General features: G+C 42.6%; 4 protein-coding genes across 4 annotated transcripts; 1 reads left to right on the top strand and 3 right to left on the bottom strand.

Moving 5' to 3' along the window:
- The first annotated feature begins 25440 nt into the window (after positions 1-25440).
- Positions 25441-26642, top strand: MTERF2 (mitochondrial transcription termination factor 2). Its single transcript, XM_056847032.1, has one exon. The coding sequence runs from the start codon at positions 25441-25443 to the stop codon at positions 26632-26634; it is 1194 nt and encodes a 397-aa protein (XP_056703010.1). The 3' UTR covers positions 26635-26642.
- Positions 26643-30448: 3806 nt separating this feature from the next.
- TMEM263 (transmembrane protein 263) lies at positions 30449-47505 on the bottom strand. The gene is given in 6 exon segments (XM_056846572.1): positions 30449-31242; positions 33026-33095; positions 34542-34568; positions 37633-37674; positions 37677-37713; positions 47396-47505. Coding segments are annotated over 6 exon segments (573 nt in total). The 3' UTR covers positions 30449-30955.
- Positions 47506-78874: 31369 nt separating this feature from the next.
- On the bottom strand, positions 78875-124799 carry RIC8B (RIC8 guanine nucleotide exchange factor B). Its single transcript, XM_056846977.1, has 10 exons — positions 124677-124799; positions 120660-120707; positions 113095-113700; positions 109614-109708; positions 91011-91176; positions 90146-90241; positions 87715-87859; positions 85844-85988; positions 84268-84387; positions 78875-79237 (listed from the first exon to the last, which is right to left on the bottom strand). The coding sequence occupies exons 1-10, from the start codon at positions 124752-124754 to the stop codon at positions 79126-79128; spliced, it is 1611 nt and encodes a 536-aa protein (XP_056702955.1). The 5' UTR covers positions 124755-124799; the 3' UTR covers positions 78875-79125.
- A 10986-nt stretch (positions 124800-135785) lies between these two features.
- Positions 135786-227189, bottom strand: RFX4 (regulatory factor X4). The gene is made up of 18 exons (XM_056846230.1): positions 226754-227189; positions 194117-194203; positions 189108-189168; positions 179407-179530; positions 170730-170791; positions 167298-167511; positions 166668-166745; positions 163118-163281; positions 162150-162250; positions 160284-160342; positions 157369-157513; positions 156329-156423; positions 153723-153840; positions 152250-152369; positions 148388-148549; positions 144823-144985; positions 143448-143586; positions 135786-136098 (listed from the first exon to the last, which is right to left on the bottom strand). Exons 1-18 carry the CDS (start codon positions 226794-226796, stop codon positions 135826-135828), a joined length of 2208 nt encoding a protein of 735 aa, XP_056702208.1. The 5' UTR covers positions 226797-227189; the 3' UTR covers positions 135786-135825.
- Positions 227190-245203: the final 18014 nt, after the last annotated feature.

Raw genomic sequence — 245203 nt, 5'->3', positions numbered from 1 at the left:
GTCCTCAGAGGCCTCCTCTGAGAGGACGGAGGCGGCTCTAAGAGCCGACGGAGGCGGCGGCCGCGCCGGTGGAGGCAGCCGCGGAGGTGGTGGGGTTGGCCGTCAGCGAGTTACGCATCACCTCTTCTTTCGCCTGTTTCCTCCCCCCTCCGCGGTAATCGCCTCGCCCGCTCGCCGTCGAGGGGAGCAAGAAGGGAAAGACCTGACGGTAAGTCTGAGGGGCGACAAGGAGGGAAGGGCGGGAAAGAAGCCGGACGGGTGGCGCCTGCCTGCCTCGCTCTCCTCTCCCTCAGCTCCAAGCCGCTGGCAGCCGCTCTCCTCGCCGCCCGCCTTGTGACTCGCTGCAGTCCTCTGAGGCTCCTGGAGCCGCCAAGTCCCGCCCCCTCCTCCCCATTGGCCGCCCGCGCCCCACGTGACGGCCGGCGCCTCACGTTTCTGAAATGTGTTCGCTCGGGGCGGAGCGCTCGCCAATGGGGAGACAGCCCACGCCGCGCCTCGGTGACGGAGGAGGAAAAAGAAGTCGTCCCTGCCCCCCGCCCCTTCGACGGAAAGCGCGCCTTCCCCTACCACGGGGTTACCTAACCCGAACGAGGCCAAGGGGCGTGGCCTAGACTCGTTGTTAACCCCGCCCAGGCCAGAGACCCGGATAAGCACGTGGCTTCCGTGGAGGTTCCTTTCGTTCCCCTTCACCCACTGCGAAAGCTTCACGGAAAAGGGGGGGGCGACAGGAAAGGAGGGGGGGCGCCTCACAAAAGGGCCTAGATTGTGTGTAAAAGAGGGAGGCTAGTGCGCATGTGCGCTTCTGGACGCCAGCTTCTCTCCTCCTCCCTCCCTCCCTCGGGCGATCCATGGCTCGTGTTTGCACACCTGGCCACGCGGCGTGGATGTGCTGCTCGGTTCCGGCCGTTAGGCGATGGGTTGCTTGAGCCGTTAGAGGCGGGCTTTTGATGCCTGGACGTGGTGGTTATATAACTGGGCCACGTGAACCTGAGAGCGGTCGGGCTCCCTCTGCAACGGTTTGTATCCTCGTCAATTGAACGCTACGCTGTTCAGACAAAGCGAGCCTCGTCCTACAGAGGAGGCAGCCGTGCAATGCACCTTTGTACACGCTCACCTGAGAGTGAGAACTCCCTTGATTTCAGTGGGGCTTCCCCCGTACACGTGTGCATGCATATTCTGCAATAACCCTTAAGAGTGGCCTGAGGGAAAGAGGTATCCTGATGCAAGTGAAATCCATAACCAGCGGTTCTCAATTGTTGCTTTGAGAAGATCTGGGTAAGAGTTGGAACCAACAGAATCGGTGCGGAGCTTCTGAATTTGCACACTTTTTATAGGCAAGCAACAGAAATACAATTTAATTATGGCCAACATCTGTGAATACAGTTTCAGAGAGTAGCTGTGTTGGTCTGCAATAGGACAGTTAGATTTTCTAACAGAGCGGTTCCTCAGTGGAACAGGCTTCCTCGGGAGGTGGTAAGCTCTCCTTCCCTGGAGGTTTTTAAGCAGAGGTTAGATGGCCATCTGTCAGCAATGCTGATTCTATGACCTTAGGCAGATCATGAGAGGGAGGGCATCTTGGCCATCTTCTGGGCATGGAGTAGGGGTCACTGGGTGTGTGTGTGGAAGAGGTGGTTGTGAATTTCCTGCATTGTGCAGGAGGTTGGATTAGATGACCCTGGTGGTCCCTTACAACTCTATGATTCAAGTCCAGTGTACTGGAATCTATCTGTGAATACAGTAAACCTCACACTGGGGAAGAAATACAGGGATCCTTGTGATTTTCACACTGACCACAGAAATCCACCATCTAATCACCGCTCATGTTAATGTGCCAATCAGGCTATAGGAATTCACCACCTAATCACTGCTGGGCATAGAGATGTGTATTAAATGAATCCCATTGCTTTGTGGTGCTGAAGCAATACAAATTCACAACCTATTAATGGGCCCTTGCAATTCCTACAAGCAGAAACCACAAGGATCCGCCCTCTAGTCGCAGATGAAATCCATCTAGCCTTACACTTCACTGAGAAAATGGATCCAGTGTTTTGAGTTGCAAAAAAATGTAAATTCAGCACTCTAAAATAGTCAGTTTCATAAATACCAAGAAACACAAAGGTAGATCTCCAGCATACATTCTCATAAGATTTTCACATTCTGTAAATCCACCACCTATTCACAATGTACATGCATGTACTCAATGTACTATAAAAATCCAATCCTTTGTGGTGCCGTCAATAGTATCTTAGTCAATTTCGCATTTTGTTCCATAACTGCGTCATGAAGTAGCAGATTTGCTATTTTTATGGTTACTTTTCCCTCCCTCTGTCAGCCTATTGACATCTTGCGATCAAATTCTCTCTTCCTTGCTTTAAACCAACTCATTAGTTAACTGTCGGAAGTGCTGTTCATTGACAGAGCTGTTCTTCCACGGCAGCACAGCTAGAAATGCTTTGGTGCAGTATAATTCACACAGCATGACAGAAGGTTTGTGGGCTGGAACTCAAAGGATATATCTTTGCTTGGCTTGCTTCTGAATAAATGTGTATAGGGTCAGGCTTGAAAACTAAATATTGCCTCTGTCGGAATCTCTCTTTGTTGTATATTTGCTAGAGATATAGGTGATCTCAGAAAATGCAAAGAAAGAAGAACACCATTTACCTGCTTGTTTGGGCCACAGGTAGATGCTCATAGCGTGAGAAAAGGCAATTTCTCAAGTCAGCTAGGACAAGTGGCAACCATTGATTTGGCTCATTTCCCTTGTTTAGAAGCCCTCCACAGTAAATCAGGGAAATTGGGCTAAGATTATAAAGGGGAATCCAAGGCATCCACAAAACCCATTCATCCCCTGGTTCACTAAAAATAGTGAATGTGTATCAGGAACTCTTGAATGTTGGAGAGCAACATAGATAAATGTTTTGCAGTGGAATTTACATATTTCAAATGTCTCAACTCCAGAGACTTCAGCTGAAACACGTGCAGTAGATTTGCCTTTGCATCTTTCAAATTTAATTAGAGTCCGCTTCTTGGGTATTTCATTCTCTAAGCGGTATTTACATTCTTTTAAAAAGTAAACATAAAGATAGGCCCTGTGCTGTCTTCTTTATAATTGCATGGGGAGATGACAAAGCAGCATGAAGCATTTCAATCTAGGAGCATCACCAAACTAATGGATTGGATCATAGCAGCTTTTTCACTGGTGAGAGGGAAAATGGGATCTCCTCTGACCACTAAAGAGGCCATGCTGGGGTTCCACCGTGGACAAAGGGCATGTGGGATGGGAGCTGTAGTAAGGACTCTTAATTGGCCAGGACTGAGCAAAAAAGCTGGCTCCAACCCAGTGAATTTTGGTTTAAAAGTGCTTTTTGACTTCACAACTGAGGCTTGTAAGGAAAGCATTTTAATACCATGGATAACAGCATTGATTTGTTGCAGTCCTGTCTAGTGTTGCCAGCTCTTTAACCTTGGCATGCTCCTGTGCCTTTAAGTGGCAGCTTGGTTTGTACATATTAGCTGGTCCATACCATTAAAATAACCATTTGCTCATTTCTGCAGTTCAATCTTCTGTTAGTCATAAGAGCAAACCTGACTTTCCTCCCTTCATTCTAATTAGTAGTTACTAGTTTCTCTTTGTAACCTACTTTTCCTCGAAAGAACTCAGAGATATGTATGATGTATTTGATTTGTTTATTTTAGTTTATTAACTACTTTTCCACCAAGCTGGTGCTCAGAGGTGTATACATATAACCCCAGCCTCCTGACGTACAAAATTCATAAAGCCACAATCAGAGAAAGCAACTTAATTCAGAAGCAACAGGCAGCACACCCTTCAGCCTTAATTCAAATTGAAGGCCTTCTGGAACAAACCTAGTCCAGAATGTCTTGATGGAGAGCGCTACCTTCAGATCTAAATGGAGGCATTCCACAGCACAATGAAAATTGATCAACAATCTTGTGAAGTAGGTTAAGATGGAAAAACGGGTCAGGGTAGATACAGAATTGTCCTCATTGTATAACAGGTTTAAGAATGTGATCATGTATGTCTTGTGGGCTGTAACTAGTAGAAACTGATGTCTCCAACTTCTATTACACTAATTTTCTACCCCGCTTTTCCAGAGAAGATCCCAGTGTTGCTTATCCTCACAAAATGCAGATGCAGCTGATTGTTCACTTGCTTAGATGCAAGGTTTATAAATGGTTGGCTTTACTTTATATAACTCACAGGCAATAAGTATGTGTTTCAAGTGGAACAGAAAGGCAAGATTATCCAAGTAGGCCAAAGGATGAGGATTTGTTCTCTTTCTGTCTCCTGTTAGCAGCCGCAAGGAGGATGGTTGCTGATAAAATCTACTCATTGGCAGAAGAACAGTTGAGTAACAGTTTCTAATCTGTTGCCTTACAAATATCCTCGTGATGTAGGGTAGGACTGAGATCAGGGCAGAAACAGAAAATCAGGCTGTAGATTTATTTATTTAAGAAATTTATGTGCCACCTATCCAAAGAAATTGCTCAAGGCAGGTAAAACTTGGCTGAAGTTTGTCACTTCCCTGTAATTGCAGTACTTTATTAGACATTACTATTACTCTTAATGGAGTAATAGTAATGTCTAATAACCAGCTAGAGTTGCCAAAAGAGACTGTACATACTGTACCATAAATGCCCCAAGGGAGATGAAGGTGATTCACCTGCCTTATTCTGTGTTGCCATGCTCAGGAAAGTATCACCTGTTAAACTTATTTTATTTCATGTATATACTGCCTTTCTCTACAATGGGACTCAAAGCGGCTTATATCATTCTCCTCTCCTACATTTTATCCTCACAACAATCCTGTGAGGCAAGTTAGGCTGAGAATTAGTCACTGGCTCAGTAACCCAGCAAGCCTCCATGGCAGAGTAAGGATTCAAACCTGCTTCTCCCAAATCTTAATCTGATACTCTAACCCAGTGGTTCCCAAAGTGGGCAGTACCACCCCCTTGGGGGCGGTGGGATTACCTATGGGGGCACTAAGAGGCAAGGGGGCAACAGGGGGGCACTAGAGGTGGGCCCCTTCAACTGTGCTGTTGGAGAGGGTTGGGGGCACTGGGGTTGATTCTGTGGAACCAAAGGGGCGGTGTCCTGAAAAGTTTGGGAACCACTGCTCTAACCAGTACCCCATATTGGATCTCAGTACCCATATTGTGCTAAAGGCACAGTTTATTCTGACTTCAGGGGGCAGCGGCATCAATTCTACTGTGCACTGATAAAACAGTGTATTAAAATCAGGAACTTAAGATCTGCCCCTTACTTGGTCAACTAAATAGAAGACTATGCCTATGGTTCCTTTGTTCAGTTTCTACCCTCCCTCATCCAGCCCTTCTGCAGCATCAGTTCTATCATCTCCCACTTTGGAAGTTACCGGTAACCTGTTTCTTCATTCGCAGTAGTTCCCACTGCCTGCATGACACCCTGCTGGTGGAATATAAACTTTGCAGTAAACAAACAAGATGAGGCCACCATAAGCCCCACGTTTTCACAAGAGGCCGACCTTCACAATTGTGAAGGTTTTACTAATCCCCGGGTGATTTCAAGTGATCAACAATATATCAAATTCTCAATGTGGCCAAATGTGTGGATACTTAAATCCAGAGGCTGGAGGCATGAACAGACAAGGCTAATCTTTCTACAAGCCTGAGAAAAGCCCCAGGTTTGCTGAAAAAACTGAATTAAAAACAAAACACTACAGGGTTAAAATCCCCCAAAATAATAGAAGCAGAAACTGCAGCTTTAAGCAACAAATGCCCTCTGTGGCTGTTGCTAGGCACCTACAACACTATTGCCAGTTGAAGCTTTGGTTTTTGTCAGTAAAAGGCAAGGGGAGGGGCAGGCCCCTTTCTAGGGCAGTTTTGGCCATTGGGGGAGGACTCATCGGGGCCGGGGCCAGCAGGAACCACCAGGCCACTTGCTACCACCAGACTTATTTGACTTATGCAGGTGTGGCTGTTTGCTATTGTTCCATATTAGCTACCCCACAAAAGCCAAAACGGTATAGTGGATAGAGTTTCAGACTATTATCTGGGAGACCTAGGTTCAAATCCCCACTCTGCCATAAATGTTCACTAGGCAACCTTGGGCCATTAACACATACTGAACCTAATCTACCTTAACAGACATATTGTGTGGATAAAATGGAGGAGAGGGGAACAATGGAAGCTGCTTTGGGTCCCTATTGTGGAGAAAGGTGGTGTATAAATGAAAACGAAGTTAGTAAATATAGCTGAAGAGAGGAGTAGATAAAAGGTAGGTTGGTGGGTAGGTGGGAAGGAGAAAAGGAAGCAGAGGAAAGTGAGGATGTTGGGGTTGCCAGGAGGAGGAAAAGAGGAAAGTAGTGTAGGCAGAGGGATACAGGCGGGAATGAGGTGCAATATGCAAGTCCTTGTGGGTTTCCCACCATGCAACTGGGCCCAGCCAAGTGTACAATTTGGCCAGGCTTTCCCTCGGGAGAGGCTGATGTGTGTGTGTTAAGTGCCGTCAAGTCGCTTCCGACTCATGGCGACCCTATGAATGAAAGTCCTCCAAAATGTCCTATCTTTTACAGCCTTGCTCAGATCTTGCAAATTGAAGGCTGTGGCTTCCTTTATTGAGTCAATCCATCTCTTGTTGGGTCTTCCTCTTTTCCTGCTGCCCTCAACTTTTCCTAGCATGACTGTCTTTTCCAGTGATTCTTGTCGTCTCATGACGTGACCAAAATACGACAGCCTCAGTTTAGTCATTTTAGCTTCTAGTTCAGGCTTGATTTGATCTATAACACACTGATTTGTTTTTTTGCCAGTCCACGGAATCCGTAACACTCTCCTCCAACACCACATTTCGAAGGAATCTATTTTGTTCCTATCAGCTTTCTTCACTGTCCAGCTTTCACACCCATACACATTAATAGGGAATACGATGGCATGAATTAATCTAGTCTTGGTGGCCAGCGACACATCCTTACACTTCAAAATATTTTCTAGCTCCTTCATGGCTGCCCTTCCCAGTCTCAATCTCCTTCTGATTTCTTGGCTGCAGTCTCCTTTTGGTTGATGGTGGAGCCAAGGAATAGAAAGTCTTCAACAATTTCAAAGAGGCTGATAGGGGTAGGGAAGGAAGGAAAATAGGAGATGGGGCAGTTAGAGATAAAGGTAGGTTGGCTGGTTGGTGGGAAGGAGAAGGAGGCTTTCAGGGAAGGGAAAGAGGACATAGTGAAGGAGTGGGAAATGAGATGCCCCCTGCAAGTCCTCTTACAGCTAAGATACACTTCTGGGGATCTGACCACAAGCATCATATGTGATTTGGCCGCCAGATAACAGAAGCTCGGAACTGACAATCAGATATTAAAAACGGTTCCTACAGTTGTTTGTATCGCATCACAAGTCTATGATGTTTCACAACTGCAGCACCTGGTTGGTTTCATCCCAAGCACTAATTTGTTGTTTCAGCGTGTGTCATGGGACTGGGGTGTAAGCAGGGTGATGACCCACTAAGACTAGCTAAAAGAACTACCAACTTTCTAGCGTCCCTGTTTCTGTGTCTTTAGCAGCAGTTTGACGAGCAGAAATATAGTAGGTGTGAACATTTATTTATTTGAACTATTCATGCATCCTGCTCCAAGTGGTTTACATCAAATTAAAAACAAATACAGACTCAAACCACAAAAATATAAAAAAGAAGCAGATTACAGCTTCCGCTCAAAAACATCTTGAAAAGGTTCTGCTTTAACAACTCCTGAAATCCATGCAAGGTTGGAGCCTTCTTCACGTCCTTGGGGAGCCCATTCCAGAGCACAGCAGTAGCCACCAAAGAAGCATGAATCAGAGCAGAGGCAGTTCTTACTGGCCTGAGTGGAGGAACTATGAATAATCCCTGCCTTGTGGATATGGGTGGAGGAAATCCTGTAAATATGAAGGTTCCAAGTTGAGTGGGGCTTTATAGGTTAACCCTAGCACCTTGAATTGACTATGGAAGCAAAATGTATGTAACAGTCTCATATTTGGGGTGGTACGTTCAGAACACTTTATCCCTGTCAATATTCTAGCTGTCATGTTCACCATGAATTGCAGCCGGGGAGGGGCCGTGGCTCAGTGATAAAGCATCTGCTTGGCATGCAGAAGGTCCCAGGTTCAGTCCCCAGCATCTCTAGTTAAAAGGCTCTAGGCAAGTAGGTGATGTGAAAGACCTCTGCCTGAGACCCTGGAGAGCTGCTGCCGGTCTGAGTAGACAATACTGACTTTGATGGACCAAGGGTCTGATTCAGTATAAGGCAGCTTCATGTGTTCATGTGTAGCTTCCATGTTGCCTTCAAGGGAAGCTCCACATACAGCGTGTTACAGTAGTCCAGTTTTGAGGTTACCACAGCATAGGTTGGCATGGGTAGGACAACTGAGTCTCAGGGACTCAGAAAAGACCATGCCATACTGGAAAAAGGCACTTTGGCCACCTGGTTTACCTGCATTTTTCAACAGAAGAGCAGGAGACCCAACAAGCTGCTGACAGTGCCAAGCTAAGAACACTTTTCTGGGAATAAGCCCCACTGAGTAAAATGGGATGTATTTCTAAGTAGGCCTGCTTATGATTGCACTGTGAGTTTTTTAGTGATAAGGCTACATCATCCAAGGCACGTAGCAAAATTCCTTTCAAAAGGCTTTATTTCTGCAAGCCGGGCTGCTGTTAAGAAAACAGGAGCAGGGTCACTAGAAAGATGGTCTTTCTTATAGCCAAATGCTTTCACAAACAAATACACCTGGTGCTGGGCAGAGCACAAGAGATCTGGGTTCAAATCTACAAAGTTTTAGGCAACCCAGAATCTTTCCATTTTATTTCTAAACCGGACCAAAAAAAACCAAAAACTTTTGGCTGTGAAGAGGATAAATGTTCCAGATTACAGGGGCAAAAAAAGTGATTTGTTTTAAAGCACTATACTGCTTTTAAAAGTACTGTGCAGTATTCTGTCCCCACCCAATGGATGGGGCGTTGGCCTCAGTGGTGGAGAAACAGCCAACCGGGAATACAAGTGCCCAGGAACAGTGTTGCCTCTGGATGAGCTAAGTGGAGAGATAGCAAAAACAAGGGTTTATAAATTCATTTCGAAAGGGGCGGGGAGAGACTTCAAAGCAAACATTATTAAAAAGGCTATTTGGTCTGTGCTTTGGAAATGGAGCTGCTTGAGGCCTAGGAAACTCCCATCTCCCCTCAGCCGAACGGAGACAGGAGAGAAGCAGATGGCTGGAAAAAGGAGGGTTTATTGAGGCTTTCCTGATAACGCTGATTAATTGACTGCTGAAATTCCTAACTGAGGTTAGCAGGAAGGCATTAAAAACTCGCCCGTGTGAGTGTCCTCCTGTCAGTCTCTCTCTCTCTCCCCCCCCCCCCAATAAACACACAGCTATAGAGTTACCAGACCCACGCCGCCTCCCATGAGGCTGGCTGAAAGCACAGTCTCTGCGCAGAGGCCACCGAAAAGCATTTCCACATGACGCAGCCGCTTGCACCGGCTCAGTCATATGCTACGTTGGTGCGCCTGGGACAGCCACAGCCAGGGATGTGCAGTGCTGACGTATACGTGCTGAGGAGGAGACCCAGATGGGCTGGAGCTTTCACACGTTGCTTCCACCCTGCACGTTATCACCACACATAAGCACACTGTGGGGCCCAGCCCTCCCCAATGTGGAAGTTGTAGTATGAACGTTGGCCCTACAAGGGACTCACGGTATATTACAGGGGACTAAAAAAAAGGGGAGGGGGCCTTGGCTCAGTGGGAGAGCATCTGCTTAGCATGCAGTAGGGTCCCAGGTTCGATCCCCGGCATCTCCAGTTAAAGGGACCAGGCAAGTAGGTGATGTGAAAGACCTCCTCCTGAGACCCTGGAGAGCCGCTGCAGGTCTGAGCAGACAATACTGACTTTGATGGACCAAGGGTCTGATTCAGTATAAAGCAGCTTCATGTATGTGTGCATGTGTGGGACTCTGGCATTGAAGAATAAGGCATGATCCTTTAAAATAAGAGACATAATCCTTTAAGATCTGGCAACGAGGCTATATTTGCAAGGTGATATTAGGTGGGGCCATAGGTCGTCTCCGACTTCCCGCCACCCCTGTAAAGTGACATGCTCCGTCACTGAAGGATCTGGTGTTGCCTGTCATCCTTGGCAAAATCCTGCCCCAGACAGAACAGATAACAGACTGGATGATCCTCTTAAGCAAACATTGACAACAACAGGAAGTGGCTGCCTCAGACAAACAACATTACATTAGCCATGACAATCCTGTGTTTTCATTTGTCTATTTACTTTCTGTTAAAAATAAGCCACACCCAGTCACTTCTGGCCTCAGAGAAGACAACTTTTATCAAAACACAAATCCTGATTTTTAGAATTTGCCCCACTGAGTTACTTTACTGAAAGTAAGTAGAAACAAAAGAACTCAACCACATACAAACACATTTATTTATTTGTTTGTTTAATACCTCACTTTTCTCCCCAATGGGGACCCAACGTCATCCTTTCCTCTTGTTTTATCTTCACAACCACCACCACCCTGTAAGGTAGGTTAGGTTGAAAGAGTGACTGGCTCAAGATTCCCCCCCTGTGAGCTTCCATGGCAGAGTGGGGATTTGAGCTTGGGTCTCCTACTCTGATACTCTAACCAGTAGGCAGCACCGCTTCTGCTACATTCACACGTACTGGGTTGAATCCAGACGGCTTTTTCACTCACCCTATTCTCATTGGTACAGCTCATCTAGGGTTACCATAGGCCTGCTTATGGCTAGCAACTGCCCACCAATTAACTGGGCTGCCTGCCACCCCTCAGCTGACCGGCAAGCGAAAGCAGGCCAGCTGAGGTGCACCCCCCGCGCGTGGGGTGCACAATGCAATGATGTCACTTCCTGTTTTACCCTGGAAGCGCCGGCATCACGATGGAGATGCTCTAGGAAACCCCCCCCCCCAATACTCTATGGTTTTCATAGAGTTTTTGGAGGAATGTGCTAGAGTGTCCCATGTTGTGCTGCTGCTTCCGGGGTAAACTCAGAAGTGACATCATCACACGCATGGGTCTCCTCCCCCAGCTCTACCCCCAGGAGGCTCCTGCCAGTGGTGTGGGGAGACCTGGCAACCCTAACTCCATCCCATGTGGCTTTTATCCATGCAGGCCCCATAGTCCTCAGCATAGCCTTTTTTGGGTGGTCAAGGGGATCCTTTGTTCCTTTCGTGAAAAATTAATAATAACCATGAAAATGTCACCAGAACCTAGAATAGACTTCACTGGCATATTTTGAAACTAGCAAACTAATTATAATTCAAGTCACCAAAACAGCAACAGAAATAGTCATATCTACCAATTCAAGGTAACCAAACCAATTTAATACCTAATGCCTGGACTGGTTTTTTTCAGACTTCTCTGGGGTCTAAAAGATACCCCTCCCCCAAATGGAAGGAGTTTCACAATGAAGGTGCAGCCACTGAAAAGGCCCTTTCTCCAGGTGCATTCCAGCTAAGGTCTGAAGGCAGGGGCACCTGGAGAAGGGTTACAGCCATGTTCCTCTGTTGCACAAAGTGAAAAGATCGTCCTTTCTAAGGGTTTGTGTATTATGGCAGTGCATGTTCATGTAATTGGCATTTTGGCTGCTTTCTGTCTATAGCCACTGTGGAATGAGTCACATCCACCTGGGGAACAAAACTAGTTTGCCTGTGCTTATTGAATCTTTAGAGGCTTTTGGGGGGATAAACAGTTTGGATTTCAGCGTGCTAAGAGCTGGATTGTGTTTTATGAGATTCAAACGATGTTGCTGTGATCCTGTGTAAGCACTTGTCCCCGTAGTACTCCTTAAAGCAACAGGTAGTCCAGACAGGTAGTCCAGAAAGGGTTGGCTTTATTAGAAAACATACAGGTATTAAGAGCTTGCAGATGTAAAAAAGGCAGGAATGGAGGGGCAAGGGTATACAGCAGTATATATGGAGGATTAGTGGTCGTACAAGTCATATCAGATAGTACAGGTTGACATGGCAACCCCCAGGGCAACCGTGCCTCGGGCATCAAAGGCTGCAGAGGAATGCAACTGTTAGATAAACAATCCTTGAGCGGAACATCTGTAAGACGGCAAAACATTGAGAGAGGAGACCTGACATCCTGGTACTACCTGTGTGCTTGCTTCTGAAACCCCTGTAATACCTGCTGATCCTGTTCATTTATAATTAAGTGGATGATTGCAACACCATAAATGCTCAGTGTGTTCTCTTCTAAACAAAATTGACTCTATAAAGACTGTCCTGAATTTCCACAACTCAGGAAAGGGGAAACAGGAAACAGGAAATTACAGCTTCCTGCATTTACCGTACAACTGAGAGCTTATGTACTAAGCTAAAAGTCCTATTATTATTATTGTTATTGTTATTATTATTTTATTAAACTTGTATCCCGCAGTCCCCAGCAAAGCCGGGCACAGGGTGGCTCACACATTATTGCCGCCCAACTACAATAAAATCACAATAAAATCATGCTAAAACAATACTTACAAATAAAACCAGCCCCATAAAATCAATGGATAATATCAACCATATGTATCAGATGGTGCACTTATGATGGTATATAAGTTTGCCTGCAGGCAGTCAGTCAGAGTTTGCCTGCAGGCAGTCAGAGCCCCCATGTAGTAATAATAAATTCAGATGGCAATGACCGGGGGGGGGGGGGGAATAGGAAGGCCAGCATTGAGGGAAAAGACCATAGCTGACCTCAACCGTAGGCCTGTTGGAATAGCTCTGTCTTGCAGGCCCTGCGGAATTCCTTAGGGTCGCGCAGGGCCCTGGTCTCATTAGAGAGACTATTCCACCAGACAGGGGCCAGGGCAGAAAAGGCCCTGGTCAAGGCCAGCTGGACACTCTTTGGGCCAGGGACCACCAGCAGGTGGTTATTTGATGATCATAATGTTCTCTGGGGGACATACCGGAGAGGTGGTCCCACAGATACGAAGGAAAACTATCTGGAAAACTGCTACCTTGAGAAGGGGGGTACTGTTTGTGTGTGTGTGTTTTAATTTCAGGAATTTTGCTTTTGGTATAGAAACTGTACAGTCCGCACTGGTAGGTCCTGCAATTGTGGCTGTTTGAGATGTGGATGGACAGCAACAGATGTGTTAAAACAGTGAGATGAAATTTCAGACACAAGCTGACCACAAGGGTTAGAGGTACATTGGACGCCATCCATCTCCAACCCTTCAACACTTGCCATGCAGACACTGATAAGGCATGGGGCGGGTGGGGGTGGGGAGATGAAAGGGGAGAGCTATTTGTAACAGAAATCTGCCTGTTAAATCCTGACACTGTCTTCTTCAGACGGGCACATGTGTTCCGACTGGAACAAGGATTAGTTTCCAGATACATATATCTGCTTGAAACTAATATGCGTTTCCCCTTGCGTTTTTTTGTGTTGAGGCCTGCGCCCCGCCATGTGCATTAAACCTGAGTAAAGATGATGCAACAAGATGCAGGCTGTCAGATAAAAAAGAGATAGAGGTTGAAGGAACTACACCTACTTAGACTGCTAGGTTGGAGCGCTCCAGGAGGAGCCTGGAAAAAAAAATCCCGGGGACAGTGTCTCACCCAAAAGACAAGCACTCAGCGGTGGTGAGATCACAACTAGAACCCCCAGAAATTGCATCAGTGTGCCTATTCTCTCCAAAAGACTCTACCTATAATCGTTGGCCTGTCTTCTTGTTTTTCCCCCAAACAGCCTTACTTATCAGCAGCAGCAGATTACATCACTCAGAAGCCATAGCCAGACTTGGAACTGCATGACTCCAAAACCCCTAGACTTGAAATTGAAAGGACTCCTGAGCCCCAAGAACTGTCAGCTTCCTGTACAGTCAGAACATGAATCTCTCCTTTCCCCACCCTGATTTGCCTCAAAGCCCAGGAATTCATGGAGGACAGGTTCATCAGTGGCTACTAGACATAGTGACTAAAGGGAACCTCCACATTCAGAGACAGATAACCTCTGGACAGCAGGAGGCAACATTGGGGAAGGCCTTGGACTCAATGCCTGTTGTTGGCCCTCCGTAGAAACTGGTTGGCCACTATGTGAGACAGAATGCTAGACTAGATGTACTATTGGTCTGATCCAGCAGGGCTCTGGTGTTCTTACCTTTATGTTCTTACCTCTGTCCTACCAGTTCACTGAGCAAAGGTTTAAGCCTTCCTCCAGTGTAAGAAGCTTCCTCCAACTTATGTGGCTCTTCCATTGAAGGAAAAGCCACAAGTTGGAAGAAGACTCCTTGGAGGATGGTTAGATCCACCCCGTTAGTTGAGAAAAAGCAGCAAATATTAATCTGTACTTAATGTTTGAGTTGATTAATTTACTGCTTAAATCAACAAAGCTTGCAACCCCCCTCTCCCCAAATACGTACAGGTATGGAGCAGCATATATATCGCATTTTAACTTGAGAAGAATAAGGTCTTTCATAGAGACCTATGGAAGTGTATAGGAATGTTAGTGTCAAGCAAATATGTTTTCAGAGATTGTACTCAAGTCCAAAAATACTAACCATTTAAAATAAGAATGTGGAATTCCATGCTCTGTATGTCACCATTTCACAGGGAGAGCTTTTTCCGAAGTTGCATGTTTCAAGCTATGTCCAAACAGAAGATAACATTTCAGATACTAGGGGCCAGAAATGTAGAGTGTATGGGGTGCCCAAACACATTTGTGATTAATAGGAAATGTTAGTGAATTGCTCTGCAAGAAAAGGAAGCCAGCTACTGGAGGCAACATATTAGGAAGTTCATTTTTGGCAGGAAACAAAGAACAATTATGTGAAAGGCTTGGCAACATACTCACTGTTTTCATCCCAACAATCTCCATAATGCTTGTGTACGAGAGAGGATCCTCTTTGCTATGGAATGCTACTCTACCATGTTTTTTTTACTCATGCGAAGGAAGTCAGAATTGCAATCCTTGGTAAGATTGTCGGTTACTTTGAGGGTTGGCAGCTCCGGGTTGGGAAATACCTGGAGATTTTGGGGATGGAGCCTGGAGTAGGTGGGGTTGGGGTAGGGAGGGACTTCAATGGGCTGTAATGCCACAGAGTCCACCTTCCGAAGCCATTTTCTCCAGGTGAACTGATCTCTGTCGCCTGGAGATCAGTTGTAATAGCGGGAAATGTCCAGCCACCACCTGGAGGTTAGAGAGAATGAAGGCTCAGTGCTGTATAGATAATGGAAGAGATCCAAACAGCACTACAAGGTAATGTTAACAAAAGATAAATTTATAAGAGTGCAGGTAAGTGCAAGAAGTGAACATATATACAAGAATTAAAGAGAAACACAATCAAAGTTTTTCTATACAATTAGCACAAATGGTCCAGCAAGATATGCAATATAACTAAGGAAATTGTCCATTGGATCACATAAAAACAATATAGCTGTCCATAATAGACTTTCCTGTGCTTCTCAGTAGCTGGACACAAGATGTCAAAAACAAGGACCACAGCGAGGAGGTGCCAGAAGAGGTGCCCGGACATGTCGTCTAGATCATGCACACATTTCGCACATGGCTTCATCAGCTACACGTATCTGCATATCATAATCAACAAAATATACCATGCTAATACAAAAATTTCATGTCAATAAATAACTGTTTAAAAATATGAAGAGTTAAACCTTTATTTCGGATTATATCAAATATGTTATAAATATTAAAAAACTATGCAACTATCATCATAAATATATATTAATTAAAAAGTCTTACCAAAGAAGTTAATGACAATCATATCAAATTCAACGAGGGACCAAACGGATTTCTATCTAGGTCTCCAAAGCATATAATGAAACTGACAAGATGCGAGTTCAAGTAGAAAGCAAAGCAAGGAAATGACCTACAGCTGGTGGAGCAGTAAAAAATACTTAAAGGAGAAAACTCCTTATAAAAAACAAGAATAATCCAGTTCATTATTTAAACCATTGGGAGACAAGGATCCCATGAGAAAAATAAGTTTCGTTTCCATTTGGTGTAATATTTTTTGTATATTTTGGGAATCATAAGGTCGACCTTGGTACTGCCACAAGATGCAAAAAGACAGGACACCGAGATAATGACAATTCAGCAATCAGATTCTTGCTGAAGCCGACATCCTATGCTTTAGCAGGTCTTTTCCCATATCACACACAAAAGATCTGGGAAGTCAGCAAAAACACATGCAGAAGCCAAAGGAAGCCTCTGCCTCCCTTAATTAATTTCCTCAACATTAATTAGGAGTTTTATTAAGCGGCGTGTATGGATTGCGAATGATGCATGTAAAAAATCATGTCTCACATCAAGACAAGTGGGAGATTCATTACACTGAAGAGGTGGGTGGAAATATGGAAGCCTCCTGTTTGGTTGAAGTCCATGAGAGATTAGTTGGGGAGGGATGCTCCTTGCCAAAGAGAAGCAGAGAGTCTCAGCATCTTTGTGAAATGGATGACTGAGGCAAACCTTCTGAGAAAAAAAGAATTCCGATCACAAGCACCTTTGGGATATGGACGGAGCTTCGGTTTTGAGCGTAACTTTGTTCATTGCCCATAATCAGACAGCCAACAAAAGATTCACATTAACACATAAAGTATACTGAATCAGACCCTTGGTCCATCGAAGTCAGTAGTGTCTACTCAGACCAGCAGCGGCTCTCAGGGGTCTTAGGCAGAGGCCTTTCACATCACCTACTTGCCTGGTCCCTTTAACTGGAGATGCCAGGGATTGAACCTGGGACCTTCTGCATGCCAAGCAGATGTTCTACCACAGCTCCTCCCACTCCTGAAAAGGCATGGCCTGTACCCTAACAAGTTAAGATACTTCCATATCACAATGCAACTTGGAGAAAAGAAATTCAAAGTGTTTCATGTCTTGAAAACCCTGGTGCACAATAAACCTGTAATCATATGGTTGTTAGGACTTTACAGCAAGGTTGTGGTAAAGTTGCTCATATACTTTTAATTGCATGGTTCTGCGACTTAATATGTTTGCATTTCCCAGTTTCCCCTTAATGCAGTATTTCCTGCCTTTGTCATACATTTTGCTTTCAGAATAGTTAGAGTCTACTGCTAATGTTTTCATCAAAGTCTTAGAATAATTAGAATCTATCGGTAATATTTTTTATCATCAAACTATTGATAGTACTTGACTTAAATTTCAAGCTTACCGTACCTCATTTTTAGTACAAGGAAACTATATATGAAAGAGCATGCTTTATTTTTTATTTTATTCTAGTGTTATCCCGCCCTTCCTCCAAGGAGTTCAGGATGACACATAAGGTCCATCTACACCCTGTTTATCTTCACGACATCCTTGTGAGGTAGAATAGGCTAAGAAATAAATGGATTCAGGAAGGAAGTCCTTCCTAATTGCTTTGGTGTGGATCAGGAGTGACTCTCTCAAATAAATGGGGGTTACATCAGTTAATTGGCCAAGAGAAGTCACTCCAGGTTTCCCGTGGTCCATAACAACTTCTCCCCAACTCTTTCCTTACTGGGCACAATGGTTCATACTTAAGAACAGGGAAAGCTGACCTCTTAATGTTCTTTAAGCATGCATTTTGAGTGCAAATGGGTGGCTAAAATGTGTGGTGGGGAAACTGAATGACATTAAGAAGAGTTGGTTTTTATATTCTGACTTTCTCTACCACTTAAGGAAGAATCAAATTGGCTTACAACCACTTTCCCTTCCCCTCCCCACAACAGACACCCTGTGAGGTAGTTGGGGCTGAGAGAGCTGTGACTAGCCTAAGGTTACATGGCTTCATGTAGGAGTGGGGAAACAAATCCTGTTCACCAGATTAGCCTCCCCCACTCATGTGGAGGAGTGGGAAACAAACCCGGTTCTCCAGATCAGGGTCCACTGCTCTTAACCACTATACCACGCTGGCTGTCCTGAGTGACTCCTGAGACTGAGGAGTCTATACAGAAAGCGCAAAAGCCAGATTCAGAACCCCTGAGCAAAGGCAGAATATTCTGCCTTTGTGTCATTAAATTGCCTTCTGTGTATTTGTATGTTCTTATTGAATTATTTTATATATCATTTATTTTCAGTGCTTTTTAAAATGTTGAAATGTTTTAACGTTTGCTGCCTGTTTGGGTGGACAGGCAGCACAGAAATGTTTTAAATGAATAAAGCGAATATGGTTTGATTGTGGCTTTTTTTCACCAGTTTTTTATATTGTTTTTGCTTGCCTTGGGTCTTGAGATGTTTTGAGAGAAAGGCAGGCATATAAATACTTTAAATAAACAAACAAGCCACAGAAATTGGTAAAACAAATAGCCATCCTGGGGAAGCACTTGCTTTCTTATAAAATATTGTTATGCTTCTGTGAGCAGATATTCCTGGGGCAACATTTACCTAGGTTGGTTCTTTTCGGAGAAAGAGCACTGTAGACTTCTGGAACCTTTTTGGGATATTTACTTTATGCACAAACAAGTGGAAACAAAGGGGCACTCCTACAAGGCGGCAGTTCTGTTACGTCAAATCCTGGAGAGATGGAGAGAGATCCTGCACCCCCCAGCATGCTTAACTAATTTACATTAGTGCATGTGTGTTTCTCTCTGGTAGCGATCCCTACTCAGAAGCAAGTCAGTGGGGTCTTACTCCCAGGAAAGTATTATTAGGATTGCAGCCTCTTTCTCTTCCAGAATCTAAAGCTGTCCTCGATTTACACACTCTTCAGCTGATGTGGTGACCTCCCCAAGCTCTAACAGATGCTTGCACAGATTCCTTTCCTAACAATTAATGCTCACCAAGGAGATATCTACAATAATTAAGAAAAATTCCCATTCTTTTGTAGTGGTTCTGCTTCCCCCCTCAGTTATGCTGCTCCAGGAGGGAAAGCTGCATGGTATAGCCCGATCTCATTAGATCTTGGAAGCTAAGTGGGGTCGGTACTTGGAAGGGAGACCTAGAAGGAAGACTCTGCAGAGGAAGGCAATGGCAATCCACCTTTGCTTAATCACTTGCCTTGAAAGCTGGGGTTGCCATGAGTCAACTGTGGCTTGACAGCACTTTACACACACACACACACACGCACACACACATGCTGCTCCAGGCTAAGAACATAGACCCATTCACAATAACTACACTCCAAATTTACAACAGTTTAGTGGTTGCTTCCACCAGTAGCAAAACGTTTAAAGTTCTGAAGCTAGTGACATGGATAGAAAGGTTGTCACTTATCTTAGGGATCAGTGGGGTGGGTGGTGGAGGAGAGGAAGTGGTTCAAAGAAGGGGGCAGATTTTTTAAAAATCAACTTTCTCCTCCACAAACTTCATTGATACAATAAATTAATGATAATCTCTCTTGCCTCACTTTCCCCAAAGTACGGGTGCCAACTCAGATTTCAGCTTACAAAATTCCTGGGGTTTTGGGGAGGGCGCCTGGGAAGAGGAAGGAGTTCAGTGGGTAAGGTTGCCAGGTCCCTCTTCGCCATCTGCGGGAAGTTTTGGGGGCAGCGCCTGAGGAAGGTGGGATTTGGGGAGGGACTTCAATGCCATACAGTCCAATTGCCAAAGCAGTCATTTCCCCCAGGTAAACTGATCTCCATCGGCTGGAGATCAATTGTAATAGCAGGAGATCTCCAGCTATTACCTGGAGGTTGGCAACCCTATCAGTGGGGATGTCTTCCCATAGAGTCCACCCTTTGAAGCTGCCATTTCAGCCAAAATAATTCACCGGTGTAGTTTGGAGATCAGTTGAATTCTGGGGAGAACTCCAGAATTTACCTGGAGGTTGGCAACCCTACCCCCAAACCTTCCTGCCTTTGTCATAACAGGAACTTGACGGCATAACCTCTGGTTGATCAAGAGCGATCAAAGTTCGAGCTTTTGTACTGCAACTTCGATTTCAACAATCCCATAACTTCTAGTCCGCAGCCTCTTGTGATTGGTTTTTGTTTTGCTGAAAGAGCAGTGCCGGATTTATGCATAAGCTAAACAAGCTATAGCTTAGGGCCCCACTCTCTTGCCCCCCCCCCAATTTTTTAAAAGAAAAACAAACTGGATGTACATTTCCAAAACGTAAGTTAAAAAACAAATAAAATAAAACCTACATACAGCAACAGTGTTTTGTTATGTGCAAATGGCTTTAGATACCTATTAGGTCCATAAATTGTTCAAGACTTTCTATTCCTTGGCTCCACCATCAACCAAAAGGGAGACTGCAGCCAAGAAATTAGAAGGAGATTGAGACTGGGAAGGGCAGCCATGAAGGAGCTAGAAAATATTTTGACGTGTAAGGATGTGACTCTGGCCACCAAGATTAGATTAATTCATGCCATCATATTCCCTATTACTATGTATGGGTGTGAAAGCTGGACAATGAAGAAAGCTGATAGGAAGAAAATAGATTCCTTTGAAATGTGGTGTTGGAGGAGAGTGTTGCGGATTCCGTGGACTGGCAAAAAAACAAATCAGTGGGTTATAGATCAAATCAAGCCTGAACTGACCCTAGAAGCTAAAATGACTAAACTGAGGCTGTCGTGTTTTGGTCACGTCATGAGACGACAAGAGTCACTGGAAAAGACCGTCATGATAGGAAAAGTTGAGGGCAGCAGGAAAAGAGGAAGACCCAACAAGAGATGGATTGACTCAATAAAGGAAGCCACAGCCTTCAATTTGCAAGATCTGAGCAAGGCTGTCAAAGATAGGAAATTTTGGAGGACTTTCATTCATGGGGTCGCCATGAGTCGGAAGCGACTTGACGGCACTTAACACACACACACCTAATAGGAGCCTACACAACACAAAACACTGTTGCTGTATGTAGGTTTTATTTTGTTTTTTTATCTTATATTTTGGAAATGTACATCGTTTTTTTCCCCTTTAATTTTTTTGGGCCCCCCCAAGAGAGTGGGGCCCTAGCTATAGCTTGTTTAGCTTATACGTAAATCAGACACTGTCTTCAGCCAATAAAGATCAGTTCACCTAGGGGAAATGGGCACTTTGGCAATTGGACTCTATGGCATTGAAGTCCGTCCCCTCTCCAAACCCCGCCCTCCTCAGGCTCCGCCCCAAAAATCTCCTGCTGGTGGCAAAGAGGGACCTGGCAACCCTCGCCACCACTCGTGTGTATTCAGTTCCGGCAAGTCGCTTCTGACCAATCATAGCGACGCTGTGAATCTGTGTCCTCCAAAACGTCCTGTCATTAGCAGCCTTGCTCAGGTCTTGCAGGCTGGGGGCCGCTGCTTCCTCTGTAGAGTCAATCCATTTCTTGTTGGGGCTTCCTCTTTTCCTGCTGCCTTCGGCTTTTCTTAGCTTTATTGACTTTTTCACTGAGCCCATCACATAAACTGGTCTAAAAAGGGTGAATCCGTACGTTAATGTGTCACAGGACTCCTGTTCATTTCTCCTAGAAATAATAGATTTACTATCCTACTCTTCCCTGGAGGTTTTAAAGAAGAGGCTAGATGGCCATCTGTCAGCTAGGCTGATTCTATGACCTTAAGCAGATGATGAGAGGGAGGGCATCTTGGCCATCTTCTGGGCATGGAGTAGTGGTCACTGGGTGTGTGTGTGGGGAGATAGTTGTGAATTTCCCGCATTGTGCAGGGGGTTGGACTAGTGATAAGCTTGTCTTATTGTATCAATGCCCAATAACAATAAAACAGCAGGAGGTTGAAGATTCAAAGCAATTTGTTTTATTGGCCAATACACAAAACGGCTGGTGCAAATTGCCCCAAAGCTCAGGACAATTCACACACACATCAAAGGATTGCAAGCATGAATATAGACTTCGATAATGGGTGGTTACAGAGGCGTAATACACACGTAAGGCCCAACTGCCCAATACTTGGGACCCCCACATTAGCATAACCTATTACAGAGTTGAAGGCGTTACAGAGAAAGTGGTGATCTAATGCTCTCTAATGAGCAGAGAAGACCCACCAGTGTCAGGTGCTTCTGTGTTTGATCCTACGTTTCTGCAGTTCTTCTTATCTTGAATCCTGGCAGCTCCCAAGGCTAACTAAGGGAGTTTTCCTTATGATGGGGAGCCAGCTTATGAAAGCATATTGGGGCCTTCTATGGATTCTCTAATTAGCTTCTAACTAGTAAAGCTGGGCCTCTTATACTCAAGGCCTTTAACATATATGTGCTTGGTGTGACTTTAATCATAGATGCCAACTATGATAAGTTTTTCAGAATACTTACCTGATATTGAAAAAACTAAATGTAAGCACCTGGTACTTATTCTGTGATCCTTATAATAAGGTATATGCTTGTTAGCAGTTATAGGTGCCTACAAGGCTGACAGATTTGGATGTGTGAACCACAAAATGGTGGTCGGGTAAGATTAATAAGGAATTATAATATGAAATTAAATTTTAATGTTTAGAAATATTTTCATAACTGTGATGTTGTATAATTGTAATGTTGTGTTTTAGATGTAGAAATTATTAATCTGATGAAGCAATCACCAGCGAAACAAAGCTTAAACCGGTGGCTTGTCATATTGTTGACATAATTTCTGGCTGTGATTTTACCACGGTGCTTGCTGCACACGGACAACAATACAGCCTTGAGAAAGAGACATTATTGGTCAGCCGCCATCAGCTGACTACGGAGGAGCCCAGTGCTTATACAACACAGAGGATCGCAGCAAGTGAATGTGTTGCTGTAGAGACTTGTGTGACTCTGATGAACAGTAATTCGATCCTGTCTCTTTATAGTTATTTGATAAGCTTGTATTAGTTGTAATATTACAAGGTTTCTTTGTTTATAATGATGATTCTGTGAACTGGAAGTACTTGTCTATGTGAGCATAAGAAAAATATAAAAATAACAAAAGGAATTTTTGTGGCTGCGTGTTGAAATACTGTGTGATAACAGGAGATTTAGCCACCCTCCTGGAGGTTAGCAACCGTGTTTATAAGCGCTTGTTAGCTTTTGTTTGAATCCTGCCCTTTGGCTGAGAGAGGTGTGTTTCCCCCCTTTCCTTTTGGCCTCACAACAACCATGTGTAGTAGGTTAGGCCAAAAAATGGCAACTGGCTCAAGATTTGAAACCAGATTTGACATGGTGCCAGGCCCAGCAGGTGCACTTCTTCTAAGCCTGTGTAAGATTGCAGCCTTAAGACCCCAAACTTCACATGAACATTCATGTTACAGTAAAATCTGTTAGCTTTAAGATAACACAGAGCTTCTTCATTTAAAAAAATACCAAAACCCAGACCTCTCCTGTCTTTAACAGCTGCACTACAAATAGCAATCCACCAGTTCTTTTTTCCACTGCACTGATGCAAGTATTGGAAAAGCTGCTCCTGTTGAACGCAGTTATCATTAAAATTAAATATAGCTGTTAAGCCTCTTGGGAAGACGGGTGGAAAAGGCAGTAATTAAGTAACAACACTGTAGATGCAGCCTAATTTAGTAAATACAGTATGTGACCCAGTGTTCAGTGACTGAACACAAATCTCCCTCTCTTAAGTGCTGGCTCAATTTAAGACATCCCACACTTCTGAGGAATTATATTGCAAAGACAAGGAACTTGCTTTCCATTGCCTCAGAGGTAGATTTTGAACTTGCAAGTACAGCTTCTATCACAGTGCTGGGACTGCAGAGCAAAGAACCTGTTCAGACTTTAATAATAATGGCTTACTTTTGAGCTCTTAAAAATTACATGCTTTGTCTCTTTTCACATATAAGCACTTTACCTTTGCAAGAACTGATAGGACCTGGGCAGATACATGTAAACAAAATATGAAAGAGCAAGACTTTGAAAAACTTCCAGGATGGCTGCCACATTCATCCATCATAATAAATCCATTTATATTGCTTGTTCGCAGTGTCAGTGTGCTACCTTCCCTTCTGCATGCGTGGAGGCTGCATGGAAGCTTCCTGATTTGCCATGTCAGAATCAGGACACCTGGACAACTTTATCTGACAAAGGGAGCATTGACTCTCGAAAACTTATACCCAGAAATTCTTTTTGGCCTTTAAGGTGCTACTGGACTCAACTCTAACTGTTCTGCTGCAGACCAACTCAGCTACCCTCTAAAACTGTGGACAACTTTTAAGTTTTTCTTTCCCCGCAAGCGGGGTTACCGCATTATGTATCCCCAGCGATGTATTAAGAGTTTGACAATGTTATTAAAAACATCGCGTTAAAAGGGTTTTTGGATACCACAGCTAAAAAATGGTTGGAAGACGTCTTCACAGCTAAAGGGTCCAAACAAAGCGTGAACAGTATTTTTTATAACATTTTCAAACTCTTAATACATCGCTGGAATACATAATGCGGTAACCCCCCAGGATTCTAAACCTGTATTAAACTGAGATTTTTCAAATCCTGGCATGTAGAGAGGAAACTTTCCAGGTTGCCTAGACAAATGCCTTTGGACATTGCAGCAAATGGGAGTTTGATTCAAGATGCCCCAACCTGGAAGCTATCACGGTTTGTGCCATGTTCCTTCCCAATCAGGAAGAAATAAGAGGGGAATAAGACCCAACCTAAAAACAGAAGCTGGGTACCCGAGGTTGTTGTATGGGGGGAGCACATCAAGGTTGGGTAAAAGGAAAATATATATATATATATATATATAATGTATATAAATACTGTAAATATAATTTATTGGAACCGCTATGTAAAGGTTAAAAATATTTTAAAAACATTAAAATAGCAGCACAATGGCATATCGTAAGGTTGACATCTGTAACCACAACCAAACGCGTTTCGGCCTACTGGGCCTTCATCAGTGGTTAATTTAAACCCATGTTAGCCTGCACACATTTACAGAAATAAATAAATATATATACAAACAGTTCAAACCCAACGAGGCATGTGTATAGGTTGTAAAATCTATTACCAATTACTCAAACATCTGGTCAGATTGGTTCTAGTTGTAATACTGGTTAGTATATGTCTCTCATATACTATGTGTGCAGGTATCAACCTAGTAGAGCAGTCTTTCGTTAGGTTAGGCACTTTCAGGGTTGCAGGTTGATAATTTGTGTTTGAAATACAAGGTATGACTAAATATTTTTAGTAATAGTGTACTCACTTTTTATTTAAAATAAATTTTGCTGAATTTGAGAAATTGGGTAACGCAAAATACTGCTTACATGCTTTATGACAAAATAGGAGTGCCTGCCGTTGACCTACTAACATACATTTGCCAGTGCTTAACCCTTATCCATATGCAATTAAAACAGAAGGCAGAGAGACTCCTCAGAATCTCCCCCATTCTCTCTACTAAATTTGAGTGCAGTCGCCACATCAAAGTAAAGAGTGGTTTCTTTCTGAAAGCGTATTGTTGAAAAGGAGTGCAGATATGAACATTTTTGCTAAATAAGGAATGGTGATTGTTAAAAGCAGCAGATTCCGTTGTCTTGCATTATCCAAGCATAGTGTAGCATTCAAATTGATGTGTTCTTTTTTCCCTTCTCTTACAGGCCTTTTTCTTTCATAGTGCTACATCCAAAAATGCAAAGCAGAATGGCCCATAGAGTCCCAAATCTACTTACACATTTGGCAACTAGATCTCTGCCCTTTATGATGGCACCTGCTCTCTCAGCCTTGCAGAATAAAAAAAAACCCAGAAACTTTTTACAGCGTTTCAGATATACAACACAGGTGACTCCAGAAGGGGAGAACAAAACTACAGCTGAGAGTCTCTATGAGTTATCTGTGGATATAAAGAAGATCCGTAGGCTGAAGCCCTGGGTGCTCTGGAAAGAAGTGACATATGCCAAAGAAACAGCTGAGATTTTGCAACAAATGGGAGCTGACAGGAGGGACATAACATATATTTTTGAGTGCTGTCCAGAGGCAATCCTTTGTACGCCTACAAGTATCAGTTGTCAGAGAGACCTGTGGTTATCTGTCTGTCCAAATGAAAAACACTTGGTAGAACTGATAAAACGCTTCCCTGAAACATTTTTTACGGTTGAGCACTATGAAAAACAGAAAGGTAACATTAGATTCTTTAAAGATTTGGGCCTAAAAAATATAATTATCAGCCGACTCCTAACAGGTGCCCCAAACATCTTTTACAATCCTGTTGAGAAGAATAAACATATGATAGAAACCTTACAAAGTAACTATCTACATCTAGGTGGTTCACAAGAGAATATGAAAACTTGGTTATGGAAATTACTAAGTCAAGACCCATTTATTTTGTTAAATAGCCCTGCTGCTGTCCAAGAAAACTTGCAGTTTCTTCAGAAGAATGATTTCACAGATCCTGAAATTTTAAGTCTCCTGACAAGGCTCAAAGGGTTTATTTTTCAGCTTAACTCTGTCACCATGCAGAACAGCATGTTGTTCTCAAAGGATGTTTTCAAGTGCAGTGATCAAGAATTAAGAGCGCTCATAATAAAATGTCCTGCCCTTCTTTACAATTCTGTTCCAGTTCTGGAGGAAAGGTTGGAGGTGCTATTGAAGGCAGGGATTTCTCTAGGTCAAATAAAGGACACTCCTGCAGTGCTAGAACTAACACCAGAAATAGTGCAATATAGAATTAAAAAATTAGATGCTATAGGGTACGATATAAGAAGAGAAAATCTAGAAAATGTGAATGGGACAAAAAAGGAATTTGAAGCCACATATGGAAAGATACAAGCAAAAGGAGAGAGACCAATATTTAATCCAGTTGCTCCTTTACATATTGACGATTAATTTCTACTTAAGTTATGTTATAGTGGGAAAAAGAAAAGATTATCATATTTTCACAATTGCAATAAACCAGATCTAACTAGTACTCTGAGTTGATTTTTATTCAGGCCTTTTTCAGACCAAATTAATTTTTATAAAGTAGAACTATGTGAATAATAGGATTGCATGCTTCCCCATCTATTAGGAAGCCTAGCTAATGATGTTGCCTTTAGCAGTATTGCTAACACTAATTATACTAACCAACATTAAAAGTGTCATTCAGATGACAAATAAAAGCTCTTGGCAAACAGTGCCCAATCAAAATACCAATGAAATTCCAGTATTCCATACCTGTACAGCCTGACCCTATGCCTGTTTACTCAGAAGACTGGTGCATTCATCTTAAGCAAAGCCCATTACGGATTTAGGAAAAAAACATTCTTGTTTGCACATTGCTTCATGTTATCATCAATGGCCAACAAATGCACAAGAGGAGCTGGTGGTGTTCTGTATTCTTCATTTATTGATCTTTGTGGTGCATTCAGTTCCATATCTTTTGTTAGACTTTGGAAAAAACTCTTTAATATGGGCTCGCCTGGCAGATTATTGATGCTTATTAGGAAATTATATTCTGAAAGTCTTATACGGATTTGTATACCAGGTTGCTCTACCCTCTTGAACCCAATCAAGGTAAGAAGAGGTGTAAGGCAGGGCTGCATCCTGGTCCCACATCTATTCAATTTATCTATGACTTTCTACCTAGCCAGGATTGTAGATCCTGTTCTCCTCAGCTAAGTGGCCAGCCAATACAATAAACAGCATATGCAGATGATCTAGTATTGTGAGCCTGTATATTCCCAGGTATAGTGAAAATTTTAAATGAGTTTTATGATTATTGCACTAAATATTTAGAAATAAATTTTGATGAAACTAAGGTTTTAATCTTCACTAAATCTAAACTTAAAACGGTGTATTTCTTATCCCTGCAGGGCAATTCTATATAGATAGTAAGAAAGTTTAAGCACCTTGGGGGTCATGTTTACACACAATCTTTCTTGGGATTTGCATATCCATATGTTAATACAAAAGTTAAATTTCTCCTTTATCTTCCTTAAAAAATGATATTTTTGCAAAGGAGGAGAATTTGTACCAACCCTTATGATCCTATATAATCATACATTTGATTGTTAGATATGCTGCTCCAGTTTGGTACAGTGGCCATATAGATCATCTTGATAGTCTTCAAGTTAAATCTTTCAGAAACTTGCTGGTTATTCTGCGACGTATCTCCTCCTCCATTCTACGGTTAGAACTGGGGCTCCCAAACCTATCATCAATTTGAGCCATCAACAGCTACTGATATGTTTCAGTTGTTAATCTCAGATATTTCTGTACCCACCCAAGATTAAACAAAAGATTTTCCTTTACAATAGAGCGATTGAAAGCTACAAGGAATAGTACTCGGAAAGCAAGCTATAAACAATAACAAAACAAGATCTTAAAGGAGGATTGGTGTTTAAGGATGCAAATTGTAAATGCTCACCACGCCAGACTATTTCCACTGGTTAGAAATTCATAAATTTAGACAAGCTTTCTTATTGGCAAGGAGTAAGGCCTTAGACTCAGCCAAAATGCAAGGGAGATACAATAAAATTATCGCAGAAGAACGCAAATGCCCATTTTGTCTGGATCAAGTCGACTCCCTAGCTCACACTGTTTTAGCATGTTCACAAAATAATACTGCATGAAATAAATATATTACTCCCTGGATAAAACAACTAATGACACTTTCTGAGAAACAGATACTACGTTATCTGCTGTCAAGTAGATCAGTGAATTGCATGAGATGTAGCAACCTTTCTCTTTATAGCGTCAAGAAAAAATTAGTTTACACCCCTCCCATTTTTAAAGTGTGAAAGGTCAGATGAATACCCAATGGCTGTTAAATCTAGGGAAAGGAAAGCGTGCATCAGTAAGACTGCACACTTCTGCTGTTAGGTCTACCTTATTGGAGAGTCTCCTAGACTCCATGCACCCTCTGTTTAAAAGCCAGTCTGGACAGTCAAACTCGATTTAGGAAGTTGCATTTCTAGTTCTTCTTGTTACGGATATAAAACATGTAGGCAGACACACTAGTTTACTGCATGGCTGTGATTGTGCCACAATTTACAGAACCTGATTTCTTGCAATTCAATCTTGCTTTCGTTTGTGTTTTTTTTAAAGAAGGGGTCCCCGTAGGAAGAAACAAGCTTTGAAAAAGGAAACATGTATTTTTACCACTAGTGTAATGTGTCAAGAGCAGCCAAAGATTGTATGCCAGTTTAAGGGGGGACATGTTACACATGTTACATGGCAGTGAGTCCAGGATTCTGCTGCATACAGCCAGGATTGGCATTAGACTTTTTGCAACTTTACTGGTTATGTACCGAATAAAGACTTGAATTGAAAAAAAGCCAGGATTGGCTACTGCTATCTACTTCTTTCATTTACACCCTAATGAACCTAATGAACTGTCTACTGGAACTGGCACAACCTCTGAGACCCTGGAGAACACTTTCTTAGCCTTATTACCAAATGGCCTTTTACCTAGAGATGCCGAGAATTAACCTGGGACCTTGTACATGCAAAAGCATGTGCTCTGTCAACTGAGCTACTTGGCAGCTCAAATGCAAATAGTAACACTACAGTATTGTACATCAGATAACACTCCAGTCACACAACTCCAGTAACCTGAATATGTAAGTTGCCAAAAATTAGTTCTTTGGTCTTTAAGCTTTACGAAAATACTGATCTTTTACAATCAAACCCACTTATGAATAAGCCCGTAAGGTTAATTTCTCTCTTTTATTTATATTTTTTACACACATACATTTTAGGAAATACTGCATACAGAATATTCATGTGAACTTTAGCCATCTTTTACCGACTACCATAAATGCTAAAAAGTCAACAAGAACATGATGAAGAGTTCCCAAAGAAACCCACAATGCATAAACCAATTTACTCCAGAGTGTAAACCATCTATTTCAGTAGGACTATTCTGGAGTTAATAGGTTATAGATTGAAAGCCAAAGAGCCAAGTTAGATTTCCATATCTAACCCATGTGAAAATGCATGTGATAAAGCTTGAATTTCTACGCAAGTCACCCAATTCTTACTCATCGCTTTTATTATTTCCAATCTTGGGTATCACTTTTTGATCTTCAGGGGAAAAAACATCAAGTTTGTAACCCCGGTAAATTCTTTATACTGGAAATTATGAAGAGCTCAATCCAGCAACAGCACAATCTCTGCCTATTTTCACCCACTGAGAATAAAAAGCAACAGTATTTGCTGGATTGTCCTTTAATCTAGAAATAGATTCAGAGTCATTTTTGAGGCTTCTAGATGAACAGTACAGAAATGTTTCTATTCTAGAGCCACAAATTATCCAATATTACATGGACTGTAAACGTGGACGTAAGGTTAATTTTAAACAAACTATCAGGGCAAGGGATTTTATTTTGTAGGTAAGGAGTGGATACTGGTAAAGTTACACCTGAGATTTAGCAGTCTCTCTCCAGCCAGTATCAACAGTTGTTGTTTTTTAAGTGTAAAGCTTCTTCTACAGACTGCATTGAAATGAGGGACATTACAAAAATCCTTATAGTTTCACTAAGTAAAAATAGATTGTTTCACCATAAGGCATGAATGATTGTATTGATATACCATACATACACACACACACACACACGCAATTCGCAACAGCAGTCACCACATAGAGTTTAGAGAGAATATAAAAATAGTTTCAAAAAGCAAGGATATATGATGTCAGTTCAATGATTCCTTTAAAAAAAAAAAAAGAAGATACAGAAAACTTAGACTTGTAGCTGGAACACCAATATATTTATGGTACTGCAGAGGCTGCCAAGAGCATAGTCCAGCCAAAATGTAAGTACTTTAAATTCCAACTGTTTGTCATGAGAGAAATTAAGAACAAGCTTAAATCTCCACACTAGAATCAGAGGACTTAAATTTTGGCTCAATTACGCCCTGTATATTTTCACATTTTTAGTTCAAGACTGCAAAAGATCTACAGTGAAATAATATTCAAATGAAACTATCCCTTCAGACACAAGTACTTGATCCCATATTTATCAAGTGTAACATTTCACCAGGTGACAGCTTGAAGAAATCTAACATTTTAGGAGGTTTGGGCACTGGAGCACCAAGCTGTTTGTGTCCCTTTCAGGTGAAGTTATCCGTACAGCTCTTTAGAGGAGTCTAAAACGTGGCTTTATTGTAGTCCAAATCTTTGCAGATTCCAAAGCCAGAGAGACAGACAGGTCTTAGTCTTTTTTTTTTTTTAGTCAGACTTATCCTTTTTCTTCCCTGTTAAAGGCACTTTACTTGAGATAGCAGAACCTACAGCTGAAACACCTCCCGTCACGGCAGAAACGCTTCCTTTAACCAATCCTACTCCGACGGAAGGCACGGCCGTAACAGCGGATTTGGTCACTTCCAAGCTTTTCCCTCCTATCCAAGCTACGCCACCAATCGTGGCACCGACGGCACCCTTCGTGATGCTGAAGAGGCCCCCGGTCACCCGAGAGAACATGCCGGGCTGTTGCTGCGGGTGGTCTTTTAAAGAACCTAAAAATGAAAAAGGGAAATGTTCAGCTATCGTTTATTTGAACCCAACACAAGTATCCTTCTAATGTGACATCTACTGTTTACTGAAAGCATCTTTTTGGCAGGCTGTTTGGAGAAAGGCCACTGTCGCCAGTTCAAGTTCTTATTAAATGGTATATCAGCTTGGAAGGCTATTTTTTAGCAAGGAGGGAGAAAAATACGTTAAATGAATAAATATCTACAATTAGCACACATGAGAGAGATCAGAGCAGCTTTATGTTTACAGATGTACAAGTTCCAACAGTCTGAAAACTTAAAGCACTACATCAGGGATGTCAATCTCATTTATTACGAGGGCCGTATACGACAGAAATGCCACTTGGTCCGGCCAGGCCATGTGTACCATACAATTTAATGCTAGGTACCGGAGATGCAAACTTTATAGACAACACAGGCAAAGCCAATTAATTATTTTTTTACTTTACTTTTTACTTAAAATACAAGCACTGTTAAAATAATAACACTCTTACAGTATTTTCTTTTATTTTAACAGTCTTTGATAATTGACACCTCGGGAGTGGGCCGGATAAGAGCTCTCAAGGGACTGGAACCGGCCCTGGGCCTTATGTTTGACATCACTGCCCTACGCGAAAAATTCTGCTTAGTGGTCTTACTATGAATCACAAATGTGAGGACTTCCTCGAGGCCTTTGAAGGGCTTTGTGTTTTGATGTTTCTGCATGTTGTAGCCAGCATACGTGTGCTTGAGCATCTTCTGAATCAGAACTTTTAAGACATGATAAAGTATAATTAGGATTGTCTATCACCTGATTAAAAATTTGGCAAGTTGTAAGACCAGTTTACATTTAGAACACCAGATGTGTTCTGGCTCTAAAAAGAGCTGCAGGTGAGCCTGCTACGCCTCAGGCTTACTGAAGCACAGTAAGAGTGTTAAAATCCTCTTCCTCCAAGCTTCTTCCCCCTTCACACACACACCAAAAATGCCTCTGCCCAGCTGCTTCAAGCTTGAATGGGGGAAAATAGTTATGACTATCTTTTCTTCTCTAACAAGACTTAACTGCATATATTTCTATATGAGACTTTCCCCCTTCTCTTTCACATGCAGGAGAAAATGCTTATTTTAAGATGGCCATTGGTGGTTTTTATACTTTATTCATACAAATTAAAAGTTAATTCCTTAATCAGAAACAATTATTGGTCAAGCAAAAAAATAATAATTGAACAATCCATCAACTAAATGTTGCTTCCCTAGTGTTTAGCCTCAATTCTACATCATACATAAAACAAAGGGGAGTTTATCTAAGGCCAACATGCTAGCTAAGGAAGGAGGTAAGATGGGGAGCAACACAGACCACAACTGTCAAGAGTCATGCTAATATGTTCGCTCTCTTTTTAAAAAAGTCAAATTAACTGATTTTGCTCATACAACTGAGTCTGATTCTCTGTTTGTCTCAGGAACCTGTAAAAAACAAATGCAGTTTTAAACTGGGTGACAGGTATTCCTGCAGTGACAAGGTATTCCTTGCCAGTTCCAAAACTAAAGCCAGTTTTTTTAATTCATTCATGGGAGAAAGTAATTTGCAATTTAGTAACTGTGTCAATCAGCATCTGGAATACGCTTCAGCTCCCACACTGCATCTGTTGGTCCCTCAGCACTAAAAACCACTGGGAATTCCTTTGCTGAAACAACTTTAAAAAATATTAATGAGTAGCTCTGGTAGGTAACTACAGTGGTATGAAACCTTAGTTTACTGAATTATAATAATCTTGCCATCAAATTTTACCTTCTGGAGGTTCATCGTTAAGGTATGGAGGAACATCTTGTTCATTACTGTCTGTTTGATTCATTGTTGCCTAGAAGACAGAAACAAATTTGTCACAGGTACAGTTATTTTTGCTCACCAATGTCCCTTTAAAAAACAACAAAAGCTACAGATTAATCCTAATATGACATGGGAGATTTTATTTTTACTTAAAAGTAGCGATGAACTGGATGAGAGAAACAGCGTGGGGGCTGGTCGGTGAAGAACGTTAGTGCTTTCCCCTGCTACAATTCAAAACAAGACCATAGTATACACGACCCAACTACCATGCAAGCCCAGTATTAAAAAATATGATGTTACATGGATGCAGCCAGATAATGCCAAAGCGAGCGGTGAACTTTTTTCAGCCATTCAAACCTAGACTGTAAATTTCAATTTAAGAAAAAAGGGATTTTAATTCAAGAAATTTCAATTTAAGAAAAAAGTCAACGTACCATTTAATTGAACAAAATGCAGGGACAGTGGCATGAAAAGAAATTTTCATTTTAATTGCACAGCAAAGGTGTGTGTTATTGTAACAAAACATGGCAAGTGAAAGTGGCACACATAGGGACTACAAGCTGATGACTGAAGATGGCAGCCCTACAGAATGGCACCAAGACCTCAAAGATGTTGATAGAAAATAATATAAAAATAAAGCTTGGTAATTCAAATAAAAACAAATTTAAGATCTATATTGTGATATTTGTTGTAAAAACAAAAAAAACCTTGGGCTGCTTCCAAACAGATATTTCTCCACCTTGACTTCCAAACGAGAGTACTTTTTTTTTGGAGTGGCCACATGGCGTCATGGTCTAACCACACTCTTTCCAGTTTCCCACCGCCTTCAATACACTCTTTCCTAAACCTGATTTACTTTGATCTGTTTGGAAATAACACAATCCAAGTGTATTATTAGCATGTTATGTGGAACGAATGGTGCAGATTTTCCTGCTGCAAATGTCCCAGCCATACTGGTGCTTGTGGATGCCATTTTCCAGCATTCTTTCCTGGTGGGCCACATTTACCTTCCCTTATCTAGTTTCATTTCAATTTTTAGTCCCTTTGAATTCCTAGTTTTTTAAAAAAGGGAAGTCTCCAGCACTTTTTGTTGCAGAGATATAAGCGGAAAGGTGTGGGCAGTTGTGCCAATTTCCTGCAAAGGGAAGCTGAAGAGATACTAGTTGTATGTCGATAATGTGCTATAGCACTATAAGGACCCACTGCAACTTACGGTATCTATTTCAAACTCTAATATAACCATTACAGTGCTATAGTATGTGTGAAGAACAAGAAAGGGTTGGTGAGTTGACACATCAGCTGTGACAACCATGTGTCCAAAAGCCAACGCGGTCACTGAGAAGCACATACGGAAGAAAAGTGTTGGACAAAAGATGCAGGAAAGGACACAGAAAGCTCCCAGGTGTGGAAGCCTTATGCCATCATGCATGCCTCTGCATTTGCAGCACCCATTTAAAGCAATATGGAGAATCCTCACCATATGGAAGAAGCCTTGTTTTACAAACTGCAGGAGGAAAATATCAATCATTTCACAGAAATTGTAGAAACATCCCCTGTAATAACTAGTGTATTATTCAGGCAAATGTACTTCAGGACAACTTATTTTCAGACCTTTTAAAACCATTCCATGTTAGCAAGAACCAGAGATGCTGCAAGTTGACTAGATGGAGTGCATCAAAATGTCTTCTTTAATAAAGATACTGGATCCATCCAAAAATATGAAGTGATCATTGAAGTTTAGTGGGGAGCCACAGACTCCAACAAGGAAGGGCTGCTTTCAATAACTCAAAGCTGTACTGCAACATGCCCACATCTGAGGAAACAGCTAACCTGGTCTCACTTTCTGGCCTGGCATCATAGGGTAACTTAATATCATAAGGGCATAGTTACAGATTAAAATACATTCTTATGACTTATTACACATTTGTAATATTCATTCTATATTCAGAAGCATAATTTACATAGATGCATATCAATGGGCAAATATTAGCATTATTGCTTGCTAAGCTGGTGTTCACTATACCTAGCAGCGCTTCTCTGTGGTTTAACAAGAATGATATGCTCAGTGTATCTTTTAAAGATTGCTTCCTCTTCAGCAAGTCAGATGAGCTGTCAGACTGGCACAAGTCCAAAGATACAGTCGCTCGGCAGAGCCCCCGGACGCCCAGAAGCCACTCACCACGCACGCCCGGGTCGCCGCCGCCACCCGCATGCTGCTCGCCGCCGACCCACCAACCAGGCGTCGGACTCCGCCACTGTCTTTTGGCACTCACGCAACGCGCACCGTCAGCGGCCAGATCCCCTCTGCTCCCTTCCTTCCTTCCCTCCTTCACACGCTCGCTCTGCGCACGGGATCACGCAATCCACGCGCACCCACGTAAATATTTTATTATGGGTTTACTTTACAACTTTGTTTCGCGGACCCCTGGTGGTCCGTGGACCACCGGTTGGGAACCAGTGCTCTGGAGTAACAAGGGAAAGTGCCAAGCCGCTCTGGCTCCTAAAAAGGATGACATTTATACCAAGTTCAGTCAAAATCTGAGCTATGGTCCTAACTGTGTTTGCTTAAGGCAAGGTCTATATATTTATTTATTATTTATTTACATTATTTGTATCCCGGCTTTCACCCCAATGGGGACCCAAAGGGGCTTACATCATTCTGCTCTCCTCTTTTTTATCCTCACAACAGCTCTATGAGATAGGTTAGGCTGAGAGTGTGTGACTGGCCCAAGGTCACCCACCAAGCTTTCATGGCACAAGGGTTTTTTAACCTGGATTTCACAGGTCCTAGTCTGACATTTTAACCACTACACCATGCTGGCTCTCAGTCAGTGGGTCTCTCTTTCAGGTAAGCATGTTAAGGATCGAGAAAGAAAGCCTGTCCTGACATCTTTTGAAGTCAGTCTCTGAACATTTGGGTGAAAGGCTGCCAAGTAATACTTTGGGGTGGGGAACCTTTTTCCTGCCAAGGGCCATTTTCACATTTCTAACATCGTTTGGGGGCCATACCAGACATAGATCTCCCAGTGTGGGGGAGGGGGAGAAAGAGCAAGATCTCCAGCCACCACCTGGAGATAAGAAAGGAAGAAAGGAAGAAAGGAAGAGAAAGAAAGAAAAAGAAAGAGGGAAGGGAGGAAGAACGAAAGGGAAGGGAAGGAGGAAAAAAGGAAAGAAGGAAAGTAAGAAGGGAAGGGAGGAAGGGAAGAAAGAAGGAAGGGAAGGAAGGAAGGGAAGAGAGGGTGGAGGGCTGGGGGGGGACCCTCCGGCGGCAGCGCGGCAAGCGCACAGGCCGGGGGAATAGAGCACGGGGAGGGCTGGGCGGGACCCTCCCTTGGCAGCGTGCAGGCCAGGGGAATGGAGCACGGGGAGGGCTGGCGGGGGACCTTCAGCTTTGTGCACACGCGCTCTGGCTTCCCAGTGAAGCCCGAAGTGCTGAGATGAGGGCCTGGCTAGCGGCAGCTAGCTCCATGGAGCTCCCTGGCCTCGGCAGGTGGGCCGTGGAGCTCCCGGCCTTGGCAGGCGGGCCGGACAAAATGATCTCACGGGCCGGAGGTTCCCCACCCCTGCTTTATAACATAAATTTAGTGAGGACGAGGAGAAGAAGAGTTGGCTTTTATATGCCGACCTTCTCTACCACTTAAGGGAGACTCAAACCGGCTTACAATCACCTTCCCTTCCCCTCAGCAGATACCCTGTGAGGTAGGTAGGGCTGAGAGCTCTAAGAGAGCTGTGACTAGCCCAAGGTCACCCAGCTGGCTTCAAGTGTAGGAGTGGGGAAACCAACCCAGTTCACCAGATTAGCGTCCGCAGCTCATGTGGAGGAGTGGGGAATCAAACCCGGTTCTCCAGATTAAAGTCCACTGCTCCAAACCACTGCTCTTAACCACTACACCACGCTGGATCTCAATTAGGTGAATATAGAACAAAGAGAATTTTGAGACCAGTCTGTATCCTTGTGCCCTGGCCAGACAGTTTGGACAACCATACACCACCTACAAATTTAATTGGGTAACACATTAGTCTTATTTCTTGTTTAAGAGATTTTGTAATACTACTGTAGGCTGCTTTGGAAATTTCTATTTTAGTAGTTGGCAAATATGTACTCATGTCTGCGATGACATGCATTAGCAAAAACTGAAAAGTTATTTAAGAAATCGCCTATCTTTATCCTCTCCCCGCCCCCACCAGCTCTATGAAAAAGACTAACTCTGCTTTAAGGAAATGTTATCGTACGGAATTATTTCCATACAGATACCGGTATTTACAAATATTTTACCACTACTACTCTATAAGCACACAGCTAATTATTTCTGCTCTTGTCCTTAAAGACATCAGAGCAAAGCTTTGAATATTTATTCTATCTACGGAAAACAGTCCGTCTACCACTGAAGTCAATATCCAGTTCCAACTGATTTTAGCAGGGCTGCAACACTTGCCATGTTAGACTTTTTAAAATGGCCAAATAGCATTACATAAACTACACTAAAACATCATTATGTCCTGCAGTACTATTTATTTCGAATGCTAAGCATTAATATAAAGCATTATTTTTCACATTATGTACATACGTGTATAACACCTTGCTGTATAACTTCTAGGTGCTAAATCCAAGTTCTGTCCTTTTCTTTCTTTTAATTAAATGGCAAAATCTACAAACAACAAGACTAGTTGTAAGCGTCAAGAGAAAAGATACATTACTCCAACATAGCAAGAAAAATGCTGCACACATATAATAAGTTAACTAATCCAAGTTATTTTCAAAGGGAAAAAGTTGCTGAGCTTGTTCAAGAAATGTGACCTGAACAATAGGGAAGCTGGATAATGTGTTTCCCAATGAGGCAACTGTTCAATAGCTATTTTTACCCTACATACTTAATGTGAGAGGCTCCTAGTCTCTGAACATCATCTAATGTGTTTACATAAACAGGCAGCTCAGGATTTTTTTTGCTGTATGTCACCTATATTTGTGCTGTTACTACATAACCTCACATTGTGACTGTAGCTGCAGAGGCAAAGCTCCCAAAATTAGTTCAGAGAATTTTGTAAGCACTAGTGGGAAAACACATAACATCTAGATGTTTATCAAGCTAAGGCTCCTGCAGAAAAAGTAACAGCTTTCACAGTCATGCATAAGGTTGCATTGAAAGCTTGAATGTAAACATTTTTGCACCCATTTAACAGATATTTCAACATTTAGAAAACTACATGTGCTCCATAAGCACACTGTATAAAACAAATATGCAGGTTCCTATTTGCCAGGGAACCTGCCCTGCGTTCCAACTTCCTCCACAAGGACATGCACATGCATTTATTACAGGTGGTGGTGTAAAGGAAGAGTTCATGGAGTTTCCTACATGAGCCACTATCCTGTAGGAAATGTGTTGTGTGTGAATTTATTTGAATTGTATTTCCATCATATCAATCTACTAAAATGCATCTATTTCTGTGCACGCAACAGTTATTAATGAGGCAGCATATAGCGGTTAAGAGAATGAGTTATGACCCAGGGGATGCTTCGTTCAAATTTTCCTCTACCACAAACTCACTAGGAGACTTTATGTAAACAACTCTCTCTTTCAAACTTAAATTCTGCACCCCCGATAATGTAATATTGGCTTACAGGAGGTCTACAGAGATAATGTGAAGTACACAGAAAACTCATATAAGTTTCATATAAGTGCTATTATACTATTATAGGACAGATGTCCACACATTTGGGATGGAGTTCTTCTCATTGTAATGACAGGTTTAGATGAATTACCATGAAGTCATTGGGACCAAAATTACACCTGAACTATTCTGGATTAAAATATTGTCGAAGGCTTTCACGGTCAGAGTTCATTGGTTCTTGTAGGTTATCCGGGCTGTGTAACCGTGGTCTTGGTATTTTCTTTCCTGGTGTTTCGCCAGCAGCTGTGGCAGGCATCTTCAGAGGAGTAACACTGTCCTTCAGTGTTACTCCTCTGAAGATGCCTGCCACAGCTGCTGGCGAAACGTCAGGAAAGAAAATACCAAGACCACGGTCACACAGCCCGGATAACCTACAAGAACCAATATTCTGGATTAATTGCCTATTGCTGCACTATAAATTATCCCACTACAGGTGTTCATTTAAACACAAAATGAGATCATATTATATATTCAAATATGCAAGGCATTAACTTATATAATAAATGGGCACAGGGAGACCTTGAAATTAATTTCAAAAGCACATAGTCCCGATGCAGTCCTACAGAAGCAATGTTTTATAATGAAATTCACTTTTAAAACCTAGTTGCGCCTAAGTTTAGAGGAGGTAAGGTTCAAAAAACAAACCCTCCTTCACCTCTTAAGTCTATTCTTCATTGGGTCCCAAACGCTTCCAAAGCTCAGGCCACACTCAGGATGGTTCTCCTGCCCTCCTCACCATCCTGTTCTCTTTTCCACATGCACTTACCTAGAGGCAGTAATGACTGGGCCTCAGCTATGTCCGAAAACACTGCTGCAATTTATTTTTATTTAGCTTCATTTATACCCCACTTTGCTCCCCCATGGAGAGCCAAAGTGGCTTACAACACTCTCCCCTTCCCCATTTTATTTTATCCTCACAAAAACCCTGTCAAGTAGGTTAGGCTGAGAGTGTGTGACTGCCCTAAGGTCATCCAGCATGCTTCCATGTCACAGTGGGAATTTCAACCTGGCTCTCCTAGATTCTAATCCAACACTCTAACCACTACACCCAGGGAAATGTACTTGCCTGAGCTTCCCTTACATGCCACCTGTCCTGGTAACAAATATTTTCAAGGACTCCTTGTGCCTGGGAAACTGCTGCAGCAATTTTCTGTGACATAATGGAGGATACACTTCAAGTCTTCTTTATTACAAACTCCTCATGTTGCTACATCACATGAGGTGACAGGGGACAAGTGCTCAGAAATATGCATGGATTTCAACATCTGAATGAGCTGGTGATAAATAGATTTATTGGGGGGGGGGGTTGTAAAAAAAAGTGTTTGGCATCTAAACCCAATCCATACTGAGGAATACGCAGAAATTGTTAAAATTTCTGCTTCAAAATTATTGAAACTTTAACTGGATTCTGAATAAGCCATTTTCTTTTTTTAAAATCTCTCTGACGTGAGAGGTACAATCCATACAAAATTGCTTAAGTCCACCATGAACTTACTGGATCGTCAACACCCATAGCTGTCTCTGGTCTTGCTCATGAGATTGAAAGATTCTACAAGCCTACATACATACATACATACATACATACATACATAGAACAGTATCAGAGGAGAAATTTAGCTCGCATAACACAGCCTTAAGCATAGAAGTTTCTAAGTACAGGGAACCATGAAAATTAACAGAGAAAAAGCAGAGGGGAACTGGGCTTAGAAGAAGTTCATCCTCGGAACTAAATTCTCCAAAGAATCCCAGGAGTGGTTAAAAGGGGAAGGACGCTTGTACATTTCTATCCTGTCCTTCCCAGTGTGGCGTATATCATTCTCTCCATCCAATTTCTTCCCAAACACCCAACTATTTTCCCCACCCCTCATGCCCCTTATGCATCAGCCTCTAAAAATCCCAGCCACACCAGATGAGGGCAGTGTCTTATACTGGCAGAGATATTCTTTGACAGCTGATGAAAATGCAAATTCATGGTCCTCATTCTGGCCCAGATTTAACAGCACGAGAAGCAGGGGTTGGGCAATTATTCTTATTCCCTATCACTTTCCAGAAAACACAAGAATCATTATCATTGGTAGAGACCCTCTCCTGCCTTGTCCCCACCCCCATTTGTGTGTAAAGTGCTGTCAAGTCACAGCTGACATATGGCAACCCAGTAGGGTTTTCAAGGCAAGAGACAAACAGGTGGTTTGCCACTGCCTGCCTCTCCCATCCAAGTACTAGCCAGAACCAACCCTGCGTAGCTTCTGAGATAGGATGAAATCAGGCTAGCCTGGGCCATCTAGGTCAGGGCTACCCACCACCATATAGAGTAACTCAGTTTCCACATGTGATAATATACACCTTATTAACATAGTCTGATACATACCAAACTAGAACTGAATCTGGAAATTCCACTGCAGTTTCCTGTGTAAGAACCTGAAAGAGTAATATGCATACATAAGGTAAAGGTAAAAGTAGTCTCTGTGCAAGCACTGGGTCATTCCTGACCCAAGGGATGACATCACACCCTGACATTTACTAGGCAGACTATGTTTACGGCAGGGGTGGGGAACGTCAGGCCCGGGGGCCATATAAGGCCCGCGAAATCATTTGGTCTGGCCCTCCATGGGTCCTGGCTTATCTCTAGCTCAGAAGGATGCTGCCCTGCCTGAATCTCTTGGGCCCAGCTGGGGACGGCAGAGCTCAAAAGCAAGTCGCTCTACGTGGCAGACACTTCGAGCCATCTCCGGTTGTGCCTCTTGGCTAAATGTTTGGCCAAATATAGCAGGCTAATTTTTAAGTTGATAATTTTGTATGGCCCGCGAATGATGTCATAAATATCGAAATGGCCCTTGGCAGAAAAAAGGTTCCCCACCCCTGGTTTACGGGGTGGTTTGCCATTGCCTTCCTTAGTCGTCTACACTTTACCCCCAGCAAGCTGGGTACTCATTTTACCGAACTCGGAAGGATGGAAGGCTGAGTCCACCTTGAGCCGGCTATGCATACACAGAGTTCTCAAAATGTATCTCTACTGCAACACATACTGACATGGAGAAATTCAAATCATTTATATAGCTCATGAAGTGCCATAACTAAAGCAAATCTTCAAAACAGCAAAGAGAGGCCAAGTGGAAGACCTAAAAGCAAGAACTATGCTCAACTACAATTATAACAGTAGAAAAGAGCAAGAGTCCAGTAGCACCTTAAAGACTAACAAAAATATTTTCTGGCAGGGTATGAGCTTTCGTGAGCCACAGCTCACTTCTTCAGAGCTGTGGCTCACGAAAGCTCATACCCTGCCAGAAAATATTTTTTTTAGTCTTTAAGGTGCTACTGGACTCTTGCTCTTTTCTACTACTGCAGACAGACTAACATGGCTACCCACTGTGAATTATCTACAATTATAACATTCTGAGTATCTTGCCTTGGTGAAAAAATTCCTACACTGTACCACAGCAGGCATCAATCAAAGCAAGGTTATCTAAGGGGAGGGAGAGATGGCTCGGTGAGCAGTATTTATCCTCATCACAAGCCAGGCAAATTAAAAGAAAAGGGAGGCTTACAACCTCAAATATTTCATGCACTTGTGCTGCAAAATAGGAGGTTAAGTGGGAGAAAAGCTAGAGGAGAGGGGCTGCCCACATCAGTTCTCAATAATAGGAATGAAAGTAAATAAGGAACACTGAACTCCCACTGCACTGCTTGCAAAGGACAAGAGAATGACAGAGTGCCCTGCACAAATGCAGTTGCTTTCAGAAGCATGAAGCAAAATACTACAAAATGATGCATATTTTAAAGTGGCTATTCTTATAAGCTGTTGGCAAAATGAGGGGTGGGACAGGCCCACTTAGCTTTTTCGCCGGCAGGAAACTATGGACATCAATAGCTGAAGAAGGTTTATAGTTAGTTATTAAAATAGGGTGGTTCAATAAAGGAAATCAAACTGCAAGAGTCAACCTCAGAAGCATAGACAGGAGTGGTTCTTAACAGTTTACAGATTTGCAGAGATTGACTATCCCAGCCACATATTAGTCACGTTTTTACTCATGTTAAAATATAAATGTTAAAGTAGGGTGGTTCTAGCACCATTGTATGTAGAAAAGAGAAGAGAAGCAACTCTGCAAAGTTGCTGATGGGGGATAGCTGCAGTTATTATGCCTACTGAAACAATACAGAATGCTGTGACACTTTGGAAGTCAATCTTGAAATATCAGTGCGCCCTTACATGTTTTTCAGCTCTTTGTACCAGGACCAGTCAGGATCACTTCTTCGTCTTAGTAGTTTGTCAAGGGAATTATTTGCAACATAAAACTTTTCAATGGAGAAACCAGTATTTCTTCCATTGATTTTGCACTCCACACCCTGAATCAGTTTATGAATCGGCAATCAGAGGACTGTTGGCCAGAACCAGCTGAGGAAGCAATTTTCTTGCCCCCCCCCCCAGAATTATAAGAAAAGGTCCTCCCACCACCAGTTTTTTCACACAGAAAAAAAATGTTTCTAGCAAATGTATTCAAGAGATTCCTCACACTTCTAACCGAGCATCCCCTTCAAGGATTTATATGCAACACTTTGGTTGATATTCTTCAGGTTTGGTTAGTCAAATTGGAGTGTGAGTGTGCGGCTGAGCAGCAAATATACTTCTGGGGCCTGTAGAACTTCCCACTTGGGAGTGCAGATGTCATGTATCCTTGTTTTAGGACAGGGACGACACACTTCTGAGTTCTCAAGTGATTTTCTATTCTCCAGCTAGGCGACCAGACATCTGCCACACAAATTGATCCCTGAAGACCACTCAGCCTACATCATAAACATGGCTCCATCTAGCAGAATCAGCTTCACAGTATTAACCACAGATTTTCAGGCACAGCTTCAGGTGTATGCATGTACACACGTGTAATACACGAATGTATTACATTCTAAATGTGAGAGCGAGAACATTAAATTTTCAAACAAGCAGCAGCAACACTCTAAATGCATACTCTCATCTAATAATTTCTGGCACTGCTGGAACTGTAACAAAGGACTCGAAGGCAGAGCAGAACTGTAAGCAGCTACTTTGGGGGGGGGGGATGGTTCGTCTATTGAACGAAGCTGGAAAACGGGATCCTGCAGGCACAAAGAGATTTTCTCGGATTGCAACAGTGACGTGGCAGGAGAGGCAGGGAAGTAACCTGGAGCTACACAGCTGTCGAAGGACCGTGTTGGCTGGCCTCTTTTCCCTGCCCTCTACAGGGTGCTTCCACGTTGTAGTTAACACTCCTTTCTAACAGGAGATGCTATATAGTTTCTCCTGAACATACTAGAAGGCAACTTCTGACTCCTGCAGCCTACCCAACCAACCCACTCCCATTTACAAATGTTCATACCTTTTGCACCCCTAAAACACGAACTAACGTGCTCTTTTTTCTAAGAGAGAACATAAGAGGGAAGGCAATGAGCACTATAGCCATTTACAAAGGTTCATACCTTTTGCACCCCTAAAACACAAACTAACGTGCTCTTTTTTTCCAAGAGAGAACCTAAGAGGGATGGCGACGAGCACTATAGCCATTTACAAATGTTCATACCTTTTGCACCCCTAAAACATGAACTAACTTGCTCTTTTTTCCAAGAGAGAACATAAGAGGGATGGCGACGAGCACTATAGCCTCCCCCGCTTATATACAGGCCTGAGGAAAGAGGCTCTCAAGGAAAGGCTGGTGGAGATGCAAAGACACTATCGAGAGTTTCACCACGCGCACACACGCCGAGTTCAATACCCCGGTTAGGGTTGATCTGGCCCATTTGAGCCCCAAAGGGACAAGAAGCCGAAGAGCTCCTCCCGGACAAAACTGCGCTTTCTTTAAATGAACGAAACCCGTCGACGTCGCCCCCCCCCAATTTTCTTTCCGCACCCCAAAAGGAGTGATGTGACAACTACAGAAAACGGGTGGGAGGAGAGAGGAGACCCCCCCCCCGCTCCAAGCAGAGCCCCTGGAACCAGTTAACCGCCGCCCCCGTTCGGTTTCACTGTTTTCCGTACGCCGCCCTTGAAAGACGCCCCCCCCCAAATCCAGCGCCCCCTGCCCGTCACCCCCCCCAACTCCTGACCACATAATGGGGAGGGGAAAGCGGCGGGGGGGGGGTCGTCCGAGAGCGATCCGCTTAATTCCCACTCCCTGAAAGGGGGCCAGGGGGAGGGGAAGGCGGCAGAGCCCACCCCCCTGCCCTTCCTCCCGCTAGAGGAGGCCGCTCCTCGTCCTCACCTCCGCGGGAGTCGCCGGTCCCGGCCGAGAGGGGGAGAGAGAGAGAGAGAGAGAGGGCGAGAGCTCCGTCGCCGGCCTGCCCAACCCCCGGAGCGAAGTCGGACCCTTCGGCGGCGGGGCTGGCGCGGCCGCTCCGACGCTTGCCGACGTGGCGCCCTACGCACCTCGCCCTGCCTCCGCCCGCCCGCAGCGCCCCCCGCCGCTCGGAGGGGCGCGCAGGCGCCGAGGCCCAGGCCCGCCTGCACGGCCAACGGCCGCGGGTTCTCCTCAGGGTCGTCTCTGGCGCCTGGGGCGAAGGAGCCCGGCGATCACAATACTACAGTCTCTCTCACGCACACACGCTCCCCTCCCCCGTGTCAGAGTCATGATTCTTTCTGTTCCAGTTCCCGTGTCATGCTCTCAAGAGTCGTGCTTCTGTCCGTGCAAGTGTATCTGTTGGTTCTTGTGGGTTATCCGGGCTGTGTGGCCGTGGCCTTGGTATTTGCTTTCCTGACGTTTCGCCAGCAGCTGTGGCAGGCATCTTCAGAGGAGGAACACTGAAGGACAGTGTCTCTCAGGGTCAAGTGTGTAGGAAGAGTGATATATAGTCAGAAAGCTCATACCCTGCCAGAAAATATTTTTGTTAGTCTTTAAGGTGCTACTGGACTCTTGCCCTTTTTGACTACTGCAAACAGACTAACACGGCTACCCACTGTGATTTAGTCAGAAAGTGATTAGCACATTACCTTGGATACTTTTTGCAGGACAATGACTCGGCTCAAACCCAACCCCCTTCTGACTATATATATTACTCTTCCAACACACTTTGACACTGCCCTTCAGTGTGACTCCTCTGAAGATGCCGGCCACAGCTGCTGGCGAAACGTCAGGAAAGAAAATACCAAGACCACGGTCACACAGCCCGGATAACCTACAAGAACCGATGAACTCTGACCGTGAAAGCCTTCGACAATATTTTGTATCTGTTGGTTTTGCTGTTCAGCCTGCCAGGAGTCCAGGCAGGCTCTTGACATGAGTTAGGCCCATTCCTGTACAAAGTGTTATCCTTCCGTCTTATTTCTCTGAACAGTTCAAGCTGTCCCCGCTCCTTCCTCCCCCCTCTGCTCTGACCTTGAGCGTCTAGCAGGCAACTTCAGTATTATGGCCTGCTCACTCCCTACTTCCTACCAGGCACTGTTATCTCCTATTTCCCAGGCCTCTTGGATTTGCACCGGGGATGACTCTATGCTTAAAGTTATGCTTTGTAGTTTGGTTCGCCATTAGCAGCTTTGAACTTGTGGATTGCTTATGCTGTATCCTGCGGCTCCTGAATAAACGTTTACCTGCTTTAGACCTGCCTGTCTGAGCGAGTGACTTTTTGGGATTGCCGAGGTTGGCTGGAGAATCTCACACCCCGTTTCTTTCGTCGCATAACTGACACGGACTATAAGCATAGCATATCTGGGGAAACAGGCGTGGGGAAATGTTCTGGGATTCGTTTTCAGTTGCCAACTCCCCCCACCCACCCATCCGCCCGTCAGCAAGAGTTCCTGTGCCCTTAACAACTGCATGACACAGGGGCCATTTATGCATGGGAGGGTTTTGCCTTGGATTTGCTGCTCTTGTAGAGGCACACTTTCCCCATCCGAGTCCTCAGAACTCGAAAATAAGCCCCCCACCACCCCATGCACAGTTTTGAGAATTCAGATGGGGGAAATGTGGGTCTACAAAGCAGCAAATCCAAGGCAGGACCTCCCGTGCATCAATGACCAGGGAGGCTTTCAAGAGGCGCGCTGCTTTTTCTGTCATGAAGATCTTAGGGTGAGAAAGCCATTACCTGTTGAAACGCTGCCTGCAGCACTGCAGTTGTTAAAGGCACCAAGGGCACCACCTGACAAACTTTTTAAAAGGACAAGATTAGTTCAGGTTAAATCCTTGCCAACAACATAAGTAGGGTAAGGTTGCAGAATGCTTTACAGTGGGGGAAGCACTACAGAAATAATTTGCATAATTAAACAATATTTGGATCATTTGACACCCCCCCCTGCAAGTTACCATCAAGGATTGCTTATATATTAGTAGGGTTGCCAACCTCCAGGTGGTGGCTGGAGATCTCCTGCTACAACTGATCACCAGGTGAAAAAGATCAGTTCCCCTGGAGAAAATGGCCACTTTGGCAATTGGACTCTATGGCACTGAAGACCCTCTCTAAACTCCACCCTCCTCAGGCTCCACCCTCAAAATCTCCAGGTATTTCCCAATCTGGAGCTGGCAACCCTATATATTAGGGAGTGAGGCTGTGGCTCAGTGGCAGAATATCCTGCTTTGCTAGAGAACATTCCTGGCTCAATGTTTGGCATCCTTAACTAAAAGGATCAGGTAGTAATTAATATGAGAGACTTCCACTTGAGAATCTGGAGAGCAGCTGCTGTTCAGAGTAGACCATACTAACCTTGGTAGACTAATGGTCTGGCTCAGTATAAGGCATTCCAATCTTGTTGTAATCTTGAGCAAAGTGACTGAATGGGTGGACAACTTCAGGCTCTCCTGGATGAGGTGCATTGTTTAGATCCTTTCCGATCTAGGCTGTTACCGCACTAGGTATTCCCAGCGAAGTATTAAGAGTTTGGAAATGTTATAAAAAACATCGCTTTAAAAGGGGTTTTGGATACTACGGCTAAAAAATGGTTGGAAGAAGTCTTCACAGCTAAAGGGGCCAAACAAAGTGCGAACAGTATTTTTTATACGGTAACAGTTTCAAACTCTTAATACATCGGTGGGAATACATAGAAAGTGCAAACAGTATTTTTTATAACATTTCCAATCTCTTAATACATCGCTGGGAATACCTAGTGCGGTAACAGCCCTGGTTTCAGATCTGGTTATAGAACTGAAACAGCCTCAGTTGTCCTGGTGGATGACCTGTACCAGGTGATGAACAGAGGGAGTACAACTCTGTTGATTCTCCTGGACCTCTCAGCAGCTTTTGATGCTATCGATTGTGGTATCCTTCTAGACTCCCTTTCCAGGCTAGCATTGGGAGGCACTGTTCTGTGGTGGTTCCAGTCCTACCTGAAGGGTAGGATTCCAGGGAGGCTATAGAAATCCTGAATGGTGCCTGGAGGCAGTTTTGGAGTAGATGTGGACTAATAAACAAGCTTAATCTCAACAAGACGGAAGTGCTATTGGTGAGCAGAAGGTCTGATGCAGGATTTAAGGGGTCACCCATTCTAGGTGGGGTTGAACTCCCCTTGAAAGACCAGGTCTGTACTCTGGGTATGCTCCTGTACCCAGGCTTTGGATAAGCAGGTGGCAGCTGTGGCCAGGACTGCCTCCTTTTACTTGCTTCAACTGATTAGCTAGCTGCAGCCTTTCCTAGGTAAAAAAGATCTGGCCACTGTGGTTCACACCCTGGTTTCATCTAGATTAGATTACTGCAATAAATTCCATGTGGGAAAGCCCTTGAGAAGTGTTTGAGAAAATGTGAATTGATGCAGAATGCTGCATCCAGGGTGTTTACTGGAGTGGGTCAAGGACCCCATCACTCCAGTACAGGCCCATGTATGCTGACTCCCAATTTGTTTCTGTGCACAATTCAAGATGTTGACCTTTAAAATCCAAATGGTTTGGGACGAACATATCTGAATGGCCACCTACTCCCTCATGAACCTATCCAACCACTGCAGTCACCATCAGAGATCCTGCTTCTGGTGCCTTCTGAAATTAGGCAGGTGGCAATCACCCAAACTCTAGAACTCTCTGTCCAGACAGATTCATCTGTCTCCTGGTGCCATCTTCCACCAGCAAGTGAAGCCTGTTTTGTTTCATTTGGTGTTCCCTCAGTGATCCTCCCGTCCTACCCAATGATTTAATTGTAGCTTCTAAGTTTTTGTATGTATATACTAGCTCTGGTTTTAATTGTTTTAACAATGTTTTTATTTATTTTAATGCTTTGTATGATATGATTTCATTATGTATGTTTTAATTTGTTAGTCACCTTGGTGGCCCTTATGAGGGCAGAAAGGCGGGATATAAATTCTGTAAAACAAAATAAATAATAATTCAGGTATTCAATATACTACTAATTATTCAAACAATGTTAAATTAACTCACTTTCTCAAAGACTAAGAGACGGAAAGACAGTGGGTGGGTTGACACTACCTTAATGTCTAATTAGCAATGGGCATACAGCCAAATATAGTACAGTACATTTGTGACTGAATGTTTTGGGAGGAGAGAGAAAATACGTCATGTACAAGCAGGGTCTACATACAAGCTCTGAGGTTTCTCCATGCTTCATATCCCAGATTTAGCCCATCCAACCTAACTAATTTGTAGCTCAATAGTCCTTACAACTACAGGTAGACAGACTATATTCACATACGTGGGGCAGAAATCTTTCCAGGAGAAAATACAGCATCAGAGAATTTTCTGCCCCACATCGCTGAGGGCACTGGTTCTTGCTCCAGCACTAGGCAATTTCTTTCTCTTACAACACAACCAGAGTCTACATTTTTATACTTTTACTTTATCCTGGTGGAGCAACGTATAGAAACCATGCACAGCCTGAGGCACTGATCTACTGTGCTGATAATGACTGGTGTTGTCTTGTAGAGCCTGCGGGCTGACTTCCCATTTGGATTAGTACCTTTTTTTTCTAAAAGAAACGCAGGCATAAAGAACAAGCAATTAAAAATAAAACCTGGCCAGGCTGCTTAAATACTAATACTTCTGCTTCCCATGTCATTGTCTTGATAGAGCACCTTGAGGTTGGTCGAGCTTAAACTGAGCATCATCAAAAAGTACCAAAAGAGCTGAGAACTCATCAGGAAGTCAAGCTCAACCAACTTCTGGAGGCAAGATTCACCAACGCTGCACATGAAGCTGCCTTAGACTGAGTCAAGCCACTGGTCTATCCAGTCAGTAATTGTCTACTCTGACTGGCAGGAGCTCTCTAGAGTCTGTCCCTACTACCTGATCCTTTTAACTGGAGATACCAGGAATTGAACTTGGGACCTTCTGCATACGTAGCAGATGCTCAGCCATGGAGCCCCACACCCATATGTTGTCTCTGAAACCAAGTTGGAATCAATCAAAGAAATGTACATCTATAAGAACTTGGCACTGTAGAACAATCACACAATTCCCCCCCGCCAAAGTAAAAATGTATGCTAGCCAAATCCAGGTATTATCTGTTTGAATTTTTCAGTGAGCTCTGACCCATGAAAGCTCACAGTGAAATAAATGTTATTAGTCTTTAAGGTGCCACTGGACTTCTGCTGATTTAAAAACACGGGGTGGAGAATCTTTTTTTTTTTTTTCCTTTATATCTTTGAGGGGTACAGGAAAGGAAAAAGGGAAAGGGGTAAATGTTAACATTATAAAAACAATACAGTATTGTAATATGATTTCTGAATAAAATAAAATTACAAAATGTCTTTGGTTTGTTGTTCTTACATCATAATAATCTTTTATATTCTAAAAATTCTTATTCTTGTCTGACAATTATTTGAAATAAAAAGTAAACAGAGTATTATAATATTTTAGCATAGATTGTTTATGTTAGTTGCGTTTCATATATGTATAAAAAGATGCCCACTTTTCCTGAAATTGCTCAGTAGAATCACTGAATTTGGGATTTAATTCATCAGTCAGGGGTGGAGAATCTTGAGTTCAATAGAACATGCATACTCCCCTCCTGCAGGGATGTTTATTATTCCCCTCAATAACGGTACTCGTGTGACCATCCTCTTTTGTCAAGCTGGGCAAGGATCCAGAGCACATGCTGTTGCATGCATTCCTCCAAGCACGCTTTCAGCACCGTAAGCTGAAACAACTGGAAGTGATCCAGTCCCTTATGACAAGTGGCTGCTTGAGACGCTTCAAGAAGAGTTTATATTTTCCAACTTTAGGCGGATCTCAGCAATTTTATCTCCTTTAGGCTTATCAGACTTCCTAGTGAATGTACAGTTGTTAAAAAAAACGGTCTTTATTGCAGAACATTCTTGTTACACACAACAGACAATGCTAACACCATAAGGTTCTACATAGAACAGACATCCTCAACTCCTGTTAACTTTCTTCTTCCAGAGTCCCACAGATCCTTGTGAAATAGAGTTTTGCCCAAGAAGTTTTGCATTTATTTATTTTTAATAATAGCTGAAATGCAATTGGTAAAATCTTTAGCACTTCAGTTAATTTTGCATTCTTTATAATCTCTCATTTTATAACATTTTGACCTTCATTGTCCTTTTACAGGGACCCTAAATGCAAGTTCACATTGCAGCAGGATTGTTATCTATTCCCTGACACAGGCTGTGTGACTTCCGTAACTGTAAAATAGGCAGAAAAGTCAACAGGTAGTCTTTTCTCTCAACCTAGAGGTATGGTGAGCATTTAGTAATGAATTAAAAATATCCAGAGGTTAAAATATAAAGTGGTCAGATGTCATATAAAGGTGAATCAGACCATTGTTTCGCTTAACCCAGTACTGCCTACTCTAACCGGCAGTAGGTCCTACAGGTCTGTCTTCCTCAGCCTCACTACCTGTAAAAAAAAGGTAAAGGTCCCCTGTGCAAGAACCGGGTCATTCTTGACCCATGGAGTGATGTCACATCCCGACGTTTACTAGGCAGAACATTCTTGCGGGGTGGTTTGCCAGTGCCTTCCCCAGTCATCTTCCCTTTACCCCCAGCAAGCTGGGTACTCATTTTACCGACTTCGGAAGGATGGAAGGCTGAGTCAATCTTGAACCGGCTACCTGAAACTAACTTCCGTTGGGATCGAACTCAGGTGGTGAGCAGAGCTTAGACATCCTCTTAAATCTCCAGTTAAGCCATGATAGGGATGGAATCTGGAAGTGCAACTAAATTATGGGGCTTCTCAGTGGTCCTGAGCCCACTGTTGTCTACCATGACTTCCAATGGCTCTCAAGCAAATTCCTTTCTCAGCGTTGCTACTTGGTATTAGCACAAGTGCAGGCCAACATTCCATGGAAAGAAAGAAGGCAGGCAGGCAAGATCAGATCCTATTTTTGTAGGTGGTCCAGCAGCAGCCAACACCCCATACAGCCTAATTAATTGTTGAAATGATCTCAAGAACCTTGTGCTGCACTGTACTTGTACACCGTTGTGATTGTCATCTTGTGGTAGGAAGTTTGCATCAGATGACGCAAAGCCAGCCTCTGCACACCCCCAGTGCAGTGGTGTACAAAAATAAAGCAGTACTGGTTCAACTGCATTGAGTTCAAATCACCAGAGAGCTGGGAAGCAAGCAGCTTGAAAGGCACAGCTGCAGAAGAGTTAGGCTCGCCCCATACAATATTTGTGTCAAAGATTATTAGTGACTGCAGGTCACTATGCAGGTCCAAATAAAAAACAAAAGCCATGTAATACCTTTTATTAGGACTGTCCAAAATAACACAACACATAATGCAAACTTTTGAGTTCTCCAGAACTCTTCATCAGGCTGGATGTTAAAAAAAAAACAATGGGGGGGGGGGAGAGACCAGACTGGTTCCAAGTTTAGGGGCCCCCTCCATTCACACCTTCCTATATGCCCACCCACATCCCCCTCACCTGCCTCCCATCTGATGAATGGAGCATTGACTCTTACAAGTATATACTCTGTAAACCTTGTTGGTCTCTAAGGTGCTATTGAACTGGGAACTAGCTTATTTGCTGCAAAGCAACACAACTACTCTCTGAAACTATTCGGTGCACCTGTGTGTTCTTCCCCAACTGCTTGTGAATCTTCCCACCACATGTGTTCACAGCAAGCGACACTGTCTGCACACACCTTCCCGAATGATAGTGGTGTGTGCCACCGTGAGCACTTCCACTGCGCATCATCCTTCCCCTGCCGTGTTGGGTAGCATGAGTGGTGGAGGCACTTGCAAGCGAGTAAGTGGGGGAAGGGTGCATGGGGGGGGGTCAGCAACTCTGGGCTCCACCAGAAGCCTTGGGCCCAGGAGTTGCCCCAAGTCAGGGTTGCCAACCTCCAGGTAGTGGCTGAAGATCTCCCACTATTACAACTGATCTCCAGGTAACTGAGATCAGTTCATCCGGAGAAAGTGGCCGCTTTGGAAGGTGGGCTGGATGGCATTTAGGGTTGCCAGGTGCCTCTTCACCACCAGTGGGAGATTTTTGGGACGGAGCCTGAGGAAGGCAGGGTTTGGGTAGGGGAGGGACTTCAATGCCGTAGAGTACAATTGCCAAAGCAGCCATTTTCTTCAGGTGAACTGATATCTGTCGGCTGGAAATCAGTGGAAATAGCAGGAGATCTCCAGCTAGTACCTGGAGGTTGTCAACCCTAACGGCATTATACCCCATTGAAGTTTTTCCCCTCCCCAAACCCCAACCTCCTCAGGCTCCTCTTCCCAAATCTCCGGGTATTTCCCAATCTGGAGCTGGCAACCCTACCGATGCCAGCCCTTGGGGAGGGGGGAAGGAGATGTTGCAGGCCCTGATGTGAAGGCCTCTCCTCTGCTTCTGATGTAGAATCCCAGACACTTTTTAATAGATAAAATGTTGCTTAGGTGGAGCTGATATCAGATTGCAACTTTGCTCAATGTCACAGAGAAATACGATCAATTACTGGTTTTTATATTTTCAGCTGAAAGCTGCCACTACCTCTTCTTGTTCCCAGGAGGCCAAAGGTACAACCTCTGCCCAGCACCTCTGTATCTGCTTGGCATTCAATGCAGAAAGTAGAGAAGATGCCTTAAGATCAGGTCCTGCAACAAATCCCCCCCTTGAAGTATCCAGCCTGCTCAAAGGGTCCTTGCATACTGTTTTGCATTATCTAGGGCCAAACTAAATGTTTGGGTTTTTAATGAGCTGGGTCTTCAGACCCAACTCAGGTTCCCTGCAGCCACACAGCAGCCATGGGGAATGGCTTTTTAAAAAATAAAAGAGAACCTAAACGCTGCCGTGCGGGGAGAAAGGGCTACTACCTCCCCTCCAGCTGTTTTCCCATGCAGAACAGGATTGCCAGGTCCCTCTCTGCCACTGGTGGGAGGTTTTGGGAAGCCTGAGGAGGACAGGGTTTGGCAAGGAGGGGCTTTAATGCCATAGAGTCCAACTGCCAAAGCAGCCATTTTCTATCAGCTGGAGATCAGTTGTAATAGCAGGAGATCTCCAGCTAGTACCTGGAGGTTGGCAACCTTAATGCAGAAACAGCAGGGGGGTGGGAGTTATTTCCCGATTTCTGCTGCTCTGTGTGGAGTTTTCTGTGCACAAGCAGCAGCAAAAACGGGGAAATAACTCTCACTCTCCCCCGTGCAGTTTCTGCATGGAAACGCAGACCCAACTGGTTGAAAACTCAGCTTTGTAGTTTGGTCCTAGGATTGTCTTAATAAAAGGCATTATGTGGCCAAGGGTTTAAGGGTTCTCAGTCTTTGTGTTTATCAGCTACCTACATATGCAGTCTTCAGATGAGAAAAGGAGGGTGACCTTGGGCCAGTCACACACTCTCAGCCCTGACCCTGGCTAGTATTTCGATTTATTTTATTTTATTCAATTTATACCCTGCCCTCCAAGGAATACCAGGGTCGTGATGCAGAGGCAGGCAATAGCAAACCACCTTTGAATGTCTCTTACTTTGAAAACCCTACAGGGGTCACCATAAGTCAGCTGTGACTTGCCGGGGAGCAGGGGGAATGAAGAGCAGACAGGTACCATTTTCAACATCTAAGGAAATGGATTATTACTTGTTCCTATCTTTAATATACAGACATAAGAACATAAGAAAGGCCATGCTGGATCAGACCAAGGTCCATCAAGTCCAGCAGTCTGTTCACACAATGGCCAAGTAGGTGCCTCTAGGAAGCCCACAAACAAGACAACTGCAGCAGCATTATCCTGCCTATGTTCCAAAGCATCTAATATAATAGGCATGCTCCTCTGATCCTGGTTAGACCACAGTCTAACAAAGAGGCACACTTCAATCAATTGGCAACTCTTTGGTATTGTCTTCTTGTGAAACAAGAGGATAGAAAAAATAGCCAAGTAAAGGAAGAAAAAAGGCCAGAAAATAAAGCATATACGTTATAAAAAAGATTTTCCTATTAATTCTGACACATTAAATTCATCGCCAGTTTGATGTTCTGCCTTATATAATGTATAGTTTCCAAAGCTCCAAGAGGGCATCCAGGGATGTGATGTCATCAGTATGGCAATGAGACCCAGGTCTTTTCCTAGTTTTCAGCAGAGATGGTGGACATTCTGGCTGTCTGACTGCTTGGAGGTGGTAATAGGTTGAATGAGGGCCAGTAAAGGGAAGCTCAGTCCAGTGAAGACTGAGGTGCTGGTGGCCAAGAATATAATCAATCAGGAGTCGACTTGTCCTGGATGGGGTTATTCTCCCCCTGAAAAAGCAGGTTCCTGGGCTGGGGGGTAGGTCCATGCCAACTGATAGAGGTATGCATCTTATCTGTGGTACACAGTGCTTTGGTGACGCACCAGCTGGCAGCAGATTTTCCTTCGGGACAGGCTGTGGCCACGCTCTGATCACATTTAGATTCAACTACTGAAATCCTCTTTGTATGTGACATACCTCTGAGAATTGCTTGGAACTTTCAGCACATTCAAAACTCTGAAGCTCTGTTGTTGACCTAGATATAGGAAACTCAGCTTCCCAGATGTGAAAGAACTACATTGATTGCCAATTTGCTTCTGGGCACAATCTAAACACTGGTTATTATTTTTAAAGCTTTGAGACGATAATAGTTAAAGGGCTGCTTTCTCTCCCATAAGAGCCTGGTTGTCAATTAAGATCTTTGGTGAAAGCCCTGCTCTGTGTGCTCCCACCATCAGAAGTGAGGTGAGTGGAAAGCGTACGGTCTTCTTAATGGTGGAACAACAAAGGAATACCCTCCCCACTGCAGTCTGACTGGTATCTATCATGTCAAGCTTTAAATGTACCCTCTCCCCCACCCAAGGCAGCTGGATGATTAGTATGTGTTTTATTTCTGCCTGCTTGTGTTTGTGATTTTGGGTTATGATTATAATGATATTTTAACTGATATTTTATGATACTAACTTGTTGGCTTATACTTCTTATATTTTTAACATTGATAATTATTTGCATAATTGGCAGCTATGCAGGTTGGAACGTCAGGAGCTATGTCTAAGAGTCACAGGATTAATTTAATCACAAGGCTGTGGCTTATCTATTTTAATAATCTGTTTTAATGATTTTAATAGATGATTGTTTTTGCTTTGTTGATGTTACCCATCTTGTTGCTGTTACCCATCTTGGATCCTGACTATGCTGGGAGAAAGTATATACAAATATTATTTTATATATGTATTTAGTTAGCAGATCACACACACATGGTACAAAAAGACCAAGGGATGGGAGTTATTAGAAAGAGAAGCCAGAAGGCCCAGCAACGAAAGTGTTGCATTATACTGAAGCACAAATGCAAACAAGATCAAATCAAAAGAGTAAATGATCCAATCAGAGTGGGTGTGTACCTCTCCCAACTGCTGACAAATTAGTCAGGTGAATAGCATACATAAACCTGAGTTAGTAAGATTATTAGTGTACATAAACTTAAAAGGAGGGACAATTATCATGTGTACTGAGCTACCCATCAGCAGTCCTTATTGAGCCCAAGCTTGATAGTATCAAGTCAGCATGTGAATTCCAATTGAGTAGTTTTGTGCTGGTTTGGGGGAGGTTTTTGGCTGAAATATGGAGGACAGAGTTGGCACTGGAGTTTGATGCAGGAGCTAATCCCAAGGTTTACATAAGAACATAAGAAAGGCCCTGCTGGATCAGTCCAAGGCCCATCAAGTCCAGTCGTCTGTTCACACAGTGGCCAACCAGGTGCCTTTAGGAAGCCACAAACAAGACGACTGCAACAGCACCATCCTACCTGTGTTCCACTGCACCCAAAATAATAGGCATGCTCCTCTGATACTAGAGAGAATATGTAAGCAGCATGACCAGTATCCATTCTAACTAATAGCCATGAATACCCCTCTCCTCCATGAATATTGTTTGTATTATCCTGGATGATCTGTTGTTCCTGGCAAGTAGTTGCTTTGGGTTGGGGGGGGGGGTGCTGCCTGTAAGCAACAACAGGCCATCCTCCCCCCTCCCTAAGTCCCATGAGAGGGAAAGAGTGTCTTCCAGTCAAGGCTCTAGATCCTTGCTAACGCACTGAAAATGTTTCAAATGGGAGATGTAGGTTTTAGTAGAAGAACTTCTGGGCATGGAGTAGGGGTCACTGGGGGTGTGGTGGGGAGGTGGTTGTGAATTTCCTGCATTGTGCAGGGGGTTGGACTAGATGATCCTAGTGTGGTCCCTTCCAACTCTATGATTCTATGAACTTACAAATAAGTCCCATTGACATCAATGACCATCAGACAATATTTTCTTCCAAGTAATTCTAACGTTCAGTTCCTCTTCAAACCCTTCCATCTAATGTTAATTTTTTTTAAAAAAATATTGCTATTAACTTGAGATAATACCCGACTTAGCTTTCAGAAAGTTCAGATGGGTCATTGTGTTACCTGGAAGGGGGGGTATACTTGTGTGCGGCCTTTACACAAGGCCTCCCAACCCTAATAGGGGACCCAAAGTTTGTGAATACATAGGTGTAATATTGAGGTGATATCTGGGAGACCTATTAGAAAGTAATGCAATAAAATACATCAAAATCATAATGGGCACTTCTGCCGGCGTGGGTGGTACCCACACCTGCGTCTGGGCGCCCTGGAGCGGCGCAGGCCTCCTCACTAGGACCCAAATCCTGGAAGCAGCAGGCCTGCTGGCATCAGAGGGGGCATTCCCAGGGCATTCCTAACCCCTTTTGTCCCGGGAACGCCCCCTGGAGTTTGGGTGTGGCCTCGCTGTTTGCAATGGGGCATTTCCCCCCTTTTCTCTATTTTTTATTTGTAAAAATTTTTTTTTGTTCTCTGCGGCAGCTGGGAAGCCTTTGGGGAGGTGGTATGGCTGTGCCACTCCCAGTGGATCTACCCCCCCTCAGGAATGGGCTGTAAGTGGACGTGGTCATATTAAGACAGATGTGTCTACCCCATGGCTCATTCAAGCAGAGCCCACCTCTGTGTGTGTGTGTGTGTGTGTGTGGTGTTCCCAAGAGAGAAACAGTTACTCCAAAAGAGATGCTAATGGGGCAAAAGACCTGCTGATTAAGACTTGCTGATTAAGATCTTTATTAGATTACTAAGCAGGTCCGGGACACTCTTATTGACAATGGAATGTAGCATTACTGTCCTGCAAGCACCAGTCATTCATTTTGGCTGGGTGTGGGGAGATCCCGTGGAGTCACAAGACTGCCCTAGATTAAGGGGTGTGGTAGTTTCTTATGGCAACCTGGCTATCTCATTATGAAATGGTATTTGATTCTCTGATTTGATCCAAGATTATTTCTTCCGTACCTCTGGCTGCAGAAGCCCAAGAGTAGATGGGGGGGGGTATCAATTCCATGCTTCTGTGTAGGGAGGCTCTGGGGGTAACCATGGTGTGATTCAGCTCTTAGGACAGCAGGTTTAGATACCTCAAGTGCCGGCACAATTAATTTGGTAAAACTGAAGATTACAGTGGTTCTGGCTTTGAATATTTAAATGACAGGTTAGGTGCACAATCCTCACTTTGTAATGGAAGAATTATAGGTATGCCATGATTTTTATTTTAGAAGACTGAGATGATCCCCAGCCCAAAATAATCACAGCAGAAAGGCAAGAGTACAGAAAGCAAAGTTATTTATTCATGCAGTTTCCCAGTCAGGTGGGTTGCAACCATAGCTTCCATTCCCTACACCTAAATTTCACTGCAATCCATGGAAGTTAAATGTGCATTCCAGAGCAGGGGATCATAACCAAATGTTTTTAGCACTTCAGACATGCGTAATAATAAATTAGCGAGAAACTTATAGCGTGTTATTATCTGAAAATTACTGAAATAATTGCAACATTTCAGTTTGCCTTCAGTTCAGTTGTGTACCTAATGACCCACATGGTGCAATATCGCTGAATACCAAGGCTGGACTGCAATTCTTAGCATCCTTACTAGGCAATAAAATCCCAAGGACCACTGAATACACTAGCCTCTGAATGAAGCATCGCAGGCATAAGGGACCTTTGTGCACTGCAGGAGCCTGAGTCCAGAGATCTCTCCTCCATTCTTCTGCTTGCCTTGCCCTCCCAGCAAAGAGAGAGTTGCTACTTCCTATTCACCTTCCTGTTAGTGGCCAATGCTGCAATTTCAAACTGTCACACCCATCTAAACCCGTTGAAGTCAATGGGCTTAGAAGGGTGTACCTCTTCTCAGGACTGTACTGTTAAACAGCAGTCAAAGGAGAAGAAGGAAATGGATGGTGATGGAATATTTTGCTTTCTTGTTCTTTGTGTAGCTTGTCCATTTTATTTTCCTTGCAGATGAGAATACAGAGAGAAATCCAATGCAGGTCTACTCAGGATCCTACTCGTGTCTATTGAGTGGGGTTTACTCCCAGGTCATTTTTGTTTTTTATTTTGTTTACAGTCCCCACCTTTCTCAGTGACACTCAAAGCAGATTACATGGTATAAAACAATGCAATCAAATAGCCTGGTAGTACAAGATATCTAATAAACAGTGAAAATTATGAACATTAGGGTTGCGCTAGGAGAGGAGCAAGGGAAAATGTATTGCATTGCTGAAACTTGCAAAAGTTTTCCTAAACCAAAAATAGTAACAACAGAGGAAAAGAAAAACACAAGAGTATCCATGAATGGTGACTCTGTCATGCTGCCCTGAACCCTCTGAAAAAGTAGCCTGTCTCCAGATATTGTCTAGAATCTGGCAATATTCTGGGGTCTTCCACAAGGGTTATATGGCCCAAGTTCAATGCTTTTGGGAAGTGGATTTTCCCCCCTGCTTACCCACAGCATGGTTGATGCATTCATGCACCTCTGGGGGTTTCCCCAATCTTTCTCAAACCTGCTTTGTTCCAAATTTTGGGAAAGTTTGCAGTACACCTTGGCTGCTGTATGGGTGAATAAATTCAGATTTTCTGACCCACATTGCAGCCATTTTCCTCGGATCTGTTCCCATGGCAGCCACTTCTTCCTCTCTTCAATGGGGTATTTTTAACTTTAAAAAATTGGCATTAGAATATCATTATAGCAATATACCACTGTAGCATAAGTATAGCAGGTTCTCTGAATTCCCAGCATTCCTTTTTTTTAAAGTAAGTCTTTAGATCCTTCCCTTGCGGAGATATAAGGACAAAGGTATATCTTTGCAAGGGAAGGAGGTAGAGACTTGCTTTTAAAAAAATGAAATCTGGGAATTCTAATAACCCACTACACCTAACATTATAATGGTGCTGGAATTTGAAAAAAATTGCTAAAGCGCAGATGGCCGGGGGTGGGGGACTTCAGGAATTGGGCAGGGAAACTGCAGGGAAGCCTGCCATATGGAGGCCCCATGGCTGCTGGGCTTTTAAAGACATTGTCTGAATAGGGCACAGGCCTTGACTTAAATTTTCTCTGGAGTGTCATGGATGCAGCAGAAAAACCAAATAAAGGGTCTTAGCAAGCATTGGATATGCTTTTTTAACATACCAAGACCAGAGACTTTTAACATGACAGTAGATGGCGCTCTTGCATCTTTACTTTCGCTGAGAAACCCACTCAATCCAGTCAAGCCAATTATTTTTCAAAACAAAACACAGTTCTTCAAAGGAATATCAAGCCCTAACAACCTAATTCATCAAACATTTACAGCCACCGTCCTTGGTTTTAGGGCACACTATGTATTGTGCGTGTAAAGTGCTGTCAAGTCACAACTGACTTACAGCAACCCAGTAGGGTTTTCAAGGCAAGAGACTAACAGGTGGTTTGCCATAGCCTCCTTCTGCACAGCAACCCTGGTATTCCTTGGAGGTCTCCCACCCAAATACTTGCCAGGGCTGACCCTGCTTAGCTTCTGAGATCTGACGAGATCAGGCTAGCCTGGGCTACCCAGGTCAGGGCTAAATTACCTAATAATTAATGAACAACGGGTTCCCTAGATTGTCTGCTGGCAGGGCTTCTTCAGTGTTTTAATGCCCCCCAAGCACAAAAAAATGTAAATTGGGCTGTGTATCAACTGGTAACCTCTCACCCGGGTTTGAAATGTTGACAACAGTCCTTTCAGACTCCCAAGGGGCATGGTGTGGTTTGTTTAATAATGAAGTCCTCTCTGGAGAAAAATTTCCCCGTGCAGCTAGAGGGCAGTGCTGGCACATCCACTGAGTGGGTTTGTAGGTTCTTAGTATTTCACAATGTCTACAATAAAGTGAGGGCAAGTCTGATAAGCATTTATTGCTTTTTCATAGGCACGGAACTGCAGCAGAACACGTTTTTCATGCAGCAAAAGGTGACAGGTCCAGACTCTGACCTCTCTACCTAAGGATCTTGGCTGCTAGGACCGGGGAAGGCACTGTTAATCAGAACAGCCGATAGAGGTCAATATACCAGCCATCTAACTCAGTTTCCTATGTTTGATATAATGCAAATCTGTACTGATTTCAAGTAGCATAGTGAAAAGCACATGGCTACTTTTAATTGTGTTCTGGATATGCACCAATGTCTCTGGTCTTGGTATGTTAAAAAAGCATATCTAATGCTTGCTAAGACCCTTTATTTGGTTTTTCTGCTGCATCCATGACACTCCAGAGAAAATTTAAGTCAAGGTCTGTGCCCTATTCAGACAATGTCTTTAAAAGACTTATTGTGATTCAGTGACATGGGTTTCAATTATACTAAAGCTACAAGTTAGAAGTAAGTCCCACTGAACTCAGTACACTTACTTCTGAGCAAACATGCATAGGGCCAGACTGCAAAGCAATATTTCAATTGTACTCCATGGGGGTATTGATTAATTTAAATCATACAAGCAAAAAGAAAATCTCTTTTCAGCACGGATACTTTACTGGCAATTAAACAAGTAAAAAAAGGTGGACTTCTTTTAGTGAAAATAAAAGTTTACTGACTTAGCACTACCTTGTTTTCCTCACTGTAGAAGTGCGATAAGAAGATCCATTGATAATTTGTCCATTCCACATTTTCAAATATGCTTCACACAGTAGTTAAGCACACCGAAGTCCCATTATCACACCAGTGCTTACAAAGTAGGTGAGCGGTTGGTGTAGTTCCTTAAGGATACACCTAGCCGGCTGAAACACTATTGCTTCCACTGTAGAGGTTATGCTTGTGACATGCAAAAAAATTTGTTTAACCAGATCATACATTTGGTCTTAGCCAAAAGGTTACCTTGGATAGAATAACCTTGCTGTTTTGTACAGAATATCAGTCATTGTTAACCTTCAGTCCAAGCACTCAACGGGACATAGAAGAGGGTAACTCTGCTTAGGACAGCAAGGTAAGCTTATAGGATTTATATGTAACTTTTAGTTGATTCAAGCTTCCCTCCCAATGTACCCTTAGATCCTCCACAATAACATTTCTGGCTATGGCCTGCCCCCTGATTTCAAGAGAAAACATATTTCCCCACAGGAAGTATTTTCCTAGAAAGCGAAAACAAAATTAAACAGTATTACCATTCAAAATAAAGCTCATAAAATATATGTGGATTTTTAATGAGAAGAAAGGGCGATAGGGAACGTCACACAATAGGCAGGATTCAACAAACATTAGTCTTTAAAGCAACAGAATGGGATCAGTCACAACTAATTTATACTGGATCGTGCTCATTCTCTCTTTTCCTATTTCCTTCCTGTTCCCTTCCCCACCTCTTCTCCCTTTCTCTGTCACCCTGTTATTTTAAAAGTTTTTTTTTTTTTTTAATGAAACCCTGACTGGAGGTTGAAAGCTTGTTTTCCAAAGCAGGCTGTGAATTGAAGGCCTGGTGTAATTAGATTACTGTAAACACAATAAGATGCTCACCCTTGGAGGTCTGTGGGTGGCACAGGGCACCAGAGTATTGTGCTGTAGGATTTGGGACAGTTTGACTGAAAGCAGGGAACAAAAAACAATCTCAAAATCCCTTTAATCTTTTTTTTTTTTGGGGTACATCTATGGGGGCTTGTTTGCCCTCAAAGAACACTTCAAAAGTAAAAGTGTAGAAAACAGCATGCAAACGCAGGGGAATTCACTAATTTACTGTGGGGGGCAAACTTTACTAGGAATCATATTTTAGGTGATTTTAAAATGCAACAGCTCTCGATGGGTCCCCAATGATCTCTCGCTCCCTCCCCCCGCCCCTTTTTTAACATTAGCAATTCCAATAAACTCTCTTCCCAAAGTGCTGTGGACTGTTGCTATGTGTCTGGACTCAACACGTTTAAACTTTGCCTGGCCCATGCAAAACTAATTTGAGTCAATTTGTCTACATCATCTTAACAATCGTCCTGCGCGTTTTCGAATCGTACAAACAACGCTACATGATAAAGGCCCGCCGAGCAGATGCTGACGGCTCACCCTGCCGCAGCCGTGCTGTTGCTAGTTCTTCGCCATGGTTTCTCCATATCCTAGTGACAATGTTAGTTTTTCTGACGGCAGGGTTAAGTCTCTTGCCTGACTAGTGAAGACTTTCTTTACAGAGGACAGCTCCTATACAACTGCCAGCTCTCTCTCGGCCTGACCTTTCAAAATGAAACTGGGGGAATGTCACACTGAGTAGCTTCCTTAAAAAAAAAAAAAACCCACAGCAACACCAGCTTCCCTAGGGGTTTAAACAAAACAAAACAAGGAGATTTTGAAAAGAAGGCGGAAGCATGAGTAAGAAGGCCCTGAAATCAGATCTGGAGCTAGGGTTGCCAACCTCCAGGTACTGGCTGAAGATCTCCTGCTAGTACAACTGATCTCCAGCTGATAGAGATCAGTTCACCTGGAGAAAATGGCCACTTTGGCAATCGGACTCTATGGCATTGAAGTTCCTCCTTCACAAATCCTCAGGCTCCGCCTGTAAGGAAGAGCCCACAGATGTTCACTTTCTAAACCAGGGACCAGTATTAGAAAAATGTGGAATTTAAATCACATGTTCACCTGTACATGCTTCAAATGTGTCATGAGAATTACCCAAAACGTACAAAAAACAACAACCCAAGTGTACACTGTAGACAGTTCCCTTAACTTATGAAGAGGGCTGGTGTATGAACAATCGATGGGCGTTGATCAGGAGATATTTTGATGATTTGTACACTTTGGGAAATCCCCCATGCTAGATGATTTTATATCAATTCTGTGATATGAAAATGTTCAGTAATTACATTTTGAGCAGTTCAACAGTTCTGAAACATCTAGGAACTGCTTTTAGCTCAGTTAATGGATTTTAAAAGATTTACATTAATCCACTTTTACATTCAGCCCAGCCCAAGGTTTTGGTTTAGCTGTAGCAGGACAAACAGTATTTTGTACAACCCTTGGAAATGGGATGTGGGGTGTGTGGACTAAGGTCCCAATCCATCCCTAGTACAACAGAACAACTAATAGCTCTGAATAGGGATACTCCTTCCCATCAAAAGACATATCCAGCTAGTGGGAGTACACCCAAATAATCAACTATTTAGGCAATTACATCAATTTACATCTGGCATATTTGGCTTCTGAAACTGGCAAGGTAAAAATAATGCCATAATCATATAAAAATTAAAATTTTGCCTCACATGCTGAATAGCTGGACAGCTCCTAATTTACCAGGGTAAAAGGTGCCATTTTATAGTCCAGGTAAAACTGAACTTTGTATCCTTTCCACATTCGATGACCACACATTCCACAACAAAACCCCTTTTCAGAACTTTTACTGGGCTGGCAAAAGTCTTTCCATGGTGGAAGGGGGAGGAATCCTTCACTCCACCACCACGACTGATGAAGACACTGCCCAACTGCACACATTTCTCTCTTTTTTGAGAGGAAAGTACTGTAGGACTCTAGCATCCTCGAGGAGTCCCCACATCACACAAGATGTTGAATGGTGGTGAAGAGAAGGCACACTCACCGTTCACCCTGTGAAGACTTTTACTGGCCTGGAAGATGTCAGAACTGAGCCAGAGTCATTAATTAATATATTAAACAGCACTGGGCATGCAGAGTGTCACTAGGGATACTCCTATAATGCAAGATTTAATAGTTACTCATCACTCTTTTTTTAAGATCTCCAATTTTGGTTATTGCTGCGACAGACCAGCAGGGCTGCCCCTCTGCAATATTCCACTCTTTTAGCAAGGCTTTCGGAAAGATTGTGGTAGCACCTTTGAATCCACAATTCTCTTGCATCTTTATAAGAAGTGTCTCAACAGCCTTGCTGATGCCGCTTATTTCTCATGATCCATTAAAACAGAATTTTGTTTGGCTAACAGTGCAGCCCTAAAGCAGAGTTACACCCTTCTGAGTCCATCGAGGTCAATAAGATCAGAAAAGTATAACTCTGCATAGAACTGCACTGTTGACTCTAATACATTTGTTCGCACTGCTCTCTTTTGCTCCCCATGCCTCTTGGCTACAGGAAACCAAGCAATTTTCACCAGACTATTGCAAATAGGCTGTTTGCTCTAACACTGTCTAGGAATAAAACAAGCAACTGGTCCAGCTAAAAACATTTTGACATTTGAGGCAGAAAATCCTCACATTTAACCCACTGGGGACAATCCAGCAGCAATGTTTCATCCACAGCCCTCACTGAACTTAATGGGAACTGCACAACATCATGATGTTGACATGGTGTTGGTGCAGCAACTGGACTGTGTTTCTTACACGCAACAATTTTTCAGATTGGATTGTAAACTGCAAGTACTCCAGCTTCGTGAGATTGGTCTGAGCTCATTTGTTAAAATGAAAAGTTTGTTAAAATGAAATTATTTCCTTAAGCGGCTTGTGAATCTGTTTGTCAGTTACCCTTTAGGGAGAACATGCTTGGGTTTCAGCTTGTTGCTCTCTTGTTGGCTGATTTTTATACAGAGCCTGTTAATTGTAACTAAGCCAATAATTTCACTGTAACTGGATGTCATTGGCTTTTATGTTCATTATCGCATGTTTGGGGCGATGCGGGAAGAAGAGGGATAAAACCAAATGGGTAGAAATTTAAATTGTGAACAAAGTTTGTCGTTTATTTGTAGGAGTACAAATATGGACAAAGAGAGACCCAGTCTAGTGTAGAGGTTATGTTTGACTAGAACTGGGGGACCACCTGATGAAATCCCCACTCGGTCATGAAGTTTATTGAGTGATCTTGGTTCATTCACCCTCTCCTTCAGCTATAAAATAGCAATGGAGGTATGCAACCCTAAGCTACTTGGAGGAAGGATGGGATAGTAATGTGACTGGTAGATGGAAAAGAGACATGGCCAAAGTGAACTAGCATAGGCCAATACAGAGTGTTCTGTTCCTGAGATCTGATCATCAAGAATGGTGATGGTAGTAAGATTGTGATGTGTAAAGGATTAGTGAACATAAACACAGAGGGGCTGTGGCCCAGTGGCCCAGCCTCTGCTTTGCATGTGGAAGGTCCCAAGTTCAACCCACAGCATTTCCAGTTAAAAGGGTTTAAGGTTATGCAAGAGACCTCAGCATAAGACCCTGGAGAAATACTGCCAGTCAGAGGACACGATACTGACCTTGATAAGCCTATAGTCTGGCTTGGTATAGGGCAGCTTCAAGTGGTCAGAGTGGGGCAAAATGGTAGCATCAAAGCACAGAGGTATAGAAGTCTAGGGCAACGGCTTTCAAACTATGCCCAAGAGAACCTGGGATTCCATCAAAGTTTTCCAGGTGTTGAACACATGAAGCTGCCTTATACTGAATCAGACCCTTGGTCCCTTAAAGTCAGTATTGTCTACTCAGACTGGCAGCGGCTCTCCAGGGTCTCAGGTAGAGGTCTTTCACATCATCTACTTGCCTAGTCCCTTTAACTGGAGATGCGGGGACTGAACCTGGGACCTTCTGCATGCCAAGCAGATGCTCTACCACTGAGCCACAGCCCCTCCCTTAATGTTCCTCAATGAGACCAATAATAACTTCCTCTGAAGGGCAATCTGTCACCACCACCAATTTCCCCCATCAGTGCAAGGACATAATAGTGCTCATTGGTTCTCATAGGTTATCCGGGCTGTGTAACCGTGATCTTGGTATTTTCTTTCCTGACGTTTCGCCAGCAGCTGTGGCCGGCATCTTCAGAGGAGTAACACTGAAGGACACCTTCAGTGTTACTCCTCTGAAGATGCCGGCCACAGCTGCTGGCAAAACGTCAGGAAAGAAAATACCAAGACCACGGTTACACAGCCCGGATAACCTACGAGAACCAATGAACTCTGACCATGAAAGCCTTTGACAATACATAATAGTGTATTGGTATATTTCTAGGATGCAGCTTTGGCTCAGCAAGAGGCAGGGTTCCATAGTAGATTTGAAGGAGTTCCTCAGCAGTTAAGTTGATGAAGAACGATAAAATATTACTGGATGTTTTAAAACCAACTACTCTAAATACCACTTGGTTTGAGACCCATCTCCACACGCATTAAGAATCTAGTAAAAATGTAGCAGAACAAGTTTCAGGGAAATGCAATCTCACCGTTAAAGTGGCACTGTAGTCTGCCTTTTAATATTTGTAGAGACCATATTTTCTTGTGCCTAGAAGTATTGATTCTTTTCGACCTTGTTCAGCAAAATAAACAAAGCAGTCTATTCCTCTTCCCTCTACCGTTTAAGAGACAAGAATGTAAAAATTGGCCGTTGCATGTCCATTAAAATTGTGTTCTCTCCAGCTCCTGGGGATAATGCACTCCAGATAATTTGGTAGTGCAATATATTTTCCAGGATAGGTCTTTGTTTTCTTTCTTGCAGTTCCCCTCCTATCTGTGTTAGGTTTTGCTCATTTCTCTTGTAAGCTGTCTGGAAGGGGAGAAAGGCTTTAGTTTTAAGCAATTCTCTTTTTCAGGCTCCCTTTTATTGAATTCTAACCACCATTTTCTTTCTTTCTTTTTTTTTTTAAATGGGAACATCATTTATCTTGGACTTTAAGTTGCAGAGAGGCCTTCAAGGGGCTTCTTTTTTCTTTCCCAGCTGCATTTGTTGACACACACAGTCAATCTGGGGTTTCTTTTTTGCCTCCATTCCCCTCCCCCCCTCCCCAAAGCAGGCCATAAAGAATCTACAGCTGTGCCCTTTATTAGCATAGTCATTCTAAGCACAACAAGAAAGAATGAAAGAGACTAAATATATTACAGCCATTATCTCCATCAAAAAGTGACAATTTTAAAACATTTTAGCTTTTCACTGGGAAAGCCTGGCAGCACAAAAGCAGGAGCTATAATTTTATTGTAAATGCTTTTTAAATGTGGGTTGCTTGGTCATACCCAGGGGAAAGGATAGAAAAATCCAGAGCTTGAGAAAAGCTTAGCCAGATATTAGGTCTTTAAAAAAAAATAACCACCAGGCATGCTAATATGCTAATTACCACAAAAGACACAACAAGGTATGCATGACCAAGATGGAGGTTTGTTTGGCTCTGTTCACCCTGACTCCATCTTGTAATGTGTGTATGTTACGTTTTGAATAAATCACTCCTCCAGTTTAAAGTTAAGGATACTTAGGTGCTGGTATGGACATCTATTTCGAACAGATTTACAAGAATGATTTTGTACTCTTTCCTTACATTCAGGATTGATGGTGGGTCTCCAAGATCTTTGCATGAGCTGTATAGTACAGTGAGGCAGAGAATTTCCCATTGATTACAATGGGGTTTGCCTCATACCCAATGGGGATTGCACCCAATGTGCATGTAAGCTACTGACTTTATAATGACAGCATAAAAGAGCCTGGCTGGATCAGACCACTGGTCCATCTAGTCCAGCAACCTGTTTCATGCAGAAGCCAACCAGTTTCCCTTAGAGGGCTAACGAACGGGGAACAGAGATCAAGGTCTTCGCCTGTTGTTGCCTCCTAGTACTGACACTGAGAGGTTTGCTGCTAAAGTAATATGGAGGTTCCCTTTACTTACCATGGCTAGTAGCTAATGAGAGACCTATCCTCCATGCATCTGTATAATCCCCTTTTAAAGCCACCTACACTCTTGACCATCAATATGTCTGCTGCCAGTAAATTCCAAAATGTAATTGCTCATTCTGTAAAGAAGTATTTCCCTTTGCCTGTCCTGAACCCAACTTCACTGGGTGCCCCCAAATTCTAGTATTAGGGGAGGGAAATAAAAAGCTTTTTGTATCCACTTTCTCTACCATGTGCTTAATTTTATAAACCTCTGTTACATCCACCTTAGTTTGATGTAAAGCTATCAGCAAGTGATGTCTGCAAACACAATTGCTGCTAAAGACTCAACCACAGGGGCTGGTTGAAAAGTTGGCAGCCTTAAATGGGATATATACACTTCCTGCCCTTTTGCCAGTGATTTTCATACCAGTTGTTTAGATCTTTTCCAGTGCAACCCTAAGCAGAGTTATATCCTTCTAACTCCATTAACTTCAATGAGGGGTATAAAATTGTTTAATATCACACTAACAGTCCAAAATTTGGTTTTCGAAAAGCAGCTCTGTGTCTTTAACAGCAGCAGGTAAAATAGAAATTCAACAGATGCAGCAAAACATGAGAGACGGTTGGTCAACACTCTGGTTTCTGGCTCATTCAAGATACAGACAACAACAGAATTTTCACTGTCCACGAAAAGCTTAAAGAAAGTACATTAATATCTTGAGAGCGCAAACCACAGAACGGCACGCAGACTGCAACTGCCCCTATTTGCTAGAAATGTTCCAGAAACATTTTGAATATCTTATTAAAATTTTTGTAGTGCAAGTTTCTACAGTTGCTATATACTTCCTCAGCATTTTCCTCTCAGTTTTCTTTTGTGGCATCAAGAAAGTACAAAAAGTGTATTTTTTTTTAAAGCTGCAAATACTTTTAGTATATTGTATACAGTGCAGAAAAGAAATTACAGTGTCTGAAATGTACTGCTGTAATTAAATGTTTCCATTTAATACTGTACACACACAAAATGAAACCACTAATCTTACCCTTCTGCAGTCAGGCTAGGTCTCAGTGGCCGGAACTGGGCTCCTACCTGAGCTCACACTTTATGTTGCTGGAAGCTGCCTCCATCAGCCCACCTGGCCTAGGTGCTTCCGCTGCTCCAAGTCTGCTCTCCGCTCTCTGTGACATTCAAGGCTTGAACCACAGCACCCCCAGTGGCGGGGAAGAGTAATTGCAGCACACAAATTCGAACATGCTACCAGTTCACTAATACTCCAATCAGGGCTGGGGTTATATTAATACACTTAGTACAATAGCAAAAAGCAGCCATCCCACTGAGGCAGGTCCAAAGGGGCTAAGGATGCCAGCCTCCAGGTGGGACCTGGAAATCCGCTGGAATTACAGCTCATCTCCAGACTACAGAGATCGGTCCCCCTGGAGAAAATGGATGCTTTGGAGTTTGGACTGTATGGCATTTTACCCAACTTAGGTCCCTGTCCTCAGGCTCCATCCCCAAATCTCCCCGAGTTTCCCAACCTGGATCTGGCAACCTATCAACTTTCAGTGGCTAGGGGGACCTGGCAAACCTAAAGGGGGCTCTGAGCCCACTGCCCCACCTTGCCCTGAGGGTGCTATTCCACTGGAGACATAATTCTCAAGAGCACTTTTTTTTTAAAAAAGGTAAAGGTCCCCTGTGCAAGAAACGGGTCATTCCTGACCCATGAGGTGACATCACATCCTGACTTTCCTAGGCAGACTATGTTTACCGGGTGGTTTGCCATTGCCTTCCCCAGTCATGTTCCCTTTACCCCCAGCAAGCTGGGTACTCATTTTACCGACCTTGGAAGGATGGAAGGCTGAGTCAACCTTGAGCTGGCTACCCAAAACCAACTTCCGTTGGGATCGAACTTAGGTCGTGAGCAGAGCTTGGACTGCAGTACTGCAGCTTACCACTCTGTGCCACGGGGCTCTTTAAAGAGCACTTTACTGCGAGATTATTTTTGGAACGTATTGAGTGCATGGTATAGTGGTTAGTGTTAGAGTGCTCTATAAGACCCAGGTTCAGATCCCCATTCTGCAATGGAAGCTCACTGGGCAACTTTGGGCCGGTTAGCCATTCTCAAGCCTAACATACCTTACAGGGTTGTGGTGAGGATAAAATGAAGGAGAGTGATGTAAACCACTATCGGTCTGCATTGGGGAGAAAGGCAGGGTATAACTGATGTAAATAAAAGAAATGTGGGACTTTGTAAAACTGTCAAAAGGGGACAAGACTCTTTTTATCGATACAAAGGAAATGACCATTGATAAGGTGCAGAGTGCTAACTGCTAAAGAAGTTATAGAGATTTTCGCAATTGTCTCAGAGGCAGCACAAACTCAAGAGCTAGCTCCACCCAGATAAAACTAAAGCTAGTTTCAGAAGAATTTGCATCATCATTGATGCTATACAGCTCATTTCCTTTTGAATACAAATCTACTACCAGAAAAGTTTTACATGTATCACAATATAGATAACATATGTGAGTCACAGTTGATTTACTCTCTTTTTTAAAAAAATGGGCACATGGGGGGGGGGGAAGTCTGACATGCATTTGACTGTTTAACTTGCTGGTTGTCAAAGATGTGTAAAGTCTGGTTTTCAACAGTTTGAACAGCGGAGCAGCCTTTTTACAGCCAGCTTTATTGAAGTTCACAATTTCATTAACTGTTTTGTCCTAAGAGAATCCAATGGAATTCTCATTTAGAATCCTATAGACGCTGCAGTTTGCTTTTGCTCTTTCTGAATAAGATGCTAGGTGGTAGATTAATATATCAATATTTGCTGTACAAAAAAAGCATCTCTCACTTTTAGGTACTGGTAAAGGAGAAGGGATAGACCAAAGCCTATTAATACCACTCTTGGCGGTTTGCATAAACTAAATCTACTGGGGGGGGGGGGGATATAAAATTATCTTTAAAAGATTGTAACTTCTTTGAATTGTGTTAGATTGCTGGGAAACAGGATTTCAGTAAATACATGTTTTTATGTTTTAAAGGATCCCTCAGCCCCAATATTCACAACTGCTGAAAACTGAAGGGGAAAGCCCCTGCTTTCTATTCAGACCACAAACAGACATCCAATTTATGAAACTGCATCCAAGTACTGACTGGCAAATTCTGGTGGTAGGAAGTCAGCGACAGCCAGGACCAGACAAGGAAAGCCGATTTCATTACCTATCTCTTGCAGTCTCATTTTGTTTTCCTTTCATCCAGTGAAAGTTAAGGGAAACTTCAGTAGTATCTATTTCCCTTCCAGAGAAAATTAGCTTTGTTCTGTTCGGACAAAGCAGTGACGTAAAGAGGCTTGGAGGAACAACAGCTAAAGGTCTTGCCTCAGAGACCCACCTAGATGGCACTCTTGAGATTAGCACATCTAGCCCTGAGTTCCAACCTTAAATCATCTTCTGAGCTTGTACATTCATGCAGAAATAGTTTACAAAAGGCCATGAGTCTCCAGACTGAAGCTGCCATGACGCAGTTCCTTTGGGAAGAATCTAGAGTCAGTGTCATTTATCCTGCCTCCAGTTTATATCTGCATGGCGGGGGGGAAAGGCAGAAGCAAGAGGAAAAAGTAATGTCATGTGCCATTGTGACTTCACTTCAGGTGTGAATAAATCTTAAGGGTAGTTCCACATCTCTGGATGTCATTACTAGGACAGACACAAGTATTGGCAGTGAAATCATGTTACAAATATTCCTGTTTAGTAATGGGTCCTATCTCACATTACTAAATCAAGTTTGGAAGGTAATAGCTCATGTTCTATATGCCTCATACAGTAGGGTAAATGTTAAACAGTGCATCGGAAAGCTATTCTTGGTATTGCCTTGATCATGTACATTCCCTACCAATTTGTTGGATAATACATCTTTTATTTAACTTGTCAATATGTCTTTAAGTGTATGAAAAAATGTAGAGAAAATGCTATGTGTAACATCTCACTCAATCTAAAGGGGATAGGTAAAAGGTAAAGGTAGTCCCCTGTATGAGCACCGGGTCATTCCTGACCAATGGGGTGATGTTTACTAGGCATATTATGTTTATGAGGTGGTTTGCCTTCCCCAGTCATCGACACTTTACCCCCAGCAAGCTGGGTACTCATTTTACCGACCTCGGAAGGATGGAAGGCCGAGTCAACCTTGAGTTGGCTACCTGAAACTGACTCCGGTCGGGATCGAACTCAGGTCATAAGCAGAGCTTTTGACTGCAGTACTGCAGCTTACCACTCTGCACCACAGAGCTCTTAAAAGGGGATAGACCTACCTTTATATCAAAGTAAATCAAGAATTTAAACAAAGTTTTAAAAGATCCTCAACATGTGCAGTTCACCATAGCTGATAGATTCCCAAACACCAGGATCAATGTGAAAAGGCTCTGCTTGTCCCCATCCTCAGCTTCATCTCTTGCCCACCTTATACTAAACTGAACCATTGGCCAATAGAACTCAGTACTGAAAGAAGTGTCCCTCTAATGGCACAGGTCTTTTCTTTACATCTGCTACCAGAGATCCCTTTACCTGGAGATGCCAAGGGTTGAAGCTCAGACCTTACACATGTAAAGAAAAGCATGCATTCTGTCACTGAACTCTATCCTTTTCCATTTGCATCAGTCATAGTACTGCAGAATGCATACTCATGGGTAAGCCTATATGCATGCTTCTGTGAGTGCAAAGAAAACACACAAAACTGGTAATGTGGACTACAGACTGGAAAAGGCTGTCCATTCTTCAAGAGATTCTGATGGGTGTGCTAAGCCTGATTGTTATATTGTGAATGCTGTTGCTAAACAGAAATGCAGATTGTACTATTAATTTAAGTAGATCTTACCACAGTGCCTCAATGTTTTCATTTTTATTACTGTCTCCCTTGAGTTCATGCTCTTTGTTTGACATTACCTTTCAAAGAGTCAGGGAGTAAAAGATGATCTCATTCTCCTTGCTTCAGTGTCATTCCCTATGGATCATATTTTGGCAGCAACACTGATTCCTCTCCCTAGCCCAAAGCCACAGGATTTCATGATTAACACAATTTAACACTTTTTTTCTTTCTACCCTGGTCTCAGCAGCCTTTGGTGCAACTTGAAAACCTAGCACCATCCAACAAAATCCATAATGCATCATATTGTACTTTAAGATTATAAACTGCACTGGAGTTTTCCCACCATACCCCAAAACAACATCCTTCTCCACCCACTCCCACTTTATAGTGAACATTCAACTGGATAAAGAGAACCTGAAATTTCCACACATGTTCTGCAATATTTTTATTTACCCCACTACAGGTAGGTACACAAATTTTATTTTTATTTATATATTTATATTTTCGGCATATACCTCCCCGCCCCAAGCAGGGGTTGGGGCAGCTCACAACAATCACTTAAAACAAAATATACTATTAAATCCCAATATACAATTTAAAACCAGTCAGCATTCAACAATAGATGGTGCACCAAAATACCATTGTAATCTCACCCTAGCCCTGACCTGGATGGCCCAGGCTAGCCTGATCTCGTCAGATCTCAGAAGCTAAGCAGGGTCAGCCCTGGTTAGTATTTGGATGGGAGACCACCAAGGAATACTAGGGTTGCTGTGCAGAGGAAGGCACTGGCAAACCACCTCTGTTAGTCTCTTGCCTTGAAAACCCCATAAGGGGTCACCATAAGTCAGCTGCGACTTGACGGCAGTTCACACACACAATCTTACCCTGCCCTAATAGGCCCACAAATATCCACTAATTACAGGGAGGGCACGGGGAGTACAGAGGGGGAGGTTCTGTCCGGTGGCTGGTATACTTTGCAGAGCATATGCCAAGTCCTCAACCATATGCCTAGCAGAACAACAACAACAGTAAATAACAACAACAATAATTTTGTTTCCCGCCCTCCCCCGGCAAACCAGGCTCAGAACGGCTAACATCATGTAATATGCAAACATAATACAGGATTATAAATATAACACAATCTAAACAATCTTAAACAGAATAAATTCCAATCCCGCTCTGATGGCACCACATTTAGGGAGGATGTTATTTTAGAGTGGCTGTGCTTCCATAACCCCTTATTGGTGTATCACAATCCGGGGGTGGGGGAGGGAGAGGATGGAGACAGAAAAGAACATATAAACAAAGGAACATCACACAAGGTAGAGCTGAATGTCATCCCTACATTGGTGACAGCCCAGCACCAGACTCCTGACTAAATGGACAAGGGGGCATATATAAATGTTAAAAAGTATAGGTGAGAGGAGCGACCCTTGCGGCACCCCACACACCACGGAGCACCAAGACGATACCTTTCCCCTGAGTACCACCCTTTGTCCCGACCCAGAAAGGAGGAAAACCATTGTACGGCAGCCCCCCGAACTCCCAGGGTGAAAAGGCGGTGGATTAACAGATCATAATCAACCATATCAAACACTGCTGAAAGATCTAATGAAATCAGCAGTGCCGATCCGCCTCTGTCCAGTTGTCAGTGGAGATCATCTGTGAAGGTGATCAAGAAGTTTTCAGTCCCATGGCCAAGCCGGAAACCGGACTGGTAAGGGTCAAGTGCTGATGTGTCATCCAGGAATTTCTGGAGCTGCTCAGCCACTGTTCTCTCCACCTTTCCCAGAAATTGAAGATTTGAGACTTGGCTGTAGTTGGCTAGGTCAGATGTATCCGCTGAAGTTTTTTTTTCCAGGAGGGGTCTTAACACTGCTTCCTTTGTGAGATAAAAATTGATAATAACTCTCAGGGGATCTCGTATAGAACCTGCGCTGGCTTTTACCAGCCAGGTCAGACATGGATCCAGAGAGCAAATAGTAGGTTTCATTGCAGACAGAATACTGTTGACATCAGACTATGTGAGTCAGCTGAATCTGTCTAAAGTAGGGCCAGAAGTCAGCCACAGAGTCTTCAGTTCTTTTACTGTATCAACACTGGCTGAGAGGTCATGGCGGAGAGATAAGACTGTCCACAAAAAATGCTCACAGAAGCCTCACAGTTCAAGGCTGAATCACTAATATTTTAGGACTCCCCTGGAAAGAAAGTCAGTGACAGAACTACCCTAAACAATTGCGCTGGGTGAGAGCTACCGGACACAATGGAGGCCAAAAAGTATACCTTTTTTGTAGCCTTCATTGCCATCTTTAGGTTCTCATAAATAAATAAACAACTCTATAAGATGTTCTGAGATCCTCGTTGTGAGTACAAGGTTGCCAAGGTTGCTTTAGCTGTCTAAGTTCTCGCTTTTTTCTCCTCAGCTCTTCTGTATATCAAGCAGCTGAATTTGGGCAGGAGTGAAGAGAGCATCGGAGAGAGATTTGATCAATGGCCCCAAGTCATAGATTCCAGTCATTGACTAAACCATAATCACTGGGTGGTTCTGAAAACCAATTGGAACCATAATTCTCCATGGGAGCATAAAAAAAACTCACCACCCTTGTGGGAGGGGAGCTGGCAGTCCCTCTTGAGCTTTCAGGATGAAATGATCTGACCATGGCACTGATTCTATCTGGATTGGGCCAAGATCAACACCTGCCATGAACATTAAATCCAGCATGTGCCTGCTAGGTGTGTAGGGCCTGATACAATCTGGGAGAACCCCAAGGCTGCCATGGAGGCCATGAAGTCTGAGGTTGGTTGAGAGCAGGCATCCATGTGGACATTGAAGTCCCCAAGGATTAACAGACGTGGGAACCTCAATGCCCAGTCAGACACAACCTCCACCCGTCTTGGCAGGGTATCTGCTGGGGTGCTAGGCAGCCAGTACACCAACAGAGTAGCCACACTCTCTTCAGTGCCCCACACAAGGCCAACACATTCAAGGCCAGATATCTCTGGTACAGGGATCAGCCTGTAGGAAAAAGACTCCCTAATGAGACACGCTGCCACCCCTGGCTCTTTGTCCGGGACTGATGGAGGACCATGTATTCTGGGGAAGTCATCTCCCTAAGAGCTTCAGTTTCCCCTTCTCTCACCCAGGTCTCAGTCATGCATGCCAGGTCCAACTTTTGACTTTTATGATAGTCTAGGATAGTTGCTGTTTTCTTTTGAATGGACTTGGCATTGCACATCAGTGATGGAGAAGGGAAATCACTCAAAACCAGTCCAACATCATGCCTCAGGATGGGATGGTAATTAGAAGGGCACCGAGCAAACCCATCTCTCTGCCTCCTTTTCTGTAGATTAGATTAAGTGAATCAGAATTATTCTATAAGCAATTTAAAATTCTAAGAATATTTTGGATGACAAAAATTAAACTATTTAAAACAACTAATAAAAATTAATAGACAAGGACAGAATATAACTGTGTACATTCTCAATTGTTTTTAATTTGTGAACTGAACATGTTTGCTCGGTATACTGGTCCTGATTATGTATTATTGTATTTTAATAGATATTTTTAAGGTTAAAAAAGAATCAGAATTGCCCTGATTGTAGATTAATGACCAGTATAGACACTGAACACCGCCCCCTCCTGTGATAGTATATAGGATAGGGCAAAACTGGTGCTGGTTTCTTGACGGCAAAGCTTGGACTACACACACACACACACACACACACACACACAGCTACCAGAGTTTCTGCAATTATGGGAGCCCATTACTGTGCTACCTCAATCCTGCAAAATTCACAGTGGCTTTAAGGTGGTAAGCTCTCCTTCCCTGGAGGTTTTTAAGCAGAGGCTAGATGGCCATCTTGTCAGCAATGCTGATTCTATGACCTTAGGCAAATTATGAGGGAGGGCCTCTTGGCCATCTTCTGGGCATGGAGTAGGGGTCACTGGGGGTGTGGGGGGGAGGTAGTTGTGAATTTCCTGCATTGTGCAGGGGGTTGGACTAGATGACCCTGGTGACCCTTCCAACACTGATTCTATATAAATGGCATCTCTGCCTAGAGTTTGGAGGCACACATTTATTGTGCCAGTAAATAAAAAGGTGACCTGATGGAACCTCTTAATTACTTACCGATAAGTCTTCTCTCATCATTTGGAAAATTATGTTTCCTTTCTTTACAATAAATTAGTAACTTGCCTGGAAGAAGAATCAGTCCTGGGCTGTGAACAGGCAGGTTTCCGAAGAGGCTTGAGCTCACGTGATCATTGTTATATCCTCTATCACAGCCTCCAAATATACTGTATCTGAGGACGGGATGTTAGCAACAGCTTTTATGGCTCTCAAAGCTGCTTTTGATACAATTCTGTGGCAGTGGAACACCAAATGACTTCGCAGGTCATTAAGGATCTGATAGTCGTGATCGCTTCTCAGACCTCTAAACCCGACTAGTATTTTAGTTTTGTTTCCTGTTCAAGACGCTGGTTGAATGAACAGTAACACAAGTAAGTAAGTAAGGTGGCATCTCTGGGTTGCAAGCTTGTCAGAGCTACTATCAGTTTGTGCAGGAACCGGCAGTGTACTTGTAATTAGCCAAATCATATGTAATTACAACAACTTTTTCAAGCCACCACAATTATCCCAGTCATGGCAGATAAATACAAATGGTGCTTCGATTCATATGCTTTTCAGCTGCTAAGGTAGTGGCTGCCTTATATGCTCCCAGAGAGTATCACCAGGGGGCTGCCAGATTTGTAAACCAGGCCCAAGATGAAGTAGGGGGGGAATAATTCAGAATCAACCCCCTAACCCCTTAAATTTCAAGAAGATTGTTTGGAGTGGGATAGATCTTCACAAGGAGCTAAGTGTAGGGAAGGAGGTGCAAGCCATAAAAATTGAAGTGAAGCCTTTTGAGCAGAACACGTCTTGGGATCTTTGTGTGTATAGCCTGAGGTTTATCTAAAATGAAATTGTCGGTTTTACTGTGTTGATTTCAATTTGATTTTACTTAACTTCTTAATCCAATTAGCCGTCCCTACCTCCTGCCAATGATCATAGAATGTCATAAAGCAACCCATCAGAGGCAACTTTTTTTTTGAAGAAGGACCAATGTCACAGATAAATATTAACATTTTAATATTTTTAATTTCACACCACACTTTTCATTCAATTGAAATACAGGTAGTTTTAAGTTAATAAATTGGATTGGTCTTGCTATATAAACTGAGGCCTTAGAAATGCTAATATTACACCACAGAATTAATAATTTGAACATTCTGATTGATAAAACAGTTGCTGTACCACTGGGCTAAGAGGGATCAAGTGTCTAATATTTAGATAATAAAAGATGCTGGGAACATAAGGAAAGGTGGATAAGATGGTGAAGCAGCTGATGCGCTAGTCAGAGTCCGAACTATCTTGCTCATTGGTTTGGTACTGAGAAACTGCTTCTTCCAAAGGAGTCAGCGTGCCATCTGGTCGCACTCCCATAGGTGTTATCACCTGGTCTCTGGAAGAAAAAAAAGATCACGGAAAAAATTCACTAGGGTACGTAACCCATGGCAATGAATCTTCACAACATACACATTTAACACAGAGCTGCAAAATGTGAAACTTCTGACCTCAAATTCACTTTGGTTAACATGGCAGATTTACTTAAAACAAATAGAAACAGAAATTCTTGCAACAGGCCACCATGGGGGAACCACGACGTGGTTGCCATTTTTGACCAAGCATAGATTCAAGATATGAAAGGGTGAACAGGGGCTTCTACACACTCTGGGGGAAGGGGGTCAGGAACAGGGGCTCAACACTGATAAAGACTTCATTCAAGCAGGCGACATTTGCTAAGCCAATTAAGAAGCTATAGGGGGGGAAAAGTCACACCACTAAATAGGCCCAGGACAAAGAACAGGTTCACTGTTTAAATTAAAAACAAAGGACGCTTTCTGTGTTTTCTCTCAATGTGAACACGGTTGCTGAAGTTCCACCTGTCACTTGGACACATCCAATCCTTCCACTTCAAAACCACAGTCGGATACATATTCATCTCACTGAATAAAAGGAGTCAGTCAGGAAAAGTGATTTGTGGTACACAGCCAGCCTCTAGTGGTGCTTAAGTACTTGTGGATTCATTTTGATTGTCAGCTTTCTCCCCCCCCCCTTTTAAACTGTTGCTTTTGTTTGCAGTTGTTTAATTACAGGATTGACAGCCATTTTAATCTCTTCAAAGCTCTGAAGGCCTCTCACAGCTAATCCAATTATATCTACTCCACAAGCTACAGCCTCATATAAAGATGATTAATTATTGATTAAGCCAATCAAACAGTATTAGCAAAGATTTACTTAAGCCTTTCGTTGCTTCACATTTGATTATGATCTCATTTATTATATGTGGATTATAGGGCAAAGGCTGTAAAGGCCAGACATGGCAACATTTTGATCCTTTCCCCCCAAAAGCCTTCACAGTATTTTCATAGATGGTTTAACCAAAAAAAATGTTCACGTCCAAGACGCTAGGCTTTCAATCTGCTTCTCATCTTAAAGGTCTCTGCAATCTTTTGGCCTACCCAATATCACAGAATGAAGCACTCTGTTTGTGCCTTTCCACCAATTTATGAGGTTAACCCTGATTGTACCCAAGTTAACCCTGATTGTACCCCAGTTCTTCTGAGTGATGGCAACAAGCTCTGGAAAAAGTACAGGGACATTAAAATGAAAGGAAACTTGAGTTCATTTACATGCAATACTTCCATATGGCAGAAAACTGCTTGGAACATCCCAAATATTAGGTGACCTAGTGGCTATTCCATTTCCTCAAATAGGAAATATTTTCTCCCAGGCACATGTGCCTAGAAGTGCCTTTCCTTCCGCCTCTGAGAAAGTTGTTCCACATTTGCGACAATCTTGGAAAGGTAGGAATAATTTTAAATTACCACAAACTAACAGCTAGTTCATCCTGGAAAGACAGTATTGGGATTTAAAGAGGAATAATTTTAAATTACCACAAACTAACTGCTAGTTCATCCTGGAAAGACAGTATTGGGATTTTGAAAGCATTTTCCACAATTTTATCTCTAATAAAGATACATGTCTGAATATATTATAATAAACAAATCCTTGACCAAGCACCATATGACTGAGCACTTCCCACTAATAGGGTTTTTCCCCATTTTAAAGAGTATTAAGTAATAATTAATGGAAACATGCCATAATAAAACCCTTGGTAAAACACATTCTTCTTCTCTGCTTGCTGATCTCCCATGAATCCCTTCAAATTCATCTATACAATCTTTGCTTCTTTCTGCTTCCCGCTTGCCATTTAGCTTGATAACGACTAAAAAAAAAAACCTGTTCCCTTGTTTTCAAGGGTCTTTCTTTCCTGCATGCTCTGTGCACAACAGGTCAGTGTTAACACATGGAACTAATGATGGTTGTCTCTAATGAAACAACCGTATTGCAAACACCGGTCTGCTCCTTTGATAAAACAGTATATTGCGGACCTATTCACCTCCTTATAATTGAGTGCTACATAATAGTGCCAGTCCTTTTATGTACCCCATTTTGTTCCACGATTAGAAAAGCAGAGGAGAACCTATGGAGGCGCCGCTTTCTTCAGTCCGTCACTGTGATTAATTCAGTATTTTTTAATGAGTGTGGCGGTTACTTAGGCAGGTTCTGTTACACACTAGTTCTGTTGACTTCTTGTCAATGTACAACAAAACCCAAACTGTGATAATTGGGGACTGTTTCATCAGCAAAAGGATTCCTACTATTAATACAGTGTTGGCTTGGAAAAAGCACCCTGACATTTTAAATTAGTCAATTAATTCATAATTGTGCCACCAGTTTATAATACAGGGAAATATTTATAAAGCCTTTTAATTAACACTGAAAACTTTCAATCATGCAAGCTGTACAACACAAAGAACTGCATACTAGAGGTTTTAGCTATATATATATTTTAAATTAAATATAATTAATTTAGTGAAGTGCTAACATTTGATACAGCATGAGATATAAATTCAGTTGCTTTGGGTTGTACTCAATTTAGAGGCTGATTTCAAAATTACTGAGTTTTGAACATTAGATAGCTAACCCCCTTCAGGAACACTGTGTAACAGTTCTTAATAGCTTTCTTTCTTTTCTTTCTTTCTCTTTCTTTCTTACTCTTTCTTTCTCTCTTTCTTGTCCAAATTATGCACCATATAAAAGCAATTGTGCTAAGCTCATTCTGGTCAGTATTTCAGAAATGAAAAAGCATTTTTGAAACTCATGCAACAGAATGAGTTTCTTCAAATACCTAGGAAAATGTTACATTCCTAGATGGCTTTTATTTTTAAAAGATTTATACAGGCCTTTTTATACTAAGTCCAACTCTTTTCTTATTTCACAAAGCCACATTACTGCTGTTTTTCAGAAGCTTTACTAAAAACAGATAGTGGCTCGTCTGACAGAATCAACATGGTGTAGCGGGTAGAGTGGCAGTCCCTTGGGCCAGGAAGACCTTGGTGCAAAGGCCGACACATATTACGGCGAGACCTTGGGCCTTTCACTAACTGTCAGCCTAATCCTAACTCTCAGGATTTTTGTAGGGAGAGCCCCATATGCCATCCTAACCTCTTTGGAGTAGCAGGATTGAGGCTGCAATCCTAAAATCACTTTCCTGTGAGTAATCCCCACTGGATAAAATGGGACTTATTTCTGAATAGGTCTGCTTAAGATTGTTCCCTGAAGGTTGTTAAAAAGTAACTAGTAAGTGCAATGAAATTCAGATCCTAAACTCAAGAACCGATCCTAAACTCAAGAACAATTCTTCAGTCACTGGACCAAAGTTGCTTCATTTTCTCTACATTATATTGTCGAAGGCTTTCACGGTCAGAGTTCATTGGTTCTTGTAGGTTATCCGGGCTGTGTAACCGTGGTCTTGGAATTTTCTTTCCTGACGTTTCGCCAGCAACTGTGGCAGGCATCTTCAGAGTAGTAACACTGAAGGACAGTGTCTCTCAGTGTCAAGGGTGTAGGAAGAGTAATATATAGTCAGAAAGGGGTTGGGTTTGAGCTGAGTATTGTCCTGCAAAAGTAATGTGCTAATCATTGTCCTGTAAGTATCAAGATAATGTGCTAATGAGGGTATGGTATGTTAATATGGAACCATTGTATCCTGAAGTGATCTGTTAATGTGTGTAATCCAAAACTAATCTGCATGGCTATTGTTGAATGTTGTCTTTGTTAGTCTGGAGGTTTTTAGAACAGGAAGCCAAGCTTTATTCATTCTTAAACTCTCCTCTTTTCTGTTAAAGTTGTGCTGATGTTTATGAATTTCAATGGCTTCTCTGTGCAATCTGACAAAATAGTTGGTAGAATTGTCTAGTCTTTCAGTGTCTTGGAATAAGACCCTGTGTCCTGTTTGTGTCAGTCCATGTTCAGCCACTGCTGATTTCTCAGGTTGGCCAAGTCTGCAGTATCTTTCATGTTCTTTTATCCTTGTTTGTATGCTGCGGGACCACAAAACGCAGCATACAAACAAGGATAAAAGAACATGAAAGATACTGCAGACTTGGCCAACCTGAGAAATCAGCAGTGACTGAACATGGACTGACACAAACAGGACACAGGGTCTTATTCCAAGACACTGAAAGACTGGACAATTCTACCAACTATTTTGTCAGATTGCACAGAGAAGCCATTGAAATTCATAAACATCAGCACAACTTTAACAGAAAAGAGGAGAGTTTAAGAATGAATAAGGCTTGGCTTCCTGTTCTAAAAACCTCCAGACTAACAAAGACAACATTCAACAATAGCCATGCAGATTAGTTTTGGATTACACACATTAACAGATCACTTCAGGATACAATGGTTCCATATTAACATACCATACCCTCATTAGCACATTATCTTGATACTTACAGGACAATGATTAGCACATTACTTTTGCAGGACAATACTCAGCTCAAACCCAACCCCTTTCTGACTATATATTACTCTTCCTACACCCTTGACACTGAGAGACACTGTCCTTCAGTGTTACTACTCTGAAGATGCCTGCCACAGTTGCTGGCGAAACGTCAGGAAAGAAAATTCCAAGACCACGGTTACACAGCCCGGATAACCTACAAGAACCAATTTCTCTACATTGTTTATAACTATGGCTTCGATTTTTTTCAAAGAAATAGTAGTGGTTTTTTTAAAACAGCAGAGATTCCCCAAGAGGTTAAAATTTAGCCCGGTTCTATGAGCAATTTCAGAAATACTCACAGGCCTATACATTTGGGGTGATCAACCTAGCAGCTCTTAAGGTACCCTAAGACACTTTTAAGACAATGGTACATGTTGAAAGGCTAATATTTGCTAATTACATTTCCACCCCCTGAGAAAATGTACTTTGGACAGAGAAATATCTAAATCCATGTTGACAGCAGCACAGGTTTAAATATACAGCCCAAATACAGTAGTGAATCAGAGAGCTCATAAGGAAATTCACCACAGAACCAAAGAATCCCCCCTCTGAAATAAAAGCCAGTGTAGCTACATTACCTAGAAAGTTTATCAAACATATTGACAAGTTTCATGGCTTCATATTCTTTTTGTTCTTCAGTCATTTCATCCATGGGGTTGGGCATCGGCTCTTCAAAATGACCTGTGATAAGGTTAATGCTTGGTGAAGGGGGTGGGTTAGGAGAGAAGAGAATGAAAAAAGAGTTTACCTTCAGGGAGCCACGTCATTATGAAAAACAGTGAACATAAAAATATTCCTACTTTTCCCCCCCGAATCATGACCTGAAATCTCAGATTACTATGATATGAAATATCTAGATTTAAACAATACTAAAAATAATATGTGGCTCTCTTTGCCCTATAAATTTCACAAGGTTAAATGTTGTAGCTTCCTTGCTAAACAACTCTTGAAGCACCTAAAAGTCACCAACAGAAAATGTTCACAGTATTTGGCAAGCCAGGGCAACCAGGCAAGACTGAAACAGACTTCTGAAGGCAAAACATGGCCACATGAGATTGTACAGCTCTCAATTTCAAAACATATATATCTGACAAAAGGCAGAAATGAAGGAATGCGTCAGTTAATACCATTCAGATGACAGATATATTAGATTCTAAATTAGAAGAGTGCAAAACAAAAATTGGCGATGTAGAAGGGAGAGTAACAGAGTTGGAAATTGGTATCTCAAAGACAGATGAGATAATTTTGCAAACGTGTACAGACTTGTGGGGGGAGACTGAAGAAATTTAAGTTGAATCCCACAAGCATAACCTGAAATTTCGCAGTTTACCTGAGAATCTTGAAAGGAAAGAGTTGGTGGGCATTCTTGAGGTAGTTCTGAAACGTTAGTTATTTTTTGAAAATAGAACTGCAGTAGGATTGAAACAGTATATAGAATAGCAGCAAAGATACAGTAAGCCAAGAGATATGCTTGGAACATCACCCTAAGAAGTAAGGATATGATATTGGCTAGACTATGGAAAAGATATAAGTTAATAGTTGACTATCATGAGACTCATCCTTAACGACTGACATCCAGACATTTTGTATAAAAGGAATTAATTTCAGTTTCTGACTTCCAAGCTGAGAGAAAATGATGCAACACATACACCATAAACTTAATGTGTGTTTCAAAAGGGAGTGGATCGCAATCCCTACAGTTACAGAGGCTAGGGAACTTGTGTCTTGGTTAGAAGATGGTAACACATTAGCAAGGTCTCCCACTTAGATGTTGCTTCGCCCACCCCATTTTTCTTTCTTTTTTTTATCTTGGAATCTTAGAATTTTGACTCTTAATGAGAAATTTTTGAAAATATTAATCTTGGACAGGTTTTTGATGCATCACACCAAGAGAAAAAACAGCACAAATAGTGATTTTCTTACAGAATTCTAAGATTATGGTCAACAATGTTTTTAGTAATGAGAAAGGCAACTAGGCAAGCTTGAAACAGATTTTGAAGGAGAGAAATGGCCCACATGAGATGGTACAGATCTCAAATTTGAAAATATACTTTTGACAAAAGGTAAAACTGAAGGCAAAAGAAAGAGAAACATAAAACACAGAACACCTAGGCTTTAACAACAGGAGGGGAGGGGAGGGGAACAATAGTGTACTTTGGCTTTGCAGATTTGTATTCTTCAGTGTCTGTATCTTCATCATCCGAATACCAGTTCTCCCCTCTTCCTCCCGCTAGCAGGCCCCTTGCTGCTAGCAGCCCTGCTGCATTGCCATAGCCAGTGTACTTCAGTAAGCTGTCAACTGCAAAATGTCAAGCAGATAAAGAGATAATTTATTTGGTTAAGGTTGAGTTTAAAACAGGATGGCATCAAGATCTTTGAGTGGTGGATTTCAGTCTTAGCAGACTATCCACTGATGAACCATAATATTTGTTATATTCATTCCTTAGACTTGTCTGAACGTGCAATTTGATTTTGCATGGAGCAGTTATTTCTTTAAGAGACAAATGAAGTTGGCAAATTACACTCCCCCCTTTTTTAAAGCAGAAAATTGTCATGGGCCAATGAAGCTCCTTGATTCTGAACAGAGAAGTGTGCAAGGGCCCATTCAAAGGACTGTCGGACAGACAGAGCCTAAACCTTGATTTAGAATTTACATTTAACACATGGCAAGAAATTACTGTAAGTGCCAAAATGAGGTAAGTCCAAAAACAAGACAAATACGTTGGCTTTTTATGTAAGAACAACTGTACCTTCTTTGTGAGCCAACATTATGTACAAGAATACAGACATCAATACAAAATACATCCTGCGAACTGTGTAGTACAACACTGAGGTGTTCAGTATTACATATAATTCAAATAGTTCAAAGGCAGAGGAACATGCATAACTATGATGGTGGGAACTGAGAGCACTGAGAACATGTGGCAGCTCCAGTTGGCACAGGAACCCCCTGCGCAAGTATGAATAGCTGCTCACTTGTTGCAGAACAGTCTTCCAGAGGACGTTAGCAGATCTACAATTCTTCTGCAGTCTCAATGGGGAAACAACACAAGGGCTTTCACTCATAGCATAGAGGATAAGTAACTTTTAACACTTTGGCTTTTAAAAGCCCAAAGAATTGTCCTCAAATTTGTTATTGCTGCCTAGTTTAATGATTTTTGTTTCGTTTTTATGACATATTGGTTTTATTGCTTCCTGTCATTTAATTGGTTTCTCAGGCATGAGAGGACCTGTCCCTCTTACTCCATGACTAAGTGTACTCAGGAGATTCTGGTAGGAACTTTGTCAAAGATTCTTTACAATTCTTTCTAGATGTTACCTAGGAAAGAAACACTGCATCAGCTACCATCAGGGTTGATTATGACTGTGCACGTATTTATTTTTATAAAAATAAGTACTTTGTGACAGCTGTCTGTTAAATAAATAGAAATGGACTGTCTATAGAATCCCATCCAGATAGCCTAACTATCTTGGGTTGAGCTTGTTGTCAGTATCACATACTGCCATGTAAGGGGACTCCTAGCACACAGAAGATAACATGTTCCTAACCTAGATTTATGGACTTCTTTGAAAAGCCATCACCCCAGGGTTGTTGTTTTTTTAAAAAGCTAACTCGCCTAGACATACATTCTATTAAGGTATTCAGCCGCTTAGTTTCCAGGCCCGAATTTTTGGCCGCCTACCAAAAACCATTATCTTTGTCTTTTGATAGTTTATCTCCAGATGTTCCCTAGAGGAATATTGGGCAAACTCTCTAAGTGCTCTTTTCAACCCTATTTGGGTTCTGGATAGAATAACCACGTCGTCAGCATATAACAATATAGTTATCTTGCAATGTGAAAGTTTGGGAGGATGAAAATCTATTTAGGTAGGTCATTTGTGGAACGCTAAAAAGCTTAAAAGAAATTATCCCCTTTTAAGTGACAAAAGCTTCCCGGCCTGGCAGTTTTTACTTGCCAATAGGTGGCTGGGTGAGAGGCTACCACAAGTCTGCTACAACCAGCCATAAAAGCCAGCCTTTTTACCTCTCTCCTTGCACAGAACAAAAAGAAATTCTGCTGCAATCTGCTTCACTCCTAGATCAACGTGAGTCATAAGGCGCACAAGCTTGTTTCTCAGTGTTGTGCCAACTTCAGGGCGATTGGATACATCTCTCAAGGGAGGCAACACCTACAGACAAAAAAACAAGTCATCTGAGCGGCAGTTAATCCACAATAGCATTTAATCCACAATTGGCACACATTCTTATTTAAAGTTCTTTAAAAGGTTCTTTAAAAAAATGTCAGACTAGCTAAGAGAGACAAAAGAACTGGACATCCAGGGGATCTGTTAAAGATAACATCTTCTTTTCTGAAGATGATTAGAGCACAGATGGGTTTTTTGGGTCTTCACAAATGACAGAATAAGACTCCTAACCCTCACAAAATATGTATATACAAGTGGGGGACCCTCAAGGACTTGACTGGGGCATTTCCCTCTCCCCTGCTATTTCCTCTTACCCTCCCGACAGTCGCCATAGCTTCTCCCCTTTTCCAGCTTCTTTCCCTTCTTCCTACCCACTAGCCATCCTACCTTTATCTGCCCCCCCCCATCTTCAGCCTTCCCTCTTTCCCTTCCCCTGGCAGCCTCTACCCAGATAACTATGGCTCAGCTGTACAGTTTAGGCCAAGTGACCAGGCCCAGATACACACTGGGGAACCTGCACCCCCGTCCCGTCCACCATTTTTCTCGCCCCGACAACAACAAAAAAAGGGGGGGAAGAGAACAGGATCGGGCAAGAGTTGTAAAAGTAGACAAAGAAGGACTAAGACAGGTAAAGGAATGAACAAAACAACGGTAAGAAAAAACTGTAGAGGAAAATTAGCACAATTAAAACTCAGCATGGAGCTGTGTCTAAACACTGCTCTTCCCTCAAAGGCAGGACGGAAAGTGGGAGTCGAGGGCTGTTTCCCGCCTAGAGGGGACAGCAAATAAGATTTGGTCCTGCCTCCCCGGAGAGCATTGGTAAACACCCACAGCTTCAAGATGCCCTAGCCTCAGAAGAGAATGTTGTTTTGACAGCAGGTGCCACCACAACACAATGATCTGCACTGTGTTACTGTAGTTAAGCTGTGGCAATCATTTTGTGGCTGGCTCTGCCTCCTGTGGCAGCCATTTTGTTGTCCTGTGGCAGCCACCATGCTGTGCCAGAATTCCAAATGTGCCCGCAGGTTCAAAAAGGTTGGGAACCCCTGCTGTAGGGTATGCTCCTCTTTATACTTAGGATTGTCCTGCCCAAAGGCGCCCTTCGCATATTTTAGATTTTTTAACTGTTCCGCAATATGAGAGTGTGTTTATGCTTGTATGATTAGACTCTATCCTCTCCCAAGTAATGCAAGGATGAATGCAAAGGACTGCATATTCTGATAGACTTTTTGACTGTGCTTCTGGACAAATCGAAACTTTGGAGCATTGCTTTCTGGAATGTGATACCTTTTGTAGTATTAGGGATTTGTGGATTACTTCTCTTCTGTGCAATAATGAGGGGCTATCAACACCAGATAAGGTTAAGAAACTCTTAGAGTAAGTGTTGCTGGTGATCAAGGTAATTCATACCATAATATTTTCCATTCCTCATCCTCTGCATGTGGCTCATGGTGCAAGGGTTCAAACTTATTTTCTGAAGTGACTGGAGAAACTCTAGTAATAAAGAAATCATCTAGCTGACTTTGTTTACATTTTGTACTAAAAGCCTCATCAAACGGACGGGCTTGGTTTTTACTTGTTTCAAAAAGGGAGGAAATATAAATATAAAATTTATCTCACTAATTTAAGTGAATCTTTCAACGACTTCAGGAGAACCCATGGATTCAGCTAAAGGGGCCAGAAGCTGGTGTGTCCAGTGGAGTATGGTGCATTAACTGTGTGAACTGAGTTAAGCAGCTGCTGAGATGCCATGAGAAGACTATTGATTCCTTACTAACAGGTTACCCAACTGCACAGGATGGGATCTCACACATAAGCCCCCCGCTCACTACACACAGTTTGCATGCACAATCATGTTATACAGGGGTCTCTTGCCTTGATCCCCAGCCTGAAACTTCTCATGGGAAGTCTTCAGAATGCACCTTGAGCAATTGTATGGGGTGGTGGAGTAGAATAAAATGAACCGTTCCTTGTAGGTACTTATTTTATTTATTTACAAACTTTATATCCTGCCTTTCTGACCTTGCAAGGGCCACCAGTGTGATATTAAACATCATCAGTCCTATTCACTGCCCCCCATATGCCATGATGCCCTTTCTCAGATGTGTGCGTATATCTCCACCCCACTGGGAGTTTACTGAACAATGATCGAGCCAATTTTACATGCTGTACAATACCTAACATGTGACCAATATCTAAATATTAGATATTAAAATGCAGCAGAAGCTGTTTGTTTCTATTACTTTTCTTATCCACCTATCTGTACCTCACCTGAGCTTTGATAAACTTCCTTATATTCCGATGGGAACGGCAGCATCTTGTTAGTAAACTGAGAACTGGAGTGAGGCCTTCCCGATAGCTACTCCCCTAAAATGATAATAAAGAGTACAGAGGCAATTAATTATTTTTTCCTTTAGTGAAACTGGCATTTCCCACCAAACTCCACATTGTACCATGGTGTTTCTCAGAATTAGAGGACAGACATCTACAGTTCCTACTGTAGGTCACCCATGTCTTTTCGATAACAGCTGAGGGCCATTTACGTGTCTGAAAGCACACCGTAAGCATGCACCTAGAGCTATTATGGACTGAGGCTGCTGGGGACATGTTTACCAAACATTTTCAAATATATCAATACTCTAAAACCAACAACAACACTGTTGACCTGTGGCAAAGATGAAGGAAACGGTCTCTTGCTGTGGTGTGTTGGGTGACTAACTTTCTACTAAAAAGACTAATTCATACATTTTGATTAGACTAACTTGCATTTTCAGGTAAAATAGTAAACTGTTGTTTCAATGAAGCCACCTGCATGGTCAGTGAACCAAACATACACAATAATTTTAGATTTTTATGTACACAGAAGATCCTGAAACTCAAACAGGCTAACAAATAAGCCCACACACACACACACACACCTATATTAGACATTAAACAGCATATTGCTTGTGATGCTCCTCAGCTGTTGATTTTATATCTTTCCCCTCCCCTCAAGTAACAGCTTGAGGGTTTTTTCAACATGCAGAGGATTTTCACCAAAATAAAGCAAACAATAATAAAGCAAACCAACAACAACAACAAACCCAAAGTTGGGAGAGCTATGAACATCTGCCATGTCCATATAGCCTCCTCTTACCTTGTCAATTCTTTTCTCCATAAACTTCAGCATCACCTGAATTGCATCCATATTCATGCCATTGTATTTTATATCCGTTTCTTCTTCAGTTTCTTCTTGAGTTGATGGACTGATGAGGACATCCAAACAAGAAGCTGGAATGTTACTTAAAAGGTTGATTGCATTGCTGGAAAAGATTTTAAAAATTCAGTTGCTTTTGGGGCACCACATCCTTAAATCCACTCCTGAAAAACAACTTCATGGCTGGAGCCTAAAATGATTGCCGTGTAATACGACATCAAAGTTCTTCCAGCGCTGGCATAAGGACCATGGGCTTATTTGCTTCACTGGTGCAATTAGTGGTACTTACTAGCCAATGCAACAAGTCTTAGGACTAAAGTATTTTAACTCATTCCAATAAGGGTTTTAAGTAACTTACAGCCATTCCTGAGGGGAGAGGTTGCGCTGGTGGCTGGAGGCAGCGCAGCAGCAGCGCCTCCAAAGGAGGATTCAGCCCCCCACCACTGAAGCCGGGAAACTGCCCTTATTTGCAAGCCCCGTGGAACCGCTCCATAGAGTTCCATGGGGCTATGCCACCTAAAAAGGTGGTGTAAATGCTAGTAAGGGCAAAAGGGGCATTCCTGGCCAGAAGGGGGGTTAGGAAGCCGCCTAAAGGTGGCTTTGCCCCCAGGACGACAGCGCACCTGGGACGACTGAGGTGCACCGTCAGGATGCCAGTGGGAGGCCAAGCCAGCATCCCGGGGCTGCGCTGCCATGGCAGCACTGAGAGGCCAGCGTCCGCACCCCAATGTCAGCGTCTGTGCCGGTCACGGCAGTGCAAGTGGAGCGGATGCCGGCACAAATGGTGCAGGCCCTTCCGCATCTCCTAAGACTTTTCGCCCTCCCAAGTCAGGAATGGGCCCTTATTCTACATATTCACTATACTTGAATTTTGATAACAATATCAAATCAAGCCCACCCCCAAAGGAGGGTCAAACTTACACTATTGTTAACAGAGTTTTAAAATCTACAACACTATAATACTGCAGAAATGCACCAAAGTACTAAATGTGTTAGTAAACATAGAATTCGATGTCCTGAGAAACTCAACTTTCATTTTAACTCTCTTCGGTCTTAAAAATCTACTGCATTAACTAGCTACTGGAATACGATAGAGTGTAAAAAAGTCACTGTTAAAAATATTTGAAAACTATTACAGTTTAATGTTTAAAAAGTCAAAATTTATGGTCTGTTGAAAAGAAATACTGGTCTTACTAGGATATTTAACCTACTGCTGCTGAATTTTTTATTTTCTTATTGTTGTTATTATTATAAGCTAAACTTAAAATAAAGAGTTATAAAAATACTGGTCTAACATGGTAATTCTAGATTGGTAGCCATGTTAATCTGTAGCAGCAAACTAAAATGAATACAGTGAACACATAGAGTTGCCTTATACTGAATCAGACCCAAAGATCCATCAAGGTCAGTATTCTCTACTCAGACTAGCAATGGCTCTCCATGGTCCCAGGTTGCGGTCTTTCACATTGCCAGCTACCTGATCCTTTTAACTGGAGATGCCAAGGATTGAACCTTGGAACTTCTGCATGCCAAGTAGATGCTCTGCCACTGAGCCCCAAAGCCATTGCCCCTCCTTGAGTGACTCCAGTGGTACCTTAAAAACTAACACACTGTATTCCAGTTACCATCCGGTTGTTCTTAACCAGAGCCAGGGCTTGTTCAGCCCTGGCCCCAGCCTGGCGGAATGTCAAGTTAGACCTGGGCCCTGCGGGATTTAACTCATTTCCAGAGGGCGTGTAAGACAGAGATGTTCCGCCAGGCTTATGGTTAAGGGCAGCGACGGGAATATATGAAGAATCGGCCTCCTTTTCTTTCCCTCCTTCCCTTCTCCCTGTGTTTTTTCCCCCTTAATGCTTCCCCTGTTGTTTCTTCACTTTTCCGCCCCTCACCTTCCTCGTGTGTTGTTCCCTGTCCCTATGCCCTTTCTATCTCCATTCTCCCCCACGGACTGAGAAACATCAATAAGGGGTAGTGATGCACAGCCACCTTGAATGAACATTTTCCTTAAGGTGGAGAAATAAGGTCCCATGGGGGGGGGGTTAAATAATTGTTTAGAGTTGTTTTGGATTTTAGGTTATTTAAACTGTATTGTATTTATACTTTGTAATTATGTTTGTTTATAAGATGTGAGCTGCCCTGAGCCCAGTTCGCCGGAAGAGGGCAGGATACAAATAAAATATATTAGTATTACCCTTTATTCCAGTTAACTTTTAAGGTGTCACTGCTCTAATACAAAAGTTATTGAGGTCTACAGCTACTATGAAAAGAGTAAATCCCAACAGCAATGCCACTGAGGTTGAACTCATAGTCACCATAAAATCTATGAAAATCAAAGCGCTATTTTATAAAAACAGAATGAAAATATAATAATTTAAAAATAATCCAGCCTTATAACCATTAGCCACACTCAAACAACACAGTTAACTGTACTGAGACATAACCTCTAAAATGTTTTCTCTAGAAATAGCAGGCAGCAAGAAAGGATTCTGGAAGGCCTGGCAACGAGTTTACCGTACAGTTTTTGCAAAATGCCACATCCCGCCACATCCAGTTTTTACTTCTCAGTGCTTCTCGGCTACAGTTTGACAACCCTAGTTTTCTCCGCTCCTGAAATTGCAACCTTACTGATTCTGACTACTTGCAATATTAACTTTGGTTTAACAGCACCTTGGTTTAACTTTCAGTGTGACCTGAATATAACCCCAGTCCAATTAGCAAGTTACAGATACCTTAGCTGCAATTTAACTAACTGCCATAAAAAACTAAACGATCCCTTCAAAATGATCCCTTCAGCCAGACAGTATTTTTTAAAATAAAATGTTGCAAAGGTTTTTTTTAAAAGCAGCTTTGAAGTATCACGTTATAAAGAATATACAATTGAGAAGAATGTACAAATGTAAAGAATATACAGTGAATTTAACTTGTAAGTTGGTACCGTATATACTCGCGTATAAGCCGAGTTTTTCAGCTCAAAAAAAGGGCTGAAAAAAGCCAACTGGGCTTATACGCGGGTCAATACGGTAGGCGAGGGGAGGGGGGAGGGGGGAGAGAGGGGGAACTTACCGCCATCCCGCACACCTTCTCTGCAGCCTGGGAGAGGCCAGCAGGGCCTGCCTGAGCGCAGGAAGGCCCCGCCGCCCCCCCGCCTTCTCTGCGGCCTGGGAGAGGCCAGCGGGGCCTGCCTGAGCGCAGGAAGGCCCCGCCGCCCCCCGCGCCTTCTCTGCGGCCTGGGAGAGGCCAGCGGGGCCTGCCTGAGCGCAGGAAGGCCCCACCGCCCCCCCGCCGCCCCCCGCGCCTTCTCTGCGGCCTGGGAGAGGCCAGCGGGGCCTGCCTGCGCTCAGGCAAAGCCCCGCTGCCGCCTCCGGCCTGCGTGCCTTCCCTGCCGCCGCCTCCAGCTGATCAGCGGGCCTCGTCCTCCCGGTGAGTAAGGGGTTCAGGGGCTCTTCTCCCTCCCCCCTAGGGTGGCGCTGGGGTCAGGGTGGGTGTGGAGGGCCCGGGAGGGGTGGCGCTGGGGTTGGGGTGGGTCTGGAGGGCCCGGGAGGCTGGGCGGGAGGGCGACCTGGGGCAGGGGCATTGTGTAAGCCGACCCTCGGCTTATATACGGGTGCCTAATTTTTCCCCATTTTTGGGGTAAAATTAGGCACCTCGGCTTATACGCAGGTCGGCTTATACATGAGTATATACGGTAACTAAGTTTGCCACCCAGAGTGTAACTGTCCCTCACAATGGACTTTGTGGAAATTTTCTATATGTTAAGAAAATGATTTATCATAAAAGCCAAATTCGACAGTATGTCTGTAGTCAATATGATTACCCACAAGCCTAGTTGTAAAATGTTTTCATCATTTTCCCATTTATTTTAACAGGGGTAAATTATAACCAGAGGAAGGCACTGGCAAACCACCTCTGTTAGTCTCTTGCCATGAAAACCCCAAAAGGGGTCACCATAAGTTGGCACTTTACACACACATACAAATTATAACCAATAGTGTTCTAGTATTTTTCTTAGTTTTATAAAAGAAAGTAGCATGGGGACTGGGGAAAGGGGCTAACAGTGTGGCAGAATTGACCCCATTATTCTTGAGCAATATATGAAATATGACTTCTAGAGGGGGAGAGCCTGCAGCAGTCAAAACAGAAATCCTGACACACCTTAAAGAGTAACACATTTATTATGACACACTGGGCTCTGACCTATGAAAGCTTATGAAATATGAAGTGATACACAAATTGCTAAAATGTTAACCTTTAAAAAAAAATCTTTGTGGTACCAGACAACCCAATTGGTGTAATGGTTAAAAGAAGCTTCCAGCCCCCATTACTGCACGGATGCACTTGAAACTCCAGGTAAATCTTGCTGAAAGTGCAGAAGCTAGGAAGATGGCTGAATAATTTTTTTCCAGCAGTTGTGGGGCTTCAATTTCTTTGCAGCAACAGAAGAACAACAGCCAGAGATGGGGAGAGAAATATGCCAGGTGTGGAAAGTAGGGTTGTTGAAAAAAGAAATTCGGTAAAATTCAGATTCGGCAAAATTCGGCCCGTTTTTATTTGGGGAATGCCGAAGTCCGAACTCCCCAGCTTCGGGTCCGTGCAATTCGGCATGAGGTCCGGAGTTCGGGGAAAAATTCGGCCGAATAAAGCCATTAAAATCACAATAGCACCTTTCCGCAGCTCCGGGGGGGGGCATTTTTTGGGGTAGAGGTCCCAAACTTTCAGCATAGCTTCAAAGGACCCTTCTTGCAATAACCCCCAAGTTTTGTAAAGACTGGATCAGGGGGCTGAGATATGGGCCCCGAAAGGGGTCCCCCCTCCTTAATGTGCATTTGGAATTAGCAGAGCTTACCACCCACTCAAAGCTCCCAGCCCCGACAAACAGCTGAGCTGTGGAGAGCAAGGGCGGGGCAGGTACGAAGAAGTTTGCAAACCATGAAAAGCAACACAACCATGCAAACCATCACGTTTGCAACCATGCAAAGCAACACCTGACACCTGGGAGTTTGCAAACCATGGAAAGGGACAGAAGAAGTTTGCAAACCATGCAAAGCAACACAACCTTGCAAAGCAACACCTTTGCAACCATGCAAAGCAACACCTGACGCCTGGGAGTTTGCAAACCATGGAAAGGGACAGAGACATGCTAGCTAAGCATCAGGAGCAGGAGAGGGTGGAATTTCCCCTTTTGCATCGGACTCGGGACCAGGCAAATGCATTCTTTAAGTCACAATTTGAAAACAATTTTTGAGCAAGCATCAAAATAGACCTAACCGATCTTATGAATGAGGGAAAACCTGAGGACACACAACTGAAGCCCCCCCCTCAAACCAGGGAGAGAGAGACTCAAGGGGGCACCCCCCCAGACAGAACAGGCGAAAGCCCCCTTTGGCTTCCCCCCACCCACAGAAACTGCTTCCTCCCCACACACACACAGACTCTGCTTCCCCCCACACACACAGGAGAAAAATTATAGATTAAAGCCCCCAAAGGGGTCTTACTGTGGATGTCTTCTGTTCCATCAGGAGGGACTGGGAGGACTGGATAATCCAATACGATTCCATTTAAGCACGGGAGGTTTTGCCTTGGATTTGCCGCTCTCGAGATGCACACAGGATTGGCTGATCCCATTCATCCCAATAGGGAAAAGGGGGGACCCCATATCTCGGGACCCCCTGACCCAATGTTTACAAAACTTGGGGGGTCTCACAAGAAGGGTCCTTTGAAGCTCCGCTGAAAGTTTGGGGTCTCTACCCCAAAAAATGCGTCCCCTGCAGCCACAAAAAGGAGCGAATGTGTGCTTTAAATGGAATAAAAATGCACATTAAGGGGAGGACCCCTTTCGGGCCCCATATCTCGGGACCCCCTGACCCAATGTTTACAAAACTTGGCGGGTCTTGCAAGAAGGGTCCTTTAAAGCTCTGCTGAAAGTTTGGGGTCTCTACCCCAAAAAATGCGCCCCCTGCAGCCACAAAAAGGAGCGAATGTGTGCTTTAAATGGAATAAAAATGCACATTAAGGGGAGGACCCCTTTCGGGCCCCATATCTCGGGACCCCCTGACCCAATGTTTACAAAACTTGGGGGGTCTCGCAAGAAGGGTCCTTTGAAGACCACTGAAAGTTTACGGTCTCTACCCCCAAAAATGCGCCCCCTGCAGCCACGGAAAGGAGCGAATGTGCAGAAGCATCCCCCCCCCACGGGGATTTCTCTCTCACACACAAACAGATACTCTCTCTTTTCCCAGGCCGCGCAGCAGCTGGGCTCATGCACTCAATCGCTCAAACTGATTGGCCAGAAGAAGACCCAGCTTGGCCACCGACTGGAAGCAGGAGAATGCTGCTTACTAACTGACGGTTATGCTGCTGCGCCGAACCCCGAATTTGCTGAATTTATACGCCGAACACCACAAATTCACTGAATTCGGCTCCCCGTTTTCCCGCCTTTTTTGAGTTTGGTTCCATCCGAACTAAAAACCGCTGAATCGGGGGAAATTCGGCTGTTTTTCGGTTCGGGACAAACCGAATCGACAGCCCTAGTGGAAAGTGTGGGTGGGTGATCCAAACTGGCAAATCAAGTCATCCTAGTAAAAATTAATTTAACTGAAAGCCTGCAGAGAAAAGTCATATGTCTAAGTGGCACACAACTTTCTCCTGGTTTTCTTTTCATGTTCTCAACCACCCCTGTGGGGTAGGTTAGGCTGATATTGAGTGACTTAACCAAGTTCACCCAGCAGCTCCCATGGCAGAAGCTGCCTTATTTCTCTAGACTCAGCAGCCAACAATGCAATAACAAATTGCAAGGACACAAAAATAATTATGCCATTAGACATACAAGCAACAAACTGGATAATGTGCAATGTATCTCTAAGCACATACTCTAAATGGAGTCCCATTTTCCTCAGTGGAGCTTACACTGGGGCAAACATTAACAGACTTGCATACAGACAGCATTCAAAATGCTTGAGTAAAGAGATGCAAAGGTTGGGGGGGCATTTTGCATGGAGACGGAGAGAAGTTTTACAATAGAAGAGGGTCACTCACCAATTCAGGAGCTTACGCTGCAGCTGCCTGAGACAGCACTTGGACAAGCATTGCCGGTACTACTTAGCTGCATTTGGGGGTGCATAGGCTTACCGATTTCTGGATACCGTATATACTCGCGTATAAGCCGAGTTTTTCAGCCCAAAAAAAGGGCTGAAAAAGCCGGCCTCGGCTTATACGCGGGTCAATACGGTAGAGGGGGGGGAACTTACCGCCGTCACCGCCGCCAGGCCCGCGCACCTTTCCCCGGCCGGCAGCAGCCTTCCAGGGCCGGAGAGAGGCCCCTCCAGGCCCCTCCAGGCCGCGCCTCCGCTGCTGCCGCGCCTGGACCGCTCCCAGTGGCCGGCAGCAGCCTTCCAGGGCCGGAGAGAGGCCCCTCCAAGCCGCGCCTCCGCCACTGCCGCGCCTGGGCCGCTCCCAGCGGCCGGCAGCAGCCTTCCAGGGCCAGAGAGAGGCCCCTCCAGGCCGCGCCTCCACCGCTGCCGCGCCCGGGCCGCTCCCAGTGGCCGGCAGCAGCCTTCCAGGGCCGGAGAGAGGCCCCTCCAGGCCCCTCCAGGCCGCGCCTCCGCCGCTGCCGCGCCCGGGCCGCTCCCAGCGGCCGGAAGCAGCCTTCCAGGGCCGGAGAGAGGCCCCTCCAGGCCCCTCCAGGCCGCGCCTCCGCCGCAGCCGCGCCCGGGCCGCTCCCAGCGGCCGGCAGCAGCCTTCCAGGGCCGGAGAGAGGCCCCTCCAGGCCCCTCCAGGCCGCGCCTCCGCTGCTGCCGCGCCAGGGCCGCTCCCAGCGGCCGGCAGCAGCCTTCCAGGGCCGGAGAGAGGCCCCTCCAGGCCTCTCCAGGCCGCGCTGCCACTGCTCCCTGCAGCCGGCAGCAGCCTGGGGGGGCCTCCTGCAGGCACAGGAAGGCCGCTCCGCCGCCGCCGCCGATTCGCCGCGTCTCCCGGTGAGTAGGGGGTTCAGGGGATCTTCCCCCTCCCCCCCTTGGATGGCACTGGGGTTGGGGTGGGGTGGGCGGGCCCGGGAGGCCGGTGGGAGGGCGACCTGGGGCAGGGGCGACATCATCCCTGCGCTCTAAAATGGCGACCGCCATTTTAGAGCGCAGCTTTACCATAAAAGGGAATTTCTTATTGACCCTCGGCTTATACGCGGGTCAATAAGAAATTCCCTTTTCTGGCCTCAAGTTTGGGGGGGTCGGCTTATACTCGGGTCGGCTTATACCCGAGTATATACGGTAAGTCAGTCTCCTATTTAATTTCCCCATCTTCCTTATTTCTAAAATTTCATTCAGAAGCAGTTGAGACTGTGGACTGAACCAGCCCATGTAAGATCTAGGCTGACCCCTGCACTGGGCCATGGCTCAGTGGTAGAGCCTCTGTTTGGCATGCAGAAGGTCCCACGTTCAATCCCTGGCATCTCCAGTTAAAGGGGTTAGGCAAGTAGGTGATGTGAAAGACCTCTGCGTGAGACCCCAGAGAGCAGCTGCCAGTCTGAGTAGACAATACTGACTTTGATGGACCAAGAGTCTGATTCAGTATAAGGCAGCTTCATGTGTTCAGATGTTGTTTCCAGGCCTCTGAATTGCAGTTGGCACAGACAAGTGGCAGCAAGGATGAGCTTGGCTAGATACCTCACTTGCTCAGGAGGTGGCTGATGCTTGTACTTGCTCCCATGATAGTGGGAAATGATGACAGCTCAGTCTGAGCTGTTTTACCAAGGCTTTTTGTAACGCACCCAGGGCTAAGCCACCAAACACACCCAGGCCAGCAAGTGGCAGACAGGAGCACCTGGCGGCAGCAGCCAGGTTGGGGAAGTGGCACTGACCCAGTTTTGTTTTCCAGGCTCTGAATGAGCGTGTATGATGAGCGTGAAAGTAACTATGCTTCCTTTCATACTGCACGACTGCTTGAGAGAATGTATTTGTGTCTCCTACATGTATAACTCCTTTAGCATATAACGGAGATGTGACTTGATCTTAGCCTGAGGCTTGGCTTACTTTCTTGAGGTATCTGCTCTGCATGCACTCCCCCCCCCCAAACTTTCTAATAGCAGTTGTAGTCTTGACTGCCTCAGCAGATCTGAGGTAGATGGTATTACTAGGTAGTGAGAAACTTGTAGGTAAATATAATAATTACCCACCATAGATGAACACAGCATTTCTATGGTCTTACTACTGGGCATATGGGGCTCTGTACTGGTGCCAAAAAATTTAATTAAAGGACTGACAACCCCCTGCAGGCAGCTAAGAGCCCAGAAACCCTGGGAAAGGAATGGCAATAGGCTGCACTGAATTTGAGGGGCAAGCACTTTATACATACTACCCTAATTATTCAGCGAGTAATAGATTGGGGGCAAATAAGTAATAAAAATTCCCCTGTGGCTCTTTGTGTAGGAGGGGGCAACTTTTGTGGTCAGGTATGACTTTTGCAGTGTGCTTTGAGGGTTTTTGTTTTGTTTTTTGGAATCTTGGTTGCAAATTTGTGCTGCTCTTTTGGGCTGGAATAATTATTTCACCCCAGTTTATGCTATCCATGGATTAAGCAACATACATGTTCCAGTGCCCTAAAAATATATTCTAGAATTCCCAGTTTTAAGCTGGGTAAGGGATTTCAGGGTGTGAGAGATTTACTCTGCTAATACACACCACCGGATATCAAAACAGGAACCAAGGTTAAAGAACACACTGGAACCATATAATCTGACCCATTTTTCTTCTATATTGTGTTGTTTTATTGTTCCAATTTTGTAAGGATATAAGTTTGAGAAGCAGTGCTAGTGGCTTTCTGCAGCCACTCTGACTGGGGATGCCATATGCCCAGCAGCCACTGCTCGCTTATATTCTCGCAGCTGGAGAGATAATGTAAAAAAATCACTGTTGGCACTCCCCATGTCCCAGTTCTCTCCACTGCAGACTGCTGTTGGGTGCCAGGCTGTAATTTTGACATTCTTTTCCTGTGCACCAAACATACAAACTCACAATTTGCTTGGAATCATTACAATCTGATGTCTTCTAATTTGAATGTACATAATATATGAATCATGTTTTGCATTGGCATTAAGGCCTCAACACAAGTGCCAAGTAAGCAATTAACTTATTTATAAGTAGAGCCACCAAGGATCACAGTGCAAATTCAACTGATTTGAAACTGAGTGGTTAGGATCAAGGTGTTTAGTGACCCCAAATAATTTTCTTTGTATTCTATTCATACGTTCACAATATTTCCCATACCTCCTCACAACTCATAACCAGTACTTCTGCACCAAAGCACCAAACTATCAAAATCAGGAAAACATAATATGTTGTTGATTGGATTTTGCTTTAGACACCTAACGTTTTGGAAGATAACCTATTCTCAACAAGATAGAAGTGGCAAGAAATTTAACACAATTCAGCTCTGCAAACATTTGGCCACTTGGATTCCTTCCATTAAAAGCCTTTAAAAAACTGGTTTTTTTTATTAAGCTGTAGTGTTCCCAAACACCTACAAAATTAATTTTCTGGATCACTGTGCCTGAGCTATTCTTTTCAATAACCAAAGCCTGGCTTTCTGATCCTTGTCACTCTTCTGACAGTTTTATTTGTGGTAGAGGAGTGTATGAAATTCTCCAGCTACCAGGAAGTCAGCGACTGTGCATAGATCCACACAATAGTGTTTGCATTCCTCCTGCAGGGGGTAGAAATGCTGCATATATTATTCTCTCTCTCAAGCTTCCTAAAGATCATTAATCACTAGGACATGACAACCACCCACTCATGCTCTTGGGCCCCTCCTGATATGCAAATGTGGAAGCAGAGAACTGTTTAGCACTAATGAAAGCCTTGATTAAAATCTTGTTAAAGGGCAAACATGGCATTTGTTCCAATATACAATAATTTAAATCGTTAGTCAAACGTTATGAAATGACATGACGGGTAGAATCACTGTAGCCCATGCAAAGTTCCACTGAACAGTTGATATGAAACATTTTTTAAATGTTGGTTTAATTTTTAAAAAGGTTACAATAAATATTTGTTTAAAAATAACATCTGAACTGATTGCAAACATATTTAAGCTTACATTAATGAAACTGAATCCATGTCACTCCGCCAAACACAAATGCTTGCCCACTTATGACAAAGAACCCCAGGAATAAAATTATGTGACTTTCAAGGTCAAGAATATGGCACAATAAATAAGATATTGCACTGACTATTATGCAAGTTATCAATACGTAGTTTGTCAAACAGCAAGAATAATTGCTTTCCATGTCATGGAAAAACACTAAATTGGCCAGCCACTGCTAGTTTTTGCCTCAAAAGCATTTTTGTTAAGTACTTTGAAGTGATCTTGTTCAGGTATCCTAGCATGTGGAGAAATAAAAATCCTTAATTTCATAACTGCTCCCTTAAGCAAGTTTAAATTGAACACAACAAAAGGTGCACAGGGTGTATATTCAGAGGTATAAAATATAAATAGAATATATACGGTTCTTATAAAATATAAAGGTGCATTTAATATCAAACAGCTATAACTGTTATGGCAACAAGCACATATGCAGGCTTGTCCAGTTAATGTGAACTACAAAGTAAACTGCATCACAATCCTGGGGGACAGGCGTGGCGATAGTACACCGGGAGCTGACAGGGCACTATGTTCTGAGATGCACTGGTGGAGTGCCCCAGCCAGGCACTGACGTGGCAATGCCACGGAACAACACCAGCACAATCCAGTGCACCAGTGAGGAAAGGGGCTGGACCTAGGGGCATGGCAGAAGTCAGTCAGGTCCCTAAGCTTCCCCAGTCCAGGAACAGCCCCCAAACCAGTGGAAAGTTATGCCAACAAAACCCAAAATGTAGCCCACCAGCACCCATACAATGGAAAAGATCAAGTGCTCCCCCACACACAGGAACAGCCCTGCCCAAAAGCCCCGGTGGAGTACAGGATGCCAGACTACAGCTGCAACCAATCACTCCCCTCCTCAATTTAGGCCCAAACTCCTGCCCCCCCCCCAAAAAAAAACAGCACTACACAAACCCCAGCCAGGACACTCTATAGTTCAGAAGGTAGGTGCATGGCACGGGACTCTATCTCAAAGGTATCTGCAACACACATGTTAAGAGTGCAGTGTTGCACTTTGGTTGCAGGAGAGGCATAAAGAGTGCCCTTAGCATCACTGAGTGAGCACTTTAACACCCAAGGGGGAGAACAAAGCCCATGCCATGTACTGGGCAGTTAGCACACTTTTTTGTCAAGCAGGGGATAAGGTGTTAATCTGGCACAATTTTGGCTCTGAACTAACACAGGGCAGAACTGTAGGTTAGAGTGTCTAGCAGCTGCCCCATGGTGCCCTGTGGACCAGCCAGACCAGCAACGATGGGACTCATTGCCTTGCAGGATCAGAGCCTCATTCAGAAGCAGATGGAGCTGTTGCAGAGCACTTTCTCATGGCACTGGTGTTATTTGGAGGGCTGCTGCAGCATGCAGCAAGGGTTCCCTGGCCCATGCGGTGGGACTGCAGACCCTGCTGGGACCCCACAGGCACAGCTGTGGCTTGTACATGTTTCTGTTTAGAACCTGTGCAGCTGGTGATTCAACAGGGGACTTGCGAGCATGACCAGTGCAGACCCTGCCACATTGCTGTCACCAGTTCCAGTGCGATTCCTGGAACATACTGCCTCGGGGAGCCTTCTGATCAGCAAGTCTGCCTTACTCAGATGCATGCTGTACTAGGGATGGCTCAGCCTGTCTCCTCATGGACCCTAGGAGTAGTTTGCAAATACACAGGATCCATACGGGACAGAGAAAGTTGGCAACCCAATTCATTGGACTCCTTCATGATTTGCTGATCAATAAAGTCTGGGGTGTTCTACAAGTCTGTTCCGTGTCTGTTTGTGAACTCCACGCCCATCCCTGTGCCATCCCCCCATCTGTTACTTCAACTTAGGGCTGCCCTTCACACATCCGAGAAGATACCCACTGCCTGATGACACGCCTTTGAACCTGCTCTCTTAGTCCAGTCGTCAGGATGATGATCTTGGGTGTGGAGGTCGCAGGGTCAAGCCTGGCCTCTGGCTTTTGTCTTTCTTTCACTTTTCCACAGGATGGTTTGTGTGTGGTTCAGTGCAGGAAGGGTTACGTGTGAGCAGCACTTTTGCTGCCAGTCAAGATGTGGGCATCCTGTTTGCTAAACGGGTGCCCTTCCCCTACGGGCTGGGGAGGAAGGTGCTCGGGCCACATGTCTCTGTTATGGTTGTGCTGTTGCTGGGTTTTCTTCCCTATCCGCTGTCTCCCCATTGGATGGGGCAGGGGCCAGATTGCTGGGCCGGGCCTGTGCGTGCCACTCACAGGGGCATCATTGGCTGTCACTGTCTGCTTGGTGGCCATTGCCAGGGTTGCTATGGACTCTGGTGTGCTTGCTATGCTGTCCATGCCTTGCGTGTTGTTATTTCCTCTTGCAGAATGTCCATAGGGAACAGACCAGCTGCTCTGCTTTTGCGTCAGTGGCTGGTCACCACCGCCCCAGCAGCCCTCAAGGACTGCGCTGCCAAATAATGATTGATCTTAAAAAAAAAATCCAATCTACCCTGCTATTATAGATTTATATCTTACATGCCGTTTTTAAAACACAAAAGCCTTTTCAATGTGAGATTTGTTGGCAAAGAAAGAAAGCATCCTTTTGTTTTTCTATATGAACATTATTTTTGTGGTGCAGTAATCATATCATTCATCAATAAAACCTCCATCCATTTTACAGAATATATGCTTACGACAAAGGCTGATGATCTGAATGAATACCACATTGAACATGTGTGTTCGTTTCATAGTTTTCATAGTTTTAGCTTACACGATTGCTGGTGGGGGGGGGGGACGTATTGAAGTGTTGCAACGTCTCCGTGATCATCAACTCTATGCTAAGTTGTCTAAATGCGAGTTCCACCAAGAACAACTAACGTTTTTGGGGTACATCATTTCACATCGGGACCTCAGCATGGACCCTGCTAAAGTGCAAGCGGTTCTTGACTGGACACTGAAAATTGATTTCACATTCTAGCCAACCACAACTTTATCTGCCTTTACAGACCTAATCCTGTTTTTTTTTCAACATTTTGCCATGAGAGAACACCACACTTATCATCCCCACAACTCCAAAATATTATGAAAACTCTGATCAAAACAATCCTAAAACAAGCAATTCTGCATTCTACTTTAAAAAAAAACAAGTTATGCTGCTTTGTGTAAAACGTCAACATTTGCTCAATATGAATATTAATTACAAAAATCTGTTAAGGTCCCAAAATTTGGGACTTTAAAACTAGGATTGCCAACTCCAGGCTGGAAAATTCCTGGAGATTGGGGGAAGAGGCTGGGGGGCTTGCTTAGCAGCCCACCTTTCAGCTCTGCCATTTTCTCCAGGGGAGCTGATCTCTGCAGTCTGGAGATCATTTGTAATCCAGGAAGAACTCCAGGACCCACTTGGAAACTGGCAACCTATTTAAAAAGGTAAAGGTCCCCTGAGCAAGCACCGAGTCATTCCTGACCCATGGGGTGACATCACATCCTGACATTTACTAGGCAGACTTTGTTTACGGGGTGGTTTGCCAGTGTCTTCCCCAGTCATCTTCCCTTTACCCCCAGCAAGCTGGGTACTCATTTGACCGACCTCGGAAGGATGGAAGGCTGAGTCAACCTTGAGCCGGCTACCTGAAACCAACTTCCGTCAGGATCGAACTCAGGTCGTGAGCACAGCTTGGACTGCAGTGCTGCAGCTTATCACTCTGCGCCATGGGGCTCTTGGCAACCTATTTAGATTACAGAAATTTCAGAGCCCCTGGAAGTGACCTGACCCCATTTCAGCAGCTGTATTCACATGCGTACTTCTGTTTGTAGGAAAGAGCCAACGTGCACTCATTTTACAAATGAAACCAGGGAACAATACCCGGATTAATGCGGTGTTTCAATCACATGTGAGCTGCACATGCACTGAACATGAGATTTACCCGGTGCACATATAAAGAAAAATCAAGTATACACTGTACAGTGCATTCACTGTAACATGTGAACAGGGCTACAATCTTACATAACCATACACTTTCTAATCTGCACCACTTTGACTTCACATATTTCCTTAAGGGGGGTAGGGCACTTCCCCCGAAATCTGATAGACAGAAGACACTGCATTTGCCCGATTCCTTTATAGCAACCATGAGCTTTATTGAAAGCACAGCAAGAAATGACAACACTAAAATGGTCTGATGAGAGAGAGGGAATTGTCTTCTACAAGATATAAAACTGGCCTGTGTATTTCATGGTGGTAGAAAATGGATGTATGACATACATAAAGGTGGAAACACCTGACAACTGAACACAACTAAAATGAAGTTAGGTTGATCAAGTGCCAAATCAAAGTGAACCAGACAATATATAATATATAAAATGGCTACACACTACTGCTATAGTACCAATCACTATCTTGAAGACCTTGATATCTGATGCAGATGTTGCTTCCTTTACTCACCTCTAAGCAAGAGGAGACCAGACCTTGGGTTTATGCACTTCATCTCTGCTCATGCCCCATTACAGAGTAGAAGGCAACACTGGAGCTCCAGATACTTGATACCCAGAGACTGTGTAAGAGTGATTCCATGTTCACATAATTACAGGACATAATGGTTTGGAACTTACCTTCTGTGTACAAGTGAGGAAGGAGCAAGGATGAAGTGCACAATGGTTCTTGATGTTACTAATCCAGGGAGGGGAAGAGGATAAATGTCTGGATAGGTATTAAGTTAGGCAAACACGAACTGGAGAGAGTGAAACTTAACAACAATAGGTGAGTGTTAACTTGTAACAGAAGGTGCAAAAGAGGGGATGCTACAGTGACCAAGGTAAGGCTTTGCAGAACTGGGTTGTGAGACAGGAATAATGCAACACAATAGGTTCTACGTCAAATACTGGACACAAAAGACTGCTATTTTAGCAGAGGGTTTGATTAATTTTTGAAGCAACCAGGCACAGTTAAATATAATTAAACCAGGGTCTAATAGGCACTTACCTTTCTTCAGGTTATGCCTTAATTGCCAAGGCCAACCCACAAATGTTTGAGATGGTGGCAGTGAACAAGGAAAATAAATGAGCTATTAATTGTGTCCTGTGTATCAGCTAGATAACTGATATAAAAGACCACTTATTTATAGAAGCTTCAGATTTTACTGGAGCACTCTGCATTTGCAAGTTCACAGTAAAGTGAATGGATATATGACAAGTGTCCATACCCATAAGAATTCACTCTGTGCAAGCTACTGCAGCTGATCTCTAATACACCTGTTGTTGAGAGGCATGCCTCCAAACTCTTTGCAAATACCTCTTAAGGCTAATCCTCCCAAGTGAGCCCTTCCAACATTTTGTCAAAACAGAAGCCAGTGTGCAAAGCAATGTTTGCAATTTGACAGTGCTATCCTAAGGGGTGTGTGAAAGGCCTTTGGAGGCAGCATGACCCTTGCGCCTGCATAAGTGCCATTTACACCTTCCAAATGGGCACTAATGCTGGTGCCAGGCCACTTACGCCAGCGTCGGGGATTAGCACAGCAGCGCGAGGCATGGGCGCTGGCACAGCCTCAGCAGTAGCATTCGTCCAGCACAGGAGCTCGTGTCAGCGCCAAAGGGAGCGTTCCCGGGGCGGGGCTGGCTTTAGCCAGCTCCCTAAGCTCTTTCACCCTGGGAAAGCCCATTTTTGCCAGTGTGCACTTATGCCAACAAAAATGGTGACATAGCCCCATGGAACTGCATACAGCAGTTCCACAGGGGAGGGGGGGTTGGGGAATTTGCCTGTGCAGCTTGCTCATCTCGACACAGCATACCGCTCAGGAGGCGGCCCGGCTGCACTGTTTCCGGCTGTGGCAAAACTACTCCCCCCTCCCCAGATTGCACTGTCTATGTTCTCAGCTCATGAAGTAATCATGCAATAGATATCAGATTTTATAATTCAAACTTTGGATGGCGGAAGATATCTGAGTGTGCACTTAGAATGACCATCTTGAGGAAGGATAGAAATTAAGTTTCATGCTGTGCTATCGTTATGAGTCCAGTGCCAAAGGAACCAATCGTCTATCTACTTCCCTGCTCTATTCCACTTCTCTATACACACTCAGGTCTGGTTTACACTTGCAGATACATCAGTTAATTCACAGTGGGTAGCCTTGTTAGTCTGTCTGCAGTAGTAGAAAAGAGCAAGAGTCCAGTAGCACCTTAAAGACTAACAAAAATATTTTCTGGCAGGATATGAGCTTTTGTGAGCCACAGCTCACTTCTTCAGAAGATGGTATCTGAAGAAGTGAGCTGTGGCTCACGAAAGCTCATACCCTGCCAGAAAATATTTTTGTTAGTCTTTAAGGTGCTACTGGACTCTTGCTCTTTTCTACTACAGATACATCAGTTGTTTACTGAACACTTGCAGTGCAATCCTATGTAGAGGAACTCCTATTCTAAGCCTACTGATATCAATACGTAGCCCAACATGTGAACTCTCTTAACACAACAGTGTTGTTTGAGAGGTGATTTACCTTGTGTGTTTTTTGTTTTTTTTTTACCTTCAAATCCAATCCAATGCTGAAGCTTTCTTATTGGAAGAAAAATGAACCAACAGTATGACAATTCCTTTTTTAAAACAGTAGAACTAGAAGAATTGAATTTCTTATGCAACTGCAGATTTTTTGACATGGTAAATGTAACTTCAGTGTTTTGTGCCTTTATTCCCATTCTAAGGTATTGTGCAAACAAGTGTCCTATTTATATAGCCTTTAACAGTGACCATATTAAGTCATACACTTTCATATGAAGATGAAATGAAGCAAAACAATTTTTAAAGTTTCACTTAATTACCAGAATGGTGTGGAGTGTCTCTGCCCACCACTGTTGACCCTTAGCCAGCCCTTGCATATCAGAAGTGAGGGGAAGGGGCTTTCCTCTCTGCCTTCCTGCCCTGTCCTCAGCATGACACACAGCAGGTCAGGAGAGTGAGATCGCCAAGGTGCCCAGAGGAGAACCAGTTGGCTGTGGAGAAAGAGGGAGTAAAACCACAACTACCCCACTGGGGCCTGCTTGAACTTTTCCTGGGCGGCTGCCAAGGTGATGGTTTTATTCTCCCTTTTTTTTGTCCTGCATGATCTACTCTCAACAATGGTCTGGGTACCAGGATGAGAGTGCAGATGCTATGGAGAAAGGGTTGTTGTGAGGATACAGTTAACCCGTCATGAGGCCTGGAACTCCCAGCTTACTTGTCCTCTGGTCCCTGCAGTGTCAACTCTTTCAAGCAGTGTGAACTAGCTGCCAACCACATTGCCCCACAGGGCAATGGCATCGTTCACTTTCTTGGAACATGAGGCAAGTTCCTCTTTGAGGACCAGTACCCAGAACAGTTACAGGGGGCAAGTCAAACAGCCACGGGGCTTCTGAGCCACTGATTATCACTGACCTAGACAAACTGAATGAGCATCCAGCCAAAGCAAAACATTATCCCTAAAATAAATCTGTAAATCCACCAACCTGTGCAACTCTTCAGTTTTGTCTTCAGTAGGACCCAGTGTTAATAAGCAGTGACGCAGAATGGCAGCCATATAACGAAATTCATGTGAGTCATTCTATATAAATACAAATTATGAAGAGGAATATATTTCAATATTAAGACTGTAAATGAAGATTTCAGGTCACTAATATAAACAGGAATTAAAGCGAATGTCTAACATGCTACCAAATTCCTTCCAGTGGGAAATTTGTTCTATAAATGCCACATGGCTTATAATCCAACCTTAAGGTATTCAAGAGATAGTAAGACTTTCATTACTGCTTCTGAGAAGATCAAATCTTGCTCAAGCTCGGGGAGCTTTAAATGTGACAATCTCTGCTTATGACAGAATCAAGCCCCTAGGACTGGACTTTTCATGTTATGGTGCCTCACCCACACCTGGTGCTTGCTAACTTGCTGCAGCCTGTTTAGCTACTATTTATTTATTTAGACTTATATTCCACCCTTTCACAGTCATGGCCAGGCGCAGGGTGGCTCATAACAAAACAATTAACATTAAGATAGAATTAATTAGAATAAAACATACAAATGTATAACAATTAACAATAAAATATCCACGTCTTATATCCCTAGTTAAAAGATGGCACCCACATTTAATCTGATCCCGCATATTATATTAAAACCAACATTAATTAATAAGCAAGCCTCCTATGAAATTCAAGCAGGCTTTGTATCAGAAGTCTATGCTGTTTTGTAGTAGAGTTGGTTGGCTTACGGATCCAAGCCAAATTCTCTCTAAATCTCTGTCCCTGCCTCCTGGACCCCTGTCTACCTGATGTGCTTGATCACGTCCTCCTTTGTCCTGGTGAGCTAGATCTGGGGCTATCACACTGCTTGAAGTTCTTGCCTGGAATTCTTGGTACATAACGCTACAAGATAAAGCAGAGGTACCATGATTTGCCTTGGGCGTTACTTGGGCACTGTGATTTGCCTTGAGCCTTATTTCCAAGGGTCCTGCTAGCTTGCTCTTGACAATATTCATACATTCCTAATTCAATACGCTGACAATTTTTTAAAAATATCCTCAGCACACTGTGCGTTAATATTGAAGAGGGTCTTTTAATGTAATATTGTCTTTGTGTGAAATTACACTATCAGAGGAGGCACCCCATTGTACAAAGACTGTTTTTCTGGTTATGTAAACTGACAGTCACAATATGCAATCCTTTACTTTCATTCAGAAGGGAGCTATATTCTTGGAAGGATTTACCATGTTCTTTTTTGCACTTGAATTGGCTCTGTTGACACGCCCACCCGTTCCATGACATCTTTCATTACTAGTGTCACTCCAATCATTCCTCCTTTTGTACATTCTTCAGTTCATTCACCACTGTCCCCAAACACACACACGGCTGTGCCCTCTCAAGAGTCTAAGCAAGAAGGTGCCACACAGCATGTATAAAGCAGAGATGCCATTGGGAACCCAAGTTAATTGTGCTTATTTTATTTTGCCCCACACCCAAATTATTTGTTTCATTTTGTACACAAAAGCTCACTACAGAGTGAAACTGCTAAAACTCATACACTCTACTCCAGGCTCCTATGGAAACATATGAAGCTCTCCACTGAAGAGCTGGAGTTGCAAAGAATATGCCCAGAGTTACTAGCTACAGTATGGGTCACTGCTCCTGTGCGTTTAATAATGCCCAGAATAAAACATTTTTAATCCCTCCAATCTCACTGTGGCACCATCATCTCTTCCTTGGAAACTCTCTGGAGCAACTGACATCTTGTAAAATCTAGGTTAAATCACATTTTCTTCAAATACAGACCTAGTAACTCTAGATCTTGGCATTTTCCCAAGCTGAATTAGGTTTGTAGCAACACCAAATTATTCACACCACCTGTTGTTCTTATGCTGTTTACATCTAGATGAAGAAAATTGCAAAACAAAGTTTCCTCTAATAAAGAGCCATGGGAATGCTGGTTGAAATAGGGTACATAGGGTATAACCTGCGCTCACTCCGGCAACAATCACAGCACAGAATGGGGTTTTTTTTGTACCGCTCACACTGCCATTACAATTAATATAAGCGAGAGGTGATGCTGGTTGGCGAGACTGAGGTCTCAGTGGATATTGTGCTTCCTTCATTTGATGAGGGTCAGCTGACCCCAGCTGACAACTGTGTTAAAGAGTCTTAGGGTTAAACATGACTCCGCTTTATTGCTGGAAAAAAGAGGTTAATGCAACTTAAAAAAAAAAATTCTGTCTCCATTTGTGACATACGAGCGCTTCCTACCTGACCCTGCCAGTCTGGCCATGCAGATCCATGCCACAGAAAGCTTGATACCAGGCTAATGTTAATATGCTCTATTAGGACCACCTTTGAAGACAACTCAGGAACTTCAGCTAGTTGAGAATAGTGAAGCTCAAATACTAGCAGGATATAGGGGGAGTGAGCCATACTACACCTATTCTACAGGGAACTCTGCTGGTTATTGATTTGTTTTTGGGTTCAATTCCCTGGGCTGGTTATTATCTATAAAATCCTTCATAGCCTGGGCCCCACATATCTGAAGGACTGCCTCTTCCAATATGCTCTCCTGCAACAGCTCCACTTATCTGAGCAAAGCCTTTTGAAGATAACACTGCAAACTGATAGATCAGCAATTGCATATACCCAAGCATGTTATGACGACAGCCACCCCACAGTGGAATAACCTACTTCACAAGGTCAGGAAGGCTCTCAACACTAGCATAATTCAGTACAATGTGCCAAACAGAACTTTTTCAGAAGGGTGTTTTTATGAAGGGGATATTGCTGTAGTTTTAATTTTTTGTTTGATGCTGTAGTATGTTTTTCTTATACTTGTTAACTTTTAATTTTTTGGAATCTGTCTCCATGAGAAAGGCGGATGACACAAAGCAAATAACAAATAAACAAACGCCTGTTCATTTTGGCATGTCTGAGATAAGGTGCAATACTGCTGAAAGTTATTACTGGGTGAAACGAATAATGTTTGAGGAGGGAGTAGGAGTGAGACTGCATTAACAGTACATTTGCAGTGCCGAGTTTTGTCTGGGGAGGAGAGAAAGTACTACAAGAATTCAATCTGAAACAGCAGACTGGGATCTTATCTATTACTGGGTTAATGGTGGAGGGGTGCCCAGCCACTGCTCAAAACAGAACTCTTCCCAGCAAGAAGATCTGCACACAGTGACCGATCATATAACCTTAGCGGCACTGTAGGTTTTATTGTCCTACACTGGAGCTTGACACTAAAAACCAAGTGGAGGTTCGCAGGACACTCTTCCGAGTTCAACTTGAGTTGCATTTTTTGACATTAATGCAGCACTGTTATTGAGACCAACACCTAAGCCCAAAACATCAGCACAAGCTATCTTGACTGGTGCTGCAGCAGGGATACAGGAACGTCATCTGAACAGTAACCTTTGGCAGAGAAATAAATCTGGTCAGAGTATTTCAGCTCCAAACTTACCTCACTGTGTACGTTCCAACTGTCAAGAGTTACATTAAAGAGGGCTTTCAGTGCTTCAGTGGCACAATCAGTCTCTTGCAGTGACAGGGGTGACATTTCATCTTCAGCTGTGACGTATTTATCTGTCCATCTTATGCTAAAAGCACTTTCCAAGGCCTGAGTCAACAGTGGCAATCCCTGAAGATCGTAACGCAACTGTGATCTAATATCTGTATGCAGAAGGGAAAGTAGGAAGAGGAGGCGTAAATCAAAGCATTTTATGTCTTCAACAAATTGTTGGTCCTTGCACTTTTTCAGTAGGTTGCAAAGCATAGCTGCCAGGTTCAGTTCCAGACTGAGTTTCTGAGCAGCTGGACTGTTAAAAACGATGTTACAGAGGCATTTTAAAGCTTCCACTATGACAGGGAAGTCAGTCACATCCTCCAGCGAATCCTCCAGCGAATCCAACTTTGCCAGCTTCATCAATATCTGCATGTTTTCCTTAGTTGTTACAGGTACTAAAACCTTCTTGTCTCTTGAGAGAATACGAAGAGCTTCCAGACAGGTGACTCTACATGATGTTTTTATATCTTTGTCCAGAAGATGTAATATCTCTTCACATAGTTGCTGTGCACACAAGGGGAAGGGGAAAAAAAAGAGAGATTTTAGGATTGTGTTCTGGGATGTATTACTCACACATGCCCCTGATCAAAGCTCTCCTGAAAATATTTAGCTTATTCTGTGTATTGATTGGTAGATTTTAAAAATTAAAAAACACAAAATAAATCATGCCTAATCCACATAATAAATTATTCCCATAAAAGTAAAAAAATATCATAACCTTTCACCTGCACATCACTTGCCAGTAACCCAAACATCTAGGACATCAAATACAGTGATGTGTCCAACTATGTCCCTCAAACACACAAATTATCTTTCTGGCTAAGAGGATGCAATCACAAGAACGCAAGTACTTAATTTTTTTAAAAATGTGCATAAATGTATAGCTGACTTCTTTAGGACACACATTCTTACTCCAGCTTATAGCTACAGTTTTATATGCAGACCAGCATCTTGTTCAAGGATTTATGACCAAATTAAATGTTGAAGAATCCATGACCCTGTACAGTACCTTTGAAAGTGTATACTACGAAGATGACCCACTAACAAATTTAGCACTGTGTGGCCGAAATGGAAACTGGCTTCAAAAAATATTTCCCAGATACACCACTAGCAGTACAACTGAACATTATTTAGCTGTGTTGCTTATCAAGTAGATATATCAAGATAGAAGGTATATATATATTCAAAATAAAATCTCAACTTTAAGTAATAAGCTCAAATATGTTCAACAGTGCATCCAAACAATGGATAACTAGAAGACTGTAGAATAACACCCTGTTTCATAATGTGGTGGAAACCTAAAAGCAGCTTTCTATATATGGTCTGCATACCATAAATCATGGTATGTCATCATAAGTATATGTCTTAAAATAATCAACCTCAGGCACTCACCCTTCCTTTGTAAACAACTCAGGAATTGAAGACTTCCAGAGTTACCGGTGTCATAGTTATATCTCAGTCATAAACTATGGTTTCTTTCTTTCCTACAAACCAGGACTCTGTTGTGCTCCAAAATCCTGGTCTGTAACAAAGAAACAATCCACAGCTTGTGGTTCAAACACAACAGCAGACTAAGGTTTGCTATAAACCAGGAACACTAGAGATGGAACCTGGAGACTTGCAAGGCTTGTTGTTGTAATGACAATCATGGTTTGTTGTCGCATCTGAATGTAGTCAAATGTTTTATCTAACTACTTCAGAATACAAAGATACAGCTGGACTGTGTGGCCATCTTGCTCCCATATAGGCAGGCTCGGGAAAACGAAGACAAGTATCATAGTAGAATCTATAACTCTGCAATTTTTTTAAATTTAAAAATAGGCACAATTAGGAAGTACACAAGGAGTGGTAGAGCAAAGAAAAAAGTCAAATTAGCCAACCAGAATAAAAAAGGTCTTATATAGCTCATTGTGCAAGACCACTAGCAGCCCCCAGTACTTTGGCCTCATTGAGGATTATTTGCCAAAGTACACAATGTTCCTAGTCTCCCAAACAAATGATAATTGGCATCATGTCATGCGGCCTTCTCTTGGCTTGGTATAAGATTGTGTAGTTCATTATGTCTTTTGACCCAGGGCCGTCTCAATTTAAAATTCTCGGCTGATTTTAATTAAGCCCTCCATAGGGGGCTCATGAGATAGGCATGTTTTTTTTAATTTATTGAATTCAATCTAGTTCTACAGCTTTTCATTGGGCAAGATGATTATAATCAAATCAATGGGAAACCCTAGAATAAAGAAGCCCATAAATAAGCTGCTTTCCCCACTCTCTATAACTCACAGAAACTCTTGCATGGGCCAACAACATTCTTACTGTTGCCTGTCTAGAGTACAGAACAAGCGACCATCAGCTTGAGACTTAGCTGCAAGCAACCCTTGAAAACAGCAATTGCTGTTAATATTGATGGTGAATTGCCAAATCACCCAGGGAGGTGGGGGGTGGGTGGGCAAACCTACACTGGAGAAGAGATATGAAAGCTGCACAGTGTGGGGATGAGACAGAGTAAAAGGGCAGATCATGAAGGGTCCAGCCCACCACAACTAGTTAATTCATACTGGATGCCACAGGTTAAATTAAGCCAGGAACATTTTTAAAGAAAAAATATATTTTAAGCGTTCTCCTTACTATATCTATACCACAGAGTTTTATGTTGTCAAGCTATGATAACGGCGAAGAGAAACAAAGAATGTTTAAAGTTGGTGGTGGGAACTATCAGGGAATTCAGCAGCAAAGAAAAAGAATGATGTCAAATATCTTTTGTTGGCTGCTTCTAAGCAGCAATTAAGGATTTAACAGCAAACAGAATTTGAGCTGCCCTAATTTAAGTTTCAGGTAAATTCACTGGCAGTGCAATCCTAAACAGAATTACAGAGAGACACTGTCCTTCAGTGTTACTCCTCTGAAGATGCCTGCCACAGCTGCTGGCGAAACGTCAGGAAAGAAAATACCAAGTCCACGGTCACACAGCCCGGATAACCTACAAGAACCAAAGAATTACAGCCATTGGAGCACACTGACGTCAATGGACTTGGAAGGGTGCACTATTAGCAAATCAGCAAGTATGCATTTAGCAGGGAGAGACACTGACAAAGTATGTACTCCTTTGGCTCAGAGTACAAAATTCAGAAGCATGAAATACCCATCTTTCAAAGCAAGGCAAGTTTCCCAGTTGCTGAATTTCTCTCTGGTAAATCTGAACCACCAAAGAATTCCCCTGTCCCACCCTATTTCAAATTATCGTCCTTGCTGATTGGAAATGACATGGTGGAAGCAGGAAACAAACAAGGACTGTAAGAATTTTTCTTCCCTGCTGCTGTGTCACTCCAAAGGACTGCATGGATTTTGTTGATGAACACTATTAACAGGTCTTTCTGGAAGATTCACCCACTTCACCTGCAATAATATGTCACCACAGGAAGTTTTATTTCTTCTTTTTGTATTTGCTATTCCATTATTGCGACCTTATACCTTAAACACCCTAACAGAAGGTGATGCTGCCATGTTACCTACAGTGTAATAAAAAATATTGGCTGTCAAATGATGGGTTCAAATTACTGTTTTACAAGACACGCAAGAAATAATTTGGCACTCTGATTATCACGTGTCAGGATGATGAAATTACCCTACCCATCAAGTGTAGGAGGGAAGGGGAAGAGATCTACTGCGCCTCTCACCAATCACAATTGCCACAAAATATTTCTTTAGTGATCTTTCTCCTACTACAGTAGGAACAGATGTAAGAACTGCCTTCTTTCCCATGTTTCCAGAGCAGGGAATATCTGATTTATCCACTGGAAAAAATCCCAGGCAACTGAGATGATTTTCAAAACTAATCTCCCCCCCAACCCTGTGCAAGACTACTACATACACCAGATGCTAGTTCCCAGACACACATGGCAACTGCAAAAAGTAGTCACTATTTACCATTTTATCCCACTTTTGTAGAACTTCAAGCCACATTAGAACAAACAATTATCACTATAACACAATAGATGTGTTTAAAAATATATTTAGTTAAGTGTGTGTGTATACACACCCACACACACACACCTCCTCAATCTGAAGGCTTCTGTATTAGCCAAAATAAATTAAAACAATTCATCCCCAAACAGACATCCTTTATAAAAATATAAAACATAACCCAGCATCCAAGAATGGCTACCTACCGCGGAGGGAGAAGAAAAAATAAATCAACTGAAAGCTTGGATGAGCAAGAACGTTTTTATTTTGTGCCCAAAACTGCAATTCCAACATACTTTCTTAGGAATAAGGCACATTGAATAAACCAGAAAAGGAGTCTGAGTAGATCTGCTGCAGATAACTCTCTAAAGCTCCAAAGGATATGTGCCAGGAAAAAAAAGCTGTTGGGGTCCCACTACTGAGAAGCCCCTACTGGTAATCTACTAGAGCAGGGCCTTGGAAACTGATGCTGCGCAACATGTTTATATGGAAGCAAGCAGTCCCCTGGCTCCAGACCATTTAGGGCTTTAAGGTAATAACTGCTATGATTGGGGTTCCTGAACCCATGGCAAACTATTTATTTTCCCAAGAGGGGAGAGTCAGGAAAACAGGAACTGTGGTTAGGCCATTTGGGCCTACTTGCCAAAGGGGAACTGATGGATGGGAATAATAAAATTCCATCAGGGAAAGAGCACGGCTATGTGCCAAGGGACCCCATTGGCAGAGAACTGAGCAACTCCCACGAGGGGCAGGATTCCTAATTCTGGATTGGGGAGGTTCACCTTAGCAGGCAGAAGTGTTAAAAAGGTTACCTCTTCCTTTGTTCTGAGTTCAGACACCTCGTCCAGATGTCATGATTGGAATGTGTTTGCTCCATTGGAAGGTTACTAGCATAATGTAACTTAGTTGGATAGAGGTTTTCCTTTTATTTCTTTGATCTGTATTCCCTACTACGATGGCCATTTTCCACATAAGTGCGCTAGTCTAATAATTAGTAATAAAGCTTCTTTCCCACTTAAGAAAGCAGACTGTCTCTGAAATGCCACCCACACGCTAAGGGCATGCACCCACTGGGGGAGCTAAGGTAATTGGAAGCTTTGCCCTGTGTACTTGCTGAGAGGAAGCCTTACTAGCATACCCCAAGGTGCTGGTTACTGAGAGGGTGGGTTTTATATCTTGGGGTGGTGGCAAGAAGAGGAAACCTGATTTTACACACAGGCAAACATGCAATGTGCATGGGAGAACACACAGATCCAGGGCAGGATAACCAGTACTGAGAATTGGGCTAGGAAGTCAGTAAGCAGTTAACGTAGACTGGAAAGATGTCTGCACTGCCTGCCACTTATATTGCTGCAGCATTTTGTACCAACTGATGCTTCTGAACAGTGTTCAAAGGCAGCCCCACATAGAGCTCACTGCAAGAGTCCAGTTGGGATGTGGTTGAATCATGGATAATTGTGGCCTGTTCTTATCCCAGAAAGAATGCAGCTGGTGCACCAGCCATGCCACCTAGGAGAGACCCATTTATTTTTCCCTCCCTTCAAAAACTGGAAAATTACCCTTTGAGGGATTCTTCAAGCCCAGGTTGGAAGCATTATTAACCAATACTGCGCCAGTCTTGCCCAATCTTGATGTCAATCTTTATTCATGAAATGGTATAATAATTAATTCTGGGAATCTCTCTTAGGTTGCACCATTTAGTTCTTTGATCCAACCAAACCTAGAATGTGTCACTAATTCTGAAGCCTCAAATTATTTCAAGTGCCATACTACAAGCTGGGCATAACAATGAGGATCTGTGACTGAGCATAAAAAAGCAGCCATGGTGCTGGGCAAGGAGATGGTTAACACTTTATCCCAGTGTTGTTTTCCCAGTCAAAAGTACCATCTCCACAAAGCCTGCTTTGCCCCAGTAATGATACGTATCAGTCTTCTTTCCCTACCAGAGCTTAAAGCAGCCCATTTTTCAATCACAGAAATGGCATAGGGCAGTGGTATTCATCCACAGTGAGCCACATTCACAATTACCATCAACCAAAAGAGCCACATGACTACTATATATCCTGTGTGCTACAACACCAAACTAACATCCAGTAAGTATTAATTGTTACATATGTAACTATAACCTTTTTCAATTACCAGAGTATCTCTGAGCATGCAGGTTTGTCTCTCCCTACCCATGTTAAATGCTAGCCAGTCCTTGGCTATCTGGAGAGATGGGAAGGGTTTGCAAGTCAGACTTATGACTCACAGCAGAGTGCAAGCTTTCATGTTTTCAAGAACTCTTTATTAGGCTGCATGTTAAAAGATAATTGCTTCCCTGTGTTAGAAGTACCTGTCAAGTTAAACTCTGTTGTGTAAAGAGACAAGGTGGTTAGAACCTCTCTCTGTGCTAAGTGGAAAATATCTGCCAACCACAAGCCCCACTGGGAAATACCCTTGCCCACTTTTTTTAAAAACGGGGAAGATGCCACGTTGGAGAATGGTGCTCAGAAGAGCCACAGGCAGCATGTCAAAGAGCCACATGTCGCTCCGACACACCAAGTATCACTGGCTTAGGGGGAGAGTTAAATCCCTGTTTCCTGTGTCATAGTCCATGCCCATATTGTCAGCTGTCTTTTGCATCTTAATTACATATCAGGGACTCAATCTTGAATCCCTTAACATCACATACAGTTCTGTCCTTATATGGATTTATTTCTGAATGTTTATTTCAACAGCTTTCCAAACTATGCAATAAAAAGAGAAGTTATTTTACAAGCTAGAATTCTATTTTAACAGTTTCTAAGGAAACAGATAGGTCCTACTGACGTTATATCCCTGTACAGTATCATAAGTATGCACAAAAAATGTTACTTCAAATGCCTAGCATCTCCTGAACACATTCTATAGCCTGCAGTATCCACTTAGGTAGATGTCTCCATATTTTCTTTTTATGCCCTGCAATCATGACAAATGCACCCAAATCCATGTACATTCCAGTAGGTACACAAAGAAGGACAAAATGGGCCATGCAGTGAAGAGAAAATCCAAAAATTCACTGGAATTCCCATTTATTTATTGACTTAATATAGCCATGTATAAAGCTATGCTTTATACATTTCACTGTGTTCATCTATGTTATCTGGATAGTTTTCAATTAGAGTCATGTAAACAAAAAAAATCTGAAGGAATAACAAAAGCTAGTTTATTCTCAGGTTACGATTTGTTTTGGCTAAGTCAGAAGCTCTCCTTCATAACAGCTTTCCAAAAGAGTTCACTTTAAGGATGGTTTTAGTTTTATGGTGTAGCATATTATTAATTTTATTGAGTTTAACTTTCCTCACCCAAGAACCATTCTTTACAATGAATCCAAATAAATACCTCCTACTGGAACGGGACAGTCCCACTATAAAGGAAAGCAAGAAAAGCACACTACATGCCCCGTGTAAAAAGCACACATAACACCGCATCACGCAGAAATGAAAGAAAATAAGCACATGCTTTAACCTTAATACACTTACCTTTCTTTTCTCTTCATCAGAAGGCTCAAATTTGAAGGTGCTCCTATTCTAAAAAAACAAGAAGTTTTTTAAAAAGTGTCATTAGTTTTCTTAAACAAGCTTGCATGTGCTGTTTTGTCAGAGTAAGCTTTATGTCAGCATCTAAACCAAGTAGCAGAGTTAACTATGCAATCCAAAGGGGGGGGGAGTGGAGCAGCACAGGAGCTGGTGTGACCCCTATGCGTCTCCATGCCACTTGCGCCATGCAAAGCGGCATGGACACTGGCACAGGGTGACTTATGTTGGCCCCTAGGAACGGCGCAGTGGTGAGGGCCTCAGGCACTGGCGCTGCTTCCCCAGCAGCGTTGTCCCGGCATGAGAGTCCACGCCGGCATCTGGGGGGGAGTTTCCGAGGTGTTTCCAGGGGCGGAGCTTCCAAGGGCGTAAGTCAGCCTTCAAACCTCTTTCAGTCCAGGAACTCTCCTTTATGCTGCCATGGAGCTACACCAGTTAAATAGCTGTCGCAGCCCTGTGAAACTCCATGGAGGATTTTCACAGGAATTTGATTTTAAGGCTTTTTATTTCTATTTTTACCGGCCAGGAAGCTTCTCAGGAGGTGGCACAGCTGCACCATTCCCAGCTGTCACCTATCTTTCCCTCTCTTTGGATTGGGCTGCCCATCTATATGTCCTCCCATCTTAGGTATTTTTTTATTGTGTATTTCAGCAGGAACAACAATAAGCTGGCTTTTCATTTCTTGGCTGGAATAGGATTTTGAGGATTTCATTACAATTTATTTTGAAATTAGTCAGACTAGTAGTGTCTATTTATTTACTTCATTTATACCCTGTTTTTCACCCCAACAGGGACCCAAAGCAATTTGCCTCATTCTCCTTCCATTTTATCCTCACAACAACCCTATGAGGAAGGTTAGGGTGAGTACGACCAGCTTTTAGCAACCCTTCACCTTCCTATAAATTTGCTATTAAAGCAGTCATCCCCAGAGATGTTACCTTTGGTACTCTGAAATTATTACCCATAAAAATTGGCCAACTACTGTTTTGTCAAAATGTACTAGTCTTTTCTGCTCCAGCAAGGCAATTTTTATATACTTAAAAGGATATGCAGGTTTTGGAACTACCCTGATGCATTTAACCCACAATATCTGCATCCAGCATAGTGTCTTTAATAGACTCAATAGATAAAGCTCAGCAACATTAACACTGGTTAACTAGAGGCTATGCTGAGTTGCCATTCATGAAAGAATTTTGCTTAGTACATAATGTAGGACCAAATATTTCACTGGTATTGTTATGGAGCATGTGTAAGGATCTCGGTTCGGGAAATTATGCAATTGTCTTCACACCTTAAGGCCATCTCACACATTACACAGCATCATTCAATATGGATCTGCAGCCTATCCTGGCTTTCTCTGTACATCTTTTCAAACATCTATCAGTGCAGTCCTAAACTGGGTTACATTCTTCTTCTAAGTCCACTAAGTCTAAGGGCTTAATAAGATGTAACTTTGTTTATAATTGCACTGTAAAAGACGTATTGTGCAATGAGGGCCAATGACAGCCATGAAAGCAGCTGCGGAACATCAAGTACAATACAACGCTGAAGCTACAGCTCTATTCATTAGCCAAAGGCTGTTTCATCAATAGACCTACGCACACATGAAGTCTCTGCTGGATTGTAGCCTTACAAGTTAAAGAGCAAAAATGCCTTCAGATATACGATGTCAACATCTAGTATATAACCTCTGACACAAGCTGTAATAAACTGGAACAAGCTTTCGCTTTTTCACTTGTGGAAACCCTCTTTCCCCCTCTCACCATAAAAGGAGAAGGGAGGAAATTATAGGAAATCAGAAACAAAATAAACAAGATAGATACAACAATATTAAAGCTAAAACTAAAAACAGCCTTAATAAAACAAAAATAAAACTCCCTCCCCATGGAACACTGCCTACAAATGTCTAATCATGCTCTGTCACCATCTAGTCATTCTTGGCTCAAGTGTTAACTGAAGAGGATGGTGTGTCAGCAGTATATGTAAGGTGTATTCTCTGACCCAGAAGTAAATGGATATTCCTACTAAAATATTCAGTAATGGAAGAGTAGTTATATCAATAGTCTTCAAATACAATACAGGAGAAACACAACAGTTTAATTTTCATATAACCATCCTGCTGCTTTTCCTTTAGTGTGTTTATTGTTTCAATTAATATTTTAAATTTGACTGCAATCTACAGTGGAGGGATGAAACAGCAGAAGGTCAAGACATATATGTTTGAATGCAAACATTTTGAGATTGCTTTGTGGAAATACCATTATTTCTTAGCACCGGCTATAATCTGAATCTTGATCCTGACAGCTGGCTATGTAAGGATATGAGTGCATCAAGAAATATTTCAACCAGAGTGCAAACAGCTTCTTTTTAACCATCATCACAACATACTAGAAAGCAATGTAGATCAGTGGAACAGTGTTACCATAGCTGACACACTAGTAACTAAGCAACCAACCACCCTGTGGGCCAGCTGAAACTTCAAAAGGTAACCTTGTGTAAAGCATTCTACTCAAAGGATGTCAGGAACAAGGATGCTTAATAGGCCAATCTGCAACAGAGAGAAACAAACAGGGGTCTAATCTAGCAAATGTTAGGTTCTGCTTTCAGTTTGACAGGGCAAGAGAATACTGGAAAATCCTCCACCATTAGCATCTAGGATATGGTGGGAAGACTGGCTATTAGATACTCATTGCTTTCAAATATTTTTAATTTTAAAAAGCATTTCTTGCTCTGTACTGTACAAAGCATAACATATATCCCTTAGCCCCAGCCAATCAGATTCTGCTCCATAAAACAGAATAAGCCACTGCTGCACATATTTTCACTGCAGGAGCGAAATCCACTTAAAGTGCAAACATAGACTTTTATATGCTACTAATCTTAAACTAGTACAATAATGTACACACATATTCCAAACATATGTGTGTACATTATTGTACTAGTTAGTAGCATATAAAAGTCTATTTTTGCACTTTAAGTGGATTTCGCTCCTGCACTGATTTCCTAACCCCTTGATACTAGTGCAGTGGTGTCTATTTTCTTTGCACATATTTTCACAGCAGCCCCTCTTGAACAGTTTACGCATTTCAAAGATGCATTTGTTTTATTTTAGTATAGCTATACAAGATTAAAAAAAAGGTTATAGCCGTCTGCTTAAGTATCATATCAGGAAATAGCGAACAAGGGATCAAGGCCTGCTCTTGAGGAGAGAACAGCACACAGAGAAGAGCACTAAATATAAAGAAGTCACCGATTTGCAGGTAGTGATATACCCGGAGGAGTGGGAGATGAGGAAGGAAGAAAAGGGGCAGGTCCATGCAAAAGCAAAGAATAAGACGATGCCAAGGCTGCCCATCCGTATAGGAGGGCGAGGATATTGCAAGCTTTATAAGTAGGAACTGGACACAGAAGGAGGAAGCGGAGTGCTGAATGGGCAGGCAGTTAAAAGAGAAGGGAAGAACAACTGACCCTGCTTCTCCTCAGAGGGCCTTATTATAAGCCAGCACTGCAACCCTTCCTCCCACACCCAAATTCTTTCCAGTGATCCTACAATTCACCGGGTTCCCTTACAGCAGTGGTTCTCAACCCTTTTTTGCTCCACCCCCCCCTTTCACCATTGTTCAGAATATAATTAACCCCCGCCCAAGATAGCCTAATTCAAAAGGTGCATTCCAAATAATATGCATATATGCAGAATAGTGGTCCCAATCCCCCCAGGGGGAAATTCCCCCCTTGTTGAGTTCCTATGCCTTATACGTTTGAGGCAAAACAACCACAAAAAAGCTCCATGATGCACTAGCAGCCAACCTGAGAGCCCACCCGGTGCCAGTCGCCTGAAAGATAGCGGGGTGCTAAGGGGGGGGCGGGGCGTTAGAAGACTGAGCGAGCGCGCGCACCGAGAGCGTTCCAGGTGAGAGAGAACGGCCGTTAAAAAAGGGGGCGTGGCGAGCTGCTGTCATTTACCTGCTCGTTGAACCGGCTCAGGACGCGCTCAGCCTCGTCCCGCCCTCGAACCGCCGCCAGCGCGGCTTCCAACGCCATCCCTGAGCGAGGCGCGGGAAGGCGGCTCCCCGCCGGTCTGCGGCAGGTTCCCACTCGGACGAGGAACAATAACCCGCCGCCTCCCTTCCCCTGACCCTTCTACCTTTCACCTCGAATGACGCCACGGCGGGCGCAGTCACCAGGCCCCCAGAGGGCGGGCATGCTAGCTCCGATTGGCCGGCAGGAGGTTGACGAGAAGGGTATGTCGCTTCCCATTGGTTTGGCTCTGTTTACCTCAGGCGGGCGTTGCGGGGGAAATAGGCGTGGTGGCTGTTGGGAAAGACTACATTTCCCAGTTGGGTTAGGAGCCGCTTCTGTGCGCTGAGGCATGCTTTGATGCGCGCAATGCAGTCTGGGGCTTGTTGTCTTTCTGCGGACCAGGGGCGTTTGCGCTGCCGGTTGTCGGGTTGTTTTGCCCAGCCGGAATATTGTTCTCGGCGTGATTTCCAGGCGTCGTTCGTGGCCGATGGGCTGCTTGATCGGGCCTGTTGGCATGTTGCGAAAGGAAATTGTAGCATTGGAAAGCCGCACACGGCGTACTGTAGTTAGTAGGGAGGGGAGCCTAACACAATAACAGTAATAATTTATTTATGTGCTGTCCTCCCCTGCCAAAGCTGAGCTCAGGGCGGGTTACAGGAGGATAAAACTCACAAACAATACAATAATATAGAACACTAAACCACATAATACGTTAAAATGCAGAATAATATTATAACATTGTAAAAATATGGCGCCTGCTAATTTAATCCAGCAGCTAGATTTATCTGTACATAAACAAGTGGCACCAAGATCTGCAGAATTTTATTCTACCGTCAGCTTTCATGGACATTTTCAATTTCCAAATCTGTGTCAGAGTTTTGTCCTTTCCTTTTAAAGATCCTTTAGAAGTTTCCATTTCCATCTAAAATCTGAACCTGCAACTTCTTTGGAACAGGAGAGGCGGCAGAATGGAGATTTCTTACTTACTCTTGGCTATCCCAGGGTGAATTTGGACCCAAGGAAAAGCAACCTCATTTATACACATGTGTGTTTAGTGTTCACACATGTCTGAGTGCACAGGCTAACAGGAGTTTCTTGGTGAAGATTTACAGAAAATTCGTGCTGGCTTGATGTGAACCATTTGTGAGAATAAAAAGTGGGATCTTACTGCGCTTTCTGCTCTTCTGTGGTTCAGGATCTTTGACGGTGCCACATTGCAGCCTTGGATGGATCTCATTTGCAGGAGTACCACAAACAAGAAAAAGGATATTCGTTGGTGAAAGGTTTGAAAGGCATCTTGTGAAAAGAATGGCACAGCAACAGCTTTTCTATGGCTGCTTTGGACTCCAGACACAGTGTAGAGGCCATAGTTTTCTTCAGTGAAGTATCAACATTTTCTGAGAAGGCAGTAGAGATTAGCAGGCAGGCAAGGCCAAAGCCGTAGCTACACTGGTTGTAGGGAAAATCCTTGTAATATAGCTATATGATATCTGTTGCTAGGACACTTTAAAATTTCTCTGCAGTGTGTACACAGTGATCTTCTGAGAATGGGTTCTCTGGCATTGGTGCTTGCCTTATAACCTGCCTTACCCGTGTAGAATACCTGGAGATACACTGTGTAAGTGTGTTTGTGGCAATCACTGCAGTATTTTGGAATGGATTTGCCCAATAAATAGGTAAGGATAACCTATCCCTCTCCTGAAAGACATAAGCAAGTAGAAGCTGGAAGTAAGATACAGGGAGACCTAAGAAAGTCTGCAAATATTGTATGTATTACTCTGATTAGAATTAGACTTGTTGTTGAATATACTGATTTTTTAATTATCTGTTAGAATTGATACTGTTTGTTCAAGGAGTCCCTGTACTTAAAATTATTTTAAATCAACCAGTAAGACCATGCTAGCAGCCAACCGATCTGCAGGTAGCAAAAAAGGGAGGCAGGGAGGCCCCTTCCATTGTCTTGAATCATTTGTGCTTTATCCTGTTTGTGCTACATACCTTAAAATTTCAGTTGACAAATAAAGATGGCTTGAAAATAAAAGCCTTTCTCTGTCTCTGGATAACTGTTCATTGTAGCCAGTGAGGATAAAATAAACAATGCGTCTAATCTATAGGAAGATCTGACTTAACTGTGAGGTATCCTCTCAACAGACCTTAAATGTTAGGAAATGGCTCTGCCTAAGCACCTACAAGAGTTTGAAAGAGGTGACACTTCCCCTGGCTGAAGGGAGGGAACTGGGTGGGGGTGGGAGTATGGGGGGAAGTATAGTTGAGAATCTGAAAGAGAAAGAGGCAGGCAAGTAGACACTGCTGTAAATTAACTGGAGCACCTTGATACATGATCTCTCTCTGGGGTTTGATGTTCAGTAGCAGCAAAAAGACGTGTGTTCTGCATCAAATCCAGCCTGAACGCTCCCTAGAAATGACTAAACGGAGACTCGTACTTTGGTCACATTATGAGAAGACAAGAGTCACTGGAAAAGACAATAATGCTAGGGAAAGTTGAAGGTGGAAGGAAAAGAGGAAGACCCAACATGAGATGAATTGACTCCATCAAGGGAGCACTGCCCCTCAGCTTGCAATACTTGAGCAAAGCTGTTAATGACAATGTTTTGAAACTCATTAATTCATAGGGTCAGCATAAGTTGAAAGTTGATGGCACGTAACACACAGCCCATTCCTGAGAAATGCAGCAGCTGGGGATGGCGTGGCCTTGGTGGCGTTGCAGTTCCTCCAAAGAGTTTTCGCTGCTGCAGCAGGAGGAAAAAAGGGGTATTTTAAAATAAAAATTAGGAAAAGGAAGGGAAAGCCCCATTGAAAAAAGCAATGCTGCACCAACAAAAAGGTAGTGCATCACAGCCATTGCTTAAGGGGGTGTACCTGGACTGAAAGGGATTAGGAAGCTGCCTAATGGCAGCTCCACCACCACCACCCGGAACGCCCCAGGAACACCTTCCATGATGCCGGCGCTAGGAATTGCGCTGGGAGGATGCCAGTGGGAGGCTGAGCTGGCGTCCGAGGGCTGCGCTGCCGCCGCAGTCCAAAGGGGCAGCTTAAGTGCCCCTATGCTGGCTTCCATGCCAGTTTAGACGGCGCAAGTGACATGGACGCCGGCATAAGGGTCACACCGCCTCTTAAGCCTATTCGGCCCCCAGCCTCAGAAGTGGATTAACATACACACAGTAGGGTTTTAGTGCAGCCCTGTCTTTTTGCTTCCATTTGCTAAATGTACTACAAAAACAGTATCAGTCTCCAGTGTTCTCTTCCACAAGAAACCAACCCAGGTAAGTGCTATCCCCTGTAATTTCTCACTTCTCAGGAGTACATGGTACTATGTTTTTGCACTAGCAATGGATCCCCCCACCCCCATTATGACTGGATCTGTAGTCTCTGGGAAACTTATCAACCATTGCCTTCATCAAACAAGGGTGGCAAAAAATTTCCACGTACCAAAAACATATGCTAAGAGCTGTTGCTTTCTCCTGTGTCCCATCTGGTCTTTAAAATCCCACTTTTCAGTTTCTTGAATATCCTGGGAACTCTGCTTGAACTATCCAAAGGTGCATTTGGTTCAAGAACTACAGTTTGGTCATTCTTGCTGTATATACCATTATAGCCAAAAGAAATATAGGAACAAATTAGAAGATGCTTTCTAAACGTAGAAACAATTTGATTTCTGAAGGCTGAAGATTTCAAAGCTGAGACTTCATTTCAAAGGAAGTCTAGCCTTGATAGGATTCCACACTTATTCAACAGCGGCTGCTTCCATTTCTCTGGGAGGGACTCAGTAAGCTTGAAGAGCTTATTCATTTCTCTCTCTGATGTTTGACTGCATGACTGAACACACCTTGAGGTCACAATGCTGGGAAACTACCATTGAAGCGAGGGGTGGAACTTTCTGGAACAACCAAAATGCTTAGCTAAGAAATCTATGTTTAAAATTAAAATAAAACCTTGTGGGGGGGGAACTTCTGGTGGTGCTTTAAAACCTGACCCACAGCGCAGTGGTTTCAAATGGGTTGGTCTTTCTCCAGTCTGTTGAATCGGTTGCTGACTTAGCTGGCAAGCATTCATCAGTGGTACATTTAGTTTACACCTTAGGTAGCAAGAAAAAAAATTAAAGATTGGAGCCTGGATGAAAGAAAGGAGCAGAATAAATTGCATCTTTGCTCAAAGATCTGACAAGCCCTTTCAGATGTACATACCACGAGCTTTTCCCCTATTAGCTAGCTTTATCTAAACCTCTTAAAACAGTGCCTGCCTCAGAATTTCATGGCTTTTGGGGTCAATCACAACAGAATTGCTGGATCGGGGAAGGTCAGAGGCCATTTTTGTCAAAGGATTGTGACCCTAGAAGCAAGAGGTAGCCTGACAAAAAATTGGATTCATTTGAGTGAACGTAGTTCTCACTGCTCTGCCCCTGCTGAGTCTCTCTTTTTTTTCCCAGGAAGGTAATGAAAATCCTTCAGAATTGCAGTCTTTTGCGCAAATCTCTCTGCCTTCATATAGTCATGGAATCACACTCTAGCACAATTGTTTATATATAGCTGTACGAGAGAGAAAGAGAATTTTACAGTCTTTAGTTGGGGACAAATGAAAAATTCGAAGGCTGCAATCATATGGACTCTAGCTATGTGTGTTCCCACTTTAATACAGCATGATACTTTTAGTATGGTTCTCTTTTGCTTGTTAGGAAGTGTAGTGGAAACTAAGGGGCCTTCAACATAAATATTAAAGGTGAGGGTGTATGACAAGAAGGAATTACCTATCTTAATTACATTTTTAAAAGTCTTGTTCTTTCAGCTCTTAAGGTTGAAGCTGTACTGTTAACTGCATGTGCATTTGAGTGAATGTTTATTATATAAGTATGTTCTCAAATGTTATTGCTGCCATTCATAATAATTTGTTATTTAATTTTCTTGAAGTTAACCAAAATCTGGCAGCAAAAATACTAGTAACAAACCTTCAAAAATATGACTTGGGAAGGGAGGGGGAGAATGGGGACAAACAACCACTATACATTTAAAATTTAAAAGCGGCCTAGAAATGGCCTCCCTGCCTGCCTCTGGCTTCAGTGCTGCTGCGCAGCTGATCAAAAGGGCTCTGCCTCCAGCAGGCAATGGTGGTCAGTGAGAGCCAGTGTAGTGTAGTGGTTCAGAGTGGTGGGCTCTAACCTGGAGAACCAGGTTTCATTCCCCACTCATCCACATGAGTGGTGGACTCTAATCTGGTGAACCGGGTTTGATTCCACACTCTGACACATGAACCCAGCTGGGTGACCTTGGGCCAGTCACAGTTCTCTGAACTCTCTCAGCCCCATCTACCTCCCAAGGTGTCTGTTGTGGGGAGAGGAAGGGAAGGAGATTGTAAGATGGTTTGATTCTCTTTAAAAGGTAGAGAAAGTCGGCATATAAAAACCAACTCCTCCTTCTCCTTGCCTTGTAGCCCAAAAATGCTCTGGGGGGCACTGCAGGGTGAATGGCAGGCTGCTCAATAGGATTGCCAACCTCCAGGTACTAGCTGGAGATCTTCTGCTATAACAATTGATTTCCAGCCGATAAGAGATCAGTTCACCTGGAGAAAATGGCCGCTTTGGCAATTGGACTCTATGGCATTGAAGTCCCTCCCCAAACCCCACCCTCTTCAGGCTCCGCCCCCAAAATCTCTTGCTGGTGGCAAAGAGGGACCTGGCAACACCAGGGCAGGCCCAGATGCTGTCAAGATGTTTGCAGTGGCAATAGAATCCTCTCAAGACATCCAAGGGCTGGGAGAATGGAGATTGTCTGGGCTGCTGCTGGATGGAGGTCAAGGACAACCGTGGGCTGGCTTCTCTCCTGTGGCTGCAGGGAGCAGCCCAGAGTGGGAGAGGGGGACCTGGGTGAGAATCTCCTCCCTACCTCAGGCCTCTCGAGGGGTATCGGGGCCATCCAAGATGGTAGCTGAGGCAAACCCCACCACCAGACTTCCCACAGAAGCATTCATTAGTTTTTTTTACCACCATATTTTTTCTGAATTAAAATTATATCATGTATCCAATTTATAAAGTAAGGGGACTGTTAGGAATTAACCACCTTTAGGACAGCAGCCCACGCCCTGTGTTTCTGCATGAGTACTTTATCTGCACATATCTCCTCTGGCAGCAGGTAAATTTAATGCAGCTATGCAGCAGAATTACCTGCTCCCAGCTGAGGCTGTTTGAAAGAAGATAAAGCCAGAGCAGTAAATCATGCAGAAACACAGTAGGTAGCCTCCTTTTAGGGAAGATATTTGAGGCTCACAAGCAACTTACAAAAATTCTCACATTATACTAGAAGCTTTAGACTGGAATTCAGGAATTGCACTACACTTCAAAACTCAGCAAGAATAATTCCTGCATATGACTCAAAACTGATTTTATATCAAACTGAGACTCTTGATTTCAATTTTTTATTAAGTGAGAAAGTCCATCATATATCTTGAGTAACTGTACAAATAACACATTTCCATTTTAGCCATAAACACGGTTATCACCACCGTTGAGTGCTATCAAATATTTTATTTACAGAACAATTAATAAAATGCCTGATGTCATATTACCATGTAATTATTTCTTACCCATAGGGTAATAAGTCCACCGTAATTGCTTGGTGCTTTTTTATAATACAGAAGCCAAACAAACAAACGAAAAACCCATCCTATGTTAATAATTTTCTACAAAACAAATTCACAAAGAACTATGCATCTGACCAAAAATACCACTGAAAAAATCTCCCAAAAATACAATACATTTCTTCCCACACATACATTACACAGAATCGATCCAAAGGCACAACTTTCAGTTTTATGTATGGAATTATCCTGGGAAAGAACCAGATGAGAATCTTTCATACCAAGCTATATAGCTAACAGGAGAACTGAATTGTTTTTTGCATTGTAACTCTTGTATCGTCCTTTAACTGCAGAAGATTTAACATGTCACTTTCTCAATAATGGATACAATCCAACTTTTTTCAAACAGAGAAGGGTAAGGCCCCATAAGAGCCTGCATGGACCTTGCCTTCCCTGCTGCATGGGACCAGTTGCTATGCTGCAGCCTAACTGTTCCTTCTATCAAAGCATCCAGCAGCTTGTTCTTCTCCAGGCTCCTGATGTACAGGCTACTCCCAGGAAAAGCAATGTAGTTGCACATGGGGACTTGGAAAAGCAGTGCAGTCACACCTGGGGAAGGATAAGCTGTTGGATGTTCTTTGAAGGGGTGTGGAAAGATGTCACCTTAGAATCAACAAACTGGATGATACTGCACGTCCAAGCAGTGTGCTGTAGCTTCTTTAGAGGGGCTGGCTCCAGAGTGACTTACAACACACTGTGCTCTACTTGAGTAGAGCAAACAGGATTGCATTATTTATTATCATAGACCCATAACCTTTCATAACCATACAGTTGTATAAATACAAATAACATAACACAGCCAACAAGCAGTGCATCATTCAATGCTATATGTTTTCCCTTGGGAAGGGAACACTTATCAGTAGAAAGGTGCATGGTAATACAAAGTTATGTGTAAACTGAAGCCTATCATATAATATGATCACATGCCTCAAAGAGAAGATGAGAAAACGGAGCAAAACATCTATAAAGAGCTACAGGAATGGTTAAAGAATGCAAGTGAGAACCGTGTTCCTTCATTTGCCTTTAGTTAAAAGTAGGGACTTGGATTTCTTTTGTCAGCACATATCCTGAAAGACCATTTAGGATTTTTCAATAAAAATGTACTGAAGGTGGCATACTATGTGATCAAATCAAAAGAATCAAGTCTAAGATTCTCACCAACAGGGAAGAACCAGATTATGAGGTTAAAGTAGTGGGCCTTAAGTAGATCATGAGAGGAAGGGCAGGAAGTTTTGCATCAATGTTTGGCTCTCGTGGCCCTTTCTTGCATGCCCAGGGTAGTGCCAATTGCTACTTTGGTGTCAGGAACCTATTTTCCTCCAGGCCAGATTGGCCAGGGGTCCTAGAGGGGTTTTTGTTGCCATCTTCTGCACGTGGAGTAGGGGTTACTGGGGGTATGGGGGGGAGATAGTGGTGAATTTCCTGCATTGTGCAGGGGGTTGGACTAGATGACCCTGGTGGTCCCTTCCAACTCTGTGATTCTAATGAGAAAGGGAATTAAAAGTCTACTACCTTTCTCACTCTGAGGGCAGCGGACATCTTCAGCAGCAGATGGTTTCCTCCTCATGCTCAGGGAGGCAGGATTCAAAACTTCCTCTTCCTGTCCCTTGAATTAAAAGTCTACTACCTTTTTCTTACTTCAAAGTGCTGCACTGAGCTGAATGAGCAGGTACTTGGGTGGATCATATCACATTAAGAAGAAGAGTTGGTTTTTATATGCCAACTTTCTCTACCATTTAAGGGAGACTCAGAGGCTTACAATCACCTTCCCTTCCCCTACTCACAACAGACACCCTGTGAGGTAGGTGAAGCTGAGAGAATGTGCCTTGCCCAAGGTCACCCACCCGGCTTCGTGTGTAGGAGTGGGGAAACAAATCCAGTTCACCAGATTAGCCTCTGCCGCTCATGTGGAGGAGTGGGGAATCAAACCTGGTTCTCCAGATCAGACTCCACTGCTCTTAACCACTACACCACACTGGTGTAGCGATGTAATGCATTGATTGCTTTTTTATACATTATACAGCTTGGCTTGGGTTGATTCATTTTTTGAATATGCAAGGGCCCCTTATGATTTCCAACTGCTTTCTGTTTGGGGTGCGCCATTGTTAGAGCTGTGTGTACTCTGTACTAAAAATATCAAAATTCTGTGCCAAGAAAAAACTGAATTCTGCAATTGGGACTCTTGTATATGAAGAATATTTACATATAGCTTGAATTGCAGAACATGTTCTGAATAGTAATAATAGCGTTTATATAATGGACTGTTTAAACAATTAACACTAGCAGCAATCCTTACAAACCACAGTAAATAATGCTGGTATTACCGTACTCCCATATTACAGATGGGGGTGTGTTTGCTAGGCTTAAGTGGCTTGCCTAAACACTAAACTAGATGTATGGGTTTTTAAAGAGTGGGATTTGAGTTTCTTGGATTCCAATTGGATTCCCTGCAGCCACAAAGCAACTGTGGGGAATATATATATATATATATATATTTAAAAGGAAAGCCCTTTTCTGCTTGGATAGTCACTGCAGGGAGAGGAAGGGTTCTGGACTTCTCCTTCTCCCTCAGCCATTTTGCCACACTGAAATAGCACTGGGCGGTTATTTCAAGGAAATAACTCCTCCCAAGCGCTGTTTTGGCACAGGAAAACAGGTTTGGGGGCAGGAGCCCTTCCTTCTACTGGCGTGGAGATCTAAACCTGAATGAGCTATCCTATATTTTTTTAAAAGCCATTTCCCACAGCTGCTGTGGGGAACCTGATCTGGGTGCAGGGAACCCAGACCCAGCTCTTTAAAAACGTGAACATCTAGTTTGGTCCTAAGTCCTGGTCTAAATGATACATTTTACCACATTTCTAGTTGATGATGAATTGTACGGCATGTACTTGCTACAAGTGTTGATCATTATAGACAATAATATGCATTGTATGGTGTAAAGGATTTTTAAAACACTGTGTTTCCCCACTCCCCTCTCTAAGCATTCAAGAAGGTTCCTATTCCATGAGACATTGCTAACTTTCTAATAGAAGCTGTATCCCAAGCCAGTACATAGAAGGAGAACCAGACATGTGGAGTCAGAAAACAGCTAGCAGTTACTAAAATCCTCGCCATCATTTGCATTAGGCAATAGTCCCAAAATGACATGAGCTAAAAAGATTATGTCAAATTATAACGGAGTTTTTGAGGTGGATTTTTGAAGTAGCAAGCTAACACAACACTCCAAATGTATGTGGTAAGCTTTACAAATAAATATATCACATGAAACCAGAAAATATGTCCATGGCAAGTGTATTGTTTAGACCAATTCTAACGCTATTTAGGGTCAAAGTAAGCATTGCAGTGACATGACCCTTAGGTCAGAATGTGGATTGTGCCAAATAGTTATACAATTGGACTGGGGAATGGATTTAGTTATGGCATTGGTGCTTTCCTTCCTTCATCCATATTCTCCCTCTCAAACTGCATCACCCCAGCTATATTTCTCCTGGGGCAGAAATCCCCACACCCACACTTTACAGAAAGACAAGTCATTTCTGGCACATTGTGTCTGCTGCCATCACCTCCATTTACTTTTTACTGAATTTAGAGCTGAACTAATGGTTTGTCCAAAGTCCTCCCAATTCACAGTCCTAGCCAATACTACACTATATTAACTACTAGTTGTGGCGAACAGCAAAATATTATACAAGTTGCTGAAGCCTTGTTTTCTGGCCATGGGAAATCCTCTTCCCTGTCTCTGAGACTTCTCTGCCATGCCCCACGCACTTCTAGACCTATCTTTGAAGCTGTGAGGGCTAACAACTGCTTAAAAATGTAAGGTCAAGATTTCAGGATGCTGAATTCTAGACTCCATACTAATTTTTGAGATACATGGTATGGTTTTGGAATCATAAACACTATAAACTGGGCAAGGAAAGTACTCTTTGGGGTCATGTGGTTTGATGTGCAGTAATGAGTGGACGATTGCACCTTGACAGAGAGCTAGACTTTCAGGTCCTCTGTGCTCTTCTCTGTGGTTCTGTGAGGAGCATAGGTGCTTGCAGTGCAGGCTATAATTACTCTCTGCGTTGACCCTGCCGTTGCCTGGATTGCCCGCCAGGAAATGATTGAGAAAATCTGTTCAAATGTAATAATAATAATAATGATTAGTGGGAGGTCAGCTGACCTAGGCCAATTTCATGACATCTTAAGGAAACATAAAAAATAAAAAGGCACACTTTGGCCTATATAACAATGCTTTATAGCAGCAGTAAAACCTTGCTTGGTTGACGGAACCATCGCACTGGTGTACAATGTGCTTATAGACACTTGTCCAGGATCTTTTCCATCTTCCCGGCTATTAAAAATGCCAATTTAAAAGTTCCATTTGTCTGTACTTATCCAGTCATAAAAAGTTGTCTTTATTAAATATATATATGGTTGATACTACAACTGATCATTTTCATTTTGCCCATCCAGTGGTGGCTTCCCCATTGATGTAGGCAAAGCCAGGAAAGTGTTGCATGTGCTCATATTCAGAATTCCTCCGTGTGGTCAACGGCGTGTACATATCACCCGAATTCCCATATCTTGTGGAGTGCATGGGTGCACTTGAGTAGCAAGCATTCGCCGAAGGTACTTCTGCCCAGCGAGGAGCTACTGGAGTTGGATGCAGTCTTGGGGTGCTGCTCATCAAGCAGGGCTCCATCCGTGACGATGGGCTGTTGAAGGGATACTAGGAAATAAAATCACATTGTGATAATTAGGGATGTGTGCAGAGGGCATGCATTAAGGAAAACGCAAATTGTGTTTCATACTGTCAAGACTAAAACACGAGGGGTAGCTGTGTCAGTCTGTCTGTAGCAGTAGAAAAGAGCTAGAGTCCAGTAGCACCTTAAAGACTAATACAATTTCTGGCATGGTATGAGCTTTCATGAGTCACAGTTCACTATTTGAAGAAGTGAGCTGTGACTCACGAAAGCTCATACCCTGCCTGAAATTTTGTTAGTCTTTAAGGTGCTACTGGACTCTTGCTCTTTTCTAAGACTAAAACAGAGATTCTCAAAGTCTATCAGAATTAGATCACTTATTAAAATATGTATACTCTGCCACAATTAAGCCCTAAGGTGGCTTACACACACACACACACACACATTAAAACTCTAACAACAACAACATTAAAAATCAAAATACAATGAATAGAAGAAACCATGTTCAATTAATATCAAAAAGTCAACAGAATGTAATAAAGGTAGTTTCATAATATCAATATAATAATTCAGCTGCATTACTGTATTGACACAGACTGTCTGCACTTTGTAAAACAATCACTTTATAGTTATTTAGTGTTTCTTTTTGGGGGATAGTAGATTGGACTTGTGGAGGTAGACCCTGGCCCACCAGTGCAGTTAGCGTTCTATTGTTTTTCTCCGTTGTTTGTATTCGAATACATTTTAGAATGCAGTGGAAAATCCAAGTGGTGTCCCCATGAATGACTTTCCTGCTCCTTAACTGACTTTTGTGTTCCTTAACGATGCCCCAAATAAGCTGCTTAAGGTGGCTGCTTGTCTCATAGTAGGTAGAGCCCACAGTGGCTGGCAGATGGGAGATGAGACTTCTTGCCTTCTTCAAAAGGTGAAGGCTGTGTGCAGGTGATAATATTTTAAGGTCAGTATGAGCACTTTCTGCCCCCACCCTTTTGCTCAAACAAAATGGATGGGAGGAGGAGCCCCGCTGCATGGCTGAGAACCTTGCTGGGAGGGGAAAGTTTAAAAACAGGGTTACTTACAATGCACATTCATTAAAGAAAAATATATATTTTTGGGAGTAGAACAGAGCAAAGATTGTGTTTTCCCACTTTTCCAATTTCAAATAGAACACAAGCCCTCATGAATTGCAGCAGAAAGTGCTTAGGTTGGAACATACACACACACACACAGCTGACTTACGGTGACCCTGTAGGGTTTTCAAGGCAAAAGATGTTCAGAAGTGGTTTGCCATTGCCCGCCTCTATATTGTGACCCTGATATTCCTTGGTGGTCCCCCATCCAAATACTGACTAGGCTGACTCTGCTTAGCTTTCGAGATCTGATGTTAGGGGTCGCCAACCTCCAGGTGACACTTGGAGATTTCCCGGTATTATAATTGAGCTCTTGATGATCAAGACCAATTCCCCTGGAGAAAATGGCTGCTATGGAGGGTGGACTCTATGGCATTATACCCTGTTAAGGTCCCTCCCCAAACCCCACCCTCCCCAGGCTCCACCCCCAAAATCTTCATGTATTTCCCATCCCAGAGCTGGCAACCCTACCTGATGCGATTGGGCTATCCTGGGCCATCCAGGAAACCTCTCCCACTGAATTCAATAGGACTTGATAGTGCTCAGCTATGGGTGAATTGTGCTCTTTGCTATAAAAACAATATAGGAAACTGTGGTGCTCTGTCTTCCATAGGAAAACACATCCTAACCATTTCTCAGGGAAAGGGGAGCATTAATTATTAACTTTTAATGCTCTTATTTTTAATTTTTACAGTGCTGTTTTAATGTAATAAGTGCTTTATGATGATCTAACAATAACTCTTATAAATTAATTACATTGTGAATCAGGTCATTACAGTTTACATTTTTTCCCCTTGAGCAACTTAAGACTTAGAAGGTTCAGATCACCCTCAAAAAATTTTTGGTTGAAGTGATATAAGAAAAATCATAAACAGATGTAATGAAAAGTAAGCTCCACTTTATTCAAAGAGGTTTATTCCCAGCGAAGTGTTCTTAGGCTGAAATCCTAACTTCATAATTCTAGTGAGTAGCCCACATTAGATTTATGTTATGAGGTATGGATAGGGTTGCCAGGTCCCTCTTCGCCACCGGCGGGAGATTTTTGGGGCGAAGCCTGAGGAGGGCAGGGTTTGGAGAAGGGAGGAACTTCAATGCCATCGAGTTCAATTGCCAAAACGGCCATTTTTCTCCAGGTGAACTGATCTCTATTGGCTGGAGAATTAGCAGGAGATCTGCTACTACCTGGCAGTTGGCAACCCTAGGTATGGAGCTGATTTCCTAGTTCTTGTAGTACTTGAATGTTCAGAGAAGCAAGTGGGGGTTAGGGAGTCAAACCAAATCTAAGCCTGAACCAACCACAAACCATTAATACCCATTCAATAATGAATTAGAACCATTATTTAAAAACCTTTAGCTGTTTTTATGAATCATTCCCTATATACTGAACATGCATAGTTTGGGGGGTGGGGCCTGCTGCCAAAATTCCCTCCTGCTGTTCATGTTCAGTGTACCAAAAGGGGTTCTAATGAACGTGAACCAAATCAGAATTCTTGGGGGAAGGGGGGGTTAGGTTAGCACTTAAATATAAAAGTTTGATCAAGGGGGTTAAATCTAGAGGTACATTAACTGGCTCCAAAGCACTATGAATCATGAGTGTGTAAAGCTAACTTCTGGGATAATTTGTTTCCCGTGTTGGATTTTTCTAAGCCTCTGTACGGCTTTAAAAGAATTTGTCCAAGCTTTTAACTCTACTAGGAAACAGCAGTCTGCACAAAGAATGGCTGATTTAAAGGTTAGGCATAAACGTTCACTGGAGCAGATTGTGGGTGTGGCTGACTGAATAGCAGCCAGAAGCTACAGCCAGTCCAAGCTGACTAGAAAAGATGTTGGGAGATTCATGATAGGCCATTTAAATATTTTTATTAGTAAATAGCAGGTATTTGGTGTATCTGCAATTTTGCTTACACAAAACTAAGGCATTTATAACTTTTAAATTCCATAAATATGTCAAATATTGCAATTTTATATGCTAAGCAAGTTATAAATGATGTATTTTATGTTGTTAATGCAGTAAAATTAGTTTAGGTTTGATAGGACACAGGCAGCCAAATCATGAAGGGGGGAGGCGGATCTGTGGCAGCTGGGAGCGGCAAAGCCGCACAGCCTCCTCAAAGGATTTTCGGCCGTCGCAGAGGTAAAAAGAGACAATTAAACATTTAAAAGCTAACAAAGGGGAAAAATAACCCATTGCCTACAATGGGGCTGCGCCACCAAAAAATGTGGCGCAACCCTGCCGCCGCTCAAGGAGGCATTCCCAAGTCGAAAGGGCTGTGGATAGGGTTGCCAGCTCCAGGTTGGGAAATACCTGGAGATTTTGGGGGCAGAGCCTGAGGAGGGCGGGGTTTGGGGAGGGACTTCAATGCCATAGAGTCCAATTGCCAAAGCGGCCATTTTCTCCAGGAGAACTGACCTCTATTGGCTGGAGATCAGTTGTAATAGCAGGGGATCTCCAGCTAGTTCCTGGAGGTTGGCAATCCTAGCCCTGGAAGCTTCCTAAAGGCAGCTCCACCCCCGGGAATGTCCCCCGCCCCCAGAAGTACTGCAAGAGTGATTCTAATCTTTGCATTTACAGCTCTGCAACCTCATCAAGTCATCCAGCAAGTTCGAGGCAGAACATAAACACCAACTAAGACTAAGAAGGCCTAGGCAAGTCATGGACCACCTTCCTTCCTTGGCCTTGACTGTGCCATTTGGCACACAGAAGAACAGGCTTCTTAATGAGCTGCAATGGAGTGCGGATTTGCCTTTCCACTTTTCATTAACATTCCAGCGTGAGCATGCCTGACCAGAAAGGAAGGGCTAATAAATGACTGCAAAAACAAGGGGACAGGGATACAGTGTGTTGCTTCTCTGTGCGGCCAAATACCCCCAGATGCAGCTGTGTTTATGAATGTGTCATGAATATAAAAAAGAATAATTGCTTGAAAATAATATGGACTCCCAAATATCTACTATTTTCACAATAAAATCTGTTATGGCTGACTCCCCAACATGGAAAGATTTGTAATGATAGGTCAGCTAATTGCAAATGAGTCAGTGACTTCTTTTTCCTTCCAGTGAAGAGACCATTGAGAGACAATATTTTTAAAGTCCGCCTTGGCCCCTGCCTGACTATTAACTCAACCAATGAAGCATCTATTCAGCCTTGTTGGAGTGTCCAAAGCTTCGCCATCTGCGCGGATGCCTGCCCAAGCTGCCTGAATCACCTTTCACACTTTGCATCCGGTTTAATGAAGAGTGCTTAAGCACGCTGATCTCAAAACACTGGGGCCTAGTGATCTTTGCCAGATATAAAGGCGACATTTGTTGGAGAGCCCTTGACAGGAAATTACCATTTTCTGGGTCAACTCACACTTGCCACCACCACTGCTGTTGGAACTTGACAAGAAACACTAACTCCTTTAAGTTAGGGTGACTTTAAGCCGATTATTGTTGAGACTCTTTCTTCAAAAAATTAAAATTAGCTCAGTTTCTTTCCGTTATTATTTTAGAAAATACTATTTTAAGTGTCTCCCCCCCCACCAACCAATGAAGCTTGACTTTCCTCAGAGTCAGGCTGAAGAATAATCTCTTTATTCTTGTCCTTCAGCTTGCTGACTGATTATGCAAAGAGGTGAAAGGTGTCTCTGTTCAAACAGCAAAATATTTTCCTTATGAATGCAGCTCTAACTTTATACTGCTTTTGCTCACACTTTAGAAAGCGCGCTACAGCCCTCCGTTACTTACCTCACCATTTATTTTTTAAATTCTGAAGTTCATGATACCATAACAAGTACCAGCTATCTTTAGAAAAGATGCAAGTGAACTTCATAGAAAATTTTACTGTAAAATCAGTATATATTCAGTACATACTTTAACCGATGATTGCATATACATACTTTTGCCATCTCTAATTTCATTCCCCACACATGCTGCTTCTCACAAAATCCCTTGTAAATATATGTTGAAGCTGTGGCGGAACAGGCCTGCTCAGATTCTCAGGCCCTATTCCACTCCTGCCCTCTCCCAGGGATTCTCAACCTCTCCTGGAAGGGGTTGCCTCTTTCTCCTTTCGGGTAACTGCTGCCACCACCTGACCGTTGTAGGACTTGCCCACTGGGGTGGGGGTCAGGATCCCACCCCAGCGTCCCTCTCAAACCCTGAAGCCTTGCCTTGGTGTCTCGCGCCTGCCCCACTTCTGGGCACCATGGGGACAAGATACTGCCTGGGGTCGCCACTGGAGAAATAGCTGCTTGCCAACTGCCAGCCTCCCTCCCTCCTAGGGGCGCCCTGTTTTCCAATAGCGTGTTCCAAGCTGGTGGAGGACTATGTGGTACAGAGAAACTATGCTCAGCATTCAAAGTTTAAAAGTATTAAAAGTTCAACATTTCCAGGGATACTTCTAGCACAGCAACAGATTGAGCAAGGGATTCAAAAGAACTGGGAGAAACACAATTCCTCTGTCCCTCTCTCTATACATGCCCTATCAGATGTTGGAAAATAGCTTATTAATAGCTCTTAAGCTTAGGGTACTGTAGGTCTCTATCTAGATTCCATTACCTGGAAGGTTTCATCAGCGCCTGGGGCCAGCACATTGTCAAAAATGGCTGCCTCCTCCAGGCCTCAGAGGAGCTCTGTCTTCCCTGAGTGTCCCAGCCAAAAGAGGGCTCTCTGCTCCCTCTCAGCAGTTTTAATCCTTTTCTGTCTCCACCCACTGACTAGGTCAGGGGTCAGCAAACTCATTAGTCAAAACAGCCAAATATCAACAGTACAACGATTGAGATTTCTTTTGAGAGCCAAATTTCTTAAACTATATAGGTAGGTACACTGTTTATTAACTTAATAAACTTTAATTAAAGTTTTAAGTCTTAATTAAACTATAGGTACACTGAATAAAACTTGATATCATACTTAACAGTGATCTTATTTATTGATAAAAATTAAATTGTAAGTCCCTGCCATTTTCCCCTCCCTGTCCAGAGTCCTCGTCTGGAGGCCTGGTCTACCGCCATAAACGCCTATTGGTAGACCAGGCCTCCGGCTGAGTCCCATTGGGAGGCCAGGTCTACCCACTGGCTTTCTTGGCAGTAGACCTGGCCTCCGGAGACCCATAGAAGCCAATTGGTAGACCTGGCCTCTGAAGGGGGACTTTTTCCCCTCCTTGGAGTCCAGGTCTACTGCCAAGAAAGCCAGTGGGTAGACATGGTCTCCCAATGGGACTCAGCCGGAGGCCAGGTCTACCAAATGAAGCCTGCCCCGCCCAACAGCTGATGGGGGGGCAGGAACCGCCGAGCCACCCACCCAGCAATCGCACGGCTAGAGGGGAGGGGAGGCTTTAGCCCGGCTGCCGGTGCGAGCGGGCACGAGAGCAGGGGCTCCGAACCAAGTTCGGAGAGCCGCACTCAATGGGCCAAAGAGCCGCATGCGGCTCAGGAGCTGCAGTTTGCAGACCCCTGGACTAGGTCAACCTGGGTCAAAGAGGTTTTTCCTGGAACCTCCAGAAACTTTCTTCCTGGAGCCCCTTCTAGCATTTTAACACCTCCAAGTTCCATTTCTTCACAAAGCTATAAAAATGTTTAAGTGCCTCTTAAAAGCATGGGCTGAAACACAGATGCATCAAAATCAATGGAAATGCTGATGACTTCACAGTGCCACTGGATTATACATATGTTCATTAAGACCATGATTATAGCTAATTACCTGGAATGTTGATAGATGGGCTCATTTTTATCTATAGTTTGAGATGTATAGGCTTGTGGTATAGTATATTCGGCTTCACCACATCTTTCTTCTGGGTGTTAGAATTGTCACCCAGCCCTCTTCCTTTGGGTTTACCAGCAGTAGGACATCCACATATTTAGCAAGTAAAGCGTCCCTCTCCACTTATATGCCATGTAGAAGTGTCACCTGTTAAATTTCTGTGTGTCATGCTACTGACAAAGGCACAGGAGCAGGGCCAGTAAAAAGGTGGCAGTCCCACCAGATGTAGCAGGCCACACAGACAGTGAGGTCCCTTGAACTAAAGGTAGGGAATATACACAGCTCCCAAAGCACTAGGGTACAATCTGTATCGGGAAATACATCCCACTGAAATAAATGAGAATGACATTTGTTTCACAGGGACCTTTTTCTCCTCAGAAGGATGCCCTTACCACCTCACCTTTAAAACAAAGGGACCTGTTGGGGCAAGCAAACATACAACACTGAATGGACAAGGTTTTATTTAATCGGTTGAGTAACAGGAGAAACAACCACATGAAACTAACCTGTGAAGAGCTTCTATGATAAGCTGAGTAATGAAGAGGTCCAGAAATAGTTGTGTCATGTGGTAAAGATGGATACTGACTCTGCATTGGATGGGGGTGTTGGTTTCCATAGCTACCATAGTTGTAGCTCCCGCTATACCTAAAAAAGTCATAGAAGATATTTAGTATTCATAAATACAGCACCTTATCTAATACTATTCTGCTGAGATTCCTGGATTGTACATGACATAAACGTATGATGCTGGTTTTGTTTATCTTTGTTAAGCATCTTTTTATCACCTTTGTCTTAAGCACCTCCTTTGAGGACAGAGAATCTTCATGACTTTAACCAGATAAGGGCTATTGTCCTTTCCCCCCTACAATTTACAGAAGAATAGGAGAGGTTCCTCAGCCTGTTCACTTACTATATGATTGAATCCAGACGCATCCAGGACTGGCTTCAGAAATTCTGGCCCATGAGGCAAAAAATGGTACTAGCGTGCACTAATTAACATGGGACACAATGTACCCGGAAGTTCTCCTACACAAAGCCTTGTTTAAATGAACTATACATTGTGCAAAAAACTTGATTCACATACATTTAACTGGAGCTTGCACACAAGAAATTTCCCTGTGGTCCTTGTTCAGTTCTGTCTGTCTCATTCTACTGCCTTTTTTTGCCATCAAGTCACAGCTGACTTATGGCGACCCTCTAGGGTTACTGCCTTTAACGGTGTTCAAAAAGCCATTTGGAATATATCTTGGCACACGCCCACATAATTTCCCTATTCAGCACTATTCCCTATTTATCACTTTGTGAGGTACCTAAAATTTGTGGTGAAAAGGGCCCTCAAGTCTCAGCTCATTTATCGTAGGCTTTTCAAGGCAAGACAAACAGAGGCAGTTTGCCATGGCCCGCATCTATGGAGCAACCCTGGACTTTGCTGGTAGTATTCCATCCAAGTACCACCCAGGGCCAATCCTGCTTAGTTTCCAAGATCAGGCTAGCCCAAGCCAGATCTGGCCTGAAATTGCTAGGCATTATACATTTTTTAAAAAGCAATCCCTGTTTACAGATCTAAAATACTGTTCTTCATAACACTCAAGAGTTATTTCTGTTTTGAAACTCTGGGTACAGGAATGTTGCATGAATCAGAATTGATGCATGAACTCACATATGTGGACACCTATGACCGCTTATCAGCTTTATTCAGAGTTGTGCAAATATCTGGCATCTGTTATACATATTTTCTGTTCAAAACAGCACACCGCTCCTTGCCCCAAACAAGTAGTTGAATAAGGAATGGCACCTTGGATTTCAGGCACATCTATTAAATTATTCTATAATTAGGCTGGCCAAAAAGACAGTAAACAAACGAGATGGCAAAGGACCTACCCATGTTCTTCTCTGTGGGGATAAACAGGTATCCTGTGTGTAACAGATGAAGGAGTAACATGAGGACTTCGCATGCAAGGCAGCTGTTGTGAGTTTTCAGCAGGTGATCCAGCTGCTGTGGTCACAGTATATGTGAGAGACCACGTATAAGACTGCATAGCCCCTGAATGAAATCAAGAGATGCAGTTCACTTCCACATATTCTGTGGACCTCAATTTACAAGAGAAACATTTGTGTAGCTTCCACAACTTTTGGAAAACAGAGTGGAAAATGTACATTTGCATCTTTATTATTATTATTCTGCATTAAAGGGGAGTCATGAACTCATTACTTAATTTCTAACGAGAACAGTGATAAGGCTCAAGCCTACTTGGAAATCCCTTCCAGTGTCCTACAAACCCTTATCCTATTGTGCTGGGGAGCAGGTTACAGATTATCAGAGATTAGAAAGAGGCACTCTGCCTACGCTCAGAAGCTTTTTTTGCTTTTCATTCATACATCACATGCTACAGAGCTGAAGTATAACACTGAGGATGGTTTCTGTGGCTGAGTCATATGTGAACTCTGAAAGGCTGCATCTGATACAATCACTTTGTTTTAGAAACAGTGATGAAAAACAGCATATCCTGAGGCCCTAAATGTTACAAGTACGTGATCACAGCTTTGGTAGGGGGAGAAAAGCTGGCCTCCACTCTCCTTCCAGCATTGGTTGAACTCCAACTTGTTTTCAAAGCACAGCTCTGGCTAACCAGACTGGAGAAATAATTCACAGCAGTCATTTGTGCATGCAATTCTCCATCCAGCTAAAGAAAACCTGCTATTGCATGTACCTGAACCGGATTCGGTATCTGCCCTATCCTGAAGGCAGGAATAATAGCCAGTGTAACAAATTATAATTCTGAAGACTCATACCTGCTTCATTATCAATGTTACAGCTTGGGAGCTAAGAATTAAATGTAGTACAAAAGAACTTACTTTAAAAGTAGATTGCAACTCCTTACAATTGCAGGTGCACTTGTTGACAATCCAGTTCTCAGAGTTGTTGGGATAGCAGATACATGCTTTGTACAGGCACGATCAAGAATTATACTAATCCAACACTGCATAGTATTGCTGCGATTATGTTATTGGATGCAAACATTCTGCTTAAGGTGCTATTTCATCAAACTACCACATGTCACGTCACACTAAAAACTGTAAATTGGAAAGCAATTTTTCAACAGGATTGGGGTGCTAAACCTAACTCCATTTTCTTAGAAACGTCTAGTTGATTTTCAATGGGATTTACTTCTAAGTGGGCATTTAGGATCACATTCTGGAACAAAATTTTTACCACATTTTTCATCTGCTAACAAGTTACCCACTGGCAACATTTTAGGATTTCAGCAAAGAGCTTTGAATGTTTCGAACTGCAGTGATGCTCACAAATGAGTAAGCAGTTGGACAGTACTGGAGAGCCAGCCTTCTACCCATCACTTTTGTTATAGTATTGATTTCATTTGAACAATCATTAATCGAGCCTTTGTAATTTAAAAAGAATTAAGGCCTGATTGTCCCTTTTCAGAATACAGCAGTTTAACAGAAAGATTTAAAGAAAAAGGAGGCCGGGGCTTGCCGGATGTTTTACACCAGAGCAATTTATTGATGGGTTTGCCTTTATGGAGTGTGCTATCATGTCAAACACAATGATTTCATTGCTTGTTTTGTATTTGACCACTGGAAGTAAGCAGAAAAAGGAATGCGCCAAGCTTAATAGTTAACTTATGTAATGACAAGCTGCAGTGTTTCAGTAAAACCTGAAACAAGGATACAGCAACCTCTTAGGAATTAGATCAATTAGTTTCAAGGTATTCACTGTCTTGTACTTACTTGAATAATTATTAATAATAAAGATCCCAATAATTTCTACAGTGTTCCGGAGAGTTTATATCACTTAACATAAATTATTTCAGTAGTATTTGCAACGACGTCTTAAACGGTGACAGATCATTGGTCCATCCAATTTAGTACTCTCTATTCTGAGTGGGTAGTAGTGTTCATTCTGTGTCCTATGCTATGTAATTACATTTTTTTCTCTTTCCATATTCTGTAATCTCCCTTCACTCTCAGTGAGAAAGGCAGGCTACAAATAAACAAAATAAGCTACCCACATAGCAGTTTCTTTTAAGGTTTCTTGTAAAAACTGGAGGTGGGAGGCAATCTGGCTTTAACAATTCAACTACATTTTATGTTTTGAACACAGTTATTTCTATACCTTTATTTACTTCTGTGTGTTCTGAATAGTCTCTCTTCAAAGCCATGTGATTATGATTACACATATTCACTATATGGTACAATTCCCAATGATGTGTGCAATTGCTACCATTAATGTTTCTGTTCAATGTGACATCATCAAGACCTGCCTCATGCGTTTCAAGGTTTGGGATGCTGAAGACCTGGAAACCCTAATGTTTTATGCAAGACAGAACATGTTCTCAGATCACAAACAGGTTTCTTGTATGCCACTGAACCTTTTGAGCTGTTAGACTGATTAGTGTTTCTGACCTCCAATGTGGTTTATGTCCTTGTGAAATCAAAACTCTTTTAATGCTGCTTTTGATTGTCTGGAAGAAGAAATGTCTTCCTATAATTTCCATCCAGCTTTAGTACTATATAGCAGCTGGACTTCTATTTGGATCATTTAGATTTTATGTAAGCTACCTTGCACACTTTTGTAAATTGAAAGGTGAGGTATGCATTTTTAAATTAACAAATTTAATTTAATACCAGACAGAAATCCAATGGGTACACTTTCTACCATTCTGGCAGTTTCAAAAGTGGGGTGGGGGGACACATTCACTGCAGCCATTGAAGTCAGAAAAAAGGAGCCAATAATCTGCACGAGGTGCTTTCACTTGTCTGTAGCATTTGATGCACCTGAAAATTCTTAATTAAATGCAGCCACATAAGACTTTTAATCTATATGTTGTGAGTAGAATGGAAAAGGTTTTGTCTAAAATAGAAGCCAACTGCATTTTTATTTTTACATAGAAAACTGACACCAGGCATTCTCAGAATATCTTTCAGACACACAGATGCATTTCTAGGTAACTTTTCCACTAGAACTGGATTTCATGAACATATTACTCAGGACTTGGATCAGAAGTTCCATGTAATTTAATGGGGCTTACTCCCATGAAAGTGTTCTTAGGACTTCAGTCTTCATTGCCTAACTTTTGCTAGAGTTTGGTCAGATCCAGAGGCAAAATCCTCACAAAAACGAATTGTAGGTTACTCTAGAGATAATTGCCTCAGCTGCAATATCTCCAGGATATCCTTCAATGTATTCCTGTTTCAGATTGGATGGAGGTTGTCAGATCTGGCACAAATGATCCATCCTACTGGCCACTCCTCTTCCTTCTCTGCTGTTCCTTGACCTGCACACCACTGCTCTGAACAGTGCCATCAGAGGATCCCTTTTCTGGATCACCATAAGCAAAATACCCATAGCCCCATCTTCTGTTTTAGCTAGACAATTATTATTTGAAAGGTATATAAATAGCCAGTCTTCCTTAGCCTTACCAACCTGTTGTAGTTGCTATGCCAACATACTCTGGGGACTGATTGCTTACAGGCGAAGGTGCAGATGGCATATCCACTGAGGTAGCGGATTTAGCTGGAGAGAAAGGCACTGGGGAGGGAGTTGGAGGAACAGGTTCTGTCAGTATTATCTCTTCTCTTACTTCTACTGCAAAGAGAAGAAAAAACAGATGCTAAAACAACATGCTGGCTCCCCCACCCCGGGACACATTGCTATGATAAATGATAACTCTACAAGCAGACTTTAATTTGTCCCAAGGGTCAGCCCCTGGAATCTGTGACGTAAAGTGGCTCTGAGCATTTGCTGCATGCCTCATAGCTGAATAAGCACAGCCTTTGTTTTTGCATTTAGGATTAAGGGCTACCAGAAGTGACAGCACTGAATTTGAGCCCCAGCGCCTGTTATTAGACACTAATAGGTCTGGGTGCTAGAATCCCATGGATACCAGCACCTAAGGCAGAAGAATTGTGGTCCCTCTCTACTCTCGTAGAGCTGTCATTAGCATTGCCAGTCTCCAGGTGGGACCTGGAGTTCTCCCAGAATTACATCTTATCTCCAGAGCTCAGTTCCCCTGGAGAAAATGGCAGCTTCAGGAGCAGACTCCTGAAGAGACCATAGATTCTAGGTGAAATCCTTCTCCAAATCCCCCCCCTCCACAGGCACTGCTCCCAAATCTCAAGGAATTTTCCAGACAGGAGTTGGCAACCCTACCTGTCCTAGTAGACAAACTTGAGAGCAATCTAGATTTAATTGGCCTCTCTGACCCTGCCTGATGAGAGGATACAAGTCTTTATATTGCAGTCACAGGAAAAGTCAGAAGCCCACCTTGGGGCCAATAACCCCCCATTTAGACATTTTAGTGCCCTCTTTTGTTCAGACATTGTTTTACACTAAATGCATTACAGATGCCCTGTAGCAAAGGAGCCATCAAGAGAAACTACCCTGCAGTGTTTTGCCCTTCTAACACTGATAGAAACAAACTACTGACTCTGGGATCTTAAAGCCTGTAAATCAGTGGACATCTTTCTGGCCTAATTATCATTTAACTGCAAGTATAAAAATGTCAAGGTGGAGATTAAAAATGTCAGAAGATTTTCATAACTAAACTCTGTGGTTATTGTGAAAGTAGATAATCTAATTGAAAGCTAAATCACAAGATAATCCCACTCTTCCAGCTGTGAGAAATTAACATCTATAGAAATGGGAAGGAGTAACACTAATGTAAAAGTAACGGAAATCACCAATATTAATCTGTTCCCATGAAAATCAGAAAAGTTCAGGAAAACAAGGCTATTGTGCTCATGCCCTGCTTGTGGCCTTTCTGGGAGCATCTGGCTTACCTCTGAAGGAAACAGGATTCTCAGCTAGATGGATGTTTTGTAGGCTCTAGCAGGGCTGTTGTAGTCTTAAGCAAGGATAGGATAAGACTCAATACATTTTGCTCAATTACTGAGGACCAGAGCAGTGATATTACTCATTCCATGAAGAATCCAATCATGATCGAGTCAGAGCTGAAGGCAGAGCTTCTGGTGAGTTTATTGCTGAATGAAGAGGGCCTGTTTGCTTGGGTTTGATTGCTGGCCCTGCCCCTTGCTGTTGCTGCGGCCGTTGAGAGGTGGGGGCTGTGAGCATTTGAATTGCAAGGCTCTTCCTCACCAGGGGCAGAAGTGAGTCATCTAGAGATGACTCATCTAGCACTCATCTAGAGATGATAGTAGGCAAGGCATGGCATCTGGGCTGCTTGTTGACATGGCAAAGAGGTAGCTGAGAAGCACCTGGCTGCAGTGGATGAGTACAAATCCTCTGGGCCAGATGGTATGCACCCAAGAGTGCTCAAAGAACTTTCTAGAGAGCTTGCAGAGCCTCTGTCCATCATCTTCCAGACCTCTTGGAGGACGGGAGATGTACCACAAGACTGGAGAAGGGCAAATGTTATCCCAATTTTCAAAAAAAAAAAAAAAGGAAGAGGGAAACTACAGGTCAGTCAGTCTGACTCTGTCCCAGGGAAGATACTTGAGCAGATTTTAAAGGGATCAATCTGTGAGCACCTGAAGGACAACTTGGTGACCTGAGGAAGTCAGCATGGATTTGTCCCCAACAGATCCTGCCAGACCAACCTCGTTTCCTTCTTTGATCGAGTGACGAGCTTACTGGATCGAGGGAATGCAATCTTGGGGTAAATCAACAGAAGCATCACATCCAAATCACAAAATTTCATAGTTCCGCTGTACACTGCATTGGCCAGGCTGCCCCTGGAGTACAGTGTGCAGTTCTGGAGGCTTCACTTCAAAAAGGATATGGCCAGAATGGAGAAGATGCAGAGGAGAGCGATGAGGATGATCGGGGGCTGGGAGATCAAGCCTTACAAGGATGGGCTGAGGGACTTGGGAATGTTTAGTCTGGAGAAGAAGAGGTTGAGGGGGGACATGATTGCTCTCTTTAAGTCTTTGAAGGGCTGTCACTTAGAGGAGGCCAGGGAGCTGTTCCTGTAGGCAACAGAGGCTATGACCAGGTCATATTCGTCTGTAGCACAGTGCCAACACTAAACAAATGTTAAACAGTACTAACAGCAACTTCCTGCTGTCTCCAACTTGCACAGCCTCCCTTTGGGCAGAACTAGGCTGCTTCTACATGGGGATTTTTCTCCCACCTGGCCATCAAGAATCCCCTGCAGTAAACAGGAGCATTAATAAAAACCTCGTCGTCTCTGGATCAAATGGAAAACTACCATACACACATATACATGTGAAGCTGCCTTCTGAATCAGACCATTGGTTCATCAAAGTCAGTATGGTCTACTCAGACTGGCAGCAGCTCTCCAGGTTTTCAGGTGGAGGTCTTTCACATCACCAGCTACCTGATCCTTAACTGGAGATGCTGGGGATTGAACCCAGGGCCTTCTGCATGCCAAGTAGATGCTCTACCACTGAGCCACGGCCCCTCCTCAAACTGTGGGTAGATGTGAGTGGAGTGTTCAGATGGACCCTCCACCTGTAGCCACTGCAAGGAGAGGGATAGAGCTAAGCTCTGCTTTCAGAAAGGTGTGGGATGTCTTACTTCCACATGGCCCTTTGCCCTTTAAAGGTTTTTTTTTTCTTTTCCTTGCTAACTTGCACTTTAGCATTATAGCACAGTTTGGTAAGGAAAGGGCATGGATTTCCAGGCCATGGGGGGTGGCCCTTTGGAATTGCTATTGTGTCTGCACTGCTGCGCAGGTGCAGTGGTGAGAAAGGGGAGCGGTAGGGGTTAAAGTAGCAATGGGCAGAGTGAGAATGGATGTGCATAGACCCCAGTCTTGCCTGTTCCCACCTTGCTTGCAGCTGCTGCTGTAGCAGGAGTGTGTTTTGTGCCTCCTGTTTACACACACCCCTAGTTTAGGTCCACGTTTCCTTTCCCAGCAATCTCATTTTTATCAGGTAAAGCACTGGTGTAGGACCAGAAGTGGGTCAAAAACGCCCTCCTCATGCTGCTATTAACCCTAAGAATTTTTTTAAAAAATCAACAGAAACATGGGTACATACCTTTTTTCCTTCCGAAGTTAACAGTGTTGCAGTGAGGGTAGTTTTGACAGGTAAAAGCTTAAAGGGGAGGAAAGATTTCACACACACACACAGTCCTAATCTAAATCAGCAACAAGTGTAGCTGAAATTTAATACTAAAAACACTGGGAAAATCCAGTCATAGATTTTCCAGGGTCTCCTGTAGTTTAACCCTGGGATTTTGAATGTGCAGCTGAAGAGTGTTAGCTCATCTCAGCCACCTTGTTTTGGATTCCCATGTACCTAATGGACAAGCTAGTTTTATCTTTGTGGTTAATTATAAAGTAGTAGCCACAGAAGAAACCTACCTGTTCCTCCTTCTCCTTTCATTGCCCTCATCAGCTCATTGGCTCGCTCATGACAATGAAGTGATTCTAACAGGTATAATACGTAATCATCAAACATCAAGTGAATAAGGTGAAAAGAACCTAGTATAAAACAATAGAAGCAAAAAAACAATAAATGCAATACGGTTGTATTTATTTAGATATATATACCCTGTTTTTCTCCTCTTGCTGCATTGTCCCATGGTTCTGCATTGGTTATATGGGTTTGCTGGTTCTGTCTACTTTGAGAGGCTTTTAGTGAGGGATTGCTCTGTTTGCTGTTATGTCTGGCTATTCTTTGCCCTGGAGAAAGCAAAGGATTCCCGCCCTCCCCATAGCAAACAGTGGAGGGTGGCTGGGGCACCTTGTTCACTTGAAATTTGGGGGTATTTAAACGACAGGCGCCAGCAGCTTTCCTGCAATTTTGGTGCAATTTCCTTGAAACACAGCCCCTCCAGCCCTCTGGAAAATTCCCCATAGATAATAATGGTGAATAATGGAATCTCCCCCCCAAAATCTGAATACCAAACTGGTATTTGCAACCTAGGAAAACCGATATTTTTTAGCTCCCTGATATCCAGATCCAAAAAAATACTGATTTTTTTTGAGCTGCACATCTCTATCTGCTTTTATGTTTTCAATGTGTTTAAATTATTCAGCATTTCTACATTGTTTTAAGCGCAAAGTGGTTTGCACTCTTAATGACCCAAACCAGTTAATTATTAATCTCCGTTTACCAGAAAGTGAAATAAAGCTGAGAGATACTTATACTGCAGTCCTAAACAGAGTTATCCCCTTCTAAATCGAACATGGTAAGCACGCATAACTTTGTTTAGGATTGCACTATTACTTGCCTGCTGCCATTAAGCCTGTCATTCATCTAGCATGTGAAACTAGGCTCCCAAATTTGGACGGCTGATTTGGAGGTGAGTCTTGATGAGCCAAGCCCCAAATTTCTTCTCTCCTTCCTCTTTCCCCTGGGGTCAATAGCTCTACTTTTTCCCTGAAAAATTCTTGCTTCCCGCCATATGGAAAGTGCCCATCCTCCTTCTTATAGCTGTCTGAAAATGCTAACTGTTAGCCTCCTCTCACAGCCTGATACCAGAACAGTGATGGCAGGGAAATCACGCATGTTGTCCTTTCTGTCCCTAGCTGGCTGAATGGAAATTGCAACAACTTGGGGCTTTCATATTTATCAGGTTACGAGCCGTCTAATAGCAACACTCTAAACATGCATGAAGGGTATAGTTGAATGACTGTTCAAATGGTGGGCTTCCATGAGACATCTTAGCCAGGGTCATCAATGACCAGCCAATGCTCTAATATCTTGATCACCCCTTCCCTAGAGATTAAAAACAACAACAACCCACACATCAGTTTCTACTGTCTCCTATGAATGTGGCCTCTGTCATGGAGCTACACACTCCTAAAATATCTAGAATAAAAATTAAGTACCAAAACTAGGGGCACTGTGCAAAGTCATATCGCGAATAACTCTTGTGCCGAAACAAGACCACATCAAGAGAAACTGCTGTGCTACTTTCTTCAAAGAGCCTTGTCTCTTAGCAGCTACCTGCCAATAAAAAGAAACAAATGTGATAAAGATGCATCTCCATTACACTTACAACTGCCCAGCAAAAAACTCTTTCCATCTTCTTTGATAGAAAATGAAATCCAATTAGTTTCGTTACTATCTTATAAATAGTAACAAAAGTAGATAATAATTCCAGAGGAGTAGCCGTATTATTCTGCTGCAGTGAAAATAAACAGGAGCCTTGTGGCACCATAAAGACTAATAGTTTTATTCCAGCACCAGCTTTTGTGGATTAGACCCTGTGACGCACCCCCCCTTTCAACCCCTATAAATATCCCACTCAGCCCGGCCGTATATGCTGAGGGAAAAGCGTTGGCCTGAGTGCATTTGTGAGGAGATTATTTTCCTTCTCCTCCAGTCCCACACCAGTATTTACCTCAGTGAGAAATAGGAGACAAGAGGCTTTTTAACTTAAACAGACAAAACAGGGAAGTTTATTGAACAGAACTCACAGAGATTGGTTTTCAAGAAAAGGCAGAAATTGGAGGGAAAACCCAGAGTCAGATTTATATACGCAAGATTACTTCAGAGAAATAGCTTAGATGTTTTCTTCTCTCAAGTTCCTTCAGTTCTCAGTTTCAAGCTTACTCAGGGCGAAAACGCACGGTTGCTTTAGCCTCCTTTCTTCCCTGTTCCAGCCAGGATTAAGCCAGGATCGAACGCACGTTCGTGCGTTTGATCCTGGCTGAATCCTGGCTGGAACAGGGAAGAAAAGAGGCTAAAGCGACCGTGCGTTTTCGCCCTCAGATTCCGTTTCAAGCTTAGTTCTGTCCCTCAGAACTATTATTCAGACGCAGACTCTCAGACTCTGTCCCCAGCCTAGCTCTCTCTGACTACCCCACCTGAGTGGCTGTAATTCTCCACACCTCCCTGCTACCAGAATAGCTCTACAGAAACTAATTCCCCTTTGTGACCTGAGAATGGGCCCCCTCTAACCCAGTTCTCACTCCTGTCACTACCACAGGTTGTGTGTGTCAATAGCTTCGGCTTTAACAGAACCCCTCAGGTTCATAGAGTACAGTCTGGCTGCCGCTCAGTCTCGCTACCAAGCTTCCAATCTATCACAGCCTTCTCTGGCTGGTTCCAGTCTTAGGACTCCTTTCACAGCCTCCTCTCAGGCTGGGTCCCAAGCTTCGAATGTTTTCACAGCCTCCTATCCAGGCTGGGTCCCAAGCTTCGAATGTTTTCACAGCCTCCTATCCAGGCTGGGTCCCAAGCTTCGAATGTTTTCACAGCCTCCTATCCAGGCTGGGTCCCAAGCTTCGAATGCTTTCTGTCTCTCTGAGCTCAGAGTGTCAGCTCTCTGGCTCCGCCCACTCTTGGTCTGTCAGCTCTTGCTGCAGATTAACCCCTTATCCGTCACAGACCCCATTTCTTCAGATGCAATGAGTGGATCTGCACTGTGTAGCCATTTCATATAGAGGAAGGAAAACAGACAGACAGCAGGGACAAGAGTCCACGGCATGCAGGAAGTACAGGGTCAGGATGAAAGGTAACCACATAAAATTCAGATTTTATCTAGAAAAATACTGAGATTCATCAATGTGTAAGGCATCACTCTAGCTTGGCCCTCCGTTGTTCATATTCTGAAGGTCAAGTTTGTTTCATCAAGTATTTATTACCAACTATTAAGTATAGTGGCTACTAGCGATGAGGGATATTTACTCCCTCCAGGACCAAAGGCAGTATGCCTCTTTCTATCAGGTGCCAAGGAGCACAGGCAGAAGGATGCTGTTGCTGTCATTCTGCTTGTGGGCTTCCTATAAGCAGCTGCTTCTAGGTGCTGGACCTGATGGGCCTTTGGTTTATCCAGCACATCTCTACTTATGTTCTGATAGCAAGTCCGGAAACCAGCAAACCGTTCCAAATATACCAATATGAATAGTCACAGCAGTGAACCATAGAAGAAGAATGTATATTAGTAATTGTAGTTATCTGCGCAATATTTGTTTTGTAGAATTCTTTAGTTAAAATTGCAATATCTGCGCATAAACATCAGAAAACATCGGAAAACAGCCGTGGTTTCAAACAATTCCTAAAAAATTGTGTTTCTCTATTTTGGGTAAGATATTATTTTTCTTAGCAAAACCACACCAGCATCAGGAGTTTTGTAAACGGGAATTCCATTAAATGACCCTCATTTTAATGTAAAAAAACCCCACTGTAAAAGTTATGTTTATATGAAAACATTCTGTAGCAGGGTGCAAGCAAATCAGGACTTAGGGAGAAATTCAGCCCAGGTGCTATTCAACCAAAACAGCCCCCACCCCCACACCAGCTACCAGACCACAGCCCAGCTAACATCACTACCCCATCATCCTCTGATCTGGGAGAAGACCTCAAATGTGGGATGAGCTTTGACATGCTGTCCTCAGCTCCAGTTTTTCAAGTAGAATTAACCAAGCTCTGGACAATGAACTTCATACTTCAAGCTTCACCTCCCACGGTCTAGCTTCTTTTTACTGACCTTTACAACACATCTGTCCACCATGGAATCCAGCCATTCCACATATGATTCAATAGGTGATTGCTCTTCCAAAAGATGATCAAACTCCTGATATACTAGCAACATAAAAACCCCAATGAAACAAATTATTAATTACTGGACACTCTAGTTAACACAAAACAAAATCACAAGTCAATTACCAGAACTTCCCTTGTTTTCCAAACTATTTTGTGCAAGTTGTTTGACTGTATTAACACTTGCTCTGTTCAATAATGAAAAAGCAAAAAACAAATCAGCTGTGTGTGACTTCCCCTTTCTTTCTGTATCAACCCATCAATACCCAATCCACTCCCTTCAATTTTTAAAATAGATTTCAATGAACAACAAATAGGATCCACCAACTGAAAATCCAACTTCTGGCTCCATGTTTAGCAGTGCTTGTGTGTAAGTAAATCAGACACAGCTATGATGGTCATTCTTCTAAGCTAGGCTCCTTCGACCCTTTTGATAAAAAGGTCATGCATGAAATTGATTTAGAACTGCATGAAAGATGCTATTTAAATCCAGAATGTACAAGAATCACTGATGGCCCTCCTATCTGGAAAATCCCCACAGCTCAATAAATACATTCCATAGCAGCTACTAGCACATTTATCTGTAATGCCTAAAAGGCAAATTATTTTCTATAAAAACGTACAAGAGCCATTTTCTGAAGGATCTCTTGATGACTGCTGGTCATTTACATTTACAGTGCCCTTCCATAGCAGATCTGATGAAGGGAGCTTCGACTCTTGAAAATTTATACTCTGAAAATCATTGGTCTATAAGGTGTTACTGGACTCAAATCTAGCTCTCCTAGACAGAGTTAATCCTCCTAAGCACTTTGACTTCAATGGACTTTAGAAGGTTGTAACTCTGCTTAGGATGGCTCTGTAGGATTCTTGGCAACTGTTTTTGGTCCTGCAAGGCATGATTATATTTGCTTAAGCGTATTGAGGATCACTGAACACAGAACACTGAATTAGCTTCCTCTCTCACAGTTGTTGGTTTTATATCCTTACATTGTATTATGAGTTTTCTGTGCTCCTCCCGAGAGTCTTCCATGGTGTAGAGCGTTTGTTTGGTAATGCTGTTAAGGTCCACATTCCTCCAATCTTCCAGCATTTGGAATGTAATGTCTGCACTGTGAATGACAGTTCTAGATGCCTATAATCCAATCCAAACGACTTGTTAGCTACTGATATATTAGCTTCAAGACAGATGTTATCCCCTTATATGCTTCCTTGATGAGCCTCATTAAGTTGATTCCCGCTTGGTTCTGTTCTGGAAGAGCTGAGGGTTGCTGGCATTCCTAAACTTAACTCTGCTCATCATTTCTCTCTGTTTGTTCTACAGTATTTTTGTATTGGAAAAGGAAGTGCTTTTTCTTTTTCTGCATCAGTGTGAGCCACCTCCCCTCGACTGGTGCATGAAGGGGCCAGTCTGCATGCTTACTTCTTCTTCAGACACACAAACAGATGATCCTTCTTTTTTGAATGATAAAGTTCTCACGCTATGAATTTACCACTTCAATTTCATGTAAGGCAACATCGCCAAGTACACACCCAGTACATAAAACGGAGGCAGAGCTTAATTTGTAGTGAAGCTTAGCACCATAATTGCACTTCCAACAAAGCCCAAACTAAACATTACAATTTGTAACATGTAGAGTTGGACTTTGATGCTGGGGTGTTATTTGCCTGTGGCAGGAAGTAATAATGCCCTGACCTGGATGGCCCAGGCTAGCCTGATCTTGCCAGATCTCAGAAGCTAAGCAGGGTCAGCCCTTGTTAGTATTTGGATGGGAGCCCACCAAGGAATACCAGGGTTGCTGTGCAGAGGAAGGCACTGGCAAACCACCTCTGTTAGTCTCTTGCCATGAAAACCCCATAAGGGGTCGTCGTAAGTCGGCTGCGACTTGATGGCACTTTACACACACACACTCAGAGGAAGTAATAATATGAAATCTTTATTAAGATCTTGATTATCTCAGAAATGAATGCTGCAGAGTAGCCCTACAATAACTTATCTGATTCAGTGGCACTACCTCTATTTCTCCTTAGCTCTTAGATATCTAAGGGAAGGTGAGGGGAGACCAGGGGTTGACTATTGTAAGTAGGAAGAGGAAAAGTCTGATAAGATATCAATGTGAGTTTTATCTTTTCCATGATGCTTTATAAAACAAGACTGCCATAGGCAAGAAAATCTATAAATAGACCATGGCTCAACAAATTCTAGGTGCCATGTCACCATGGTGCCTAGAAATTTCATTGCATCACCAATATTTTCAGCAGTCATTTTATTGTTCGGGGTCTCACCAGTTCTTTATGGAAGTACAAAGAGTTGGAACCAATCAGTTTTGCCACTGGTGAAGAAGGAAAGAAGGGGTACCCTTTGGTTACGAAAAAGGCAATGTTTGGGATCATGAGACAAAAGCCATGCAGAATAGGGCCAGCAATAAGGAGGGGAATTGGCCACAACTGAGCAAAAAAGCTGTCTGGATCCAACCCAAAATGTAACATTTCACTTCAGAATGTTTTGTTGTACGACATAAAAACATTAATGTGCTTGATGTTTTTGTCATTGCTTTTTTATACATAAATGTAACTTCAAACCATTCAACTATGGTGGATAAATTCCTTTCTTAACCAGTTGCTTTCTATACTGACTTCAATATTCAATTAAATGGAGCATTTCAAAGCAAGAATGGAATTATGAGACACTGGGGAGAAGCAAGAGTTAGAGGTTAGCTTTTTGTTGTGGAGATGACAGCCAGAGTTAACCCTACATGTACCGTATGTACCTCAGCACTTGTCATAGCTTTAATAAAATTACAAGAAACTATGAAGAGGACAGGATTAGTTTATGTGATAGTAATAATTAAGACACACTGTGATCCATTAATTAGAAAACGTTGTATCTATTAACAATAATTATAAAACCCCAGTCTCTAAACCTAGAGAGATCACACCTGCCCAAACTCATCCCTCAGGATAGGTTCACTACCACTACTATTGAGAGACCGGGGGAGAAACATTGTCCTTGATATGCTCAGGAGAAAGGATACTATCTACAGTTTGTGCCAAGGAGGCCAATGGTGGGCAGCTGAGTAAAGATGCTGTCCTAAGATCTGTGGAGAAATGTAAGCAGGGGAAGAAAAGCTACAACCCTTGATAATTGTTACATTCTGGTGGATATAAATGAATTGGTCGATTCTGAGGTGGCAAAACAGACAGTCCCACCAAAGACTGCAAGTGGGGACTCAATTTGGTTCTACCCTCTGCCCCCCCCCCCCCCCAGTATTTCCCTACATGAAGTCCTGCAGTTTGGCTAGGCTAGAAACTTTTTCTGACATTGTTATACTTGCACGAAGAAAGAACTTATGTTATGCTTCAGTTCTTTCTGGTGGTTCGACTTCTAAAATCCGAATGCATTGGTTATTGAACGTCCCATTTTTGTGATTGCACTGGCTCACTATGTGTAATCCGCCTTGAGTCGCTGTGAAAAAGTCGGCCCATAAATAGCATAAATAATGTTTTACATGATGCAGCATTTAAAAATGGCAGGGCAGCCTGTCCATTCTACCACCTAAATGATCTACCACCTCATTCTGCTACATGTGTAGTAAATCAACTCTTATTTTTCTTCTTGCCCAAGTCTGCCTCTAAAGACTAGAGAAAAGCCACAAGCAAATTCACAGAAAATTCTATGCACCTTTCCTGCTTCAGGGTTGGCAGAGAACAGTGTATTGAAAGCCAGACTATTCCAGCTCTGAGTACCTTTTAAAATCAATATACACTGTCCACTCAAGGACATTGGTTTATCTGACTTTTGAACTGCACACAAAGAGGTTGATGTGGAAACAATCAAAGTAAATATATTTGTACAGATACAATGGGAAGAAAAAATCAGAGATAGACTGTGGTGTAAAACATACCTGGCAAAGATGATTTAGGGACGTCTGTCTCCGAAGGATTTGTGAAAATCTCCTGGATACTGCCAGTGAAGGAGATATTTATGCAGTAAGCTAAAATGATTTTTTGGTACCACCAAAAAACACAGTGTATATTTTCTCTTTTGGTAATGAATAAATGTGCCATACACAATACTGATATTGGACTAGGGCACTGATGTTTTTTTCAACTGGATTTTATAACCTTAATTGTATGGCCATGTACCTGTTTCAGTACGTGAGGATGTGTGTGTTTGCGTGGGAAGGAGGACGTATTTTGACAGAGGAGCTAATTTTTAGAAATTGCATTAGTTTGACTAATTTTCTCTGGGTTGGGGTCAAAGTCCCAGAGAAAAGAACAAAACTGAACTGGTTGTGATCAACCTGTCCTCTTGACTTCAGTGGGATTTAAGCATGACTAACTTTCCTTGTATTGAGGCCAGTGACTACAGTGCACAAATAATCTAAATATGTGAGCCCATTCAAGCAAGCACAATCAGCTGTGATACTTAGGGTACAATCCTAAACATAGTTATGCCTTTCTAAGTTCATTGACATCAATCAGTTTAGAGGGGTGTGACTCTTTTTAGGACTGGACAGTTAGAATGCATAGAGTGCAATTCTAAGTAGATCTACTAGGAAGTTAGTCCCATTTTATTCAATAGAACTTACTCCCAGGAAAGTGTTCTTAGGCTTGCAGCCATAGTTTCTTAGAGAAACCATAAATACTACCTACGTAAGATACCTAGTTTATTAGAGAGATCTAGAATATAAGATAATCCACTCCATCTGCTAATATGCATGCACTAGTACATAAATCTGTATCTGTACTATGAGATTTCACAGTTCAAACTATAATGATATAGTTAAATTATTACTCTTTCACATTTTTCTTCTAAGCAACTTGTAAGTAATATCATTTGCTGATGTGTATGATCATTCTGATATATCTATACCCATATTTGATATAACTATATTTTAAAAGTCAGAGTATTTCATATAATATTGCACTCATTTGTAGCTGAATAGGTCAAAAATGACTTTTAAAACATTCTTGGCCTGATGTCAGAAGTGGGTTTTGTTATTGCAAGCTCCCAAAGAGAATAGCGCCCAAATAATTCTCTGTGGTCTCTATTTACTATTAGTTTACTAATATTTACTAATAGTTTTATTTACTATTAATTTTAGTTTATTTTGAAAGATGTAATGCTGCCTCTACTATACCATCTGAATGAATTATGAAGTTACAGAAGTATTATTGAGTGGTTTATATTTTGAGTCCCTTTAACACAAGATGCTTTTAATTTTTCAGGCTAATCAATGCTTAATCCTTCTCTCAAATGAGTTTCCCCCTTTTCTTCTGTTGGTTAAAAAAATCTCGTTAGCACTTACGAAAGGAGAAGAATTGGGAGCCAGGGAATAAAGCAGACTTTATCAATAGGTGATGTGCACCGCAGGCGTCTACAAAGCATGCCTGAAAGGGTTGTAGCGCCCTTTCCTGGGGAGACAGGGTCATTCGATCACCTCCCTTTTTAACCCAAACACCTTTTCCAAGCTGAGGCCTCAAGTTGTATTCAAACTGTCCAAAGTCTAGAAAGTTCTTTAATCAACTGTCATAGCTGGCCATCAACAAACAGATTTTTTCAGCTTGTTCAAAAGAGCTATCAATTAATTATGATTTGGCTAATCTCAGTGCTCTGCCCTGGGCTACGTGGGCACTCATACTGAAGCAGAGGGTGTCCATGACTGACAAGTGGATCTAGGTGAACAAAACAGCAACAGCAATTGATCTATAGATGAATATTTTCTAAACTTGTAACCAAATATTTTCCTTTCGAAAGGAATACGTACGCTCAAACTTGATATTTCGTAGGTTTTCCGGCAAGTCATGGAGAGCTACTTTTAGCCACTCATCTAGCTGTTTGGCAAACTTGCGGATCACCTGTGTCAAACTGAAAGGGAAAGCACAACTTCAAGGTCATGTTCTTTCTTTGCATTCATGCCTGCAGGCAGGTCAGATCAAAGGCTCTCTGTATCCCACATCCTCAGCCTATATTTATAGGCCTGGTCTATACGCACCCCAATGAGGTAGTAGAAAGACTGTACCCACTTCAGACTTCAGATCATATCTTTGAATGCTCTCCTGTATATAGATATATATATTTAAATCTAACAGCGAGTAGAAAGCTACCTACAACAGGAACAGAATTCCCCCCCCCCCGACATGCTAGTTTTTTTTCCTTGTAAGGTGTCCTTAATATGGGGGAAGCATTCAAAATGCTACTCCCCATTAGAGTGGTACTGTCTACTTTACTACCTCAGGATTCTAATACATCATTCTGCTTGCGTTAATTAGCAGAAGACAGTGAAGAAGCGAAGCTGCACTGATGCAGAAATGCTTGCAGAATAAATAGATTTTGGGCAAGGATTTGAAGGAAGAAAGGAGAAGCAGCTGGAAGTGTAGACTATTCCAGGGGTAGGATATGACATGTCGGAAAGACAGAAACTGGATGCAATACAAATATGAAGATACTGTTTATAAGTTACAACCATTTTGACCTTCATAGGATCAAAATGTTGAACTCTCCAGTTATGCTATCCTTTGTTACTGATGCACAGTCTTGCTTTTTCCCTTGTTTTCCTTTTGAACTGTCCCGTTGGACCATTTTGAGGATGACACCGGATAATCTTGCTAATGACGTTAATGAACTGTAATTTCCCTTCCATGGGAAAAGGTGTATTTAAGGTGAGCATATGGAGCATATCATGTGTCTCAAATACAAACGTACACACGCATCAGCATAACAGAACATCCTCACCTGTCGGGCAACGCCTGCAATACCGTGGGCATCAGGACTCCAGAAATAGCTTTATACAATATTGAATCACAAACTCCAACTATATTTACTACTGTGGAAGAACCCAGTACAGGAAGCATGTGAGGCGGCATCCCTTGCCAAAAGTGCAGAAGAAAACTTTGAACCTAGAAGTGCACAAAGAAATAAAGAATAATGGAACGTGTCATCAAAGTCAGGGTATAGAAGCTATAAATCTGGGGGGGGGGAGGAATTAGGCCGTCTCAGTCCATGTGGGCTTCTGTCAGCCTGGACTTATTCTCCTTACCTCTGACACAGTTTGTCCCAACCACTTGTATGATGATCCAGTATAACTAATCCAAGAAGACCTGATTCTAAATTCAATTTCAACTTCCTAATTTTTCAGATTAGGAGCCCTGTGGCACAGAGTGGTAAACTGCAGTACTGCAGTCAAAAGCTCTGCTCACGACCTGAGTTCGATCCCGACGGGAGTCGGTTTCAGGTAGCTGGCTCAAGGTTGACTCAGCCTTCCATCCTTCCGAGGTCGATAAAATGAGTACCCAACTTGCTGGGGGTAAAGGGAAGATGACTGGGGAAGGCACTGGCAAACCACCCCGTAAACAAAGTCTGCTTAGTAAACGTTGGGATGTGACGTCACCCCATGGGTCAGGAATGACCCGGTGCTTGCACAGGGGACCTTTACCTTTACTTAATTTTCAGATTAATCATTCTTTACCAAGCCTTTGCTTCAAAAGATACCTCACCAATCTTGGCTGTCAAAGCTATTCCTGCCACACTTCTCGGAGCTCCCAGGATATTGTGCAAAAATCTTAGTAATGGACCATCAATATTACCACACTAATCCAAACCTCCACAGCAAACAACAACCACTCAGAAACTTTAGCATTAAATGCCTTAACTGTTGCAGGGACATATTGACCCCCAGAGGAATAATAAAATCTCCCAGTAGCCTTCCCAGTACTCGTGGCTTTCTTATAGCAGAGTTCAAATGCATCTTCTAAGAAAGGTTCACTTGAAATATAACACCTAAATATGTAAATTGCTCTACTTGCAATTTACTGACCTGCTACTGCCCATTTATATTTCCTCGTCATTCATTTTCTACTAAAGAGAAGGACCTTTGTCATTCAGAAACTTTAATAGTTAGGCCCTCTACACTGCTGAGTGAGCTTACCTCATCATCCTATTGCTCCTCTCAGCATGTGTGCGAAGACAAGCAGGGGACACTGTCCATGCTTTCTATGCAAACACACTAGCATAAGTTCCTTACAAAAAGCAGCTAAAACATATACAATAGTTTTATAAGGATGCATGACCTAGCAAGTAGGGCTCTGCAACCCAACTGAGGGTTACCTCCAGACTGGACCCCTAGACTAGAGACCAGCTTTGGAAATCAGGACTCAATCCCTCACCACCCAGTCACCTGGGGAAAAGTCCACAGAACTGTTCACAGTGTTCCAGAAGTATTATGTGTGGCTTCTTATTTATTGCTTAATCCATTAAAAATAGTTGCTTTGGCATATGTATGGAACAAAGGCATGATTCACACTTAACAGCAAACCTTAGTAATTAGAGGAAAGAGACTGAGGAATCCCTAGGTTTACATGCTGTCTCTGTAAATGGCTCGATAAAGAACAACTTCCACTTTTGTAGAAAACCATAGTTTGTGGTAATGTCTGAACAACAAACTACTGTTTGTGCTCATCTCTACCAGCCAGGATTAAACCATGGTTACATGCAAACAGTGCCAAAGTGTCTATACAATAAAAAAAAAGAGAGAGAGGGGAACAAAAACCTTCTGGTAATCTCTTAAAACCAGAACCCACCAGCAAAATTCTTTAAAAATTCATAGTAAAGGCCATCAAATAAAGGGGTTTTCTTCAGTGGGTAAGTAGCCCCTTTCAGCACACACTGTAATAATTTATTCACAACAGAACATACAGCAAAAAGAAATATATATCCCAATAGAACAAAAAGGTATCAACAGGTGCTACAATCTCCACAAAAATGCCACAATGGAATCTCAAATCAAGAGAATCTAAATATTGTCGAAGGCTTTCACGGTCAGAGTTCATTGGTTCTTGTAGGTTATCCGGGCTGTGTGACCATGGTCTTGGTATTTTCTTTCCTGACGTTTCGCCAGCAGCTGTGGCAGGCATCTTCAGAGGAGTAACACTGAAGGACAGTGTCTCTCAGTGTCAAGTGTGTAGGAAGAGTAATATATAGTCAGAAAGGGGGGGGGGAGTTGAGCTGAATCATTATCCTGCAAAAAGTATCAAAGGTAATGTGCTAATCATTGTCCTGTAAGTATCAAGATAATGTGCTAATGAGGGTGTGGTATGTTAATATGGAACCATTGTATCCTGAAGTGATCTGTTAATGTGTGAAATCCAAAGCTAAGCTGCATGGCTATTGTGGACTGTAGTCTTTGTTAGTCTGGTTCCAGTGAAAGATGCAATCTCATTGATTAACCAGATTTTTCCAGAAGATATAACAGCCTTATTTCACCATTGTTTGACAACAAGTTATTTCCTATGGGATAAAGAATTTTGTGAGCATGTGGGGATAGTCGTCACACCGCAACCACTAAGCAAAAGAATGCTGCAGCAGAAGTCCTATTCAAAAAGGTATGCGAGTCCAAAGTTATCATGACATACATTTTATGCTATTATTAATCAACATGTCATTTATCAATAATGTTAAGCTATATATCATCAGTTATACAAACTGGCTTTCTAATTCTGGCTTTCTGTTGATCTCCTGTTCCTAATGTTGATGTCATTTGGCTCTTTCATTAGAAAAGAGTCACCTTCTGGTCTAGAGTCGACCTGCTCTTTTGGCTTCCAGCTTGCCTATTTCTTTTATGCCAGATGGAAAAATCCCCTCTTCTTCTTTGAAGGAACAATGCACTTGTATCCTGCCTTTCTTCAGCCACAGAATTCAATGCAGTGTAGATAGGGTTCGGTTCTCAGGTGACCCATCCAAACACTGACCTGCCTCATACCTGCTACAATACTACATTCCTTTCGGCCATACCCAGGGATCTACACTGAGTTTTGTCCCTCCTGCTTTCTCCTTGGTTCCTCCTTTCTTCAACCCTATGCTTCTACCACTTGTTGCTTCCTCAGAAGCCTACTTTTCAGGCCACGGTTTCCTTTATCCCACCTTCTTTAGCCACTTTGTCTCTTGCTCAGCCTCCCTAGCTCTCCGCTCCCTCCACCCTGCATTCAGCCCTTTTCCAAAATGCTTGTTTCAGCATTTCTTTGTTCGTTTCTTGTTGCCTCAATTCCCCGCTTGCTCTCTAAGTTTCATTCTGGACCTGCTTTTACTTCAGGTTCCTCTTTTTCAGAACACTGCCTATTTGGCACCCTTCTGTCAACCTCCTTGCCTCTGGGGTCCATGTCCTGAACATTCCATGACATCATCTAGATCAGCCAATCAGTGACAGAAGCTTCAGTGCCACAATATAGATGATAACAACTGCCCATGAAAAAATGTTTGCTGTCCACTGTTCCTTGGTTTCTATACAAACCTCATCAAAGTTGGCTCTTATTACTGTGTCAAGTATCCTCTGACAGTGTGTTCTGTACATCATAATAAATGTAGAAACCTAGCAGAGAAAAAGAAGTTTTTAAATATATGTTTAAAGTAACAGCTCCTTCTGCTTTAATCTTACATCAAAAATATCTCAGTGAGGATGGGAGCGCTTTCCCTTGCTAAACACAGAAACAATAACGTGGTATCTGCTAAATGTCAACTCTGTGTTCCTGAAGACCACACATACATTAGTTTTCCAGTCATCTATGAGGAAGAAAATCTTCTCTCCAGATTAGAGAATAGATCTCTTACATTAAGAGGTATACACACACACACACACACACACACACACACACACACACTATTGGTGCTGTGCGCAATTTATACGTGCAATCCTAAGGAAATTTATTTAAAAGCGAGTCCCACTGAGCTCAATGGAACTTACTCCCTGGTAACTGTTCTTAGGATTGTAGCCTAAATCCCTCATAAGCAAAGCAAAAGCATTATCAAACTCCATCTTCTCAAGCGGTGATTTTTTTTTTTCATATGTTGGGTCAACCTTTCATTAACAAGGAAAAAAAATCAAAAAAGCAAGCAAGCCAATGAATATTTCACTGGAATTCACCTTCTCCTCTGGCAAGCTGGCTGGCAGATTTAGATCTTTGACATTTGGAAATTCTGGCAGCAACGTCCCCAGTTTGGAGCGTGGTGAATACGCTACTGTCTGTTTGGTTACTTCTTTTTTTCCCGTTTCATTGACCCAGGCCGCTCCTTTCTTAGAATACATCACGTCATAATACTGAGAGCTTTCTTTTACCGCAATGCCATAGTAATGGTACCTGAAATGTTGAAGCACACGTTTTAAAATAGAAGGCACTTATTCGCTCTCTGATATAAAAAGGGAAATTGCTAACAAAACAGACTTTGCGCTAATTTACAAGTTAATGCATGAATGCAAATTCAGCTGCAGAACATGTGTAATGTTCCAACTGCTCACAGCCCTGTCCAGCCCACAGTTTCCAAAAGGAGCAGAGTCCAATGTTTCTGTCCCTTGTCTGAAGAAATCCCTATCCAGATGTTCAATATAAGTAAAGCCGTGAACCAAGTTGTACCCGCTAGCCTTAGTAAACTTTCAGTGCAACCAGAGCTACATCCTTCTAAGCCCCCTGAAGTCAATTGGGTTAGAAAGGCGAACCTCACTATTTCTGTACTAGGGGTGATTATATATAGAAGAATCGCATTAACTAGTATCTCAGACATGCCCTGTGGCTCTATGGCATTACGTTAACAAATAGGGGCACCGCCTCCTTTACCTTCAACAACAGACTGAGGGTCTGCCTTGTAAATGTGAAGGCCTGTGTCTAAACACCCATTCCAAAGATTTAAGGGCACTTAAATTTTCTTGAAGAAGAAGAGTTGGTTTTTATATGCTGACTTTCTCTACCAGTTAAGAAAGAATCAAACCTGCTTACAATCACCTTCCCCTCCCCACAACAGACACCCTGTGAGGTAGGTGGGCTGAGTGTGACCAGCCCAAGGTCACCCAGCTGGCTTCCTGTGTAGCAGTGGGGAAACCAACCCGGTTCTCCAGATTAGCATCAGCTGCTCATGTGGAGGGGTGGGGAATCAAACCCGGTTCTCCAGATAAGAGACGACCACAGATTACAGTCCACCACTGGCTTTTCTTTATGTTCTAATGTGTGTTTTTTTAAGTCCAGTACTCATACATAAGGTTGTGCCAATTCTCACCAATTCCTCCCTCAGGACTTGGGGGAGCCCTGAAGAAGGTACCAGTACTCAGCATCAGTAAGTACTGTCATACAAAAAGCCCTGGGTACACTCATCAGGGTGCTGTGACACATGAACACATGAAGCTGCCTTATACTGAATTAGACCCTTGGTCCATCAAAGTCAGTATTGTCTACTCAGAATGGCAGCGGCTCTCCAGGGTCTCAGGCAGAGGTCTTTCACATCACCTAATTGCCTAGTTCCTTTAACTGGAAAGGCTGGGGACCAAACCTGGGACCTTCTGCATGCAAAGCAGATGCTCTACCACTGAGCCACAGCCTTTGTGTAAAATGACCCCAGTATACAAAATTTAAGCAGGTCAAGCTTTCCTGACCTCTTTTATTTATGCATGTGTTAAAGACACAGGAGCAGCTGAGAGCAGAGGTAAATTGGTATAACATCAGCTTATTTTTTAAAATTAAAGCTTTTTATTAAGCTTTCTATTTTAAAGCCTATTCTTCCTTTAAGGAGCTCAGGATGGCACACTCCCCTCCCTCATTTTATTCTCCCTGAGAGAGAGAAAGGCTGAATACAGACAGTGGCAATTCTCCAGTGTGGAGTCACTGCAACTATGAATGCAGAGGTATTCACAATGGTGTCAACATGGGGGTATGCTCTGGACTTCCCTTGGCCATTCATGTGCCTACCATCCCCCCCCCCCGTACCATTAGAAAGTTTGTTGGTGACTTCCCCCCACATTTCTCAGGCTCCACCCCCAAAATCTCCAGGTATTTCCCAACCCGGAGTGGGCAACCCTAGGGTTGCCAGGTCACTCTTCTCCACCGGCGGGAGGTTTTTGGGGTGGAGCCTGAGGAGGGCAGGGTTTGGGGAGGGGAGAGACTTCAGTGCCATGGAGTCCAATTGCTAAAGCAGCCATTTTCTCCAGGTGAACTGATCTCTTTCAGCTGGAGATCAGTTGTAATTGCAGGAGATCTGCTACCTGGAGGTTGACAGCCCTATAAGCAATGGTCAATTATTTCTTTTAAAGCCAACAAGAAGCCTTCTAGTGGCATGGAGGGTGGGATGGGAATGAGAGGATGTGGCATTAAATGGCACCAATGTGGGTTGCAGGTTTGAAAATATGCACCTTTCCATCCAGATGGTATGCAAACCCCCTTTGCTTGTAATTGTTCAGAAACAATCATAGCAAAGCAGTAAAAAGCCCAGAAATTAGACAATGAGAGGACAAAGTCATGTGGATCCCCCAAAAAACATTGGTTCAGAAGCGGAAGTGGAACAAAATAGCTGTCTGAGTGAATAGCCGAAAGTCACTCAATACATCATGACTGAGAAGGAATTTGAGCCTGAATCTCCCCAATCCTAGTCTAACTTTATAACCACTCTATTTTTAGGATGAACACCAATAGGGAAGAAGAAAAACAATGTTCTTCCGGGCAGCAAAATAAAGTTAAAGAACACAGTGCAAAGACTGGGGCAGTAAAAATCCCCTAAGTCCTACCATACTAAGGGGAAACAGAAAACAACTCATGCACATTTTGATAAATATCAACTAATGACTGAATTAACATAGTCATTTTCAGTGGTGTAAAAGTTCCAGTATTTTAAAAGCTGCCTGAAGAACGTGCATACGTGCATATAGCTTCAAATTTTCCAATGTAATAAGATAACTCCTTCCATTAGTCTCTCATTCCTGCCATGTGTTGCCTTTCCTCCACCTGCTGTTACCAGCAATGTTCCATGCATGCCATGCTGCAGGCAGGAGAGGGAGAAGACCAAGGGAGAAAGAGGTGGAAGAAGCTGCAGCTGCCTTGTTTCCTGAGGGGAACTGAAAGGCATATGCTGTCCCGGTTGGTTAATGGCAGCATGACCCTGCCACCTTGTTATGAGAACAGCTACCTCTTTCGGGAGAACTGTAAGAGAGCACTGGCATTCTTTTATCACAAATAAGAGTCCAAGATGACCCGATGCAATAGAGAGAACAGATTATGTATTTTTAATAGTGGTGAAGACGGAGGAATTTTGGTGCCTCTTTTATGAACACCCTCTTTTTTGGCAAAGTATGGGGGCACATCCTCCATTTCATCTGGCTATACTGTCATTGTTTTAGTAACCCTGTGGTCTACAGAACCAGAATCCTGGAGCAAGAAAAGTCATATCCTTTGTTGGTCTAATGTGTGTTTAAGAGTTGCTTGGGTTTTTCCTGCACACATAGGTACTCTCAAATAACTACTTTACTAAAAGTGCCCCAGAGAATATTCTATATTATACTTAGACTTTTTGTGATTATGAAACACACATTATCGCTTACTTTGACTGGCCTCTGGTTCCAAGTCGTCTTGTTGTTAACTGTGGAAATTGTTGCCTTATTATCTGAAAAATAACATTAAACATGTCACCAAGTTTTCTGCCGATAACTTATATTTAGTAATAGATTATTTGAGAAAAAGGTTGGAGAAGTATTTTCTTTAAAAAGATGGAACAGTAAAATCGCTATGTCAGGCTCTTATCCCATAATTGTATACTGAAGCACATTAAATTCCCAATTCCAGTGATAATATCCATAACTGCCTCTTGCTTCCATTGTGCTACAACGTGTGGGCACATCTACCTTAGTGCTAGGAGAGGGGTGAATGGGGAAGAAGCAATAGGGTTACTGGCGGCAATGTCCCACTCCCAGTTTTAGAACTTTAGCATCAAACCAGAAGTTCACCAGGTGTCTTCAAGAAAAGAATCACAAACACTTGAGAAGTTCACAGAGAACCACAATTCATTGTATTTGATAGTGAAAAAGAGAAATGCTCAGTGGTGAGTAGAAGATTCCTTCCATAAGCAAAGGGCCTTTGGATTTCCCACAACATTATTAGGGAAAATAAAATGGCCAATGGAAAATAAAATACCAGGTATCACAATACTGTTATAAAATTATGCAGTGCACTTATATTTTTAGAACACTGTGTACGATGCGGGGTGGCTTGCATGGTAGTTCGCTGGGACAATTTTAGCTGCTGGGACAATTTTAGCTGCTGAGTGTCACCGAGAGGGGAAGAGGATTTGGTGCCTTCACTGGAGGGCAGCAGGAGGCAGCAACAGAGTCACTAGGGTTCTCACTGCACCATGCAGGTCCACAGTTACTGACCGGATAGTAGAACCCGGTGCCAGTGAGTGGTGCCATCACCTGTACCCTTGGTGTACAGTTACCACTAGCACCATCTCAACAAGGACACAATAGAGCTGAAACCAGTACAGGGAAAGGCAATCAAGGACAAGAGGGTGGAACATCTTCCAGGCAAGGAAAGGCTAAGTTATCTGGGGATTTTTATTTTGGAAAAAAATTACTAAGAGGAGGCATGACAGGAATTTATAAAACAGTGAACAGAATGACACAAGGTAATAGTGAGTTTCTCTCTCCAACCTTACTAGAGCTCATCCAATGAAACTGACTGGCAATATATTCAAGCCAGACAAAAGGATTTAGCTCTACCACACAATGATCCATTAACTAATAGCAACTCGTGTAGGTTGGTTTAATAACATATTAGACCAACTCATGGAGGCAGGTCAATCAGTAGTTGCTTGACATGCTAACCAAATAGACCAGGGGTCTCCAACAGGTAGCTTTGTGAGCTCTTGGTAGTTCACTGGCTACTGCAGAGTAGCTCATGCATCCCCTAAAAGATCCAGGGAAATATCATGGGGGGGGGGGAAATCTACTCTAGGCTTTAAAAGCTCTTTTATTAAATAGAGGTTTTTTCTGTGCTGCCTAGGTGGTAGCTTCATCTCTAATGCTTTTCCTCTTTCACGTTATGTTTCTAGGATAGAACAAAACTTGGTAACATGCAGTGTGGGGGAGGGGAGGGGAGTAGTTTAGGATACTTTTCATTACTCAGAAGCAGCTCTGGTAACCCCTGAAATAGATCCTGTGCATTCAGAGCTGATGCCTCCAATTACTAGATGCTGGAACCACCCTACCACTATTTTGCCCTACTTGTGCACTTGCCCTCAACATGTGGTTGACCGCTGGAGACAAAACCACAGCCCAATCGGATTAACTGTTTGGTCTGCTTTAGCAAGGTGACAGTTTGTCACACATCACTCCCAATGTAGACCATGTGTGTGTGTGTGTGTTAAGTGCCGTCAAGTCGCTTCCGACTCATGGCGACCCTATGAATCATTGTCCTCCAAAATGTCCTATCTTTGACAGCCTTGCTCAGGTCTTGCAAACTGAGGGCTGTGGCTTCCTTTATTGAGTCAATCCATCTCTTATTGGGTCTTCCTCTTTTCCTGCTGCCCTCAACTTTTCCTAGAATGACTGTCTTTTCTAGTGACTCTTGCCTTCTCATAATGTGACCAAAATATGATAGCCTCAGTTTAGTCATTTTAGCTTCTAGGGTCAGTTCAGGCTTGATTTGAGCTAGAACCCACTGATTTGCTTTTTTGGCAGTCCATGGTATCCGTAACACTCTCCTCCAACACCACATTTCAAAGGAGTCTACTTTCTTCCTGTCAGCTTTCTTCATTGTCCAGCTTTCACACCCATACATAATAATAGGGAATATGATGGCATGAATTAACCTAATCTTGGTGGCCAGTGACACATCCTTACACTTCAGAATCTTTTCTAGCTCCTTCATGGCTGCCCTTCCCAGTCTCAATCTCCTTCTGATTTCTTGGCTGCAGTCTCCCTTTTGGTTGATGATGGAGCCAAGGAATACAAAGTCTTCAACAATTTCAGTTTCCTCACTGTCAACCTTAAAGTTGTGTAATTCTCCTGTAGTCATTACTTTTGTCTTCTTGATGTTCAGCTGTAGTCCCGCTTTGGCACTTTCTCTTTTAACTTTCAGCAGTAGACGTTTCAAATCTTCGCTATTTTCTGCCATTAATGTAGTATCATCGGCATATCTCAAATTGTTAATGTTCCTCCCTCCAATTTTCACTCCACCTTCATCTAAATCTAATCCAGCTTTCCTAATTATATGTTCTGCATATAGATTGAAGAGATAGTGAGATAAAATACATCCTTGTCTAACACCTTTGCCAATTGGAAACCATTGTTTCTCCATATTCTGTTCTGTGGCCTCTTGTCCAGAGTACAGGTTGCGTGTCAAAACAATCAGATGTAGTGGCACACCCATTTCCTTTAAAACCAAATATAGACCATACACGTGCATTATATACCTTCTGATTACATGAAATGTGAACCATCCCGTACAGAAAGCCAATAATGTCAGTCCCCTCACACTGTCCTTAGACCAATCTCAAAGGTAAAGTAAATATAAAAATGTGTTTGGTAGGCCGCATATACATGCAGCACCCTCTCTAGCTACTGAGGTGCCAACACAGGAAACTGAAAGGGAAGCACTTAAAAGAGATGGAATCTTTCTATCGCAGATATACTCCCAGGTGCAGGCAACAGGGCTCCCACGGGAGGGTTAGAATAATTCACCCGTTGGGAGGATGCCCATCACCTACCAGCGACATGGAATTTGCCATTTACTATCAGAGAACCACCAAGAGGAGCTACAAGTAACATCTGTTGTACAGCCTAAAGACAAATGGGCCCTTTTCCAACTTTACAAAGGCAACCAAGGAGTTCATGAACACTTCTGAGAATGGGCACCTCCCACCAAAGAAATGATATACCCAATCCTGCCTCTGGGAGACTTGTTGTGGCATTATCAGTATACTAGGACTGGCTACTACCCAGATTTTTTTATACTTGCAGCAATGCTGAATGTAATATTACTTTTGTATTTTTTATTTTTTTAATGATTTTTTTTTAAAAAGAGATGCTCCCCAAGCATAGTCATATGGTAGCTGGCTTAGCACCCAGTATGCAGCTATTGCATCACCTGTCCTGCTAGCCACTATAGCACCTAACAAGCAGAGAGGAGCATAGGGTAGGGTTGCCAGCTCCGGGTAGGAAAATACCTGGAGATTTTGGGGATGGAGCCTGAAGAGGGCAAGGTTTGGAGAAGGGAGGGACTTCAATAGGGTATAATGCCATAGACTCCTCCTTCCAAAGCGGCCATTATCTCCAGGTGAACTGATCTCTGTCACCTGGAGATCAGTTATAATAGTAGAAGATCTCCAGCCACTCCTGGAGGTTGGCAACCCTAGCATAGGGACTGGTATACTGCTTCTGGAGCTTGTGGGAGTCAGGTATGCTGATTCAGTGATTTCAACATTAGGAAACCATCCCTAGCTGAAAAGAATCCTCAGAATCTTGATAATTAAAGATTCATGATCTTGATAATTCAAGATTCTATATTTTAAAAATTAAATTCAGTGTCAAATAGAAAAAAGGCTGAAAGTGTGATAAATTGCTAAGTAAAAAAGCAGAAATTAATTGTTTCAGACTTGCATTATTATAGAGTAAGATGCTTCAGAAGATAGCATAAATATTTTACATTTTTCCAAAATAATGCAAGGATAAAACATCCACCAGCTGCCCTCAATTTAATTCTCATGAGGTGCAGATCATGTAGATGATATGCAATTACTATTCAAATTAGCTGGATTGCACAAACTCCTTAAAAAGGAAGTGCCTGATTTTTAAATTTGTTTGCCACTACGGTACTCCGTTTCCCACCTTTGAAAATTTCCCATGCCTGGATAAAAGTCTTCAGATAAAGGAGGAGGAGAACATATGTTTAAAGAAACCACACAGACAATTTAATTTTAAAAAAATTAACTTTCAGGAATATCTTCCCATTTAAATTCTATCATAGATGACAAGATTACAGATGAAAAGAGGGCCACACAACCTGCACTGGGGGAAAATGCAATAGAATATTTATATAAAATGTGCCAAGCTAAATTATTTACCATATTTCAAACAGAACAATTCTTTCTCAGAAAAACACTAAAATTCATATGCAAGTACACATATTTAAGTCTTTGGTGCATTTCCCCTGGAAGAATTGCCACTGCAGTTCAATGTGTACAGCTTATTAAAAACATGTTTTGCATCTACTGCTTGTTTCCAAACTTTCTATCACAAATGGCACCAATCCCAAGCACTGTATTTGGATCAGAGCTGCCGGGCAAAAATGAATATATTACACAATACAATTCCCACTATGTTGCTACTTTGGCGGGGGGCTACTGTAGACCAACTTTACTTTGGCTCACAAGGCTTATCCAAAACAGCCACTGTAGAAAATAAATGCCACATAAGTTTGGATTTCGCTATCCATTTTGCTTTAACTTCTGGAGCAATGAAAAATCAGCAAACAGACAAACACTTTTGTGGAACTGTGAAAGTTCAGCCAAGGTATTTGACAAATGAGCAGACAGGCAAGCAGTTCCTCTTTCTCATCGTTTTTTGGGTTTTTTTTGTACTGACTCAATGAAGCCTACCTAAAGAACGCCACATGCTGTTCCAGCTACTGATCTAACATTCCGCAACATCTCAGTCTTCCAAATTCTTTTTAATTACACATTAATCCCACCCCTCTCTTTTAGTTTGCGCAGACAGGGAGGAGGGCTCCTAGGGGCTGTGGGGAAAAAGGCATTTTCTGGTCTTCTTTTTTTTAGTGGCTCTTGTCATTCACTTCTGGGGTTGGATAGTACCAAAACAGTCCTTAACACAAAATAAAACATCCCGGTTGACTCTGACTTGCTTCCATAACAATGAGAAAAGAGAATGATTTATTTTAAGAATTCAGTCCAGCCTACAGTTCAAGATGTGTAGACTTTATCAAAATAATGGAGTGAGTCAAATCTATCTGTGCCCTGGACTGGACTATTAGGGCATTTCCAGATGATGAAAAAGCCCAAGTCCCTTTTAACTTGCCACACCACTGCTATTCAAAACCCTGTACCAGTAACAGCAGCCTGTTCACACGTTATAGGAAAATAGCCTGTTGCAGTAGAAAATAGCCATACTGTGTTTGTATATGAGAAGGCATAACAGCATTAAAAAGAACTCAACACCATTTAAAAAAGAAAGTGGTAGAAAGTTCACACAATGGCAGGGCATTGTTTTGAAGTCTTAATTATAATACTGTATAAAACCCTTGCTGGATCAGATGTACATCAAGTCCAGCATATTTTTGCCCAAGAGAAACCAGCCAGATCCCTCTAAGGAGCTCACAAACAGGGCGTGAAGGCAGTAGCCCTTAACGGTCATCTGTCCCCAGCAACTGAACCTGGAGGTTCTAATTTAGCTAATAGTCTTTGATAGGCCTTTCCTCTGTTAATTTGTCAAATCCCCTTTAACAGGGTTGCCAACCTCCAGGTAGTAGCTGGAGATCTTCAGCTGTTACAACTGATCTTCTTCACCTGGAAAAAATGGCCGCTTTGGCAATTGGTCTCTAGGGCATTGAAGACCCTCAGCTCCCCAAACCCTGACCTCCTCAGGCTTTGCCCCAAAAATCTCCAGGTATTTCTCAACCCGGAGCTGGCAACCCTACCTTTTAAAGCCATCTTGTCGGTGAGCATCATCACATATTGTTGGACGGCCACAAATTTTATCAATTGGGTTAGTTATATGTTGTGCTCAAATTTGCTGGATCCAATTCTATATTTTGTAATATTATGTAATAAAATATTTTAAAAATATGCTGCCACTCCCTACAGCACAGCTATTTCAATCAAACATTCTTCTAGCCAGTGATTGGTTTTTTTTTAATTTTTTGCTCATTCTTTCTCTCATATGAAGATAATATTTGTCTATTCTTTCTTCAACTCCATTAAAAGAAGAGGCACCATTTTTTGCCCTTATATCTATGCTTACTTAAATTTCCCAAATATTCTACCCACATTATTCTCTGGAAAGAGATTCAAAAGCAGTTTTCTCCTTCTATTCTTACTCTGATATGACATTTTGGAAGACATTGATTCATAGTGTCATCATGAGTCGGAAGCAACTTGATGGTACTTAACACACACATTCTTACTCTAAACAGTTGATCTGAAGGGTTTAATGAAGCCTTGAAAATTTTATATTTTTAAACTAATCCCCCAGACCTTTTAAAGAACAATTCCCCTTTCAAACCTCCTCTCAAACAGCTACTGAAAAAAACTATAACTTTCCAAAAGGAAGTTTGGTATAAGCTTCTTGACGAAAAAGCAGGATATAAGGGATAAATAAACAGCAATTGCTTTCAAGAAAACAGAAATTTGTGCTATACTATTTGATTGCTTATATGCCTCATCTACCATTGCAGGCAACATGATAAAAGATGCGTCAATAAATGCTGAGGAAGCAAAACAATGACACAGCAAAATATTGTAGATTATTAGTATTATAATTGTATACTAGTGTTTGTTTGTTTATTTATTTATTTACTTCAGTTACATCTCACCTTTCTCCCCAATGGAGATGCAAAGCAGCTTACACCACTCTCCTCTATTCCATTTTATCCTCACAACATTCCTGTGAGGCAGGTTAGGAAGAGAGAGTATGACTGTCCCAAGGTCACCTAGCAACCTTCCATGGCATAGTGGGGAACTGAACCTAGCTCTCCCAGACCTCAGTTCATCACCCTAGTACACCATGCTGGCTCTAAATACAGATACTGTTTTTAGTGTAAACCATATCATTGCAATCATAAGGGCAGGAGCAGCCTCTTGGCGGAAACAGGAGAGTTAATGAATAGAATAACGCAAAGAACTGGGTTAACAAAGGTCACAACTTTATTGATTACAGCAGATGGAGCATTGGTGAAGAATAGGGCATGGATCCAGGCAACGGGAAATCACCCTGTCAGCCAATGAATGAATCCAGGAATCAGGCCACCACCCTGTTGGCCAATGAAGGATTCCCAACTCAAGTGTTGGGAGCAAACCTGGAGTGGCGAAGCAGTGGTTCCACTAGGGAGCAGACCTCTAAGTGATACCTTTACCACCTGGGAGTGGAGTCAATGACAGCCCCCGAGCTGGGCATCCGCAGTAGGACTCGACCCCAAGACCCCTTATGGGGCTGTCCAAATGGGGAAAGTAGGCAGTAGGCATGCAGGCGCAGCCTTCCCCTAAATGGATCTGGCCCAATGCCAAAAACAGCCTAAAGCTGTTACACAAGGAAGAGCAAACAAAACACTGAACATAGGAAAGAAGAGTTGGTCCACTGTGCCAGCACGGGAGGCCAAGCAACCTGGGAAAGGGGCCTTAAATAAGGAAAGGGTGGGGGTGACATAGGCTTGCCTGCATTATGCTCCCACCCAGCTCCTGAAAGCAGCCTGCCCTCCTCACAGCAGTAATAGGCTGCCTGCTGAGGGGGTGGAAGATGGGCCCCGACCGGTGTGCAGGCAGGGTGGAAGCAGCCAGAAGAACACATCCAGGTGCTTCAGCTCTGTTTCCACACGGTGCTTGCAGCCCTACTGCTGCAGCAGCGGCTTGCGTTGAGTCTGCAGCCATGTTTTTGCTGAAACATTACGTCCTAACACCCTTTCTGGAATTCACTGATCTATCAAACCCCCAAAACTAGCCTGTCCCTCTGTTCCATCACAATTTTTAATGTTGACCAAAAGCACTTTTCTTTGTTGTACCTCATGTATACCAAGTCCGTAGAATAAGATAAACAGTAGCTCACACAGCAGGTTGACACTGTATAGTTAGTATTCACTATAATTTAGAAACTGGAGGCAGTAACTTTTCCAAGAAGACCATTCAAAACTAACACAGCTGGAATAAAGGACTCAATTCTACCTTCTTTATGGAACTCCATCAACATTACAGTTGAACTACATCACTAATCTTTAGACAAATCCATCCAGCTAGTTTTTCGCTTTTGTCTCCTCCTCTCTTCGCCTCAATACTTTCTGCAACTGAAGCCAGTAATTGCCCAGTCCAGTCACTGCCTCCCAGTGAAAAATGAAAAAGGCATTTCCTTCACAGTTTTTTCCTAAGTGCATAAAGGTAGCTTCTTCAGATTTCAGCCAGTTTTGTGTGGAGGAGATGCTGTTGCCATAATCTTTCAAATCCCCCAAAGCACACTTGAATGACGTTTCATAGTAAGACATTTGAACTGGTTCCATACTCACCTTTCCAAAACTGGCAGCATTAACAGGTTGTGTGTCATTTTTCTCACAGAAGTCCAAATAGTGCATGTAGAGGGCACTTCGAGGAATGCAAACGCCTTCTGCAATCTCATAGTTCTCCTCCAGCCTTGAAAACAATAACCAAACAAAGGAAACTACATGTGTGTTGGCTGCCCTGGATTACAGTATCTAGATTTTGAAAATGAACAACCACTATTCACTATGTCTCAACTTTATTTATCTTATTCTTATAATGTAGCCACGTTATCTATATGCTTCTTTTACATATATCATTTACATGCTTCTTTCTAGGATGGTACATTCCATAAACTATCTTGCAGTCACATGCCTGTATCATTTTTACATGTCTTACATTATCAGTTTTTTAAGGGCTCTGATCACAGGCATATTTGCATAAATTTAAGGAATACCATAGTCAATTACAGTATCATTTAGCAGCTCATTGCTATTTCCTAATGTATTGTATTGATTGAATTAATATTGTCAGGGCAATATAATATTGCTTTTGTATGCCTCATAAGAAAGGTTCCTTCCCATTAAATCATATGCCACAATACATGGTCTACAATGGGTCACAAGACTCTTCATTGTTTTTACTGCAACAGATTAATATAGCTATCCCTCTGAGATATCTTTCCCACAGTACTTTTCAGTCTGAGAATAACAGAACATATGGATGCAAATATATGTTTACCTACACCATTTTAAAGCATCTAGCTATGGTTGCTGGTAGCTACATCAGCATCAGACAAGGCCATCTTCTGGGCATAGAGTATGGGTTACTGGGGGTATGGGGGAGGTAGTTTGGAATTTCCTGCATTGTGCAGGGGGTTGGACTAGATGACCCTGGTGGTCCCTTCCAACTGTATGAGTCTATGATTCTAAGAATAATATGTGCAGCACCCAGATGTGCATATTATGTCATATCTAACAGATGTGTGTCTACCATCCCAGCTGAATCAATGTTTTCATACCAGTTTGAGATAGCCCTTTCTTATATGTGCTTTTCTAATTCCTGATTCTTCCCAAGGCATAAAACTTCCAGTTTAGCTAAGGATTCGAAAGCTATACTTTAAATATGTTAGCGATCCTAATAATTTCAACTGATTCTCTCAAAAATGGCTGAAAATAACGTTATGGAGCTGAGGTCTAAAAACACATTTTGTTTAAATGTATTACTAGAATTCATATGAACTATTTATTCACTATCCAGTAAGAACGAAGGAGCATGTTTATATCTTTTCCTACCTTGTTTCTGATTTTCTTTACTATACAATTTACGATGGTTGTTTGTCTCTGCAAAGTATTTTAATAAGATATTTGATGTGATGAATAGAATCAGTTTGTTAGGGCAACATCTATTCTCCCTTTCTCTCTACAGCAATACTACTGCAGCATCTTTTCTCAGACTCATGGACCTTAACAAAACCCCTTTTCAAAGCGCAGAGACTTCACTTGTATGCTATAGCTGCTAATTGGCATGTCAGGTTTCCTGAACAAGGCAGGATAGAAAGAAAGGCTATTAATTATATCGCTTCATCATATCTGATTAATTTTTCTCTCCTTTTCTCTCTCTCACACAGAGTCATTAGTCTGACACTGAACAATATTCCATTATACCAAAACTTTTTTTAATGATCAGAAATCCCATCTTACACAATGTATTTCATTTTCATGCCTTAAAAAAAGTCATATTTTGAATTCAGCTCTAGCCTGCTGTATTGTGGCAAAAATAATGAACTTAGAGCCCATTCCTGAAGGGGAGGCTGAAGCTCCTTAGGAGCCAGCATCACCACACACTGGCGTAGGTGCCACCTTATCATGGAATAAGGTGGCACCTACGCAGCATGCACGCCAGCGTCCAGGCGCCACTGGCCCCCACTGCTAGCGCAGCCACACTGGCAAGGCTTTCCTGGAAGGCAGGCTCTCACCCCTTTCACCAAGGGAATGCCCCCCTTGCAGGCAGTGGTGTTGCACCACCTTCTTTGGTGGTGCAGCCCCATTGGAGGCAATGGGGGATTTCCCCCATTTCCTCTATTTTTATTTTTTTAAACCCTCTTTTTTTGCCTCTGTGGCAGCCGGGAAACCTCTGACGAGGTGGTGCAGCTGTCCCCCTCCCAGCTGCCGCAGATCTGCCCCCCATTCAGGATTGGGCTGCCCGACTACCACCACTATCTGAAGGAGACAGTTTTAAAATAATACCCTCATAAAGCAATGTAAACTCCCAGAATCTCACAATAAAATCTTCGGTGCAACTTACAATATTGCTGAATGTCTCATGTTTCAAATGCTGAAGAATATCTTAAACAAATTGAACTACAGCAGCTACTTTTCGACTAATTTCTCTGTCTAGGTCAAAGCTGTACTTCTTGTGACCCCACCCCCAATCAAATGCATCCCTCTCTTGCCCTGCATGATGGCCCACAGGGGCCTGGATAAAGCTCCTGTATTTGTTGCCAGCCTTAAAGCGCAAAGGAAATAACAGAACAGTTATCACATAGTAGACAATAATACACTTATAGCTGATGTTCACTACATGATGGATGGCTAGCTTGGTCACCAGGTATTTAGGCTAGACTTCAGCCCAGTCTACACAAGGAACAGAATGTGATGGTAGAAGTCTGAGATGGCAAAATGGTCTGGGCCACTTCAGATTGTAAGTGGGGAACATGTTTTAAATTTTTTATTTTATTTTACCAAAAATAACAAATTAGCACATCAGAAAGGTTCTAACTTGACTCTTTGCTTGCTGTGCTAGTTTCACAGGTATATGGGTTGCCAGGTCCCTCTTCACCACCAGCGGGAGGTTTTGGGGGTGGAGCCTGTGGAGGGCGGGGTTTGTGGAGGGGAGGGACTTCAATGCCACAGAGCCCAATTGCCAAAGCGGCCCTTTTCTCCAGGTGAACTGTTCTCTATCGGCTGGGGATCAGTTGTAATACCATATTACCAGCTAGTACCTGGAGGTTGGCAACCCTAATATATATATTAAATGTAATCTATAGTCTAAAGTGCTGTCCAATCTACCACCTCAGAATTCTGCCACCTCATTGCCGCTTCAGTTAACTGAGTGCATAGACCAAGCCTTAGATTAAAAAGGAAGACACCCGCTCTTCAGGATGTCTGCATTTGGCGGACACATACATAGTCCATTTCAGTTTAGCAGCAGCCAGTTTCAAAGAGTGGTGGGTATGTAAAGACTATTTTGTACACTGTGATCATATTATCTATGCAATATACTGTGGTTCGACCCAGTTCCTTCCTGATTTTTGACAAGCGTTGTGTATCTTCCAAGTATCAGTAAAACCAAAAGGGGATCTATCTTCATGGCAGAGGCATGAAGCACATAGCTCCTTTCAGATGAAAGTCGTTGGTTCTACTAAAACAGGATAAAAGTCCAGTCCTCTCTCATGGTACACATCAGACTGATCAACACAGTATAAAGGAGCTCCTTAATGCCTTGCTTGAGCACTAGGCAATAGTCACATCCTCTCCTCACAGCCATAACAAATATCAACACAGTAGTACCAGCACCAGTGGAAAATCTCTGCCTTTCTATTCTACTCAGGCCTGCAGGGACAGGGTCAGCATTGGGTTTGTCAGCTGGGAATTCAGCCAATATGCTACCATCAAGTTTTGGCCAAAGAAGAGATTGACAGAAGAAACCAAAAATGTCTCTTAACCAGTAATGGGTCAAGAGTAGATTATGTAGGGTGGACTGACCCCTTGAGAAGCTTCAGGGGGATATTTGCTTTTAGCAAGAAGGTTCTGCTCCTTGCCTACCCTTTTGCTCCCCCCCCCCTGATTGGTTAGGCCACTGTCTTACGCTAACAACAGATTCCTTTTACCTCTTTGTCACAAGAGGAACAGGTCCAATAAATACATAATGTCATCTTTAAGTTACATCATTCCACTTACATGGATCTGCTTATGAGTTTTGCATATTCTAAACATAATTAGAAGATTTGTTTGTGATAAAATGGAAAATGTAGCACTAGTAACGTGTCTCTCATGTTTGGTGAATTGCTTGGCAGGGTATATATATACTGCAAGTTCAGTATAACCAAGAAAAAACCAACAACCCAAGGCAACATAGTCTGCAAACAGGACTATGTTGACTAAGGCCATTTATGCATGGCTGCTTCCCCTCGGTCACCCCTGGCGACTGCTCCAGAGCTTTGTTTTGATTATGCATGCCTTTCCCGACCACCAGAGGTCACCTCGCTCTCCTCAAAACCTTTCTACGCGTTTTGCCCACGTTTTCCGGATTCTTGCTAAAACAGCATCTGGAAAACACGGGCAAAACATACGGAAACGTGCAGGGAGAGCGAGGCAACCTCTGACATTTGGGAAAGGCATGCATAATCAAAACGAAGCACTGGAGCAGTCAGTGGGGGTGACCATGAGGGAAACAGCCCTGCATAAATGGCCCTTGAAAAAGTTTAGAGAAGTGTTTAAAATGGACACAGCAACAAATGTTCTTAAAATGAAATTCATAATATATTAGGTGGAACATACTTGCTGAAATAAAGCACATCCTGTTCATGGAAAGATGTTTTAACACAACCGGCACCTCAAAATGTCTAGCTACAAATCTGACTTCATGCAGGACATTTAAGGCTACAGGTTGTCAAAGTAAGAGAAAATATTCCTGAAAGTTTCCAGGACACAGAGACAATGTGGAGGGTCAGGGCAAGGAGAAAGAAGAGAGTGGAAAAATAAAGATGGAGCGATCAGCAGGTGCAGAAATGGGACAGGACCTGTTTTGAATGTGTGTGGTAAAAGAAAAAGATGCAGACATCTGCTACCTATGAACATTCAATTCAGTAGAATTAAAAACAAAAAGGGAACAAGTGGTGGGACTTTCACATTCTGACTTTCTGTCACATTTAGGATTGCTTAAAGCATATTTTTCTTCTTCCAAAGAACTGCCATCCATAAAGTTTGATAATCTCCTGATGAAGACTGTGAATGTACAACATACCTGTGTTTATTTTTATTTATTTATTCATTCAGCTTTATACCCCGCCCTCCCCAGCAAAGCATGGCTCAGGGCGGCTAACAGCATGGGGTTTCACAAATACACAATACTAGAGGCTCAGCTAGATTGTATACCGCAGGTCAGGAAAGGTGGTATTGAGACCAAGAGGTTACCACCATGGCTATAACGGGTAAGGTGAAGGAAGCTATTAGAGAAAAAAAGGCTTCAGAAACTGGAAGGATTTCCCAAATGAGGCAAACAAAAGCAAACACAAACTTGCACAAAGGAAATGCCAACAAACAATTAGAGATGAAAAAATTTTTTTGAGGGCCATATCGCTAAACACATCAAGACCAAAAATAAGAAATTCTTTAAGTACATTAGGAGTAGGAAACCAGCTAGGGAAGCAGTTGGACCACTGGATTACAATGGGAGTAAAGGAACACTAAGAGAGGATAAAGCGATTGCTGAAAAACTAAACGAATTCTTCTCATCTGTCTTCACTGTTGAAGATATAGGGCAGATTCCTTTTCCTTCACAGAGGTTTGGGGAAGGGGAGAATGAGGAACTGGGGCAAATAGTGATAACAAGGCAGGAAGTCCTAGGAAGTCTAGACAAACTGCAAACTAACAAGTCAAAGGGACCAGACGGTATTCAACCTAGAGTTCTTCAAGAACTCAAATGGGAAATTGCTGAACTTCTAACAATGATATGTAACATGTCCCTTCGATCAGCCTTTGTTCCAGAGGACTGGAGAATGCAGGAAATTACAGGGCAGTTAACTCAATATCTGTTCCAGGTAAATTGATCAAAAGCATTATTAAAGATAAAATTGTCAAGCATATAGAAGGGCAAGGCCTGCTGAGCAAAACCCAACATGGCATCTGTAAAGGTAGGTCCTGTCTCACTAACCTTTTAGAGTTTTTTGTCGATAAGCCTGTGGACAGGAATGAGCCTGTGAACATTGTGTATTTGGATTTCCAAAAGGCTTTTGACAAAGTCCCCCACCAAAGACTGCTAAGCAAACTTCATAGTCATGGGATAAGAGGACAAGTCCTCTTATGGATTGAGAGCTGGCTGAAAAATAGGAAGCAGAGAGTAGGAATCTATGGTCAGTTCTCACAATGGAGGGATGTGAGCAATGGGGTCCCTCAGGGATCTGTGTTGGGACCGGTGCTTTTCAACCTGTTCATCAATGACCTGGAGTTGGAGGTGAACTGCGAGGTGGCCAGGTTTGCAGATGATACCAAATTATTTAGGTGGTTAAAACAAAATCAGACTGTGAAGAGCTCCAAAGGGAGCTCTTCAATCTAAAGGAATGTGCATTAAAATGGCAAATGAGATTCAATGTGAGCAAGTGATACATATTGGGGCAAAAAATCCCAACTTCACATATACCCTGATGGGATCTGTGCTGGCAGTGACAAACCAAGAAAGGGATCTTGGTGTGGTAATGGATAGCTTGATGAAGATGCCAACCCAGTGTATGGCTGCTGTGAAAATGGCAAATTCCACGCTGGCCAACATTAGACAAGGAATAGTGAATAAAACCGATGCTATCATATTGCCCTTGTACAAACATATGGTGAGACCACACCTGGAATACTGTGTACAGTTCAGGTCACCACATCTAAAAAAGGATATTGCAGAGCTTGAGAAGGTGCAGAAAAAACAACCAAAATGTTCAGGGGCTAAAGCAACTGCCCTATGAGGAGCGGTTAAAACGCTTAGCGCTGTTTAGCTTGGAAAGAAGACGATTAAGGGGAGACAGGATACAGGTCTATAAAGTTATGAATGGTATAGAGAGAGTGGACAGGAAGAAGCTTTTCTCCCTTTCTCATAACACTAGAACACAGGGTCATCTGCTGAAGCTGAAGGGTGAGAGATTCAAAACAGATAAAAGGAAGTATTTCTCCACACAGTACATAGTTAAATTGGGAACTCTGTGCCCCAGAATGTGGTTATGGCTGCCAACTTGTAAGGCTTTAAGAGAGGAGTAGACATGTTCGTGGAGGAGAGGGCTATTCATGGCTACTAGTAAAAGTGCATACCTATTTCCCCCAGGATCAGAGGAGCATGCCTATTATATTAGGTGCTTTGGAACACAGGAAGGGTAATGCTGCTGCAGTTGTCTTGTTTGTGGGCTTCCTAGAGGCACCTGGTTGGCCACTGTGTGAACAGACTGCTGGACTTGATGAGCTGTGGTCTGATCCAGTGTGGCCTTTCATACGTTCTTAAGAGAAGGATGCTAGCACTGTAGAGTCAGTGGCTGCTGTTCAGTAGGCACTCTGTGTGTGTGTGTTAAGTGCTGTCAAGTCGCTTCCGACTCATGGCGACCCTATGAATCAATGTCCTCCAAAATGTCCTATCTTTGACACTTTATCTGTACTTATATCCCTGCATCTGTACCAAAGAGACTCGTGTGAGCTTAACATAGGATCAGATTCGTTAAAGGGAAGGGTACAGTTCGCTTTGAATATCTGCAACAAATAAGGAATTGCCTCATAAGAAAACAATTTAATGAAAAATTCCATTTTTTCTACTGGGTCCTAGCAATAGAAGCTTCTAACAACAGTAGCACTAATCAGAAAGTGCAGGAAAAATGTACAAGCATGCAATTTCATTGTTGTTTTTTGTGCAGCAAGCGCTGGAATCTCTCTCCTTACACTAATGCTGACTGCAGCATCTTGCTGCATTTTTCTACAGTAGTTCTTTAAAGTGGAATGCTTCATGCCAGCCCTACAGGCATGCACTACCGAGTTTACACCGCAGCTTTGCAGCACTTTGGTTCCGCGTAAAAGCCTTCTCATCAGCTGCCCTTAAATTATGGAACACTCTTCCCCAGGGGCTTTATCTAGCCCTTTCTTTACAGGCCTTTTTGGCATCAACTGAAAACATGTTTATTCTGAAACAACAGAGTTGGTGTCATTCCCATGTCCTTGCCTGTACAATTGTGCTATCGTTTTTAGGCTGATTTTATTGTTGAATATATGTTGTAAGCTGCCTTTCTGTATTTGTTTAATTAAAGTTGACATAAGCAGTTCCTAAATAAATAGTACAGTCAGCTGCTGTATGATCTTAAGGTTTAGGGATGAACTGGGATCAGAAGTTTAGTTGAAATGTTTTGTCAGGGTGATTGTATTAGTCCAACTTGTGCCCTGGATATTGCAGAGAAATTTGGAATAAATAAGTAGTTCCTATTACGTACAGGAGTTCTCATAGCATTTCCAATTTCACTGATTTCACTAATAATAATTTCAGAGTTCGGTGATCAGCATAAAAATCACCTTAGGCCTGCTTGAATGGAATGGAAGAGCCAGGAATAAACAGTGACAAAATGGTCAACTGTCATCCTCAAATGTATTACCTAGAATAACATTTAATGGAAGATGTGTGTTCTTTTGCAAAAAGTGTGTGTGGGGGGGATATGTGTGAGAAATATATACACAGGAAACATGGGATAAAGAGGTAAAAGCAGTTGAATTGGCAAGGAAGTGTACTGAATAATACAGTAGGCTTTTTCATCTCTCAGAAGTCTGAGATATGATGACAAATATGTTGGCATTCCCTCAGAGCTCAGTATCCCAAGGGTTTAGAGATTTGCTAACCTCTATGAATGAGGATGCTGGAAAAGTGAGTGAATATTGCTGCCAGTATTTGTTTTCTTTTGGGAGCAACTACGTGATCTAATTAGCTGTGACTTCTTGGCTCAGACTATCTGCACAGCCCATGCAAATGTGGGGAAGATGGTACAGGGAATTGGTCATAGTAATTGGAGAGAAAAATAAAATTTAACCGACCAACACAAACTGTGGTTTGAAAGCTAGGAAAATATAAGTCCCATTCAAGTCCTATTTTAGCTGGAGAAAGATGTGCGGATTCCCCAATAACAATGATACCATATTCCCTGCAAAATTAAATAATAGTATGAAAATAGCCTGTGTAGGGTTGCCAGGTGCCTCTTCGCCACCGGTGGAAGATTTTTGAGGTGGAGCCTGAGGAGGGCGGAGTTTGGGGAGGGACTTCAATGCCGTAGAGTCCAGTTGCCAAAGCAGCCATTTTCTCCAGGTGAACTGATCTCTATCTGCTGGAGATCAGTTGTAATAGCAGGAGATCTCCAGCTACTACCTGGAGGTTGGCAACCCTAAGTCTATGAGTGTGGCCCTGCTTTAAGGGAACTCGTATTTATATCTATGGAATATGGTTCAATAAGATGGAGGGTGACTTGAAACTCATTCGGTCTGAACCTAGGCAAACCCCTCCTGAAGAGCACTGCACAGAACAAAATTTATTTTATTATGTATATTTCTGAACACTTTATTGTTCTGCAGAATTTATACTGGTTTTTCTAGTTATGGAGAGAAGCAAGAGCTTATGTTCACCCAAAAGCTAGTTTCTGAGATTTTAGCAGGAGTTACCATATATACTAGTAATGTGTTTTTAACAAGTAAACAAAAACAAAACCACAGTCTCGGAAGCAGAATTGTCCACCTAGAACTACATTCTGCATTTTTTCCTGCATTTGCAGATTATACTCACAACCTGACTATAGAGCATTGACATAGTTCAGAGAACCAAAGCACTGAAGCATTACTAAACCAATCCCCATATTCTCTATTAAAGTTTGCTCCTTTCAGACAAAACAGATAGCTTTAAATGTTTACAGGATTACATTGTTTTCCACTTTTAAAAAAGAAAATCTTACCATTGCAGGGTAGCTGGAGTAGAATGTGGTTTAGATGCTCTGTTGTTCTCTTTTTCTTCATCTGTTGAGAAAAAAACAATATAAAGGGACATGCTAGATCTCTTTGGCACTAACCAGAGGATGAGGGAACAGCTTTGTGAATAACATTCTCAAACTTCCCAGGATAAATTCGGGAAACATACAAAGTACAACTAGTGGAAGTGTGAATGAGCATATAATTTTTTTAGTGACAGACCATAGGCACTGCAATCTTGCCAAGCAAGCAGTGGTCCTGTGCTTTCTTGCGTAAACCATAAAGAAACAGAGAGTGGCACATTAACAGACTTCCATGGATTGAGCCATAATCTGGAGATTTTCCACACTGGATTTTTCAAAAGCGTTATTTTCTTTTTATTCGGAGAATAATGAATGACATGATATTAAAGAAATATAACAGGGAAACCAGGCAGAGTTTGAGAGAGGTAGGAGGAGGCAGAAGAGCTCAATCTCTTGCCAGAAGGGCCAATGAAGAGGTAAACTATCCCTAATGATGGAGGAGGAGGAGGAGGAAGAAGAAGAAGAAGAAGAGTTGTTTTTTTATGCCGATTTTCTCTTCCACTTAAGGTAGAATCAAACTTTCTTACAATCACCTTCCCCTCCCCACAACAAAAATCCTGTGAGGTAGGTGGGACTGAGAGAGCTCTAAGAGAGCTGTGACTAGCCCAAGGTCACCCAGCTGGCTTCATGTGTAGGAGTGGGGAAACAAATCCAGTTCACCAGATTAGCCTCCGCCGCTCACATGGAGGAGTGGGAAATAAAACCTGGTTCTCCAGATCAGACTCCACCTCTCCAAACCACCGCTCTTCACTACACCACACTGTGGGTCAGATATTTCCCTTCTAGGGACTATTTATTTCTTTACTTACTTCATTTATATCCCACCATTCTCCCCAATGGGGTTCCCAAAGTGGCTTATATCATTGTCCTTTCCTCCATTTTATCCCCAGAACAACTCTTTAAGGTAGGTTAGGCTGAGAAGGTGTGGCTGGCCCAAAGTCAGCCAGAAGGCCTCCATGGCAGAGTGGGAGCTATTAAGCCTGTTGATCTGTAGAACAAAGTCAGACCTCCTCCCTTCTTCACAACAATAGTACAATGGAAAATAAGTGAACAGTGATGAATTAGGGTTGCCAGCTCTGGTTCCTGGAGATTTGGGGGCAAAGCCTGTGGAGGGAGGAATCTCTGGGGAGAGATTTTTACCTAGAACCTATTGTATAACACAAATTCTGCCCTCTGAATTCATCATTTTCTCCAGCAGAACTGATGCCTGTAATCTGGAGATGTGTAGTAATTATGGGAGAACTCCAAGCCCCCTCTGGAGGCTGGCAATCGCAGAAGATATTACCTGGTTCAGAATTACAGCCATTCACTGCCATTGAGGAGGGAAGTATAGTTTCAGTTGCCTGAGGTTGTCATTAACTTTTATTAAACTGAAATTATCCAGATAAAAATCTTCACACAGGCCAGCACCTTCAAATCAGCTTAGCCTACTTAGGAACTGCTAATGATTTCACAAAGGATAGTGAGTTGACATCAGCTTAACTAACGTGAGGTAAAATGTTATCAGCCTACCTCACAGACACATTGACATCACCCAAGCAAGCCAGAAGGCTACTTCAATGGCCATATACGGGTTGTGGCTACACATTGGCCAAACAAAGCAGAAGAACAAATTAACAAAGAAGCCTCTCAAAAGGGTTCGAATCATACAAAAACCCAGCAGTCCACTCAGATACCTGGCGGACAAGGTAAAAGTAGACAAGCTAAACCAGTAATATCAGAGGTCAAGTGATGACATCACCTCAGCTTGCCAAAAACATTTGGGCAGTAATTCTAGAGTGATATTGGTTCAGCATTCGTTTGAGATGTAGGACAGTCATATGGTTGACGTGAAAGCCACTCTAAATAAATAGTAAAAGTGTGTAGAAGGACAAAAACAAACAAACAAACAAACTGAAAGATAACATTCTGTTTAGTAACATAAGAGACTTCACTGAGAGAATTCCAGAATTTTCATATGCCTCACTTGGTGACTTGCAACAAGAAGGGGCAACTTACACATGCGAATGAGCCATCATAAGCAAACAAACACAGATATAACTTTCATGTATGTTCACATCTCCTTAATGCTTCTCAGATAAATACATACACTCAGCAGTTCATCATCAAGTGATAAGAAATCACGTGAGCCCTGGACAGATGACATATGTAGGTAGAAACCAGTGCATGGAGTGGGGGAGTGTGCTCTGTCCTCCCCTATGAAGAGTTGCTAGAACATTCAGCATGGTGCCTACATGCATACAGAGTGTACATACATAGGCTCTGCCCCTATGATTACGATGGGAGGGTTGTGTTTGGTTATGAGTAGAGGCAGGGCCACTATGACAGCTCTTGTTCCCTCTCTTCCTGCACTGGCTTTTGCCTAGAAATGTCATCTGTACAGAGTTGCTTTTCATGTCCATGCTTATGAGAACTGACCTTTAGGATTGCTGCCAATCCCAGCAGCTCCCTCTCATGCAAAGCAAACATTTGCCACACCAAAAAGGCTGCAGGAGCATCATGGCATATTTGCCCATGCTACCACTCATATTGCTTGTTTTTACATTTATATTCTTCCTTTCAGCCCATCATATAGTTCACAATTACAGTTAAACCAGCCAAACAGCATAATGACCACATTAACACTAAGATTCACACTAAACCAGATAGAATCGTTCTTCTTTTGTTCAGTTTCCATAGCCCTAAAGGAATAGCAGGTTAGAAAGATGCTTACTAGCAGTCTAGTAATCCAGACCAAACAAGCCTAATAGGCCATTCCTGGAACAGAATTCTACAAGGAAAGAGCCACCACTTAGAATGTCCTGTTTATCATAGGCACTAGCCTTGCTTGTGATGTCAAAGAATGTTGATTTTAAATATAAGAAAACACTGCTAATAAATAATTTTAAATTTGAACAATCACAATAAAGTCAGTGTCAGGATGGTTGCAGCTAGAGTTTGGAATCAGCTAATTATTAATATCATGATGAGAAAGCATTCAGTTTTGAATTCTGCAGCTGCCACCAAGTAAACGCTCTTGAAACTGATATACCGTTTTGGTTTATCACTGAGTTTTCAAAATGTATATATTGCATGAATTTTAGAGGTGACATCGGTTACATGACTGATTTCAGCAGGATGAAGGATTTGACCCAGCTAGTTGTGACTGAATACAGGTTGGAGCTATCCAGCTGATCTGGATGGATCCAGTCCTGTTCTATAGTAATTTACCAATGCATGTTACACATCTACACTAATAATTTAGATTGGCTTGCTGCTTATTTCCAGGTAATCCTTTTAACCCCCTTACAGTGCGCTCCTGAACAGAGTTACACCCTTCTAAATCCATGGGTTTAAAAGGGTGTAGCTCTCTTTAGGATTGCAGTTAGTTACTGTGCACACCACAGCCATGCTATTGGCTGTTCAGGCATCTTTGATCTGAGTACTCCTCTCTAGAGTTCAGCCAGGGACCTGATTCTGAAAAACTTGATTCGAGCCTAATCATGCATAGACTGGGCCCAAGCATATATTCCTTACAAACATGATGGCTACAGAGATGTATATGTCATTAGCTATTTTAATACAGATAAATTGCTAAAAGGTAAATTTTTACTTTCTTATTACTGAAACTTTGTCAAGCAGAATTAAATTTGAGGAACTCCTGAACAATTCTTATAGACACAGCAGGTGGAAGGAGTGGGAGCAGTGGAGATGAGGCAAGGAAAATGGCACTGATGTGTGTGGGACTTCCAAAAATGTGCACCTTCCCGTTCACAAAGTGTGCAAAGGTGCTTTTCCCAAAAAGATTGTGTCAAACCAGATTTGAGAGAGATCACACTCAGTCACAGCAAAGTAGGGGAAAACCTGAAAAGTGGATGATTAGGGGACTGCTTCATGTGGATGCTAAAAAACAAAAAGAAACCCCTACTTCAGTTTGGATTCCACACTAGAACAAAGTCTCCATGTGGAAGTAACCACAGATTATTAATATCATCAGCATTATCATGATATAGTCCTGCAAGCAAGCATGAGCACTTGCATATCTTCAGGACTGCCAACTCCAGGTGGAGAAATTCCTGGAAACTTTGGAGATCAAGCCTGGGGAGGACAGAATTTGGGAAGGGGAGTGCACTCAGTGGGTTATAATGCCATGGAGTCCACCCTGCAAACCCGCTATTTTTTTCAGGGGAACTAATATCTATTGTCTGCAGATCAGTTAACATTCTGGGAGATCTCCAGGCCCCACCTGGAGGATGGCAACCAAAAGTATCTTTCAGTGTCTGAGGGGTTTTGCTCTGTATATGTAGAGGGTTTGACAGGTCTACATTATGCAGGAGTAGGGAAGAAATGTCCCCTCAGACTTGAATCTCGGGCTGTTTCTGCTTGTTGGAGTCATTTTGTGAGCAATGCATCTGCTCACCAGGTCTGGATTGTGGTTACGAGGAGCCAAAGTATGTCTACACTACATTTAAAAAAAATAATCAGATTTATTCAGATCAAAAAGAAAATCTTTAAATGTAAACCATTCTCTACATGTATTGTTGATTGACAGTACACTGTCTGAAGACAGATACCAGTAATGCAACAGCTCCAAGGCCTTACAGAAACACAACCTGTAGAACACAATAATAAATGCCTAAGGGGACTGTGTCATGTGGCCCAAACCATGCCTGCTCCAGACTAAAGGGGTTGGGTATTCTTGAATAGTGACTCATATTAACCTACTCACGCACGTATGAATTATAAAGAAGAATATAGTAGGGAGAAAAGTACACCAGTCCTTTTCCTGATGTTTTATACTCACAAGCAGTTAAAAACAAACACAACAAAACATTAAAAATTGGGGAAAGAGATAAAAAGGCAAGATAAACTGGTGCTTCCTGGAACCACAAGTCTATGAATCTCTATTGAAAATTAAAATGGCATATACTTACTTTCATCATTAGAAACATTCCCCAAAGATGTGTGACTGGAATAACGTTTGTTTTCACTTTCACTGAGACATCGTTCAATCCAACTCTCTGTAAATCAACAAAGATTTGTTTGTTTTGAATTAGGAAATGTTACCACCTTAGCAGTAATGTTCATCACAATTCTACAGTTAACAAATCCTGGGATCAAGTCCCACCTCCGTCCCTGAAGGGATCAGGAAGGCCCCCACTGTTCTAGCATTTTACTGAATGCGCAAAACAGAAATGTTCAGGAGGGCATTATATTAAAGGGATTAGAACTGCAGTTTAATGGAACAGCACAGAAGGTCATTTCTATAAGGGATATAGTACTGCAGTCTATTGAAATGTTTAGCGTATGTCTCACCTCCCCTTTTACTACAATGTCATCTACCTTTGTAACCTTCCTTTATCCATCATGGTATGATACGCCTCAGACAGTTTTTGTTGCCTTAGACAGTTTTTTGTTTGCATTATTTTTCCAGTTCTGTAATCCCAGTCCTAGTACTTTGTTTATTTGAGATCTTTGTTCTCTGATTGAATTGCTTTTCCTATTTTATAATCTGCCTTGAGTCTCACTGATGACAAAGGTGGGCTATAAGTATAGTGGTGGTATGCATTTGATAAGCATAGCTGTTCCTATTTCTAGAGGTCATCCTTATTTGTGTCCTCAATGGGGTCTTCCATGGTAACACAAGAGGGAAGACAGAGATTGGTTGAGTACCAGTAGGGAAAAGATATCTCCACCAACTTGCTGGCACCACAGACCTTTAATTCAGCACAAAATGCTGAAACAAGTTTCTTCCTTCTTTTACATACCACATCAGGTACTAACAATAGACCCAACTAAATTAGCTCTGTAGTTTGTAAAGATTCTTGAAGTAAAATTAGTTTTTAAATTTTGACTTTCCTTGAAAATCTACTTAAAATTGTAATGTCACTTTTGAATTCACCCTATGATGGCTTCAATCTCTAAAGCATTCCAAGTTTAACTGAGGCTTGCAAAAAGATCCTGAAATTAGGATTGTATTTCAACAGGAAGTAAATCCTATAGAATTCCAAGAGGTTTACTGTCAAGACAGCATACATAAGAATCACAACATCACAACTATGCATGATTGTTCACTGATGTTAATGGGATTTACCCCAGGTAAGTATCCACAGGGCTGCAGCCATAACTGTCCAAATATATGCACATATACTTGGAAGGAAGACTCACTGAGGTGAATGAGATTTACTCACAAGTAAGTGTGGAGAGGATTAGTAATTCAGCATTCATTATTCAGCATCAAGGTCTAGCCTGGTGGATACAAAGGAACTGATGATTACAAAGTACAAATCTGACAGAAAATTGCCCGGCTTCCTTATTGGATGGACCTGGTGAAAATAATTTGTGATATACCCTGAGTCTGCAAGGTGGAGCAATCCAGGGAAGAAAACTGCATCAATGACAGGTGGCCCCTTCTCTCCTAGAGTAGAACCTGTCAGTCATTTTAGAAATGTTTAGAGATCATCAAAAGGTCCTTTATGCTTTGAATAAGTTCAATAAGTAGACTCTATGGAATTATACCCTGCTGAGGTTTCTTCCCTCCTTAACCATAAAAAAATCAACATAAATATAAGTCTAAAATCGCTCAACCATTGAGTTCAACCCATGCATGCCTAGTCCTCATAGCTTGCCATCCAAATTTGGCCACTTTAAAAATTAGCTCCATATCTGAGAGCATGTTAGAGAGATGGATTGCTCTGGATCTCCCTGGGAAACCAGCTATTACAGAGGAAATGTCTTCTCGTATTGTACTATACATTTTACAGTCAAACATGACATGTTGGAGGGTCTCTATACTACCATCAGAACAGGGGCATAAACGTTCACCATAAAGTAACTTTTTGTATCTTCCTTCCAAAATAGCTGAAGGGAGAATGTTACATCGCATCAACGTGAAGGCCCTCCTGTAATCTGGATTATCCAAGTGGTTAAAATAAGACATCAGGACCACGTTGGTAAGAGTGCTGCAGTTGTAACACACGTTTTTAACTCTATTTAGGTCATGCTGCCTTTCTACATTCAGAACTCTTTGCCTTATCAAGGCCCTGGCCTGTAAATAGTCCATTGATAGAAGCAGATGTTGTGAGAGACCATAGTAGCCTAGTTTGTTCTTCAGGTTTCTCAACCAGGGGGAAACAAAAGTATCATGCAAAATTAAATTAACAAGTCCTTTAGGACGTAAAGCTATTTTAAGCCAATAGGATATCGAAGCAATCCATATCCTTGCTTCAATTGTGACCTCCCCTGTCTCCATTCGAACTGCAGCCTTGGAGATGCTGGGAGGGACTTGTAAAACAGCTCTCAGGAATTTGGATTGGATTTTCTCCATCATGGAGTTGTTTGCTGTAGTAATGAGCGGCGCCCCATATAACATTTGGGAAGGGTTTTAGCTTTAAATAACTTGACAGCAGCTGTGACTGAATGTCCTCCCTTAGTCCAGAAAATTTTTGTACAGCTGTTGCACTTTTTTGGGCATTTGCGGAGGCATGGGCTATGTGAGAATTTCTTGAACCTGTTGCCTGAAAGACCACACCCAGGTATTTATAGCAGTGTACTTGTTCTATCTTAATCCCATTCAGACACCAAGAATAAAGTTTTGGCTTATTAGCAAAAACCATTAGTTTAGTTTTTGAGTAGTTAACCTCAAGTTGATTATCAGCACAATAGGCAACAAGCAAGCGCAATGCCCTCCTGATTCCAATAGTTGTTCTAGAAAGAAGAACGGCATCATCCGCATATAATAACAGTTGGTTGTGTCTATCCACCAGTTTTGGGGGGGTGCAACTCTTGCTTGTTTAAACATGATACCAAATATCAACGGCTTTTTATGAGTGAGTGATTACAAGTATTTATTGGAGTATATACTTGCTATCCTTTTTATGTATGTATATTTATGTATATCTTTTATTTGTTGGTCTTGGACCGTATTAAACTTATTATTATGTAGGTAAATAGAACCCTCCTTAACCCCACCCCCCCAGGCTCCACCTCCAAATCTCCAGGAATGTCCCAACTCACATGTGGCAACCCTATCACTGACATGATTCTCTGGGACTCAGCCAAAACTCTATGGTTTTACCATAGAGTTTTGATGAATCCCAAGCATCAGGCCAGCTTCATGTCACTTCTGAGCATTAACTGGAAGGGATGTTGCACCACTAGGACGACATCATTCCCCCATCCCAGCAACTGCCTTCTCCTGCTGGTTGCGAATGGCTGGCAACCCTATTCCTCCCTCTGCTAGAGTGGAAGTCATGCTTCTACTGATTCTGCATCACTGGGCCTTAAAGACAGAACATAATAAGATGCTACTGAGGTAGTAAGGATGTACAGTGAGCTGGGCTATGCCACTCCACTGAGAACTGGTGTAGTACATTGTTGGGTTAGGATCTGTACCAGCCATGTTCACATCTCCAGTCTACCACGGAAGGTCACCAGGTGACCTTGGACCCACCACAGTCTCTCAGCCTGATCTACCACATAGGATTGTTGTTGTGAGGATAAGGTGAAGGAGGGAAGAACAATGTGATAAGTTACTTTGGGTCCCTACGAGGGAGAAAAGCAGGGTATAAATAAAAGCCACAAGCCTTCCACACAGCTGGGGCAAATATTTTTTCCCTTTTGTTTTTTAATGTTCCCTTACTGACGATTATCAAACATCAGGAGAAGCATTAGCATTGTTTTCTCCCTGCTACAATGTGTTATTTTGCTGCATAATTCATGTAGGAAGGGTTTTAGGGGCTTGTTTGTTCATTTGTTTGTTAACGTAAGGGAGCATTAAAAATGCCTAACTCTAGTCCTAGGTGTTTACAAACTGTATGTGCCTAGGCTTTGTGCATGAAGTCAGTAACTCCATAAAAGTTTTAAAATTTAGGATTCAACTGGCAGTATTATAGACTTTGCAGATGCCCTCCAGTTACCGTGCCAACAAGCCTACATCAATTCATACAGTAGAGTGTACATACATGAGTCAGAAGCAGACTTTGCCACTGCAGTCCTTTCCCCATTTATACATGGAACTTGTGCAAAGGGTTCTCTTAAACACTAACATTTTCAAAGTTTTAAAACTTCAGTATATATTTCAATCATGAGGTACAGTTTGCAACAGCCAGTAGTGTTTTAATCTGCAGATAATTTACAAATTATCTATACAAATTCAGCACACATCAGCAGCAAATTCAGTACACACAGCAAACAGACACTATACTTTGTTTCAGTTCTGTTTTTTAGACTTCTGGTTGGTTTTACAACCCAAATCCTATTTCACTGTTTATTAAAAGTCCCATCTTGTTGATTGTATTGACTCTGTGTAATTCACTGTGAGTACCAGTGAGAAAGGTGGAGTATAAAATGTAAATAAATAAATATTGCCTACCAATTTTCTAGTGAACTGAATGTCCCTAGTTGATTGTTATTTACGTTAGGTATAGTTCGCCTTTCTCACTGAGATGAAAGGCAGATTACGCAGCATAAATCAATGCATTCAACAGGATAGCACATCTAATAAGCAGTGTAACAGGATTAGGAATGGAGAAGTCTGAAACAAAGCATCAGTATTAACATGACATCTTAAACAATGCAGAAATTATATAGTAGGATAATACATGCAGCAACAGATAGTACATACTATACGTAGTAATATAGTCCACAGTCTCTTTTCCTTTAATCTTCCTGAACCATTCTGTTATAATTTAGTCCTGTTACCTTTGTTAAAATGCCTTCCTGAATAATTCAGTTTTGCATAGTTTGTGGAATGCCAAGAGAGTGGGAGCCTTCCTGACTTCATCAGAGTGGCCATGCCATAATGTGGGGGGTCACAGCAGAGAATCCATGTGTATGGGCAGACAGTGATGCAAGGGTCCCTATTTCCTGCAGTTATTCATTAATATCATGCAATACCAGATTGGTGAGGCACAAAACTGCACATCTGTCTGGGTTGTTACAGGAAGGGAAAACTATTTACTATTATAGACAATAAGCTTCATGTTATATGACAAATGACATAATCTTTTTAGAAAACATGTCAACAAAATCAATACCAATAATCCCAGTACATCTCATTGGGGAGGGGCCATGGCTCAGTGGTAGAGCATGTCCCAGGTTCAAGCCCTGGCATCTCCAGTTAAAGGGACTAGGCGAGTAAGTGATGTGAAAGACCTCTGCCTGAGACCCTGGAGAGCTGCTGCCGGTCTGAGTAGACAATATTGACTTTGATGGACCAAGGTCTGATTCAGTGTAAGGCAGCTTCATGTGTTCAGGCAGTACCACTAGATAATAAATTTGCCCTTGCTTTTGTGCTAGGTAAAAGTAGAAGGGTAAACTGAAATAGATTTATTACTGATTTACATACTAAAGATTTGTTCTGATAGGAAGTTTTTGTGAACTACAGCCCATTTCATCAGATGTGTCCTATATTGGTTCACATATGTATATGTGTACAAATATAAAATTACTGTATTAGACATATGGTTTGGATCAGGGTCGTGGAGGGGTCCAGGTGGAATCTTTGTCTGAGGACGCATAGTGGCTTTTGGCAACCCAGAGGGGAGCACACACTGCCAGCGGGAGAACCAGAAAGAGGAGGGAGGTGGGAGAAAAGGAAGTAGGAAAAGCTGCAGGGGGGAGCAAAGAGGAAAAGCAAGAGTGAGAGAAGGAATGAGGAAATGAGATTCCCCCAGGACTCTTCATGGGCCTTCACTTCTTCACGTAGGTTTCGAAAAGAGTTTGGCCTTTGCCTCTTTGTAGGCTGATACAAGATGATAAAGCTTTTCCCCCCCTCATCACATATTTTACGGAGTAGGTTTCCATAATAGCTATCTCATAAGGGTATTACACTCTGTCATATCCAACACATAGGCTTGCCAACCTCCAGGTACTAGCTGGAGATCTCCTGCTATTACAGCTGATCTCCAGCCAATAGAGATCAGTTAGTTCACCTGGAGAAAATGGCCGCTTTGGCAATTGGACTCTAAGGCATTGAAGTCCCTCCCCTCCCCAAACCCCGCCCTCCTCAGGCTCCACCCCAAAAACTTCCTGCGGGTGGTGAAGAGGGACCTGGCAATCCTACCAACACAGGACATCATTCCTGTACTGTTAAGAACTGGTCAACAATGAAACCTGAAAAAGTTTCTTCAGTAACCGCATCATAGCACCTTCTGCTTTCCATGGCTCTCTTTTGAGGAGGTCTGCTTTGTACATTACAACATCCATGCAGAGGCTTTAGAGCAGTGGTTCCCAACCTTTTTTTGACCAGGGACCACTAGGACTTTTTTGTTCGGTGCAGGGACCCCAAGGTTCAAAATAAAAATTCCGGGAACTTGAAAATAAACTTTAATCATAACTGTTAGTTAAACATTAAACTTAGAATTATATTTGAATATATATATTTTATAATAGAGAACTTTTAATTGAAAATATTAATTTATTATGGGTTTATAACTTTGTTTCGCGGACCTTAATTTAGTTCTCGCGGACCCCTGGGGGTCCATGGACCCCTGGTTGGGAACCAGTGCTTTAGAGAAATGCTTCCATTGGGTGTCAACTGCGCATGGGAAGTCTCTGTTTCTCATAGGAAGCAAACGTTATTCCCTGCTCTTAGGCCTCGTCTTGCTTGTCCCTCGGCCAGCACATTCTCCACTCCCCGCTCCTCTCTAATTATAACCCTAGTTGTCTAGGTTACAGGTTTAAATGGCCACCTGCTGCCTCCTTCTGTACGCTGCAACATTACATCATGAGGCATTGCATCAAAACTGTTAAAGGCACAGGATGAAAGATATCGACCCTGTTAAGGGAGCAGGAAAAGCCCTTAATGCTTAGACGGTGGAGGTGGATAAATTAGTGAGTAAACAAGGCAGAGAGCATCATGAGAGGTTCCTGTGGAGTATCTAACTTCAGTACCATGGGGCATCACTCATACAAACCAGAACAGGCTGAAGACAGGGCTATGTAAACTCCACACAACAATAAATCAAAATTCTGAAGCAACATTCTGCTGCAGTTTCATAGCCTGAATAATTAAGTATATTTCTCTTTTTTTCTGTGCTGTTGTATTGATATTTAAAAAGAAGAAGAAGAGTTGGTTTTTATATGCCGACTTTGTCGACCACTTAAGGAAGAATCAAACCGGCTTACAATAATCTTCCCTTCCCCTCCCCACAACAGACACCCTGTGAGGTAGGTGGGGCCGAGAGAGCTCTAAGAGAGCTGTAACTTGCCCAAGGTCACCCAGCTGCCTTCGTGTGTAGGAGTGGGGAAACAAATCCAGTTCACCAGATTAGTCTCTGCCACTCATGTGTAGGAGTGGAGAATCAAACCCGGTTCTCCAGATCAGATTCCACCGCTCCAAACGACCCCTCTTAACCACTACACCACGCTGGCTCTTACCCTTCTTCCCAGTTTTATCTTACCCTTCTTCCAAGGAGTTCACGGTGGTATACACAATTCTCCCCTCCTCATTTTATCCTCACAAGAACCGTGTGTTAGGAAAGTTAGGCTGAGAGACAGGCCCAGTGTTACCCAGTGAGCTTCACAGTGGTGGTGGTGGACTTGAACTTTGGTTTCTGTGGTCTGATATGACAACTACTATAACCACACTAGTCTCTTCTGATCTGTTGCGCTTGGATACTAAGTACTATAGCCAGAATTTTGGGTTCTGCAAACTGGTATTTAAAAAATTGCTGCACTTTAATGCTGTTTTGTTTTTAATGAATTTTCAAGTTGTCTGGATGTCACATCCTTGATAAAGACAGCATAGATATTTTAAAAATAACTACATTTACCTGTTTTGCACAATCTGCTACTTGTAGATATGGAGGCAAAGAGCTATGTAGCCACTACAGAAGATCCTGTTGTCTTATCTCTGATTGCTGAAATTTTACCTGCAACCTGGAAACTTGCTGAGTTTCTCAGGGCTTTTTCCATACACTCGACTCCTAATTTTCTTTGCAGTCGATCCACAAGCACTGGAATCGGTTTGGGCACGGTTCTTCCGCATGTCTGCCCTCCCTCTGCATTGTGGAGTCAGTTAATTTTCTTCCACACATGCCTTCAATAATGAGGATGTTCAAGGGAGGGTGCTGTCGTCATTGGTGGTGTCACTGGTGGTATCAAAGGAACCCAGCTTTTTAAAAAAGCACTAAAATATCAACATATCGCTAGAGTGTTGTAACAATACACTTGGTGGGTTCTCTGAATTCCCAGATTTCCTTTTTTATTTAAAGTAAGTCTCTAGTCTTTTTCCTTGCACTGGTATAAGGAAAAAGAGATATCTTTGCAAGGGAATAGAGAGTTACTTTTTAAACTCTCTAGTCTATCCCCTTGCAAAGATATGGGAATTCAGAGAGCCTTCTAAGTCTATTGTTACAACACTATCGATGTATGTTTTTTTAGTGCATTTACTGCATTTTTAAGGTGTCTATGTTGCCTTTATCAAGGATATGACATTCAAGACAACTTGCAAATTCATAAAAAAATAAAACAGCATTAAAATGCTTTTTTAAAAAAGAAAACCACTCATCTTCAGTGGGTTGTATTCTCAACACTCATAAGTTGTCACTGTAGCCATTTTGATAAGCCTTATTATTATTATGATTATAATTATCTTTAGAAGCCATTATTATTGGTCTCTTTAAACATCGTTGTGGTCGCCAAGCTGAGGAAGGATTGGATTCCAAAACGCGTACTTGTGATAGACCCACCTTGGACCTTTCTTCGTCTCTTCGTGATTTTTCATGGACTATAATTCTTGAGTATACATGAGCCTTTGTTAATGCCACAGAAATAATTCTTGAATCTATGTTGTTCATGTTTTGTTGTTAAAAGCAATCTGTATATATACATTTTTGTTATTTCAGACCCAGTGAGGTTTCTGTGTGGCTTTCAACACAGTGTTTATGAATATATGTTGTGTTTTGGATTTTCCAAAAAATAGAATTATTATATTCTATAATATTGTTTTCTTTTTCAGTTGGTGTATTTCACATTATATTACCTTTGAAGCCACGTGCTGCCATTTATTATAGTTTCTACTATTTCCAGCATAGGTATTTTCTTCTTCCAACCAACCTCCAGGTACTAGCTGGAGATCTCCTGCTATTACAAATGATCTCCAGCTGATAGAGAAAATGGCCACTTTGGAAATTGGACTCTATGGCATTAAAGTCCCTCCCCCCCAAACTCTGCCCTCCTCAGGCTCCCCCTCCCAAAGATAGGAACAGGAGGAGGCAGGGAAAGCCTCACGCCTGCAGTTCCAGTTACACTGTACAGCTGGTTTTGCTCCCCCCACCCTACCGCCACTCAGCTGTTTGGCGGGGGTGCAGGCTTTTTTTTTTTTTTGCTTTGCCTCCACGGTTTCCCTGGTGCCCCAGCCTGTGAGCTTTCTTTGCTTCTCTCTGCCCAGTGTCCCAGGTTTCTTAGGCAGCTTTCCGGCTGCTTTCCCCTGTGGTTTCTCGCAAGTAGCGCTACTCGCAAGAAACCGCGGGGAAAAGCTGCCAGAGAAACCTGGGACACTGGGCAGAGTGCACCAAAGAAAGCTCATAGGGCAAAACTGGGGGGAGCAAAACTGGCTGGTTGGAAACTTAAGATAGGAACAGGAGGGGGCAGGGAAAGCCTCACGCCGGCACTTCTGGTTACACTGTAAGTGACTTCATCACGTACATGACGCTGGTTGCCGCCCCCAACCCCTCCTCCCTAAATCTCCCACCGGTTGCATGGTGGGACCTGGCAACCCTAGACTCTGTCCATGTGCTATGGGTGAAGTGGAGACAATGATACATGTGTGTTTGTTTTTGATGCCCATGTTATAGTGGATTGAGGGTTTAGCTTGTTTATCCTATAATAGCTAAATTCTTGGAAAGTTCGGAGTGGGTATGGCTGGAAAAGTTATTAATTGGTGAAAATCCCACGATTTTGAAACAAGTGGCCAAATGTTGTGTTTGGGTGGTAAAAGTCCAGAGCATGAAAGGGGTTGCTGGAAAGGATAAGGAATTCTATTAAGTATAGGAATACTGCTCCAAGTTTTACACTGGTTTAAATAGTATTTTATCTGTGTTTTATCTGTTTTGCTAGCAATTATTTGAAATACAAGGTTTTAGGTATTTGGAAATGTAGCATAGAAATGCAATATGATATTTTCTGGTCTATGACCGCAATAAAATTATTATATTATTAATTAGCCTGGATAAAACATTTTGAGAGTCCCAGGCAACGAGTTTTAGCAAGTCATTATAACATGCTACATTCTTCTTGGTTCTTCCTTACAGTATTTTTTCTGAAAAAGCCATCACATATGCCTTCATGGGAACTATTCAAAACGCATGCTTTTAGAGGAGTAGACCCAGAGCCCGGGTATGTGATACTGAGAACACAAACATGTGAGTACCTGGAGGTTGGCAACCCTATCTGACTGGCAGAGGCTCTCCAGCATTTCAGAAAGCCAGGGTTTCACATGACCTACTCTCTGAGCCTTTTAACTATATATATACTCTTACCACTAAGCCATGGGTTCTCCCCACATAGTGAGCTGCTTACGCATGAATGGCTCACCTTATAGATGCCATTTCAAAAGTCTTGTTTTATGTTGGGTGGGCTATAACTAAGAATGTGAAAGCGCTTAAATCCTTCTGATTCAATTAGGGTGATGTTTCCCCATTTGCTCCCACTTGTCCCAACAAATCTTGTTATGAGGAAAAACCTACAGATTCAGTCCTTTTTTCTTGTATGAATGTTAAGAATTCCAAAACAAAAAGTTGATGCAGCTCCTTCTGTTCTAAAATCTCTTTCCCCCCTCATCCCATCCTTTCCCCCACTCTGAAAAGGCTTGCTCTAGCATCTCTCAAACTGTGAAGCCCAGATCCCATGGAAGAAAGTAGAAAGACAGCCTAGTAAACATATAAAAGGAAAGAAGGGAGTCTTCTTACTCCTTTTCCTTTAGACTGAACAAAACAAGAATCTAGTATTGAATAATGCTTGCTGCTAAATACTGGTTGCTCAATAGACAGTCTGTTTACTGAGCTCAAAGTGGAAGTGGTCCAACAAAGAGAGAGAGAGAGAGAGAGAGAGAGAGAGAGAGAGAGAGAGAGAGAGAGAGAGAGAGAGAGAGAGAGAGAGAGAGAGAGAGAGAGAGAGAGAGAGAGAGGTGAGTAGGATGTTCCACCCATGCGATTAAAATGCAGCTTCCCAGATTGCCACCCAGCACTAAAAGTACTTTGCTCCCCTCATCCAACACCAATTTTAAAATACAGATTATGAGAGGCTAATGTATTGTCTGGCTTAGTCCTGAAGATAGCAACACTGAGACAGAGTTTGCAAAGCATATGCTGTCAGCCAAAACTTTGCCATTTATGGAACTCGCGTTTCCTTCTTTTGAAAAAGTAGACTTTATGAATTCAGATACAGACAAGGGATTTAGGGCATCCCTAAGCATGCCGTCCATGCATAGGTATATTGTCAAGGCAAGAAGGTAAAAGGAAGACCCTTCCCCCTCTTTTGTGAAATAGGGTATTTGCTTTCCCAGCTCAGATAATAGGTAGCAGCTGCACTGGTCCAGATGACAACCTGTTGAGGGGGACAAACCACTATGTAGACTGCATGGACAATTCTGGTAGCATAATCAAGGCACTCATCTGAAGGCACCGTAATCTGAGATTAGAATATGTGCTTAATTGAAACTGAAAACAATTTCTGAAAATGGAAGGAGGCAGCTCCCAGAGAACACAGTGGTAGAAATCTGAAAAGTTGGTAGAATGTGGAAACAAGCTTAAGCAGGTCTATGCAGAAGTAAGTCACTTGCTGTTCAATAGGGCTTAGTTCCAGGAAAGCTTCCTTAGGACTGTACTGTGTTAGGAAGGGAGGGTTGGAAACTCTCCTATCTTCCCCCTCTCTCCTCTTCCAAAGGTGAATTACCACATATCCCCACTTACAAATTCTAGTCGGTATGTTGCAGTAACTATAACAAAAAGGAATCTTTCTGAAGACTTAAAGTATTTATTGCAACATAAGGTTTTATGGGTTATAACCCACTTCATCAGATGCATGATGAAACATTACTCTGTAGATACATACAGATGGGGTGATGAGCCATGGGGTTGAAAGGTAATGGAATACAAGAGGTATAATTTGTGATATTTCTTTGCAAAACTCAAAAAGGTGGCAGTAGTAAGCAGGGAGGAGTGTGCTTTATCTCTCCACCAACCCAACATTCCATCCCTGCTTGCTTTTGTGGCATCCTTATTGTGACATAAAATGCAAATGGAACCAAAGTCAATGTGCATAGGGTCTAAATGCATGGCTGAAATACTACAGTCTAGGATTTTAACCTTATGAATGGAGCCTATGCAGACTGAATTTGGGTAAATTGAATGTTATACTAATCAGTGGATGTTTATCGGCTTGAGGAGAAGGGGTAACAACAGGTGGGCAGAGAGATAGGGTATGTTCACCCCTTACTTCTCATCAAACATAGGACCATTTTATCAGCCAAACTGCCCCCTAAATGAATGTCTGAAATGCGGCGAATGCTGACATTCATATGAGAATGAAGACAGTCCCAGATAAATTTTGTGACTGCATAAAACTCAGAGATACTCTAGAAAATGTTGGACATAATCTAAATATGATTATTAACACATAAAAATGTCAATGTTCACATTTTGGACACTCGCTGTAACTTAAAACCTAAATGTGAAAATATTCCACACGAATATTTTCAGAATATGAAGTTCCTGGTTCTAGAATCCCTGACAAGGAGACTTTGGAAGCCGGAGAGGCTGCTAAAGGCTCCGGGGAGAGGAAGGAAGACATGCAAGAAAACAGCAGTGGCTATGAAGGTAGTCTGGTGGATAGACTTCATGGAAGTCAAAGCTGTTTCCCACAATTCACAGTCCTTATGACAGTGCATTCTAAGAATGAATTACATAATCCTTTCTTCTGCTCTACCATAAAGAGAGGATGATTTGAGTGAGAACACTGATAGGCAGGCAGATTTACACTAGCAAGATCTTTGGCAAACAGAAATTTCACACTGTTGTGCCCCTCCACACACACAGAGAGATTAGTTTATGTATATATTGGGATAGTCCATGTGGTCCATTTGACACAATTCTCATCAATTACTCAGTCTCTTTTCTAATCAGATCACTCAGACACAAAACATCCACTTGATATACCAGCCTTTCATCCTAACTTCAATTTTAACAGCTCGTTTACTCAGCTGCTCTGGGTTTCAGGGTCAATTCTGATGGTGTATTCCATTTCAGTAACAATTTGGTATGGGCACATGGAAAGACAAGTGGAAAACAATACTTCACTAGTCATACTGATATGGGGCATATATTTTTATTTTAATTGCAGATTATCACATTAAGTACCAATCTTGCTCTTGGATTCATTCAACAGCAGCCCATCAAGGCTTTTTTCTCGAGAAGCAACAGCTGTAAGGCTAACTTGGTCATACTAGAAGGGTATCATGAACAGAAGAGTTGTCGTGCTACCCTGTTCTTTTGATTCTTGTAATTCGTCTATAGTAGGAGAGAAGGTGGAATGGTATAGCCTGATTTTGTCAGATCTCAGACGCTAAGTAGAGTCCGATAATTGGATGGGAGACGACCAAGGGAAGACTCTGCAGAAGAAGGCAATGGCAAACTTCTGCTTCTCACTTGCCTTGAATGCCCTTTGCTGGGGTTGCCATAAATCGGTTGCAACTTGATGGCAGATAAAATAGTCTATATTAATTGGGAATTGCAACTTTAATCAGCTTTGATAAAAATCATCTTTGATAAAAAATTGTATGCCAAATATTTTTAAAAAATATTTTTATATATGGACACTTTTTATGCTCCCTCTCCAGGGAACCTGCCCAAGTTGTGATAGGAAAACAACAAACTGGCTGTAACTGAAAGCATCCTGCCTCACTGACTCACAGTACTAACAAATGTTATAAAACTGCCATAATACACATGGAAGAAAAAACAGTAAAATCCCACATAAGTCACTTCTAACTTTCTCAGAAACTTTTGTAGGTTTCCAACCAGAATTGTTGTTCTATTCACCATTGTGATTTCAAATGTAACTCAAAGGTTATCCCACAGACACATTAAGCACCTCCTCTTATAGGTCCTCTTAAGGGTTAAAAATTGGTTAAATGACAAGCCGAAAGCAGGAATAAATGAACAGTTCTCTCAATGGAGGGAAGTGAGCAGTGGGTTTCCTCAAGGATTGATGTTGAGGCAGATGCTATTTAATATGTTTAATAATGATCTGGAATGGGGGGTGAGCAGTGTAATGGCCAAGTTTGTAGATAACACAAAATAATCCAAGATGATCAAAACCAAGGTCAACTGTAAAAAGCTCTAGGAGGATCAATCCAAATTGGGGGAGTGGGCAATAATGTGGCAAATGAAATACAGTGTACGAAAGAGTAAGGCAATCCACATTAGAACACCCCTCAAAAAAACCTTTAAATATATCCTGATGGGGTCTGAAATTGCTGAATCTGAGAGGGAAAGGGACCTTGGGGTCACAGTGAATAGCTCAACATTCAGGTGCATTGAAAAAGGCTAACTTTACGCTGGCAATTATCAGGCTGAAGAAGTGAGCTGTGGCTCACAAAAACTCATACCCTGCCAGACATTGTGTTAGTCTTTAAGGTGCTACTGGGCTCTTGCTCTTTTCTCCTTCTGTTGACAGACTAACACAGCAACCCATCGTGATTAGGGTTGTGTAAAAAAATGTCGGTAAATTTTGGGTTCAGGTTTATTGGGCCTGATTTTTCCCAGTAAACCCAGAATAAGCCAAATACCCATAACGGTAAATTTTGGTATTTGGCTTATTACCGGGTTTACCGAAAAATTCAGGCCCATTATAGTCTATGGGGATTTTTTACAATGCTCCTGGGGGGCATTTTTGAGGTAGAGTCCCCAAATTTTCAGCGTAGCTGCAAGGGACTCTCCTTGGATGGTCACTGAAGTTTGGTGACCTTTGGGACAGGGGCCCAATTTTATGGGCCCGCAAAGGGGTTGCCGCCATCTTCCTGGCATTTGTGAGCCGAGCTGTCCATCAGTTTTTAGGTTCAGAAGTTCAGCATTGCTGAGGATTGGTGGAAAAAGCCAAGTGACAGGCTGCTGCCTCAAAGTCCCTTCGTATCTGGGGCGCACAGCGTGATGTCCATGCAAATTAGCTTCCAAACTGAGGGAAAAGGCTTAAATGCAAGAAAAATAAGGCATGGAAAACATTTCTTTTGGTGGCAAATGACATCCTGTGAACAGTCCTTAATTATAGTCATGAAAAATCTGATTTCAAGAGATAGTCATGGTGTGGGGAAACGAAGCCTCTACTTGGGGCGACATTCAGTTTCAAAACAGGTTTTCAAGGGGGGGTGATATTGGACCCAGCTGAAGTCTCGACCATGGGGGCTGTCTGGAGGAGATTGCTTATCAGCGTGGGTGAGGGAGTCTCCATCGGAAGCAGCTATTGAAGCCAGTTCTTTTAGTTGGAGGGTATATCCCTCCGTACAAGACTTGATGAGCCCCGTCTTTTAAAAAAAATTATGCTTGATCCAGATCAACCCACTGAAAGGTTGGTCAGACCAACTATGGGGCCCTAACAAAACCAGACAAAAAAGAAAGAAAAAGGGGAGAAAGCACAGAGCCGAACCTCTGAGCAAAGGCAAATAGCCGAACCCAAAAAAGCGGAATAATTATTTGGCTTTTTCAGGAATCGCTTATTCAGCTTCGGGCAGACCCCTGGATTTTGGTGTTCGGTAAACACAAAGCCTGAAAATTATGGCTAATTTTGGGTTTATTTTCAGTTCGGGTTTATCGATATGCACAACCCTTATCGTGATCTGTCTCCATGGTTGGCCACTGCATGAGTCAAGATGCAGGACTAGATGCCAAAATGGTCATGATTATATGCAGTGCAATCCTAAACAGTTATACCCTTCTAAGAGAACTAAAGTTAATGGACTTAGAAGTAATGTAACTCTGCTTAGGACTGCACTGCTAATTTGGGCAAGTTCTGTTCACAGGAACTGCTATCATTAGTCATTATATAATTAGTGACCACAGATGACTGTTTCTTAGCAACTTCCTGGGTTAGTTCCCATTGAAAGGGATTTTTTAAAGACACGTAAGTAAAAAATCTTTAGTGACTGATGCTGATAATAGTTTCACATATCCTGGTAATCAAGTGATAACTTGCAGTTATCACCACATGCATAACAGCCAAGAAGTAAGTGGCAGCTCTTTTTTTTTTTTAATTAAAAGCTTAGTTTCAAGAAAGATTCATATGAAAGAATACCAAATTGTGTTCTGGGATGAAAGTAGCAAAATGGAATATTTTAGACTGAAACCAAAGAGATGACCAGTGGCCGCCCTCCAAACTAAGTCACAAAGCAAACCAACTTTCTACATACTTTATCATTAAAATTACAGTGTCTGTTCAACCAAGTAGACCTTCACTTGGAATACAACAACGGAAGTAACATTTCCATAATTAAGTGCTGGATATAGGAATTAGAGTTATTACTCCAGAAAGAAATCTCTGTTCTGTATTACCTTAGCCCCCAGAGACAACAGATCTCCACTAATTTACCGCAAGACATAACTCCATGTGATACTTCTTTACACACTTTAGATGACTATTTTAGTTTTCTACTAAATTGGAACAGATCAGTTTCTCGGTTGTCCATTGACCAGTACATAGCAGAACTGCAGCTTGGATCACACTATAAGTATCAACTGATGGAAGGGATTTCTCATCTCTTCCCACTGCATCCCAAAATACCCACAAAATGCTGCTTCTGGAGATAGGGACTGCCCAGGAACAGCACGAGAATCGGTCAGAGGTTTGTAGAGGGAGGGAGGAATCAGCAACAATTGCCCCCTCTTCTTTTAGTAGAAATTTTACTTGAGAGCCAAGCCTGTATGATTTGATCACAACTTGCAATTTTGTATTCAGAAGTTAAAGTAAGTTCCTATAACACAATGGTGGAAGTACAATTTGGGAAGAACTGGGGACAGAAATGAGTTTCAAACAGCATGATACACCTCTGGTTTTGCTTGTCCCCCTACTTGAGGTATCTGATGTTTGATTTCATCCATGGTTCCACATTTTAGCATACCCACTAGAAAGTAATGGTATTGTAGATGTCTAGTGGAATGCCACAAGGTATCCTTGTCCATGCTACCTTGTATGCATTAATAGCCATAAGATAACAATGATTATGGATTCAGACTCACTATGTAAAATTCAGGCTCACCCTACACAAACTACATGACTATCACTGCATCCTTCAGAAATTTGCCTAAGAGCATTGTGTCTCTCACTGCTATCAAAGGCTAGTTTATTGCTAGTTTTCAACACAAACATAGAAATGTTCAAAGGGAAAGTGCATATTGTTCAAAAAGGTGTTTCTGTATATGATATGTTCAAACTGAGTTTCAATGATTTTCTGTTCAGATATCACACATTTCAGTCCCCCAAACCATGGAAACAGGATTGTAGCTGATTTTCCAGATGTTTTTACTGAAATTCTACAGATCAGTGGGGAGTTCAGACATAAGACTTAGGTACAAAAAATACTGTAGCAATATTGCATAAAGTAAGAAATGTACTTATTGCACTGAGAAAACCACTCAAGGAACAGAGTCAAATTATGCAAAGCTGGACCTGTTGACTCCTTGGAATGAGTTTCTCTTATTGTCTTGGAAGAGAAAGCAAACAGAATCATTCAAATGTGAATGGACTCAAGAGATCTTAACTCAAACACTGTTGTGGACTGTCATTCTCTGCCCAATACCAATGAAATGTTACTCACCCTTAAAGAAACAAGGGTCTTTAGAGTGCCTGATTTATCCACAGCTTATCATCAAATTCCTTTCCTAAAAGAATCCCAGAGGTACACGGCTTTTATAACTCCAAAAGATCTATTCCAATTTAAACACAAGCCATTTGGTTTGGTTTCTGAAGAATCTGCTCCAGAGAATGATGCATGGAATATCTGGAACTAATCAGATGTGTTACATACTTTCAAAATAATGCTGATGTATGGCAAAGTTGACCATGAAATGATATTGTTCTAAAAGGAAATCTAGGAAACGTTCAGGAAAATGGACCCCTATCAATAAGACTCATGAGACAGTGGGCTAGCTGAGAGAATGAATAGATTGGTAAAAGAATCTACAACTCACCAGTAGGCAAATGAAATTATGGGAAGAGGCCTTACGAAAAACACTTTTGCTTACAGTACCGCTTCTCACTCAGTAACAAGAGTAGCCTTTTAAACTACTGAGAAAATGAAAAGTCAATGCAAGACCAACAGGGCAAACCTCACTACAGTTCCCTGGGAGTAAGCCCATTGGATAGACTTGAAGAGGATTCTGAGTAGAGTTGCTTAGGATAGCCAAGTACCTGTCCAGGAGGGCGCACCTTTTCATGCAGACTTCCTTATATAGCACTTCATTAACATGTTAAAAATAGATGAGAACGAACTGATGACAGCCAGTGTTGTATAGTGGTTACAGGGTTACACTAGGATCTGGGAGACTCAGGTTCGAATCCCCACTCTGCCATGGAAGCTTGCTGGGTGATCTTGGGCCAGTCACACACTCTCAGCTACCTCCTAAAGTTGTTGTGAGAATAAAATGAAGGAGAGGACAATTTTGTGAGCCATTTTGGGTCCCCATTGGGGAGAAAGGTGGAATATAAATGAAGTAAATAAATAAGATATTGATAAATAGTACTAGTCTACTAATTTTATAACTGGTGTGATTTAATTAAATGTATAAAACCACTGTGAAGAGTAAAAAAAAGGCATTTCAAATAGTCACACTCTTTGCAAGTAACAGACATCAGAAGAGGGCTTTGCCATTCTCAAAGATGGAAAGAAATGGAACATCAAGATTTTCCAAAACTCAGTATGTAACAGACTCCAACTTGTTGTGCACTAGAAAGCCTTGAAGATATTGATGAAGAAGAACAATTCAGGGTTCCAGATTCTTCCACTATTCAGATGTTCTTGTGTCTCTCTAATAATGAGAAGGAGCACAAGAGGAGATTGCCTAAAAGATTTGAATTTGTAACAGAATTTTTGTAGTTTATTTTGATATTATTATATAAAGATGTGTTGTATCATAGCTGCCATTTATTCCCTTTTTTGTATTTGGACGTTTGTTCCTTTACAATTTCTGTAGGCCTGCCCTCAGGAGGAGACTTTGTGCTATGCTTACTTACAGGGGAATGTAGGACATTCTGCTATGATATTCATCTTCTGGATTTTCCTCTCTGGACAGGAAAATCTCTGGGGGTAAATAATTACAACAATGCAGCAAGAAAGGGAAGGAAGAAAGACAAGGAGAAAGATGGAGAAAAGAGAACAGGACTCTGTAAAGACATCATGATAGAGTCAAGCTGTCTTTTTTTTAGTGTTTCAAATCTCTCTTAGTTTATCCTTCTTGCCAGAAACAAGCTCTATATTTTTCTGAGACTCTTGCCTCTGCTTCAACAAAACCCGAAAAGATACCCCTGAAAACAATGCATCGTCTTCCGCACAGCTCAAAATGTTGCTAGAGCCATTCGGATCAGCTTTGTTACAACCCTTTGGTGACTAACAAACACCGCTTATTTTAAGGCCCAACTGTGTATTCTGTTTTGCGCCCTATGAAAACTGCCCTTTCCCCCAGTATTGTTACACTGGATGAGCGATATCTCCATGAAGCATTTTTGGAGAAACATAGCGCAGTAGAAGCAGCATGGAAACATAAAACCTAAGCCGCGGGCATGAATGAGCAACCCCAATGATAATTTGGCCTGAGCTGAATATTGCTCTCTGAGGTGGCCGGAGCAGTGATGGCCCTGGCTGCTTGTCCCTCCCAGGTTTGTTTGGACAGGATTGTTAATGAGTGATTAAGAATGATTTGTTGGGAGCTGTTCAGCAGGGTTTCTTCTCTTCTCTTCTGGATGGTTTTATTTCACCGTTAGCGGCAGGGGGCTCCTGTATTGTCTAAGGGAGGAGGAGAGGCATGCCCCACTGGATATTTGGCTCCTTCCAATCCCTCCTTCCCCCTTTGTTGTGAGCTCACAGCCGCTCTCTTGGTGCCCCCTGCTTCCAAGGCCTGTTTAAAGCACAACTGCAAACTCATAATATTTTGCTTTCTCCCCTCCCACAATTACAAGCAGCTGTTTGCCCAACAACCCCCCCACACACACACGCACACACAACGGAGCTCTCTGAAATCACCATGGAGATGTCACTCGCAGAAGCAAGGCTGTGGCTATGGAAACCTGTTAGTACTCACTCTTCCTTGCAAACTTTTCAGTCTCTGAGGGAATGTGCAGTAACACTGAGCATTCCAGACTATTGGACATGCACAAGACTCAGGGGGAATTATTCTCTGTCTCCTTCCTTAATCGTCAGTATTTCGAGACTCTCTTAAATCCTGGTGTAGGAAGGTCCTGGGAAAATCCATTGGACTCATGTTCCCCACATGTAATGTCTGGCTTAAAGTGGACTTGATCAGACTACCCTTTAACTACATGCATATTCAAAAATAACAGTAGTTTGAACACATCTGGCAGGTGATTGTGTGAATTTGACCTTTAGCTGGTCAACTGTTCTGGCATGTGGCTTCTGGTTGCCAGAAGCAAATTTTCAGTTGGGGGAGGGCGGAAGAGACATATATCCATTACTTACAGTACAACTGTAAACAGAGTTACACCCTTCTAAGCTCGTTTTAATAGGGATAGTCCCTCTTTTCCTTAGTAGGACTCCAGTCCAAGCAAACTTTGGTTCTTGTAGGTTATCCGGGCTGTGTAACCGTGGTCTTGGTATTTTCTTTCCTTACACAGCCCGGATAACCTACAAGAACCAATGAACTCTGACCATGAAAGCCTTTGACAATATTCCAGCAAACTTATTTGAAAATAAATTCAGCTGAAATTAGTGGGATTTACTTTCAAGGAAAGGGCATTAAGATGACAGTGTAGGTGTATATATTCCTGTCCCATACTGAATTATATCTGTTGGGCTGGGTCAGTGCTATCTATAGGTTATTAGGAAGACCGCTTCACCAGGGCAAATTGTGCTTTGAAATTCTGTAAATGTTACTGGGGGTGAGAAGTGAGAAGTTATGTCAGTACAAAAACATGCCTCCTAGATTGCAGATGAATTTGTTGCTTTCTCACAAAATGCACACATACTCTATTACTTCAAGAAAATGAAACTGCATGTTAAATTGTAATGTTTCATATGAAATGTAAAAGTATAAATGTCTGGGCATTATTCAAACAATTAAAATACACCAAGTGGCAGTGTAGCTCTCTAAAGTATCTAAGGGTGCTCTCCTAAGGCCAGTCTGCACACTGCTTGGGCTACTAAATAAGCCCCACACAAGTATTATGCAGATATGTCTAAAGTATATGTATCTGGAGATACATCAGTAGAGTGCCCCATCGATGCTCTGCTGATATAAACCAAGTGAAGCTGCACTGGTGTAAAGGCCAGAAATGGGCAGAACCAGGTTATTCTTGGGGAAGAGCAAGGTTTAGCCCTATAAGCTTCCACACATTATGTCATCCTGTGTTGGTGTCATTTTACATTAGTCAAAATGCTAAGTATAAATCTTTTTTCTTTATTTCTTCCTCTTGTGACTAGGGTTGCCAGCTCTGGGTTGGGAAATAACTAGAGATTTTGGGGGCAGAGCCTAAGGAAGTAGGGGTTTGGGGAGGGGGAATTCAATGCCATGGAGTCCAATTGCCAAAGCGGCCATTTTCTCCAGGCGAACGGATCTCTATTGGCTGGTGATCAGTTGTAATAGTAGGAGATCTCCAACTAGTACCTGGAGGTTGGCAACTCTACATGTGACCCAAGGGGGCTGTACAAAGACTAAAATAATTAAAACCAACATAATATACAGAAAAGCTGATTGCACCACAAATACACTTAAACGCCTACAAACAGCCTTTTAAAGAGTACAGTTTTACACCTGTTTCAAGAGTTGGAACCTTCCTTGCTGACTCTGGCATGACATTCCATGAATTGGACAGGTGTAAAAAAAAAAAAAAGGCAACTCTTCCTCACAGCCACAAAACAGCTTACGATACTAAGTCTGCAGCCAGTTGCATTATACTTAAGGCCTAAATATAGGCCATCCAGGACATCCATATCTCAGATGGTAGGGCACACGGCTGAAGGCACGTCTCTCTACCCTCATTTCATGCACACTTAGAATATATATGAAGGGGATGGGGCTTTGGTGATAGGGACTCAACAGAAAGAGCACTTTGCCCAAACAACCAAGGATGAGAATAAGCAGTGTTGCAGCATATTATTACGGTAAGAGTGATATTACTAAGAGTGTGCAACTGTCCTCAACAAGAGCCAGGACCTTTTTGGCCCTGGCTCTGGCCTGGTGGAATGCTCTTTCTGGGAACATCAGGACCCTGCGTGACTTGAAAGAAGTAATCCACCAGGCCTATGATTGAGGACAGCCACAGATGTCATCAGTAATGGCCTCCCTACCTGTCCCCCTCCTTTTTCTGTTTGAATTCTGTTGGTCTGTACCCGCTTTATCAGCGTGCTCGATTTTAAGCGCTATCTATGGTTAGGTTGTGTTTTTAGCCTGCAGATGTATAGTTTTAAAGAGTATTAGATTATTATGGTTGTGTACTATTTTAATGTTGTAACTCACCCTGAGTTTGGTTCTGCCGGGCAGGGCGAGTAAGAAGTCTAAGATATAAAATAAATAAATAAAATAATACTGCTGTCCTAGGAACCTTTACAGATATTCCACCTCAAGACACAAACCCAAATCTGGATCCTCTGTTCCTCCAGCTAGGAATGCAAGGGCAATGTACCCCATGCAGGAATGCAAGGAAGGCTGATCACCTGCCTTAGACTTTGCTACATATATATCACTACCTTGCAGCATGTCTGTGCCATCTAATGGTTCAGCAACCTCCTCCTCCCTCAACACTTTCCCATCTGCTAAGCCTACACCACATCTAGCTGCTTTACCATGGGGTTGTCAACTCTCTTGTTCCAGCCTGGCTCCTTTGACCATCTCAGTTATACTGATCTAGGTTCTGACAATGCAACAGTGTCCAATGAATCCCTTTTTTCTGTGTTTTTTAAAGGCTAATTTTGTTTGAAGATTTTAGCTGGTCAAAACCTTCATTCTTCTGAGATGGGGTGAACATGTAAGCATTCAGGATCTGATACCTACTTTTTCAGGTCACATAATCGTCTGGGGTGGGGAGACTTCCCATCTGAAACCAGTAGAGCTTCTGCTCAGACACCTATATACCCCATAGTTAGCTTTGCACACAACCCTAAAGTGCCAATTGCAAAAAACCCTACAAGATCCTGAGGGAAATGATTCATTGGCCTGCACCTTTTCTGGAAGGACCATTTACCTATTCCTCCTACTTTCTGATCGGTCAAACATGAATCCCCCTTCCTTTCTATGGAACCCTTGAAATATAAACCATCAGGAAGAGGAAAACATGCAAGGCAGTCATCTTCCAGAGAGCATTCGGTGAAGGGTAATTTTTTCTAGCAGATCTGGCTGTTAGTTTGCTGATCCTGTATGGTTTAACTCTTGGCTGTGTTGACGAAATGGTTTTAAACTGGTAAATAGTGTATATTACTCTGTTTAGAATTTGTTGGTTTATGCCTTTGCACCTTGTTGCTACACTGTTTACTGTCTTGAGTCCAAAGAGATAAGATGGGATAGAAATATTTTAAATAAAAACAAATCAATGAAGGTGGCTCCCTGTCAGCGAATCAGTACCTAATTGCCTTTGTCAGCCTCTATGAATCTGTCTAATCCCCTTTTAAATCCATCCATGTTTGTGGCCATCACTAAATCCACTGGCAGTGAATCCCACAACTGAATTACTTGTTGAGTAAAGAAGTATTTCCTTTTGTCCACCCTGAATCTGTTGCCCATCAACTTCTTTGGATTCCATTGAGTTCTAGTATTGTGGAAGAAGAAGAGTTGGTTTTTATATTCCGACTTTCTCTACCACTTAAGGGAGACTCAAACCGGCTTACAATCACCTTCCCCTCCCCACAACAGACACCCTATGAGGTAGGTGGGGCTGAGAGAGCTGTGACTGGCCCAAGGTCACCTAGCTGGCTTTGTGTGTAGGAGTGGGGAAACAAATCCAGTTCACCAGATTAGCCTCCGCCGCTCATTTGGAGGAGTGGGGAATCAAACCCGGTTCTCCAGATCAGACTCCACTGCTCCAAACCACCGCTCTTAACCACTACACCACGCTTGTGAGAGGGAGAGACGTTCTCTCTACCCATTTCTTCCACCCTGTGCATAACTTTACAAACTTCTATGATAGCTGTCCTTTCTTTAAACTACTAATTGTGGTTTGGCATGACATCTGAACTCACGCACCACAGATTGTTGAGTAGCACTCCTTTTTGCAACCACCTGGCAGCCGGAGCAGCACTACAGGGAAGCAGGAGAGGCAAGAAGAGACAAACAGAGGTTTATGCAGAATCCAGGATTAAAAAAGTAAACTCAGCAGAGTATTCTTCAATAGGTTTCTTTCCACAAACTCTTAACCTACACAGGGTCACAAGACAGCATCTAATGTATCATTTTAAAAAGCCAGAAGAGATAAAGCTCAAAAAACACAACATCATCTTGTAACTTTCCCCCCTAATAAACTAAACTTAAAAAAAAAAACCCTGCAAGACAACACCACAAACATCAATCAAATTCAAGAAGCATCCAAACCATTATTTTAAGCACCCATAAGATAAACAAAACCTCCATGTTAGCCAGCCAGCTCTCAACAAATCTAAAGTGAGGAGCCACGATTGAATAATTTAATTGGAGGAGAAAGGGATAATTTAAAAAAAGATAAATCAAAAAGAAAAAAGTTTTGCCTGGCAACTAAAACTAGCCAGATGAGTTTATGTGCCTAGCCAAGGTACCACCACAGAAAAGGTCCTCTGTATTATGGCCACCTGCCTTAATTTGGGAGGTAGGGAAGGGCACGCATGGAGAAGGGTGTGTATTGATTATCTCAATCGTATGGGAGGGATACAGCCTTGCTCCTATGCATTCAGGAGCGGCATGCTTAGCAAATTCCCAGATTTGGGCCAAGCACCTGAGCATACTGTGCTGTATTCTTCAACTTTTGAAAGTATTTTCCCAACATCAAGATTATGAATTCAACAAGAGTATAATTTCGATAGAGTAAACATCCCCAAATGCCAAGGTATTAGAATATTCATATCAATGTGAAATACCCTTCTGCATCTCATGGAAAGCAGTCATGTGAATTGGAGGGGAAAAAGCAGTCATGTGCATTGGTCTTAGTTGAAATCTACTGGTAGGGCTTAGTTTGAACCAGGGATCAGACTTGGAATCTGTTTCACTGACAAGCTCACTGCCTGGAACAACATTCCTTCACTACTGAGGATCATGACTGCATGTGCAAGGGATATCTGCTTTTATTTTTGCATTTCTTTGGTCAGGTACAGAACAAGAAATTGCACATCTACCTCATGACAGAGTTGAGTGATATACATCCACTCACCAATTTTGCCAGTAGGGAGATGAACACTCCCATTTGCACATTACACAGGAAGCCAATTTTTAAAAAGCCACTTCAGGTGACATGTTTGTGACTTACAAAGAATTGCAGAAGCCGGCAACAGCTTGGGAATCTTCCACCCCCACAACTCCCCTTTCAGGATTCTGCAAGCTCTTGGGAGCTTGTGCATGCCAATTCCCCCCCCCCCAACACACAAACATCCCCCCCTTAATTGGCTCTCACCATTCTGTGCCACCTGGAGCAGATTCAGTTCTCATAGGGCATTTTTTTTTTTGTATTTTGGTTAATTTACAAAGTGGTGTTTTTCTGTCTATTTGGGAGTCCCAAACTCCTGTCTTTTCTGTGGATGGCTGGTTTTCTTCTTTCATTATCATAACCGGGAGGGGGCAATTTACTATTAGAAGGATGCATTTGTTTCTTTATTTTCCTTCGTTAATAGTCTGTCTTATTCACTGAGACTGAAGGCAAATTATGACGATTATGTATGCACTTTACTGGTGGAATTCTGGATGGTATTGGATGGCACTTTACTGGTGGAATTCTGGATGGTATTCCAATTGCAGGTTGGAGGGGTTATATTTTTAATGTTCCTCCTATTTAAAAAAATCTTCCATATAGTAAAGTATGAGTGAGACTTCTCCATGGAACCTCTCACCATGATTTGACAGCCTTACCGCTTGCTGGAAGCTTTTTATGTGTGGCTGCATTGCACAAAAACGGAATTCCCTCTGCAATCTGAACTACATTCCTGAATTGTACCCCCTCAATTTGCCACCTATTTCTGTGTGACACTCTGCATAGAATGGCACAAAACCCCATCAGTGGGAGGGGGGGGTCTGTATAGGGCAGTTGTCTAAAATAGAATCAGGTCATAAGTCTTGGTCTCTCTTTCCAATTCTTCAAGGGACAGAATTGCCTATTCTCTGTAGAAACTGTGTGAAAAGTGACAATGGGTGTCTATGACTTAAAAAAGCCAAATCCTTTTCTCAGTTATATCCTAGTTGCTTCATACTCTGCTGTGCATATAATATAATATGAAAATAGTTATCAAAAAGCAGAGAAGTAGATAGAATAAGGTAAAGATGTATGACCACATCCGACCCAAATCCTATTTGAAAACACCCTCTAAAAACACATACAAGAGTTTGCATCCTGCCCTCTCCCCCCCACCCAGTGCATACAGTGTTGGAGTCCTACTGGCGCCACTGCAGACAGCAGATTGAATGGGAAACATTCAGCCCAATTTAAGAGGGCCCACAACAGGTGCTGACCCTGTTTCTCAGTCGAACTGGTGGAAAAGCAACGGGCCAGCCTCGAGGACATAACAAAACAACTTTCTCCAGTTTCACAGAAGTGTTCTTGCCCATTTCCCCAAATCTGTATGCAAGATTCGTACAATACCAAAGTGCAACCTACATAACGGAAATGAAAATACAAAATGAGGCAAGATGGCACCTGTACTATTAATGATACAAAAATAATCATCACCTTTGTGATTCTATCGCCAGTGCTAAGATACAACTCCTTTAACAACAAGCTTTCCTTTATTATGAGTTTTAATTTGCACAAAAGAAATATATCCACTCCATACTGATCTGAAAAGAGCTAACACACCTTACATTAAAGGTGTGTTAGCTGTTTTCAGATCAGTATGTAGACATATTTCTTTTGTGCGAATTGTTTACAAACTTTCATTCAGACCTAAGTGTACTTCCTACAACTAAATTTGGAGTGTGGAAGACAAATGGATACTGGGAAAATCCCATTGATAATATGGTTTTGTATTAATTCAAAAGCCTGCCTAATTTACAATATCAGAATTTTCCTCATATATATATATTGTTGACAAATATAAGAAGTTATATCAATCTTATATGAGGGACGAAGCAAGAAGAAATGGTGAGCGTAACAATTATTAGTTAGATAATGGTGATGGAAGTTGGTTTCAGGTAGCAGGCTCAAGGTTGACTCAGTCTTCCATCCTTCCGAGGTCGGTCAAATGAGTACCCCAGCTTGCTGGGGGTAAAGGGAAGATGACTGGGGAAGGCACTGGCAAACCACCTCACAAAGTCTGCCTTGGAAACGTCGGGATGTGAAGTCACCCCATGGGTCAGGAATGACCCGGTGCTTGCACAGGGGACCTTTACCTTTTAATGGTGACTTTACAAAGATGAAACTGAAATGGATGTGTTTTCCCCACAATATAATTCGAACCCCCTTTCTTTATGCCTAGCATAGGTAGGGAAAAGATGTTGCCAAAAGATGGTTTGGTTTGCCAATGTTCCAGAATATCACTGCTCTTGAATCGCTCATGCTGGTTACTGGAGGTCTGGTACTTCGGCTTTTGCCCGAATGCACCCCCAGACACCTGCTGCTTTTGTCATGCCTGGGACTGTTAAACAGCCAGTACTTATCATGCTGGGATTCCTGACTTCTGATCCCGGGGACATTCACCATGGCCCTTTCTTGCAATCGTCGTAGAAAGACCTCTATAGAGCATGCTACGTATACCAGCTTTCTACGTGTGCATTAACGGAAAGAAAACAGAACGTACCGCCAGCAAAGGACAGGCCAATATCTGCGATGAGAAAAGGTTGTTGGGCCCTCACACGCCTGACAGGTTAAAGGCCAGGCAACAGGACTGGATGAAATTTGTGCCCATTTTGAGACAGCGCGGGGTGAAAGAAAGGGTACCTGCCTGTCCCCACTGAGCCGGCTGAGATCGTTTTTAATGAGCTTGACTCTGTTTTCCAGGAGGGGGGACCAGCTCACTAATGAGAGCCATAAACAACCCTCCTCCACCCCATACCTCTTTCCCCCCATTTCTTTCATTATACAATTAAAACAAAGGGTGTTTAAAGAATGTGCTTTCTGAAGGGGAACTCGGCACCCTCGTCTTACCTCAGTGATAAAGTCAGTATGGGATCATCGCTACCATCAACCACTTCCAATAAAAAAATGTTAACCCCCACCCCCAGTCATTGTCTTCATATGATAGCAATGATTAATGTTTGAAAAGACGGATGCTGGAGTCCAAGCAGGTCTTCCTAGAAGTTCTGACCTCACACACTTGGAGGGTTGGGTATAGATACTTGGCTGGGGTGTGTGTGTGGGGGGGGGTCACCTTGCACATAGACAGAAGTATTTTCTTTGTTTTTATCCCACATTGTCCCGAGCTGACCACAGCATTCCAAACAAGTGGGGGGGAGGCAGGCCCGCTGCCAAACCCATCTTTCTCAAAGGACACTGCTGGGAGTACTTTTCTGTCTTTTTCTGGACAGACTTCAGAAACGCTGCAGGCCTGGAACCACTAGGTTTGACTGCTTGCCTCAGTCCTACCGTTTGCCTATTGCAACCAGTTTTCCATGTTCCGCACCCCACTGCTCGAGAGAACATGTCCGTCCCTTCTCTTTGCTACCATTTCTCCCACAACGGTTTAATTTGGGGACTTCTATGGCAGTGTGGATTAATCACTCCCCCATTTTAAATTTTGCAGCCCTTACAAAAACAACCTTCGCTTTTCCTAAATTAAAAATCTAAACCAGATAGAAGAATATAGTGGCCTTTAAAAAAAAAAAAAAAAAGGACGAAGCCTGTGATCCATTTGAATTTGTTACACTTTCCTGCTTTCTAAGGTTCAACCTGTTGCACGGCTTCAACTTTATTAACTTAAAAAAAAAAACTGTTAAAATGGCTCACAACTTTGTGGAAGATGTTATTGAGGAGGGACACCGTGCAGCAGGTATCATTAAAGATTTTTTTCCCCCAAAGATACAGAAGTTTTGTTTAAAAAAACATGCACTTTGCCACAGTTTTGTCAGTTCCCGTCATTTTATACAAAGCGGATATAAATCAAGGATGCTGTGTTTATCCTTCCATCTGATTTAATCATTAAGCTATTTTAAATATATATATATAGGCAGGGAAAATTAAAAGGAGACTGCATTTTCTTCCCTCCCAATGAAGCTATATTTTTTTTCCTCCAAACGCAAAGGGGATTCTTTACATAACAACTGAAACTCCGAAGAAAGCCTAATTGGATTAAGTCCTTTGAAAAGGAGGCGAAGGTGTCTGAATGGGGCGGCGGCCAAAGCTCCACTTTCCCCGCCATCTGTGTAGCAAGGCGAAAGTGGTTCCTGATTCATACGATCTCAATCAGCCCCGCGGCCATCGATCAGACCCGCGCCGGATCGCTGGCCCCTCGCCCTTGAAGCGGCGCAGCCGGACGCCCGCTCGCCCCCGAGCAACCCTCACATCCCCCCAGCGAGCGGCCGCAGGAGCTCGGGGGGGGAGGGGCGGCTTTCCGCACGGAGTCCGGGCGAAGGGAGCTCTCCAAAGGGCATTGATCCCAACCGCGAGAAAGGAGCTGCAGGTGTCCGCTCCCCTTTCCCCTTCCAAACCCAACTGGCCTTGCATCGGCCGCTCTCTGGAGGCACGTTTTCCACCATCCCGACTCTCAAAACTCGGCCTGCCGTTTGTGCACGGGAGGTTTGGCTTTGCCACTCTTTAGATGCACATTTCCCCCCCCCCCATGCAAATTCTCCAAACTCAACCATCAGCCCCCCATCCCATGCAGAGTTTTGAGCATTCGGAGGGGGGGGGGGAAATGTGCATCTAGAGAGCGGCAAATCCAAGGCTAAACGTCCCATGCATAAATGGCCACTACTGCGTTTGCATTTGGTGCGACAGGGAGCTCAGAAAGCTTTAATTTTTTTAAGCTGCAGCTTTAAGAGAGGGCAAGAGTCCAGTAGCACCTTAAAGACTAACAAAAATATTTTCTGGTAGGGTATGAGCTTTCGTGAGCCACAGCTCACTTCTTCAGATACAGCTAGAATGTGAATCCATCGGTCTTTAAGTAGAGGAACAGTATGTAAAGACCGATGGATTCACATTCTAGCTGTATCTGAAGAAGTGAGCTGTGGCTCACGAAAGCTCATACCCTATCAGAAAATATTTTTGTTAGTCTTGAAGGTGCTACTGGACTCTTGCCCTTTTCTACTATCTGAAGAAGTGAGCTGTGGCTCACGAAAGCTCATACCCTGCCAGAAAATATTTTTGTTAGTGCTACTGGACTCTTGCCCTTTTTGACTACTGCAAACAGACTAACACGGCTACCCACTGTGAATTATCTTTAAGAGAGGAAACGATATGAATTGGACACGGTGTCTAATTTTGCAGGAACTCTTTCTGACTGCACCCCTTATTGGACATCAGTCCCGCAAAGGGATTTCTGACCCTCTTCTGACCCCTTCCCGTCCCCCTATCATACACCCCCCCCAAAGAAGCCCTGCGGACCCAGATTCTTGCCACCCAAACCGGCGTCCGTTTGTTCTGGGACCAGTTGCAGCCTCAAAGCTCCGTCTCGTTTTCGGGTAGCTCCTCGCAATGAAAGCCAAGCTTTGCCGGTTTCTGCCCGGCAAAACGTCCCCGCAAGTCTCCGGGACCCTTTTAGGCTGCAGTCTTTGCCTTCTTAGGACTTCTGGTCCCGATCCTGCACTATCCGGGTCCCCCGAGGAAACCTCCCTTGACCTGGCCGCCAGCGCCGCCGGTTTGGGGTGGGGAAACTTGAACGGCCTCGACGCAAGGTTCTGCTTCTTGGGCAAAGTTTAAGTTCGGCCCGATCGCCTTTGCTGCTTCAAAAGCTGTGCTCCTTAGAACTCAATTTCCTTCCGTGGGATTGCTCCAGTTTAAGCAATAGAAGAACCCCAGGATGTCTTCATTTTAAATGAAAATACGAAAAGGTGCACACACACCCCAGCGCAACTCTTCCACGTTTAAGGAAAGGGGCAATCTCCCCCACCTCCTTTGCAAAGCAGTACCTGTTGAGTTTCGAGAGCTGGTCTTCCTTATAATTGCAGAACTGGCTGCACTCCTGGTCCTATGACTAAATTTCAGAGCAGCTAATAATTCAGTTGCCTCGATTCAAACCCCCCCTCCCAGGGAATAGCTGGCGGTCCTCCTTGCCACTTTCACAGGTGGCTCCTGAGGGATGCTCAGAGTTGGAGAACTGGGTTTTCCAATCCAGTTGCGAGCATCATAAACAGGATTAGCAGATGCTATGAGTTTCGACAGGTGAAAGCAGGAGCCAGGAGTCAGGAAGGGGCTGCGAGAACACAAAGATAGCAAAGTGGGAGTGGGGAGTGAGGCTGAGGTGCTAATCATGCTTATTTCGAAGTGAGGCCAATAGAAATTAATGGGACCGATTTCCAAATAAGCATGTTTGGCAGTGGGGTGCAAAGAACGTTGCTTTGGGCTGCTTGATCGACTGCCGCTAGTAGCATCCTCAAAACTTGGGAGCTATTGAGGGGGAGACTTAACCCCAGAATTATGTGTTGTAATAAAATAAAAGTAGAATAACTTGTCACCCGGGGCCAGCTAAATTCCAAGCCAAAAACTCATCCTGACCCACAGGAACTGGCAGGAGACAGAAGTCAAGACATCCAAGCGAGCCCTCCAAACTCTCTCGGTGCTTGCAAAGCCACTGGCAGGGCCTGGCCACAAATTGTTCACCTTCCCATCATAAAATCATTACATTGCAATCCCCACCACCACCAAAGTAACAGCCCAAACTCATGGCAACAACAGACCGTCATATTGCAATTCCAGCTCCCCCCCCCCAAATTTACATCTCAGGAGGAACTTCAGCATCCTAAAAGTCATCACAAGAAAACTCTTCTGAACTGCACCCAACTTTGGGGACTCTCCAGCTCTGTATGCCTTTTAGAATAAATCCCGCTAAGCTCAACAGGACAAATATACATAGGATCGGGCTGCAGCCTGCCTGGCTTTCAGTGGCTGAACTGACAAGCTCAGGAGTGCAACCTCGGAGTCCTCCATACAAAACGCATGCTCCACAAGTTGGGGAGAACCTCTCGGCTCTGGATCCCAGCGCATCAAGGAAGAGTGGCACTTCCCCTCCCCCCCTGTTCTGCTCAGATCCCTGCTGGGCTGGCCCAAATCTTTGTACTGTTTCTGCTGCCCCCAAAAGGCTTTGGACTGACCTGTGGAATCCATGTCAGGTTCCTCCAGCAACCCACAATGCATGCTGTTCCCATGGACAGTGCAGAAGCCCCCAAAAGTCCTGAGGTTTTGGAGTCCCCCCTTGCTCAGATAGGCAGACTGAAGAAAAGAGAGAGCGGGAGAGAAGGAAGTGTGTATGTGTGTGTGTAAGAAGTTGGGGGGAAGGTTAGAGGGGAAAAGGGGGGGGAGAGATAAAGAGAGAAGGAAGGGGGGAGGAGAAGAGAGAGAGGGAGAGATCCTCAGTAAATCCAGCAGGGCAATGCCAGAGCCGTCAAAATGTTTGCGGATGTTTCATGGGAAAAAGCGTCATTTTATAGGAGCCCTGATGGGAGAAATGTCATTGATAGGCCGGCCAGCCTGATGAATGGCTGCTAGTCAGATGGGGATGTGGCAAGGCTCAATGTGAACCCCATTGTGCCACTGTTTTGAATAAGAAAAGCTCTCGTCCAGGAAGGGGGGCTTCAGATCTACGCAAGCCCAACACTTCGGCTCCCCCTCCCCACTTGCCATTAGAGAACGTTTGTCTCACCAAGTTTTACAGAATCCTCCCCCCTCTTCAGTCCCTCCTCCTTCCCCCACCATCCACCCACCCAGCTTTTGGCTCATTACAGCCTGAGATCAAAATTGGCTTAGATCTAGTTCTCCAGGGCACTATTTGGTGTATGTAAAGACCTTGTTAGACCTCCCCCTCCTCCCCCTGGGGAATCATTCATAAAGTTGAAGGTACCTCTTGAAAACTCAGTTTGTTTCAGGTGTTAGAAAATTGGTACATGCCTCGCCTCACCCCCCCCTCCCTCAACTTCGCTTTTCACACATTAGGTTTCGAGGCGTCCACCTGAGCTTTTTAACTATATGTCCGAACTGCAAAGTGTGCATGTGACAAATGTCTTCACAAGGTGTATCGTCAGGCAGGTACACTTTGGCTGTGATTCACTCTCCATGTGAAACGCAAGTTTGCTGCTGCGTAATGTGTGAAACTAAGCTGCAAGAAAACACACACACTGTTCTTTGAGTCATCTTCTGCCTTATTTCTTTTATACGTTTTTTTCTTTTCCCATTTCTTTACAAAAAAAAGCACGGTGGGGGGGGGGGAGACAGGTAATATGGATGTTTTAAAGTGAGACATTTTAAAAAGCCTGATCCATCTTTGAAAGAATGTCAAAGTTTGCCTGAAGGTGTAGGTGTGAAGAACAGAGGAGAGCGGTGAAGTTACCTGTACATTTGCAAGGTAACTTCTTTTTTGCAGGGTTCCTTACAGGCTTGGGAGAGGCAAAACAAGGGAGAAAAAGACGGGAGAAAGTTGTATGTTTCTTCTGAAGGTGGCTCTGTGTGCTGGAAGGGGAAGTAGGCGAGGGAAGCTGGGGCTCTGATAAAGTGGCTGGTTTAGAGAAGGAAAAGCTGTGATTAGAATATGAATAGAACTCCAGGAGAGGAAGAGAAAGGAGGATTACGGCTGAATTACTTTGACCATGGACAGAGCCAACCCGCTTTTAAAAAAAATCTTCTCCCCTACGCACACACACACAGCCTCCCTCCCTCTCCCTTCCTCCACTCTTTCCTTATTTTCTCCTTAAGAGAGAAAAAACACAAGCTAACAAGACACCCATTTATGCCCCCACTGCATCCACTACCTTACATAGCACATGAAATTCCCCAGAGGTATCTAGAAAGGTCCAGAGCAAAACTGCAACACCCTTTTTTAGAGTTTAATTTGTGAGTGGTCACTGCTTCTTTTATGTGGGGGAGGAGGGTCCCACAATGCGTAGATCAAAGCCTGAGACTGAAGTTAAGTAAGAAAACTGAAACAGCTTGGAAGGAAGGTCTGGATAATAAATTCCAATGACGAACAAGTTAGTTAAAAACACAGAAATGAAGGAGAGAGAAGAGGAGAAGGAGCAGGTCTAGTATCACAGAGAGGACAATTAATACATTGGAGATCAAGGTGAAAAGAACTCTTTAATGTTCCATGTGGCTTCTATTCTCAAAGAACCAGAAGCAGTGGCTAGAGCAGGAGGTCACACAGGCAAGAGATGGAAGAAAGCTGAGAAGACAGAATGGACTACACCACTTCAGACTATGGGTGGAGGATCACATTTTGGAATGTTAAAGACAACCTGCAAATAAGAAAACAGAGCAAGCAAAGAGAGAGGGGTGAATCTTTCATCTTGGGGCATTCTTTTTGTATTTACATGGAGTGGTGCTCATTTTTTTTTTTACTGTGAAGAAACCTCCAAAGCTGGGACCCACCACCTAGAGATGATTTTGAATTCCTCACCATAAAACAAATCTTTTTTTCAATTTGCTGCTTCTTGGGGTACATTGAACCCATGATTCCTCATTTTTGTGCCATTTTTCTGTTCCTTTGTTCTAAACTTTCTCTGCAGAATGTATGCTTTGGTCATGGGGCTGGATTTTGTGGAACAGATCCAACCCAAATTTACTTAATAAATTAGCATTGTACATTATACATATTTTAGGAGGGGGGAAAAGAGTATGAGGAACATCTTCCAAGCTGTTTCCTTCCTCTTTCAGGTAACCCATAAAGCTTTAGCACAGCCAGTACATGAGCCCTTGGATGTAAACCAAGGGGCTCTTGGTCCATGGCTTGCAGACTATGTCTTCAACTGGGCCAGCAGATAGCTTGGATCCAGACTGAATGCTGAGAGCCAGCGTGGTGTAGTAGTTAAGAGTGGTGGTTTGGGAGTGGTGTACTCTGATCTGGAGAACCGGGTTTGATTCCCCACTCCTCCACATGAGCGGTGGAGGCTAATCTGGTGAACTGGATTTGTTTCCCCACTCTTACACATGAAGCCAGCTGGGAGACCTTGGGCTAGTCACAGCTCTTTTAGAGCTCTCTCAGCCTCACCTACCTCACAGGGTGCCTGTTGTGGGGAGGGAAAGGGAAGGTGATTGTAAGCCGGTTTGATTCTTCTGGTAGAGAAACTTGGCATATAAAAACCAACTCTTCTTCTTCTTTCACAGGTGCAAGAATTTCTATGCACGGAGCAAGATTTTCCTTCCTCCCATGGAAGCCCCAAATGCCCCCTGAAATAAAGAGCACTCTGCCCACTAGGCATCCCTAAGCAATTGTCTGTGGCAGCAGAGGTGAAGGGCGCCCAGCTGCTTCCTGCCTGAAGCATCAGGGTCTGCCCCGGGAGGCACCCCCAGCCACAGTAGGTGGCCAGTGGGTAGCCTCCTCTTCTTCCATTTTGTGGGCCTGGCCCAGGCGCAGTCAGCCCTCTTCTTTCTCCTCTCTGCAATGCCTCACTTCGCCTGAATGTGGGAGGGTGAGGAGGCAGGATGGAGCTTTCTGCCATGCAGCATGGAGCAAGGACAAAGGGTGCTGCCATGCCCCACTGCCACGGGTGAGGAGGGCAGGAACTACTGCGCCATTGCCAGGCCTGGCTCGGCCACCAGGGGGCAGGAAGGGGGAACTGAGGCTTCTGGGTGGAGCCCAGCAGGGAGGAAGAGGGCGGGTGCTGTCTTCCTGCCTCCCCGCAATGTGGCAAGGAGGGCTTGGGCTATCTATCCTAGGGTGCCCAAAATTCTTGGGTCAGCCCTGCCTGAAATCTTGTTCTTGGGGGAGAAGGAATCCATAGAAATAGGATTCTGGGGAGCATTTTGGGCTGCTGTGGGAGGGGGGGGAAACTGTGCTGTGTGTGCTGAAATCCATGCACCCACAGAAAAGTCTACTCTGGATCCAACCCAACTATATCGTGGTCAGATCCTGTTTGTTTGCTTGCTTGCTGGTTCATTTATATGGTGCTCGTTCAATTCTAAGCTGCTTTGAGTCCCTCCAGGGAGAAAAGTGTGATATAAATACTTAAACAAATAAATAAATATATGCTGTATGTATAGATACTTTGTATATTGTACATAAAGCCTGTATAATAATGCAACCAAATCTACAAAACTGATAGCATAAGGCAGGGAACAGAAACCACAACAAACATATAAACAAAGCAGAGATCATTCCTTCATTCCTTTCCACCACCTAAAGGCCATACCATCGTTCAATTTTGCTACCTTAGGTTGCTGCCACCTCACTGAAGAAGCGAGCTGTGTCTCATGAAAGCTTGTACCCTGCCAGAAATGTTGTTAGTCTTTAAGGTGCTACTGGATTCTTGCTCTTTTCTACCACTACAGACAGACTAACATGGCTACCAGTCATGATCTACCTCATCTTCCTGCATTTATGAAGCAGACCTGGTTGACAGGTGGATAAGAAGAACTGGAACTGGTGGACATGTTTGTTGGACTACTCTGTTCATACGGTAGAAAAGAGCAAGAGTCCAGTAGCACCTTAAAGGCTAACAACATTTCTGCCAGGGTATGAGCTTTCGTAAGTCACAGCTCACTTCTTCAGATACTCTGTTCATACGGTATCTTGGTAGTTGTAGCTGGGTGTTATTATTATTTCCCTGTTATAGGGAAAGCTGAGGCTGAAACATAGCAACTTGCTTAAAACCAGCTGATGAGGTCACAGCTGGGCTGGAATTTGAACCCAGAGGTTTCTCAGCTCAGGCTTTACCACTGCACGCAGCAAGGAGTTAAACTTATGTTAAGGTGTACTGTCTCAAGTCCTGGCAATGAAAGAAAGGGATACAGAGAATTATGGAACATTCCCACAATCATAAATGGCTTGGGGCCATACAGGCTGCCCTCATGATCTCTACGAGCCACTGAGAATGCTTCCTTAAGTATGTCTGGGTGTCAAATCTATACTAAGAGGACATGAAAAGAAAGTCTTGCCCATAAAGCTGTAGGACTACTTTACCTTAGAAATACACACACACAAAAAAAAACCCTGAAAACACTTTTATTAAATTATTTTTATTAATGTAGTGATGTACTTGATGCCTTACAGAGGTAAAAATATACAGGCCCCTAACCCTAAAGGTGCCCTAACCTGGATGGCCCAGGCTAGCCTGATCTCGTCAGATCTCAGAAGCTAAGCAGGGTCAGCCCTGGTTAGTATTTGGATGGGAGACTGTCAAGGAATACCAAGGTTGCTGTGCAGAGGCACTGGCAAACCACTTCTGTTAATCTCTTGCCATGAAAACCCCAAAAGGGGTCGCCATGAGTCGGCTGCGACTTGAGGACACTTTACACACACACACAACCCTAAAAGTCCTATAACAAAGCAAAAGAACAAAGAGAGGAAGCTAAAAAGGGAAGGAGGAATGTTGTTATATGGCCTGGCTGTTAGTGACAGGAGCTGAACAGATATGGCATAATTTTGATTCTAGATATTCTATTTTATTTATTTATTTTACAAAATTTATATCCCGCCTTTCTGCCTTCACAAGGACTCTAAGATGGCTCACAAATTAAAATATACATAATAAAATCACATTTTAAAACCATTTAAAACCACCACCTTTAAAACAAAGGCATCATTAAAGTAATTAAAAACAGAGCTACAATACGTACAAAAGAATCAAAATGGCAATTAAAACATTGGTCAGGAAGAAGGGATTACTGAGGGAATTCCAAATGAAACAAAAAAAGCCTTCCCCCGCTGGTAGAAGATAAAACAGAAGGGGAACATATGAATCTCCCTGGGGAGAGAATTACAGAGTTTTTGTGCCACAACCGAGAAGGCCCTTTCCCAGGTTGCCATTCACCTAATTTCAAAAGGTGGGGGGCACCCGAAACAGGGCCTCCAAAGATGACCGCAATGGTCAGGTAGGTTCATAAAGGAGTAAGCGGTCCTTCAGATATGTTGATCCCAAACCATATAGGCATTAAAGGTAGGGTTGCCTGGTCCCTCTTCGCCACCAGCAGGAGATTTTTGGGGCGGGGCTTGAGGAGGGCGGGGTTTGGGGTGGGAAGGACTTCAATGCCATAGAGTTCCATGGCCAAAGCGGCTATTTTTCTCCAGGTGATCTGATCTCTATTGGCTGGAGATCAGTTGTATTAGCAGGAGATCTCCTGCTACTACCTGGCAGTTGGCAACCCTAATTAATGGTCAACACCAGCATCTTGAATTGTGCCTGGAAACAAATTGGAAGCCAGTGTAGATGGTTCAAGACTGGAGTGATGTAGTCCCTGCGACCCACTTCAGTTAACATCCTGGCTGCGGCATTCTGTACCAAAAGACGTTTCCAAACACTTCTCAAGGGCAGCCCCATGTAGAACACTGCAGTAATGTAATCTAGGTGTAACCAGCACCTGCACCACTGTGGCCACATCTTTTCTGCCCAGGAAAGGCTGAAGCTGGCTAACCAGTCAAAGCTGAATAAAGGCTCTCCTGGTGTCAGCTGCCACCTGCTTATCCAGCAGTAGACCTGGGTCCTAGGACACTCCCCTAGACTATGGACCAGCTCCTTCAAGGGGAGTGCAGCCCCATCCAGAACAGGTGACACCTTACATCCTGGGTCACACCTTCCGCCTACCAGTAGCATTTTGGCAGTTTAATTGGTTTATTAAATTTTATTTTAATGTTACAATTAAACGGACTACAGTCTGTTTGGCTGGGGTGGGCTACAAATCAAAGCTAAGTAAGAATCAACCAGCACGTCACTTTGCACCAAGAAAAGCTGTGTTCACGTCCCAGCTCAGCCACTTACTCACTGTTACAGTACTCCTTGTGTAAAAATCATGCCCACTCTGCCCCCTCACTGGGTTTTTGTGAAGGCAAAAAAGGCTGTGAAGGGGTTCACATGTCAAAAAGTGCTACATAAATTATTACTAATAATGTAAGGTGTGTGTATACATTCACACACTCACACACACAATCAAGGAGAGACTGATTGCATTGGGAAGCATGTGTGTTGAAGGGATTCCAGCTATGCTCCTGTAATTATTCCAAACGTGGGGGGGGGGCATTCACACATACCTTGAGCAGTGTAGAAGTCATTTCCCTGCAATGTCATAACTTTGAACACTGATTCATGAAGACAGTGAAATCATGTTAGTTTCACACCTGATCTCCTGACTCCTTAGTTTCATGCTTGATCTCCTGGCATCTGTTTTCATGTGCTGCATCATACACAACTACTACAGGGAGGACTTTTCAGTGATCTCCACATGGCATCAGCCACTTTGTGTGCACCAGGCCTTGGAAAGACAAACAAGGGAAAGGATGTTTACAGTCACAGTGTGAACAGCCACACTAGTACAAGCAAAGAAATAATTTTTCAGACATAAGGACCCTGAATAGAATTTGCACGCGGAGATGCTTCTTAGTGACCTCCATTCCACACGACTGCTGTACTGTTAACTTATGAAAACAGCCCTAAAATAAAACGATATTTTATTTTCATTCACTTATTTATTTCTACATATTATGTGCTACCTTCTTGGTCTTACAAGACAGTCAAAGCACTGTTCCATAATAATACACTGGAGATGTAATACAAAATTACATACAAAATAATGCAAAAGGCTGAGAAGTGGTAATAATAAACTCATAAGTACAGATAAAAAGTTCCAGTAGACTTTAGTGTAGAATAAAGACCAGCGAAGCTGTACTGGGAGGGGGATCAAGCACTGAAAGCACAAATCAATAGGGCAGACTTTGTTTCAAAGTGCATTGTTTCTATCTTTATATTAAAACACTGTCAGTCTTTGAACTAGGGTTTCCAGATACCCTCAGGCAACCAGCGGGGGTGAGGACTTACCAATAGCAAAAGACGTCTAGGTTTGCGTTGCCAGTTAACACAGTGATGTCTAGGGTTGCCAGCTCCAGGTTGGGAAACACCTGGAGATTTTTGGGGTGTAGCCTGAGGAGGGTGGGGTTTTGAGAGAGGAGGGACTTCAATGCCATAGAGAGAGAGAAAATGAAGCTTTCAAAACAAAATTCTGCTCAGGAAAATTGTTGAAATAATGTTGTAGCCACATTTTCATGCTTCATGAAGGCCACACCACCTGTCTCCGGCATGTTTACTGTGTGTGTGTTAAGGGCCGTCAAGTCGCTTCCGACTCATGGCGACCCTATGAATGAAAGTCCTCCAAAATGTCCTCTTTGACAGCCTTGCTCAGATCTTGCAAACTGAGGGCTGTGGCTTCCTTTATTGAGTCAGTCCATCTCTTGTTGGGTCTTCCTCTTTTCCTGCTGCCCTCCACTTTTCCTAGCATGACTGTCTTTTCCAGTGACTCTTGTCGTCTCATGATGTTTACTAGCTGTTTGATAAGCCAAAACTCAGAAGACAATATGTTCTTCCTCATGGCATTGTCATTATATCAGGTAATCTTCCTTTATTACATTTGTGCCTGTTAAACCACCTTCCCTACGCCAGAAGGGGGATTTCTTTAGCCTGCCCAGAGATGAGGGTGAAGGGCAGCTGGGATTGCGGAACATGGTTCCGGCCAGGCAGCATTATCAAGCCAAAGTGAAGTGATTCTTCAGTTCTGAGAGGAACCAACATATTCCTCTTGGCTGTGTGAGAAGCTCAATGGCTTTTAGTAGCCCCCTTATTAGTCATGAACTGGAGAGACAACACTTTGGAAAATTCAGTACATTTCTATCCTGCCCTTCCTCTCAGAAGTTCGGCATGGCATATACAGGATGGTTCCCCACCAAGCAAACCAGAAATATCATGACAGCAACAACTGCTGAGATAGGTTATGTTCAGGATCACACCTGATCAAAACTCACCCCCCCACCACACACACACCAGTCCCTTAAAAGGGAATGTTTGTCCCTTTCTTTGCCAGTCTTTTAGCAGAACATGCACCGATCTTTTCTGGAGAAAAGGTTCAGCTGAAAGAGGGTACATAGTTATGGTGAAATCTTGCTATGAAGATTTGTGGCGGCTTGTGGTGAAGAATTCTATGTAATCCTTTAATTTTTACAGTTTTAAACTGTTCCTTATATTGGTTCTTGTAGGTTATCCGGGCTGTGTAACCGTGGTCTTGGAATTTTCTTTCCTGACGTTTCGCCAGCAGCTGTGGCAGGCATCTTCAGAGGAGTAACACTGAGTGTTACTACTCTGAAGATGCCTGCCACAGCTGCTGGCGAAACGTCAGGAAAGAAAATTCCAAGACCACGGTTACACAGCCCGGATAACCTACAAGAACCAATGAACTCTGACCGTGAAAGCCTTCGACAATATTTTGTTCCTTATATTACTTCTTAGTTTTATCCAGTTGCTTTTTACGTACCGAAATTTATAGCATTAGTCTCAAGGTGATAATGCTCTTGCATACCTGTTGCTTCTAGTTTTAATGATTAACTTTGAAGCATTTTTGTTCTTATAAAATATTTTATCTCCTTGTGTTAGATGCCCTGGGTTCTACTTTTGGAGGGGAAAGGCAGAATACAAAACGTATCGTATAAATAAAATAAAGAGCACCTTAGCTCAATGCTCAGTGAGAAAAGAGGGCTATAAACGAAGTAAATACATAAATTAACACGTTCTCTGGCCAAAGCCATGAAGTGCAAGATTTCCATTTTGCGTATGCTTTAAAAGTTTGGACACACTGAAAGTAATATTCTCCAATGCATCAGCCTCCGTAGCACATCCCCTCCCCCATTTGTATAATTAGATTTAAAAACACATTTTTTCAAGATTATTTCCTGGTCTCTTCAGGTTGAGTTTTAAAATTAATCTTTTAATTGTGTGGTGTGTTTAAAACAACTCTTCCCATTTCACTAGGAAATGCACATAACACATGCACATAAGACCGTTTTGGGTTTTTTTATGCTAACTCTTCCTACAAATATGCATTGTCCAGTCAGTAAAGGCATCTGAGGCTATTGGTTACCCATTGTTTTGCAACACGCCTCCTATAGTAGATAAAATACTGGATGTGGCTATTTCCAACATTACAATTTGTGCTATGGTAGATACTACAAGAACCAGTAGTTTCCATTACTGATGGCATGTTTGTCTATGAATTGATGTGTTTCCTACTTGACAACTCTAGCACTGAGTGGAAAGCGGGGGGAAATTCTCTTCTGTCTCAGCTCTTTGGGTGGTTGTTGGCAAGACACCAGATCTTCATCCAGAGTTCTTTTTAACCCATTCTGGATCTGTGAGTCAGTGCAAGAACAGAAATCCAGAATAACTTGTCATTTCTTAGCTTATGTGTATATTTAAACCATCTTTGCTGTGTTCCAAGAAGGCTGCTGTTGTGTCTCCTCTTGAACTGTTTCCAGTTCTTCCCACACACAAGATAACTTACATTCTCCTGGTAGTTGCCCTCCTGTTTGAAGAATACCAATGTAAAAGAATCTTACACACAAACTTGGCGATTTAAATTTGAAACAAGCTTTAAAATGACCTTCTACCCTTGTTGAGAAGGGGAGAATGTTCTTCATGTTTCCCTGGAATGTCAGTTTCTCATGAATATTCACAAATTTAGTGCAAATTAAACTTTTATTATCGGCCTCACCTCTCCTAACTTTTGTTGCTCAAGCTTACTCCTTCAGATTTATAGTACCTTAAACTGAGGAATGCCAACCATCTCTTTATTCTAATGCAATAATCCACACTAGTAAAAGGTCTGCTTTAGAATTTAGGGCTGCACTTTTGAGAATAATTTATAAGGTAGATATCCATTCCAGAAGCAAAGTAAGGCTTTGGCGAGGGCGGAGTGTGAAATGTATTCAGTATCTCAGCTGGACTAACACGGTAGTGACCTTCACATTGACTAGTATTTCTGGTAAATAGCTTCTCCTGGACATCACAGTACAAAGTGATAAAGAAGTTTGAATGGGAACAAAAAACTCTTGTGGCAAATATGCCTACCACAGCTCATTGTACTATTACCCCAGAATCATCAAGTATTCTTCAGACTTTTATATCTTCATCTATGATTAAAGTCATTGAACAGTAGTCCAGCCATACAACTGAAATCATTAACTGCTAAAGAGCTGATTTAGCTGGGCTAAAAGGTTGTCACATTCTCTTTCTGAGGGCTTGTTAGGTAGATTTCTAAGTTCCTAATTATTGCATCTCCCACTATAAGGATCCTTACCACCCACCACACCCTCTTTTGGATATGTAGCTTCAGCATGTCATCTTATCTGCTGAGAAACTGTCCGAAACAGACAGGTTTAAGTTATAGGTTTATCGAAACAACAAATGGGTTGGGCTATGTACGTGATCATAGCTGAACAGCTATTTGATTTAATAGAAGATCTTCAAGCACAATCTTAACAACTTCAACACTTAAGTCACTATTTCTTCCTATTTTTTAATTAAAATTCAGATACATGGTTGCCTGTAAAGTATTGCAAGTGAAAGTGCTTGAAGAATGGAACTGTCCTATTTCCCCTCTCCTGCTGCAGCCCACTACAACTCACCCCAAATGCTGCCCCCCTACCAGTCAGCAGACATCCTGGGACAGCACTGGGCATGGTGTGGGGTCTGCACTGAAGGGCATACCCAAACAAGACCACAAAAGAGTGAATGATCTACTGAGAGTGGGTGTGGAGCACTCCTAACAGCTGATCAATGAGCAAAGTAGGATGAATCTGAATTAAATACCTAACCCTGCAAGGGAAGAACAATTACTTTTTGTAAAATCTCTCTTTTGCTCTAACATCTCTTGGTAATAACATTCTGCTGTTTGTAGCTCTGGGTATACATTTTTGTGCCTAATGAATGGGACGTTGACTCCTGAAAGCTCATGCCACAATAAGATGCCAAAAGATTGTTTATTATTTTGGATGCAGCAGATTAACCGAGCTACCCCAATGGAATTTGTCTTCAGTTTGTAGTAACTAGTCAATAATGAGAATTACCTCCTCTGTAAAGAAAAGTAATACAAGTAGGGGTACACCTCTGTAATAGATACTTTATTCAGTAAGAATAACACTGGGCTGTATCTTTGCCCTAACCAAAATCAAGAACACTTCTTCAAAAAAGTCATTAAACTGAAACTGAGGAGAATATATTACTAGCTGGAGATCTTAATCCAGTTATAGATTAAATTAGAGTTAACTGGCTAGATTCCATGCAGGTAGTGTTTTATTTGTGTACAGTGTTCTGCAGATTAACAGTGCAATCCTATACAAAGTTATTCCAATCTAATCCATCAAATTCAGGTTAGGAGCTTTCTGGGTTTTCCTTTTTTAATGCAATCTTTTCCAAAACTGATATATCTCTGCAGTCAAAAGGGATAGCAATTTACTTAAAGAACAACCCGAAAGCTGTGAATTCAGAGGTGGCAGATGTTGGCAATAGATCATTATAATATTATAATTATATAGAGAGCCAGTGTGGTGCAGTAGTTAAGAGTGGTGGTTTGGAGTGGTGGACTCTGATCTGGAGAACCTGGATCGATTCCCCACTCCTCCACATGAGTGGCAGAGGCTAATCTGGTGAACCAGGCTGGTTTCCTCACTAATATACCTGAAGCCAGCTGGGTGACCTTGGGCTAGTCACAGTTCTCTTAGAGCTCTCTCAGTCCCACCTATCTCACAGGGTGTCTTGTGGGAGGGGAAGGTAATTGTTTGCTGGTTTGATTCTGTCTTAAGTGGTAGATAAAGTCAGCATATAAAAACCAACTTCTTCTTCTTCTTGTGCAATAGCGATATAACTGCCAGGGTTTTTTTTAAGCTAGAAAAAGCCATCCAGTGGTGGGGAAGGAGGAAATGGCAGCCAGAGTAGGATGAGGCAAGAAAACTGCTGGAAAAACTGCTAAAGGGATGCTCTGTTGCCAACTGTGAAGACCTTGACATTCGCAATGGCAACAAGAGTTTCACACAGAATCATTGCCATGTGCAAGCAGCTATAGTCTAGAAAGACCTCTAATGCAGGTAAGCTTTCATGTGCAGATTTAAGATGTTAACTTTACAGCCCTCTATGGTATCAACCTACAAGATACAAACACATGAAGTTGCTTTCTATTGAGTAAGAACATAAGAAAAGCCATGCTGGATCAGACCAAAGCCCCTCAAGTCCAGCAATCTGTTCACACAGTGGCCAACCAGGTGCCCCTAGGAAGCCCCCAAACAAGACGACTACAGCAGCATCCTGCCTGTATTCCACAGCACCTAATAGAATAGGCATGTTCCTCTGATCCTGGAGATAATATTGTAAGAATATCGATCCATTTAGTGCAGTACTGTCTGCTCTGAAAGGCATTGACTCCTGAGGCACAGAAAGGCCTTTCCAGAGATGCTTTAACTGGATTAAATCTGGGACCTCCTGCTTAAAAAGCATGTTCTCTACCACTGAGCTACAGTCCCTTCCATCCTCCTCATTTTTTCCCTCCTTGACATATTTCCCCAGAACTGGTTTCTGCAGGACCAGGTTGGAGCTCTCTCCTCAAAAGAAAGCCCGGACTAATGAGGTTCACTCCCTCTGGTGGTCCCTTTAATGGCTACAGGATGAGCCCAAGACACTGCAACCCCCCTCCCCCCAACAATGTAGTATAAGGTGTTAGCCAAATTGCTCGGTTATGAATATAAGGGGAAATTAGCATTCAAAACCGGCTATAGGCATAACCTGCAGGATCTAACCTGTGTCTACGGGAGTCCAAACCGTGATTCAACGAATAAAGCGGAGTCAATGAATTTTAGTTTCAAAGGTTTACTTATTAGAATAGTATGCACAAGCACTCAAATATCATACACACACCAACATACAGAGTCTAGGAATTAAAGAGAGGAGTATAGAGACTTCCGGTAACTGAGCTAGTCCTGGCACATGTCCCCTGGGAGAGCTCCCAGGGTAATCCAAGATACGCTTTAAATTGGTGTGTTTTTTGCACACCAACCCAGTTCTAAATGGTGGACCGGGATGCAGGAATTCCTCTGCAGCCTGAAGAAAGCGGTGTGACTCCCATACTCTTCGAGGGTGTTTTTTAAGCCCCCCCCCGGAGGTGTGGATGTTTGTCCCGCTAGGCATCGAGGGGAGAAGACATCGCCGTGGGCATTTTCTTGGCATTTAGCTTGGACCTCCATTACCTATCACCTACATATGAACTATCTAATGAAGAAAAACCTCACCCTTCAGAAATCTATGTGAGTAACAAGAATAACTTTTGAGCTTACTGGGAAAAGAAGTTTGATCTGACTGGCGAAATAACTGGGAACTCCGCACTCTCCCCCCCATCATATAAAACCTTTTTGGTTCGGATAAGCTATCAGATAAAGTGGCAAGGCTTCTATCAAGTTGATCTGTGGGTAGACTAAACAACTGAACTTCCTGACGGACGTGGCAAGTACCAATCAGACTGTGTGATGCTTGAGGGGAAGGGAGAACTAAAACCCTCCCTCTCCTCGGTCACGCTACCTTTTCCTGGCCAGGAAGATCTTCCTGCCACGTCTCCAAGTTTCATTTTTGAAGTCCCGGAAATCCTCTAGGAATACCATCACAACACGTCGGGGAGAAGGGGAGAACAGAAGTATGCAGGACTGGAAAGGCAGCCCCCTGGTGCAACAACTAACAAGGTCTGTCATTGAAAACTGCAAAAGGGGGACAACTAAAGATCCACGGATCTACTGTTTCCAACTAACTTCCTACTTCCTGTTGCTTGCCAACCTAGAGTGTCTATAAAAAACTTGCTGGTACTTCAAATTTTAAAAAACTTATTTCTACTTGTTCTTTGAAGATTTTGATGGAAATATTTTAGCGATTATGTTTGGCACGAAGTACCAGACTACCCACATTCTGCAAAAGTATTTTTTCAGACCTGCCAAAACCGCTAAGAATAAGGAATCATATTACTTGGTGATTTCAAGCTAAAGAATCCCTGCAAGAAGGAAATATGGAAAAGAAAATTCAGGATATGTTTGCCAGACAAAAAGAAACAACTGCAAAACAATATGAACAACTGTCAAATCAACAAAAGCAGCTGTCAAAACAGATGGAGCAAATGATTACTGAACTGAATACATTTATCCAACCAACGAGTCAAGTTAGGAATGAAGAAACAGAAGACTTTACAGAAGAAGCAACCAGATGACTACAATGAGGTCAGAGAAGATACTAGAGGGCTCTCTAGTTGATAAGAAAGATGAAGAACACAAGAATCTTGTAAACGAAATGGATAACCACAATATATTGACAATGGATTTGAATGAGAGTGACTTTGAATCAAGTCTTTTTAATGTGCCTGATGAACTGTTCAACATTTGTCTGGAAGATTTGATGACTAGGAAAAAAGGAGATGTCAGGATCATCTTCCTTGAACTTGAGAAGAAAGATGTTGCAACAAGGATTTACTATGAAGACTATCCACCTGCTGAAGAGACTTTACTAACAATTCCCAAGGATGTCCCTCGATATTTACTGTTAATGATGAGAAGAAGGAAATGTTGGAAATTCCGGATAAAGGGATCAAATTAAGAGACTTTAATTTTTGTGTGTGGCAAAGATCAAAAGGGAAAAGATTAAATGGAACTGGTTAAAAGGATTGGATTTCTGGATATGCAATTATATATGATAATTAATTTACTAAAATCAATATGCTTTAACTGAGTGTTTGGGAGAAATGGAGATCTACAAAATAATTAAGCTTTTAGGAAAGGAGGGAGATGCAGGGGAAGTTAAAAAATTTTTTTTTTAGTTTTGACTATATAAAATTTTTGACAATTGTTCCTTTCTTTTATTTCATAGTTGATGTCAACTGTTAAACTACATGTTTAATATTTTGGAAAAACTTAATTTTTTAATGGGACCATGGATATTACTTGATCTAATCCCATATTTACACTTTCTATTAATTCTATGTTAGATATTGATTTAATTGTTAGATAGGATAAGAATATCTTAATTAAAATAGTATTGGGGTTAGTTCTGTTAGCAAAAGTTTACACAATTTATTTTAAGATAGAAGAGGGTGGGAGGGAAGTCAGCTTGCGATTAATTTAGTAATATTATAGAATTTTTAGCATTATTAGTTTTTGTTATTATTGGATATAATGCTTATATGTTGATGTATTAAAATGAGAAAATAAAAAATATATTTAAAAATAAAATAAAGAGAGGAGTATAGAGATGTTTGCCAATGTGGCAGGCCTACGATGATGGGAAATACTGCACCTGTACTGTAGCGGAGTTGTCCTGGGTTCCATAGGCTAAGATACTGGGAAAGAGGGGCAAGGAGGAGGGGTTCCCGGAGACTCAACCAGCGAGGCGGGAGGGGAGTGTGGTCAGGCTGCGCAAAACCCAAACCAACAGAGTGGCGGCAAGTAAGCCAGGGAAAGACCTAAGGTAACGTATGGATTGTAGGGACCCTAGATATACTCTTTACCGGGGCAGGGTAATGAGATTACCATTTTGTGGTTCCCATGTAAAACAAAAGGTGACAAAAGGACTAATGGTCGACTGCCGGGGTGAGGCAAGAGGGCAATTGAGCAAACTATCCTATTTCCATTAATTTGCGCAATTCCAGGAGAACCGGGAGTTTCTTGCAGATTGGATTAACGATCTAACACAAAGGCGCACATATCTGTGTCCGGGGCACGTCACTTTGCATAGCCGGAGGAACGATCTTTCGTTGGTATCTCGATGCCTCCCGATGGGCTATTAATCATGCTGATGAGGCTGGAGGGGATGTGTGCTTGTGGTGACTATGTGCTTGACAGCTCCCTGCGAGATGGCTTCTGCTGGAACGGGGCACACAGGAAAATGGATTCCCTCTAGTTCACTGGAGGGGTTGCCCTGGCCGCTGCTCCTTGACTGCTGGTTTCGTGGGATGACGAGAAGCCCTTTCCGTGGTGGCTTGGGCTTGCCGCTTGGTCAGGAAAGGCTGAGGCACGCATCTGCTGGGGTTGCCATGACCAGTCCGGGAGATTGGCAACCCATTATGTAACGAAGGTATAGGAGGTATTCCTTAATTCCTTCCAGTGTCATAGACATAACTCTGATTATGCAAGGCTAGATACTGATCAGGCATATCCTTAAAGATGTACTGATAACGGTAACCAGAAAAAAAACCACATGAAAAAAGCCCACAAGAAAATTGCTCACAAAAAAACCCCACAGTCATAAATGCACACAAGAAAAAAGTCCACATGGAAAAAAGCCCACACGGAAAGAACCCCACACGGAAAGAACCTCACATGGGGAAAAGCCCACACAGAAAAATACTCATATTTGAATACTTAATATTATTTATTTGTTTTGTTTTAAAAAAATTACAGCCACAACGTAATTTTTACAACCCATAACATAACTTTCACAACTATTAACATTAACAATTACTTAATAAAAAATAACTAGATCAGAAAGAACCATATTTTATTATTTCCAAATCATGAAAAACACTATTTGTACTGGTATGATAATACCTGATAATTATTCATTTTTCATTCTTATATTTCACATTAATTTTATTCACACTTCTGTAAAAGTCTCTTATTTGTTATTTAACTATATACTTTATTCCTTTACAGTGATTATTTGACATGAAATTAAAGCCATTTCACTGTATTAATATCCCTGCCAATTCTTTCATTTGACATGAAAATGAAGCAATTTCACTGTTTTTATATCTCTGTCAGCTGTTGAAAACAAACCCAGAATGAATGGGGACCCCCTGGATTAAATGAGGGGCCAACATTCAATAATGAATCGAGTAAATAATAATTCAGATATAAATCTTTACTGCAAATTAGCCAATCTCCTTAAGTAAGTTAGTTTATCTTCCTCCTGCTCATACTCCTGCACAGAAGTGGCAACCATGTCATCTAGTGCCTCATATCTTCTCTTTTTCACCTCTGGGCAACCTGCTTGTGCATTAGCCAATGTTAATTTGTGGCAAGCCAGGTCCCTCTGCAGTCCATCAAATAGAAACCACACACTGGGATGACTGCAGTGGAACAGGGAATTAAGAGCGTTGTGAAATCCTTCACAACAGTTGGTAGTTTTTGGTGACCATTCAAGGGCTGCATCATCATGATTCCATATTCTTATAGGAAACTGAGGATCTCTACCTGCTGCACCCTCGATATATGTAGAAAAGAAGTACGTGAGCACCTCATTGTATCTGTCTTCATCTGGAAATGTGGCAGCAAGCTTTTCAAAAACACTTCTTACATCATCTATTGGGACAAAGGCTAATGCAGCAAGAGACATCAGTGTAATTTTTATGTTCATATTAGTTTCATATTCAGTCTTCAAGCCAACATTGTTGATTTTCCTAATGAGACTCTGACACAGATGAAAATAACACCCTTTGACCTCAGCATGTGGAAAGGCAATCTTCACTGCATTCATACAAGCCTTCTCAAAATTGACTAAAACCTTTTGAGGTGCCAGATTTGGAATCAATAGCTTCATTATTTGAAACATTCTATTATAGGTGTCTGTGTTCTTTTTTTGGAGTAAAATGTAAATACATGGCGGATATGAATTACCCACCTTGCCATGCCACGTGTACAGTTGGTAAAACATATTTGGCACTTTATCAAATGTGCCATCTCCATAGAGGGTATCTTTGTTCAATTCGAGCATAAGATCTCGATCACCTAAAACCAGAATTCTGTCTGGATTCTCCACACCTGAATTGTGAAGTATGAGTTGACT

Source organism: Euleptes europaea, chromosome 3, assembly GCF_029931775.1.
Source record: "Euleptes europaea isolate rEulEur1 chromosome 3, rEulEur1.hap1, whole genome shotgun sequence".
NCBI classification, from domain to species: domain Eukaryota; kingdom Metazoa; phylum Chordata; class Lepidosauria; order Squamata; family Sphaerodactylidae; genus Euleptes; species Euleptes europaea.
This window is presented reverse-complemented; position numbering and strand designations above follow the sequence as displayed.

What these genes read in the sequence shown, in the direction of transcription:
- RIC8B (XM_056846977.1), bottom strand. Translation starts at nt 124,754, where the DNA reads ATGGCGTTGGAAGCCGCGCTGGCGGCGGTTCGAGGGCGGGACGAGGCT. An exon ending in CTGATGAAGAGAAAAGAAAG is followed by an intron (nt 113,701 to 120,659) that starts GTAAGTGTATTA and finishes TTGTGTGCACAG; the next exon opens with CAACTATGTGAAGAGATATT. An exon ending in TACAAATCTGCAAAGCCAAA is followed by an intron (nt 84,388 to 85,843) that starts GTACACTATTGT and finishes CCCTTCACCAAG; the next exon opens with CATTAACCTTATCACAGGTC.
- MTERF2 (XM_056847032.1), top strand. Translation starts at nt 25,441, where the DNA reads ATGCAAAGCAGAATGGCCCATAGAGTCCCAAATCTACTTACACATTTG.
- RFX4 (XM_056846230.1), bottom strand. Translation starts at nt 226,796, where the DNA reads ATGCATTGTGGGTTGCTGGAGGAACCTGACATGGATTCCACAG. An exon ending in CCAGCTTGCCAGAGGAGAAG is followed by an intron (nt 166,746 to 167,297) that starts GTGAATTCCAGT and finishes TTTCTCTGCTAG; the next exon opens with GTTTCTACATTTATTATGAT. An exon ending in GCACAGTGCCCCTAGTTTTG is followed by an intron (nt 152,370 to 153,722) that starts GTACTTAATTTT and finishes GTTTTATACTAG; the next exon opens with GTTCTTTTCACCTTATTCAC.